At 37.1% G+C, this 226,996-nt stretch overlaps 4 protein-coding genes across 5 annotated transcripts; all 4 read left to right on the top strand.

Annotated features, from left to right (window-relative positions):
- The first annotated feature begins 9,890 nt into the window (after positions 1–9,890).
- On the top strand, positions 9,891–120,543 carry LOC129257996 (ectopic P granules protein 5 homolog). Its single transcript, XM_064096120.1, has 30 exons — positions 9,891–9,897; positions 10,476–10,918; positions 13,590–13,757; positions 14,308–14,551; positions 15,869–16,014; positions 25,183–25,290; positions 33,393–33,550; positions 38,980–39,097; positions 40,529–40,637; positions 53,953–54,109; positions 55,040–55,228; positions 63,002–63,174; positions 64,070–64,221; positions 64,732–64,872; positions 69,857–70,021; positions 72,538–72,657; positions 73,032–73,324; positions 80,257–80,403; positions 80,819–80,936; positions 89,062–89,271; positions 97,436–97,666; positions 100,666–100,832; positions 102,641–102,925; positions 103,946–104,069; positions 104,393–104,528; positions 109,823–109,994; positions 111,667–111,757; positions 113,705–113,782; positions 116,694–116,836; positions 118,720–120,543. Exons 1-30 carry the CDS (start codon positions 9,891–9,893, stop codon positions 118,892–118,894), a joined length of 4,968 nt encoding a protein of 1,655 aa, XP_063952190.1. The 3' UTR covers positions 118,895–120,543.
- Positions 120,544–133,742: 13,199 nt separating this feature from the next.
- On the top strand, positions 133,743–138,059 carry LOC135153481 (uncharacterized). Its single transcript, XM_064096121.1, has 2 exons — positions 133,743–135,564; positions 135,618–138,059. Exon 1 carries the CDS (start codon positions 133,743–133,745, stop codon positions 135,438–135,440), a length of 1,698 nt encoding a protein of 565 aa, XP_063952191.1. The 3' UTR covers positions 135,441–135,564; positions 135,618–138,059.
- Positions 138,060–143,534: 5,475 nt separating this feature from the next.
- On the top strand, positions 143,535–193,604 carry LOC129256622 (ectopic P granules protein 5 homolog). 2 transcript variants are annotated; one of them, XR_010293228.1, is made up of 13 exons: positions 143,535–144,244; positions 145,595–145,793; positions 150,667–150,745; positions 151,466–151,578; positions 153,767–153,942; positions 156,585–156,770; positions 158,222–158,373; positions 167,659–167,852; positions 170,509–170,757; positions 177,322–177,547; positions 179,660–179,866; positions 188,797–190,728; positions 192,065–193,604. XR_010293228.1 is itself a non-coding variant. In XM_064097815.1 (12 exons), the coding sequence occupies exons 1-12, from the start codon at positions 144,101–144,103 to the stop codon at positions 189,155–189,157; spliced, it is 2,286 nt and encodes a 761-aa protein (XP_063953885.1). In that variant the 5' UTR covers positions 143,535–144,100; the 3' UTR covers positions 189,158–193,604. The 2 variants fall into 2 exon arrangements, 1 of the variants encoding a protein (XP_063953885.1); XM_064097815.1 differs by having other exon boundaries at positions 188,797–193,604.
- A 17,109-nt stretch (positions 193,605–210,713) lies between these two features.
- LOC135153482 (uncharacterized) lies at positions 210,714–213,674 on the top strand (the record flags this gene model as incomplete). The annotated part of the gene is made up of 1 exon (XM_064096122.1): positions 210,714–213,674. A coding segment is annotated over exon 1 (2,961 nt), but the record flags the coding sequence as incomplete, so codon positions are not given.
- Positions 213,675–226,996: the final 13,322 nt, after the last annotated feature.

Below are 226,996 nucleotides of genomic sequence, written 5' to 3' on the forward strand. Positions count from 1 at the left end.
ATGACGAGTATGACCCCAAGTTTGAATAAAGAGTAGAATTGTTTGGAAGTTTTCCTATAAACATAGAGCTTACAAAGCATTTCTATTAAAAGTGCTGATAGTTTAAAAACAAGCACATGAACCCTATTTTTGTCTCACCTGCATAGCAGAGTGAGACTATACAGTGCATCCCAATAAAAACGAAACTGAGATTAAGCGATGATTTATCATAACTTAATCACAAATACATTAGACAAATGACCTACCAATGTAAAGCTTAGAATCTCCTTTTTCATCTGATATTACTTAGATTATTCCTCATTCACGTATGAGTGAGTAATAAAAATTTGGAAAAAAGGATACCAAAAATTAATTTGGCGGGGGGTATCTGAATTTCAAAAAGAAAATCACATGCGTAAAAAGTTCAATATCTGCTCTTTTATTTGATACCTTAATCACAAAAAATGGTCAAGAAGTAAAAAAGTTATGTTCCCTCGAAACAATGCTTGTATTTCCATAATTTCATTAAATAAACATGTTTTCACCGGTTTCCCACAGAAGCTATCGCATGGTTAACAAGACTTAATGAATGGCTGATCGTCAACAAAATGGAGTGTCAAGTGAGTTTGAACGCTAGGCTGTAGAACCTCTTCATTTTATGAAATTATTGAAATTCAGGCCTTATTTTAAATAACTAGAACTTTGTTATTTCTTGACCATTTTATGTAATTGAGGTATCAAATTAAAGAGCAGATATTGAACTTTTTAAAAATGTGGTTTTCTTTTTGAAACCCAGATACAGCCCACCAAATGAATTTTTGGTATCCCCTCTTCAAATTGTTTTTGTTCACTCATGCATGAATGGGAAATAATTTAACTAATTTCAGATGAAAGAGGAGATTCTAAGCTTTACAATGGTAGGTCATTTGTCTATTGTATTTGTGATTAAATTATGATGAATCATCGATAAATCTCGGTTTCGTTTTTTGTGGGACGCACTGTAGGTGCCGCTTTTCCAACGGCGGTGGTGTCAACACAAATCTTAACCGAAGGTTAAGTTTTTGAAATGACAGCATAACTTAGAAAGTGTATGGACCTAGTTCATGAAACTTGGCCATAAGGTTAATCAATTATTACTGAACATCCTGCTTAAGTTTCAGGTCACATGACCAAGGTCAAAGGTCATTTAGGGTCAATGAACTTAGACCATGTTGGGGGAATCGACATCAAAATTTTAACCTAAGGTTAAGTTTTTGAAATGTCATCATAACTTTTAATAGAAAATATATGGACCTAGTTCATAAAAATTGGACATGAGATTAATCAAGGATTACTGAATATCCTGCTTGACTTTCAAATCACATGACCAAGGTCAAAGGTCATTTAGGGTCAATGAACTTTGGCCAAATTGGGGGTATCTGTTGAATTACCATCAAAACTTTGAAAGTGTAAGGATCTGATTCCTGAAACTTGGACATAAGAGTAATCAAGTATCACTGAACATCCTGTGCGATTAAGTATCACTGAACATCTTGTGAGAATTTCAGGTCACATGACCAAGGTCAAAGGTCAATGATCTTTGGTCATAATGGGGGTATTTGTTGAAATACCATCATAACTTTGAAAGTTTATGGATCTTATTCATTATACTTAGACATAAGAGTGATCAAGTATCACTGAATATCCTTTGCGAGTTTCAGGTCACATGATCAAGGTCAAAGGTCATGTAAGGTCAATGAACTTTGGCCAAGTTGGGGGTATTTGTTGAATTACCATCATAACTTTGAAAGTTTATTGGTCTAGTTCATAAAACTTAGACATAAAAGTAACCAAGTATCACTGAACATCCTGTGCGAGTTTCAGGTCACATGACCAAGGTCAAAGGTCATTTAAGGTCATTGAAATTTGGCCAAATTTGAGGTAATTATTAGATCACTGTCATAACTTTCAAAGTTTATAGATATGGTGTATAAAATGTTTAATAGGGGTAATCAAGTATCATTGACAAGTTTTAGGTCACATGATCAAGGTCAAATGTCATTAATTGTCAATGAACATAGTATTGTATCATTATATTCATGAATGCTGTTTTTTTGTGAATAATTATTTTATCGTAGTTTTCAAAGTCAGCACTGCTATATTGAATCGTGTGATGCAGGTGAGACTGCCAGAGGCGCTCCACTTGTTTAATGTTTTCACATCTCAGTTATACCTTCCTCTACAACTTTGCAAAGTTTGGTGAAAATGACATTCATGAGTTTTGAATAAAATGCAGCATTTATTGTACTTAAGTTTGGCATTGAAATTTCACATTTTTGAAATTGGGTTTTAGTTATCTTTCACATCATTTGTAAGACATGACAGTGCTATTAGACCTTAATTAAAGGAGCAATCAAATAGCAATATGAATAGATTCACCATCTTACGGATGCAATTATTAATTATATTGCAAAATTTGATGAAATTTTCATGGATATTGACTGAGTAATAGAGGTTTAAACTCATGTCATAGTGATCTCTTGAGGTTTAGAAACGCCAAATTTTAATGAATGCGCAATTCTTAAAGAACATCCATTTGGGTGAACTTTAAAGTTCTATAACAAAAAATCAAGCTCATGGACCCATGTTAATTTTTTCATATGGATATTCAGGTGCTTAAGATTTAAATCTATGTGCAAAGTTTGGTGAAAATGACATGGATTTCATTTTAACTGTGGAACATCCTAAATGGTCATAAATCCCTTTACAAAAAATGTATTTATGCAATAACTGAAGTGTCTTTGAGGGATATGTCTTGGCACATTCTTTTTTTCAAATTTGTCAAAATGTGCAGTACTAATATTTTTTTTGCTCATTTGATAACTACATAGGCAATTGTGCATGTTATTACACAATAATAGCTTTGTAAAATAGTAGATTTATGTAGAATCTGGAATTGAGGTTTTTGCAGAAAACACCCTAGATTAATACTCTCAATATATTGATCAAAAGTTAAAAAAAAAAAAATTGTGTAAGAGTACGCTAACCACAGCTGAGCTCCCAAGGGCAAGTCCAAGAATTTGCGCGCGTTACGTATGGGACATTTCAGAGGCTTTAATGACCTGAAAAATAATGTTAGTTGACTTTGATTAGATTGAATACCCTCATGATGGTAGACATCTAGGAGAAGAATAATCATGCAAAAAATGGTGACATATGACCTTGACCTTGACCTTTTAGAGAGAAAAGATGGGCCGTTACTGTTACGTATGGGACGCAGAAAAAAGACAATTTTTAGAATATTTTTTTCAAGTTGAGAATTCTCTGAAAGTATTTCATTTGACAACTTGTAACTTAGTGTGATAGAAGTCACAATACTCTAGTATATCTTAGGCAAGTTTCATGTCATAAGCCAAATTAGTCCAGGATAGAAGAGGCATAACCTTGTTTTTTTATATATACAATATTTTTTTATGGTTTCTTGTCAATTCGAGGGTGCTGATTACGAATCTGGATGATGCCACTCGTGTAACCTTGAGCATTTTCCGCAAATTGGCAAAATCCAATATGGCCGCCAAAATATGCAAATTACCCATGAAAATCATAAAATTGTCCACACATTGGCTATGAAATGCATGAAATTGTGTGGCAGGAGTGAAATACTCTCTGAAAAAATAATTTTTGACAAAATATTTATTTTCCTGATATTCGAAATGGCCGCCAAAGGCCCTTGTATACTCTATTATGTACAACATGAATAGGGAAAACTAATTTTCACAAAAATGAGCACTAAAGTGCCAAAAATTGCAATGTATGAACGAAGTAATATGCAATTCATCATTACTAACGAGATATATCATTTATTATGTCATATATGGGAACATTTCTGTATAAAATAGCTGCCACTGGCAATGGGATCCAAAAAATTCACAAGAGTGATCACTAAAATGCATATTATTAAGATTAAACGAGTGGAATACTGACTAAAAACATAATTGTTAACGAAATATATTATTAATATGCCATGTATGTGATGAATGTTTTATTTTGATATTCAAAATGGCTGCCAAAGGCCCTCAAAGTATTATGCACAATGAGAAAGAGGAGCAAAGAAAATAAGAAATCACAAGAGAGAGCACTAAAATGCATATATATGTGATAAATTAATGGGATACCGTCTAAAACATATTTTCTAACGAAATATATCATTCAGGTTTCAAGTTTGTGTTATTTTGACTTTCAAAATGGCCGCCATAGACATTAACAGTATCATGTACAATGCAAAGTGGGAAACCAATATTCACAGGAGTGAGCACCATAAATGCATGTAATAGTGATCTATGAGTAAAATATTGTCTGAAAGCATAATTTCTATTAAGAAATATCATTTATTCTGTCAGTTAGGTGATAAATACTGTTATTGGAAAGTCAAAATGGCCGCTACAGGCCCTTATGGTATTATGCACAATGTGAATGGAAACAAATTATTTCAACAGAATTTGGCTTTGCTTGGCCAAATGGTGATGTATGAGTGAAATATTGTCTGAAAACATGATTTATAACAAAATATATCATATCCTATATAGATGTAATTTAGGTGATAAATACTGTATTTCAACATTCAAACTGGCTGCCATATGCCCTTTTTGTGAACATTATTTGTCTCCACTCAAATTGTATATTATACGATAAAGGCCTATGGTGGCCATTTTCAATTTAAAAATGCAGCATTTATCAACTTAATTACACATGATATGATATATCTCGGTAGAAACCATGGTTTTAGATAATATTTCACCCTTTCACAATTCACAATTATATGCAATATTTAAAGTCAAGCAAAGCCAAATTCTGTCAAATTTATATGTCCCATGTTACAATGTACACAATACTTTTAGGACCTATGGCAGCCATTTTGGATTTCAAAGTACAGCATTTATTACCTCCACGACCAATATGTGATGTATTCACTTAGAAATCATGTTTAAGACAATATTTTTACTCGTATATCACAGTTATATGCAACTTATGATTCTCACTCTTGTGAAAATTAGTTTCTCCATTCGCATTGTACATGATAAATATATATAGGGCCTATGGCGGCCATTTTGAATGTCAAAATACAGCATTTATCACATAAATGGTATATTAATGGCAATGATGTTTTTAGTATTCCACTCGTTTATCTTAATAATATGCATTTTAGTGCTCAGTCTTGTCATTTTTTGGGCCCAGGCCATTGCCATTGTACATAATACTCTTTGGGCCAGTGGTGGCTTTTAGATATCAAAATACAGCATTTATTACCTCCACGACCAATATGTGATGTATTCACTTAGAAATCATGTTTAAGACAATATTTTTACTCGTATATCACAGTTATATGCAACTTATGATTCTCACTCTTGTGAAAATTAGTTTCTCCATTCGCATTGTACATGATAAATATATATAGGGCCTATGGCGGCCATTTTGAATGTCAAAATACAGCATTTATCACATAAATGGTATATTAATGGCAATGATGTTTTTAGTATTCCACTCGTTTATCTTAATAATATGCATTTTAGTGCTCAGTCTTGTCATTTTTTGGGCCCAGGCCATTGCCATTGTACATAATACTCTTTGGGCCAGTGGTGGCTTTTAGATATCAAAATACAGTGTACACAATACTTTTAGGACCTATGGCAGCCATTTTGGATATCAAAGTACAGCATTTATTACCTCCACGACCAATATGTCATGTACTCACTTAGAAATCATGTTTAAGACAATATTTTTACTCGTATATCACAGTTATATGCATTTTATGATTCTCACTCTTGTGAAAATTAGTTTCTCCATTCGCATTGTACATGGCCTATGGCGGCCATTTTGAATGTCAAAATACAGCATTTATCACATAAATGGTATATTAACTCTTTAAGAGCCATTGGCAGCTATGCGTGCCCTTAGCCCTCTAGTGCCATTGGCACGTATACGTGCCCAAATATTTTTTTTTGTTTATCCAATTTTACAGCCAGAAAATCAACACCATATTCTGTGTTTTTAATGTTGTTATACTGGCAATTAATTCACAATTCATTTTATCATATAAAAAATAGTGGTTTACATAGACATTTTTTGAGTAAAATTGTATTTTTGCATCATTATTTTGAAGAGTTGATTTCGGATATTGCCGCGATCTGAATCAAGATTTCCCCTATAGACACGTGTGATATAACGGTTGTGTGTAGCAATACACATACTTCTATGGGCAGAGCAAAGGCGAATGTGCGAAGGCATTCAGCTCGGAATTGACCAATGACAGAGCGGTACGATGTTCCTCACCCAACACTACTCGCCCATTCGCTATTGTTACATGAATATTCATGAGCTATCGATCGGGTGTTTTGCAGGCCCGTATGGTAGTATTCTTGTGTCAAGGCTTTTTCTGCCTGCAAATGTGCACGGTTTGGGAGTTTTTTTTTGGGGGGGGGGGGTGGGGGAGGGGGCGGGGGAAAGGTCTTATACTTTGTTTTTAGCATTCTCACAAAAATGTTCTCGTTATAAATATATGAGTAAAGAAGGCTGTCATTTCCAACTCTCGTCTGCGCACTGCAATAATCACACTCATTATTTATTTATTCATTTATTATTGTTATCATTATTATCATTATTAGTATTACTATTATCATAATCATTATTATCATTATTTTTATTGTTATTATTATCATTATTCTTCTCCTTCACCTTCTTTTTATTATTATTAATGTTATTGCCATCAGAATTATCATCATCATCATCATGATTATTATTCAAAAATAATTGTTGTAATCATATCAATTGCATTCCTTCTGCAGCCAAACTCTCTCTTCATAAACTTAAGATCAGGTAAATAACGGTTCATATTCGTTTGTGTTTTTATAGCCCAAATCATAAAAAAAATGATTGTTATGCTTATCAATATCATATTCAAACTTCTCAAAAAAAGATGAATCGTTCAATATTTTCCTCGAATTAAATAGGAAGAAGCAGAAAAATAAATGTAATAATTAAAACGGCCGATAATACCGCTTTATTCGTCTCAAGATTTTTTTTTTTTTAAGGTGGATGTTTTTCCTTTGCTAAATCAATCCATTGGTCAGAGAAAAAGTAAACGGAGTTTATAAAGTGATATCAGATGTTTTTAGGAAAAGAAAGAAAGGGATACATTAACAAAACCGATTAGACCGACCTGTTAGTTGCTGCATCATTGACGTCACTATCAAGGGGATTTTAAATCGACTTTAGAGAGTAGAAATGGAAATGATAATGATGATAACGGGTTGAATATTACAATTCTTTATACCACGCATATTATTGTACACTATGTTATCTGAACAAATTATTTCTTTTACCATGGATAGTGCTACGAGCTGGGGAGGCCCTGGGCGGATGCAGGATTTTTCTGTAGGGGGGCAAATTGTTTTCTCTTTACCTGGGTCACCCATAAGAAATCAATACCGGAACCTTTGAAAGTATTCAAAAGTCAAATCAGAAGACACGCGTGAGCCCCGATTTCTATGAACATCCTGTGCTAAATTACTCTTCTTTTAGATAATAGGTCAGGAGGGAGCGCGGATTAGAGATTCCTCATGAAAGAGAGTCTGGGCATCTATTGTTCATGACTTGGTGGCATGAACAAAAGAATGTACTCACGTAGAATGTTAACAGGTGGCTACTTTGGTCAGACCAGTAATACAGAACAAATAGGCCTATTGTATTTTTGAAAATTTGTATTGATTTTTTTGTTTGTAACTGATCTGCATTCCCTCTTCTTTGATTCACAAAAAAATTTAAACTTTTTTTTTCTTACTTCTGTGCACTTTGCCAAGAACGCCCATATTATTTTGTGGGATTTTATACCCCAAACTTGTAAGTATTGAATCTGTCCGACCCCTCTTTATCTATATTTCAATATTTCATCTTTAGTTCTTTTATACTTTGTCTCCTTCTGACTGGCAATAACTTTGTTTTTTACACTACGAATAAAAAAAATTACAGAGTCTTATTTTGAAGACTACACGAATGAAAGGGTACGGTTGGCCGCACTTTGAAGATACATGGCTCTAATATATTATTGTGTGTGTTTGCGTGGGGATCGCAGCTGTGCTGTGATTGGTCACTTGATCGAAGACAATGCCTTTATACATACTCTCTTGTACTTCAGAGGAAATAACTTGAATAGCAAAATAGTATTTCATTCAAAAGAGCATACTTTTTCGTTATTTCTGTTTGTTCAATTTCATAAATAGATACGTCATTTGAAAGGTTAAACATTGAACTTTCATTTTATCTTCGTAATTTCTTGGTATCTCTACAATTCCTCAGGTTATTTACTCTTTGAAATGTTCATGAAATCATTATTTTCTAGGTTTTACTTATTGAAAAAAAACGATGTAAAATATTACATATTTTCTCATTTTTTCCAAACGCAAATATGAAAGATAATAACACGATTATAAAGCCCATGAACCATGCATCATTTCATGTGTAGAAAGTTTTATTATACAACGTACGGGTAAAAAAATATGACCGTTTTAAAATCAGTCGCTGCTCACGTTTCGGTCAATTTAGGATTCCATCGAATACCCCTGGCAGTCAAGGGGTATTCGTATTGGCACAGTAAGAGTTAATGGCAATGATGTTTTTAGTCAGTATTCCACTCGTTTATCTTAATAACATGCATTTTAGTGCTCACTCTTGTCATTTTTTGGGCCCAGGCCATTGCCATTGTACATAATACTCTTTGGGCCAGTCGGGCGGCTTTTAGATATCAAAATACAGCAAGGTCCCCATATATGACATAATAAATGATATATCTCGTTAGTAATGATAATTTGCATGTATTACTTCGTTCGTACATCGCGATTTTTTGCGGTTTAGTGCTAATTTTTGTGAATATTAGTTTTCCCTATTCATATTGTATATAATAGAGTATACAAGGGCCTATGGCGGCCATTTTGAATATCAGGAAAATAAATATTTTGTCAAAAATTATTTTTTCAGAGAGTATTTCACTCCTGCCACACGATTTCATGCATTTCATAGCCAATGTGCGGACAATTTTATGATTTTCATGGGTAATTTGCATATTTTGGCGGCCATATTGGATTTTGCCAATTTGCGGAAAATGCTCAAGGTTACACGAGTGGCATCATCCAGATTCGTAATCAGCACCCTCGAATTGACAAGAAAACATAAAAAAATATTGTATATATTATAAAAAAACAAGGTTTGGTCAAGTTTCTATGGAGCCTATCCTGGATTAAATCCCTCTAATTACAGACTATAATTAAACAAATTAATGACATGTTACGTATGGGACATTTTGTCCCCATAGAGAATGTACACAATTTTCCCCATAATTCAAAAACTTGAAATAATTTAAAATATGAAAATAACAAAAGAGTTTCTGTCTTTTAAAATGTTCTATTAAGACATATTTGATATGACTGAAAAGGAAATTAGCCATTTCAACATTTTTTTTCTTGTTTTTCATGGTTTCATGAATTTCTTACGTATTTCTATTGTTTTTTATTTTTTTCATATTTTTCCATTTTCGCAATTTTTTTGCTTCAATTGTTTTCATTAATCAGTATTCATAACAAATCAGTCTTTAAAAACTAAAGAAAATGTAAATAATCACTTTATAGAGCACTCTTGAAATTTGTTTTTCTCCATTCACTTTGTACACAAATCTCCCCATTGACATTGTGTGTAAATGTCCCGTACGTAACATGTTGTCCCATACATAACAATTCTTTAATTAACTTTTAATTAAAAAGTAAACTCTATTTTTGAAACTTTTTGGGGTATAACATTTTCATACTTTATAAATTAGAACTTCCCAGAGATGCAACAATACAAGTATTGTATTATGAGAAATAACTTAAAAAAACATCCTCAAAATGTTACGTATGGGACATTCCATAATTGGACAAGACCTAATTTGCATAATTAATTAGATGACACCACTTTTTCTCCCCCAAGAAGAATAAGATGTTAGGGGGTCCATGTCCCACCTATGACTAAATCTCACAAGTTTTGTTTTTATTTTCTATGAGTTTTTATAATTGTCCCATACGTAACGCCCATTTTACCAATTATGCAAATTAGGTGCCCCAAATTAGCATAAATATGCATATTATCAAATTTTTCTTAATGAAATTTTAAAATTCAACATTTGGGCTTTCTTACCCCACCAAAGATAACTTCTTAAATTAAAGATGAAATTTTGCCTTCTAGGGTGACCTTTTCTTGGACTTGCCCCCAAATTAAATTAGACTAGTTTTTAAGCCAAATTGTGATCGAAGCGAACCACAGAATATATGAGTAGGGAGTGAGAAAAATTTTGTCATTTTTTTGCCAAGTTGGTAAACACCTTGTCACACCAGTTCACTCAGCCTTGGACAATGGATATACTGTATCCTAAGATCTTGGTTCTACTGTTCTCAGGCTTTGCTTTTTTTATCATTCATGTTTCCTTTTGATAGATGACACGACTTCATGTGATACAGAACAACCAACAGCCCCACCAGCTGCTGAAGTTCTTACGCCAGGAGACGTTGATGAAACAGTTGATCCACTAAGCAGCAATCAAGTCAAGTCAGGAACACCAGTCAATGAGAACCCGGAACCTAAAGAGCAGCTTGAAGAGATGTCAGGAGCAATCACACTTCAAGAAGTGGCTCCAGAAGAGGATCCTCTGTTTATCTCTGGTTTGAAGGTTCAAGAACAAGGTGAAGGAGACATTAACAGATCTGCTGAAGGAATGAAGGAAGTGACAAGTTCAACCAACTCTCAATGTAATGAGGCTGTAAGAACAGAAGCATGGTCAATGGAATCTATGCTACCACTTAACCAAAAGGAACTTGAGTACTTTTACTTCAATAGCATGCTTACTCAACAAGATGCATTTGTAGAGGAATTCATGAAGGTGAATTGTTTTTTTTCTTCTTTATTTACCCTTTTTGCCCTTATTTACTGTCCAATTTTGGTTTTGAGCCTGATTTAAGGTATAGGCCTATTATCATTATGAATAATAATAATAAATATATACTGTATATATACTGTATATAGTAATTCAAATGGTATCATTACTTCAATGCATCCAACTGTATTTCTTTAAGTGCACTTGGTGTAAAAACATTTTGTCTTGGCCACATGTAAAATCCTGTAATTTTGTAGTATTTATGCCACAACAAACTTGTGTTTAATTTCTTTGCCTTCGCAAAACTTGGCCCGAGTTTAAAAGTCTCTTATTCATATGCTGTTCAAGGACTCTTCTTTTGGAGTAAATTTTGACCTTTCTATTACCTGAATCTCTCTTATTAAGAAGTTTAATTTATTACATTAGTTTTTGGAGTGTATCATGCTATGTATGATTGATCAAACCCTACTCTGATTGGTCTACAGATAACTGTCTATCAAACTTTCTCTGTTATTAGGGTATAGTGATGTTCAGTGCAAGAGTCAAGATGTGGGTCATGACTTACATGTACCTAGAAGGGTATTTCATTGAGTTCACTTGAGCAGCTCTCCAAAATGTTCATGATCAATTACATAATTTGTAATAAAAAATATGTTACATGCAAGCCTTGAAATAAGCAGCTGCAGACCAGGGGCAATTTTAAAAAAAAAATTGCCCCTGGCTCACAGGCTTTTTACAGGAACCGGGGGCAATTTTTTGGAACCAGGGGCAATTAAAAAAAAAAGAATATAACGGTGAACCACATTGCAATTTTTTTAATTAGTACACGAATAGCATGCTACGTAATAGGCTTATTCAAACATTTAAGAAATCAGATTTAAATGTTTGTGTTTTGACACCCTCACTCCACATCACCACACACACATGGGCTTATTTATTTTTCATCTTTAATGAACCATGAACAATGACCCCCCCCCCCAATAAAAAAAAATAAAAAAATAAAAAAATCTAAATAAATGAATGAAATAAAAATGTAAAAAAAGAGAGAGAGAGATGGAGAAAGAGAGAATTCAGATCAAATAATAATAAGTTTTTTTTTCATGGTTAGAATCACAGGTGTGGGTGTGTGTCTGTGTGTGATTGTGACTGTGAGGTGCACTTGAATTGCATATAAATTATTTTAAAGAAATGAAGAAATGAAATCAATATCTAACTCAGTCTATTCAAATTCCAGCACATAGCCACAGGCTATGTTCATGTATTGTAGGTTCATGTACCTTAAGTTGTTCACAAGTTATTTGAAAACGCAGATCTCAACAGAAAATGCCTTTCATTCTGGGAGAGTCTAAATTCGGTGAAAATGTATTCATTAATAACTTAAATATTCATCACAATGAAGAAATCATAAAGTTTTTTGACAGTTTTCAAAAATTAACATGAAATCTAAACTATCTGAAACTGAAAATCACCATCACTGAGGCCATTACTGATAGAATTCTAACCCAGAACTCTGGCAGAGAACATGAGCTCAAACTGACTAGCTGCACCACACTCAAGTGCACGGCGTCCTCCTATTTTTTTTTTTAGATGGAGCCTTGTTTGATGATTTATTGTCTGATATTTACCCCTCTCCAAGAAAGAAATTAAAAAGCTATAATTCACAACTATAAGCTAAGTGATTTTGGATTATTAAGGCTCCGTTTTGACAAGCAAAGTCGGCTACTGTGAGGATAAAAGACTCGCACATCTTATGTGCTGTGAACAGGGATTTATCTCCTGTGCAATTCAAATTACAATATCACAGAATTGTGATATCCCAACTGGAAATGTGTGCATTAGAAATTACACATGGTGAAGTATGGAAAAACTGTTACCGCTACCGGAAGCACGGGCGCACATGTATTACAGATTAAAAAAAATATTGACGTAGCTCACTTTTTATGTTACAGAAAAAAAGACGCACTTCGCAATTTGAAACTTTGCTTATCATAAATTGAAAATTACTTGATTTTGGCTTTTCTGATATTTAAATTACATGTATGATATGGCTTCACTGCTTACTCACGGCGGGCGCAATTACCTGGAAAATATTTGCGCCCGGCCGTCAAAATCTTGATGATTTTGGGGCTTTATGGGCACAATTGATGGCTTTATGAGCGCCCGCTTATTTCAAGGCTTGGTTACATGGTACTATGCAATAATATTTTGGATATTTGATGTACTACTAAAAATTGTTGAACATTTAAAAAAAAAAAAAAAATTATGGAATTTCTGAGTACACAACATGGAGCAGAATGTAAGAAATAAAAATAAAGAATATTGTCATACTTTTGAAGCATTTTTGTTAGAATTTCATTGATTTGCATCATATGTTTTTCTTTTCCATTTAGATATCAGCTTATATTTCCTTTTGCCATTTGAACAGATTCATAGGATACATGTATCTATTGCATGAAATACATGTAGTTATTAGTACTTCACATTAAACAACAGGGCCTTGTTGCATAAAAATACTGCTATGGTAACTACCATGGTAACCCTGATCAATAGTCAAGCACAATCAAGGATATTATACAAGTTACCATTCGGTGGAAAATTAACTGTAATGGTCACTTTTATGCACCGTGGCTCAGAAGTTCCCAAACATATTATATTTGCTTTGATTTTCTCATACTAGGGGAACTATTTACTTGACAAGCATGAGTTTTATGAACTTGTGAGTAACTATCTACGAGCTCGGATAAATGTAGGAACTATTCAAACTGAGATGAAAGGACAGAGGGAGGATTACTTGGACAATGTGGAACAAATCTGGAGCTTTACACAGAATGAGATTCCTGTAAAGGTAAGATAATAAGTTAATGTAACATTGCATACATGTACAATTACTAAAAACTAACCACTTTTTACATGTAAATAAAACAGTGGAGGTTGATAGGAGAATTACAGGTATATGAAAACTGGACTTTAGTTATAGTCAATGTGCAAGTGCATTTCATCGGTATGTTTGCACTCTCTATTCACTGTGTCTTCATTTTATTGTTTCATGAAACTACAATTATAACTTTTTGGTTAACAAATTTTTTCAGCTTTCATGTGATGTTCCATGTTTTCTTCCCAAATGACAAGTTTCTAAGATGTGAATATTCTGTATTGTTCAAGAATTCTGTTGTTATACCACATACAGCCCTAAGATGACCTTGACCTCTAAGTTTTTCAATATACATTTAAGGTATTACTGTAGGCATTGCTTAGCTTTCAAAGAAATGTAAGCATCTAAAGCAACATGTCCCATTTTCCAGATGTTTCATCCTTTCTCTTTGAGATTGGTTTAGAATCTTGAGAAATAATCATTAAAGAAGTTATGATTGTTTTAATTGATCCATTTATTGCAGGGTCAGTGTCAAGATGATGTGGGCGTGAAAGCCAGCCATACATTCAAGATTGTAGAGTACCATGAAGGGAAACTGAAGGCAGTAGTGAATGCCCTTTCTCAGCTCCGCAACCATATCCATAGTACCTATGCCCTTGTCTCATATACATCACAGCTATCCAGGCTTCAGATTGAGGTCTATATACATCACCTATTGAATAGGTCTGACCTCTTCAAAGATGTTGATAACACCATATCTGTTGGAGGTAAAATAACATTTATTACATGCTGACTTTGATTTTTCCTTAAAATTTTTATGAAGTTAAGTGAATTTTCATGGAAGTTGTTTATAGTACACCATGTGGTGAGAGTGGGCCCTAGATGAAACGTGGATAGAAGTAGTAGAAGAGATATGGAAGGTAAGATTTTTCTTTTCTGAAACGAGTTTAGTCCTTAAAAGGATTATAAACCATAAAAGTTGTTGGTTAGTAAGTTCAGGAGAGAATACTCCATCTCCTGCTCTGCAACTCTACTCACCAAGTTAAGTCAGTCTTTTCTCATCTCTGTAACTCTACTCACCAAGTTAAGTCAGTCTTTTCTCATCTCTGTAACTCTACTCACCAAGTTAAGTCAGTCTTTTCTCATCTCTGTAACTCTACTCACCAAGTTAAGTCAGTCTTTTCTCATCTCTGTAACTCTACTCACCAAGTTAAGTCAGTCTTTTCTCATCTCTGTAACTCTACTCACCAAGTTAAGTCAGTCTTTTCTCATCTCTGTAACTCTACTCACCAAGTTAAGTCAGTCTTTTCTCATCTCTGTAACTCTACTCACCAAGTTAAGTCAGTCTTTTCTCATCTCTGTAACTCTACTCACCAAGTTAAGTCAGTCTTTTCTCATCTCTGTAACTCTACTCACCAAGTTAAGTCAGTCTTTTCTCATCTCTGTAACTCTACTCACCAAGTTAAGTCAGTCTTTTCTCATCTCTGTAACTCTACTCACCAAGTTAAGTCAGTCTTTTCTCATCTCTGTAACTCTACTCACCAAGTTAAGTCAGTCTTTTCTCATCTCTGTAACTCTACTCACCAAGTTAAGTCAGTCTTTTCTCATCTCTGTAACTCTACTCACCAAGTTAAGTCAGTCTTTTCTCATCTCTGTAACTCTACTCACCAAGTTAAGTCAGTCTTTTCTCATCTCTGTAACTACTCAAGACTCTCATCTTTTCCTTTTTACAGTCTTTTGAAGACCTACACTCATTTCAGAAAGGTTCACTTGACCTTTATCCACTTTTCTTAGTCCTTAAGTTCTAGGACTCACCACTTGTACCACTTCTTTGATTGTCCATACCACCATGAAATTGTGTACATTTTTTTTGAAAATTGAAGATGCTGAGGAATATTACCATAGACCTTTCAGATGTTATTACCACTCATTTGCTATTTGTAAAAAGTTTGATTCTGTCGGGTCATTAGCAAAGCTATTATTTTCTGTAAAATGCTTCATTCACTGAATGTGCCCAAACAGCAAATAAGACTCCAGCTGAAGGGAATATAATGATGAATAAGGATGTATTTTTCTTATTGCAGCTCATTTGGTGAATACGAATTCTTCTGTGGCTCCAGGTGATTTAACCAAATTGAGACAGTGTATCTCAGTTCTGTTTGCATTCCAGCGTAGACCAATCTCAGATTCAGAGTTTGTTGAAAACTCTAGATTCTGGTTACATCGTATGGTAAGTCTGTGATTTTGAGACTGAGATATTATAGAAAGTGTTCAATTCAATTCAATTCATTTAGTCACCATATAAAAATATTTAAATACAATGTAAAATAACATAATATATAAATGCATAAATGTAACAAGACATACAACAAATAAATATAATGTATACATTCATGTAAAAGAAAAATCAACATATGGTATTAACCCTAATTCTCCCGGGGGGGGGGCCATAATGGCCCCCCCCTCGACAATTTTCGCGATATATCCGCTGCGCAAATTTTTTTGACCTCGCAGCTCACTGTCTTTTTACTTTCAAGTCTCGCGCAAATTTTGAGACCAAATTTGTGACGACCGGATACGCGGTTACGACATTACGCAACATTATGTAAGTGCATGTCAGACCCAAAATTGCTCACAAACGTGATTTCATGTACAAATCCAATGCAAATTGTGTATTTAGCCAAAATTCATAAATGTATCATTATTTCTACTTTTACTGATTGAATTTAATTAATTTTGCCTTGCTTATGATCAGAATTAAGTCTGGAACGATTTCCATTGAAAAAACTATAAAAAAACAAAAAGTAAAAAAAACAAGGAAATACATAAGAAATTCATAAAACAATAAAATACATACGAAATTGATTTCCAAACTGAAGTTTATTTTAATTGCGATTGTTAAGAATGCTACAAAGAATATTTTAACCAAAAATTAGCATTCTAGGAGCTTTATTTAGTGAATTAGAGCAAAAAGTATGATTTATGCATAAATTAGCATAATTAATTCATATAAAATAAAATCTTATTATTTTGGAAAATTTTACCATACAGCCTTGTAGATTACATCGCACACAACCAGCGTGCAAATTTTTGCGTCGCTCGAGCGATCAGCGGCCGAGATCTTAAGGGGGGGGCATAATGGCCCCCCCCCGGGAATGACAAGAATCAAAATACCCCGGGAGATTGAGGGTTAAGAGGCAACCAAAACGATTAGAATCTTGTAAGCAGTTGCCCCTTTACAAGTACTAAAATAATCATTAATAATCATAACATATACATTCACACATCAAACACAGAATCACGGTCAGCCACACCCAACACACATCTATCAAGAGAGAGAGAGAGGGGAGGGGGGGGGGGGAGAGGAGGGTATGTTTAGAAACGGGAAAGGGATTCAAGATGAATAACTACTAATTAATTGTCTTTTAAGTAAAATTTTAAATGAGGAAGTTGAACAAGAACGAATTATAGGATCTAAATTGTTATAAATTCTAGGTCCTGCATGTTTAAAAGAATTATGAATTTGATTATTAGAGGTCAGTGGAAGATGAAAAGTAGAAGCTGAACGAGTATTATACTGGTGAAAATCATTATTATAATTAAAAAAATTCATAATGTTTACAGGTGCCATTTCCTGTTTAATATAATACATAAAAACTGCAACTTAAAATTCATAAATATGATGAATATTTGGTGTTTTTAGTTCAAAGAAGAGGGGGGGGGGGCAGATGATGCATAATAGGAAGATTTAATACAGATACGTAAGGCTTTTTTCTGCAATTTATGAAAGGGTTCTAATTGATTTTTTTCTATGTTTCCCCAAGTAATATTACAATAATAAATAAAAGGAAGTACAAGTGAGTTGTACAACATAAATAATTGTTTTTCGGGTAAAATAGAACGTAATTTACTGATGATACCAACATTCTTGGAAATCTTATTAAGTGAATTCATGCGATGGTCTCGAAAAGAAAGTTGATCATCCAGTAAAACTCCAAGGAATTTTACTGACCTTGAAACATTCAAATATAAATTATTAATTTTTACTTTGACTTTGTGATGAGGAGACTTAATTTTTGATTTGGAGAAATACAAAATACATGTTTTATCATAATTGATTGCTAACTTATTGGAATCAAACCAGTCGATAAGGTTGCAGAGTTTTTCACTTGTCTAATGCTGGAGTATATCAAAATCTTTGTGTGAAGAGACAATGTTGGTATCATCAGCAAACAAAATGAAATGGAAAAATGAAGAAACATTCAGGCATGAGAATTGTTCGATTTTTATCGGAATTCCGATTTTTTTTCATCAAAATCTGTGGTCGCCGAGTTCGATGTGAATTTGATATAATATTTGGGGGGTAGGGTCTGGGGGGTAGCGAGTCACCGCGAGGCTGCATCCTTACCGGGCGGGGAACGCACTGATCGATCCGTTGCTAGCTTCGCTAGCTCAAGCAGCAACACGCACGGAGCGCGAGACTGCACCGCGCACTACTTCGGTCGCACCACTGGCATGAACGATGCGAGCGAAAATCGTGCGGTGGCTTTAATTCAGTCTCTAGTATCAAAATGGCGGCATCCACACCGAAGTTCGTCAAAAATAGATGGAACTGGTCATGGTGTGACCATATAATTTTGGAAGGCACTTCTGATCAACATTTGGCCGGGGATTGTTTTCGTAAGCTGTACAATCCCGGTGAAGCTTGGTGCTTATGGTGCAATGACAGCATAAGGTATGGCAACGAAGGTCTTAAAACACTGCGTCAGCATCTACTGCATTGTACATGCTTGTGTTCCATAATTGTCTCTCAATGTCAGCAGCATATGGTTTACTTTACTATAGGTGTGGTGTATACATGTAGGTCTATACACAAACAGTGTTCATAAAGTACAAATTGCATTTTATAGTTTATAAAATTTTTATTTCCGTTTTTTTTTCAAATTGGTACTCCACAATGGGTTCCTTTTTCTATCTAATTGGTACTCCAGAATGGCTTCCTATACCCCCTTTAAATGCTAAAACCCAGGAGCTTCAGGGGGCGCTGCCCCTGGACCCCGTCCGTAGGTTTAATTTCCTTTCAGATATTTTCAAGAAAGTCATTCTCATGCCTGAACATTACATAAATCATTGACATATAACAGAAAAAGCAGGGGGCAGAGTACGGACCCCTGTGGAATTCCACATTGGAAAAAGATGAGTCATTATTATTGAAGGTTGTGTATTGTTTCCTATTCAATAAATAACTATGAAAGCACTGAAGGGCTATACCACAAATTCCAAAATATGGCAATTTATATAAAAGAATGTTATGACAAATCAAGAAAGATACCGAATGAATGGAAATTATGAATATAATAGGATATCATGCAATTCAATCAAAGCATGTTCACAAGAATGGTTAGACCTGAAACCAAATTGAGCATTGGTTAATAAAAAATTTATACATTGATTAATTATACGATTGTACTTAATTTTTTCCAATATTTTTGAAAAACGGCAATAAGGTAATTAGTCTATAATTAGAAAAAAGGTGCTTGTCACCTTTCTTGTATATTGGGACTATTTTACAAATTTTCATATTATTTGGCACAGAGCTAGTGCACATAGTGGACTAAAGGAAAAACAATTGAGTGAATGATATTCTTTATAAGATGCATGTTTACACCATCAATTCCTGTCCTTTTTGGATTTTTCATTTTTTGAACAATGTTAATAATTTCTGTTTCACATGTTGGATACAAAAAAATTGAGTTAATACAGAATCTATTGAGGTAAGAACTGAAATGACTTTTCAGTGATTGATTTAGTTTAGACTGTGCAAAAGAAGCAATACTTGATAAATAGTTGTTGAATTCTTCAGCAATATCACTATCACTTTCTATTTTAACATAATTTTTCATAAAATATGTGGGAAATCTGTCTTGTTTAGTTCTCCCTATTAACTCATTAATAATTTGCCAAACTTTTAAAAGATTATTTTTATTTATTTGTAGGGACATTGATTTTCCGCGATCGCGGAAAACAGACAGAATTCATGGAAAGGGCCTTTTGAAACGGAAAGTGGCATTTCAAACGGAAAATCACGGAAAACGTATTTTCCCTCAATATACACAGAATAGCAACAGAAATTACTCCAAAATCACAACAAAATGAGAATATTAAATGGCAAAAATCCCCCAGAAAACATGATCTCACTTCGCTACTATCATGACAATTCACACATCGTGACTGCACTTGACATCAGCACACCCGATTGTACCCCGCACCGTACCCGTACCCAGCCGGCGGGGGCGCGCATTTCCGTTTTACACCCTGGCGAAGGCATTTTCCGCAAAAATAGCCACAAAGCGACTAGTGAAGAGTCTACACACGTCGCTGGTGCAGATGAGTGAAATCCAAACATGCTTTTGCAGTTGCGTTTTTTAATGAAAAGTTATGAAAAAGTTTTTTTTTTTTTTTTAAATAAATTATTAACTAAATGATTAGAATGACAGACAAAATAAAAATAAACAGATACATATAATAGAAAGAAAATTGAATTTTAATGGATTGATACACTTAGATGCTGAAAGATAGATATAGAAGACTGATAAATAGATAGAGACATAGATAGATACATGTAGATATAAATAGAGAGAAAGACAGAGAGATGGATAGATAGATAGGGGAGAGAACTTGAGAGATAGAGAGATGTTATAGATAGATAAATAAATAGATAGATATATGGACGGATAAAGATCAAATAGAGAAAGCCAGAGAAAAAAGACATACAGATGGATAGATAGAGAGAGAGATATATATATAGAGAGAATCTGAGAGATAGATAGATGTTAGATAGATAGATAAAGAATGAGAGAGACAAAGAAGATAACAAATTAACAGATAGATACTGTACTTACATAGATAGATAAATAGATAGAAGATAGATAGATAGATAGATAAATAGATAGATAGATAGGGGAGAGAACTTGAGAGATGGAGAGATGTTATAGATAGTTAGATAGAATTTGAGAGATAGATATATAGACGGATAGACAGAAAAAGACAGACAGATTGATAGATAGATAGAGAGAGAGAAAATTTGAGAGACAGACAGACAGATGGATAGAGATAATTCGAAAGATAGATAGACGGATAGAGAGAAATAGAGAGAGAGAAAAAGATAGACAGATGGAGAGGTAGAGAGAATTTGAGACACACACACACACACACATATATATATATATATATATATATACATATATATATATATATATATATATATATATATATATACACAACAAAAAAAGTAAGTCCCCCCTTGAACAAACATAAATAATTTCCGAACCAATGCAAGTTTTTGATATATTTTTACATGAGCGTGTAGGTAATTTTATAAGCTACCATCTGAGTAAATGTTATGGACGTATTTTACGTCATACTTCAGTGAGCACCGTCAGAAGGCAAAAATGTCACTTTTCAAAAGTCACAAGCCAAAAATCATGACTTTGATTCCATTTTATTGGAACTGATTCCACATTCTCATCTTCAAATATAGTCAGAAGGCTTGTAAAGGTACTTTCTAAAAGACGATACAATTTTTTGGCTAAATTTCACGGTTGAATAAACACAAGTCAAAATTTGCTATAATTGGATTTTTTACACATTTTCATCAATAAAAATGATAGAATATGATGACAGATATTTTTGGGAAGAGTATCTTCAACAATATTCATCGTTTCACGGTTCAATGAACATTTATTGAAAACAAAAAATACGATTTTCAAATATCATAGGCAAGTATTGTTTCATTTTGGTAACTGAAACTGATCTTTTATCAACTTTTTCGTTATGTTCATGTCCAATTAACATGCTTCAATGATTCAAAGGCGTTTAATTAAACATTCACGCTTGAATGAACATGTGGAATGTGATTAGCTCTTTTTTACGTTATTGGAAAACATGCAATTTGTAACTATGGATATCTGTCACAAACCTCCTTGTATGGTTCATTTGATTTGATTTTTATGAAAATCCCGATGTTTAATGCATCAGTGAGCACACAATATTCGAAAATTATGCAAATGAGAAGAAAGTTCAAGGCCTTGGCCCCACTCTGTGCCGTATCGAATTGTTATTTTAGTGTGCGCGCCTTTTGGATAGTGTTACTCTGGAGCGATGTGCGAAGTTTCATGAAATAACTGTTGGCAGAAGTAACGAAAACCGTCCATGAAACAAACCCCTTATTTCATATTTGTTAAAATTTTGACTTCCTCTCTCATAGACTTGTGTACATTATGGGTGCATATGTTTAAGAATAAGTGACCCCTTATTTAATATGGTGGAACTTTTTTTCAAGGCTGTCTTTAGCAATGTCATTTGGCAGTAATGTTTATCAACATATGGGCAGAATTCTGTGCAAAAATGAAATCGATTTGTTTATTTACGGATGAGTGAGCACGCATCAAAGTGGGAAAATGGGTATTTTCAATGTCACAGACTCATTTTAAAGGGTAATAAGGTGAATATTGGGGGCAAATTCGGTTTCAAATGTGACTTTAATTGCTGTTGTTTTTATCATCCATCATTTCTATCACCACACACTTTCCGAACTTTTAACAGTTTCATGGTTGAGCGAGCACATTCAAAAACTTAGGAATGAATACTCTTTATACCGCATAAATGTATTCTATTCCTAACAATTTCTCATGATCAGTTTAATTTATGGATAAATCAGTGGTGGATCCAGAATTTAAAAATGGGGGAGGGGCCTATAATCGGGGGAGCCAACAACATTTTCAAATTTTAATATGACCTAACAAGTTGTAGAGGATACTACCAAAAACCCCTATGATGATACGTCACAATACAGGGGCCGCGGAACGGTTTTCAAAGTGTGGGGGAGGGGCTGAGCCAAAAGTGGGGGGGGGGGGGGGGCGCTGACCATGCAAAAAATCACAATCGTATGGTAATTTTTACATTTTTGTACATGCTTTTGGAAAAAAAGTGGGCCCCCACCCCGCTTCCACGGCCCCTGCGATATTTTGCTCACTCAACCATGAACATACATGTACGATATCAAAATTGTGTGTGGAGTGGCTAAATTATGGATAGTAAAACAGCATAACACCATAAAATTCACCTAAAAACAACTTTTGCCCAACTTTCTATTTGCACAATCTGAAAAACGACTCTTGTGACTTTCAAAAATTGTCATTTTTAATTCAATCTTTAATTACTCATGCATGACTCAACCGATCAATCTCATTTTTCTCCAGGAGTTGCTTAATGAGTGTAGAAAACCACCTACGAAATATTATATCTTAAAATAACTCTGTTAAAAAGTTACAGCAATTTGATTTAGGGGGGACTTACTTTTTTTGTTGTGTATATATATATATATATATATATATACGTATATTGGATTTTATTGCAATAAAAACTATCAAAATACAATCACAAGCAGTCAAAGACTGAAATAAGTGAATGTTTACATACAAATAGAATCATAACAAAATATAATGTAAACATTATAGATAAATATCAAATACAATACAAAAGAAATGTATCATAAATAAATACAAAAGGCCAAATGTACATGTACTACAAAGTGTCACCAAAGAAGAAAAATGCGGAATGAAAGATTAAGAAGAAAGAGGAGAGAGAAGAGGAAAGAGGTGAGAGAAGGGAAAGAAATTGGGATAAGACAAAGAGAAGGGAAAGCAAGAGGTGGAATTTGAAAGAGAATAGGAGGCAACCTTCAGAAAAAAAAAAAAAATTATGCAATACAAGACATTTAACAATGGTAACAAGTAAATAAAGTAGTAATTGAATCGAATCGAGCACAAAAAAAAGGAAAAGTAGAGCTGAGGAAATAGACTCCTGAAGGAAGTCGAAGCAGTGTTGATATTGCACATGAGTAGATTAATAGATGGATAGAGAGAAATAAAAGAGAGACAGATGGATAGATAGAGAATTTGAGAGATAGATGTTAGATGGATAGATAGATAGACAAATAGATAGGTAGATAGAGAATGAGAGAGACAGAGGAGATAGACAAATTGACAGATAGATATATCATGTAGTTCCATAGATTGATTTATAACATAGATAGTGGATAGACAGATATGATAGATATAAGGATAGATATAATATAAAAAAAAAGGTAATTATGTGTTTTATTTTTCAATATTTTAGCTATTATTTGTTTTCATCCATATATACGATCATGTGCGATAAAGTATAAAAAAAAAATCATGGAGCCAACGCAGTTCAGCGGAACAACCAAAATACAGAGACTGAAGCGTTTGGTCTATAAGCTCAGCTGCATTTGCACTTAAACTATGTTTCTGGGGATATCTTCGGTGCGGACTTTTGGATCGCGCGCCCAGCTGATTATGTAAACAAACGTAGACGTAGACTCTTCACTAGTCGCTTTGTGGCTATTTTTCCGGAAAATGCCTTCGCCAGGGTGTAAAACGGAAACGCGCACCCGGCCGCCCGGTTTGGGCTTCACATGCACACATATCGTTCAACTACATGTACACGGTCGTGTGTTGCTGCCCTCTACGTTTGAAGATGTAACAGCACGATATAGTGGTCTTTAAATCCAAGATGGCGGATTGGCAAAAGCCGTTGACTGATGATAACGATGTCCAAAAACCCCCAAAATTATCGATGAAATATCATTTCACCGTGAAATAATGCTAATAATATGAAAGGTGAGGATGTATGCATGCAAGATGGGTGTGTAAAAATATTTTATGCACCCGCATAGATCCGATTAGAACGGATTTTATTGTGTTGTTGGTACAGTAGCAGATACAAATTTTGACCAGTGCGAGTGTGCGTGTGTGATTTTGCTATTCAATGTGTAAACGGAATTGTCACTTTTCCGTGTGTACAAAGTCTATGGGGAAACGGAATTTCCGTTTTCTGGCATGCTGAAATTGGAATTTGAGATTTTCTGAAACGGAAAAGGCAATTTTTTGAAATGGAAAATCACTGTCCCTATATTTGTAATAAGTTATAATAGTATTTTTTGCGAGCATTTTTCAATACACCATTCAGTACATTCCTGTACTTTTTAAATTTGTTAAAAGACTTATCACTCTGTGTTGGACTTAACAGTACTGTAACAGTACTGTAATTCAAATATTGTAGTTTGTATTCCCTTGGATGTAATGATACTGATCTATACAATCAAGATACAATGTGTAGGTTGGGGTGAATCAATTCGTTTAATTTTTTTCAATTCAATTAATTTATTTGACATCCTAACAAATAGAATATACAATCATACCATATACAACTTCAAAAATTCAGGTGAATGATAGGCTTCATTTTATAGAAGGGGTATCAGATTTGAAAAATGTTTGTCTTGATTGATGTAAACATTATTTTTCTTTGGTGTTAGGTATGTATCCTCTTGAGGATAGCAACTCTTGATGATCATCTGTTCATCTTTCAACACTTGTTACGATGTCCTCCAGGCATTACTGAGTGGGCTACTACATTTCTACAGGTAATATCTAAGTAGCACTTTAATTCAGTTTGGTTCTATGATACTTACTTCTAGTTAAAATTTGATTTTTGAAAATAGATTTTTATCTAGACAAATTTGGTGAAATATAACTTATTTTAAAGTATCATATTCACACTTTTATAGTTCAAGACATTTTTTGTTCATTTTTCAAAATGTAATAAAAATTTCAGTAGGGATTGTTTTATTTCCTGATATTTTGCTGCCAGTGGCTTCTGATTTACAGTACAGGCCCAGCGGAAAGGTGCAATTAACTCTGCCAAAGTGCCCAATTTGTTTTGAATTTTTAAAAGTCTTGCACGCACGTGGAGACAGAGTTCATTTTTTCATGAAAAATTCACTTGGTTATAGATTCACCGTATGAAAACAAAATTTACTCAAATTTTAAGGACTTATCCAAAATAATAATATCATTCTATCCTGAAAAAATGATATCATATAATCAAATATTTTTAAATTCCTGCTTACTTTCATTTTTATTGCCTGCAAAACTTACTCTTGAACTTCCAGATATATCTATACCCATCATTGAATATTCCTGAGATTTGCTGTGCATATTCATGAGATATTTGCGGATTTGCATGCCAAGGACTTATTTTTTGAGAAATCACTGTATGAAAATGGGTTTCTGACAAAAATAACAAGGAGTTATTGATACCAGTGAACCCAATTCTATAGTCCTTCTAAAGCTCTATAACACATGATGTTAGAATTGATAATAACCGGTGCAATTAGCTATGGGACTCAACCCTGCAATCAATCGCTAGCCTTTCTGTTATGGTACGTCCTGTCCCAGTGTTCACATGCATTTGAACCGTCCTACAGAGCTGAACGAAAGTACAAGGTAGGCATAGAAATTTCCCTTTTTCACTTTTTTGTCTGTCTTTTACTTAATTGACATACGATTATCTTGATCAGTGATGAAATGAAGCTTACAAAAAGCTACATTTCACTTGTCAACTTACTTATACCTACACTGTAAAACAAAATTGTCATAAGTTTGTCCAATACATGAATAGGGATTTTGCACGCTACGGCATGGCAGCTTCACTGCACTGTACTAGCACTGCCAGTGACTGCTTCACCATCTTCAGAACAAATAAAAATCTCAGTATACGGGACTGAAGTTGGGTGTTGAAGTCATAATTTTCAGTGGGCTGACTCAGCGTGAAAACAAATTCATTGGGCTGAAAATGGCAGGGAGACTTTTCCGTATCCCGTGTTTACAAGAACTGAATTTTCACACAAAGTTACCTTAATAGTTACTTTCTGACATATCTCAGTTTCGTTCATGCCAAAGACCTAAAAATGTGAAATTTAAACGATTTTTCGACTACTTATTTTCATTTTTTTTCATGGAGAGTTTTTGACATATTTTTTGTATTGTTACTCCACAAACGACAAAACTAAGGAAATAAACAGTTGAAGTAGTGATTTTTTTTCCTAAAAATATTACATCTCTCAGATTCATGTCCATTTACAAAAGTTATGGCAGTTTTACTGCAACACTTTCTCAGCAGTTTCAGGAAACCCTCTTGTTAACTTCAAGTGTTTTCGAGGTTAACTCAAAACAAAATCGGCCGATAATTGCACCTCTTCACTTTTCCTGAGTAGGATATTGAGGCTGTTTATTTCACTTCAATGGCATGCGTTGTTTAGGCTGTATTCGTCAGTGCTCTTTCTTCTGATTGCATTGTTCTCTTTTTATTATTAAGTTATTTCCCTTTTCTAGCCAATGGTAGAATTTCAATGAACATGAAATTGATATGGTAAAAAGGTTAGTACAATAGGTTCCAGGTGGAAAAGGTGTGTGATGTTATGGAATGGGAAGAGTATTCTTGTAAAGGGAAAGCATAAATTTTGATGATGGACATTAAGTTCTACAAATGGTAAGCTTTTAAGAGATGCATGATATCATATATGTATGGAAGTCTACAGGGCTAATACAAGCCCTATTTGTCTCGCCTGCATAGCAGAGCAAGACTATAGGCGCCGCTTTTCCGACGGCGGCGACGTCGTCAACATTGAAGTCTTAACCAAGGTTAAATTTTTGAAATGTCATCATAACTTAGAAAGTATATGGACCTAGTTCATGAAACTTGGATATAAGGGTAAGTATTACTGAACATCCTGCCTGAGTTTCAGATCACATGACCAAGATCAAAGGTCATATAGGGTCAACAAACTTTGGCCATGTTGGGGTTATTTGAAGAGTTGTCATCATAACTTAAAAAGGTTATGGATCTAGTTCATTAAACTTGGACATAAGAGCAACCATGTATCCCTGAATATCATGTGCGAGTTTCAGTTCACATGACCAAGGTCAAAGGTCACTTAGGGTCAACGAACTTTGGCTATATTGGGGGTATTGAAGTTCGCTCACAGGTGCAACTATCAGATGACATGAATGTTGTAGACAGCAGGACAACAATTGGCACATCTGATTTCCACATCCAATCATGACAGTGCCACGAAGGCATGGTATTGTTGGTAGGCGAAATTTTAGTGCATTGTTTGCATATGTTCAAATCCCAAAATAAGGTCACTGGTAGTAGAAGGTACAGAAAGATCTTAAATTCCGCAGATGTCAGCGGGTTGTCAGCAGCACGCCAGGGATCACTGGTGTTTTGGCCATTTGAGTACTGAAAACCTCCCCCTGCTTTGCCAGTGCTGCGCTGAAATACTCTGGACAGCACTCTGTTGACGCCTAAGAGATGTGAATTGTCCAGAAAGCACGAAGATGCCTTCTGATCAACCCAAGCCGAGCCAGGCTCGGCGCCCCCCACATTCTCCTCACCCACTTCTCCTGCTCCCTAACACTCAACCCCATTGCTCAGATCCACCTTCTTACAGAAACTCCTGCGAATCCCCTGCACCCAACCTCTACAGTGTGTACCTCCGCTCCCCACCCATTCTGCTCAAATCCTATCCTTGTCTCCCTTGGCACCATCAACTTGACCATCACAATTTTCTGTACTGACCTAGCCACTAAAACCGCAGGGCTGTCACTACCACCTCTTCATAGTCCTGTTCTTCTCATCCACACGCACCTGCCAGTCGTGCAGAGCAGCTAACAACCCACCTACACCTTGTCTCTGCCTAGTCTTACTACACATTGTCCCCCTCTTGACAAACTCGATATCCCTCATTCTCTAGGGTCCATTTTTCTTTCTTGCCTCTACCACTGCCCTTGCCAAAGCTCCAATCTCCTTCAAAACATGGTATGCCTCCATGTATAGGCTTTCAATAACCCCCACCAGCTGACAGGACATGTTTTAACGGCCCTTTTGCTTACCTGCAAACCTGCAGCTGTCATCCTCTACACAACCCTACCTCTTCAAATTCACTGGCTATGGCAGGACATCAAAGGTGGAACTGATCTTAATGCGCATGGCTCCAGACGGCATCGTCCTGAGTTAGTCCCAGGAGACATTCCTCTGTTCCACCTCTTCCCAATGAGTCCATGCACCCTGCACACCCTGCTGTGCAGCTTTTGCCAACCTACATTCCTCCTCTTCTTGACCGCCTCAACCACCAAATCCCTCTTACCATTCCTGCCGTCCTTGCTATATACCTTCTCATGCCAGGACGATACCCTACCCCGTTCCTACCCACTTAGTCAGCACCATGCATCTCCTTCCACTTTGCCATTGCCATGACTTCATCCGCAGCCTTTTCTGCCTTCCACTTTCTCCCTGTACGGATCGGTGGCCTAGAATCTGCTGTTTTCTGATCCTCTGACTCTCAACATCATGACCAACCTAACTTTCCAAGCCTTCTACTCTTCTACCACTGATGCCATAGGAAGCCTTAGCTTTCCAGATCTACATAAGAATGCCAAATCTGTCAACATTCAGGGAACACCTAACCACTTCTGGTAGAACGAATTAATCTTCTACTGCATCATCCCAACCATGGAAACTGAGTTCTCATACACCTGCCGTGCTACATGATCTGTGGCAGCAGCTCATATTCCCAGGGATCAATGTCCTATCCACTTTCTTTAGCCACTCCACTTTGTCATAGATCTGCATCCTTCGATGCCTGTCATTCAACTTATCTTCATACCAAAATCTTCACCCCTTTCTCAGAACCCTGAGGTATATCCTCATCTCCAATACGAAACCTCCTCTCAACCACCTTGCCCTACCCCAATGACACTGACCGACTCTTCTTGGCCTTGAACCTTATCCTAGTTGAACCTACCAGCTCCTCAAGTCTACGGAGGCCCTTGTTTACCTGGTACTCATTACCCGACACAATCATCGGGTCATCCATGAATGCCCTGACAGAGGGCACAACAACCTCTCCAGCCAGTGCCAACCCTTCAGTCTTTGAGGACTTGCAGTGGGTCAACACCTACATACACAGAACAAACAGCAGCAGCGAGACATCCCATCGTGATACCAACCTCCACTGCCTACCACTCTGTCATATATAGCTTGAGTCGTGAATCTCATCTTAAACTGACTATAATAGCACTGCACCAATTCCTGGATCACTTTCGGCACCGAGAAAAACTCCAGAGCTAAGCTAAGGTAGCTTTGAGGTACTGACCCATAAGCATTCACCAAATCCAGCCAGATAACATCCACATCCTTCTTTTCCCGTTTGCACCTCTGGATTGACTCCCAGATCATCTGTACATGTTCCAAGCACACAGGGTAACTGGGAACCCCAGCTTTCTGGACAGATGTGTCTACAAACTTGTTCTTTATGACAAAGTCTGTCAAATGCCTAGCTAAGATACACTAAGGAGTATCTTACCACCCACATTCAAAAGCAAGATGGGTCTGAACTGCCCAATACCCTTCGTTAGGGATGTAAACCCCTTCAGCCAAACACCAGCTACCTGGGACAATCTGCCTCCGCCCTGATGATCTGCCAGAGAACTTCTTTGACATGAGGGCAATACTTGAACTACTTGTAGGACAAGCCATCCTGCCCAGCAGCACTACCAGCTGTAGCCTTCCTCACCACTCCAGCAACCTCCTAAAGCTTCGGCTCACTCACGTCAAAACAGACCTCGGGCTCTTGAAGCCTAACCAGCCCTGGCAGCTCTACAAACAGTTCCTGTCTTCTTTCATCGCAATATGTCTCCCTCAAATGTCTCTCTAATTCCTCCTTGGACAAATCCAAATTACCTGAGGCCCCTTCCCCAAACAGCCTCTTGGCAAACTTGTGTGAGTTCCTATAAAACTCCTTCCTCTGCTTCTCCCTCCTCTTCTTTCGCTTCTTGCACAGGTATTCAGCTCTTCTCACATCCGTGTACCTCTTCTTCAAATCCTCATACAAGTCCTTCAAGCTAGCTCTCTCTACCTCATCAGCCATCTTTGTCGCAGACTCTTCTTTTCTACCCTCAGTTGAGCCAACAAATGCTCCCTCCTTGTCTCTGGTTTGCTGTTAGTGTCTTTCTCCTAGCTTTCAACACTCTCCCTCACAGGTCTTGTTTCGAACTCCTCTGCACACAACTCGTAGCACAACCCCTCAAACATTCCGCATCTTCTCTACATTCCCAATAATTCAACCTCTAAAATTCATCCAAGCTTGCTATGTATCAGTTTCCACTTGTCACTGTTAGCTGGCGGCCATGCAATTGGCTCCTTTCTCTCCAACCCTGCATGTAAAGCATGTTGAGGTTCACTGGCACTGTGGTCTGAAGCCTGACTAGGACCTCCCACTGTCTCACCCAGCTCAGCACTGGTGCAGTCGTGCTCTACTGCCATCAATCCACACCTCATTCTTCCCCGGTGAACCGCCACACCTCTTCACCCTCTGAACAACTTCCCGCACACAACACATATGTCTTCTTGGTTTCTGTTTGCTAGTCAAACTTTCTGCTCTTTCAGAACCAGTCTGGATTCCTATGGTGGTGCCACTAGCCCACATTGCAGTTTTTATTGTGTTATTTTGTAACTCATTTCTTAGATCTTTAAACTTCTTTTGAGAAGAATTTCACAAACTGGTGAGCAAACTGTTCATCATAAGTGTTTTTACTTGGAAAATCCTTTACAGTTGCCGATGAGGAGAGTTTGTTAGACTTCTGAAAGATTTACCTAGTCTTACAATCATCAAATGCGATTCTGTGATAGTAATTTCTTTTACTCTATTCAATGTGGCTCTGCATCTTACATGTACCTGTTAATCTCTTAAAACTTGCCTGTACACTTTGAGTTTGGTGGAGTTAGCAGCTCCCAACTCCTATTAAGATCTCTCTTTGCTTCATGCAGGAAATCACAATATGAAGGTGCATGTGGACAAGAAGTGATTATCTATGTCTCTTCAGGCGCATGCTCGTCCATTACATTGCCAAGAACATCCTCATACTCATTTCTCATTTTGCAATTTTCATTCCATTTTTTTTTTACCTTATGCTTGTTAATATTTGTTGTAATTGTATTATGTATATTTTTTTTAATTGCAAATGGAATAGATGCAGTTGAATTGAATTGAATTGAAAAATGTTCTGCAAGTGATAGTAAATCATAAGAAGGAGCAAAATCTAATGCATATTTTTAATAATGATATCACTGTGATACACGTCATTAGTATTTTTGTCTCACCCACTAGAGATGAAGGCGAGACTTGTATGGATCCAAATGTCATCCGTCGTCTGTCTGTCACAAACATTATGACACATAACTCCGCAACCTTAAGTCACTTTTCAACCAAACTTGGATAGTAGATGTACATAGGGGACCTGCATGCTATGCTGCAGTCAGAGGTCACATGTTAAGGTCAAAGGTCATTTTCCGGTCAAGTTTACATTCAAGACTCTTATGACACATAACTCCGCAACCGTACATGTAAGTCGCATTTCATCAAAACTTGGATGGTAGATGGACTTGGGGGACCTGCACGTTATGCTGCAGTCAGAGGTCACATGGTAAGTTCAAAGGTCATTTTCAGGTCAATGTTAAAGCTTACATGCAAGACTCTCTTATGACACCTAACTCTTCAACCGTAAGTCGCTTTTCAACCAAACTTGGATGGTAGAAGGACTTGGGGGACCTGCATGTAATGCTGCAGTCGGAGGTCACATGGTAAGGTCAAAGGTCATTTTAAGGTCAGTGTTAAAGTTTACATGCAAGACTCTCTTATGACATCTAACTCCGCAACTGTAAGTCACTTTTCAACAAACCTTGGATGGTAGATGTACTCTTAGGCAACCTGCATGTTTTGCTGCAGTGGGAGGTCACATGGTAAGGTCAAAGGTCATTTTCAGGGCAACATTAAAGTTTACATGCAAGGCTCTTATGACAAGTGTTATTCCATCCCAGTCATTTCACAATGAAGTTTCGATACAATTCTGTTGCGTGCCCTCGCAAATCACGATATTTTTGTTTATTTTCATAAGTGGGCGAGACACAAAATCGCTTTTGCCTTGTTTGGAAAAGGTCGGTTTCAATTGCGTGTGTATGAATCCTCTCGTATTTCAGAGGAAATAACTTGAATAGCAAAATAGTATTTCATTCAAAAGAGCATTATTTTCCATATTTCTGTATGTTCAATTTCATCAATAGATTTGAAAGGGTAAACATTGAGCTTTCATTTTATCTTCTTAATTTCTTGGTATCTCTACAATTACTCAGGTTATTTACTCTTTGAAATGTTCATGAAATCATAATTTTCTAGGTTTTACTTATTGAAAAAAACGATTTAAAATATTTCATCTTTTCTTAATTTTTCCAATTGCAAATATGAAAGGTCATAACATGATCATAAAGTCCATGAACCATGCATCATAACATGTGTAGAAGGTTTGATTATACAACGTACGGGTAAAGAGTTATGACCGTTTAAAAATCAGTCTCTGCTTACGTTTCGGTCAATTTAGGATTCCCTCGAATGTCCCTGGCACTAGAGGGGTATTGGGCTTGGCATAGTAAGAGTTAATGATTTAGGGAGTTAGACATGGTATATGCACTAAATTAATATGGGTTTTTTGAGAAGATGTCAGAAGCAAGTTGAAGAGAAGAGTAGGAGGGTTGGGTTGAGGATGGAGGATGAAAACTGGAAGGGTAGTGGGTATGGGAGAAACCTCAGCTATAATTACTACTTCTCATCATGATCTATTTCTCCAGGTGCCAGCTCCTGTACAAGAAGCACTTGGAAACCACCATCTTATTAGCATGGATGATGTCCCATCATCGCCTCAAGGTCAAATGTCACATGATTTCTGGGACAGCCCACTCCTTCATCACTTCGTTAACATGCTAGCTACCCTTATGGCTCCTGTCAGGTCAGTACTTTTTTGTCTTGCCCACTAGCAAAGGAGAGACTAAGGGATCCAAATGTTATCCATTCGTCAGAAACATTATGACACATACCTCTGCAACCGTAAGTCACTTTTCACCCAAACTTCGTTGTACATGTAGGTGTACTTAGAAGACCTGCAGGTTATGCTGCAGTTGGAGGTCATGCTGAGGTCAACGTTAAAGTTTACGTGCCAGACTCTCTTGTGACACATAACTCTGCAACATTGAGTCACTTTTCACCCAAACATGAGTTGTAGATGTACTAAGGACTAGGAGACTGGGGGGCCGTTTCATGAAGCTGTTCGTAAGTTAAGAGCAACTTTAAGAATGACTGGTGATCCTTTCTTGTGGTAAATGGTGTACACCAAAACGTTAATTGGCAAGGGTTTTGCGCATAAAGAAAGGATCACCAGTCGTTCTTAAAGTCGCTCTTAACTTATGAAAAGCTTTATGAAACACCCACCTGCATGATATTGTGCAGTGGGAGGTCACATGGTAAGTTCAAAGGTAATTTTGAGGTCAATGTTCAAGTTTATGTGCAAGACACTCTTACATGCATGACACATAACTCTGCATCCGTAAGTCACTTTTCACCCAAACTTGAATTGTAGATGTACTGAGGAGACCTGGGACCTGTTACATAAAACCTTTGCCATAAAAAAACTCTGGCAAATGAACAAAGACTCTGGCAATCAAAATTTGTTGAAGTTTTTTGTGGAAAAAGTTTTATGCAACGAGCCCCTGCATGTATTGATTCAGTCTGAGGTCACATGGTAAGGTCAAAGATGTACTTAATAGACCTGCATGTTATGCTGCAGTCGGAGGTGACATAGTAAGGGCTAAGGTCATTTTGAGGTCAACATTAAATGTTTTGTGCATGACTCTCTAATGACACATAACTCTGCAACAGTCAGTCAATTTTCATCCAAACTTGGGTTGTAGAGGTACTTAGGAGACCTGCATGTTATGCTGAAATCTGAGGTCACATGGTAAGTTCAAAGGTCATTTTGAGGTCAGTGTTAAAGTTTATGTGCAAGACTATCATATGACTTATAATTCTGCAACCGTAAGTCACTTTTAAACCAAACTTGGGTTGTAGATGTACTTAGAAGATCTGCGTGCTATGCTGCAGTCGGAGGTCACATGGTAAGGTCAAAGGCCATTTTTAGGACAATGTTTAAGTTTAAGTGAAAGACTCTCTTATGACATATATCTGGTACTCTCCTGCTCCTACTACAACTCTACTCTACTCCTTCTGGTTTGCAGTCCTTTAAGGGTCTACACTCATTTAAAACAGAATTCGCTATTTTCAAACCTCCTTTCCTGCCTTTCAGATATACCTCCAATTCTATCCACTTTTCCTATAATCTCAGTCCCTCTAGGACTTTACACATGGTGTACCGTAAACCTCTTCCATGATTGCTCATACCACCAAACATCATCAAGATTGTGTGAATTTTATTTCTTTCTTCTACAGAGGAGACATATCCTGCGTACATAGTTCACCTACCCCCCTTTTCCCTGTAAATCAGGTTTAGACACGTCATGCAGACTTAAAGAGAGAGTATCATTTTGGCTCAAAATGATAGTCTATGCATCATTGGTTTTATTGAATTAAATTGAATTGAATTTATTGTCCAATTAAATTGAAATTTGGTGCTCGCTGGTTACCAACAAATCTACAAATACAATGTACAATAAATGATAATTGACAATATATAACAGCAAAATGGTGTTATGACTAAACAGATATTTAAATGGTTATTGAACACATTATGAAATAAATAAGTAATATGCTGTTCCCAGGGGACTGATCCCCAACCCCTCCCATCTAAGAAAAATTAGCCTACAATGCAGTTTGACCTCATCTTGCCCTACTGTTAAATATGTGTATTGAGTCTGGTACAAATCAGTATCTATATCGACTTCGCTTAGTGCGGGGGACGTACAAATGAATTCCTGATCGATTGTAGTTGTAATAAATAAACAAGGGGTCTGTAGGGTCTTTGATAATGCGTATGATCTTCAGGAGGACTCCATCAACATATGTATCGTCAATACTTGGCAATTCTTTCCCGATAATACGTTGAGCAGTTTTCCTTATTCTTTCTAGTCTTTTCTTGTTAGCAGATGTCAAATTACCAAAGAAACAAATTAAATTGTGTATTAAGATTGACTGAACAATTGACTTGTAAAGCAAGACTAAGAGAGTGCTATCAACACATATTTTCCTTAGTTGTCTGAGGAAAAAGAGCCTTTGATTACATTTTTTCTGTGTAACACTAACATTACTTGACCAGTCTAACTTAGATAATAAGGTAGTGCCAAGGTACTTATACTCATTAACCTGTATCGACCTTAACCTCATTAACCTGTATCGACCGCACTGAAACGCTGTTAGCTAACATTTCACTCACACTGCGCTAACAAAATGCCCCTGTTACAACCGGTAATCTCGCTGCGATGGCTAAAATGCTGCATTATTTACATCTGAGATCAACGCTTGACACCACAATCTGTATAGTATTATCAATTAACAAATCAGCTTTTAACAACATGGGTAGAATTACCTCACAGAAGGCAGAGAAAGCTTTTGTTAGGGGGTTAGAGTTAGGCAAAATCTAATTTGCGCGTAGTCTTGGTAGTAATTTAGATTTAACTTTGATTTAGTTATGATTATTTGCACATCCTACAAGTTTAAAATCTTATTCAGGAAAGGGTAAAGGAATGTAATTCATTATCATATACATGTAGGCCTACAAAATTGAATTATTATTACACTTTAGACATGAAATGGCAGCAGGTAGTATTTAATTTGATTTAAAAAATATCGAGTAAGCTTAAAAAGATTTAAAAAAAAAATTGCCTATCATGATATTACGATGGAGATTCTGTACAAAAAATGCATTACCACTTTTCATCAGTTTCTTTTGTTTGAAAATGCTCTTCACAGACTTCAATCATCATGCTCATGATAGAGTATTTGCCAATGATGGTTATCATGCGATAAATTTCATCAGCTATTTTTCTTCTTTCTAATGTAGGGTCTATTCATAAAAATGTCTTCAAACATCTGAATAAATGATATATCTTGGAAGAAAAATCTTTGAAAAGGATATATCTTGGCACGAATCAACATCCCCGCTATATACCTATTCCTAAAGGGGTACTCCAGGCTGAAGAAAATAATACGGTTCGAACAGTAAAGTGAGAAAAACAAAACACTGACAAATTGATAAAAATAAGAAATGAGTAGAAAAAAATATGGTTTCTTAAAATTGTGCATTAGGCCCTATTTCGGTTAAATTTATATTCATGTCTCCAGGAATATGCTAGGAGGGTCTGTTGTATAATACAAAATTAGGTTTATTTAAATTTTTTCTACACAGAATATTTCTTCAAAGATCATCATTTTGTTACTCGGGCGAAATACATACATTTGAGACAATTACGAGTTCATTTCAAATTCTCGATAAAATCAGGAAAAGGGGAAAGAGCTGGAGGATATGGCATTATCGTTCCATTTATTGCATATTCATGGCCGCATGCTGCTCAATAATATCAGTTGCAAAATACAGTGTTTAATTTTTAATATTCAAGAATTTTGTTATTTTTTTATCAGATTTTGATGAATTTTCAGCAATTTGCTCATCTAATTTTACTCAATATTTATTCATATATTGTTGGGCCCAGAATACCCCTTTAATTTGGTCGAGGTATATTATAAATTACTTGGTATAAGAAAGGGAGGAAGTTTTAAAGAGGTAAATTATTCACTAACATCATCACTATTGGTGCCCTTGGCACTGTTAGTGATTTGTATTAACATTAGCGCCACTGTTAGCTTCTGCTAAGCCTTTTATTGTTAGATTAAAAGGAATTTGACTAAGCTTCTGTGAGTTTAGTTAGTGAAAACAATGCGTCTAGCGGTGGTCGCCCGTGAAAGGTGTGACTGTCCCTAATGTTAGCGTTCTGGTACGCTAACAACGCTTCTGTGCGTTTGCCACTGCTCGACGGCAGTGTCCTTGATATTTATTGTATTGCCTGCACAGTAGAACCAAGACATACATGCAATCACCTCTTTTACTGGTGGTGGCGTTTGGGATGGTGGCATTCTCAACAACATTGAAATCTGAACCAAGGTTCAAAACATTCGAAATGTCTTTCTATCTTAAAGTTGATTGACCTGTTTTGTGAAACTTGGACCAAAGGGTATTCTTGATCATCTGGCATGAGTTTCAGGTCACAGGATCAAGGTCTATGAAATGGTACCAACTAAAAAAATTAATGTTAATTTGTAACATTTACTTTTTATGAACATGCAGTATGATGGAACTTTAATTGATGGTGAAGTCGTAAATTCTCTAATTGTTTTTTATGCCCCCGCAGGCGAAGTCCAGAGGGGGCATTAAGCATTGCCCCTGTCCGTCTGTCCTTCCGTCCATCTGTCCGTCCCCCCACTTGGTTGCCGCGCAATAACTCAAAAAAATATTTAATGGATTAAAAAAAAATTTGGTGTGTAGGTAGATGACTCCAAATTACAGGCTAAGTTTGAATTCGGAGTCCGCAGGTCAAAGGCCACAGCTCATTAAATATGCGAGTTTGTTTCCGCATGATACCATATGAAATTCAACTGATTAATTTTTTTTGGGTATGTAGGTAGATGACACCGAAATACAGGCTAAGTTCAAATTCAGTCTGCAGGTCAAAGGTCACACCTCATTAAATATGCGAGTTGGTTTCTGCATGATAACTACGACATTAAGTAACAAAGGAGATGGGAAACCATTTACAGTAATAACAATTTTATTACACCAACTTTAGAGCAAACCTCAATTACTGTGCGCGGCCATTGTAAGGGCCGATAAGACGCCATCCCTTGCAGAGGGCGACATACAGGTAACACAAAACACATCAAACATAATAACTTACTGGCGCTAAGTTCGAATTTGGAGTCTGCAGGTCAAAGGTCACAGCTCATTGTATGTGCAAGTTGGTTTCTGAATAGTAATTTAGGGAATAATCAACAGATTAACAAAATTATCGGTGTGTGTAGGTTTCTGCACGATATTAGGTTCAATCATATTGAATGAATTTCTGATTGCGTTAAGCAGGGGCATCTGTGTCCTTTGGACACGTCAAATTTCTAGTTTAAATTGTCAATCCATGAGATCTTGTTGGGACTAAGATTAAGCAATGAATTCCAGCCTGTTCACTCAGTAACATACAGACCTTTAAATACATGTACATGTAAGCTGAATTTGTGTGCTATGGTAATGCTAATTAAGTAGTTACATTGAAAATTGTAAAATATGCCTAAATTGTAATTTCTTAAAGTGTTTCCTGCATCTGTTTATTCCTCATTGAAAGTTGAATAAGTCTGCTGAAATCTAATTATTTCTTGATGTTATAGATACCGGGATGAGTTCTTGGCTAAGATGAAGGTTGTATCAAACAACCCATTCTCCTCTAATATCAGTGATGCAACCATCAATTGGACATTGGTTGATGAAGATCTAGAATCAGAAGATGTAAGTAATACAAGATGATACAATTGCTACATGTACATTATCCCCTACCTACCAAAGGCAGAAGACACATTGTTTATCGATCAAAACTCATTTCTCAAGATTTCTCTTTTTTTTTACATTAAAGTGGAAATACATGTACATTGTATTGCTTTTACAAAAATAGGATGCTGCAGATCACACTCAGTCCATCAGGCAAATCAATTGATTTTGCAAAAGAGAAACTGAACAATTTTTATGCGTCCGCCCACCATACACATGTAGGAGGTACATGTATTAGATATTTGGCTTGTCCTGTTGTCTGTTATTCTTGTGATAATGATGCAACTGTTTGTCATATCAACTTCAAACCTGGACCAAGCCGCGTGTAGGACTGAGGATGATCTAAACAGTTTTTGGGGTCATGAGGTCAAGGGTCTCAGAGGTCATTACATACATTAAATGTGTCATTCTTCTGTTACTAAACAATCATGAAAGGGTTCAATTTGAATTTTGGCTCATGTATACGTATGAGAGTGTTAATGATCTAATTAGATTTTTGGTCATAAGGCCAATGATCAAAGGGGTCATTAATTATGTTAAAATATCTTGTTTTTGCATTGAGTGAAAGACTGTTAGATGGACGAACTCCAAACAGGGCTTGTGTTGTGTATTTATGTGGCAGGAATGTTAATTTGAATAGTTGTTTGGTCACAAAGTCAAAGGTCACAGAGGTCATATACCTGAAAATTCTTAAAATAACTGAAGAGGGATCAACTTCAAACTCCTCTAAGTTGCATATTCTAATGATGATAATCTGATTTTCTGGTCAACTGGTCAAAGATAAAAGAGGTCATTATTTTAACATTTTAGAGGTCAAATAGGTAATACATTCTTGGTCTGGTAATGTTGGAAGGATAAATTTTGTCTGTGTGCACTCAAGAATTAATCTAGTTTGTGATAGTCTCAGTATATTATTTTGGTTTAACTTTTATGATAAAAATGAACAGAACATTCACTTGTGTAGAAAATCTAGGTATCAAACATATGCACGTGAAATAATGTGTGGTGCATCTTGGTCTTGTGGTTATGACTCTCATCTTTGGGACGTGGGATCAATTCCAAGTCATTGCCTGTTTTCCTTTAGTTAGAAATCTTCCCATATTGTGCTGCACTCTACCCAGGTTAGATGAATGTGTACATTGCAGCATGTGTTGCAGCTGCCCAGGGTAATTGTGCTACGTTACTGTAGAGCACTTTGAGACTTCTAATATATTAAGCACTGTATAAGCAAGTATAATATGAGAGTATTTTTCTTTGCATGCGAAGTATCTTATTTTTTAGGGAAATTGTTTGGTACAATTTTGTAAACCGTTTAGCCAGTTTGTGTATTTACATCTTGTTTCGGCTACAGTTTTTAGATGATTTTGTTGAAATCTTCTTAATTTATTACAGGAAGAATCATCTCATAATCTACTGCTCAATGAAGCTGATCTTGTGGAGCTGTTAGCTCAATTTCCATTCACGGACTTGTTTAGTCACATTCTCTCTCTGGATAAAAGTAGTAAGTCCCTGAATTGTTGATAGATGCATATGTTTGTCTCGCCCACCAGAGGTGAAGGCGAGACTTCGGGATCCAAATGTCGTCCGTCGTCTGTCCGTAACAAACCTAATGACACATTACTCCACAACCGTAAGTCGCTTTTCAACCAAACTTGGATGGTAGATGGACTTGGGGGACCTGCATGTTATGCTGCAGTCGGAGGTCACATGGTAAGGTCAAAGGTCATTTTCAGGTCAACATTAAAGTTTACATGCAGGTCAACGTTAAAGTTTACATGCAAGACTCTCTTATGACACCTAACTCTGCAACCGTAAGTCACTTTTCAACCAAACTTGGATGGTAGATGGACTTGGGGGACCTGCATATTATGCTGCAGTCGGAGGTCACATGGTAAGGTCAAAGGTCATTTTCAGGTCAACGTTAAAGTTTACACGCAAGACTCTATTATGACACCCAACTCCGCAACCGTAAGTTGCTTTTCAACCAAACTTGGATGGTAGATAGACTTGGGGGACCTGCATGTTATCCTGCAGTCGGAAGTCACATGATAAGGTCAAAGGTCATTTTCAGGTAAACGTTAAAGTTTACATGCAATACTCTCTTATGACACCTAACTCCGCAACCGTAAGTCGCTTTTCAACCAAACTTGGATGGTAGATTGACTTGGGGGACCTGCATGTTAGGCTGCAGTCGGAGATCACATGGTAAGGTCAAAGGTCATTTGCAGGTCAACCTTAAAGTTTACATGCAAGACTCTCTTATGACACCTAACTCTGCAGCTGTAAGTCACTTTTCAACAAAACTTGGATGGTAGATTTACCTAGGCGACCTGCATGTTATGCTGCAGTCAGAGGTCACATGGTAAGGTCAAAGCCTCAAAGGTCATTTTCAGGTCAACATTAAATTTTATGAGCAAGGCTCTTATGACAAGTGTTATTCCATCCCAGTCATTTCACAATGAAGTTTTGATACAATTCTGTTGCGTGCCCTCGCTAATCATGATATTTCTGGTTATTTTCATAAGTGGGCGAGACACAAAATCTTTTTTGCCTTGTTATTCATACTCCATAATGGAATGATTGTATAGTCATATTCTAACTCTGGAAATAAATTTATGGTACACCTGTAAGTATTCTGTAATCCATTTATTTTTATGATTTGTATACCCTATTAGTTTATTCATGGAATATTTCATTCATGAATATCTTTGCACCTTCATGTTTTGCAGTGCTAATATATGAGAATATATTTTTGTAATGATGGTCTTAAAAACTGTGGTGATCAACATCCTACTGTAATGATCACCACAGGAGGGCATTCTTTATTCGTATTGTGCCAGACTTGCATGGGGTCAGGAAAGTGGGGGAGAAAAGAGATGAAATTACAAGGGTAACCCCCTTTAACACCCACAAATATAATAACTCCCACAAATGTAATAATGCCCACAAATGTAACAAGACTTTACCCACAAATGTAATAACACTACCCACAAATGTAATAATGCACTTTACTAACAAATGTAATAATTTTTGATAACCCACAAATGTAATGTACATGTAATAATGACTTTACCCACAAATGTACATGTACAGTGATAAATTTGAAGGGATATTTTTGATGAATTTGACAAAAACCCTGTAGTAATGCATTCATGTAGCGCAAGACTTTTCTCCTTACCAGGTTATCTAAAAAATTTAACAAATCTTCCAAAAAGTCCACACAATCTTATTAATGATGAAAAACATGGAAATAAAGCATAGTTTTTCCTCCAGACCCAGTTATTTTAAGATGAAAAATCATTAAAAACAAAACAAAGACCCTACACTCTTGGTAAGGTTGACTATCATGAAAATATAGCATAGTCTTTCCTCCAAACCCAGTTATTTCAAAATGATAAATAAAATACCCAAAAATTATAAAGACCCCATAATTTTATCAATATTGAATAACATGGAAATATAGCGTATTCTTTCAACCCAATCATTTTTTTCAAAAATAACGCTAATAATAATAATTAAAAAATCCAAATCTAAGACCAAACAATCCTTCAAACTAAGAACCTGTAATAAAATAGAGGTTTATAGCATTGTCTTTATTCCAGACCTAGTCATTTACATGTAAAAAATTATTAAAAAATCTTCTAAAATAAGACCCTATCATATTCTTATTCTTGTGGATTAACACGAGTATTAATCCTAAAAGGACTGGGCTATTTGAGATGTATTGTGGACTGGGGGGGGGGGGGGGTGGGGCCATGATGGCACCCCCTTCTGATCTCGGCTGCCGTTCGCGCAATTGCGCTGAAATTTAACACGCACATTCTTTACCACATAAACTACAATCTACTATAAAAAAATTCTGAAAATAATTATCATATTTGTTATGAATAAAATATTCAAATTTATTCAATTTTTTTTTTTTTGCATACTGGTATGTAATCTTTGTAATCTAATTCAAAGGTTTCAACAAAGCAAAATTGCAAAAGCCAATTTTTGTCTCACCTGCATAGCAGAGTGAGACTATAGGCGCCGCTTTTCTGACGTTGGCGGCGTCAACATCAAATCTTATCCGAAGGTTAAGTTTTTTGAATGACAGCATAACTTAAAAAGTATATGGACCTAGTTTGTGAAACTTAGACATAAGATTAATCAAGTATTACTGAACATCCTGCCTGAGTTTCAGGTCACATGACCAAGGTCAAAGATCATTTAGGGTCAATGAACTTAGACCATGTTGGAGTAATCAACATCAAAATCTTAACCTAAGGTTAAGTTTTTTGAAATGTCATCAACTTTGGCCAAGTTGGGGATATCTGGTGAATTACCATTATAACTTTGAAAGTGCATTGGTCTAGTTCATGAAACTTGGACATAAGAGTAATCAAGTATCACTGAACATCCTTTGCGAGTTTCAGGTCACATGATCAAGGTCAAGGGTCATTTAAGGTCAATGAACTTTGGCCAAGTTGGGGTATTTGTTGAATTACCATCATAACTTTGAAAGTTTATTGGTCTAGTTCAGTAAACTTGGACATAGGAGTAATCAAGTATCACTGGACATCTTGTGGGAGTTTCAGGTCACATGACCAAGGTCAAAGGTCATTTAAGGACAATGAACTCTGGCCATGTTGGGGGTGTTTGTTGAATTACCATCATAACTCTCTAAGTGTATCGGTCTAGTTCATAAAACTTGGATAATCAAGTATCACTTAACATCCTGTGCGAATTTCAAGTCACATGACCAAGGTCATTATTAGATTGCTCTCATAACTTTCAAAGTTTATACATGTAGATACATGTAGCCTATAGTTTATGAAATGTGGATATAGGGGTAATCAAGTATCACTGACAAGTCTTAGGTCGCATGATCAAGGTCAAATGTCATTTATTGTCAATGAACGTAGTATTGTATCACTATATGAATTGTGTTTTTTGTGAATAATTATTTTGTAGTAGTTTTCAAAGTCAGCACTGCTGCTATATTGAATCGCATGATGCAGGTGAGACTGCCAGAGGCGCTCCACTTGTTTCCTTATGTATTTCTTTGTTTTTGGAATTTCTTATGTATTTCCTTGCTTTTTCATCTTTTGTTTTTCATTGTTTTTTCAAACTAAGAAAGTTATTATATTTTAAAGTATTGCTTAATTTCATAAAACAGTTTCATGCACATCTTGTTCGGTATGCAAATGAGGGGATCAATGACATCACCCACTCACTATTTCTTTTGTATTTTATTTTATTATATGAAACATGAAATATTTTGATTTTCTTGTCATTGTCATGTGAAACATGACAATGTTTCATTCCCCCCAGAACGCGTGGAATTCCATCATTTTAACGTTTTGTGTTTCAGGAAAGGAGGTCCTAATTGTCAAATTTGTAAAAATTGAAATATTGTATAATTCAAACAATTAAAAACAAAAGAGATAGTGAGTGAGTGACATCATCGACTCTCTCATTTGCATATCACTGAGTTGAGCATAGAACTGTTTTGTGAAAAATAAGCGAAACTTTAAAATGTCATAATTTTCTTATTTTACATCCGATTTTGATGAAGTTTTCAGCGTTATTCATTTACCTTTACCCGAGATTCTGGAAGAATGCTGATGATCCCAGCAGTCGTGCTTCCAGTTCAAGTCCTTCATCCTTCTCGTTAGTTAGGTATCTTCATAGCAGTCTAGCTTGGAAATCTGCACCGTCCTCAATATTAGTGTGGTTTATGCATCATAGGGTGAGCAGTACCGCTGGTCTGCCCACACCTTGTCTAGCCTTATTTTGAAACTGTTCACCGTCTGAGCAGTGACTACCTCTTCGGGCAGCGAATTCCAGTCGTTTATGATACGCTGGCTGAAAACATCTTGTCTGATCTTCGTCAAGCATCTGGGTTTTGAGAGCTTCAGACTATGCCCTCTTGTGTTGCCTGTTGCATACACAAAGAAAGTATCACCTGGAATGCGTTCAAATCCATGGATTATTTTGAACACCTGTATCATATCTCCTCGTCTTCTGCGGTACTCAAGAGAAGGAAGATTGAGTGCTTTTAATCTCTCTGTGTATGTGCAGTTTCTGATGGAATAGATCATTTTTGTTGCTCTCTTCTGTACCTTCTCAATGGCTTTACTGTCACTCTTAAATCTAGGATACCATATAGAGTTGCCATAGTCGATGATCGGCCTGACAAGTCCTTTGTACAGTTTTGGGATTGTAGATTTGTCTCTACATTCAAAACTGCGGCGAATGCATGAAAGTATCCCATTCGCTTTTTTGACAACATATGCAACATGGTTATGGAATTTGAGATCTTCGTCAACCAGTATGCCAAGGTCTCTCTCCACTGCGGTATGCTCAAGAACGTCTTCTCCGAGTGAGTAGGAGTGTTTGACATTTCCAGGGCCTATGTGTAGTACTTTACACTTTTGGGAGTTAAAGTGCAATTGCCATCTATTACTCCAGTCAACTAGTGCATCAAGGTCAGCCTGAATAGCACAGAGGTCTTGATTAGTAGAGGCTTTGCCATATAGTTTAGTGTCATCGGCATATATCTTGACTTTCCCCTGAAGGCCGTCTGGTAGATCATTGATGCTGAGTACAAACATTGCTGGGCCGAGGATACTGCCTTGCGGCACTCCGCTCCTAACCCTTGTCCAGTCAGATAATTCATTATTGACTTTAACTCTCTGCTGTCTTCCTCGGAGAAAGTCCGTTATCCAGGCTTTGATTTCGCCACCTATACCATAAGCCTCAAGTTTGGAGAGGAGGCGCAGATGAGGGACACTATCAAAAGCTTTTTGGAAATCCAGGTAGATTACATCGATAGGACTTCCTACATCCAGCATCACTGTCCATTCCTCCATAACCGTCAAGAGCTGTGTCACACATGAGCGTCCAGGAACAAAGCCATGCTGTTCATCACACAGAAGATCATTTTCTATAAGGTGGCCAACTATTTCATCCCGAATTAGTGATTCTAGGATTTTGCAAGGTACAGGTGTCAAACTGATTGGTCTGTAATTTCGAACATCCACCTTGCTGCCTTTTTTGTGCACAGGTACTACATGACTGACCTTCCAGACACTTGGTACATTGTAGTTTGCCCTCTTTTAGTGATGCATTGTAGATCAAGGCAAGGGGCTTTGCAATAGAAACAGCAGTTGCCTTCAAAACACATGGGTGGATGCCATCTGGTCCTGCACTCTTATATTTTGACAAACTCACTAGTTTCTTATAGACGTCATCTTCCGAGATGGAGATGGAAGTTAATGGCATTCCTGAATACTTTGATGCAAGTGAAGGGATGGATGTCTTATCCTCATCAGTGAAGGTGGTTGCAAAAAACTCATTCAAAGCATCTGCTTTTCCTTTATCTGAAGATATAGGGGTTCCGTCTGGCCCTCTGATTTCCCCTAATCTACAGGATGTATTGAGCTTGCTATGGGCATACTGTACCTCCAAAATGCTTTGGGGTTGGACTTCACATTGAGAGCTATATCTTTCTCATAGTTTCTGCATAATTTCTTGGTGGTAATTCTCAACTCTTTCGCCAATCTTTTTGCCCTCATGATGTCAACAGGGTGATTGGTTTTCTGTGCTTCCTTCCATGCACGATGTTTCTGGTTCTGTTTCTGAAGCGCCTCTTTAGTCATCCATCTCTGCTTCTTACGACGGTGTTTTGGTTTAGACAGAGGTATGAATTTTTGCATTTTGTCTCTCAGGATATCACAAAAGTACTTCCATGCATCATCAACAGTTTTACCATCCAAAGCAGAGTCCCAATTGTTTTGGTCAAGTTCTTCACACATCTCTTCATACTGTGCTCTGTGAAATTGGTAATGAGGAGTGGAGTTAAGGACCTGGGGACTGTACACTGTTAGATCAAAGAGGATTCCAATATGGTCACTTCTTCCAATACCAGGCACATAGTCAACATGGTTAATCATGCCTTCCTCATTGGTGAATACAAGATCTAGTGTGCTGGGATGTTGTCCTTCTCTATATCTGGTATGTTCACCGATATGCTGGTAAAGAAAACAATCAGCAACAGTTTCTATAAATTCTTGTTCAGCATGTGACCTTGCCCTTCCAAGATCCCAATCAATGTTAGGATAATTGAAGTCGCCAGCTATGAGGACATGTGAGGGGTTGACAGAGGTGACTTGTGTGAAGGCATCTTTCAGTTCCTTATGGTTGTCTACTGATGGGCTTCTGTACATACATCCTATCAGTAGTTTCTCATATCCTCTAAGGCTCATCCAGATCCATACAGACTCTTGAAAATTGAACTGTAGATCACATTCATTGATGAGATGACAGAGATCATTAGCAACATATATAGCAACTCCTCTATGCCCATCCTCCAAGTTGCAGTGCATATCATACACCTGTAGCATTAGATCTCCATGTGTCAGAGGGTTGTGATAGTTTTTAGGGAAGATCTCTGTTAATAGAACAACATCAATGTTCTGTGTTTGTAGAAGGAGAAGCATCTCATTTCGTTTGTTTAGGAGTGAGTCACAGTTTGTATAGAAGACTTTTATCTTCTTATTATTGGATTTTCTTGAAGGCATGGATAAATTTACACTATCCTGTCCATCATCCTGCCCTTGATCATCGTTGGAATCCTCACTGCTTGTGGTATCCTCTTTTTCACTACTGTCCAGATCATCACTGTCAGTGTCACTCTCAATGTCACTTTCAAACAGAGAGAGAGTGTCCCTCCTTTGACTTGTATTGTCGGCATCTCTACAAGAACTTTCCTCCTCAGTTGTATTGCGAACATTATTAGGAAGATGGTTTCCTTCTTGTACATGTAGATTGCCAGTGTCTGTAGCCTTGTTGAGTAGTGCATTATTTGAAGAGGGAGACAGATTAAGCTGAACACTTCCTTCCATATCATTGTTCATAATGTGTAAATCATCTGTGTCTCTGTATTCATTTAAAGTAGAGCAGCTACAGCTAGCCATGTATGGCAAGTTCACAAATGAATATGTTTCTTCCATTTGGTTCACACATCGACCTCTGACATCTTTTGTGCAGCACATGTTATTTCCATCATGCTTTGTGTTCTTACAAGCTTCTTGTCTTTCTTCATTTCCATCCTCATTGTTAGGGTCAAAATCCTTTCCCATTAATGCAACCTGTGATATCTCCTCTTTAGTTTCATTTAAGACTTTATATTCAGCACATGTTTTTTCACAGAGTTGCATTCTTTTGTTCTCTAGTACTCTTTGCTCTAGTCAGAGTGAAGATAGTTTCTTTCCCCTAAATATGTCGCCTGCTCTCACTCCAGGATGGGTTATTGCACTATTCCTTTTTTCGACAGCTGGTCTCTCTATGGCTTCGCCTGTCTCATCGGTACTTTGCACCACTTGTTCATCAAGAATCACAGGGCTAGCATCAACCTCCTCATTATTTTGATATTTGGTAACATGGGATTTATCCTCACCGTGGAGCTTTTCTGTGCATTGGGAATTTATTGTGACACTTCTATCTTTTGTCGCTGTATCATTTTCTTTCGTTTCTGTGATACCCATATTTTCTGCACCTTTCCCAGTTTCATCCTCTTTCTGTGTATCTTGCATCCTTTGGGTCTCTCTGGTAATCCATTCCTTAGCCTTCATCTTTTCTGTTTTATTCAATGTTTCAATCACTTCTTGCATCCTATCAGCACAAAGGAACTTTCCTCCATTTGACATGTCCAGTCCCTCATTTTGATCTATTTCATCTGCTCGATACCTCATGTTAGGAGGATGAGCTCCAATACAATCTTGCTTCCTTTCATCATTATTTATCACTTCAGTCCTGGGTACTTTTGACTTTGTATCAATTTGTGTTTTTGCTACGTCACTCGGCACTTCTGTTCCTGGTACATTTTCAGTGTTTTGGGTCAAATTGATATCTTGCATCCCATCAGCATGGAGTATATTTGCTGGCCGCTCTTCCTGCAGTTCTGAATTCATTTTTACATCATCATTCCTTGTGTTTCCAGCATGTCTCAATTCTAGACTCTCTGGTTCAACATGGCCACTAGTTTTTGTTCTCGCAGTTGCCCTAGAGTGGCTTATTTTTTCCTCTCTGTTCACTTCATCTGCAAGAGGGGACATCCTTTGTCTTTTAGGGCTCTCTCTCCAAGTTGATACTGGGGAGCGTTTTGTTACTTTCCCCTTCCTAATCACACAGTCTTCCCCCATATTTCGTCTATCCTTTAACTCTTTGCGCAAGCTTCGGTGAGCCTCTCTTTCAACTGGGGTCCGATCAGGGTCGATATATATTCCATTGTAGTCAGCATGTCTTCTCAGTTTTTTTGTTTGTGATAATATCACTTCTTTTGGTACATCTAGTTTGACAAGCAACACCCGAGGTCTTGCAACGTCTTGCTGTTTGTGTCCTAGTCTTGTGGCATTCTTTACATTCACATTTTCAATCATTAGTGCATCATCTATCAGTTGCTGAACAAAAAGACTATCATCCTTTTGACGGAGAGTACTGTTGTCCCTCCTACTTTCTGGCACATTGTGTAGAATGATGTTGTTTTTTCTTCTTTCTCTGTCTCTATACTCCTCTAGGATTGCACTATTTTCAATTATAGCATCCGAGAAGCTGTTTTGTGTATTATCATAGTTTTCACTTCCAGCAGATGTACATGTACCTCTTGGCCTATCATAGTGTTGAGATGGAGACTCTTTGATTATCTTGACTGCCTTCTGTGCGATTTGACTATATGTTGCCACCTGCTCTCTAGGACCCTTTGGTGATGTCATGCCATAAGTCACATTTGTAATGGAATTGGTAAGCTTACATTTGATATCTTCAGTATCTTTTTTCTACTCTTTCATTCCTTTTTCTAGGTCTGATATCAGCTCTGTTAGTCCCTGGATAGTGTTATCAGATAATTCTGGTGTGTTTCCTTCCACTCTAGCATAGGAACATACTGGGCATTCAGGTTTTGTTTTGAGCTTTGTTTCAATGTTACATGGCACACAGAAAAAATGGATAGTGCTCCATTTACCGATGCCAGAAACAACTTTAGGATCCAGGGATGCACATTTAGGGCACAGCCACCTGTTGCAAAGCTCACATTCTATCAGCACCTCTGCTTGTTTATCTTGACATCCATTACATGTGAGTCTTAGTTCCTTTCCAGTATTCGGAGTAGGTTGTGTAGAGATTTTGGTTTCTTTTGTCGAAATTTTTTATTCACTCTTATCTCGTGTACTGTCTCTTTCGTTTTCTAGGATCTGTCTTTTTCCTAAGCACTCCTGTTTCCCATTCTCAAGAATTTCCTTTTTTGGCATTGTTTGTGCTTTTGGTTTACTTGGTCTTCCCCTTTTACCAACTTGGCTGAGAGGTCGGGTAAGTTTCTTGCTGGATGATTGGGAGCTAGTTAAGCCTGGTGTTTCAGAGAGACTTCCAGGTTTATGGTTATTCTGGGGCTTTAGGGCACTTTTCTCCAAGTTCTCATCTCTTACTGACTTCAAACTGGTAGCTAAAGATGTTTTGTCCCATGTCTTCTTAGCTTCATTTGAGGGGTAGTTACTCCCGAGTATGCCATAGTGCTCTTGAGCGTAGATCGAAATATCTGAGCCCTTTAATAGAGGCCAGTGAAGGCACTGTATTGTCAATCTCTCATTATTTACATGTACATGTATATACAAAGGAAAGATAAGATTGCTCTTTTAAACAAGTACTTGTCTTGCCTTAACTAATTGATATCCGAATATCGTTCTCACTGAAGAAATGAAATAATGTCAAAAAAAATTTATCTTCTCAATACCCAGCAGTTGAGTATTAAAAACGTGCAGAATTAAGAAAAACAGTTCCAAGACCAAACTTCCAGATCCAGCTACATAATTGGCAGATTGGGTTTGTCTTTTTCAGTTGATAATTAATATTCTTCACTTCTAGTTTTGAGCACTCATAAGTTGGCTTTATGAGTTCCTCTGTATCAGTGGTTTGTAGAAGAATGGAGTTTATACTTGCTGTGATGGTCTGTCTTCCATTTGAGAGAAGCCTATTCACTTGATGGTTGAGTCAAGAAGTGAAGACTGATGTTGAGTTGGTGTATAATATCTATAAATGGTATTTAATCACAAGGATAGTTATACTTGCAAGACTGTAGCTTGGTAGAGATGTCTATGTGCCACACAACCTCTTGTTGACATGTCCCACTAGAAATCCAGCATGTGGGACCAGAGCCAGGCAGAGGACATACAGATGCAGGGAGACTCAAAATTCAGCTTCAAAATATCCTTTTTGATGTCAAAAATATCCCACCAAAATCAACAATCTGGATTGTAACAATCTAATTAACAGAATGATAGCAACAAAACTCAAAGAACCAGAAGGATCAAAGAGATTTAAATGGATTTTCAGACACAGAAGTAACCTCCATTCTTGCCCCACTCTCTATCCTATCCTATACATCACCTTGCCAGTTCTTTTTGTATATTTTTATGAAATAAAGACAAAAATCGATGAGCCCCGTCGGGAGGATTTTGCATTGTTAACCCCCTAATGCCTGGCTGCACGATAGCGAGCCGTCTGTGTACGAGGAGAAAAAAAAAATTAAAAGTGTTTAAAAAACTCCTCAAAACAGACGGCTGCCAGCTGTCTAGTTAGCAGTTTGCCCACTTTATTGCTCGTTATTGCACTTTATTGCTCAGTTTGCTCACTTTATTGCTCATGTTTGATTTTTCTCAATTTATTTAAATCAACTGTTTTCTGGGGTGGACTTGACCTTTAGCAACTAAATTCAACCCTAAATTAATTTAGCAGACCAACTAGAACGAAAAGTAATCACCTTTTATGAATTTCATCTCCTATAGACTTTGTACACAAAAATTATAAAAATCAGCCATTTTCAACATGACATTGTCTTGTATAAAGTCATGTGACGATGCGATACTATATATCCGTACATGTATGTCGCAAATTTGGTCTCAAAAGTTGCGCAAGACTTCAAAGAAAATAGGAAAACAAATTTGCGGCGCTGTCTTTTTGCGTTTCGGAATTATTGCGGGAAGCGTAGGTGGGGGGGGCCAGGCCATGATGGCCATCCAGTCCTTTTGGGGATTAAGCATAGTCTTTCCTCCAGACCTGGTTATTTAAAAAAGGAATAAAAAGCTTCAAAGCTAATACCAATCTTCAAAATTTAGACCCAGTAAAAAAAATATGGGTTGAGAGCGTTTTCTGTAGCCCACACCCAGTTTAAAAAAAAAAAACTAATAAGACCCCATCAAAACATTGTAATAATGCATGGGTAAAGCAAGCACTCTTACTTTAGACTTGGTTACTATTTAAAACAAGAAAAAAATAGTTAAAAAAATATTTCAAATGAATACCCCATAATCTAATTCCTGTGGAATAACATGAAGATCGATTGTATTCTTTCCTCCAGACCCGGTTATTTCAAGAATAAATAGCAATTAAACCTAACCCCCTCACCTAAAAACCAACATCCTCCAAACTGAGACCATGTAGAAATGTACATGTTCAGAGCACTGTCTTTATTCCAGACCAAGTCATTTAAAAAAAGAATTTAAACAATCTTAAAAACTTAAGACCCTGTCATATTCTTATTCCTGTGGAGTAATAATAATAATTATAGGCATTTATATAACGCCATCTATCTAGAAATATTCTATTCCGAGGCACGATGTTATTATCAGTGCTGCCAAGTAGTATGGATATTCAGTATTTTGTACTGAAAAATGAGAAGAATACTGATGGTTTCATGCAAAATACTGATTTTCTAATGTCCAGTTCTATGTGTTGTCCTATGGTATTTCTTTGAAATCCTGCCGGGTACCCATTCACCTCACCTGGGTTGAGTGCAGCACAATGTGGAAAAATTTCTTACTGAAGGAAATTACACCATGGCTTTGATTTGAACCCACAACCCTCTGTTTTAATAATCCAGTATCTCCCAAACTATAAAACCATGTGATAGCGCATACTTAGTTTAACCAGACTAGTGTATTTAAAATAACAAATCAGAACAACAAAAGAAACAAAGAAAACCATTTAAATTAAAACCCTCTCCGAGCCGAAGATCCTGTAATTAATAAAGAATGCATTTGAAACATAGTTTTTCTTCCAGACTCAGTAATTTCTAATTTAAAAAAATTTCCATGCTGTTTAATGTTGATACGATTGAGCACTGGGTCTTTTTTTGTTGTTTGTTTGTGTTATATATTTTTTTTAATTTTTTTTTTTTTGATAACGGGGTTTGGAGGAAAGACTATGCTATATTTCCATGTTAAGATAGTTTTTTTTTTTTCATTATGATTATTTTTTGTTTTCTTTTATCATTTGCTATTTGAAAAATCTGGGTCTGGAGGAAAGACTGCTATATTTCTATGTTATTCAACATTAAGAAGATTTGATTGTGGGGTCTTTGTTTGGAAGATTGTTTAAATGTTTTATATAACCAGGTGTGGAGAAAAGACTGCGCTATATAAACACATTACTATAGGGTTTTAGTTGAGAACAGATTCGCCCAAAATCCCTTCAACTTTATTACATTTGTGGGCGATCAAAAATTATTACATTTGTGGGTAAAGTGTTATTACATTTGTGGGTAAAGTCTTATTACATTCGTGGGCGTTTTTACATTTTTTGGCGTTTATTACATTTGTAGGTGTAACACCCCTCCTCTCATCATTGACTAAACAAAAAACAAATGAGAGTGACCACAGAAACACCAATGATTATTTTTTTTTACAATAACAACCAAGGTTGATTTGTACTTTCAAATATTCAGGTGTTGTATCCTGATTGATTATGGAATAAAGCAAATTTGTTCTCTCTACATTTATTAGCTGACAAAGAGTACAACATAGAGAAGGTAGATAGCCAAGATATACTGAAATTAATTGCATTCAGTTCAACTCTCATCCAAATCTTCAATACTGGCCTTCAAACCTTCAATAGATCAAGATATCGTCAATTTGTCAAGAGAATTGGCAGACTAATCAGGTAAATGTCAGGTCTTCTTTAAAAATCTTTTACACTGCTGTCCAATTGTTGAAATAAATATTGTCACTGTTTTAAAGCAATTTTTGAAAAGTCAGAGCTGCATCTATTTTTTTTTTTTAATTGGCCAAGTATTTTTTCCTCACTAAAGCTTTATTTAGAACACACTTCTGAAAAAGAGGTATTTGGTGTTAAATAGGCAAGTATTATTACATTTGCTGTGATCATAGTACATTAAATAAGTCTAGGATTTATAGGGGTCATCATTGTTGGCTACAGATTAATTTTTTCATGTTTACATGTTTTATGGCCATTGTAAAAATTGATGTATTGGGCACCACATATGGCCAAAGACAAACAACAGTAGGCTATATATTGTATCATGCAATTCCCCTGCATGATTGTATGATGCCCCTACAATGTGTTTAAAGGCAAGGATTCTGAAGGATTCTATGCGCTAAACAAAATTTTATACCCTATGATGATCATGAGCCTTTATAAGAATTTAACGATCTTTGTATGCCCCCTGAAGGAGATGAAGGGGATTAAGCATAATGGTATTAGAATCAAAGACCAAACTCAAATAGTTAATAATCCTCACATTTTATTATAGATTAGACACTTGGGAAATGGGAATGTGGTAAGATGCTTAGCTCATTTTTTTTTGCTAGAAGGTGGAGCATATAGTTTTTGTAAGGTGTCTATTTAATCAGCAGATGCTGAGAAAGCTTATAATTTTTAAGTTAACTAAGAATAAAATGTGCTGTTAAGATATTAGAGAACCTTTTATTCTTCCTATCAAGATTTTTGTATTATAGAAATGAGTTTTATCAAGCATTAATTTGCCAATAAGGTATATGTTAGTATTTAGTTGAATACCATGTTCTGATGTTTTAAACAAGGAGTTTTTACTTTGAATAATTATACTCTTAGGCACACTGTACAGTATGTATCTTATCATTGGACCAACTACAAGACATGGAGACTCGAAGTTTGCAGAGACTCAGAAGGAACAATCTTACCTGGTTCAAACTCTCACCATGAGATAACTCTACAGATGATACAGGTTGAGATTGATGAGATGTTCTTCAGGGCGGTGCAGTGTATCATGAGTGCTCCGAGGTATGTTGAGTTTGATGAGGTGTTTTTGAGGGCGGTACAGTGTATCATGAGTGCTCCGATGTATGTTGATATTGATGAGGTGTTCTACAGGGCGGTACAATGTATCATGAGTGCTCTGAGGTATGTTGAGTTTGATGAGGTGATCTTCAGAGTAGTGCAGTGTATCATGAGTGCTCCGAGGTATGTTGAGTTTGATGAGGTGTTTTTTAGGGCGGTACAGTGTATCATGAGTGCTCCGATGTATGTTGATATTGATGAGGTGTTCTACAGGGCGGTACAATGTACATGTATCATGAGTGCTCAGAGGTATGTTGAGTTTGATGAGGTGTTCTTCAGAGTGGTGCAGTGTATCATGAGGGCTCTGAGGTATGTTGAGTTTGATGAGGTGTTTTTCAGGGCGGTACAGTGTATCATGAGTGCTCCAATATATGTTGATATTGATGAGGTGTTCTACAGGGCGGTACAATGTATCATGAGTGCTCTGAGGTATGTTGAGTTTGATGAGGTGTTCTTCAGAGTGGTGCAGTGTATCATGAGGGCTCTGAGGTATGTTGAGTTTGATGAGGTGTTTTTCAGGGGGGTACAGTGTATCATGAGTGCTCCAATATATGTTGATATTGATGAGGTGTTCTACAGGGCGGTACAATGTATCATGAGTGCTCCGAGGTATGTTGAGTTTGATGAGGTGTTCTTCAGAGTGGTGCAGTGTATCATGAGGGCTCTGAGGTATGTTGAGTTTGATGAGGTGTTCTTCAGAGTGGTGCAGTGTATCATGAGGGCTCTGAGGTATGTTGAGTTTGATGAGGTGTTTTTCAGGGTGGTACAGTGTATCATAAGTTCTATAATGTATGGTGAGATTGAGGAAATGCTCTGCAGGGTAGTGCAGTGTACATTACTATCCTCATCCTGTGAATAGAGGTCCTGGAAAGATCCTCAAAAAATACCACCATGTGTCCACAAAAATTATGTAGATCACAGGTCCTGATTTTGACAATCACTTCAACATATCCAAAATAATTTTTTTTGTAGTTTTCTATAGAAATCAATTTATTTCTTTAAAAAAAAAAAAAAAAAAAAAAAAAAAGGTTCCTTTGAATATGCCAAAACCTCCAACACCTTGTTCACACTTTTCATAGACTTTGATGTTAAGCAATGGTTTGGATGTTTTTGTTGAACTATGTGCTTCATTTGTTTTGTGCACTACTGTTGTTGGCGTTTAGATGTCCCTTTCTCTGCAAACTCTAGAGTTTTTTTTTGTGTTTATGTTTTTTTTTTTGTTATTCAGTTTATGAGACTCATGGTTTTCCTTTCAAGCAAACATAATATTCACTCTGGGGACATGGAGACATAGCTGAAGGTGGACCAGCAGCTTGGGTACAAATATATCCCACATTGTGTAGACAAAGCAACAAATAGATAGCTTGCTATCATGGTTCTCTCTTTTGTAGAATCTGTTTGCATGAAAGTGCAAACATAACTAATTGGAAAGTTTCTTTTACCATTCAGTCTTTCTCCCAGTGCTTTTAATTATGAAATATTTTGTCTGTTTTATCAACATCACCCTTTCTCCCTGACATTGTTACAGTCATGGGTTTTATCAGCAAGCGCACAATTTTTGGCTACCTGATCTATCCTTTGCTTCATGTTTCTGCCAGTAATACCTTGTTTGCATTCAAGAAATGACTGATTTGTCCCTTTCAAGCTTTTCTGTATTCAACTGTTCATCAGGTATTTCCTACCTATTGAGTTTGACAGTGCTACAAAGAGGAGTATGTGTTGTTTCTTGGTTAAACCCAATTCGGTAGATTCACAATATGGTGTGCCATCTCTGGGTTGGTATTCTGAAAACGTTCTTATCTTTGTTCTTATCTCAATGAGATAAGAAGACGCTAAAATCATTGCAAATCGGTATTCTGACAATCTTCTCAACGCGTTCTTATCTCTGTAAGGACTGCCTCCTTCTTATCTTCAACACGCCCATTTTTAAGATATTACCAATCAAAATGCGCTTTATATTGGCAGTTTAACCAATAGAAGCATTCCTTATGTGAAGAGAATATCATGGGCCCTGCGCGTACACTGTTTCTGGCGCATTGCGCGAAATAGGCATTTCATACGCAATGACTGATTATTATTTCGAGACATGTGCACAAAATGTAGAAAGAAAGAAAAAAGGTAAAGAAAGCAGTTACGAATAAAGAATAAAACAGGAAGAAAGAAAGTAAGTAGGTAAGTAAGAAGACAGAAAAGGGTCATAATGAAGCAGAAATATAAAACAATGAAAAAATCAAAGCAGAAAACAATGAAAGAAAGAAAAGGTAAATGAAAGAAAGCAAGCAAAAAGAAATAAAAAGAAAATTAAAAAATCAAAAGAAATAAAAAAGGAAAGAACACAAGAAAGAAAAAGGAGTAATAAATAGAATGATAATCAATGATAAAATATTGAAGGAAAAATAATGAAGGAAAAGGAAAAAAAACTTTGAGGGAAAAAAATGAAAATGGACAAAATAAAAAGATTAAAAAGGATAAAATGAAGGAATAAATAACCCCAAAAAGTTAGAAAAAACAAATGATAGAAAGTAAAAAAAAGAAAAGGAAGGAATGAAAATTTTAAAAAGTGAAGGAAGAGAGAAAAGGGGAAAATGAAACAAAGAAATAAAGAGAGAGAGAGACAGAGAGAGAGAGAGAGAAACAACGAAAGAAAGAGATAAAAGAGAGAAGATAAAAGATGAAAGGAAAATTAAAGCAAAATTGAAAATTAAATAAAGATAAAAAGAAAGGTAAATTCAAAGAAGGAAAGAAAAAGAAAGGGAAATTAAAAGGCAGGAAAAATGAAGAATGAATGAAAAAAAACGAAGAAAGATTAATGTAAAGAATAAAGAAAAATATATTTTTTAATTAATAGAAGAAAGAGTAAATATAGAACGAACGAAATGAGAATGAGCAAAAAAAACAACATAAATTAGAATAAAGAAAGAAGAAAGTAGGCCTAACTAAGGCACACATTTAGTGTCATCAAGCAGAAATAAAACGAATGAAAGAAAGAGCAAACAAACGAGCGAAAAAAAAAAATAAAATGAAAGAAATTATAAGAGAAAGAAAGCAAAAAAAAGAATAAGCAGAAAAATGAAAATTAAGGAAAGGAGGAAAGAAAGGAACAAATAAAATGAATAAAAAAAAAAAACTAATATAAAGATGAAAGAAAAAGAAAGAAGAAATAAAAAGATTACAAAAAATAAAGTAAAGGAAGGAAGGAAAAGAAAAACAGAAAGAAAGAGAGAAAAGGGGAAAAGTAAAAACTTAGTAAAGAAAAAAAAGGACAAAATCGAAAAGGGAAAATAAAAAAGGAAGAAAAATAAAGAATAAATTAAATACCGCATAAAAAAAATAAGGAAGAAGTTAAAAGATTCAAAAGAATAGAACAAAAGATATAAATGAAGAATGAAAGAAAGGAAAAAAGACAAACAGATAGAAAGGAAGAAAAAGAGAAAATAAATAAATGAAATAAAGAAAGACAGAACAAAAGGAAGAAAGAAAGAAAGAAAAAAAGAAAGAAAAAGGGATGGAAATAAGAGACGGGCAAAATAAAGGGTAAATGAAAAAAAAAAGGTGGGATGAATACTTGTTACTACCAGTGGCCAACGATTTTTACCAAGAAAGAATGCGGACATCGTAAGATGTGATTACCCTCTAGCTATCTCAAATATTATCATAGATATCGTAAAAAGATAAGAAAGATAAAAGATAAGAACGTTTTCAGAATACCAATTATCTTTATTTTGTTCTTATCTTTTAGCGCGCTTTTGTATCATATGCGCGAATGATAAATTTCCGCGCTCGGCATCGATGGAAAGCAAGATAAGAAAAAGACAAGAACAAATATAAGAAAAAGATAAGAACCTTTTCAGAATACCAATTTGAGAACGTGACGTATATAAGAACCAAATTAAGATAAGAACGTTTTCAGAATACCGCCCCAGGCCTCACTGGCTAACTACTTGTATGCTATCAATACAATTTGTCACTCCTACATGTACCTGGCCTCACTGGCTGTCTAACTACTTGTATGCTATCAATACAATTTGTCACTCCTACATGTACCTGGACTCACTGGCTGTCTGACTACTTGTATGCTATCAATACAATTTGTCACTCCTACCTGGCCTCACTGGCTGTCTAACTACTTGTACATGTATGCTATCAATACAATCTGTCACTCCTACCTGGCCTCACTGGCTGTCTAACTACTTGTACATGTATGCTATCAATACAATCTGTCACTCCTACCTGGCCTCACTGGCTGTCTAACTACTTGTACATGTATGCTATCAATACAATATGTCACTCCTACCTGGCCTCACTGGCTGTCTGACTACTTGTATGCTATCAATACAATTTGTCACTCCTACCTGGCCTCACTGGCTGTCTAACTACTTGTATGCTATCAATACAATCTGTCACTCCTAACTGGCCTCACTGGCTGTCTAACTACTTGTATGCTATCAATACAATTTGTCACTCCTACCTGGCCTCACTGGCTGTCTAACTACTTGTATGCTATCAATACAATTTGTCACTCCTACATGTAGGTAAACTTGATCCTGATGTTATAGCAGTGACAGAAGTTAAGCCGAAATATAGCCTGTACAAACTCTCCCCAGTAAATATTGCATTGGATAGTTATGATATTTTTACAAATCTGGAAGATGATAATCCACGTGGTAGAGGCATCTGCATTTATGTGAAACGTTATCTTCAAGCCCATGTTATTGACATTAATTCTGACTTCTGTGAAGTTGTTTTGTGTAGTATTCAAACTAGTAGTACACTGTACCTCAAGTTTGGTGATTGGCTGTGTTTACAGGAGCCCTTCAAGTAGTGATGAAAACTCTGAAGAACTTTGTAAACTTATTGAAGAAACCAGATCTCTGAGAGACCAACCTTTAATTCTTATAGGAGATTTTAATTTCCCCGAAATTGATTGGGACATGTGGTACTCAAGAGGTAGTTTAGACAGTCCGCCGAATAGATTCTTGAAGACTACAAGACGTATTCTATCACCAACTAGTTCTTCAACCAACAAGATTTAGGAAGAATGAAAATCCCAATATATTGGACCTGGTGATCACAAACAATCCAGAGTTAATTTCATGTATTGACTACCTACCCCCACTGGGTCATAGCGACCACAGCTGTTTAGACATTTCCCTCCAAGTACAGAAAGCCTCGGAACACAAAAATAGTAAGCGCATGTACTTATACGATAAGGGTGACTACAATAAAATGCGCGAATTATTTGATGACACTGATTGGAATGATGTCCTGTCACATGGATGTAATGAAAGCTGGAGTAGATTTCTCAAACTATATGACAGTATAGTACAATAATGTATTCCTACTCTTGTACCAAAGAAAGACAAGCAGAAAAACTTTTATATAACAAGAAAAACACTAGCAGAATCCAGGAAAAAACGTCGTGCATGGAAAAGCTACACTCGGAGCCATTCACCAGTCGATTATCTTAGATATTCCAGCATTAGAGACAAACTTCGCAGTTCCACCCGGTCCCTGGCACGTGAACATGAGCTCAGAATCGCGAGTAAGGTGAAGTCTAATCCCAAGATGTTCTGGAAACATGTCAATAGCAAGACAAAATTGAGGAGTAACATTGGCTCGTTGATGAAGAATGATGGGACCAGAATTAGTTCTGACCAGGGTTAAGCTGACATCCTGAATCAGCACTTTAAGGATATTTTTACCAATGAAAATGTCTCTCATATTCCACCTTGGCGTCAGACATTTAATGGACCTTTCATCGAAGATGTATTATTGACAACTGAATCTGTTGCTAGTAAGTTGAAGAATCTTAATGCTAATAAGTCACCTGGACCTGACATGATTCATCCTAAAGTTCTGAAAGAGTGTGCATCTGTTCTATCCGTACCACTTACTATGCTATTTTGTAAATCACTGGACGAAGGTGTTCTCCCTTCAGATTGGAAATCTGCGAATATTACTGCAATTCACAAGAAAGGGAGCCGGAATTCTGCTTTGAACTATCGGCCTATCAGCCTCACTTCTATTGTCTGCAAAGTTATGGAGTCATGTGTGAGGGATGTCATTATGGAACATATGTTACAGAATAATCTCATATCCAATGCTCAACATGGGTTTATTCCTGGGAGATCATGCACTATGCAGTTGCTCACCCAACTTGAAGACTGGACCCGTATGCTTGATTTGGGAGAACCAATTGATGTAATTTACATGGACTTTAGCAAAGCATTTGACTCTGTCCCCCATAGCAGATTGATCAGTAAAGTGAACTCATATGGTGTCTCCGGAAAATTACTTAAATGGATCCAAGAATTTCTCACTGGACGTACACAACGAGTTGTCGTTAATGAAGCTAAGTCAGCCTGGGCTAATGCGATCAGTGGAATTCCACAAGGAAGTATTCTCGGCCCGATTTTGTTCATCATATTTATCAATGACTTACCAGATGCTATTACAAGTAATATTCAAATGTACGCTGATGATGCAAAGATTTATAGTGCAGTTAGAAGTGTATCCAATGTGCTTGACCTTCAGGGTGATTTGGACTCTGCAGTCCAGTGGTCCAACGATTGGCAGTTGAAATTCAACAACACTAAATGTAAAACTTTTCACCTCGGACGAGGAAACCAACTGTCAAGCTATACCATGGAAGGTAAACTTCTGCAATCTTCCACAGAAGAGAAAGATCTTGGCATTCTTGTTGATCCTGATTTGACTTTCCACAAACACGTATCCCTTGCAGTTAACAAAGCTAATCAAATATTTGGCATTGTAAAACGATCCTTCTCGTATTTGAGTGAAGTGACACTTCCCATCTTGTATAAATCACTCGTCAGACTTCATCTGGAGTATGGGAATAGTGCCTGGAATCCAAGATTTTTAATGGACATTGACAAGCTTGAAAGAGTCCAGAATCTTAGTCAACAAGCCATATGAAGGGAGACTCAAATATTTGAAACTACATTCACTTGTATATACATTTGTAGAAGGAAACGTGGAGACATGATTCAAGTTTACAAATTTCTTCATGGTATTGATTTCTGCCAAGTTGATAAGTTTTTCACAATGCACCAAGCCCGCGAAACTAGAGGTCACTCATTGAAAATTTTTAAGCAGCAATGCAGACTCAACCTCAGAGGGCACTCTTTTAGTCAAAGAGTTGTCAATGACTGGAACAATCTTCCTGAGTCAGTGGTCACTGCACCTAGTCTTAATACATTTAAAAGAAAACTGGACATTCATTGGTCCAATCTTCACTATGTAGCACGTGATCCAACTCTTTGGCGTACCCTCAAAGCTGTATCGTCTGTATTTCCTTAAGAAGAAGCGACCGGAAGACTTACAGGACTACCTTCTCTTCCGTATATTGCTGATGCTGATGTACCTGGCCTCACTGGCTGTCTGACTACTTGTATGCTATCAATACAATTTGTCACTCCTACCTGGCCTCACTGGCTGTCTAACTACTTGTATGCTATCAATACAATTTGTCACTCCTACATGTACCTGGCCTCACTGGCTGTCTGACTACTTGGATGCTATCAATACAATTTGTCACTCCTACATTTGTGCAGTGGTATTCTTTACTACTAACATTTGGTAAATGAGCGAATTTCATTACAATATCTTTGAAGTTTGGCTAATATTCTTTATCTGTATAATATTATAGAACAGAATAATTAACATATTTCAACGTATCTCTTGTTATTCATTTAGGCTTGGTACATGGCAATTCTTAGCTGACATGCCATACTCCTGCTTGTCATCTTATATGGTGTGGAAGTTACTGTGGTTTCTACATCATTCTGATAAAGGAGAAGTTTGCTCATCAACCTCGATCAATGTTAAAACCAGAGCCAGGTTAGATGAATACAAGTGGGACCTTTCAGGTTTGTAATAACTACAACTTTAAATTCTTGTGGAAACACAGCAAAAACCACTACAAGATTTTCAATTATCCTCTGACCGAGTCATGAATTTTTATGATTAGACCACACTTTATCCTATTATCTCTTCTGCTGAGCAGAAGAGATAATAGGCCCGTATTCTGAAGTCAGGTTTAACTTAGACCGTGGTCTAACTCTGTGCTGAAATTTTTATTAAGTTGTATGTTTTGTATGTTTTCCGTGCTCTTTCCTGATTCATCGATGGTGAAGACAATCATCTATTTATACTTCCTAGACAATTATGAATGATTTGAGAGCCAAATGAGCTGAAATATGATACATGTATCTCCACTGTTCTTGATTTATGTAACAATTGGCTATCCATACTTGAAGCACAACTTTAAACCTGAGTTTAAGTCAAACGCGACTTCAGAATACGGGCCATAGGATCTGCTTTTCCAACAGCAGTTCTGTTGTCAACATCAAATTCTTAACCTGAGCTTGGATTTTGTAAATAGCATTTATTTTTACAAATTTATGTTACTTGGTTATAGAATTGCATTTTGAACCACATGCACATTAGAGGATCTAGTATCACCGTTGTTTCTTCAAATGAATCAAGAAAATTTGATTATCGGTAGCCATTTGGTAGCCTTATCCTGCTATGTGTAACTGATTAAGCTAAATTTAAAGCCACAATCTTAGAAACCTTCAACCACCACAATGTCCAGTTAAAATTCCAAATGTGAGTATTTTGGAAGATCAACTACTAAGAATGAAGTGCCATTAGTTTCACGAAATAGAATTAATGACATTGCATATAATTTCAAATGCCCTTTTGTCTACCAGTAGGTTTATTTCATTCTTAGTATTTAAAACTTGATGTCTCTCCCAGCAGATTCTACCAAAATAGCAAATTTCGGCAATAGGCTCCTGAACATGCCAATGTCTGAGGTAATATATCTGCTAACAACATTTGCTAACATGGCCAGTGCTAGAAGTAACAAAGAACCTGACTTCGTAATCACTATCACTAATGAAGTCTATGAGGTGAGCCATTAATTAATAACTACTAGTGTACAACTACCATCCAAAATGTACCACTACACGGCTTTAGGAGGTTAAGTGACAATTCGATTCAATTCATTGCGCTCAATAATAAATGAAGGTGAAATACGTGTACAGCCTGATGCTCTTTTCAACTCGGCTATTAATGCCTCGTTGGATAGAGCATCTTTCTTTCACCTCGTGTGAAATGTAGCACCATCGCACTCATGCCTATTCGCTATTTGTATACCATTACTACTACTATTCTACTACTAATACTACTTTTACTATCACTACTTCTACTTATACGCAAGAAAAGAGGCAGTTGTATTTTGCTTTTGCTGATCTAAAGAAAACATTTGATTATGTGCAAAGAGAGGTGTCAGATGGGTACTGAGGATGGCAGTTATTGAAGAGTGGGAAATACAGACTTTAAACAATGCTAATGAGTGACGATTTGAAAACAGTGACTTTTCTTTATGTGATAACTGCATTTTCTGTCGTTTTTTTCAGCTTGCTTATGTGAACAAATATACCAGAGACTCATGTTCTAAGGTTGGAAGGGAATTACTTGCTAGTGTGGCACTCACTCATCCTTTTATTATCACCAACATCTTCAGTCTTATCCAGTCATCTATGGATGTCATTGGATCGGTAACTTTCATTCTTTAATTTGTGTTTATGAAATAATGTTATTGTACATTGTGAATCCTCAACCACATATAAAACAAACTGAAATTTAAAACTATTGTTCTGATTGGACACACTGATCAAAATGAACATACTATTAGGCAAATAGCATTTCATTTGATTGGGAGACTGCTAAAAATTGTGTAAATTGTGTGTAACCTATTTTTTACACCCTGGACAAAAAGGTTAGTGTGCACACAAGTTTCAACAAAAATTCATTTTGAGCATCTATCAATACTGAAATATCTACTTTAATAAAAAAAAAACTAATATTAAAAAAACACTTTTGACAGCTTTCCCATAAATGCTTAAGTTTATCTGTACCGGCCACACAGAAATGTTGTTAGCGCTAACAAAGCACTAACAGCACCGTTAGCGAGATTTTGGCCGCACAGAAGCATAATTCTAGCTGAATCACTAGCTAGCACTGTTAGACAACATTACAAGGTTGCACAGAAGCTAACATTAGCGCTAGTGTTTGAACTATTCACTAACAGTACCAAGGGCACCGGTGGTGACAATGTTAGTGGATATTTCTTGCCTGCGCTACGTATAAAACTCGTCTCCAATTTTATACCAAGTGCTTTGAAATAGACCTAGATCGATTTAAGAGTACTCAAGCCCCCATTTGAGTAAACAGAATGAAATTAGATGAGAAGACTGTAAATTCCAATAAACTCTGGTGAAAAATAATAGAATTCTTCATTGAAAGATATGAAAGGAAAATAAATAAATTAACTGAATGAAGTGAACACTGCAGTATTTTGAAAGCAATTAGGCCTATGCCACCATGTATATCCTAGAAATGGACCTACTTTGCCAAGTCCCACACCTCATTCCCTTTTTTCTGATGTTACTGTGAACTGGTGAATGTTTCAACATTACATGCTTGTATTTAAACATGTCTATGGTCATGATGATCCATGAAGCAGTGGTCATACATGTATTTATTTCCCATCTGGGGACAAATAAAGTTTAAATAAACATGATTTTATACATACAATTGTTAATAATTGGGCAGATGACAAATGACATCATCATGCAGCTTGCTTGTACATTCCTGATATTCATTTAAATACAACCTTTTCTTACTGAAATTATGCAAAAGTCTATCACAATTTTGTCATTCATTTTTGTCTCGCCCACCAGAGGTGAAGGCGAGACTTAGGGATCCAAATATCGTCCGTCGTCCGTCCGTCACAAACCTGTAATGACACATAACTCCACAACCGTAAGTTGCTTCTCATCCAAACTTGGATGGTAGATGGACCTGGGGGACCTGCATGTTATGCTGCAGTCTGAGGTCACATCGTAAGGTCAAAGGTCATTTTCAGGTCAACGTTAAATTTTACATGCAAACCTCTCTTATGACACCTAACTCCGCAACCGTAAGTCGCTTTTCAACCAAACTTAGATGGTAGATGGACTTGGGGGACCTGCATGTTATCCTGCAGTTGGAGGTCACATGGTAAGGTCAAAGGTCATTTTCAGGTCAACGTTAAAGTTTACATGCAAGACTCTCTTATGTCACCTAACTCCACAATCGTAAGTCGCTTTTCAACCAAACTTGGATGGTAGATGGACTTGGGGGACCTGCATGTTATGCTGCAGTCGGAGGTGACATGGTAAGGTCAAAGGTCATTTTCAGGTCAACGTTAAAGTTTACATGCAAGACTCTCTTATGACACCTAACTCCACAACCGTAAGTCGCTTTTCAACCAAACTTGGATGGTAGATGGACTTGGGGGACCTGCATGTTATGCTGCAGTCGGAGGTCACATAGTAAGGTCAAAGGTCATTTCAGGTCAACATTAAAGTTTACATGCAAGACTCTCTTGTGACACCTAACTCCGCAACCGTAAGTCACTTTTCAACAAAACTTGGATGGTAGATGTACTTAGGCGACTTGCATGTTATACTGCAGTCGGAGGTCACATAGTAAGGTCAAAGGTCATTTTCAGGTCAACATTAAAGTTACGTGCAAGGCTCTTATGACAAGTGTTAATCCATCCCAGTCATTTCACAATGAAGTTTCGATATAATTCTGTTGCGTGCACTCGCAAATCACAATATTTCTGGTTATTTTCATAAGTGGGCGAGACACAAAATTGCTTTTGCCTTGTTTTTTATTAGTGTTATATCCAACAATTAATTAGTGATATTTGCTGTTAATAGAACATTTTTCATTGAAATTTAGGTCTTCATAATGTCAAAATAATCAAAATTTAGTGATTGAAACTGCGGTATAATTTTATCACAAAGTAAGAATCAATGTAGTGAATTCGAGCCCTGGTTTAATAGGGATAATACATTAATCCTATGGGCATTTTCACCACAGATGGACACAGAGGCAAAAAAATCAAGTTGATATTCATGTCAAATGCTTTATGTTTTTTAATAAAACAAGACCTGAAGTTGCTGAGACAAATTTTTTTTCTGACTCTGGCAGCCATTTTTTATTTCAAAATGGCTGCCAAAGTATGGATACAAATTAGTGTTGAAAATAGTATATTGATAAATATTTTGTTTTGACAGATTTTTAAAGAACAGGTTTGATCATGATGTTTTTGCCTGTGATTTAGCTTGCTATTATAACACTTTTTAAAATCCCACAGAAAGAAACACCAGTAATTCATTCATCTGATAAAAAAACATTGATGAAGTATGTGATATGGTATGTAATGTCAGTTACCGAAAACATGAACTTTTTTTTCTCATTTCCTGGAAAAGAGGATATATTATATGAAACTTGGTACATTTCCTCTCTAGGTAACACCCCTCCCTTCAACACCAAAATTAAAGATTACTAATTAACAATGAAGCCATAGGGTACCATTAAATATATGTAATGTCAGTTACCAAGTGGAAAATGTAATGTCAGTTACCGAGATGTAATGTCAGTTACCATGATAAAACGTTGGTTACCAATATTGAAATGCAAATATGTGGTAAATTTTATGGTGAAGAAATATTGCATACTTGTTATTTCAGTCTTTCACTTTAAAAGTCACACCAGAAGGAGCTTGCTATTGACTTTTAAAAGGTATAGTTCACAAGGAATACTATATGAAATTATGAAGGAAGTTGCATTCCCATCGTGCAAAAAAAATAACCATGAAATTGTTTTGTACATGCACTTACCAAGTACCTAATTGTTTGTATCAGACAATTTTTTGTTTGGTTTTCGGGGGGGGGGGGGGGGGGGTAGGGGGTACTTTCCCAAACCTATTGCCTAAATCTGGAAAAAAAATTAAGCTTAACATTGTGATGAAAGGGGATTTCCAGGGTCCCTTTTTTAGTTTCTAGGATTCTTTTGAGCATTGCCTCGCTAAAAGTAAATTCCTGGTTTTTATACCTGTTAGTAGTGTGGATGTGTGATACAATTTTGTTTTTGGTTTACAAGTATAGATGAAAAGTGAAATTTGACAGCTCTGATCAATGTTGCATGGATCTACTGAAACTTTTTTTTTTTTTTTCAAATTTACAAATAGTTCAGTTTCAGTTTAGAAGCTGGAGTTTATTTTTTGTTGACAGCTTATAAAAGAAATTAGCAAAATAAATGATTAAACAAATTATGAAGAGAATTGAAATCCGACAGATATGAACAAGCACTGCTTGCACTGACCAGAATAGAAATCAATAAAACTACATGGCTGCATGAGATTCGGGGGAGGGGTACATGTAGCCTAGGGGAGGAGACCCTTATTCATTTTGCCTTTTTTGAGGGGAGGGGGAGGTTGGAGAAGGAAAAGGTTTAAAAAGTCAATATAAAACTGATGAATATATGTAAATGGGTGTATAATCAGAAAAATCCATGTGTACAGTCAATGCAATCTTAAATTACTATAGGAATACATGTAGCTGATATGACCCCACCCCCCCCCCCAAGTAAGTAAAACATACATTTCTTATCTTTGGATAATTAAAAATGTGAAGTATTATGAAACTTTTATGATTTTAAAAAGCCTTACATATAAGTACCAAGAAAATTATGCCTTTGAAAATCATATAGCACTGGTAAACGTTAATGTGTATTGTCAGTTACCGACAAGTAATGATGAAAATGTTCAAATCAAAGAAAGGAATTTAAAAAAAGAAAAAGTTTTTTCATTGAAATGTTCCTAAAAACTTGGGTATACTTCCACATCAAGCTCACTTTCATGTGAAGCCCTGCACAGAAGATACAATGCAATGATTCAACACATTTGACTTCCATGTGTTATCTCTATGGCAAATTAAGTGTAATGTCAGTTACCGTAATGTCAGTTACCAGCATGGTTGTGGAAAAATTATCATAGTCCCCAAAAGACAAAAACGAATTGTTTAATATTTTGACACATCTTAACCTAGTAACGGAGGTATATTTACATATTCAAATTATTACTCTATCTACTCAGGGACATGAGATATTTCAATTTTAATGAACACCCTGAAATTGCATGTCCTTTTGCGTAATGTCAGTTACCGACACATTTTTGCTTGCTGATGCGTAAAAAAATGTGGTTACATAGGAAAACTTAGTATCAGAGTATACAGCAAGGTTCACTTTATTAACTCTATCAAAAGCAAACTCCCATCATTTGTTGTTTTAGAGATACACACAATGAAAGGTGTGAAAACATTGTGGCGTGTAATGTCAGTTACCGTGAAAATGCCCCTATGGGATAAAGGCCCCTTGCACTGTATCAATCCAAACGTAGATCACTACACTAAGTCATATATTTTGCCTAACCCTATGACTCAAACCCACTAACAACACATGCGCCTAACAGCACTTTCTGTGTGGTAATTCTGCTCATGGTGTTAGTGGCTGATTTGTTAGCGCTAACAACACTGCCACTAACAGTGTTTCTGTGTGGTTGCTCCTTTATGTTTGGGTGGATGTTACAAAGGGCAATGCTGAGGGATATTTTGTGATGAACATCAACTTAGTTTCCTTTATCTACAGATGAGTGTATACTTATGCTCTGAATTACCTGTGCATCTCTGGAAACCTTCTGTTTCTGATATGAGCCTACTACGAGGTTGGATTTTAGATCATAGTCCAGACTCCACGAAGAACCAACTAGCAAGGCTTATTTTATCCAAACTTGACTGGGGTTACACTGAACAGGTATGTATTACATTCATGAGTGTAAAGATGATAAAGTCTAAACTAAGGAAATTTTTGAGAAGCAATTTTTGTACTATGGACTGTGTTAATTCATCCATTTACCTCTAACCATTCCCCCTTCAATTCTTTGAATGATATATCCATTTACAGAAATTTTTTTTTCTTTTTGAGTGCATTATATTTTTTTAGATCATATTTGCCACAACAGAGTATGTGGTTCTGATTAAAGGGAAAGTCCACTGCAGCAAAAGTTAATTTGAATGATACGAAGAAAGTCAAGTAAGCGTAACAGTGACAATTTAATCAAAATTGGTTGGTGAAATTAGAAAGTTATGACATTTCAAAGTTTTGCTTAATTTCATAAAACAGTTATTATGGTCAATATGCAAATAAGGCAACCTTTGATTTCATTCACTCGCCATTTCTTTTGTATTTTTCATAAATGAAATTTGAAACATGAACATTTTTGTTTTCTTATAATTTGAAACAAGGTTTGATTTCTATTTGAATATATGGGATGCTATTGTCACAAAGTATTGTGATTTAACCAAGATGATTCCTTATTATTAAATTGAAATATTTTATATTTCTTTTCATAATATATAAAAGAAATTGAGTGCTGGAAATTAATGACTCATTTTCATACTACCTGTGTTGTTTGTATATACATTATATTATATAAATTCTGAGATTACCAGAACTGCTAGTGCTTTAGACGGTTTTAATCTGTTTGATATAAGAGATGATGGCTAGAAGACATTTAGAGTCGTCACAATATATTTAGATTCAAAGATCTGCATCAGAATAAATAATTGAAGTGCTCAGTTTTCCTCCAGATGCCTTTAGCTTGTGCGAATATTCTTCCATCTGATGTCCTAGAGTGGGTCACTTTATTGTTTGAGTACCTTAATAAAATGCCTGGTTTAGCACTGTGAGGTCTCCTTGAATTAGATGCCACTTCCCTTCAATTGTCTTCAGAACTTTTAGATCTAATGTGATAGCTACAAAATTATGATTTAAAGCTCTACTGACCATGCTTGAACCTTTCCAACCTGATAACAGCAATCGACTAAACACATATCAAGACCAAGTCAGTTACGAAAGATGTCAAGGGCAATCATGTCTGTGTTCTTGTCTCAGCTTTCTTCTATTTGAAGATACTAATACAGTTGTGATGGGAGTATTGCTCAAGATCATCATTTGCTTGTTTGAGAATATTGATTTGCTCCTCTTGCTCCTTGATCCATTTCCAAAGTTCTGTAGAAACAATCTGCACCTGGTAATTCTGGACGAGAGAGAAACGATGATTTCCTTTGATGCCATAAGCCTTTCTTCCAACACCCCCTAGAGTAATGAAACTCCATTGTTGAAGACTTGCTCAAACATGATCCAGAAATAAAGAAGAGAACTAAACTTGTAGTGACTGATATGAAGCTACTGAGTTTTATTCTGACCACCACAAATTTCCAGTTTTATGGTGTCATATAGAGAGAAAGTTTGGATAAATTATGGGCAGTCATGTGTCTTCAATTGTGAATTTCATTATGGAAGGCGAATTTCTTTATGGAAGCCATCCCTACTGCTCCAGATTACATCAAAACCAAACACTGGAAGTGTTATGTAGGTGATGTCCTTGCCATTGTGGATAAGAATAGCATGGAAAGATTGTCTTCTCTTCATAATCAAGTGGACGACACTGGTACATGTAGTATCAAATTCACATACAAAGTGGAACAGGAAAAGTCCATCCCCTTCATGAAGAACCAAACAGTAAAACCAAACTTGCTGTCTACAAGAAAGCTACCCACACTGGCCCATACCTTAATTTCAAGTCCCACCATCATTTCTACCATAAGTTGAGTTATCCAAACCCTCATTGATAGAGGGCTCCACAGTCGTGCAGAGCTGAACCCCAATATGAATAGAGACTTCAGACAATATGCTTTCTCATCCATGCACGATCCCATTCTAATGCTTTTTTGCACTGCTGCTCCACCAACTATGCCAGTTATGACGAATGTCTGACAATGCATGCAGCCTTGCAAGTGAAAGCTTACGAATGACTGTAAAAATTCTTAATTGTGGAAAAAATAAGGTTTTTTAATGATTGTATTCTATCATTTTGTCTTATTTTACTTCCAAATTTGATGAAATATTTGATGTTATGCCCTTTTGATTTTTCTGTATTCATATATATTTCATTAGAAGCCTTGTTTTTGTGTATGCAAATTAAACATAAAGTGGCCTTAAAACATGATTTTGTTTAAAAACAAACAGCTTGGGAATCCCCCTTGTCACTATAATCTAAAATGGCCTTTTCAATGTAGGCCAATGGGAAAATGAGAAAAAACTATTAAAGGATGATAATCAGGATAATTTCAGATGTTGAATTGGGTGATGACAATGATGGTACTTTTGATGAAGAAGATGAAGATGCTGTTGTTATTTGCATTGCTATGCTGTTGATCAAATTATATGGACATTAATTCCTAATCTATATTATATATTGTAACAAGGAGGATGAACTAGTTCTGGATATCAGCCTTCATCGTAAGGTAGCCATCTTAGTCATGGAAGCATTCACTAAACACATAGCAGAGAAATCTCAAGGAGCCTTCATTGCCTCAACCATTTCTGTAAGTAGTCATAGTATAACTGCTCTGAGAGAGTGATGGTGAAAAATCTCATTCAAGTGGAACTAGTTAATAGTAATACCGCAAAGAGTTGATGTTCTCTTCATATTCTTTTTTGTGATTGCATACCGTATGCCTTTCTCTTCTTCTTAACTTGTATACAAGTGAATTTACATGTACTTTGTATTTTGGTAGGTGTTTCTATCAGTTTTTTTTTTTATTATGATCTGTTTGAAATTCCCCAAGTATTAATAATATGTTATCCAATACTTTGTCTAAAATGTTTTAACTTTTTATTCAGAACTAAAATCTAAAGAAGAATATTATTTTTTTAGTGTAAACTTACTTCACATTTTTGAAAATATATCCACATACAGTGGGGGATATCTGTTGTACTTGGAGATGTGGTTAATCTAGATGTATGGTGTTGGGACCTTCTCAACAAACTACGCCTCCATAGTCAAGATCAACCAACATCCATCCCTTCTGCATCAGGAGGTTACCACTCTAAAACATCAGAAGCAAGAGGAACGTCATTGTCATCAGAAAGAGATTTTGCACCTCCAGATTTGAATGGTGATCCAACTCTTTACCCTGTCAACAAAGCACTGTCCAGCAAGATACCCCTGGCATGTTATATAGCTGTGGCAATGACAAAAGCAGGTCATGAGTAAGGCCTATTTCTTAATTATCTTTAATTGAATTTCTACATGTATTTACAAGCACTCTCCTCTGCATATTTTTACTCACCTTCCATTTGGTAGTAATTTTGAAATTTGACTATTATTTAGAAAAATCAAACTAAAAAATGTCTCTTAAGACATCAAAATAGCCCAGTCATTTTCGGTTTATCATATTTCAATTTTGGTGATTCCCCCAACATTTAGTATTTAATGTAAGAATTTAGGTATTACATGTACAATTGATAGATGTTTATACATACTTGTTGTATTCTTTAAGTGTATTTTTCTTAGATTTTACAGGTATATTTTTTATGTTTAATAAGTAATTGATTTGATGTAGTATTTTCTTTATTATTATTTTTATGATTATTGTACACTGGACTTTTCAATGTTCAGACTGTTCTTTTTTTTTTTTCTTGATTCAATAAATATCAAGTAACCAAACTACTACTACCACTAGTAAGCTAGGCTACCGATTCCGATGCTCAAAGCATTTTGACAATTTTTTTTTTCTGCTGGTACCCATTTATCTCACTTGGGTTGAATGCAGCCATGTGTTGGGATTCATATCCATGACCATCCATTTCAAAATCCTGAGACTAATCCACTAGACCACAACACTCTGTTGCTCTCATGAACATCCATTTCAAATTCTTGAGACTAATCCACTAGACCACAACGCTCTATTGCTCTCATGACCATCCATTGCAAAGTCCTGAGACTAATCCACTAGACCACAATGTCAGTTGCTCTCATGACCATCCATTTCAAAGCCCTGAGACTAATCCACTAGACCACAACGCTCTGTTGCTCTCATGAACATCCATTTCAAATTCTTGAGACCACAAAGCACTGTTGCTCTCATGACCATCCATTGCAAAGTCCTGAGACTAATCAACTAGACCACAATGCTCTGTTGCTCTCATGACCATCCATTGCAAAGTCCTGAGACTAATCCACTAGACCACAATGCTCTGTTGCTCTCATGACCATCCATTGCAAAGTCCTGAGACTAATCCACTAGACCACAACGCTCAACTAATCCACTAGACCACAACACTCTGTTGCTCTCATGGCCGTCCATTTCAAAGTCCTAAGACTAATCCACAAGACCACAACTATCTGTTGCTCATCCATTGCAAAGTCCTGAGACTAATCCACAAGACCACAACGCTCTGTCGCTCATCCATTTTGAATTCTGGAGACTATTCAAGCAATTTTAATTCAGTGTTTATACACAATACCCAGGTTCATGAACACAATACCAGAGGTTTTCATCTGAGTAATCCCAAAACAGTACTTGCTTATAAATCCATTAGACATACATGTAGAGGACCCGATTTTTGGCTCTCACTGCCTCATGAAATAAAAGAATGTTCTTCTCTTTATTCTTTTAAACGTAAGCTAAAAAGACATCATCATATGACTCATAAATTTTCTTAAAGTGTATTTAGATCATTTATATATTGTTACACTGGTTTCCAGTTCCCAATTTTTTTTTGGGGGGGAGGGGGTTAGGACATCCATACATTTTGTTTAATGTCATCATTTTAACCTATGCCAATGTATGTATTGCCATTATGGCACTCGTGGTCTGCCTCGTCAAGACCTTTTGGTCTTTTGCAGTCTCCCAAATTTCATTTTGTATTATGTATGTTTAATTGCTTTGTTACCGATTATGAATTTCTCTGATATTGTATCTTTTGTTTTTATTGAATGGAATTTGAATAAATTGAGTTGAATTGAATTGAATAATCCACTAGACCACAACCCTCTGTTGCTCTCATGACCGTCTATTGCAAAGTCCTGAGACTAATCCACTAGACCACAACACTCTGTTGCTCTCATGACCATCCATTGCAAAGTCCTGAGACTAATCAACTAGACCACAATGCTCTGTTGCTCTCATGACCATCTATTGCAAAGTCCTGAGACTAATCCACAAGACCACAACACTCTGTTGCTCTCATGACCATCCATTGCAAAGTCCTGAGACTAATCAACTAGACCACAATGCTCTGTTGCTCTCATGACCATCTATTGCAAAGTCCTGAGACTAATCCACTAGACCACAACACTCTGTTGCTCTCATGACCATCCATTGCAAAGTCCTGAGACTAATCAACTAGACCACAATGCTCTGTTGCTCTCATGACCATCTATTGCAAAGTCCTGAGACTAATCCACAAGACCACAACACTCTGTTGCTCTCATGACCATCCATTGCAAAGTCCTGAGACTAATCCACTAGACCACTACACTCTGTTGCTCTCATGACCATCCATTGCAAAGCCCTGAGACTAATCCACTAGACCACAATGCTCTGTTGCTCTCATGACCATCCATTGCGAAGTCCTGAGACTAATCAACTAGACCACAACCCTCTGTTGCTCTCATGACCATCTATTGCAAAGTCCTGAGACTAATCCACAAGACCACAACACTCTGTTGCTCTCATGACCATCCATTGCAAAGTCCTGAGACTAATCCACTAGACCACTACACTCTGTTGCTCTCATGACCATCCATTGCAAAGCCCTGAGACTAATCCACTAGACCACAATGCTCTGTTGCTCTCATGACCATCCATTGCAAAGTCCTGAGACTAATCCACAAGACCACAACACTCTGTTGCTCTCATGACCATCCATTGCAAAGTCCTGAGACTAATCCACTAGACCACTACACTCTGTTGCTCTCATGACCATCCATTGCAAAGCCCTGAGACTAATCCACTAGACCACAATGCTCTGTTGCTCTCATGACCATCCATTGCAAAGTCCTGAGACTAATCCACAAGACCACAACACTCTGTTGCTCTCATGACCATCCATTGCAAAGTCCTGAGACTAATCCACTAGACCACTACACTCTGTTGCTCTCATGACCATCCATTGCAAAGCCCTGAGACTAATCCACTAGACCACAATGCTCTGTTGCTCTCATGACCATCCATTGCAAAGTCCTGAGACTAATCCACTAGACCACAACCCTCTGTTGCTCTCATGACCATCGATTTCAAAGCCCTGAGACTAATCCACTAGACCACAACGCACTGTTGCTCTCATGACCATCCATTGCAAAATCCTGAGACTAATCCACTAGACCACAACGCTCTGTTGCTCTCATGACCATCCATTGCAAAGTCCTGAGACTAATCAACTAGACCACAACGCACTATTGGTCTCATGAACATCCATTGCAAAGTCCTGAGACTAATCCACAAGACCACAACGCTCTGTTGCTCTCATGACCATCCATTGCAAAGTCCTGAGACTAATCCACTAGACCACAACCCTCTGTTGCTCTCATGACCATCCATTGCAAAGTCCTGAGACTAATCCACAAGACCTCAAAGCTCTATTGCTCATCCATTTCAAATTCTTGAGACTAATCCACGAGACCTCAACGCTCTGTTGTTTAGCATATCCATGACTATCCATTTTAGAGTCGTGAGACTAATCCACTAGACCACAAAGCACTGTTGCTCTCATGACCATCCATTGCAAAGTCCTGAGACTAATCCACTAGACCACAATGTCAGTTGCTCTCATGACCATCCATTGCAAAGTCCTGAGACTAATCCACTAGACCACAACGCACTGTTGCTCTCATGACCATCCATTTCAAAGCCCTGAGACTAATCCACTAGACCACAACGCACTGTTGCTCTCATGACCATCCATTGCAAAATCCTGAGACTAATCCACTAGACCACAACGCTCTGTTGCTCTCATGACCATCCATTGCAAAGTCCTGAGACTAATCAACTAGACCACAACGCACTGTTGGTCTCATGAACATCCATTGCAAAGTCCTGAGACTAATCCACAAGACCACAACGCTCTGTTGCTCTCATGACCATCCATTGCAAAGTCCTGAGACTAATCAACTAGACCACAACGCACTGTTGGTCTCATGAACATCCATTGCAAAGTCCTGAGACTAATCCACAAGACCACAACGCTCTGTTGCTCTCATGACCATCCATTGCAAAGTCCTGAGACTAATCCACTAGACCACAACCCTCTGTTGCTCTCATGACCATCCATTGCAAAGTCCTGAGACTAATCCACAAGACCTCAAAACTCTATTGCTCATCCATTTCAAATTCTTGAGACTAATCCACGAGACCTCAACGCTCTGTTGCTTAGCATATCCATGACTATCCATTTTAAAGTCGTGAGACTAATCCACTAGACCACAAAGCACTGTTGCTCTCATGACCATCCATTGCAAAGTCCTGAGACTAATCCACTAGACCACAATGTCAGTTGCTCTCATGACCATCCATTGCAAAGTCCTGAGACTAATCCACTAGACCACAACGCACTGTTGCTCTCATGACCATCCATTTCAAAGCCCTGAGACTAATCCACTAGACCACAACGCACTGTTGCTCTCATGACCATCCATTTCAAAGCCCTGAGACTAATCCACTAGACCACAATGCACTGTTGCTTTCATGACCATCCATTGCAAAATCCTGAGACTAATCCACTAGACCACAACGCTCTGTTGCTCTCATGACCATCCATTACAAAGTCCTGAGACTAATCAACTAGACCACAACGCACTGTTGGTCTCATGAACATCCATTGCAAAATCCTGAGACTAATCCACTAGACCACAACACTCTGTTGCTCTCATGAACATCCATTTCAAATTCTTGAGACTAATCCACTAGACCACAACCCTCTGTTGCTCTCATGACCATCCATTGCAAAGTCCTGAGACTAATCCACAAGACCTCAAAGCTCTATTGCTCATCCATTTCAAATTCTTGAGATTAATCCACGAGACCTCAACGCTCTGTTGTTTAGCATATCCATGACTATCCATTTTAAAGTCCTGAGACTAATCCACTAGACCACAATGTCAGTTGCTCTCATGACCATCCATTGCAAAGTCCTGAGACTAATCCACTAGACCTCAACGCACTGTTGCTCTCATGACCATCCATTTCAAAGCCCTGAGACTAATCCACTAGACCACAACGCTCTGTTGCTCTCATGACCATCCATTGCAAAGTCCTGAGACTAATCAACTAGACCACAATGCACTGTTGGTCTCATGAACATCCATTGCAAAGTCCTGAGACTAATCCACAAGACCACAACGCTCTGTTGCTCTCATGACCATCCATTGCAAAGTCCTGAGACTAATCCACTAGACCACAACCCTCTGTTGCTCTCATGACCATCCATTGCAAAGTCCTGAGACTAATCCACAAGACCTCAAAGCTCTATTGCTCATCCATTTCAAATTCTTGAGACTAATCCACAAGACCTCAACGCTCTGTTGTTTAGCATATCCATGACTATCCATTTTAAAGTCGTGAGACTAATCCACTAGACCACAAAGCACTGTTGCTCTCATGACCATCCATTGCAAAGTCCTGAGACTAATCCACTAGACCACAATGTCAGTTGCTCTCATGACCATCCATTGCAAAGTCCTGAGACTAATCCACTAGACCACAACTCTCTGTTGCTCTCATGACCATCCATTGCAAAGCCCTGAGACTAATCCACTAGACCACAACGCTCTCCATTGCAAAGTCCTGAGACTAATCCACTAGACCACAACGCTCTGTTGCTCTCATGACCATCCATTGCAAAGTCCTGAGACTAATCCACTAGACCACAACACTCTGTTGCTCTCATGACCATCCATTGCAAAGCCCTGAGACTAATCCACTAGACCACAACGCACTGTTGCTCTCATGACCATCCATTTCAAAGCCCTGAGACTAATCCACTAGACCACAACGCACTGTTGCTCTCATGACCATCCATTGCAAAGTCCTGAGACTAATCCACTAGACCACAACGCACTGTTGCTCTCATGACCATCCATTGCAAAGTCCTGAGACTAATCCACTAGACCACAACACACTGTTTCTCTCATGACCATCCATTGCAAAATCCTGAGACTAATCCACTAGACCACAACGCTCTGTTGCTCTCATGACCATCCATTGCAAAGTCCTGAGACTAATCCACTAGACCACAATGCACTGTTGCTCTCATGACCATCCATTGCAAAGTCCTGAGACTAATCAACTAGACCACAACTCTCTGTTGCTCTCATGACCATCTATTGCAAAGTCTTGAGACTAATCCACTAGACCACAACGCTCTGTTGCTCTCATGACCATCCATTGCGAAGTCCTGAGACTAATCCACTAGACCACAACGCTCTGTTGCTCTCATGACCATCCATTGCAAAGTCCTGAGACTAATCCACTAGACCACAACACTCTGTTGCTCTCATGACCATCCATTGCAAAGTCCTGAGACTAATCCACAAGACCACAACACTCTGTTGCTCTCATGACCATCCATTGCACAGTCCTGAGACTAATCCACTAGACCACAACACTCTGTTGCTCTCATGACCATCCATTGCACAGTCCTGAGACTAATCCACAAGACCACAACACTCTGTTGCTCTCATGACCATCCATTGCAAAGTCCTGAGACTAATCCACTAGACCACTACACTCTGTTGCTCTCATGACCATCCATTGCAAAGTCCTGAGACTAATCCACTAGACCACAACGCTCTGTTGCTCTCATGACCATCCATTGCAAAGTCCTGAGACTAATCCACTAGACCACAATGCTCTGTTGCTCTACCTGTACATTTATTACACACTCTTTTGGTGATGTGATTTTACATGAAAGTACATTTTCATCTTATGATATGTTAGCTGTACTTTTATCTTCAAGCCCCATTAAATTACATCATACAGATCAACCAGAGTTAGTCTGTTTTATCTCCTTCAAAAGGATACAGGAGACATCCAATATGTTTTTTTCTTTACATTTTGCTCTTTAGTTACTAAAAAATAATTCAGGAATTACTTTATTTCAAGGGTTGCATACAACTATTTTTCCCATATCTTGTTTGACAGCCTTGAGGAATTCTTGACTAAAGGCTTGGAGTATCTCCAGAACCTTATTAGTGCTGGTTGTTACAGGATGTGTATACCTCTGATAGGAAAGATTGTTCCAACCTTCATTGCATCTGGTTGTCAAGAGTATCTTCTTCAGAGCATCAAGTGAGTTGTATATGAAAGAATAAAATTTAATAATGTTGTCATTGAATATGTTTTTTATCTAAGAGTGTCAAGTTTATGTATGTAGGTACCGAATTTATAAGTTTTTGAAATAGTCACTCTAAATTAATTCATAACATTTAAATTTTCAAAATTTTCTTTTGTAAAACAATTGTCAAGCTTTACTTTAGAATTGAATTGATCAGTTCTCTGAAAGAGTAGTTTATGTCATAATATATCTTTACAGTTTCAGAAGTGATTTTTCATCTGCATTGATTACATACATGTATAAAAGATGGGCATATACTATGTTCAGAACCAAATTGATCACATTTCTGAAAGAATAATGCATATCAGTAGATATTTCAAAATTCTTTCATATTTAAGGAAAATGTTTTCCATTTTTTTTTGTTTTCAGGTTTGTCTCTTTGATAGAGGCCATTCTAACTGCTGATCATCAGTATTCCAGAATACTTGAGAAACTTTCCTTGTCTTTCCAAAGGGAGTGTACACACCTTTTTTCTAGTATGATTGCAGTAAGTATATTTTTATCATGTATTTTTGAACAGAGAAATTACAAAACAGTTTTCTCTTGATATATAATTTTCATGTTGTAATGCCTTAAAAAAATGTATTTAAAATATGAAAATGAAAGAAATTCATGTTTTGGCTTCAATAAAGTAAAGTAAGAAATAATTTTTTTTCATAATTGTTTTAGGAATAAATGCCTTATTGGTCAATATCTGGAACAGTTAAAAGTCAAACTTTTGATGGCCTCAGTCATCATCAGGAGTTTGATAAATGTGTTAGATTTGATATACTGTATATCAAATGTCAAGAACAGTTATTGGTTTCAATTAGGTTTTAATTAATTATGTTAAGTAGGCCTGGGAGTAAACATCAATTGATCAAATGGTTCAAATGGCTTGCCGCGATCGGTAACCAATTAGCAAAATTTACACTAATCGAATGTTCGGAAAATCCCAATTAGACACTTGGAATAACTCGATTACTCAAGTAATAGTAGCAAAATTACAAGATAACAATGATGAAAATTGTATTTTAATAACTGATACAGTTTTAAAAAATGATGCTGCCAATATAATTTGTCAAAAATGAACATTTTGTATCACATTCACAGTTAAACATAAACCTGAAAGAGGTCCAAAAATTTTAATCCCACCCGGCCTTGCATGCCCTCGATACACAATGTATGATTTATGCATAGGTGTACATGTATATAACTCTCTGGTTGCATGTATGTGTGCTTAAAACAGAAAGTACACACACACACACACAACGAGCTGACTTGAGGAGATATGTGATTGGACATTCGATGGCCAATGAAACTTTTGGGAGACAAAGAAGAAGCCATGTGGTTCCCATAAAGGTCGTGACTCCAGAAAAAGAAAATTGACCGCTCCCCATCTCTGTGTGTGGGTGCGTGTGTGTGAGTGAGAGAGAGAGAAAAAAAAAAGATAGCGGTGGGAGCAAGAATTCTTTCATGTTTAAAAACAATGCAATCTCTTTTAGCCCCGGCCCCTCTCCCACTTACACAATCAAAATAACATTCCAACACGTGCGCCATCACTTAATTCCAGATGTCGACTATAGTCTCCCAAAATAGACCCAATTATATTTTCAAATGTTGAAAATTGTAATTTTGACAGGTACAGTACTTAAAAATGAAATACATTTTGCAAAATATTTTAACATCTAGGGCAGTACCACAGGTGGGGGTTGGGGCATGGTGTGGGCAATGGACAAAATTTTTCAATAAGTAAAATTCATCACATGCGTGTCTGTCTCAAAGAATACTTCATGAATGAGATTGAATAGGATGAATATACATGTACACTTGAAATCTTGTGCTTGACTGTCCAACATGTAAATTTCACCATTGACTTTTTACCAGTGACAATTTTTCTTCAGTCTGTCTTATCACTGAATGTATGTTTTTGGTCAAGTACTGCTCTATTACTGTTCCTTTATAGAACTTTCAAGGACATGTTGCAAAATTTTGTTCTGTATTCTTTATCACGTTCCTAACAATAATGTACAGGGACAGTGATTTTCTGTTTAAAAAATTGCCTTTTCCGTTTCAGAAAATCTTAAATTCTGTATCATCAACCGTTTCATTGTGTCTGAAAAATGGAAATTCCGTAACCCCATTGACTTTTTGTACAAGTCAAACTTCCGTTTACATAGAAAATCAATACGCATCGAGTAGTGATGTCACAATACTCACGCTGGTCAAAATTTCTATCTGCCACTGTACTAACAACGCATTAGAATCCGTTCTAACTGGATCTATACGGGCACACAAAATATTTTGGCAAACACATTTAACATGAATACATCCTCACCTTTCACATTATTAGCATTATTTTACAGTTGAACAAATTTTATTGATAATTTGGGGACTTTTGGACATCGTTTTGAGCAGTAAACGATATTCGCCTATCTGCCATTTTGGATTTGGAGAGTAAGTATACCACGATCGTGCTGTTACATCACCGAACATAGAGGGCAGCAACACACGGTCGTGTTGCTGTCTTCTATGTATGTTGGTTATAATCAAACGATGTGCGCATGTGAATGTTTTAGATTTAGCTGGCTGGCTGGGGGGCGAGGGGTACAATCGAGTGATGGGAGTCGAGTGCAGTCACTATGTGTGGTTTGTCATGATTGTAGGGAAGTGAGATCGTGTTTTGTGGCTAGTTAATATTTGTATTTTGTTGAGATTTAAGAGTAATTTCTGCTTGTTATTCTGTGCATTTTATGTTTTCCATGATTTTCCGTTTAAAAAGACACTTTCTGTTTCAAAAGCCCGTTTCCATGAATTGCGATTGCGGAAATTCACTGTCCCTAAATGTACCAAAATGGATGTCTTATTTTGCTTCTTTTTTTTTTTATTCCTCATGTACATGTATTTCTTAACTTTTGTTAATTTTTTTTTGGACATAATTCATTTTGGCTATTGATAGCATCAGATTAAATTAACTACAAAAGTAAGAATAATCACCCAGTTATGAGTTTTAGCTGAAAGTGCATTTGGTATTGACTGTTACATGAAATCACATTTTTTGAGTATTTTTTGGTGTGACATACTAATATAATGTTATGTAATTTCTAACCCCTTACCTGGACGCCACAAATTTTGCCTCGAAAGTTGCTCCAAACTTGAAAGCAAAAAGTCAGCGATTGGCATGGTTATTTGCGGGGCGGATTTATCACAAAAAAATAAAGACCCCCCCCCCCCCAAGTATAAGGGTTAAAATTTGTCTGCTTTTGACCATGATATACGTATGATACATCTTGTAAATCATTCTGGAATGAACTAAATTGGGGCGGTGTTTTGAGATCCATTTTATCACTCTGATTAAAGGTCAAGTCCACCTCAGAAAAATGTTGATTTGAATCAATAGAGAAAAATCAGACATCACAATGCTGAAAATTTCATCAAAATTGGATGTAGAATAAGAAAGTTATGACATTTCAAAGTTTCGCTTATTTTAAACACAATAGTTCAATATGAACGAGCCAGTTACATCCGAATGAGAGAGTCGATGATGTCACTCACTCACTATTTCTTTTGTTTTTTTATTGTTTGAATTATACAATATTTCAATTTTTACGAATTTTACGATTATAACCTTCTTGCCTGAAGCACAAAATGTTAAAATAATGGAATTCCACGTGTTCAGGGCGGAATGAAACTTCATTTCACATGACAATGACGAGAAAATAAAAACATTTCATATTTCATATAATAAAATACAAAAGAAATAGTGAGTGCGTGATGTCATCAGTTCCTCATTTGCATACCGACCAAGATGTGCATATAACTGTTTTGTGAACTTTAAAATGCCATAACTTTCTTATTTTACATCTGATTTTGATGAAATTTTCAGTGTTATGCTTGTTGAATTTTATTCAAATCAAGTTTTTGTTGTTGTGGACTTGTCCTTTAAGCACAAAATTTTATCTGAGGTACCGGGTAACTTTTTTATCTTTCATATCTAAATATGATACAGTGCCTGCATAGACATATCCATTGCATATCTAATGCATTTCCCTGCAGCTGGTGTGCTTGCACCCATGTTTAATTAAAGTTCAAGTCCACCCCAGAAAAATGTTGATTTGAATAAATAGAGAAAAATCCAACAAGCATTACACTGAAAATTTCATTGAAATCGGATTTAAAATAAGTAAGTTATGACATTTTAAAGTTTGTTTTATTTTTCTCAAAACAGTTCAGTGACATGCAAATGAGACAGTCGATGATGCCTGTCACTCATTATTATTATTATTTTTTTTTGAATTACACAATATTTTCATTTTTTACACATTTAACAGTAAAAGGACCAACTTGACTGAACCATATACTGTACATGTAATATTAAAAATACTAATTCCACATGTTCAGGGAGGAATTAGTTGTTGTTTTACTTGACAATTAGGAGAAAATGAGAATATTAGTATTTCATATAATAAAATGCAAAAGAAATAGTGAGTGGATGACGTCATCGGTCTCCTCATTTGCATACCAACCAGGATGTGCATATAACTCTTTTGTGAAATTAAAGGGATGGTCCGGGCTGAAGATATTTATATCTAAATAAATAGAGTAAAATTCACAGAGCAAAGTGCTGAAAATTTCATCAAAACCGGATAACAAATGTCGAAGTTATTGAATTTTAAAGTTTATTAATATTTTGTGAAACCAGTTATATGCACATCGTCATAAATATTCATTAGGTGGGCTGATGATGTCACATCTCCACTTTCCTTTTTCTTATGTTATTACATGAAATCATAAATGTTTTATTTTTTCATACATGTGTAAATGATGTGTCTCCATTATGATGAAATTAGTTGCGGCAGTAAATAACTAATGCACTTAATCAGTTGTCAATCCATTGTTTTAGTTCTTGGTAGAAAATTTTTGAATAAACCTAATTTTATATGAGAAAATACAAAAGAAAAAGTGGGTATATGACATCATCAGCCCACCTAATGGATATTTATAAAGACATGCCTAGAACTGTTTCACCGGAATAATGCAAATTTTTAGAATTCAGTAACTTCATCATTTGTTATCCGATTTTGATCAAATTTTCAGCATTTTGCTTATAACTTTCTTATTTTACATCCAATTTTGATGAAATTTTCAGTGTTATACATGTTGGATTTTTCTCTTTTTATTCAAATCAACTTTCTGTTGAGGTGGAATTGTCCTTTACTATTTTGAAGAAATCATAATATGAACTTAAAATAGGTGGAGGCTATTGTATCTGTGCATTAGGCCTGGGACGAATGTCAATTTTACCATTTGATTAGTTCCTGAAAAAACAATCGAATCATTCGATTGTTCGTCGGAAATCACGTCTTCTAAGCCAATAGTTGACCTACTTGTGAAGACCTCCCGAATAGGGTTTTTCAATTATTGAATATCTGATCTAGGGTAGAGTACTATCTGTTCCTTATAAATTATAGTAAGCCTTTTATTCCCCCTTCTCTTTGATTTCTATTTCAAAAGAAACTATATGAAATAAGATTAAAACTTTCACTTTATTGTTCCAATGAAAAATCTATCAAAATCAATCCTTGTATTATGCATCCCTCCAAGTGCAACACCCCTGCATATGAATGAATCAGCCTACAGTCTTGGGTCCAATTTATGTCTCTGTAAACAACTCATTCATGAAGTATTCTTTGAGACAGATGCGCATGTGGTGCTTTTTACTTATTGTAAAATTTCATCCATTGCCCACACCATGCCCCAACCCTTAACTGTGGTACTGCCCACGATGTTAAAAATATTTTTCAAAATATTTTTCATTTGAATTACCTCTCAGAATTACAATTTCTGATCATTTGAACCTATACATGTAACTGGGTCTGTTTTGGAAGACTAGTCGACATCTAGAATTAGGTGGTGGTGCGTGTTGGAATGTTATTTTGATTGTGTGAGTGAGGGAGAGGCTGGGACTAAAAGAGATTGCATTGTTTTGAAACATGAAAGAATTCCCACTACTATCTTTCTGTCTCTCACTCACACCATGCTCACACACACACACACACACATAGATGGGGGAGGAGTCAATTTTTTTCTGGAGTCACAACCTTTAATGGGAATGCACTAGCTTCTTCTTTGTCTCCCAGAAGTTTTATTGGCCATTGAATGTCCAATCACATATTGGCTCAAGTCTGCTCCTTGTGGGTGTGTGTGTACTTTCTGTTTTAAGCACACATACATGCAACCATAGAGCAACCATTATACACCTATGCATACAACATACATTGTGTATGGAGGGCGTGGAAGGCCAGGTGGGAATAAAATATTCGGACCTCTTTCAGGTTGGTGTTTAAAGGACAAGTCTACCTTAACAAAAGTTGATTTGAAAAAAAGGAGAAAAATCCAACAAGCAAAACACTGAAAATTTCATCAAATTCGGATGTAAAATAACAAAGTTATGACATTTAAAGTTTAGCTTAAATTCGCGAAACAGTTATATGCACATCCTGGTCGGTATGCAAATTGGCAGACTGATGACGTCACCCACTCACTATTTCTTTTGTATTTTATTATATGAAATATTCTAATTTTCTCCTTGTCAAGTGAAACAAAGTTTTATTTCTCCCAGAACATGTGGAATTACCATTATTTTAACAGTTTATGGTTAGGTTAAGTTGGTCCTTATTGTCAAATTTGTAAAAATTGAAATATTGTATTATTTAAACAATGAAAAACAAAAGAAATAGTGATGGACATCATCGACTCTCTCATTTGCATATCGCTGAGTTGTGCATTGAACTGTTTTGTGAAAAATAAGCGAAACTTAAAAATGTCATAACTTTCTTATTTTACATCCGATTTCGATGAAATTTGTAGCGTTATGTTTGTTTGATTTTTCTCGATTCAAATCAACATTTTTCTGGGGTGGACTTGACCTTTAACTGTGAATGTGATACAATCATAGTTCAGTTTTGACAAATTATATCGGTAACATCATTTTCTAAAGCTGTATCAATTACTTAAAAACAATTGTTATCATTGTTATCTTGTCATTTTGTTACCATTACTTGAGTAATCGAGTTATCCCAATTGTCTAGGCCTAATCGGGATCTGCCAAAAATTTGATTAGTGTAAATTTTGCTAATCGATTAGTGATCGGCGGCAAGCCATTTTCGAACCATTCGATCAATGGATGTTTACTCCCAGGCCTACTGTGCATCATCATTTTCCGCAATATTTTTAGGTGAATTTTCTCCAAATTTTGAAATGAAAATAAAGGAAAATAGTATAATCACTGACAGAAATACTTTAACATTTTTTAAGGAGAAAGCTAAATATTCAAATATTTAAAGACTTTTGTTGACTAATAGGTCTTTGAAATTCTGTGATATTGACATCTAACATATCAATGCAAATTGTGTTTTAACTACAAAATCATAAATGTATGATTATTTTTACCTTTGCTGGTTTGAATGGATTTATATCATGCTATTTATGATCCAAAAGAGTCACAGACATAGCCCAACAAAAAAAAAAAAAGAACAATGAAATACAAAGGTAAAAAATCCAGAAATTGCATATAAATTTCACAAAAAGCAATAAAATGCATGAACTATATAGCTTTTTTGATTTGTAGATTTTTGTAAAAAATGTTAAAGTTGATATTTTTTTGCTTTACGTTTTATTAGCTTTCTTCTAGTTATTTAAAGTGAGTTGAATGAGGAAAAATTCATACACTATGCATACTTAAAGGTCAAGTCCACCCCAGAAAAATGTTGATTTGAATCAATAGAGAAAAATCAAACAAGCATAGTGCTGAAAATTTCATCAAAATCGGATGTAAAATAAGAAAGTTATGACATTTTGAAGTTTCGCTTATTTTTCACAAAATAGTTACATGCACAATTGAGTCACATGCAAATGAGAGAATGGATGATGTCCTTCACTCACTATTTCTTTTGTTTTTATTGTTTGAATTAGACAATATTTCAATTTGTAAGGATTTGAAAATAAGAACCAACTTGACTGAACCATAGAATGTAAAATAATGGTAATTCCACATGTTCAGGGAGAAATAAAACTTTGTTTCACAGGTCAATGAGGAGAAAATTAGAATATTTCGTATTTCATATACATGTAAGGAAATACAAAAGAAATAGTGAGTGATGTCATCAGTTCCCTCATTTGCATATCGACCGGGATGTGCAAATAACTGTTTTGTGAAATTAAGCGAAACTTCAAAATGTCATAACTTTCTTATTTTACATCCGATTTTGATGAAATTTTTAGTGTTATGCTTGCTGGATTTTTCTCTTTTTATTCAAGTCAACTTTTAGTTGGAGTGGACTTGTCCTTTAATTACTAAGAAATATGTACAAATAATTTTTGGAAATTTTTTTGATGCAGACTTGTAGGTGTCACGCAGCTCTACATGTGTGCAAATTTTTGCGGCAATTGTGTGATTAGCATCTGAGATATGAAGGTATATCCCGGTCCAAAATAGCATACTTAAAGTAGGGTTAAGATGATTTTATCTCACTGATTCAAATGGAGATAAAGTTTTTATTTCATCTGAGAAAAATCCATGGCTATATTTAATCCACCATTTTGAATTCAATATTTTTACTGTTATTCTTTAGACGCTTCTACAAGGTAGCAAGAAGCCTGGCTCACTTCATGGTTTGACTGATACCATGCTTGAATTTTGGCTCATTATCCTGACATCCTGTAAGAGTTGGCATACCAATCATGATGTATGTCAGGTTCTAGATGCAACCTTAGAGTCTGCCCTTATCTGTCACAAAGCAAGTGATGTACTGATGCAAGAAATCTTCATGACACACTTCAGGGTAAGATCATATTAGTTGATGAGAATAGAGAATATTAAGAATCTGATCTTAGCACAAAGGGTCACCTCTCATGCATGAAGTGTTAAAAATAGACAGGAGCAACGAGCGATTCCACTCTTTGTCTGCTTTGGGATTGATCTTACAACTGTGTAAAACTGCCAAGTACCGAGCGACTCCCAACATTTTTATTGCATTTTGAAGATACCATCCTCAATTTGTTAGAAAAAAAGTTTGTGAACTCGGTACAAAATCACAGATTTTTTCAATTTAGCATATTTTTTAGCAGCCCCACTTCTTGAATCTGAACTAAGCCACCACATGCTTTGGAAATATGGCACGGATCCCGCAATTTGAAGAGCGAAACAGAGATTTTCAGGGGTGATATTTGGTGAGTGACAGTTCCTGAGTATGATACATGTATGTATGTATTGGCTCTAATGCAGTTTTGCACCATCCTGTGTTGCGATGATGATTGCCTGTAAGCTCTGCCGCACTCAGTGGCTGCACTGGCATACAATATAGGCGTAGCTTGTGAAATAAGCTGACATGTTGACGTTATTAGCTGTCGGGCTGCGATGCATTCAATACATGTATTTCATTAAAAAAAAATTCAAGTGAGTTTTTATTGACTTGCCTACATAGCAGAGCGAGACTGTAGGCGCCGCTTTTCCGACGGCGGCGGCGTCAACATCAAATCTTAACCTAAGGTTAGTTTTTGAAATGACATAACTTGGAAAGTATATGGACCTAGTTCATGGAACTTGGACATAAGGGTTAATCAAGTATTGGTTTCAGGTCACATGACCAAGGTCAAAGGTCATTTAGGGTCAATGAACTTAGACCATGTTGAGGGAATCAATATCAAAATCTTAACCTAAGATTAAGTTTTTGAAATGTCAACTTATAAAGTATATGTAAAGTATAATGGACCTAGTTCATGAAACTTACACATAAGGGTAATGAAGTATTACTGAACATTCCGCCCGAGTTTCTGGTCATATGACCAAGGTCAAAGGTCATTTAGTGTCGATGAACTTTGGGCATGTTAGGGGTATTTGTTGAATTTCCAACGTAACTTTAAATTTTGAAGGAGCTAGTTCTTAAAACTTGGACATATGAGTAATCAAGTATCACTGAACATCCTGTGCAAGTTTCAGGTCACATGACCAAGGTCTAAGGTCATTTAGGGTCAATGAACTTTGGCCATGTTGGGGGAATTTGTTGAATTGGCATCATAACTTTGAAAGTTTATGGATCTAGTTTGTGAAACAAAGACACAAGGGTAATCAAGTATAAATGATTGTTTTGCACACATCTTAGATCACATGGTTATGGTCAAAGGTCATTTTGGGTCAATGGACATAGGAGTGTACCAGTGTGTTGGCTCATTTGGTAGAGCATATGTCTCACAACCGGGAGGTTGGGAGTTAGAACTCCGGCAGCGTCAGACCAAAAGCCATAAAAAGATGGGAGTTGTTGCTACCTTGTTTGGCGTTCAACGATTAAAGGGATAGAGCCTTGTCGATCTGGCGCTACACACCGGCTGCTAGACCCACGATCAATAGGGCAAAGCAAATTTTCGGAGTATTTCATTTCATGTCTATTTCGAACAATAAAATATGGATTATTATTTCATTATCATATGAATGTTTTCTTTTGTGAATGATTATTCAGTAGCCGTTTTCAACAGTCAGCACTGCTGCTATATCAAATCACGTAATGCAGGCGAGACTGCCAGAGGCGTTCCACTTGTTAAAGGTCAAGTCCACGCCAGAAAATATTGATTTGAATCAATAGCGAAAATTCAAACAAGAATAATATTGAAAATTTCATCAAAATCGGATGTAAAATAAGAAAGTTATGACATTTGAAAGTTTTGCTTATTTTTCACAAAACAGTTATATGCACAACTCAGCAACATGCAAATGAGAGAGATGATGATGTCCCCCACTCACTATTTCTTCTGTTTTTTAATGTTCGAGTTATACATTATTTCCATTTTTACAGATTTGACAATAAGGACCAGTTTTACTGAACCATAAATTGTTAGAATAATTGTAATTCCCCATGTTCATGAAGGAAGAAAACTTATTTCCCCTTCTGATGAGTAGAAAATTAACATATTTCATATTTCATATAATAGAATACATAAGAAATAGTGAGTGAGTGACATCATCAATCCCTTCATTTGCTTTATCGACCTGGTGGGTGTTTCATAAAGCTGTTCATAAGATACGAATGACTTTACGCACGACTGGTGATCCTTTCTTGTACTGTGTGATATCCCTATGTAATTGATTTATGACCTAAGAACATGTTCCAGTTGTGTGTAAAGTTGTGCGTAACTTTACTAACAGCTCTATGAAACACCCACCAGGGTGTGCATATAACTGTTTTGTGAAATTTAGCAAAACTTAGAAATGTCATATCTTTCCTATTTTGCATTTGATTTTGATGAAATTTTCAGTGTTATGCTTCTTGGATTTTTCTCTATTTGTTCAAATCAACTTTTTGTTGGGGTGGATTTGTCCTTTAAATAAGAAATTAAAAATTATGAAAAAGATTTGAATAAGTACAAATTCTGTTAAAATTTGAAAAACATCATCCTATTCAATTTGATAGACAAAATTGTTAAAGTTAGAAATTTAATATACGAGATACAAACTGTTACGATACTGCAACAAATAACAATCAGAAATTGAGATTTAAAGTTTAAACTTGATTTCCTTTTTTTTATTACAGGAAATACATCATGTACTTAAACAAAATTAAAACAAAATATCTTACTGTACATCAATCTCTTGAAGTATCCGAAGAACAATCCAGGGTCATAGTTCACAGTTATGATAGTCCAGTATATAATCCAGAAAAGATCCAAGTTCCTTAGTGAAAATTCCTTAAAGTTCACAATGATGGCGATAATGAAACTGATGTTGAAGGACGATGAATAACAAGAGTCACTGTAACGAGTTGAAATGTCCGTGAAGACGATGTTGATGATGATTAACAGTCAAATTTCAGCAATCCATGGGTTGAAAAGCGTTCATTAAAACAGGTTGATGATCTCGATGAGAACTGAGAATTCCTCTATCAAAATAACTGCAAACAGTTCATTGATGACGTGCAAATAATTCCACAGAAGATAAATATTCCAGGTGGAAATAAACTCTGCTCTGACACTAAGTCTGGCGTGAAACTCTGAGTTCTGATCTGATATGATGAAGTGATCTGATATGATGAAGTGATCTGATATGATGATGTGATCTGATATGATGATGTCCTTGAAGAAACTGCAGCTTATATACAAATTACAACTATTCTAGAGACTTCTAGTATTCTCTACAGTGCGTCCCATAAAAAACGAAACCGAGATTTAGCAATGATTTATCATAACTTAATCATAAATAAAATAGACAAATGACCTACCAATGTAAAGCTTAGAATCTCCTCTTTCATCTGATATTACTTGGATAATTCCTCATTCACGCATGAGTGAGCAAAAACAATTTGAAGAAAGGATACCAAAAACTCATTTGGCGGGGGGTATCTGAATTTCAAAGAGAAAATCACATGACTGAAAAGTTCAATATCTGCTCTTTTATTTGATACCTTAATCACAGAAAATGGTCAAGAAGTAAAAAAGTTATGATCCCTCGAAACAATGCTTGTATTTCCATAATTTCATTAAATAAACGTGTTTTCACTGGCTTCCCACAGAAGCTATCGCACGGTAACAAAAGACTTAATGCATGGCTGATCGTCAACAAAACGGAATGTCGAGAGAGTTTGAACGCTAGCCTCTAAAACCTCTTCATTTTATGAAATTATTGAAATTCAAGCCTTATTTCAAATAACCAGAACTTCTTGACCATTTTCTGTAATTGAGGTATAAAGAGCAGATATTGAACTTTTTAGTCATGTGGTTGTCTTTTTAAAACCCAGATACGGCCCGCCAAATGAGTTTTTGGTATCCTTTCTTCAAATTGTTTTTGCTCACTCATGCATGAATGAGGAATTATCTAAGTAATACCAGATGAAAGAGGAGATTCTAAGCTTTAAAATGGTAGGTCATTTGTCTATTGTATTTGTGATTAAGTTATGATAAATCATCGATAAATCTCGGTTTCGTTTTTTGTGGGACGCACTGTATATTACAGTCAGACTGCAGGTCCCAAGAAAGTGGCTTCTTTCATCCAAGTGATATTCATGACTTGAGATGTTTTGCATATTTAATGAGCTTGATGCGGACCAAAACACCTCTTTTCATTCGGTCATTGCTGCTCTAATTATGCATCAAATTTCATGAATTTGGTACCATTGTAAAGAAGAAGAATCATTCTTTCAGGTCATGTGTTTGGATTTATTCATAGATTTTGTAATATAGGTTAAAATTTTGATCTCAAATATGCTACAAAATAAATATTTTCACCTGACAAAAGCTGCTATTTTCACACTTTATTTTTGTTTGAGCCCAAATGATTTTTATATCATGATAAAGCTGAATATGTATGCTTTAAAATGATATAGGTTTCAAAATAAGAATTGGTTTAATCGGGTCAAGATCACACTTTTCATTTGCCAAGTACATAAAGCAGCTTGAAAACAAGAATACTGCACTCTGATTGGTCAAAGAGACCGCACACTGGCAAATTCCAACGGTTCCAGTGCCTGGGTTCGTGGGAAGGTCACACTTCCCATGTGGTAATCTCCTCAAATACCCCGCGCCTGTTGTTCTGTGAATCTTATCCAGCCAATCAGAACTCTGGATTTCATGCAAGTACAAAATTTCAGAAATCTCGTCTTGTACCTTGGTGGGAAAAGTGTGATCTTGACCCGATTAAAAGGTACTGCATATCAAGAGTGGCATTGTGAGAAAGTACAGAAGTTCAGCTTTATGTTGATATAAATATCATTGAGGCTCAAAATAAAAAGTTTTGCACAATTTGCAAAAGAAAACAGAGGAAGAAAATTCAGTTTTGAGGCACATTTTCAGGCCAGAAATTTACTTATTTAACAAAATATTGTATACAAAATAAATGACCAATATGAAAGAGTAACTTTTACTCTATCTGATGGTGCAATAATATTTCATTTAACTTGAGGTTAAAACAGGTAAATTCTTAGAGAAAGAAAATCTCACGAATCACTAGATTTTGCAAGGAGGAGGATTCAGCCACGAGATGATTTGGATGAATCTGGCCTTTTTGCTCATTAGCATAGGGACCTGCGGTCTGACTGATTAAGAATATTCTCCTTCTTTCTGGAGCATTCTACATTTAGAACACTCTTGAATGACCTCATTGAAATCAACATGTCAATAACATAGTTAATCCTACTGTTCTTTTCACTGCAGGCTGGCTATTATGTAGCAATCTATTGTCTGCTTTTCCCTATTCAGAAATAACAATAATCCTTGGCCTTTAAATAGGCAGAGGCCTGCATAACAAAGATTATTCAAAGATTAGTGTCCAACAAAGCTGTAGTGGAACATTCTTGATCATTCTATGCTATAAATATCCTTACAGTGGAAATAACTAAATAAATGAATGTAATTTCTCTTACAATTCTTCTTATATGTAACAAAACAAACATTAAATAACAATAAATTAAATAATTATTTAACAATTAATAACAATGAAGAAAAACTTATTGTCAAGATTATCTAAAAGTTGTCCAAATTATTTGTCTCCTTGTGTAATATAAGGGGTCTCTGCCAGCCAATATAAATATAAAAATACAGTATTTATCACATATATGGTATAGACAGTAGTCCATGTATAGATCACAATTACTTGCATTTTAATGCTCACTTAGCTTAGTATTAGACATGAAAGAGTATACAGGGGCCCATGGTGGCTGTTTTGACTCTCAAGAAAAGAAATATTTTGTAAAAAATCATGTTTTCAGAGATTATTTGACACCTGCAAGACAATTACTGGTACAGGAATTTTAAAGTTAATATGTGGGTAATTTTGTGATTTCCATGGGTAAAGTGCACATTTTGGAAGCCGTACTGGATTTTTACTGATTTGTGGAAAATGCTCAAGGTTATGCGAGTGGCATCATTCAGATTTGCTATGAGCACTCTCAAATTGACAAGAAACTTATAAAAAAGCAAGTACTAACCCAATTTCTAAGGTTTTAGTCTCTACTAAATGGTCTAATTATTAATTATTGTTATTTGTTTTTTGTGGGGGGGGGGGGGGGGGGGGGTCATAAAGTCAAAGATCAAGGTCACAGAATTCATTGTAAATATTGCTTGTTCTTACAATAACTAAAGAATTATGTGGGGATCATCAGGCCTGTGAAACCTCAGCTATTTAGTAAGAAACTGTTATTTTCATTCTTTTGAGGTTTGCATTTTTTTTAATTTTCCCTTGACCATCTATCTTAATTATAATTAGTGTATCCCTTTAATTTGATTACCAATGAGCTGGAAATGAAATACACAAGAGTATAAGCTATGAATACATGTAGTAATAGCAGCACTTTGTATCCTCAGGTAAAAAGCACTATATAAATCCAGCCGTTATTGTTATTGTAAAAAGCTGGGAAATTATGAAGATAGCCAAAACAATAACAAAAAAGACTGATTCAAGGCTATTTCTTATAATTTGCTTATTGTGTGTATTGTCTGTAATATATTCCTTTTGTACATTGTCATGCGTGTATCTCAAAATGACTGAAATGTAAACAAGGGATCTCCATCGCATGTGATATTTCTCTCTGAGAGCTTGATGAAGCCAAGTGAATTTGGTAGTGTACTGCATACAATTGACACTTTGGAGGATATGGTACCATATTAGTGCTTAATAGAAAACTTGATATGGGTTATTAAGTCCTATTTTTTATTCCTTTGGCTTTATTGGCAATATAATGCATGATGTGTTGTTCGGTTATGACACTACTCATGAACTTTACTCATGCCTGACTGACTATATTCCCAGCCTAGGCGCATTAATAAGCAGCTGTTAGGTGCTAGCCTGGCATGGGCTGGACATGTGCAGTTTTCGTAATGACTTTAACACTAACAATTTTATTTTTTTGCTCTTATTTCACTACATCAAAATAAAAATGCAAGATACACATTTGTAATATGATGTACTATTTTTAAAATCAAGAATTTATTTGCTTGAATTTGATTTTTTAAAACTTATTTTTTCATTTTTTACTAACATCAGAATTATCTATAAAATTGAAATTAAGGTGAGGGGTATAGACCTGTCAGATATGCTCTGAGTTGAGCTGAGAGCATTAACCTCTCCCACAGGGACTTTGTACTCCTGATGTCCGCTTCATGCACATAATTTACTATCTAAAAATTTCTGCCCCTGGATTCTTCTAAATGTTAAGTTGTTTTCTTGAAACCCCACTGACCGTCTTATGTTATATGTGTTATACAATATTGATGACATTTTTAATGTTGGTACTTGTTTGATTTTTCTTTATGTAGTCAACTCAAACTTTGTAGGGTTGGGCTTGACCTTTAGTATGGCAGTGAGTCAAAACTTTGCGTGTGTCCATACTTCGCGGATGGTCATTATCTAAAAAAGTATTCAATATCTTTAAAATCTGACATCATCAACATGAAAAGCGACCTGAAATTACCCTCTACCGTAAGTTTCTTTAGGATGAGTTCAATATTCATGAAAATATTGATAAAAGATCGGCAAATTTTTCACCGTCAGCGCTGGTTAAAAAAAAAGTCTGAACTTCCTAACAAGCATCATAATATAATCATTTTGCAAGCAGATATCAAGTATGTGAGTAAAACATGGTATTGACCGATTCTCTAGCATTTTGCCGCTCGTCTGATATAATATCTCTCCTTTTGAGCTTGAGATTTTCTTTAAATTTCGAGACTTTGTCCTGCGAAGTTAGGTCACACTTTCAGAACTGATTTTTAGCACAGTGATTGGAATAGAATTTTAAGATCGTGATACCAGCAAAACCCCTTGACCTACTTCACATTTAAATCAATGATTTTCCAGCTTACCCTCTTGCCGTCAATGTAGCGTTTTTTTAGATTGATTTTCTATAAATTGTGAACGAATTTAAGCCTGATGAATATTTTTAAAATGTATGTAAAGTTTGGACACCCCATCATATATAAGATTTATATTAATGTGATACTATTATTTCACCTTTGACCTTCATTTCACAGAAGAATGTGCGTAATCCTAGGGCTAGCGGTTTGCTATCATCTGTTATGTCCCTAGTCTCCTCATCCAGTCCTTTACCCACCATGACAGAGCAATACAAGAAAGAATTCCCTTGGCTTGCTTACTCTCTCATGTTAGCAGAGACAAGATTTCTACAGGAAAATGGGGTGCTTCAAATCATCTCACAGGAGCTTCATGCCAATGCCAATCTGACCAATGACCAAGCTCTCAAGGTATTAACAATTCTTTTATTCTCGAGATTCTAGAAGTTGTGTTAATAAATGATTATGACAGACCCAAGTGGAAATATACTTACTACTATACTAGCAACATTAACTAGCAATGCTAGTAAAATGGCAATATTATTAATGTAACTCACAAACAAACAGAAATCAATTCATGCCAGATGGGGATGCCTGAAACAATGTGTCTGTACGTGTATGCATGTGTGAGCAATTTAGTTTTTACAGACAAGTATCTTACTTACTTACTTGGATTTCGAGATGCAAAGCTTGTAGCTTATTTGCCCTTCATCACATTGGATAGTCTCTGGTAGGATGGTTTTTTCAGTGTCTCTCAATGAAACTGCTTCCTCGGGTAAAGCATTCCAGTTATTTACACTCATTGTATCCCTCAAACAGAGTCTGGAGGATACTATGGATTTGGCCTCGTCCTGCTGCCGCGGCCGCATCCGCCGCTGCAGAGATTTCTTTGTGAGCGCTTTACCAGCTGCATTTCTTCTCTGATCATCTTCAAATTTGGCGTGAAGGTCGGTTATGGTAAAGCAAAGCCGACTATTGATTATGGTGTGGGCGGAGACACCATTGCCATGGTAACAAGTTTTTGTGGAAATAGCAGAGATGTCCTTGTGAGCGCACTACCAGCTGCATTTCTTCTTCTCTGATCATCTTCAAATGTGTGGCGTGAAGGTCTATTGTGGTAAAGCAAAGCCGCCTATTGATTTTGGTGTGGGCGGAAGCATCATTTCCATGGTAGCAAGAGCTTTGTGGAATAGCAGAGATGTCCTTGTGAGTGCTCTACCAGCTGCATTTCTTGTCCGATTATCTTCAAATGTGGCATGAAGGTCGGTTATGTAAAACAAAGCCGCCTATTGATTTTGGTGTGGGCGGAGACATTGCTATGGTAGCAAGTTTTTGTGGAAATAGCAGAGATGTCCTTGTGATCACTCTACCAGCTGTATTTCTTCTCTGATCATCTTCAAATGTGGCATGAAGGTCCATTAGGGTAAAGCAAAGCTGCCTATTGATTTTGGTGTTGGCAGAGACATCATTGCCATGGTAACAAGAGTTTTGTGTAATAGCAGAGATGTCATTGTGAGCGTTCTACCAGCTGCATTTATTCTCCGATCATCTTCAAATGTGGCATTAAGGTCCATTATGGTAAAGCAAAGTCGCCTATTGATTTTTGTGTGGGTGAAGACATCGATGCCATGGTAACAAAGGGTTTTTGTAGAAATAGCAGAGATGTCCTTGTGAGCGCTCTACCAGCTACATTTCTTCTCTGATCATCTTCAAATATGGCATGAAGGTCCATTAAGCAAAGCCGCTTACTGATTTTGGTGTGGGCGGAGACATCGTTGCCATGGTAACAAGAGTTTTTGTGGAAATACATGTAGCAGAGATTTTCTTGTTAGTGCTCTACTGGCTGCGTTTCTTCTCCGTTCATCTTCAAATTTGTCATGAAGGTCCATTATGGTAAAGCAAAGCCGCCTAATGATTTTGGAGTGGGTGTAAACATGGTTGCCATGCAGCCCTTCCAACGGTGCCGGCCTTAGAGGAAGAACACAGGAGAGAGAGAGGTAATCATATTTTTTTGAAAAAATTTGGTAAAACCTGTAACTTCTGCTTTTTTTCAAGTTTGTCATAGCAGTTGGCACACAGAAGCAATATTAGAAGGTAAAGCGAAGATGCCTATCATTTTTGGTGGTGGGGGGGGGGGTCTTTATTGCCATGCCATGGATACAATCCTGCTTCATTCCAAGGTATATGTATCATAATACCATACTGTTCCCATATAGAAAGTTTGTCATAGCAGTTGGCACACAGAAGCAATATTAGATGGTAAATCGAAGATGCCTATCATTTTTGGTGGTGGGGGGGGGGGGGGTCTTTATTGCCATGGATACAATCCTGCTTCATTCCAAGGTATATGTATCATAATACCATACTGTTCCCATATAGAAATTTTGTCATAGCAGTTGGCACACAGAAGCAATATTAGATGGTAAATCGAAGATGCCTATCATTTTTGGTGGGGGGGGGGGCATCTTAGGGTTAGGTTTACAAAATATATCCAGATTACTATATAATTGTATTCCCCAACAGGTGCTACTGGAGAATACTTTAGGTTCTGCAGAGTTACGCTGCTACGTCATATTATTGTAATCAAATTTGGTTCACATAGGCAAGATGTGGGCAGGGTCATTGTTGCCATGATAATTGTATTTATTTGTCAAATTTTCTTTGTGAGCTCTATATATTGCAATGATGGATGATGCGGTGGGTTCGAGGGATACATGTGCTCGGCTGCGCGACCCGCTGAGCATCTCTAGTTGAAAACTCATTTTGCCTTATTTGCATCTGTGTTTTCTTAATTTCATGCTATGACCTTTGGTTCTACCATGAACATCAATCTCAAAGAAGTTGTTTAGGTCAATTTGATCAAGTCCTCTTGAAATTTTGTATATTTGGATCAGTTCAGCTCTTTGTCTTCTATATGATAGAGTAGGTAGTCTTAAAGCCTTCAGCCTTTCAGGATAGTCTAGATGACAGAGATGAGGCAGAAGTCTGGTTGCTCTCTGTTGTACCTTTTCAAGTAGATCTTCATCTCGTTTGTAGACTGGAGCCCATGCAGAGTTGCAATATTCCAGAGTAGGTCTTACAATGGCCTTGTAAAGATTGAGCCATCCTTTCTCATTTATTGCTGTGAAAGACCTCTTATATTCCAAGTTTTTGCATTAGCCCTTTTTGCAACATCAGCAGCATGTGTGCTGAAGGATAGAGAATCAGATATGTTTGTTTACTTCTGGGACAGTAATCTTCTTAAAGACGTGACCAGTGCTCAGATATTGTATGTTCCTTATCTTGCATTACTGGGTCGAGTTACAATGCCCAGTATAAACCCATTTACATATGGATGCAATTATTTCTGATGCCTATTTTCTTTCTGGCTGTTCACTATTACTGTTACCACTATTATTGTTTGCTTATAGAGAGCTAACCAGCAATTAAAGAGTAATTACTTGGTGTATGCAAACCAGCTACCTATCTACCGGTGGGCTCAACTGGCTTTGGATACAGACATCATGCATCCTCTATTACCAGTTATATGGCAAATGTTCTTTACTCTTTATCTAGAAAGAATGAAGGCACCAGGCGGGTAAGCTATCATTGTATTCTTTAAAACAATCTGAAAAATAAAATCCACCTGTATTACTTTTCTATACAAAAAATGAAATCAAATAACATTATCAAACATTTCAAAGCTAAAGTTTTGTATGTACATGTATTAGCTGTGAATGGTTAAGGTATAGTATCAAGGTATATGAGGTATCAAATTAGTTGTAGTGACTTGCCTAGGTTGTGGAACAATGAAAGATATAATGATTCTGTTACAGTTTTTGACACATCACCATGGCAAGGCTCAAAATAAGATTTTGTAAGGTGAAGGCCATCTTTAATAGAGCACTTTCAGCTTAGGGAAATATGGCCTTTAATACCCCAATATTTTATGAGCATCAAGGTCATTATAAAGGGGAATGAAGGCCACTTTCATAGGGTTGCTAATTCTGGTCAAAAGAGCGCCAAGGCCAACTTAAAAAAAACTGACAAATAGCCCAACATAAGTGTTAGACTGAAGTTCACATAAATTCAGACATCTCTGTCAAGTACCATTACCAGCACAAGTATTATTTAGAAAAATTAAAGTAATTTTCCATAAATATCCTAAATTGTAAGTCAACCTCAAGTAAAATTCAATAAAGATATTAAGAGTATATATAAATCATTAAAAAAGGTCCCATTATAGAACACTTCACAAGTGCACACAACTCCATCACATTTAACACATTCTCATGCCCAGGATGACAACACTATATATACAGGCTGCTAGAACAGTGGTGGAAACCCTCCAACCCTGCTAAAATGAATTTTAAAGTGCTGATTTTATTCATGTTTTCCAAAAGTAAAAGGACATCTTTATAGCATAAATCATTAAAAAATATCAGTTTAGTTGATGTTGAGTATCACACAGAATTATTGATTCAATGAGAAGAGCTTTCCAGGTCATTCAAAGTTGAATCATTGTATTAGTTTGGTACATTTTGATTTAGATCAGCCAGACAGTACCATTATCTAGAGCTTACATCTAATAATAGATTGAAAATAGCCTAAACATTATACTTTTCTTTCACCACAATTAATTCAACATGGCATAAGAATATTACTAGATTCAGGTCAATCTTTAAAATTTATGATTAGCATTATTTTAATTATTGCAAGTGGATTAATAATTTCCTCAAACCTCCAATTACCCCCTTTTTATAAATGGAATAGTGCTGGGTGATATTTCGATATTGAAATGATGCGATATTAAAAAAATATTGAGTATTCAATAATTTTTTCTTCTCTTTATACCATTTCTGTTGTCATTTGTTACATATCAAATCAACAAAAATTATAAGCTATTGCAGTATCTCCTTTTTCAAATGAAAAAACAAACACACTATAATACAATAATTTGCGGTACAAACAAGGAAAAAATACAAATTGTTTGAATACGATGACAACAATGAATTCAAAAAGCAATTACAAAACTCAAAAGACCATTTTCCAAAGCTCAATATTTATCTCTTTACTCGTTTTACTCTTATGCAATAATGGTTTTATGATTATGGTGATATATTGCAGTAATATAATATTACCAAAATGTTGACAATTATGGAAAATTAATTACTATTTATTGAACAAAAAAGCTGCTCTGTATTGTGCAAAACAATAAAATACATAAGAAAACATTTTGATACCAATTATTTATCTGTGCATTTAATCAGAATCCCTCTAAAAGTCTTCTTTTTTAGGCTTTATTTACAGATGTACAGCCAAGTTCTATCATAATGCTTAAATTAGCATAATTGATTAGTGTAAAATACATTTTATTATTATGGTTGATTATTCTCTCTCTTTCAGGACTGTAGAGCGATATAGCATAGGTTACCGCTATTTTCAATGCTACAGTGATGTAACTTTCTTGAAGAAGCTGAAACGTCAACTTTCACAAACTGCGGACTATCATCATAATGCTAGTCAGGGAGACATACCTGAAGGTCACTTCTCTGAAGGTCAACCACACATGAGACAGAAGAACACTGTAGAGGGTGCTGTTGGAGGAAATGAAGAAGGAGTGGTTGATGGGAATAACAGCAAGGATTGTGAAGCTATCACTGACAAGGAAATTCACAAAAGGCTTCTCAAGTAAATTAATAGTTATTATGAATATCTAGGGAACAACTTACTATCATCTTCCTTGATTTCTCAAAGTCATTTGTAGTGTTAACCATTGTAATATGATTGAAATTCTTTCAAATTATATGGAATCCCAAATGAAGTAATGCAAGCAACCAATGTAATGTATATAGATCCACTTTCCTTTTCTCAAAGTGTAGATGGATCAACTGGACAGTTTGTGACAACTTCTGGAATTCTTCAGGGTGACACTTGGCACCATATATATTTGTATTATTGTAGTAGATTACATTCTAAGATATTCACTGGATGGTGTACATACAAAAGGAATGGACATCAAAACTATGTCTACAAGTAGGGACCTAACCAAATATTTGACTGATTTAGATTATGCTGGTGATATAGCATTGACTTCTGCTCTTTTGAAGGATGCACAAGAACTGCATCTTGCAGTAAAGGATGCATCTGCAAAGTTTGGCCTCTACTTGAATTCCCAAAAGACCGAGTACATGACATTTATTGAAGCTCATCATGTGATCGCACAATTCGCATCTGAGATCCCCCGGAATGACAATGAAAATAGCAATAGATGAAATTTATGGAGATCTTCCCCTATCTCCACCTCTGTAATTAAACATAGGCCTACATGTAGTTTGAGATTTGCTGGTCACTGTTTCCGTAGTGAGAATGAAGTTATTTCTTATGTACTTTTTTTGTGCCTCCCTCATAAAACGAGAGGATGGAGACCTTTAAATTTTGTTGATTACATACTGTATGTAGGGATACAAATGATTTGTTACACGATTTACCAACTCTCACGTCAGATCGCAAAACCTTGCGTACCATTGTTGATTCATTCTAGGATGCATCTGATTTGTAGTGTAGTGTAGTAATTACTATGAAATTACATATACATGTGTGGTTGAAAATGTATAAGAGAAATGGAAATCCCAGTCACCAGGAATTATTGATTTAGAAGGAAAGTTCACCCTCAATCTTGGATATTCCATTGTTCTTTGTTTATATCAGGCTTTATCAGACATTCCTCCTTTGGCTTGAAGAACCATTACTTCATGAATCAAGTTTATATCTACCTGCATTACCAGACCAGTATGACAGAGAGAAACTGGCAACAATATTTGCTGCTCAAATGGTAAGCTCACATGTCACTGTTTTGACTAATTACCAACTGGGTGTGGTATCTGTTTATATTTGATTCTTCATGAATTGACAGTGATATTGATTTTTGATGAGTAAAGTGTAGTAATGCAGGTTTTGTATTCATTTATATGAACCTATTTTAATGTAATCATGAGCTTGTCAATGAGTAAGTTCATTTTTCACTTTTGTCACAAATGTTATATGTAAGGAAGTATTTAAACACATTTTGCCTTCCTCACTGTTATGTATAATAAATTTCTTGATTTTAAGAAAAAGAGATGAGGTTATTTATCGATTATTTGTTACTATTTTCAGGAGCCTTGGATGGAGTATGTTGATTGGGATCGTGTAAGCTCTGGAGTAGACATATTGGTAACCCAATGGCTTCAGGTTACAAGACCAACTATGTACAGGAATAATAGTCTCAATGCTCAGGATCAGGAAAAAGAGGGTAATTCTCAACAGTCAGAATGTTAACACTTTTATCTGAATAACAGTAATCCTAGCCAACTGCCCCCCTACACAGATATTGGTAATTGATCTAGTGATTGCAACTCCTTTAAAAAGTCAAATCACAATCTTTAAGCATTGCAGATTTATCTTGTCTTTGGTGCAAAGGTAACTTTACGTGCACCTGTTGATCCTGTCTTCAATGAAAAATTAGATTCTCATTCATGTTGCCCCATAGAAGGTACACTTGAAATCACATCCTATATCAGGCACACTTGAAATCACATCTCATATCAGGCACACTTGAAATCACATCCCATATCAGGCACACTTGAAATCACATCCTATATCAGGCACACTTGAAATCACATCTCATATCAGGCACACTTGAAATCACATCCCATATCAGGTACACTTGAAATCACATCCCATATCAGGCACACTTGAAATCATATCCTATATCAGGTACACTTGAAATCACATCTCATATCAGGCACACTTGAAATCACATCCTATATCAGGCACACTTGAAATCACATCCCATATCAGGCACACTTGAAATCACATCCCATATCAGGTACACTTGAAATCACATCCCATATCAGGTACACTTGAAATCACATCTCATATCAGGTACACTTGAAATCACATCTCATATCAGGCACACTTGAAATCACATCCCATATCAGGCACACTTGAAATCACATCCTATATCAGGCACACTTGAAATCACATCTCATATCAGGTACACTTGAAATCACATCTCATATCAGGCACACTTGAAATCACATCCCATATCAGGTACACTTGAAATCACATCCCATATCAGGCACACTTGAAATCACATCTCATATCAGGTACACTTGAAATCACATCTCATATTAGGCACACTTTAAATTACATCCCATATCAGGTACACTTGAAATCACATCCCATATCAGGCACACTTGAAATCACATCTCATATCAGGTACACTTCAAATCACATCTCATATCAGGCACACTTGAAATCACATCTCATATTAGGCACACTTGAAATCACATCCCATATCAGGTACACTTGAAATCACATCCTATATTGTACACTTGAAATCACATCTCATATCAGATACACTTGAAATCACATCTCATATCAGGCAAACTTGAAATCATATCCTATATCAGGCACACTTGAAATCACATCCTATATCAGGCACACTTGAAATCACATCCCATATCAGGCACACTTGAAATCACATCTCATATCAGGCACACTTGAAATCACATCTCATATCAGGTACACTTGAAATCACATCTCATATCAGGCACACTTGAAATCACATCTCATATCAGGCACACTTGAAATCACATCCCATATCAGGCACACTTGAAATCACATCTCATATCAGGTACACTTGAAATCACATCCCATATCAGGTACACTTGAAATCACATCCTATATCAGGTACACTTGAAATCACATCCTATATCAGGCACACTTGAAATCACATGTCATATCAGGCACACTTGAAATCACATCTCATATCAGGTACACTTGAAATCACATCCTATATCAGGTACACTTGAAATCACATCCTATATCAGGCACACTTGAAATCACATCTCATATCAGGTACACTTGAAATCACATCCCATATCAGGCACACTTGAAATCACATCCCATATCAGGTACACTTGAAATCACATCTCATATCAGGTACACTTGAAATCACATCTCATATCAGGTACACTTGAAATCACATCTCATATCAGGCACACTTGAAATCACATCCCATATCAGGTACACTTGAAATCACATCCCATATCAGGTACACTTGAAATCACATCCCATATCAGGTACACTTGAAATCACATCTCATATCAGGCACACTTGAAATCACATCTCATATCAGGTACACTTGAAATCACATCTCATATCAGGTACACTTGAAATCACATCCCATATCAGGTACACTTGAAATCACATCCCATATCAGGTACACTTGAAATCACATCCCATATTAGGTACACTTGAAATCACATCCCATATCAGGCACACTTGAAATCACATCTCATATCAGGCACACTTGAAATCACATCTCATATTAGGTACACTTGAAATCACATCTCATCTTAGGTACACTTGAAATCACATCTCATATCAGGTACACTTGAAATCACATCCCATATCAGGTACACTTGAAATCACATCCCATATTAGGCACACTTGAAATCACATCTCATATCAGGCACACTTGAAATCACATCCTATATCAGGTACACTTGAAATCACATCCTATATCAGGCACACTTGAAATCACATGTCATATCAGGCACACTTGAAATCACATCCCATATCAGGTACACTTGAAATCACATCCTGTATCAGGTACACTTGAAATCACATCCTATATCAGGCACACTTGAAATCACATCTCATATCAGGCACACTTGAAATCACATCTCATATCAGGTACACCTGAAATCACATCTCATATCAGGTACACTTGAAATCACATCCCATATCAGGTACACTTGAATCACATCCCATATCAGGTACACTTGAAATCACATCCCATATCAGGCACACTTGAAATCACATCCCATATCAGGCACACTTGAAATCACATCTCATATCAGGCACACTTGAAATCACATCTCATATCAGGCACACTTGAAATCACATCCCATATCAGGTACACTTGAAATCACATCTCATATCAGGCACACTTGAATCACATCCCATATCAGGTACACTTGAAATCACATCCCATATCAGGTACACTTGAATCACATCCCATATCAGGTACACTTGAAATCACATCCCATATCAGGCACACTTGAAATCACATCCCATATCAGGCACACTTGAAATCACATCTCATATCAGGCACACTTGAAATCACATCTCATATCAGGCACACTTGAAATCACATCTCATATCAGGCACACTTGAAATCACATCCCATATCAGGTACACTTGAATCACATCCCATATCAGGTACACTTGAAATCACATCCCATATCAGGCACACTTGAAATCACATCCCATATCAGGTACACTTGTAATCACATCTCATATCAGGTACACTTGAAATCACATCTCATATCAGGTACACTTGAAATCACATCTCATATCAGGTACACTTGAAATCACATCTCATATCAGGTACACTTGAAATCACATCCCATATCAGGTACACTTGAAATCACATCCCATATCAGGTACACTTGAAATCACATCCCATATCAGGTACACTTGAAATCACATCCCATATCAGGTACACTTGAAATCACATCCCATATCAGGTACACTTGAAATCACATCTCATATCAGGCACACTTGAAATCACATCTCATATCAGGCACACTTGAAATCACATCCCATATCAGGCACACTTGAAATCACATCTCATATCAGGTACACTTGAAATCACATCTCATATCAGGTACACTTGAAATCACATCTCATATCAGGTACACTTGAAATCACATCCCATATCAGGCACACTTGAAATCAGATCCCATATCAGGCACACTTGAAATCACATCTCATATCAGGTATACTTGAAATCACATCCCATATCAGGTACACTTGAAATCACATCTCATATCAGGCACACTTGAAATCACATCCCATATCAGGCACACTTGAAATCACATCTCATATCAGGTACACTTGAAATCACATCTCATATCAGGTACACTTGAAATCACATCTCATATTAGGCACACTTGAAATCACATCCTATATCAGGTACACTTGAAATCACATCTCATATCAGGTACACTTGAAATCACATCTCATATTAGGCACACTTGAAATCACATCCCATATCAGGTACACTTGAAATCACATCTCATATCAGGTACACTTGAAATCACATCTCATATCAGGCACACTTGAAATCACATCTCATATCAGGCACACTTGAAATCACATCTCATATTAGGCACACTTGAAATCACATCTCATATCAGGTACACTTGAAATCACATCTCATATCAGGCACACTTGAAATCACATCTCATATCAGGCACACTTGAAATCACATCTCATATTAGGCACACTTGAAATCACATCTCATATCAGGTACACTTGAAATCACATCTCATATCAGGCACACTTGAAATCACATCCCATATCAGGTACACTTGAAATCACATCCTATATCAGGCACACTTGAAATCACATCTCATAGTAGGTACATGTACACTTGAAATCACATCTCATATTAGGTACACTTGAAATCACATCTCATATCAGGTACACTTGAAATCACATCCCATATCAGGTACACTTGAAATCACATCCTATATCAGGCACACTTGAAATCACATCTCATAGTAGGTACACTTGAAATCACATCTCATATTAGGTACACTTGAAATCACATCTCATATCAGGTACACTTGAAATCACATCCCATATCAGGTACACTTGAAATCACATCCCATATCAGGCACACTTGAAATCACATCCCATATCAGGTACACTTGAAATCACATCCCATATCAGGCACACTTGAAATCACATCTCATATCAGGTACACTTGAAATCACATCTCATATCAGGTACACTTGAAATCACATCTCATACCAGGCACACTTGAAATCACATCCCATATCAGGCACACTTGAAATCACATCTCATATCAGGTACACTTGAAATCACATCTCATATCAGGCACACTTGAAATCACATCCCATATCAGGCACACTTGAAATCACATCTCATATCAGGTACACTTGAAATCACATCTCATATCAGGCACACTTGAAATCACATCTCATATCAGGTACACTTGAAATCACATCCCATATCAGGCACACTTGAAATCACATCCCATATTAGGCACACTTGAAATCACATCTCATATCAGGCACACTTGAAATCACATCCCATATCAGGCACACTTGAAATCACATCTCATATCAGGTACACTTGAAATCACATCTCATATCAGGTACACTTGAAATCACATCTCATATCAGGCACACTTGAAATCACATCTCATATCAGGTACACTTGAAATCACATCTCATATCAGGTACACTTGAAATCACATCTCATATCAGGTACACTTGAAATCACATCCCATATCAGGTACACTTGAAATCACATCCCATATCAGGCACACTTGAAATCCATAAATGCATGCCTGTAAGGTTAAGCAAAAAACGACAAGAAAAGGTCACCAAAGGCTTTGATGTATTTCAAACAGTCCTAGTTGCAACCCATACTACATGAATAGGTGTTCTAAATGGCCATTGTTAAGTCATACTTTGGTATTGTGGTCTATCATTGTTTTTGTAGCCTCAACACATGTTCTCAACCATCTACATCAGTATGAGAATCCCAAACCAGAGCCAGTTGTCAAAGCCTTTATAGCTCCCATAAGAGAAATACCAGATAATGTTTTAGTGGATCATCAAGCTATGCTCCAGTTAATTGAAGGTGACCTTCAAGAGATGCTCAACTATGCCAAGTAAGAGTCACAGTGTAATCATACATACATTTACCTTCATTGTATATATATAAATTCCTCAAAAAAAAGTTTGGAAATCTGACTTTGATCAATAAGCCCTCCTCGGTTTTAGTAAATATCAATGTGTAATTAATATAAATGAATATTCTCTTTTAAATGATATCCTACATGATATGATTATGGTTCACATGGAGGTGCAGTGCCTTGAAATGTGGAGCAAGGTCAAAAATCAAAAGTTGCAAAATGACACAATATTGAAGTCACTGTTCTTTTTTCCGTGGTGATGAGCGAGTTTCTCAGCGGTTTCTTTTGAGTTTGATCGATAAGCCCTCCTCGGTTTTAGTAAATATTAATGTGTTATTAATATCAATGAATATATCATTTAATTCTCTTTAAAATGATACCCTTCATGATATGATTATGGTTCACATGAAGGTGCAGTGCCTTGAAATGTGGGGAAAGGTCAAAATTCAAAAGTTGCAAAATGACACAATATTGAAAGTCACTGAGTGAGTTTCTCAGCGGTTTCTTTTAATTGTTTTCATGCACCTTAACATCAATATTAACATGGAATCAAACACACCTCTGCACAAGCAAACAAACAAACACACATGGATGGGTATTTCAAACCACGATTCAAACCATGTTATCTCACAGAACCATCACTACAGAAGCAGGGGCTTGATTTGAATGGATTTTCATCTCTATTGACACAGACAAAAGAATCATGTTCTGTATTGACCCTTCATTACTATTTCTGCTCGTTTTGCAGCTTTTCAATTCAGACCTCACCCAACACTTTTGTATCCTGCTTTTTTCGTGATGGAATGATCATAACAGGCATGGTATCATTTTAAAGAAAATTAAATGATATTTTGAATGATATTAAATATGCATTGTGTAAAATTGGGAGTTTGGAGAAATTAATGGCCAAATTCAGATTTCCAAACTTTTTATGCTCGTTTTGCAGCTTTTCAATTCAGACCTCATCCAACACATTTGAATCCTGCTCTTTTCATGATGGCATGGTCATAACAAGCATAGTATCATTTTAAAGAAAATTAAATGATCTTTTGAATGATGTCAAATATGCATTGTTAAGAATTGGAAGTTGGGAGAAATTAATGGCCAAACTCAGATTTCCAAACTTTTTTTGAGGGGTTTATATATATATATATGTATATATATATATATATATATATGTGTATATATATATATATATATGTTCTGTATGTTTCTCTGAATTGTTCTAGTCCTTTTAATCAACATTTTGTAAATTTTTATTAATTATCGCGAGCTTGCAGTTTTGAAAAATAAATAGTATCTAAATACTAAATAAAATTAAATTGTATAAAGAAGGATAGATCATAAGGAGTAATAGTTCATTGTCAGATTTTGCTCTTATCATACATTATTCCTGTTTTGTAATCTTTTTGGTTAGGGCTGTAATATCAATTGAGGAAGAGGAGACTATAATTTTTTTTTACATTCTGCTGTTACCTCTTTATACTAGTTAACAATTTTTTAAAGATTTGTTTTGCTTAAATTGTGCCTAGATAGATGCTGTGAATGTAATGTGGAGATTAGTTTATTATCTAAGTGAACCATTACAATTATTTTATTATGCATAGAGGTCTGAATGCATACATGTACATACTCTTGATCATTTCAGCTCATTTTCAACGAGAGAAAGCTTGAATGTTGCATTGGACCTGAGTTATATTGAGCTCATGCCTACCCTCTATCATAATTCAGAAGTTGAGGTAAATATTTTCTTATTAAAGCTGCTGACAATTGATTTTTATGCCCCCGCAGACGAAGTCGGGAGGGGGCATTAAGCATTGCCCCCTTCCGTCCGTCCCCCCACTTGGTTTCCGTGCAATAACTCAAAATATTGAAAGGATTTTAAAAATTTGTGGTGTGTAGGTAGATGACACCAAAATATAGGCTAAGTTCGAATTCTGAGTCCGCAGGTCAAAGGTCAAAGCCCATTAGATATGTGAGTTGGTTTCCGTGTAATAATTCGAAATATATTTTATGGATTTAAAAAAAATTTTGGTGTGTAGGTAGATGACACCAAAATACAGGCTAATTTCGAATTCTGAGTCCGCAGGTCAAAGGTCAAAGTTCATTAAATATGCGAGTTGGTTTCCGCACAATAACTCGAAAAATATGTAATGGATTTTAAAAGTTTTGGTGTGTAGGTAGATGACACCAAAATACAGGCTAAGTTCGAATTCGGAGTCTGCAGGTCAAAGGTCACAGCTCATAAAATATGTGAGTTGGTTTCCGCGCAATAGCTCAAAAAATATTTACATGTAGGGGAAGGTGGGGTAAGTTGAGCATAGGGGCAAGTCAAGCCACCACCCCCAGGCTAATAATGAATGAGTCAGACATTGTGGTGGTGTCATGTATTGATGACCCATTGCATAACCCTTAACCCCACCACTTTGTTTTCAACTTTGAAACAAAAAGTACTTTTTTAGAGGGAAATATACAAATTTCAGCCAAAAAAGTAAAAAAGGGTGTGGAATAGAGAAGTGCTTTTTTACCCACACACATCTTTAAATATATTATAGAAAAAAGAACAATATTGTTAATCCAGGTATGGATTCTCATTCTTGTCATAGTCTTTTACATGATGAATGCATAAGAAATGTGTGGATGTGAAAATATCGCAATAAGTTCGGACTGGGGTAATTTAAGCCAAATCAACATGGGGCAAGTTGAGCCATGGTAATTCTTATGGTGATGTATAATAAAAAATTAAAAAACGTAAAAAGCCATTGATATGCAGGCAGAAAGGAGCAAATTCACATGACAGTTCTTTTACTTTTAGAAGATGTTAGTATTTATAGAGAATTAGCAAGTGAAAAGACTTTAAATGAAAAATTGACATCCTGGTTCTTCCCGCATACATTTTGTACATAGTTTTTGTGGCTCAACTTACCCCAGACGGTGGCACAACTTACCCCACAGATGGGGCAAGTTGAGCCATTTGACATTGTTTTTTTTCAAAGGTCACGATGACTTTCAGTGTGGGGGTAGAAAGTTATATATAGGTGAAAAATATTTCCCAAGAATCAAATTTAAAGGCAAGGTATTTATTTCTACAATATTACTAGTCATATCAATTCTAACATGCAAAATGCAAAAAGTGTCACAACTTACCCCGCCTTCCCCTAATGGTATTTAAAAATTTTGGGTGTTTAGGTAGATGACACCAAAATACAAGCTAAGTTTGAATTCAGAGTCCGTAGGTCACGGCTCATTAAATATGCGAGTTGGTTCAAAGGTCTAAATTATATTGGTTTCTGCTCGATATTAAGTTTAATCATATTGAATGAATTTCTGATCGCGTTAAGCGGGGGCATCTGTGTCCTTTGGACACGTCACATTTCTAGTTCCTTATTTTTTTGCACATAACCTTCCATCCCCTGCAGTATTTTTGTGAAGTCAAATAATGCAGTACAGCGATGATTAAAGGGAAAACTCTTGAGGGAGCTCATAGGATCAGTATGTCTGTCAACTTAGTGGTCTCCTTTTTTATATTAAGTTACTTTGCTTTATCTTGTATCACCAAACCATTGTGTTTGAATTCACTGTAATCTGTTTAGATTGATTATTATGCAGATGCCTTGGTGATGGTTGAAGTAAATCAATCTTGAATTTTGGCAAAATTAACCTTATTAATGTTCTAATATTCACAGACAAGACTAGAAATTCCTTGTAGATCAGCAGTCTCTTCCAGGCATCGTTGCTTAGGACCAGCAAAGATTGTTGTCAGGGTAAGTTCATACTATTTCTTTAAACTTTTTCATAGTTTGATAAGTAGGACTCAAATTTTTACTTGAAATTAGGGCTCAAATTATGTCCCAGACGTTTTAATGATCATTAATACTAAATAGGTTCATTATTGCGGATTGAAATAATCGCTAGAGGGTATTCATTTGTCTCGCAATCTACTATGGTCAACAAGGAAATTCGTGATCACTCTCGCAAAAAGTGTTCACTGGCTTTCTAGGAAATTCGTGATCACTCTCGCAAAAAGTGTTCACTAGCTTACAAGTTCACGAGCTTTCGAGTGCCGCTGCAACTCTTTATCAAGTCACTTGACAAAATCGGTATTGTGGTGGATGTCATAACTTTTGTCACAAAAATTGTCATAAATTTTGTCTCTTCTCTTTAGCGCGCACCAAAAATACGCAACTTTAAATGCACTTAATCCTTTTATACGAGGAAAAAAAGTGACAAAGTTTATGACAGGGGGATAGAAGTCATAAATTTTGTCTTATATTTTAGTACCAAATATCCCGATACTCTGCCGACTAAATGTCAAACATATAATGGTATTATTGAGATTTTATTTATTCATTTACTTATTTATTTATTTCGTCTTTATTTAACAGGGTAGCCCCATCAGTAGTTACCTCACTGTTATAATAGGATGCCCTGAATAACATAAAATACATATACATAAATATAAGTCATGAAAAACATCCAATGGTGATATATGAAAGAAAAGTACATAATAAGAATAGATTCTGGTATTATTTTCACTCACCATTTTCAAAAATATTTTTTCATGCTACAATTAGTTAGGCCCTACATATTGATTCCTCTTCCCTCTGTTTTCCTTCTTTTTTATTTCTCTTCTAAAATCCTTCACAGCTCCCTGCCTCTCTTTGTAATAAGCGCATTAATATACTGTACACGTAGTTGTGTGATGCAACTGTATTGGGGATACACCCTACCTGCCACAGGCCCTTCCTATTGACTAGAAGGACTCCCACTGGGAACTAACAGTGATTTTGATTGATTTGCTTCAGAAAAGATGCACAAGAACTTAGAGAGATACATGTATGACAGGGAAAAGACAATGTTCAGAATACTGATTTGTGACAATCATAGTGGTGTCACACCTCGGAGAGAAATGACAAAGTTACGACAGTGTTCTAGAATACCATAGGGTGACGGGGGGGGGGGGGGCTGGGCTGAATCGATTCCCTTTGAGTTCTTGGGAGCAGATTGCACGTGCACCAAGAAAATTGGCAAGATTATAGTATGGGATGCATTCTACAAGGCTGTATGGTTAATTTTTCCATAATCATCAGATTTTGAAAAATATGAATGAATTATGCTAATTTATGCACAAAATCATACTTTCTGCTTTAATTCATTATAAGAAGCTCATAGAGTGCTAGTTTTTGGTGTAAATATTGTTTGTACCATTGTTAACGTTTTACAATGAAAAAAAATCCTGGTTTGAAGATGAATTTGTTATGTATTTTATTGTTTTAAGAAATTCTCATGTACCTCTTTTTTTTTTGTTTTTTTTTTTCACTAAATTTATAGCAGTACCTTTTTTGAAGCAAAATTTTACTAAAATCAATTAATTTTAGTTAATGAAAGTAAAAATAATAATATCTCTATATAGGGTAAAAAAATTTAATTTTCATTGACTTTGTATACGTACAAATCACATTTTGGAACAATTTTTTGTCTGACATGCTCTTATGTAACCTGTGACTTTCGAACTGTGTACCCTGCATTGTGAATTTGGTCTCAAAAGATGTGCAAGACTTCAAAATGAAAGTCAGCGAGCAGTGCGGTTGAAAAGATTTTGCGATCGACGGAGGCCGCCATTGAGATCTTAACCAAGGTTAAGTTTTTGACATGTCATCATAACCTATGAAGTTTATGGACCTAGTTTATGAAACTTGGACATAAGAGTAACCAAGTATTACTGAACATCCTGCCTGAGTTTCAGGTCACTTGACTAAGGTCAATGGTCAGGTAGGGTCAGTGAACTTAGACCATGTTGGGGGAATCAATATCAAAATCTTAACCTAGGTTATGTTTTTGAAATGTCGTCTTAACTTTGAAAGTTTATGCATCTAGTTCATGAAACTTAGACATAAGGGTAAGGGTGCATCACTGAAAATCCTACCTGAGTTTTAGGTCATATGACCAATGTCAGAGGTCATTTTTGGTCTACAAACTTTGGCCATGTTAGGGACATTTGTGAAATTGTCATTATAACTGAAATTGTATGGATCTAGTTCATGAAACTTGGACATAAAGAGCAGCCATGTATCCCTAAACATCCTGTGTGTGTTTCAGGTCACAGTGACCAAGGCCAATGAACTTTGGCCTTTTTGGGGATATTTGTTGAATTTGCATCATAACTTAGAAAGTTTATGGATCTAGTACATGAAACATAGACTTAAGGGTAATCAAGTATGAATGATCATTTTGCACAAGTCTTAGGTCACGTGATCAAGGTCAAAGGTCATTTTTGATCAGTGGACTTAGTATTTCATTATCATATGATTTTTATGCATTAATCATTATATAATTAGAAATAAATCTTGATTAAATTTGGTACAATTAACTATCAAATAAGGGATTTGTGTGCCAATTATCCTTGCAATTGCACGATCAACAACTGACTTCGGGGGAGGGGGGCAGAAACACCCCCTCCCCTGGTATACAATTTTGAAATACCTCAGGCTATATCTTTACAGCTTTTATATTTGACCTAATAAGCATATACCCAAAGATAAATGCTACTTACCCCCTTATTGAATTGGTTAATATTCACAGTTTCTGTAGTTGTTGTATAGATTTTCTGTTTAGAACATTCATATGGCCAGTGATTCTGATGATATCTTTGGGGATGTACTTTTTTGTTCTCAGCACCAAGAATGCAAGTTAAGTGATGCTGTGAAAAGAAAGCTGGATGAAAACAGAACGGAGTACAAACAGCTATCAATAGAAATGGAATCACCACCTCCTCCAATTATCTGCACTGCTGCAGTTCACATTGAGAATGCCATTACGTGAGTTGATAATACATACGAGGGACATTAAAAGGGGAATCCAACCCAAACTAAAACTTGTTTTTATAAGGAAAAGAAAAATGAGACAAGTTGATAGGTCAAATTTTCAACAATATTGGACAAACAACAAGAAAGTTATGAATTTTTAAAAGATGTAAATATTGGTAATCTCTATACCCATGGAGACTTCAAATTGGCTGCATATGGGATATCATAGTGATGTAAGGCAAGGACTACTCTTCCATGTACTCCAATACATATTATGGCTGTAATGTCATTTTCCCCAAAAGTTTTATTTCAAATTATATTTTTATTTCATGAGGACATAAAACAATATACCACCTGGGTTATATTTAGATTACTGCCCCAGGGGAATGGGTACTTAGGAGAAAACCACAAATTCCTGATAATAAAGTACATGGCCTATGGGAAAGTTGCCCTTGCCCCTTGTCATAATTTGCTTACGCAGTTGCCTATTTGAAATCTACATAGTATTAGTGATCTCAATTTTAAAGCAGCAATAACTTTCTTATTGCTTGTCTGATTTCTTTCAAACTTTTGCCATTCTGTTTAATTTATTTTTCTCCTTCCCAACACAACATGTTATGGCTAAGGCTGGATTCCCCTTGAAGCATCCTGAAATGCACTCATTAGCAGAAAGCATCATAACTTCTTAATATTGTCATGACATCATTTCCATTGTCAAGTAGACTGACCAATGAGAGGTGTTGGGTGTGTCTTGTTCAGAGAATGTCTCTGGTTCTTGGAGGGATAAGTTGGCCTCACACATAGTCATGTTGAATGTACCTGGGTGGAATTGTGCAGTAGGGGTGCAAGCAGGCTATTTAGAGGTGGAGAATGTGTCTTCTGCAGAGATTTTTGGAAAGGGGGTTTGGTTGTGAATCACTTAATTGGCCATGTAGTGTACTGGGATGATGACCTAACACTTTATTTTCATGAATCTTGTGTACATACACAATGAACAATGTATTTTATGAGTGTTCTTTATTCAACATGTTAACAGTCTGGTACATGTCTAATGTTTGGAGATGAAAGTTACATGATTTTTCTTTCATTGAGTGTTGTCTGTAAATTGATCAACTTTGGCAGTTATTCAGTCATGAAAAGTCTGTTTATTTATTGAACATAAACATGAAAGTCTGTGGGGGGGGGGGGGGGGAGTCTACTGCATGTTAAATCCTCTTCTGAAATTTTGATATTTTTGTCAGCTTTTGATAGTGAAATATGTTTCAACATTTTTTTTAGCATTCGTAAAACAGACTATGAACAGAACAATAACAAAGAGTCTGGCTGCTGGGGGGGGGGGGGTGATCTACCTTGAAAGGTAACCAAGTTTCTTGTTCATTGATGCAAGGAGTGCTCATTTAAATATAAGTAATTGTCTGGCATATTCTGTCTGGTGGGTATGACCCGGGGGAAACCCTCCAGAGGTACGTGTACATGTAATAAAGCTAGCTAGATATGGTTGATAGGTAACACTTTGAAACCCACTTAACAAGATTCACCTTACTCAGTAAGTTTATGGCTACCACCATGTAACATTCCTGAAGAGGACTGGTTTTTTTTTCTTGTTTGATTGTAAGCTCTGAAAAGAATTTTTAAATTTTGTTTCATCCCAATAATCATTAATAAAATTGAAATAAAATGTTGTCATTGATGCAAATAAGAGTGATGATCTCATATGGTAATAGTGGAGGCACTTAGAGACTTAACTATAATTTGCGCTTTATAAGAATTGAGTATCATTATTATAGACTTTTACTGCATGCAATCTTAAATCCATCTTGATTAATAAAATCATTTAATAAAAAGCCTAATACCACTAAGATCTGTATGTACCTTGTTTCTTTATTTCATTGTAGTGATTTGATCAATAAGAGTCGTTCATCTACTGGGGAAGAGAAGATGACCCACAACCAAGTGGGTGTGGCCTTACTATATCACCTTGCCAACAAGATGAATGATGATTGCAGGCATTATCCTCCTACCAGACAGTTTTTTACATCGTGTATTGAGATTTTAGGGCAGGTAAATTAAAAGTAGCTTCTCGATCTTCTACCATTCTTAAATGTGACAACATGCACCCCAAAACCAATAACAAGTTGCCAGGAAAGGTTCTCTGTAAGTAACCTAAATGATAGTTTGGTCTTCTCTAAGAAAACTTGAAAATTAGCTAATCTGAAAGAGTTCCCCTTTTTTATACTGATAACATTTAAAGTTGAATAATAAAATTTAAAGTTGAATAAAAATAAAATGAAAGATGTAATATTTTCTTTGACACTAAGTCTTTAGGGATCGCTTGAAAGTTTCACTGATATTGCACAGTATGCCCTCTCATGCTAATGTGAGCCTCAAACCTTGTTTTATCTGTTGAAATATGCCTCATTCGATGGTTCATGTATATCAAAAGTCTCTGTGCAAGCGCTTTCCAACCTGCAAGCCTTATTTCCATGTGTCAGTCATACTCACGCACCTACGCCATCTTCATCTTTTCAGACTAACCTGCCTCAACATTCGTCATACATGTAGATAAGTCTCTCTTACAGATTGAGTTTTTAGTGTTTTTCTCCAAATACTCTGATATTGCATATTATTATTATATTTAGTTAGAGTGGGCCTTCCATTTTGCATCATTGTTGTACAGTGTAGCATTTCTAGGGTCCCTTTTCTCTCAGCTATGCTGTGCAGGGTTTACTTGGAACCATCCTTTCCTAGCGCAGCTGCGATCTATTTGTTTAATATATTTTCACTAACTTTCGGAATCCGTTTTGTGTACCCGTTATTCGTATTCCTTTTATTTGCTTCCTTCCCAGAAACATTGCTTGTTTTTTTTCACTCGCCTTTGTTCTTGTATCTTCTCTTTCCCATTGCTTCTTCTTTCATTGGAAATATTTCATCACTACTTTTTCTGGGAGCACTTAACCACCATGTTTCATTTCTTGTTTTTCTTTCGCTACAGTTACCTTTTACCTGTCCTTTTACTGGCACGTACGTGCAGTCGCCGCTGGCTAACGTCAGCTTAATGGATGACGCCATACTGCCAGATTTGGCCCGCGCCCTTACCGGCTAACGCTTGAATGCCATTCATCCATACACAAATTCCCCTTGATTACCGTTGATAAAAACCTCTGTCAAATCTTTCCCAGCGTTTTTATGAATTAGCGATGGATGTTTTTCCGTTAATCAAATATCGTTTATTATACCCATATTTTTTAAATATTTATAAAATTTTTATTTTAATCACAATTTCAGTCCAAACGCGGGTCAGTTTTTGTTAACCCACGTTGTTTGTGCATGCCCGCTTATAGCCTTACGCGTAGTGAAAGGAATGATGTTGGGTCCAACAACAGAATTGTTGTTGTTTGTTGGGTATGAAACTATGATGGCGACCAGTCACGTTTGACTGTAAAGCCAAATCGTTAAGATTAATTAATTAAGGTCAAGGTGAGATAAGAGAAAGGAGCAAGGGACTTTGTGGTGGGGGGGGGGCAGGGGAGAGAGAGAGAGAGAGAGAGAGAGAGAGAGAGAGAGAGAGAGAGAGAGGGAGAGAGAGGGGGGAGAAGGGGGGGGTTAAGAGGGCCGAGTGTGGATTTCATCATACAGTGCAGGGCGTCGATGAACACCTTTCTCCAAAATATAGTAAGTGACAGAAAAATCAGAAAAGGGTTGATTGGTTCTGATTTTGCAAAAAAAAAAAAAAAAAAAACAGAATTTATCAAGATTGCTGTTATTCTTCATCATGGTTGTAGAATTTAATTTAGTTTCTCTGATAAGTAATCTTTTTAAGTTATAATTATTTGATAATTATTTGATTTATTTCACTCTTTTTTTTTGCCTCGTTTTTTTTCTTCCAAAAAATCAGGGAGCTGAAAAATATGAGAGCTAGAACCTAAAGATATGGGGTAGCTATGAAGTTGGAGAGGGCGCAGCCCCATGCACTTGCAGATCCAGATCGATTTTCATAGGGGACACTTAGAGAGCCCCTATTTCTTCAAAATTATTTTTACAAGCAAAAAAAAATCAAAGAAGACATCATGCCACCGACAGCTGCCTCGTCAAAGGGGGGCAGTCAATTATTTTGAACATTTTTTTTTTTCATTTTGTCCTCGATAGAGGGGGGGGAGTCAATTAATTATATATACATTTTTATTGTTTATGGGGGGGGGGGGGGCCTGCTACTGAGCATGTTTTTAAAAGGGCTTGATATAACAGAAATTGTATGATTTAACACAATAAAATGTATCATGGAGGTTAATACTATATTAATACTTAATTAATAATAATTGTTTTTATTGAAAATGAAAATAATAAAGGCAACCATAGATAAATACAGGCCTTAACCTGTTTAACAGGCATAAAGTATAAATGTTTAGCTATATAGCTGATGCTTTGATCCCGCAACCAAAATTGATGTTGGCATAAACTAGCTGTTATAATTAATATCAGTGGCGAACGAGCGAAAAAAAATGAGGGTTATACGATATGGCGTATCAGGCAAAATTTATTTAAGTATATAGTTGCGAGCAAGCGACATGAGCATAATTTTGACGTTTTTGTTACAAAAATCCAATTAAACAATTTCGCACGATTCTCTTTCCTTTTCCTCTTTTTTTCATGTTCATGAAGAAATTGGGGGCAATTAAGGCCCCCCCATAATAAAGCACCACTCTTTGTTATGCCACTGTCTAAAATTGGATTTAAACTATGAGAATTTGAATTTATCTAAGTAATCCAAAGGGATAAGACAAAAATATTTGCAGATTATTTATTTCAAAGTATGTTTACTAACTCCCAACTCTGCTCTAACGTTAGCTGCACTGCACGTTGCCCAACGGCCACCCACCAAGGGGCCAGCCAGACTCGCCCTGTGCGCAAGTGACCGCGTTCGCGTAAGTTCACCCGAAGGCATGACTAAATTCTGACCATAAACATCACCTAATTAATCACTCTCTGACAATATTTCAAAGTATCTTTTATTACAGTTGATCCTTTCGGCCATTAAACGATAATATTTCCAATGTTATCATGACAAATAATTTTAATGAAATAGTGGCATTGTAGAAAGAAAAAAAATTTATAAGCACGAAATCCACCAGATATCTCATCAAACATACAGCGCAGCGTTCGGACTGGTGAGCGGTACGGCTCGCTTGGAGTTTTCACCCCAACGAATTCGGCGAAAATGTTACCATTGCGCCGTGCGAATGTTCAATCTGCGGCTCTCAATCAGAGACATGAATGTCTCTTTTTGCATTATCAAAAATGTATCATAAACTTTGTTTGATTTGTTTACACGTCTTTGCATATCCGTCGTGATAATTAGTAAAATCTACGATGTCTTCTTCTAATTCAGTAAAAACTACGTCTTCAAAGTGCCAAATGTCAGAAAATTGCAGAAAATCGTAAAAACTTGCCTTAAATTTCTCTTTTTGAAAGTTCATCCATGGTCTGGAAAAAAAATGTTATAACTTAGGTAGACATATACTGTGAACAAATGCATCCTCGATCACTAAAATGAAGTGGTTGCTAAGCTTTTTAAACTCAGACCGCGTTACCATGGCAACTTGGGAAAACCCTTATTTTTTAAAAGTAAAATTATGGTTTTAAGGGTCATTTTAGATACATAAAATTAACCCTATTTTGAAGTATTGGGTTTAAATTTCACATAAAACTGAATTATCTATGTTTATACTTTCGTATATGAATATTCATATTTCTTGTAGAATCTTAGTTTTTGATTGGTCAATGTTTCAGTCATGGATAATGACTGAGCGTAAAAAAATCTGAAAATGCGCATTTTATCGGCAACCAACAAGCAAGATGGCGGAACACATTAAGTTGGCGCTATGCACGTACGTGCTAGAGCCTGATCTGATGATATGACATAGGGGTCAACTACCTCAGTGGATCCCTTGGTACCTCCCTAATAGGGTAAACCCTACACGCACTGCGGCTAATGTCCCATTGGCTCCACCGTCTGGTGCCCCATTGCCTCTGCCAGGACAATCTGGTCAGAGCTTGCAGGAGCTCATGCTCCCTCTGGGGTTCAACCAATGAGAATTTCATACCTCCCTGTTGGTGGCACTCCCACACTGTCGGTGGAGGATTACAATGCATGGCTCTATGATTCTGCAGGCTCAGTCTTACCAGAATCTCTCAGGGGTTTCATTCTTGGTAGGCTTCAAACCTTCCTGTAGTTGTTAATCCCACTTTGGTGCTCTTCCTGGGAAGAGATTCCAAGTGTTAATATACTGTCGACTCAGTCGTATCGGCCACTGATTAAGATCCAAATTTGGGTCAGCAACTGTAACAACAGTGCTACTCGTATACTGGCCTTACCAGAAGGGCAACTCGAGTGGGGCTACGTCCAACAAATATCACAACTGTTTCGGACAAAGAGTCTTTGGATCTGCAAGCCTGCAAGTCCCTGCCCATCGTGCGCCTGGCTCACTAGCTTGCGGCCTACCTCAAAAGTTCTTGCCTGATAACTTTGACACCCCTCAGCCTGATAAAAATCAGTTTTTGTTTCTTTTTCCTAGTTTGCCACTGGCTTTGGGCATCCTCTAACCTGAAGATTTCAAGCTGCCGACTCTGCTTCTAGACAACGGTGAAGTCAAAAGATATGCTCCCTATGCTTTGTCTTCCACAAGGGGAGAAGTTACCTAGAAACCTGGAAACTTTTTCATCGCTGCAATTTTAGGCTTGCTGGCTAGCCTCTGAGTCATTGCTCAAGACCATTAAATTTGTGAGGCTGACCGTGTGCCCTTCGAGAATATCTTAAATCTGTCAGGGATGATGTGGTCACAGCTTCCAGGGCCCAGATGCCTATGAAGAGACAGCATTGCTCTTCCTGGGGGTCCTTCTGAAGGACTTTCCTGCTCTGTTGAGGCCCTGTCACATTGTTCCGTGCAAGCCTTGCTGGTGAGTTGTGGGTGATTGCCCGAAACAAAGTTTTGAGCATGTTTAGAACTTTTTTATGTGCAAATCAGACTTGCATACACATTTGCAGGCAACTGCGTATGAGATTTGTGCGAGATACTGTCAAAGCGGGCGACCTGTGGGTAGCAAAAATGGTTACCCGCAATTCACACGCAAGGCTTGCACAGAACGATCTGACATGGCCTTTAGCAGGTATTCCTAGCAGGTATTCCCAAGGAAGAGGCCACCCTTTTTGTCTCGCCCACCAGAGGTGAAGGCAAGACTTAGGGATCCAAATGTCGTCCGTCCGGCGTCCGTCCGTCACAAACCTATTGACACATAATTCCACAACCGTAAGTCGCTTTTCAACGAACCTTGGATGGTAGATGGACTTAGGGGACCTGCATGTTATGCTGCAGTCGGAGGTCACATGATAAGGTCAAAGGTCATTTTCAGGTCAACATTAAAGTTTACATGCAAGACTCTCTTATGACACCTAACTCCGGAACCGTAAGTCCGTTTTCAACCAAACTTGGATGGTAGATGGACTAGGGAGACCTGCATGTTATGCTGCAGTCCGAGGTCACATGGTAAGGTCAAAGGTCATTTTCAGGTCAACGTGCAAGACTCTTATGACACCTTACTCCGCAACCGTAAGTCCCTTTTTAACCAAACTTGGATGGTAGATGGACTTGGGGGACCTGGATGTTATGCTGCAGTCGGAGGTCACATGATAAGGTCAAAGGTCATTTTCAGGTCAACGTTAAAGTTTACATGCACGACTCTCTTATGACACCTAACTCCGCAATCGTAAGTCATTTTTCAACCAAACTTGGATGGTAGATGGACTTGGGGAACCTGCATGTTATGCTGCAATCGGAGGTCACATGGTAAGGTCAAAGGTCATTTTCAGGTCAACCATAAAGTTTACATGCAAGACTCTTATGACACCGAACTCCGCAACCGTAAGTCACTTTTCAACCAAACTTGGATGGTAGATGGACTTGGGGGACCTGGATGTTATGCTGCAGTCGTAGGTAACATGATAAGGTCAAAGGTCATTTTCAGGTCAACGTTAAAGTTTACATGCACGACTCTCTTATGACACCTAACTCCGCAACCGTTAGTCACTTTTCAACCAAACTTGGATGGTAGATGGACTTAGGGGACCTGCATGTTATGCTGTAATCGAAGGTCACATGGTAAGGTCATTGTAAGGTCAACATTAAAAGTTTACGTGCAAGGCTCTTATGACAAGAGTTATTCCATCCCAATCAATTCACAATGAAGTTTTGATACAATTCTGTTGCGTGCGCTCGCAAATCACGATATTTCTGGTTATTTTCATAAGTGGGCGAGACACAAAATCGCTTTTGCCTTGTCAATATAAATAAAGCAAGCAGTAGAATTGGCCAAGCAATTCTGTCTGCCAGCCCCTCCCTGCTCAAAGAGTAAGTTTCTGACACAGTGGTCTTTTGCCAAACAGAGGACAGCCTCTGTTTTTCCAAGTTCAGAAGCACCCGCCTTGCTGTCAAGGATGATTTGAGACGACGGTGGGTCAGCCAGGGGCAGGGGTACCTCCAAGGCAATGTCTGCCACATGCAAGAGCATTTAAAGGTGTGCCCCAAGCTCTAGAAATCAGTGGGAGTCTTTTGGTTTTTCTTCCTGCTTTGGAAGCCATAACCAAAGATGTCTTCATTTCTTAATTGTTTGAGATGGCTACTTGAATATCTTAAGCCCCTTTCACAATTGACGTACGACCTGTTATGACCGCCTGCAACAGTTTTTTCATGTTGCATGATCGATCTCTTGGTGTCTTGCGAGCACTCGCAGTCGTTGTAGACTATCGCATCAACTTGATGTTGTCGGAGGTGGTCGTGACTGGTCGCATCTGAACTTTGAAGAAAATCCAAACGCGATCAAATACCATCGATTCACTTCTATCAGATTGTACCATCGGTCTGGAGATCATCGTGTGAGTGTTGTTCATCGTTGTATGAATTGATGCGAGAGGTTGCACAACTAAGTCGTCGCATTTAGTCGACTGGGGGTCGTACAACACTTGCACATGTGCTAGCGACCTATAGAGACCAGTCTTGCGACTGGGTGCGATAATATATAGGCCATAAGACTGTCAGACCGATCGCAACATGGCTTACAACATTGCACTACCGTTGCATTCGCATGTAATAATAATAATAATAATTAACATCATTTATATAGCGCTTATCACAAAGAATGTCTCTAAGTGCTTAAGGAAAATACATAGGAAGACAAGAAATTTCAGCTAAAATCAAATTATACATGTTAACAGTTGAAAGTAGACAGTTGAAGCTGCATATGCTAAGGATGATCTATTTAACGAAAAGATGAGTTTTTAACATAGATTTGAATTTGTCAGTTGAGTCTGCTTGTTTTATGCTCTGAGGAAGGTTGTTCCAAAGTTGAGGGGATGCTGAACAAAAAGATCGGGAACCATAAGACTGGGTGTTGATGGCAGGAACTTTTAAGAGTGATTTTTTGCATGAGCGCAAGTTGCGGGAGGGTGAGTATTCTGATATTAATTGTTGAAGGTAGACTGGAGCTGATTTTATCAAACATTGGAAAGTAAGCAAGAGGATCTTAAAATCAATTCGTTCACGAACCCTTAGCATATGAAGCTCCCTTAGCAGTGGAGTGACAGACTCACGTGAACGACGTTTAGCAATAAGCCTAGCTGCTGAATTTTGTATTCTCTGCAGTTTGTTAATCTGTGTATCAGGTAGACCATACAGAAGACTGTTGCAAAAGTCAATGCGAGACATGACCAGTGCCTGAACAAGCCTCTGGGTGGTCTTTTTTGTAAGAAATTGACGGATGCTGCCGATTTTATGCAATGCAAACGAGGCAGATCTGCATACGTTGTTCACATGGGTCTTTAGAGACATATTATTATCAAACATGACCCCTAGGTTTCTAGCAGCCGCAGAGCATTCTATATTAGTACCATCAAAAGAAATATCGCCAATCGGACTACAAGTCCTATGCCTACTCACAAAGTGTAAACATTCTGTTTTACGTTCATTTAACTTTAATCCATTCTGTATGGACCAATTCTTAATGTCTGTAAAACATGCACTGAGTCTTTGTAGCGCCACAGCGTGGTCCTCCTTCTTCAACACTAGGTAAATTTGAGTGTCATCTGCATAAGTCATACATGATATTCCATGGTGTTTGATGACATCCTCTAAAGGAGATGAGAAGAGTGTAAATGCTATCGGACCGATGACGGACCCTTGAGGTACTCCGAAGTTAGAGAAGCTGACAATCGATTCAGAGCCATTAACAAAAACAGACTGGGTTCTATTAGCGAGGTAAGAACGAAACCATTCCAGAGCTGAGTTGTCAAGTCCAAATCTTTCATGTAAACGACTTAGAAGGGCATCATGACTCACCGTGTCAAAGGCTGCAGAATAGTCCAACAGCAACAGAATCGCTTCATCGCCTTTATCGAGGGAAAGAAGGATGTCGTTTGAAACTCTAAGCAATGCAGTTTCACAACTATGATGCGGTCGGTATCCTGACTGCTTCTCAGAATATAGATTATGCTCAGACAAATACTCCTGGAGTTGTTTTAACACAAGTCTCTCTACAGTCTTTCCCAGGAACTGAAGATTGGAGACAGGTCTGTAGCTCTTTAGATCATCAGAACTCAGTTTTGTGGACTTCAAGAGTGGAGTTACATGAGCATGCTTGAGTGAATCAGGAAAATGACCATTGATGAGGGAAGCATTCACAATAGCTGTTATAACAGGAGTTAACTCATTAATGCAGTTCTTAAGTAGCCAAGTAGGTATTGGGTCGAGTCGAGTGGAAGTTGAACGAGATTCTTTGATAACTCTGTGAACTTGGCCCTGTGTTACAGGAGAAAAAGCATTAAACCGATGATGGGTCGTTCGAAAATTGACGTGGTCGAGATTGCTTGATGGTAGACTCTCAAGGGACCGTACAAGGACATCAATCTTCACGCTGAAGAAATTTGAAAAACGATCAGCAAGAGATCGATGTGGGTCATCATCTGATGGTAGGACTTTCCTTGCTGAGGTAGAAGACAAACGATCAACTCTTTGAAAAAGCTGATGAGCATCACAGTCGTCAAGTTGTTCAGAGTAATACTCTGTTTTAGCCTCGGCAAGTTGGTTGCTATAGAGACGACATTCATCCTTCAGGATCTGGCGGTCGATTTCTGCTTTGGAGTGACGATATCTTCTCTCTAGTCGTCTAACCCTCTGCTTACTTTTCCGAAGATCGTCAGTGAACCAACGTGAGTGAGGCCTTGCAGTTACACATCTAGTAATCAGAGGAGCATGCTTATCAAGTAGAGCTTGTAGTACCATGTTATACTGAACAACCTGCTGTTCAAGGTCATAAGCAGGTGATCTGTAAAGTTCAGATTCTAGAATGTCCTCACGGAAAGCTTGGATGTCAATGTCTTTCAGTTTGCGAAAACTGATCTCAATTTTGATTGAATCCGGCTTCTTGACGTTAAGTTGGCAGCTGACAGATGAGTGGTCAGAAGGAAGAAAGTTTGATGATGACACATTAGAAATTACATCATCAGATGCTCTTGTAAGAATCAAGTCCAAAGTATGACCCTTCCGATGGGTAGGAAAGTCAATGTGCTGGATCAAGTTGGCAGATGAAATCAGGTCCAGAAACAAAACTGCCTCTCGATCTCTATCATCGTTGACATGAAAATTAAAGTCGCCGCAGATCACAAGATGGTTGGGTTCAGAAGCCAGTCCTTCAAGAAAGGTAGCAAATTCATCAAGAAAGATGGAAGACGTTGATCGTCGATCTATAGTTCTCTGTGGTCTGTAGATCACCACCAGGCGAAGAGGCTTTTGATGTTCAGCTGAAATGAGAACATTGAGATATTCAAACGATTCAAGAGTGCCAAAGTCCTTTCCAAGAATGGTGAAATTTTGATGAAGGCATACACCGACACCACCACCCGATCTCTTTATTCTTGGTGAGCTAATGAACTGGTGAGATGGGAGGTCGTTTGAGAAATCAGATAAGACCCGGCCGTCACGTTCATCACCTGTCAGCCATGTTTCAGTAAGTGCCAGGATATCCACATGTTGTGACATTACTAAGTCAGTCACCATGTGCATTTTCTTCTTAAGAGATCTCGCATTCCAAAGCACCATATGACAATGTCCAGAGCCCAGAGATGGAACAGAATGATCTTGGGAGGAATTGGAAGCCTTGTTGAAGGTTTCAGCATGCCTTCGTATGCGTCTGCCTCCTTTGCAGCCCCTGTGCCTAGGGCGTCTACTCGAGATCCCAAGTGTTGTGATTGCTTTCCAAGTACATGGGTCAATTCGATGCATGCAGCGTAGATCCAACAGTTCAGCTCTACTATACACAACTCTGCGGGTGGTATTACTATTATTTATTACACTCCGTGTAGAAGATGAAGAAGAAACTCCATTATCCTCAGCATTTTCACCAGGGCCAGGATTGGGATGTACATCACCAGCTTTTGTCAACTCAGTGCGAAATGTGCAGGTTGAATTGCTGTAGTATAAAATCCTCTTCCCTGTATAGTGATGACAATGGTGGTAGTAATGACTTCTATTCACAGACCAGGTATGAATAGATGAAGAAACAAGATCCTCATTCAAGGTGTTGGACAAACACAAAAGAACCAGTGAAAGGAAGGTGCTAATGCTGAGATCTTTCATTGTGTTCAATGTCCCCTTGGTGAACCACAATAGACTGTAGTGAAGTGACGGTACATGTATGGCTCCAAGTCAGTGCTATGGGTATAGTACAGCCCAAAACTTGAAAATTGAAACCAGAATATCAAATCAAACCAAGCACAATAAAACTCCCAAATTGTCCTGTTGTGTCAGAGAACTTGTACAGTCAAACTGGTAACAATCTTATAACCAAATTCCAGCTGAACAAGAAAAATAAAGTGAAAGTTGCAAGAGCAGTGGGAGGACAGCTGTAAGGCGCACTCACCACGGTATTGCAAAAAAAAAAAAAAAAAAAAAAAAAAAAAAAAAAAAAAAAATGTGAATGTTCCTCGGTGTTATAAAATAGGAGTGAAGAATAAATAAAAGAGAGGGCAGAAAATATTAGAAAAAAGTGTAATATAAATCCACGAAATTAAAGCCATGGCTGGTATTACATTGCTATGAGTTCGAATTGGTCTATACCTCACGTCAAACACACGAACACTCGCACTGGTTTCATTCAAACGTACGAGCAATCTCATTGTCTAACGTCGACTCTCATGACTATGAAATCAGTCATGCTACACTCGCATGTGATTGCACGAACACAATAGGAGCATAAGCAACTTACTTGTGCGACAGAGTTTACTGGCTGTTTTTGTTGTACGACAGCTGTTGCAACTGTGAAAGCCTCTGTGCGATCTTATGAGATGACTAGCGATTGATGCCTGTTGCAGCCTGTCGCACGACCAAAAGGTCGCAAATGGTCGTACGTCAGTTTTGAAAGGGGCTTTATAGAGCCTATTCTCAATGGTGCAATCAGAAGAAAATCTCCCACCCATCACTAGTAGTTTATTGCGAATGGTTACTGCGTTTCTGTGTTACTATTTGTATGGGTTACTGTTGATCAATTTAACAAGTTATATATTATTTTAAGACTTACCTGTAGAATGTGCTTTTTAATGCTTACTAAAACTCATTTTGGGCGACTTCTTGTTGGATTTAGGGTGGAAGGTAACAAATGGACTGCTAGTAAGCTGTGCCCTTTTTATTGACCCAATCTCAACTAGAACTTAAATTTGATTTTGATGATAATGTGTTGGGCGTAATTTTGAGAAGATGTTGTAAAGCTATTGATGTAGATAGACTTGGTATTATTATTAGTTGATGTTAATGGAAAATATGATTATGGTGTTATCCCCAACTACTAAGGGGGAGGGGTCAGAAAGTTCCAAACAATTTCATTGAAAATAAAAACATTGACAGGTCAAAGGTCACAGCTCATTAAATATGCAAGTTGGATTCCGCATGATAACTTACGAAATATTAAACGGATTAAAAAAATGTTGGTGTGTAGGTTGATGACACCAAAATACAGGCTAAGTTCGAATTTGGAGTCTGCAGGTCAAAGGTCACAGCTCATATGTGAGTTGGTTTCCACATGATAACTTTTGAAATATTCAACAGATTTTAAAAAATTTGGGTGTGTAGGTAGATGACACCAAAATACAGGATAAGTTTGAATTCGGAGTCCGCACGTCAAAGGTCACAGCTCATTAAATATGCAAGTTGGATTCCGCATGATAACTTATAAAATATTCAAAGTATTAATTTTTGGTGTGGAGGTAGATGACACCAAAATACAGGCTAAGTTTGAATTCCGAGTCCGCAGGTCAAAGGTCAAAGGTCACAGCTCATTATAGATATGCAAGTTGGTTTCTGCATAGTAACTTGGGGAATAATCAACAGATTTCAAAGGATTCTGTAGTTAGATGACACCAAAATACAGGCTAAGTTCGAATTCGGAGTCCGCATGTCAAAGGTCACAGCTCATTATATATGCGAGTTGGTTTCAGTGTGTATCTTTGGAAATGTTTACCAGATTTTAAAAATGTTTGGTGTCTGGGTAGATGACACCAAAATACAGTCAGGTCACATCAAATGACTTGACTGTCATATCTTTTGTTAGAGATTATTATGGAAAGGGTGAGTCTTTAGGTCAAAGGTCTAAATTTGTTCATTATATATATGCATATTGGTTTCTGCACGATGTTCAGATCAATCATATTGAATGAATTTCTGATCGGGTTAAGTGGGGGCATCTGTGTCCTTTGGACATGTCAAATTTCTAGTTTCAAGTAAATTTGCTAAGAACAACATGAAGGGATTTTCTGCACAGTATATTATGACATTTGTAACTTTAGGGAATTAGAGCAAAAATATGATTTTGCATATTACACATAAATTAGCATATTTAAAAAAAAAGCAATTGAAATAAAAAATAGTCTTGTAGATTAGGTCGCGGGCAATGTCCATGCCAATTTTTAGCGTGATTGCATGGATGATGGCCAATATCTCAAACAGGGGACTGCGAGATCTCCCATCATTTGATCTCACAAAATACTTTGGCTCAGTTAGGGCTCATGATCATAAAGTAATTGAGACAAAACTGATTTTTTTTATGTATCCATTCATTCCCATAGGAATTTGTGAGACCTTATCCTGAGCAAGCCCAACCACTTCTCCTTGAGATCCTAACCAACCATCAACTTGCTGGTGTGTTAGCACCAAACTTTGTTCCTTGCAACTGTCCTTCATCATTTGTTCATATGTACACAGAAGTAGTTAGGGCTACAGTTAAGAACATGCAGGATCTTGCTTTTATGCTCCTGACTAAGGTAGGATTTATTTTCTCTTTAAAATGAAATCCAACAAAAATAGAAACGAAAATCAGAGAACCAGCTACTTTTAGGCGAAAGTTTGAACAATATCACACAAATGATGAGCCAAGAATTATAAAGATGTACTAAGCATTCCTCACTAAACCTACGTATTTGAATTTCCTATTTACTGCATAGGTAATGCCATAGTGATGTATTCGGTGCAATATAAAAAAAAAGATTAGGTTAAAATTCAGAAGTGACATTTTCCTTTATTAGGAAATTGTTGTACATGCAACTCTTCCTGTAGTAACTTTTCCACATTTCTTTTTTCAAGATTTTTGTTTTTACTCCTATTTTCTATGTGAAGCGTTGTGGCCCAGTGGATTAGTCTCCGGATTTTGAAACAGAGGGTTGTTTGTTCAAAAACAGCCACGGCGTAGTTTCCTTCAGCAAGAAATTAATCCACATTGTGCTGCACTCAACCCAGGTGAGGTGAATGGGTAGGAATCTATTCCTTGAAATGCAGAGCACGTGAAAGCTGCTTGAGCTACAGCCAGGGTAATAATATCCAAGTCCCTTGGAAGCGCATAGAGATGTTATTCATAATGTGTTATGCGCTATACAAGAACTGACAATTATTATTATCATCAATATGTTCCAGAGGCGGTGGAACATCTAGGCTCAGACAATGAAAGTGGAGGGGCACTTTTTGTCTGCCAAACAATAGGTGCCCCTCCACTTTCATTGTATGAGTCTGACCTTTCGTTGCCTCTGATATGTTCGCTAAATAGCGAGTTCATTGCTGAGCATTGATAGGCTTGAAATGTATTTTATTTTATTTATTATTAGTTTGACATAGCTTATTGGTTGGAGCAGTACCATCCCACACATTCTACCTGTTCTCAGCTCATCACCATTATTACTGAGGCATTGGTTGCCTGTGGAGGAAGACAGGATTCAGACTCTATACCTCTCCCTCATTATGAAGTTTACAGATCGCATCTACAAACCGTCTTTCTCTATAATTTCCCTCAGCATTATTCCTTTGTTATTCACATAGTCATGAAAGGTAAGTTATCTTCAACTTATCTAATTTTATAAATCTGATGTTGAGTTATCATATTATGCATCACTGATGACCCTTGTGCTAAATGAGGTAGCCCATTTTCCCCTTTTTTAGTAGGAGCATGTATCCTATAACATTAATAATTGTTTTTTTTATTTACATGCTTGTTAGAATTTAGAATCTTAAATGGATCATTGCACTTCGGGAGCAGCTGATGTTTCAAGTTTCATTTATTTCTCCTCAAGAGATCAAGATAAAAATACATAAAAAATAGACAATGTAAATACAATGAACGTCAAATTTAAAGAAAGTGAGGAAGGTAATGACCAAAAAGGAAGAAACCTTGTGTGAGGCCAACCCATATGTAATATCGTTCTCAATCTTGTATCTTGTATTTGTCTTCAAAAACTCTATAACACACGCAATATACAGTACATGTACATGTAGGTTGAAAAACTATATTTTAGTGATGGCCTTCTGTTGTGTTTAACTCCTATACATACACTATAAAAATGTACACTGTACATTCAGGGTACATTGTACTAATTACATTGTACATTCAGGATACATTGTACATTCAGGATACATTGTACGTTCAGGATACATTGTACATTCAGGATACATTGTACGTTCAGGATACATTGTACGTTCAGGATACATTGCACATTCAGGATACATTGTACATTCAGGATACATTGTACATTCAGGATACATTGTACATTCAGGATACATCGTACATTCAGGATACATCGTACATTCAGGATACATTGTACATTCAGGGTACATCGTACATTCAGGATACATTGTACATTCAGGATACATTGTACATTCAGGATACATCGTACATTCAGGATACATCGTACATTCAGGATACATCGTACATTCAGGATCGTACATTCAGGATACATTGTACATTCAGGATACATTGTACGTTCAGGATACATTGTACATTCAGGATACATTGTACATTCAGGGTACATTGTACATTCAGGATACATCGTACATTCAGGATACATTGTACGTTCAGGATACATCGTACATTCAGGATACATTGTACATTCAGTGTACATTGTACATTCAGGATACATTGTACATTCAGGATACATTTTACATTCAGGATACATTGTACATTCAGGATACATCTTACATTCAGTGTACATTGTACATTCAGGATACATTGTACGTTCAGGATACATTGTACATTCAGGATACATTGTACATTCAGAATACATCGTACATTGTACATTCAGGATACATTGTACGTTCAGGATACATCGTACATTCAGGATACATTGTACATTCAGTGTACATTGTACATTCAGGATACATTGTACATTCAGGATACATTTTACATTCAGGATACATTGTACATTCAGGATACATTTTACATTCAGTGTACATTGTACATTCAGGATACATTGTACATTCAGGATACATCGTACATTCAGGATACATTGTACATTCAGGATACATTGTACATTCAGGATACATCGTACATTCAGGATACATCGTACATTCAGGATACATTGTACGTTCAGGATACATTGTACATTCAGGATACATTGTACATTCAGAATACATCGTACATTGTACATTCAGGATACATTGTACGTTCAGGATACATTGTACATTCAGGATACATTGTACATTCAGGATACATCGTACATTCAGGATACATCGTACATTCAGGGTACATTGTACATTCAGGATACATCGTACATTCAGGATACATTGTACATTCAGGGTACATCGTACATTCAGGATACATTGTACATTCAGGATACATTGTACGTTCAGGATACATTGTACATTCAGGATACATTGTACATTCAGGATACATCGTATATTCAGGATACATCGTACATTCAGGGTACATTGTACATTCAGGATGCATTGTACATTCAGGGTACATCGTACATTCAGGATACATTGTACGTTCAGGATACATTGTACATTCAGGATACATCGTACATTGTACATTCAGGATACATTGTACGTTCAGGATACATTGTACATTCAGGATACATTGTACATTCAGGATACATTGTACATTCAGGATACATTGTACATTCAGGGTACATCGTACATTCAGGATACATCGTACATTCAGGATACATTGTACGTTCAGGATACATTGTACATTCAGGATACATTGTACATTCAGGATACATTGTACATTCAGGGTACATTGTACATTCAGGATACATTGAACATTCAGGATACATTGTACATTCAGGATACATCGTACATTCAGGATACATTGTACATTCAGGATACATTGTACGTTCAGGATACATTGTACATTCAGGATACATTGTACATTCAGAATACATCGTATATTGTACATTCAGGATACATTGTACATTCAGGATACATTGTACATTCAGGATACATTGTACATTCAGGATACATTGTACATTCAGGATACATTGTACATTCAGGATACATCGTACATTCAGGATACATCGTACATTCAGGATACATCGTACATTCAGGATACATTGTACATTCAGGATACATTGTACATTCAGGGTACATTGTACATTCAGGATACATTGAACATTCAGGATACATTGTACATTCGGGATACATCGTACATTCGGGATACATCGTACATTCAGGATACATCGTACATTCAGGATACATCGTACATTCAGGATACATCGTACATTCAGGATACATTGTACGTTCAGGATACATTGTACATTCAGGATACATTGTACATTCAGGGTACATTGTACATTCAGGATACATCGTACATTCAGGATACATTGTACGTTCAGGATACATTGTACATTCAGGATACATCGTACATTCAGGGTACATCATACATTCAGGATACATTGTACTTTCAGGGTACATTGTACTAATTACATTGTACATTCAGGATACATCGTACATTCAGGGTACATCGTACATTCAGGATACATTGTACATTCAGGATACATTGTACTAATTACATGTACATTCAGGATACATCGTACATTCAGGCATGGGCGTCAATCGGTGGGGGACGGGGGGGACGTGTCCCCCCCCATGATTTTTTCAGGGGGGGACACAATATCAAATGTCCCCCCCCCCATGTTTTTGTCACAAAAGAAGTGTGACCATCTGGGGGGGGGATATGATCATACCTTCTCAAGGAAATAAGAGTTGATTCCCTTAAAAAATATAAAGAAAAAAAACAACTGTCATGTAACTTTTCGATGCAATTAACGGTGGGTAAATTCGCATTCAAAAGCAGCGCAGCTAGCCGTCTATGAGCCGTTCCTGTATACGTACGACGCCGGGGTACGCGCGAGCACCCACATGGAAACCCGCACGTGCGTGGTGGGTTTTTTTCATGTGGGTATGCACGGCATGACAGCATAGGCGGATCCAGGGGGGCCCGGCCCCCCCCCCCCCCATTGGCGGAGCAAAAAAAAAAGCAAAACAAAGGGAAAGAAAGAAAAAAAGAGAAGAAGGGAAAAGAGAGGAGAAAAAAAGAAAGGGAAACATAAAAGGAGGAAGACGAGTGAATAAGATAAGGGGAAGACTTGGAGAGTAATAATAAAAAATCTTTCATGCCGGGATATAAAATTTTTGCTTGCGCTCGCATCGCCTTTTAGGTGATTTACATATCTTGCTCAATATGGAGCTTAAATATTTAATCTTGAAGTCAATTTAAAAAACATATTTCAGCTCGAAAATTTAACTTTCATTATTTTGTTTGATTTGCAAGTTTGATTTTTTTAAAGTGTTCTGTAAAATTTTTGTTTTATGGTCTGAATATTAACATTTTCTGCTTGCGCTGCGCGCTCGCAAAATTTGATTTGTCAGGTACCTATTATTTTCCTGTATTCCATAAAGTTATCAAAATATCCCTATTCAGGTCAGATTGTGAAAACGTATCAGCTAGCGCTGCATGCTCGCATTTTGATTGGTGAGTTATGTTTATCTCAATATTAATTCTAAAACAAACTACTTAAAATCCCCATTTGATCACATGCAGTTTATCAGAAATTTCGGTTCGCGATTTCCGCTCGCATTGATTGTTGAAATAATTATATCAACTCATGCATCTTTATTCATAATTACAAAAATGCTTTAAATGTCCAGTTTTCAGGCCATAATATTAAGAGATTTCGCGCTCTCATGCTTAGGAAGAGAAATAGGAAGATAGTCATCATTTTCATATGATGACATAATGTCCCGGTCCGCTATGTCAAAACTCAAAGTAATAATAATGAAACTTATCAGCTTTTTTTTAACTGTGATCCATATCCACCTCACAATTTTCCCACAAAGTGCTTGAAAAACAGAGCTTAAATTGACCCTTTTCAGAGCGGAATATCATATATTTTTAGCTCGCGCTTTGTGCTCGCTTTATTGATTTTCATGATAAGAAATGTATTTAAATTACCCTAATTCTACATGTTCTAGGTCGAAATCTGAAACACGCGTTTATTTAGATACGCAGCTGGTTCTCAATTTAAATCATTATCCAGTTTCAGATCACAATATAAAAAATTGTCTGCTCGCGCTTTGCGCTCGCATTATTAATGTAGGAAAATTTCCAATTACTCATTTTCATGATTTACAAATCATGAATAGAGTGTCCAGAATTTTTCCGCTCGCGCTTCGCGCTCGCATCAATTGTTTAGTTATATACTTATCCTTTTCACGATTACAAAAAGTGCTTAGACTTTCCATTCTTGAGGTAGAAATATCAAAATTTCCAGCTCGCGCTTCGCGCTCGCATTATTTGGTAGTTAAAATATGTAACGTCATCATGGCTAACACGCAGCCGTTAACAGATCAGATCAAAGCGTATATCAAAAAAAAAAAAAAAAAAATTTGTGCTCGCGCTCTGCGCTCGCATTATTTATGTAGGAAGCCGATTTCCAATTACTCATCATTTTCATGATTTACAAAATATGAATAGAGTGTCCAATTTTTAGGTTTGAATTTCGAATTTTTCAGCTCGCGCTTCGCGCTCGCATTAATTATTTAGCTATATACTTAACCTTTTTCATTCTTCCGGTAAAAATGTCAACATTTTCAGCTCGCGCTTCGCATTATTTGATAGTTGAAATATGTAACGTCTTCATGGCTAACAAGCTGCCGGTAACAGATCCTTTTTTATCAGATGAAAACGTATATTAAAAATTTCTGCTCGCGCTTCGCGCTCGCAGCAATTATTTAGTTAGATACACATCTCGTTTAGGATCATAAACATTGCCCAAAATTTTTTGAATTTTAAAACAAAATACATAAAATAAACAAAAAGCTCGCACTTTTTAAATAAGGCTTATGATATTATATATGTGGGCCATCCTGGGAAAATGGGTATTATAGGTGAAATTTTGGATTTTGGTTTTTTTATGTTTTCTGGTACATGGACACATGTACAATGTGTATACAAAATATTATAGTCTAATTCATATTTAAATTAGAGATATGGCCAATTGAATCAGGGGTACCCCCCCCCCCCTGCCTGGCTGTATGGGTCGTCATGGTAGTCGGGCTTATTATTCATCTTTTCATGATAGGGACATGTTGGTTCTTTTGTAACGCCCAACATACCTGGCATAGGCGAGGTGATCTTTTGTAGTGCAGACATAATTTTTATATATACACAGCTAGGCGAATACAATAAAACAAATTATTCTACATATTCAACCACACCCACACTAGAACCCACACCCACACACTCACATTACATGCAAAAAAAACCCTTATGGAGACTATTTGTCATACTATATATAGTTCGTCATAGCGCGTAGTTTTAACATGAGAGGAGGTTCCCAGATCCAATGACCAGGGGAAGATGGGGTTGGGTTATTCATCTGATTTTTTTTTTGTTGGGGGGGGGGAGGGGCAGCTTATCATTTTTTGGGGGGGTGCCCACCCCCACAGGCGCCGCAGAACATTTTTTGAAAATGGGAGGGGCTGTCCATGCAAAAAAGAAATCACAATCAAATGGTAATTTTTTACATGTTTATACATGCGTTCTGGGGAAAAAAAGTGGGGCCAAAGCCCCTGCCCACCTCCATCCTAGATTTGTCCCTGCCCTTAACCCCCCCCCCCCCAAAAAAAAAAAAGAAGACACCACCATGCTGTTTGACCATACTTCACTTTTTCGCAAAGTAAAATCTAAAAAAAAATCATGCTTAAGCTTTGGAAAATAACCACAAACAAAATTCAATTTTGCAAAACCAAGTTTTTTCGGTGGCAATACACAATAGTGAAAAGCTGATGCGAGCTACATTTCATAAAGATTTAATATGACAGCAACTCTTGATGAAATATCAACTTTCATTGAACTAGCGAATCAGGAAGCAGAAGGTTCACTGTTTTCATGGTAGTTTTCATTCGAGCAAGGGATCATATCCATATTTAATGAAATGGGCCACATTTGGTTTCTTTTTAGGGATGGGGTAGTCATGAAAATATATTTCACAAATTGCTGCCAAATTATCTGGATCACTGAAGGATTTTTTTTAGGTCACTTCGTTTGAAAAGAAGAATAAAACTGTGCATAAAAACTTGGCTCCACATATTAATACGACAGGTATTATAACTAACAAATACTCACAAATACATAGTCATCTTTTCTCTGCTACACTCTGTACACGTGTGTAATGATATGCGTTGTAAACATCTTATGCTTGAATAAAAAAATAATATCAGAGTTTAATTCTTGATATGGAAGAGACTACATACATTTACTCTCTTCTATGCAGCAGTATTAGCAAAACTCAGGAATGTGCATCGCTCTCCACTGTCCAAATTTGCACTAAAAATTATATAATTACGATAATCTCTCCTTAGTGTGTGTGTTTAACATTATCACAAACTTCTTAATACAGCAGCAAACTTACCACATTTCAATTTTCTACAATGACATCCTTCTAATGGGTTAGCATACGTTACAAATTAAGTTTAATTTTTTTATCGAAAAACTTCAGAGTTTGTTCATTCAAAGTAAAACATGTATTCATTGTTCAATTTCCTCTCCTACCGGGGAGGCCGCGAGGTGCCTTGTCCTCATCTAAGATCTTTCCATATATCATATTCCCTCTATTTGGAAAATCCAGTTGATAGCTTATCTGGGAGTATCTGAGAGACTATGTCATCAGGGATCACCAAAGGGGATAATTTTCTTCCTCTGCATTGTTTGCTTTCTTCATGTTCCAGTCTTAAAAATGCCACGTTCCGATGACTCAAATCTACATGTTTGATGAATGCAATTGAAAAGTTCACCGATATTAATGTGTTATAAAAACAGTCACATTACACTCTCATTTCTTCATGATTCATGGACATTTATCAACAACATGATATTTAAAATACATTAACTTTTCACTCTTTGGCTTTGTGTAAATGTTACTTGTATTTCTAATAAAGGTGGAAGTACTCCCTGATGTCATATTTTTCTACCAAAAAAAGATTTAACTATTGTTGGGTAAAAAAATCCGTCCAAAATTCATGAGATGTTCATATTTAAATGTTTAATTTGATATATCACTTGCAAAAAGCTTTCTCTGCATGAGCTTTTATCCAAATTCTATATTTTCTTTTCATTTGTTATTGTTTTTATCATTTTATATTTTTTTATATTTTCCATAATTCTAGATTTCATGTACTAATAGTGGTAAAATAAATTTTAAAACAATATCTTATAAAACGGCAATTAATTCGTGGAAAAATCGGTTACAACTGACATGATAAAGTCAAAACTGGCACACTATTTCCATATAGAATATGGATAAAGCATGGAAAGCTACCTGAAGCTGTGGTAATGGTGAATCCCATAACAGAGTCTTAAAGTACTTCTTGAAGGGCTGCTGTCAGCTGTATGTTGGTTCTGAGATGTCTTGTCCTCACTGCACTAATATAGTTGCTCTGTAGATCCCGTGCCTTTAACATGTTTAACACAACGAAAGAAAACAAGGCCAATTAGTTAACCAATTTTCAGAGTTAAAGTTGATTTAAAAAAAAAAAACTACTTAAGAAAAAAAAATAAAAATAAAAAACAAGTAAAACTATAATTTATTTTTATTTTCAAAAATATGTCTTTTCATTTTTTTTTTTAAATATTGAATGATTTTGTGTAGAAAGTTGGCGAACCTCATGTAATGTAGCTCGACCAGATTGTAGAAAAAACAAGAAATACCCCCCACACCCGCCCCCAAAATATATTGTTATTTTTTAATAAATTTCTTATAAATTGTGACAATCTGTTTTCTAGTTATAATTTCGATATCATTTGCACAGCTTTGGTGAAGCTCATACCAAATAGACCACACCCCCTCCGAAAAAAAAACAAATTTGAAATCAGAAGTCCGACAAATAAGAATTTTGTTAGAAGAGGGGATTTGAAAAATTTCCATAATTAACCGATTTAAAAGGGTACTCCGAGCTGAAAATAATTTCATCAAATGTAAGCAAATGCTGCAAATTTCATCAAAATCTGATAACAACTAGATCTAAAAGGGTTTTTCATGCATTATAAAAACAGTTATATGCACGTCTTAATAAATATTCGTTAGATGGGCTGATGATGACACCCCACTTTAACTTTTCTTATAACAAAACATGAAATCATACTTATTTTATTTGGTCATACGTGTGTGAATGATATGTCACCTTTTTGCATTAATTAATATCTAGTCTTGGAGGGGGGGGGGGGATAGAACAAACATAATTTCATGTAACAAGGTGAGACATCTTTGCATCAGTTTGTCAAGTAAATTCATAAAAACATGCATAGAACTGTTTCACCGAAATCCATATCTTTAAATTATCATAGCTCTTTTACTCCTTGTCCAATTTTATTTTTTTTTATATACATTTTTTACAAACTTGTTGCATGTGATAGATTTAACTTAAATGGTTACAAGTATGTAACGAAGGCCTATCTAAGTACGTGCAGATCTAGATCTAGTTGATAGCCTAGGCATACATAAGTTAGATCTTAAAAAGGCCGTCAAAGTCCCGGACAAATACTGCGAATCGCTGCAGCAGTCGCATGTAATTTGACGTTTAAAGTCGTTCCTAAAAAAGCTCTCTCTCGATCGATCCACATAAACACGCAACACAAAATTCACATTCACGTGTTTAGTTGCCATGTTCCTCGCATCGCAATTATCAATGAATTTAACAAAACAACTCAATCTGCAACATAATTTAACTTACCTTCATGGATTTCAGCCAAGGGAATTAAATTCAATCAACATGTATCCGAACCCGCCACCAAATATATCGAGCCGATATCCACAGTTCTGAAAAATAAAAATGCGCCTGACATTTTTTTTTATTTCCCGCGGGTTGTTTGTTTTGTTTTTCCTCGCGACGCGCGCCAGACAAAAGTTTGATGACACGCGTATTTAAATGACGTCCTAGCGCATTTATTGTCTCTCACCAATAGTCTGGTTTTTGCGCGACGCCACACATATATAAATATATTACCCCTTCAAAGAAACAAACAAAAATTAACTTCGAGCGGCCGATCGGGGAAAATGTGGGTGAAAAAAAATTCCGCCCCCCCCCTATTGGCGAAGGCTGGATCCGCCCCTGTGACATACGGTACATGTAGCGGTGGAGTATGACGAAAGTGTAATGGATCTGGAAAGTATACCTATAAAAGTGACATGCTTGCATGTTGCTATTGTGTCCCCCTCATGCTCAAGTTTGGATTGACGCCCATGCATTCAGGGTACATCGTACATTCAGGATACATTGTACTTTCAGGGTACATTGTACTAATTACATTGTACATTCAGGATACATCGTACATTCAGGGTACATCGTACATTCAGGATACATTGTACATTCAGTATACATTGTACATTTAGAATACATTGTACATTCAGGGTACATTGTACATTCAGGGTATATTGTACTTTCAGGATACATTGTACATTCAGGATACATCGTACATTCAAGATATATTGTACTTTCAGGGTACATTTTACGTTCGGGGTACAATGTACATTGTGTGGAGCGTTGTGGCCCAGTGGATTAGTCTTCGGACTTTGAAACAGAGGGTCGTGGGTTCGAATCCCAGCCATGGCGTAATTTCCTTCAAGAAACTGATCCACAACGTGCTGCACTCAACCCAGGTGAGGTAAATGGGTACCGGTAGGAAGTAATTCCTTAAAAAGCTGTGTGCGCTTTAAACGCCTAGCTTAGCCAGGTAATATAGGAGCGCCTTGAGCACCTAACAAGGTGGATATGTGCGCAATATAAATACCCTATATTATTATTATTATCACTACATTCAGGATACATTGAACATTCAGGATACATTGTACATTCAGGATACATTGAACATTCAGGATACATTGTACATTCGGGATACATTGTACATTCAGGGTACATTGTACATTCAGGATACATTGAACATTCAGGATACATTGTACATTCAGGATACATTGAACGTTCAGGATACATTGTACATTCAGGGTATATTGTATGCACTTGCTTAGATACATCCAGAGTGGATGTACCAAGATTTTCTCTCTATACCGATCCTCATTTATTTTTAAAAATTGGTTTATATAACCGAAATTCTAAAATAGTTCCTATAAATATTATATGCTGAATTTTTGAACTTTTTGAAACCCTATGGAAATAGTTTTATTCAATATTTTTTTGTAAAATTCTATTACCAAAATAATCAGTGGCAGATCCAGGATTTTCAAAGGGGGGGGGGGGGAGCACACCTAGGTAAAAAGATTATATTTGCATTACAAATTTTGATTAAGGCTCTCAAAGGGGGGCACGGGTGGATGTGCCCTCCTGCCCACTCGATCCACCTATGAAAATAATATATTAATAGAATATTGTGCTTTGTCGGATTTTAACATTTTATTTTTCTATAGGTATGGAAGAAAAGAACTTGAAGCTGAAAATCCTGGAGGATATCTTGAAGACACTAAACTGTCATATACTTCCACAGTTTGGAGATATTGGACCAAAACAGATTGAGAAACTTGTACAAGAAGAAACGCTTCTCTCAGTTGGTGAAGTAAGTCATACACACAACGCCAAATCGTTGTTGTAGAAAACAAACCCCGATATCATCACCCCGGGCCAGCTATTTAAGTATCTAAACTTGTGTTTCTTGACCTCGATGGGTCCGAAAAAAACTAAACCAATTACATATGCAGCGCGCCGATTCAAGCAAACTCGCTCGCCATCGCATGCAGTTATTTTTATTTCTCTTTGATAGTTTCATTATTTCAGGGCCGATTTTCTTTGTTCGAAACTGAAAACAGAATAACATTGGATTTCAAAATACAATATGCCTTTGAAAACTTGATTAAATATCAAATGAAATAATTCAATTCCGAAAGGCCTGCTACAGGCAGAGCTGCTCTTACGTACATGTAATATAACCTTTTGTTTACGGTCTACTGTTGGCTTGCCTGATAAGAGGGCTTATCGGCGATACAGGGTTGATAGCGCTTTGCATATGCAGCGTGACGATTCAATCAAACTCTGCGGCCCATCAGCGCATGCAATCATTTTTATTCTCTTTAACAGTTTCCTTTTTTCAGGGTCGATTTTCTTTGTTCAAAATTGAAAACAAATTAACATTTGATTTTCAAAATGCAATATGCCTTTGAAAACCTGATTTGATATCAAATACAATAATTTAATTCCGAAAGGCCTACTACAGGCAGAGCTGCTCTTAAGTAATATCACAGCTGTTAACCCTCAGGCTTGCGCCTGCGGAGGAGAAACGTTACATAAGAGGGATTATCGGGCGATTCAGGGTTGATAGCGCTTGGGAATGAAATATCTTGGTTCCTCCAACGAGGATTTTGTTAAGGGGGTATACATGTAGGACCATTAGCTGCGTCGGCAAATTCTGCAACGAGGGTTTGACGCGATGCATACATGCATGACTGAAATAGAATATGAATCTCCATCACAAAATGACCAATAAATCATAGTTTATTCGTGTAAACAGGAGAATAGGAGATGAAAAACAAAAAAATAATTAGTTTGTATTGTTTCAAGAAAGGGTAACACATGTACATCAATCTATCACCTGTATATATTTCACTTTGTACTTTTGTTATATGCTTTTGTTGTGTATGGGCATTGCATTCCTTTCATTTGTTCATCACACTTTGATGACTTTTTTTCTCTCTGTATGCTGAAGAAAAGATTTTTAGGCCCATGCACCTGTAAGTTAATGGAATATATTTGATAAAAATCAATAAATTGAGCATAAGTGTGCCATATTAATTTGAACATATTATACTTTCTTCTACCTGTTGATGGTGCTTTTAATTTATTTATTTTTAAGCTTGAAGAAAGCTTGATGTGAATGAGTAATTACTCTCACTCTAATTTCTTTATTTAATAGCTTGAAGAAAGCGTGGTATGGATGGGTAATTACTTCTCTAATCAAAGACATAGCAAGCAAGATCTTCTTCGGTTTGGTCTTTACAGTCATTGGAAAGATTACATGCCAACACTTTCTAGTTTCCTGGGCTATCTTGCTCTCAATTTTGTCCTGAAAGAAGCAAAGAGGCTCCAAGAGACTGATGGAAATATCGAACAAGGTATCAATTTGTGCTACCATTTATAATTTTTGTTTATCAAGTTGTGTGTCCACTGTGCTCCCTTTTCATTTCTGTCGTCTTTCTTTCTTTCCTTTCCCTTTCTTTCTTTCTTTCTTTCTTTCTTTCTTTCTTTCTTTCTTTCTTTCTTTCTTTCTTTCTTTCTTTCTTTCTTTCTTTCTTTCTTTCTTTCTTTCTTTCTTTCTTTCTTTCTTTCTTTCTTTCTTTCTTTCTTTCTCTCTCCTTTCTTAGTTTTCATTTATTTTTTTTATTTTGTTGTTTTATACTGGCTTAAACTTTATTTTTATATTTTCATATTTCACATTTAAGCTGTGTAACTCAGTCTCTTTCCATGGCTTCCAAATTACACAATGATATCTTTCCTAGTACTTCCTCTTTGACTTTTCTCGGATCATCCACCTAATATGATAATTATGATTAAGTTTCCTGTCCATTATTTCCAGCGGGTTCACTTTTCAACTCCTAGATCAAGGTTACGCCAAACAAATAATGTCACTCTCTATGGCAGCCCTATACACTAACTTCATTTTTTTACTTGTTTGATTTGCACCTGTTGCTCCATAGATAACCACCCCCCCCATTATATATTTTTCCTTCAAATTTGTCTCATGCATCCATATCAGAGTAATAAATGTAATTAGATTCAGGGGTCACAATGTTAATGGTATTAAAAAGGACTCATTATTTGCTTGAAAATGAACTACAGATAAATAGAAACATTATAGCTGTCATCTTCAAACTTGGCTCCTTTATACCTTTCTGAGTGATCATGATCTGAACAAATTTTGGGGTTACAAGGTCAAATATCCTAGTTCAGAGTGTTCATTGTTAACATAAAAAAAAGGTTCATTCTTGTGATGAAACAAAGGATTGTTTGATCAATTAGACTCAAAATTGGCACATACATGTACATGTATGTGCATCTTGTAGTAGGGATTATCCAAGTAAATTAGGGGATCATGACATCTATGGTTAACCCTATTCAGCCCGGGAAGCCCCTCAACATATTTTCTGTTAATCTGAAATGTGAGAAGATTGTGGTGCAATGTTTGAGTTTATTCTTAAGACCAAATTCGCAACTCTGTTTACATAGTTCCGAAGTTATGCAACATTTTGTAAGCGCATGTCATACCTAAAATTGCTGAAAAAGTTCTCTTGGTACATTAGAGTAACTCTTTGTATCTTGCTTATACATGTACATGTAGCTTACACATGGCAGGACCTCAACTTCAAAGTTCTCTTGGTACGTAAGACTTTGAGAGAAACAGTCTTGGGGCACATGTCTGAAAAGCATTGTCACCAGCTTTAGTATTTGTCCGTGGAATATGGAGTAGAGTAATGTCCGTAATCGTGCGAAGCCCGGGACGTTCTGACTGATGTAGGCGGATGAGAGAGTCCATGTAGTGTGGAGCTTCATTATGGACAATCTTGAAAACAATGGTCATAATCTTGAAGACAATACGTTGCTTCACTGGAAGCCAATGCAACTCTCTTAACAGAGTAGTAACATGATCGTGCTTATGAGCTTTGAAAATCAACTCGGCTGCACGGTTTTGGACCCTCTGAAGACGTTGCATCTGTGACGAGTTGATTCCATACAAGAGTGAATTTGCATAGTCAAGACGTGACAATACAATGGCTCAAACAGCATTTTCACATACCTTGGCAGTTATGTAGGGTCTAATGCTGCTATGTACGAAAGCTGACAATGAAGTCCCCAACAAAATGCTGAAACTTATTTATCCATTTTCAGAGTTGAATCCAACTCAACACCCAGACTCTTAGCATGAGACACTGGAAGGATGGTCATACCGGACAACATGAGAGAGACATCTGCTATATATTGCTGGGCTTGTGGGGTAGAAACAACAGGAAATTCCATCTTGTCACAATTAAGTTACAACATATTGGCAGCCATCCATTCCTGTAGGTTTTCAACACATTTTGTGAGTGATTGAAGAGCTTGACTCAATGATTCAGGACTTCTAGGATCAGCAAATGTATAAAGAGAGACATCATCTGCATATGAGTGATAACATACTCCATCGCACTGTCTGATAATATCCGACATTGGCAGTGTGCACATGCTGAAAAGTCGCGGTCCAATTACCGATCCTTGCGGAACGCCATACTGAAGCGACTTCGGTGAAGACAATTCACAAGTAACTTTACATCTGCTGGTACGACCTGACAGGTAAGAAGTGAACCAGGACTGAGCATTGCCCGTGATGCTGAACACCTCAGACAGACGATTGAGGAGAATGATATGATCCACAGAATCAAACGTAGATGAAAGGTCAAGGAGAAGAACAAATGCAACACGTTTCATGTCCATAGCCTGAAGGATACCATTCTTTATCCCCAACTGGGCAGTCTCTGTGCTGTGATGTTTACGATAGGCCGACTGATAATCAGAGTTGAGCTGATTCAACTCTAGGTGTTCTGAGAGCTGACTAAGAACTATTTTTTCGATCACCTTAGACAAAAATGGTAGATTCGATACCGGCGATAGTTTTTTCAGATCGTCTTGATCCAAAGTTGGTTTCTTGATGAGAGGCGTGACAACAGCATCCTTTAATGGTGATGGAAACTGCCCAAAGATTAGTGACATTTCGACAATTTACACAATGTATGGAAGAAATATGTCAAAATTCTCCTTCACCAACCACACGGGAACAGGGTCGAGTGAGCAAGATTTGTTTGGCGATGACATGATAATCTTCCTGACTGCATCGGCTGACACAGATACAAAGGCTGATAGCTCTCCTCCACGTGCTACAGGATTTTCTCCAGGGTGAAGATCTTCCGAAACAGGCGGAGTAGGATCAGTTGAGGGAGAAACTGATAATAAAGCCTTCCTTATCAGTGCAACCTTACTGCTAAAATAAGTGGCAAATCTGTTTGAGAGATCTTCAGCAGATGCATGTACTGGAAGGATTTTCGGAGACCTGTCCAAGAGCACATTCAGAGCGCCAAATATTTTCTTAGTATCAGCATCACTCAATTGGTCATTGTAGAATGATGACTTTGCTTGTTTGACAAGCTTGTCTATCGTGTGGATCTGGTTCAGGTATTTATCGCGATTATCAGTGGTGCGATTCTTAGACCACACCTTTTCAAGTCTTCGTCTAGTACGTCTCGCTTCATAAATCTCATCACTATACCATGGAGGATGAGAACGAAATTTGTGGGTCCTTTTGGTGGCTGGACACAGGGTATCCAGTACTGTAGAGATTGCATTGTTGTAAAATGTAACCTGTTCATCTGCAGTACCTTGAAAAGGAAAGTCCACAAATGCTTCAGCTATCTCAGAACCTAGAGAATCCTTGTTGAGGCTACGAAAATTACGGGAAACAGATGTCACATTCTGTAACTTTGGTTTTGCCACGTCAAGTACACAGCCAAGAAAATGATGATCAGAATATAACTTCTCTCGAATCCAGCAGGAATTCACAAAGGAATCATCATTGTCTTTAGAAATAATCAGATCGAGCATATGACCACACCTGTGGGTAGGGCCCTGGATGTGTTGGTGAAGGCCAGCTTCATCAAGAGATGAGAGAAACTGCATTGCCTCAGGTTTACTTGGAATGTCTACATGAATATTGAAATCTCCGAGTAAAAGGACTTGATGAACTTGCAGAAAGTTCTTTTACAAGTTCATCAAAATCAGCTAAGAATTCACTAGTTTTGAGGGAATTCCGCATAGAAGGAGGTGGTCTGTAGACATCCACATAGCGAACCATCTGTGATGGATCAGTAACACAGATATGCTCATAAGTATCGTGTCTCAGCTCAAGTTTAATGACAGACAGGCTGAGCTGAGTTTTGTAAATGACAGCAATTCCACCATGAGCATCATCTCTTCCATGTGGTGCATTGATGAAAGTATAGCCTGATGGAGTACTCTTATTGATCACCACTGGATCCTCACTTTTCAACCATGTTTCCGTCAGAAACATGATGTCAACGTTGTTCTCTAAGATGTAATCAGTCAGAAGAAATGTTTTGTTCCTGAGTGAATGACAATTCCATAGATGAACATTAAGTTTATCATACTTCTCTCTTTCAACAGGCACTAGATTATCAGAGGTAGCTTTTCTTTTTAAAGATGGCAGCCTTCTACTAGAGCTCACAATTACAGGGATTGTGTTGTCATTCCCTTGACTGTACATATATTGATCCTTTACATACTTCTTTGTACATGTATAACCATTTACAATTCTTTCTTGAATATGCCGTCCACCTCTCCTACCTCTCATTCGACATATACCCAACTCCTTGATACGAGTATATATCAGGTGATAGATGACAAGATCTTGGGCTCTGGAGGAGAGAGTACATAGCTTGCATAGTATAACATACCTGCTTGTCATGTCCATTGGCAAAGGAGCTAGACTTGATACCACGAGGTATTGAAAGCGTGCACCCATCCATTTTGTCACTGTATTCATTATGTGTCCATCATCTATTGTCCAATGTGTGAATTGAACAACAGCAGCTCTCTCAACTGTAATCCCTGCACTGGGACTGAGCATCAAATACACCAGTAAAACAGTCCAAGATTGGGCAGAAAACATAGTGATATTACTCCGATACAGAATGATGAACAGCTGTCAAATTTGTCCAGGAGGTTGACAACAACTACCCAAACCACATGACAATAAGTTAGAGTGAAGAAAATCTCAAAAAACATCACAATCAACATATAATTCAGGAGGTACAATGTATGGCAGCAGCACAACAGTGCCCTTTAGAAGTACTTATCCTTTTTTTTTTTTTTAAGTACTATCTTTGTTTGCACCATGGGTTAGATCACCTTGACTTAGATTGTTTGATATTTGTTTATACCCAGGTATTAGGAAGCTGTGGGAATTAGTGCTATCTTTGTTTGCACCATGGGTTGGATCAGCAGAAGCTGCATCATCAACAAGGTAAGCACATAGACTGGCAATCAATTGACTTTTTTTTTTATTGTATATCTGTATATTTAGGACGGATGTAAATGCCAGACTAAAGTAATAGACATAATCAAAGCAATTAAATCAATGAAATGGAGATTGGCTGGCCACATTGCAAGATCACATGATAATAGGTGGACCAAACGCATCACAGAATGGAGTCCATGGCTAGGATCAAGAAATCGGGGCAGACAAAAATTGAGATGGAGTGACGAGCTCACAAAATTAATTGGCATAAACTGGATTGCATCAGCACAAGACAAGCACCTTTGGCACCAACTTGAGGGGGCCTTCGCCCTGCAGTGGGCTGAACATGGCTGATATGATGATGATGATGTAAATGATCTCTCATTCAAAGCTTCAGCATATTACATGAGGGCGATGGGCGATTTCGCCCTCATTACTGCCCCAATCACCCCTAAAGTTCCCTCATTTTTTCTAGTCGCCCCAAGATCTGTCACAAACTATATTCAAGATTATTCAGAAAATATACTTAGTATGGCAGAATAATGATAATTGTATTTGTTGAATTATTGTTTGTTGCCCCTAAAATGTAGCCCATGAAATGAAAGAAATAGCCCTCAAAATTCTGCAATCGCCCCAATGAGCCCTGAAAAATAACAAATATTTTTAGCCTGCTAAGCTCCATTACTGTGAATTTATGAAAATAAACTGTTTCGTTATATTTCAAAGGCCTGGACAATTTGATGTTGTACCAGCTTGGATGGAAGGAGATGTGGACAGTGCTTTGGTCATGGTGACACTATTTATTGAGACTACCAGCTTCATACAGGCTCTCTTTCATAGTAAGTTCAATTTCTTCTAGATATGATTCTTTTCTCTCCATGGTGATTGAAAGTGAAAGGAGATGTATTTTTGTTCTGTTGTAGAAAGCAGCAACTGTTACAGTTTTTGTCTCACCTGCATAGCAGAGTGAGACTATAGGCGCCGCTTTTCCGACGGCGGCGGCGACGGCGGCGGCGGCGTCAACACCAAATCTTAACCTGAGGTTAAGTTTTTGAAATGACAGCATAACTTAGAAAGTATATGGACCTAGTTCATGAAACCTGGCCATAAGGTTAATCAAGTATTACTGAACATCCTGCCTGAGTTTCATGTCACATGACCAAGGTCAAAGGTCATTTAGGGTCAATGAACTTAGACCATGTTGGGGGAATCAACATCAAAATCTTAACCTAAGGTTAAGTTTTTGAAATGTCATCATAACTTAGAAAATATATGGACCTAGTTCATGAAACTTATACATAAGGTTAATCAAGTATCACTGAACATCCTGCATGAGTTTCACATCACATGACCAAGGTCAAAGGTCATTTAGGGTCAATGAACTTTGGCCGAATTGGGGGTATCTGTTGAATTACCATCATAACTTTGAAAGTTTATGGATCTGATTCATGAAACTTGGACATAATAGTAATCAAGTATCACTGAACATCCTGTGCAAGTTTCAGGTCACATGATCAAGGTCAAAGGTCATGTAAGGTCAAAGAACTTTGGCCACGTTGGGGGTATTTGTTGAATTGCCATCATATCTCTATAAGTGTATTGGTCTACATGTAGTTCATAAAACGTGGAAATAAGAGTAACCAAGTATCACTGAACATCTTGTGCGAGTTATAGTAGTTTTCAAAATCAGCACTGCTGCTATATTGAATCGCGTGATGCAGGTGAGACGGCCAGAGGCATTCCACTTGTTTAAATATCTTGGTCGGGATTTGAAAATAATCTAAATTTTCCATTATATAATAAAATGACTATAGTGCTACAGTTTCCTTGCTGTAAAATCTCCCTTAGCAATTTGAATCTACCATTAGATATATATATCTCCTGGAGATAATTGAATGGTTGGAGGAACAACAAATTCATCCTTTTTTTAATTGTAGAAACTGTAAACAGCAAAAAAGTCGTAACAAATGCCTTGTAGAATCTTCCATCCAGATGAAAAATGACAACATGAAAAAATACAGACCATTTACAAAGCAAATTATGGATACTTCTTAGAGTGCACATTTTTAGTCCTTGCTATCAAGCTATTGGACACTGTTAGAGCAACAAAAGAAGGAAAAAAGTACTGAATGTATGATAGTGGCCAAACACAATTTTAGGGCTTAGTTTTCAGTTTTTCAAATGACTTTGTTGTAGGAGAAAATGTCATGTGTACAGTATTAGTGGAAAGATATAAACTTATTTTTAATTTACTTGTCCCCCTGTGCATGGTAGGTATACTTTGTGAATATTGGCAAAAGTCTTAGCATAATCATTGCTGAACCCTCGCCCCCCATAAAAAAAGCTGACAACAGTGACTTAAATGTATATTTACTAATCATTGATCATAGTTTTGATAGGAGCAATCGTAGATTGGCCTGAAACTTAGTGGCGTAATGAACCAAAAATTTTGAGGGGGCAAGATATGGCATATTGTTGCAAGTGAGCAAGCAAAAGTTTCAACATTTTTATTACAAAAGTCCAATATTGTGATGGATTTTGACATGATAGTTTTTTTTATTTTATTTTATTTATTTATTTTTTTTTTTTTTGGGGGGGGCAAGCGCCCCCATGCCCCTTGTACTCTCTGCACGCCACTGGTACTGACTGTGGGAGGAGACCACTCATTCGTCTCGTCATTCAAAAGTTTTCCATTCATTATTTCCCATATTTTCCACAGATAAAGCAATGAGACCAATCTTTTTTTTAAGTCAACCATTCTAACTGTTTTCAAAAGATCGTTGGATGAAACTAGCATTAGAAAAGTGGTCTTTGATGCATCCGACATCCATCAGAAAACCAGACCAAACTAGTTGCCAATTTAATAATTGTGTGGGATCACATGCAAAATCATTGGACACTATCCCTCAACTATGAACTGAGGAAGATGAATATTTTTTTCCCCGAATTAAAAAAAATATGATTAAAGGTTTAGCCCTTTGAGAGTGTAATTGAAGTAATCTTTATACATTTTTAATAAAAATCCAGATGCCCAGCATCCAGCAAATTCCAATGTACTCTCTTTGTTCTGGTCTTACTATGTACGATGTATGGTGAAGAAAGGAGTAAGAGAAGACATTCTGTATACATACCATAGGGCAATGACTAGTCTACCTTGGACTGAATTCATTCCTGATGTTTACTGTATGCAATCCATGGTTAAGGTAGGTCGTTGTTCTGCTTTTGTTTACTAAAATTCTTTAAGTTGCATAATAAAATGTCCTGACAAGCACTAAATTTTCCAGTCTACAGTAGATTTGACCTACTCTGTTTATAACCAGTAAAGAACTCTTTAATTTTGTGTGTAACACTGTTATTCACCCAAAACGTGCAATGACACCTTTGAGATCTCCCAAATGATTTATTCTTTCCCATGGGACATTTACTGTGCAATCTGACAAAGCAGAAATCATCTCATGACCTATGGCATCACAAAACAGAATTACATATTTCAGCTGATTTTTTTTGCCCTAAATCTATGCTTTAACCTACAGTGTCGGATGTAAAGGAAGGATCCATACTGCTGTACCGTGGTAAGGATCTAAACTAACATACACATCCTTGGTGCATATGGAATACCTGCCAGTTGTCTTAGATTCCACAGACTTTACATTGTAATACTCAATAGTATCAATTTATGAACCTCAGAGGCTTCTGAGTGCTGCTGTTTCTCACTGCAATATGCTCCCTTCCTTATCACACACTCTGAGTAAAAAAATTGAGTCAACCTACATGTATAGTGACTACACTAAAGCTAACATTCCACTCATCATCCCAAATAAAAAACAGTTGGTGGCTAAACCCTCTACTTAATCCTAATTGAAATTTTTTTTGTTTCAGTCCTCTTGTGGAATTGTAGCAGTGTATCACATGGACTAGAGAATATCCTAATTGGAGTTGTCCTATTCCTGCAAAACCTCTTGTGGTACTGTAGCAGTGTATCATAAAGGCCCATTGAATATCTTCATTGGAGTGGTCCTACATGTATTCCTGCAAACCCTCTTGTTGAACTGTAGCAGTGTATGCCACGGACCTCAAGTATCCTAATTGGAGTGGTCCTATTCCTGCATATCCTTTTGTGGTAATGTAGCAGTGTGTCACATGGACCAGAGAGCATCCTAATTGGAGTGGACCTATTCCTGCATAATTTTTTTGCTGTACTAAAGCAGTGTATCACATGGTCCAATGAGTATCCGTCGTATTCCTGCAAACCCTCATGCGGTAAAGTAGCAGGGTATCATACAAACCAGTGAGTATCCTACTTGCAGTGGTCCTATCTATCACAATCCAGACCTTTCGTTGGAGAACGCGAACGCTTATTTACGACGTTAGCTGATTTTGGAAGAGACTTTTTGGGCCCGTCATCATGGTCGTAAAACTCTGTCCTGCAATGCAAATTGTGTGACATGAGATTTTGTTTTCGTTTCGCATTCTCAACAGAAACATTCAATATGCGTTTCGTGTGCAAAATTCTGGTTGCTACTATGGTAACAACGATATATCCGATTTAGGACAACTTTCCAAAGCCACATTTGGTTCCTCCCAGAGCTCGAGAGGCCGCCCGGGGGGCCCACTTCCATTGATGAGTGGATACCAGGTGCGACCACGCGTAAAAGGGACAGAGAGGGCAAGTACGTTACGTATAGGCCTATGTTACGTTAAAAGGATTTAAAAAACGATGTTTAAAATACTGAAAAAAGGGATATATCTCCAATACTTGTAGGGATTCACAAGCCAAATACTTGTGAAGAGATGGGGGAAAGTAAAACATAATGCCCATTACATTGTGTGCTAGAGGCATATTGTTTGTGTAGAAGGAGTAAACAAAAGAAAAAATCCCGCAAAATCTACTGAAGTTCAGACGAATTTGGCCTATACTGCATGATGTGTAATATCAACGCATGCGAAATGGTTTCGGCTGGAGAGGTGATCTGACCCATGAAATCAGTTGCCAGTGATCCACCAATAATCCACATTAAATGCAATATCAATTTGATGGACTGTAATGATCTATATCTAAGCCTTAATTCAGTAAGATTTTCCTCACTCAATATGTACTCGATTTGTTTGAAAAACCACTTTCTTATCCATGTCATAATCTATTGTGGGCCCTGCATTTTGAATATCTCCAGCCAGCTGTCATAGTAGAGGCTCGCCGCCAGCTCAGGGGGCATATCCGATGATGACCATCAGTCGTAATGTACATTCACGTATGGTGCGGGTGTCACGTGAAAGAATTTTGCACACGAAAAGCAGGTCTATAAGGGCCTTTAACACAAAGCTTAGCAAAGATTGTAGAGCAGTTTTCTACGTTTGATTCTATTGACCATAATGTACAATCAATCTTATAAATCAAGTGTATGATTAATCGTTGACTTTTGTGTTAGGGGACCCTAACGTTACCGTTCCTGAGGTTGCGAAAGGTTGCAAATGCCTCTTGTGGTACACTAGTATTGTATCACACTCATGAATGCGAACTGGTATTCAACAATGTTTGAAATTATGACACTCATTTGAGAGTGCTTAATTGCATATGACGTATACTTGCTGGTCAAGGCTCCCAAAGACTTTTGGTTTTGTAATAAGAGGAAGTGATGTGGCATGTAGATGATCTCTGTTAAATTGCACAGTGTATGTACTAGGTAAATGAATGTAGTAGATATTACTATTTTTTCCACAGTTTTGTTTTCAATTGGGTAACTAGAAATCATTTGGACTTTTTACACTTATGTTAAAAGGTTAAAAAGTTAAAGTATTAATATCTTAACTATCTCCAATGTACATTGTTTTATTTGATTGATGATAGATGTATGAAGAAGGACAGGAGAGTTGTGTTCTTTTCTTGGCATCTATCTTCCATCGTATCCAATGGACAGGTATACTAGAGTGTATAATCGCAAGGGGTGACATACAGACTGCTAATCTCTTTCTCTCAGCACTACTTAGTATGCTCATCATCTTTAGCAACTCACCACCTATCATGCAATCACAGGTTGGTAAAAAGTGGAGGAAATTTTCATGTTAGCCTTGTGTAAAGTCATCATGGCTGATCAACTTTTTAGATATGAGTCACAGATTCTGGAACACCCCCGTCAGTCAGATACAATAAGATTCCAGTACTTTTTATGCCCCCGCAGATGAAGTCCGGAGAGGGCATTAAGCGTTGCCCCTGTCTGTCCGTCTGTCCTTCCGTCCATCCCCCCACAAGGTTTTCGCGCAATAACTCGAAAATATTCAACAGATTAAAAAAGTTTTGGTGTGTAGGTAAATGACATCAAAATACAGGCTAAATTTGAATTCAGAGACCGCAGGTCAAAGGTCAAAGCTCATTAAATATGCGAGTTGGTTTCCGCATGATAACTTACATGTATGAAATATTCAACAGATTTTAAAAATTTGTGGTGTCAGGTAGATGACACCAAAATACAGGCTAATTCTAAAATTCAGAGTTCGTAGGTCAAAGGTCACAGCTCATTCCGCATGGTAACTAATTAAATATTCAAGAGATTAAAAAAAATTGGGGTGTGTAGGTAGATGACACCAAAATACAGGCTAAGTTCAAATTCGGAGTCCACAGGTCAAAGGTCACGGCTCATTGTATATGCGAGTTGGTTCAAAGTTCTAAATTTGTTCATTACATATATGCATATTGGTTTCTGCATGATATTAAGTTTAATCATATTGAATGAATATCTGATCGCGTTAAGCGGGGGCATCTGTGTCCTTTGAACACATCAAATTTCTAGTTTTTTTTCTTATTCCAATGTTTGATAAAACACAAGAGAGAGTAGCACAATTCATGTCAATATATTCATTCTTTGTGCAAAGTGTATGGAATTTCTTTTTACTACAAGTATATTTTTCTCACAATATTTGCATTTTCAAACCTTATGCCAATGAATAAAAATATGGAATCTGGATTTTGCATTTTCATTTTCTCTGCTCTCTTGTCCCTATCTGTTGGTTTGGTCTCTTGTTAACAGTGATTTCCATTTATTTGATGTAATTTTTCTATAGTAGTTGCATATCTAATCTCCATGCAATTCATCATTAATGACATGACTTGTATGTTCATAATTGCTAAGTGCCTTCTGGGGTGACAAATATATGCATTTCATGATGTGGCCTTTTTTGGATAAGATATGTAGACAATGAGTATTTTGGATAGGAATTTGAGGTGAGACATGCTACTGATGCTTTGAATTTGATTGATTATGGTTAGGAAATATATTTTGTTTAATACATATATCATTTTTTTTGTCATTTAAAACATAGTATAGGAAGCATCTTACTTTGGTGTACATGTAAGTGCTGGAATGTGGGACTTTGAGTTGCTGGTATGTTCTGATAAAGCACATGTATATCATAAGCTATGAAATCAGAGATTTTTGTAATAAAAGTTTGAGCTGAACTCATTTGATATTCAATGTTTAATATTTGTAGGGACGCAATATAAAGGTTGTTATTGCCGGAGCACATGAGTTACAATGGTACCTTATAGATGAAAGCTGCTATCATAGTGCCACCATGTGGCAGCTCAGGAAGTGTAATCCACGATTTGTGTTGGAGGAATACTCTGTTGGCTCAATATTAAAGTAAGTTGAACATTCATGCACTTTATGTACATTATGTCATTTTGTCTCTTCTGAAGCTGAAAAATAGCAAGTCAATTACACAATAGCTCCAATAAGTCTCCAGAGGGATGGCATATTCCAAGTGCTTAGCGTTTCACATAAAAGAATTTCAGAGTAATTAGAAATTAAGATGAGCTATATATCTCAACACAGCTTTAAAATTACTGAAATCTGAGGAGGTACTCAGCTTTTCTTCATGTGGCAGCAGTGCTTTGCATCAAATTTTATGTATGGTTTTTTTTTCGATGGCTTTTCATTGGAATTTTATCTGGAGATCATGGAGAAACAGGGCTTTCTGTCCAGGCCTGGGAAATTTGGCAGAAGACTCAGACATGCTCGCTTTGGTTCAGGGCAAGCTTTATTTAGGCAAGTTAGCTGGCCCTACTCTGTGCTGAAGGAGCTCATTATGAACCCAATCCTGTGTTTTGTAGAAAGTTTTCATTTAAACTAGTGTTGTAGATAGGTCATGGTCATCATCCCCAGATCAATCTGCTTGCTGAAGTTAAGCAGCCCATCAGAAGGGACTAAATCTTTCAAATTGACCGAAGGCAGTAAAACCATAATTTTAATGAATCATTAATGTTTTGCTGGACAATATTAGGTTCATTTGTATTCACAATTTATGTATAGTAGTATACATCATCACATTCATCATCATCATCTCCTGGACTACATGTTAAACATATAGTTCATCTCAACCTGTTTTTAGTGCTCAATTGCTAAGGCTCAATGTATTTTCCCTCACAACATATGAGAAAAAGGGGAAAGAAGAGGGATAGTGAAAAGCAAATATATAAAAAGAGTGATAAAATAGTCTGGAAAATTGAAGAACAGAGGGGAAAAATGGTAGGGTGGTATTCATAGCCAGATTGTAGGCAGATGAATGCATAAACAGAGAGGGGAAAATTATGTGGGGAAGAAAAAAAAAAAGAAGATGAAAATAAAAGTGACTTGAATTAAGGAAAATTGAAGTATGAAATATCCTACCATAAATAATATCAATAGATATAACAAAATATTGTATTAAATTGAGATCTCTTATTAGATTGTTGCAGAAAACATTACAGAAGAAAGCTAGATAACAAAATGTGTGATATCCACACCATAGAAAGTAATTAATTATATTATTGATCCATCTAAAATCTCCTTTCCTACAAGTAGATTTACTTATGAAAATAATGATAATAATGGTAATGATATTCTGCTTTTATAAATGTATAGCAGTTAGTACATCGAAATGACGTCTCTACACTTTACAGATATATTATTAAAATAAAGTATACATGTATGAACAACCTATTGATATCACAAATGCTTTTAATTCAATTTTTGTTTCACCTGCATAGCAGAGTGAGACTATAGGTGCCGTTTTTCCGACGGCGGCGGCATCAACACCAAATCTTAACCTAAGGTTAAGTTTTTGAAATGACAACCCTTACTGAACATTCTGCCTGAGTTTCAGGTCACATGACCAAGGTCAAAGGTCGTTTAGGGTCAATGAACTTAGACCATGTTGGGGGAACCAACATCAAAATCTTAGCCTAAGGTTAAGTTTTTGAAATGACACCATAACTTAGAAAATATATGGACCTAGTTCATGAAAATTTGACATAAGGTTAATCAAGTATCACTGAACATCCTGTGCAAGTTTCAGGTCACATGATTAAGGTCAAAGGTCATTTAGGGTCAATGAACTTTGGCCAAATTCTGAGTATTTGTTGAATTGCCATCATAACTTTGAAAGTTTATTGGTCTAGTTCATAAAACTTGGACATAAGAGTAATCAAGTATCACTGAACATCCTGTGCGCATTTCAGGTCACATGACCAACGTCAAAGATCAATGAACCCTATGGTTTTTCCAAGCAAAATGAAAGTTGCAAAGATTTTACGTAGATATGATTAATCATTAATGAGCAATTATAGACATATATCTATTCTAACAAGTTTTTCCAAGATCATCAATAGAGTTGGTAATAATAGATTGTATAGTTTTTTAACCCTTTGCGTGCGGACCCGCGAATCCCGATACCTTTCCCTGCGGCGGAGCCGTTTTGGTACATTGCTGGTATTTGGATCTGTGGCGGTGTTTTCCCAATCAATTGCTAATTGCGCCAAACTGATGTATTTTCAGGATTTTTAGTAAATGTAAAGATGAAAGATCAGACATTTTTCTTTCTAGAAATACAGGTTTCGCTTCTCAAATCAACAGAATAGTTAAGAAATTTATGAGGAAAAAGTCGTGTTATTTTGTAAAATCTTCGCTTTTCCCCAAGTCAATAGGCACTGTGTACAAAAATGCGTAAGGGCAATCAGCACGCGCGGACAGGTCGGGTTCGATCGATACCGCTTTGTTGTCTGCTCTACTAGTGCTTTTTTTTCATTGCCTATTGTCCCGTTACTCATGAATGGTCTCTTTACCTCCTTGTAGAGAGATCATTTGCAAAGTGTATAATTACAACGATAATCCGTTTTGGGTGAAATCACAGCATACCAAATACCTTTATTTTCCAGAATGAATAAAAAAGCACGAATTTTCCCTTGCAAGTGCGATGATGATGATTTAACACCGCGCAACGAAAGTCCGAAACTATTTTGTGATTTTGTGGGGCTTCAAGATGGTGGCCTCAACGTTTCACTAAAAATCGTCTTTGGTATCTTCTTTTCATAAATTATGGTTTGTAATAAAAAAAAAAATTGTTCCTGAATCTGAAGATTACATGTACATACCCGTATATGATATGTTTTCCGTTGCAATTTCAAAGAGTGAAGGATGTAAATTAGACTCAAATTATATAGTGGATCTGAAATCATACCCCCCAACGCTCGATCTCCTCCTCTCGTTCTACGTTTCATTTTTCTTTATCTTCTTTTCCCTCCAAAATAACCATGCTACCGACTAGTGTTCGTCAAAATGAGAGAGAGTAAATTAGTTTCATCTAATGAAATTGTAACATCTAAATTAAAAGTGTTTTATTATGTTCCTCCATTTTATTCATTTTTTTATCGTTCTGGGATTTTTCACAACCGAAAACAAAATTAATACATAAATCATGAAAGATGTGTATCCCGTTTTGTCTCTATCTTTTTAATCGTTCAATTAAAACAGTACAGAGGTGTTGGAGTCGGTAGGAGGCGACAGTCCACCCCCCCTTCAGGAAACGTATACAAAAACGTGAAGTTTTTTTTTTTTTTGATAAAGTGCTGTGATGCTCAAGAAGAAAATGTTCTTGCCATTTCTTAAGCGCCTGCATGTTTTGTCAATAAATGAGTAGACCTATACATTATTTAAATGTTACTATCGTAATATGAATGAAAAGCAGTATTCCTAAGAGCTTTTCTACTGCTAAATACGAAAAGCAGTAGGTCATCCTGACGAATTCATTAATCTTCATTTTATTCAGGGCGTTGGCTATTTGTTCCCTGCTCTTTTTATAAGGGATTTGTTTGAGCGTCCGCCATGACTTTCTTTTGTTTGGGGAGTGCCGAGATCAAGAACTACAAGGACGTTTTCATTTTCGAAAGAGCAGAGGATAAACGCTGTTCTAAATTGCTTTATTTTCTGTTTATTTCCTTTGAAATATAAAGAAGACAAAAATAATAAGATGAGAGAATGAAAGAACGCGGGGGGGGGGGGGGGGGGTTCAAAGTGCACCAGGGGCCCGTTTTATAGAAAATTTGTTTACAAATTTTCAATAACACTGGAAAGCTACTGAAATCATTCTATGTGACTGGCGGATGGTATTTTTTTTAATTGCGCATTTGTCAATATAAAGTGTAGGCTACATGTATTTAAAAACGGTACCAACAGATTTTTTTTTCGTTTTTCCTTTCCCTGGTTTCTAACCTGTAACTGAATGTATTATCTACCGCTTTCATTCCCTTTCCTATATCTATAGTATTTCTTTATCCCCTCCCGTCTACACTTTTTTTTTCCTCTTAGTTCTTCTCATTTAAATAATATCTGTATCGTCTTCCTTCTCCCTGATTTGGATTACGAGGTATACCCGCCCCATCCCCCTCTATCCATTAATTCTCTCTGATTTTTTTCTTCTCAGTACCTTTCATTTTACATTACATCTAACTCCCCCCCCCCCCCTCTCTCTCTCTCTCTTCATCGGAAATCGTTCCGAGAGTATGCCTCGATTTTGCCAACTTGTATTGATCGGAGATTGTTGCATTTGTGAGCCTCTCATCCTATTGCATCATGGCCATCATGTCGAAAATTTAGGGGGGGGGGGTTCTCCCAGATTCTCAAATAAAGTCCCGAAAAACATTTTAAAACTACTATTGTAACTGTCATTTCACAATAAATTTTATATCATCTTCCATTTTCAATAACGTGGGTAGATATCTATCGCAAAAGAAAATATGATGATAATAATCATCGTATAAAAATGCACGATTAAACTATTTTTTGTGAACTTGGGGCTTAGGGTTATGGCAAGACAAAGGCCTCCATCTTTCACTAAAAGTCGTTTTTTAGATTTTTTCGTAAATTATATGTCTCATTTAATTCGATTTGCCACGCAGCTATTGTAATAGTAAAATAATTTTCTTCCTGAAGTTTGCACACCAGTATTCGATTTGTAATATCCTAAAATTATTTCAAAGAGTTACACGAGTAAGAGTGACAAAAACTGTAAGTCTGAAATCATACCTCCCGACTCTCTCCTTGTCACTTTCTACATGTACGTTTCTTTCTTTATCTTACTTTTCCCTCAAAAAGAGCCATGCTAGCAACTACTAAAAGTAAGAGAAATTATTTTTTCTTGAATAAATTATAACATCTGCAATTAAAAGTGTTTTTTTATTTGCTCTTTCGTTTTGTTCTATTGTTGATTTGTCTCCTTGATCTCACAACCAAAAACACATAAAGTAATCATGGTAATAAATAAATCATTAAAACAAATCATAATAGTTATAATTCATTTTTGCCTCTATCGTTTTAATCGTTCAATCTAATAGTACAGAGGCGGCGGATTTGGTAGGAAGTTTCAGTCCTCACCCCTTCAGCAAACATGTACAAAAAATCCGAAGTCTATATAAATTTGTAATTTTCTTTTGGCCGGTCCACTCCCTCCAACTATCAGCTCAACCCCTCCATTATCAAAAACGCTCAGCGGCCCCTGTTTTCATGTAAGAAATCAGATATTTTGGTTTTGATGCTAACCAGGGTAAGCGACCCAAATGTTTGTTTGCAGTAACGGGAACAAAAACGGGTGGGTCAGATTTTTTTTCTAAATGAATCTTCTCTACCACGCTATTTGCCGGTAAAAAAAAAAATGGCGAAAAAAAAGCAGAAAATCGGAGAGAGGAGACAAACAAGCAATATTAGAGTGCAGGTCAGAACATTTCTATCTGGAGGGGGGGGGGGGGGGGTAGGTCAAGAAAAAAAAGTCATCAGTTTGACAAAGGTCTGAGGACCGAGTTGCGACAAACAAACGTTGTGGGATTTTTTAGTAATCTATAACCCAAAAATAAAGTCATGTTGTTATTCGTTTAAGTGGATATTCATGGAATTTTAGCAAAAGCGCACTTGTCTATTAACCCTTTTATCTCTGTCTCTCATTCTCTCTCGTTCTCCGTGACATCTGAACATTTTTTTTAATAATTTCCCTAAATGGTTCTTCTTTGATATGCATCATCACCAAGGGGAAGCGCTTTTATGCAATTAATATGAATCACTGACGGATTTCAGAAGCACCTACATGTTGTTGGTAAATGAGACAAAGTTTGTTGTTTTTAGTTCCGGTATGTTGGTCGATATAAAAAAAAAAGTATTCATAAAAGCTTTTTGTATTGCTAAGTACGAAAAGCATTCAATAAGTCATCCTCTCGATAAACACTAATCTTCCTTTTGTTCGGGTCGTTGACCATCTGTATCCTGCTCTTTTCGGAAGGAATTTGTTTGAGTGGCCGCCCTGACATTATTTTGTTCGGGTAGTGAGGATATCATGAAATACACGGACGTTTCCCTTTTGAAAAGAGTATGAGATGAATGGTGCGCTAAACTGCTTTCTTTTCTCTATTTTTTACAGAATAGTAGACAAAAATAATGAGAAGAAGAGAGATGATTATATTATGGGGAGGGGAAAAGTTCAAAAGTGCACCGAGATCAGCTCAAAGTACTAAGACATTACTCTCGTACAAGCTTTTTAAATTTGTTTTTCTGAAAATACAATCGATCATTGAAACCGAGGAGATATCATTCCAGAGTGAAATCTCCTTGATGAAACAAATAATAATACGAAAATGGTGAATAAACGCGTAGCTTATTACGTGACGATCTTGCAGAAAAGATGTTAGTGTATGATATGGATCAAATCACGTAATCAGAACAAATCACGTGATCAGGCCTTTTGCGCGCGCGTACGTGCTCGTCACCAAATTTATTCTTCCCCGTCTGACTCCAACAAAAAAATCGGGTAAAGTTGAAATGATTTTCTATTTTCAAGATTTTTCCCCACGTAGCTGTATATTTTTTCATTCTGTTATCGAAATAGGTTTATAAAGGAAATAGTGGCAGAGGTTTTAGTACATAACAATTACGAAAAAGCTGAAAAACTTCATCGAATTAAACCAAAAAAATCTCAGCTTCTGTAGAAGCCCGTCGTAGCTAAGTGAACGACTCGCTGGGCTTCTGTGGAAGTCCGTCGCACGCAAAGGGTTAATGTCCAATAGCTTACTAGCCTCCTCTCAATACAGTTTCAGAAAAAAAAGCCAGATTTAGCACTTATTAAACTTGCGTTAAAATTTTGACTTTTCCGTCTTGGAAAGGAAATGTACTGGATGTACATATAAAGAAGCTGTTCGACGTACTTAATCATTCTATATTACAAACTTTTGGACATTTCATGTACTTATAAGACGTGAAAATCAAACATTCTGAGCAGTTTTTGTTATCATGAAAAAGATAAAGAATTGACGCGAGCGCAAAGATTTTTTTTTTTTAGATATATACTGACCAGAAAAAAGAAGCTGGTAAGGACTGCATTTAGTGACATTAATAGGATACATATCTCACCAATCGAATAATGTGAACGCGAAGCACGAGCTAAATATCTTTGATATTCCAACCTGAAAACTGAACATTGTAACCAATTTGTACCTATTTTTGTAACCAAGAACAGAATGAGTACCTCACTAAACAATAACTGATGTGAGCGCAAAGCACGAGCTGAAAATTTGAGATATTCCTACCTGAAATGAAAAAAAGGAAAAATGATGAAAATCTATATTTTATTGTTCAAAATAGACATGAAATGAAATACTCTGAAAATTTGCTTTGCCTACTTGATCATGGGCCTGGCAGCAGCTGGGCAGTGCCAGATCGACGAGGCTCTATCTCTTTAACCGTTTAAAGCCAAACAGGTCTAGCAGCAACTCCCATCTTTTAACGTCTTTTGGCCTGACGCGGCCGGGGTTTGAACCCCCACCTCCCGGTTGTGAGACGGATGCTCTGATCAACTGAGCCAACACACCGGACATATTAAGCACTTTTTGTAACCAAGAAGAAGAATGAGTACCTTCTTAATTATAATTGATGCGAGCGCAAAGCATTAGCCAAAAATTTTGTGATTTTCTAATCTAAAATGTTTTGTTTTACATAAAAAAAGGTATTATATTTTGAAAAAGGGCACATATCATTTTGAGAAAAAGGCTCTTTCCATTTTGAAAAAAAAAGGATATTTTTTCATACTGGGAATTTTGGGGACAAGTGCCCCCCCCCTCTTCCTGGTTCCGCTGCCCCTGATTTTATCTATCAGATGTGGAATTCCCCCCACGAGGCTATCGCGAGATTTTCCACTTGAACACAGCAATTCTAATTCGATTGCAGACTTCCCATTGCCCACTGACATTTTTCTGTACCATTGGTGCTCTTACATTCAGTGTGCTGTGCATAGTTGCGAATGTGTCATGTGACAAGTGAATTTTAATTAGGAATTAGTCTCACGGTGGATTCGTAATTGCAATAGAATGCCACTTCTCCCGAGGATACCCTGCATATAGCGCAGATACTAGAATTGTATCAACCCTTATGAGTACAGATCTGAAATTAACCATCCACAACAGAGACTTTTAAGATAGAGAATCAAATTTCTCTTTTTTTCTCACTAGACTGATATGGTTTGTCTAAATACCCTAAACTCTTAAGTCAATGTTAAAGTTGAGACTCTTATTCACATTGACTGAAACTTTCTTTGAACCAAAGCACAGTATTTTCTCATGAACCCAACAATTAAGACTATATGTTGTTAGAGCGATATCTAGGAAAAGATGAAATACACAATAAGCCTTGGCAATATCTGTGGGAGATGAGCAGTTGGCTTTTACCCATACCTAGTTTGTAGTAAGAAATTCAAATTTTTTATTTGTTGGTGGATTTTGTTTCTCCTTCTTAATATGCCTTTCATCAATCGAGCAAATATATAATGTTGTCCAGTAAGTACCCTAAATATACATAGGCAATGCTGAAACTCTTCATAGATCAAAAAGCTATTATGTTTTTTTTTTCAATCTGGGCTACTTTCCTCGAGAGCAACCAAATTTGAATTATTGATAACTTACCCAAATTTTTTGTGAGATTAGGCTTTAGGAAGTAGAGAATTGCTGCAGAACTACCTTCTATCAATGTCTGATGGAATCTGGCATTGATATATGAATAACATGAAGTATAGTAAATTTTCAGATTTTGTTCAGAATTTTTTTTTATTATGAGTGAGCTTTATCTATGGGACCTCTTCCTCCATGCCACTCTGATGATTAGTCTTGGACGATGGCTTTAAAGGAGATGCGTGGTGGCATGAAGTTCCCTCTTTACGGCAGGAGAGAGGGGTCATCGAGGTGGTTGCTAGGCAACTGGGGTTCAAAAAACTTCTGGGGTCAATTCTACCTGGCCTTGTTAAATTGATAGATAAATAAAGCTCTCTTGTAAAAGTATACATTTCAAGGTTATGACGTGTTAAAAAGTTTTGTACAATGGTGAATCTTTCTCCTATTCAGGGAAATATGCATGTTAACAAGTACAGTATGCATTGTATAATCCTAGAACACAAATAATCTTGAGACAACTCATTCTATTGTATTTTTGCCTGTGGTCTTAATTAGATACATGAAAAGACTAACAAATGTACACATAATACAGAATTTTAGCTCATTCCAGAGTTATTCTGATGATGATATGTATGAGTAATGTGATACAAGAATGAAATAGAACTCCACTGATTTGAATTTTTCACTGCAGGTTAATGCGAGCTGTAGGTGGAGTTGAAAGCAAGGAGCCACCAAACTTGCGGCTAGCTTCCAAACAAGCTTCTTACATAGGATTGGTTGTTGGCCTTATGTGTCAATGCTCGCAAAACAGGGAGATCAGAGCTGAAGAGTTTACAAACCCACTCCATGGTCTTCTCTATGACATCACTATCATATCTTCTTCAGGTTTGTTTTATCATTATTTTTATATCCCGATTACCGTATATCATGATTATCATGATTACACCTGAATTGTTAAGAGCAGATATCCAGACCATAGCTGACAAACTACACAACATCATTACTGAGATTTGGATCCAAGAAATCATACGTAGTGACTGGATAAAAGGGCTGATAGTTAAACTGCCAAAAAAGGGTGACTTATCTAATTGTAGAAACTGGAGAGGTATCACCCTCCTCCCAATTGCTAGTAAAGTGTTTGGAAAGATATTAGCAGAATTAAATGTGGCATAGACGAGAAGTTAAGAGCAGAGCAGAGCAGGCTGGATTTCGAGAAGGAAAAAGCACAACAGAACAAATCTTCATCTTGAGAAACATAGTTGAGCAATCCATTGAATGGCAAGCCTCACTTCACATTAATTTCATCGATTTCTAGAAAGTTTGATTCTTTTTACCGTGATAGCTTATGGGAGATAATGAAGCAATATGGTATTCCAAGAAAGATAATTGACATGGTAAAACTAGTATATAATGACAGTGCATGTGCAGTACTTGATGATGGAGAAGCTACAGAGTGGTTCCAAGTAAAAACTGGTGTCAAACAAGGAGATGTGATGTCAGGTTTCTTGTTTCTTCTCGTAATTGATTGGATAATGACCAGAACTACAAAAGATAATAAAACCGGCATTCCATGGAGATTTATGTCCCAACTTGAAGACTTGGATTTTGCAGATGATATTGCCCTCATATCTTTAACTCACAACCAATTGCAACAGAAGACAAATAGGATGTCCGAACTAGCAAAGAAAGTTGAACTCAAGATCAATGACAAGAAAACCAAAATTCTGAGAATGAACAGCAAGAAAAATGAAGCAATTCAATTAGATGGTAAAGACATTGAAGATATAGATGAATTCACCTATCTTGGCGCAATTATTAGTAAAGAGGGTGGTGGAGAAAATGACTTGAGAAGCAGAATTAATAAAGCCAGAAATGTTTTTGTAAAACTAAACAAGGTGTGGAGGTCTAAGAAGTATGGAAGGAAAACCAAAGTTAACATGTTCGAAACATTAGTCAGACCTGTACTTCTCTATGGTTGTGAAACATGGAAGATCAACAAAAGTGATGAGAAAAAGTTAGATTTGTTTCAATATCAATGCCTTAAAAGAGCACTTCAAATATTCTGGCCAAACATTATTGGCATGGAGGAGCTCAATAATCTCACTCAACTTAACAAGATGAGTCAGGAAGTCAAAAGAAGACGTTGGAATTGGATAGGTCATGTCCTCAGAAAGCAAGATGACCATTATTGTTACACTGCTCTAACATGGAATCCAGGAGGAAAACATAAAAGGGGGAGACCAAAAACAACATGGAGGAGTTCTGTAGAGAAGGAGAGAAATACCTACGGATGGAAGAGTTGGAATGAGGCCAGGGGTTATGCTAGAGACCGCCAAAAATGGAAAGAAAGCGTGGAGGCCTTATGTGCCACAGGGCACGAATGAGGATAGTAGTAGTAGTAGTTATATCACACCCAGCAAAGACCAAGACTGAGCCCAAACATCTATAACATCACGACCTGGATAACCTAAACATCTAAGACCACGACCAAGACAGAGACCCAACATCCTGAGACCAAGACCGAGACCATATATCCTGAGATTCAGACTGAGACACAACATCCTGAGACCAAGCCCAAGATGAAGACACAATGTCCTGAGACCAAGACTCAACATCCTAAGACCAAAAACAAGACTAATCCCTGAGACCAAGATTAAAAAAGAGACCCAACATCCTGAGACCACGCCCAAGACTACATGTAAGACGCAACATTCCGAGACAAAGACTTAGACTGAGGCACAACATCCTGAGACCAAGACGCAACATTCTGAGATCAAGACAGAGACCCAACATCCTGTGACCAAGACTGAGACCCAACATTCTGAGACCATGATCAAGAGAGAAACCCAACATCTTGAGACCAAAACCAAGACAGAGACTCAACATCCTAAGACCAAAACCAAGACAGAGACTCAGCATCCTGAAACCAAGACCAAGACTGAGACTCAACATCTTGAGACGAAAACCATGACAGAGTTTCAACATCCTGAGCCAAGATCAAAACAGAGACTCAAGATCCTATGACCAAAACAGAGACTCAACATCCTGAGACCAAGACAGAGACCCAACATCCTGTGACCAAGACCAAGATAGAGACTCAACATCCTAAGACTGAGACTCAACATCCTGAGACCAAGATTAAGAAAGAGACCCAACATCCTGAGACCCAAATAACCTGAGCTCAAGACCAAGTCCCCAACTTTTGAAACCAAGATTGAGACTTAACATCCTGAGACAAAGAACTTGACTGAGACCCAGCATCCTGAGACGATGATCAAGACATTTTGGTTGGATTCACTTTTAGGATACTTTCCAGGTTGATTTGATTTTAATCCTGCTTACCTGCATGTATTCATATGCACTTTTACTGGGGGAACATTCCAGTTAGGTGCCATTTTCTAAATTGAAGATCAAGCTGGCCTAAATATCTTGTCCTACCTGGGTTACGTTAGGTTGGGACATGACCATTTTACTGTTTCATTATATATCCTGATTGTAAATAACTCTCTTAGAATATTTCTTTTTTTTTCTTTGTTTTTAGCGGGTCCAAGAGTTGATTCATCTTCCCACTTGTGTTCTCTCCTCACCACTGTGTTATCACTTCTCAATGGTTGTTCACCTATTACTGGTGCTCCTGATGCCATTCTCAGAGGACTTACATCATGGCTTGCTACTTGTGCTGATGATAACCTAGTACTTCAAATTATCTCAGTAGCATGTAATTCCTTGGCCTCCACCAAACACATGGCAGTTATCATTGAGTCTTGCATTGATTCCTATTTTGCTACAGGTAAGCTTTTTATTTATATTCCATTTCTATTGCAACAAATTTGAGGAAGTGTTAGATTGCTCTTATGTGTAGCAGCACACACAATATACTCAATCTTCTATGAAATATTTGTCAGTTCTTACGGATCAAGGGTGGTTCTGAGATCCATTTTATCCCCGTCAAAATCAATAAAATACCCTTAACTCTTAACATGCCATACACACTACTAACCCAACGCCACAGTGCTAATCCGATGCTAATCCCCTGTGCCACATTGATTTTGGGATCGTGAGTCGTATTCACTCCTTTCAATAGTCATGATTACAATTGCTTGTAACTCTCTAATGATTAGTTTATCCACAAAATATTGTGTAGTAAAGTTGTAGGAAATTTCATACCCCTTATAATGGTGTCCTCATTATATGGATTGGTTATTATCTTTACCGCTAAAATATGAGTTGTATCAAGTAGTTCAATTTTGTGGAGTGTTTTGTATGGATCAAAAAACCTAGGTCTCTTCCCTCTCGGAGGCGAAGCCATATCTTGTAAAAAATGTAGAAATACTCGAAAAAGTCGAATGTAAACCGCGTGAGTAAGTTGATCTGTCAGAAAGCAGAGTTCGCACTGCACACAATAGTGCTAATTACGGCGTGCATGCGATGCGCAATACAATGCAAATCGTCGTAACAATGATTGTAATTCCGAATGTGCGCAGTCATGCACAAAGCAGGCGAGGGTAGAAAACAATGCAAGCACAAAGCAATCAATAGTAGGCGTGCGAGCACGAGTGTGGCATGTTATAGTAGAATACGTAGCGTGCACGAAGCACTCAATGAGTTAAAATCCCTTTAAATTGGTATTCTCAGAACCATTTTATTGTCTCGCCTGCATAGCAGAGCGAGACTATAGGCGCCGCTTTTCTGACGACGACGGCGGCGGCAGCGTCGTCAACATTGAAATCTTAACCAAGGTTAAGTTTTTGAGATGTCATCATAGCTTCGAGAGTATATGGACCTAGTTCATAAAATGTAGACATAAGGGTAGTAGTGTATCACTAAAGATCCTTCCTGAGTTTCAGGTCACATGATTAAGGTCAAAGGTCACTTACGGTCAACAAACTTTGGCCATGTTAGGGTTATTTGAATAATTGTCATCATAACTTTAAAAGCTTATGGATCTAGTTCATGAAACTTGGACATACAAGAGCAACCATGTATACCTGAATATCATGTGCGACTTTCAGGTTACATGACGAAGGTCAAAGGTTACTTAGGGTCAACAATCTCTGGCAATGTTGGGTTATTTGAGGAATTGTCATCATAACTTTAACATTTTATGGATCTAGTTCATGAAACGTGGACATAAGAGCAATCAAGTATCCTTGAACATCCTGTGCAAGTTTCAGGTCACATGACCGAGGTCAAAGGTCATTTAGGGTCAACAAATTTTGGTAATGTTGGGGGTGTTTGTGGAATTGTCATCATACATGAAAAGTCTATGGATCTAGTTCATGAAACTTGGACATAAGAGGAGCAATGTATCCCTGAATACCCTGTGTGCATTTCAGGATCATGGCCAAGATCAAAGGTCATTGAACTCTGGCTGTGTTTAGAGTATGTGTTGAATTGGCATCATGGATCTAGCTCATGAAGCATCGACATAAGGATAATCAAGTATGAATGATTGTTTTGCACAATTATTTTAAATATTTGAAATAAATAAATAAATTCAACCAATTAAAATTCTTTCCACATTGTAGCGTTGCAAAGGAATAAGATTGCGACAGTTTCTTAAATTCAAATGCGCTTGTACTCTACGGTAGTGCGTCTTGAGATGGATTTCTTTTAAAAAATGACAATACTCTATCTTTTGTCTGATGTATATATCACGTCATTACAAGCATCATTTCAAAGACCTGTGTAGTCAAGAAGTCTTGTTAGATAATAGAGTATTACTGTCAGTGATTATGTAATTTTCCTTTATAGTCATTTCAACATTTGGAATAGATTCACCTAGAAATATTGCAGAAAATATCTGCATATAGCCCCCAACCTATTTTAATTATATTTTATTTTCTTTAAAGTAACATGGGCGCAAGCACTTCATCTGTGTGGCAATGGATAGATATGTTATGGGTGTGTCTACACAGGCACTGCTGCATATTATCCTTAGATACTCAAAATTAAATTTATCTCACTTAAAAATCAATCTATTATCTGAGAGCTAAAAAGTTATCTCAGATTATCAATTTCATTTTTAAATATAAAATAAAATGGCCCCAGAATATCGCCCTGAAGACACCAAGATAATTTAATTGTTTTAGGCTCTTTGTGTTAATCATGATATTTCAAATATTTTAGTGTAATGTTTAGATTTCACAGTATTAACAAGAGACATAAACTGATTAGATTTGAAATGCCCAGCTTACCCAAAGCTTTTCCATCCCTGAATCTTCCTAATAGTCCAGGATAGGCCCCATAGACATTTGACCAAACCTTGTTTTTTCATATATACAATATTTTTTGATGGTTTCTTGTCAATTTGAGGGTGCAGATTACGAATCTGAATGATGCCACCCGTGTAACCTTGAGCATTTTCCGCAAATTGGCAAAATCCAATATGGCCGCCAAAATATGTAAATTACCCATGAAAATCATAAAATTGCCCACACATTGGATATAAAATGTATGTATTTGTGTTGCAGGAGTGAAATACTCTCTGAAAAAACGATTTTTTGACAAAAAAATTATTTTCTAGATATTCAAAATGGCCGCCATAGACCCCTGTATTCTATATTATGTTCAATATGAATGGGGACAACTAAATTTCACAAAAGTGAGCACTAAATGCAAGTAATTGTGATTTTTAGTGAAATAATGGATGAAAACATGATTGCAAACGAAATGTATTATTTGTTATGTCTACATGTTTGTAATAAATGAAGCATTTTGATAATAGAAAAAGCCACCAAATGTCCTGACAGTATTATGTACAATGTTAATGGGGACAAAAGAAAATCACAAGAATGAGTACTAAAATGCATATTACTAATATTAAGATAAGCGAGTTGAATACTGGCTAAAAACATAATTTTTAAAGAAATATAAATGCAATTTATGTGATAAATGCTGTATTTTGACATTCAAAATGGCCGCCATAGGCCCATTATACATTAAGTACAATGCGATTTGAGAAATTAATTTTCACAAGAGTAAGAACTATAAAATGCATGTAATTGTGATCACCGAGTAAAATAATGTCTGAAAACATGTTTTATAGCAAAACATATCATTTCTTTTGCCATGCATGAGATAAATGCTGTATTGTGAAATTCAAAATGGTCCCTATACATGTAGGCCCTAACAGTATTATCTACAATGTAAATGGGGACATGTAATTTTGTAAAAATTTGGATTTACTTGACTATGAAATCCATAAAATCCTGTTGTATGATAAAACATTATTTGAAAACACGATTTTCTATGAAATATAGCATTTCTTCTGGCATGTAAGTGATAAATACTGTATTTGACATTTAAAAAAAAGCTGATGCAAGCCCTAACTAAATTATGCTACATGCGTATAGGGAATCTACTTTTTACAAAAGTGAGACTCATAAAATGCATGTAACTGTATACGGGTCGTGTGGTCCAGTGGTTAGAGCATTGGACTCATAATCGCAAGGTTGTGATTTTGAATCCCAACTCTGCCATTGTCGCCACTTTGATAAAAAGGCCCGAGAGTGATACATGTATCTGTCATCTATAACGTCAGCCACTATGACTGATTAACCAAGACGTAAAATGTTTCATAGGTAACTGGTTATATACCAGCTAGGCGTTTACCAGCAAAATGCTGTCCTGCGGGAGTTACCATAAACATAAACAGAAACTGTGATGTATGAGTAAAAATATTGTCTTAAACATGATTTCTAAATAAATACATCACATGTTGGTCATGGAGGTAATAAATGTTGTACTTTGAAATTCAAAATGGCTGCCACAGGTCCTAAAAGTATTATGTACATTGTATTTTGGGACATATAATTTTGACAGAATTTGGCTTTGCTGGACTTTAAGTATTGCATATTATAATTGTGATGTAAGAGTGAAATATTGCCTAAAACCATGGTTCCTAACAAGGTATATCATATCTGGTGCATTTAAGGTGATAAATGCTGCATTCTGAAATGGAAAATGGCCGCCATGGGCCCTTATTGTATTATGTACAATTTGAATGAGGACAGATAATTTTCACAAAAGGGCATATGGCGGCCATTTTGAATATTGAAATATAACATTTATCAGCTAAATTTGAGATGATATGATATATTTCGTTAGTAATCATGTTTTCAGACAATATTTCACTCATACAACACCATCTAGTCAAGCAAAGCCAAAACCTGTTAAAATCATTTGTCCCCATTTACATTGTACATAATACTGTTGGGGCCTGTAGCGGCCATTTTGACTTTCAAAATACAGTATATATCACCTACCTGGCAGAAGAACTGATATTTCTTGTTAGAAATTATGCTTTCAGACAATATTTTACTCATAGATCACAATTACGTGCATTTTTGGTGCTCACTCGTGTGAAAATTTATTTCCTAGTTCACATTGTACATAATACAATCAATGTCTATGGCGGCCATTTTGAAAGTCAAAATACAGTATTAAACACAAACTTTAAACCTGAATGATATATTTCGTTAAAATTATGTTTTTTAGACAGTATCCCATTTATTCATCACAAATAAATGCATTTCAGTGTTCACTCTTGTGATTTCTTTGGTCCTCTTTCTCATTGTACATAATACTGTTAGGGCCTTTGGCAGCCATTTTGAATATCAAAATACAGCATTTATCACATACATGAAATATTAGATAATATATTTTTTTCTTTTTAGCAATTGTGTTTTTAGTCAGTATTTCACTCGTTTCTCTTAATAATATGCATTTTAGTGCTCACTTTTGCGATTTTTGTTTGCCCCTTTGCCATAGAAAATAATACTATCTGGGCCAGTGGCAGCTATTTTGAATAGTAAATACAACAATTTTCCCATACATGACATAATATATGATATATCATTTTAGCATTGATGATTACTTCGTCCATAGATCACAATTAGTTGCAGTTTAGTGATCATCATTTGTAAAATTATTTTTCCCTATTCATATTGTACATAATAGGGTATACAGAGGTCTCTGGCGGCCATTTTGAGTATCAAGGTATAAATATTTTGTCCAAAAATGTTTTTTTTCAGAGAGTATGTCACTCCTGCAACACAATTACGGTTACACTTCGTAATTCCGAAGGTTCGTAATTCCGAAACACGTAAATTGCTTATACCTCGATGTTCGTTAATCTGAAAACGTAAAAGGGTTCGTTAATCCGAACATTTGTGGCGTTATTCCGAAGGTTCGATAATCCGAAAAGGAAGTAAGGTTCGTTATTCCGAAGGTTCGTTATTCCGAAGGTTCGTTAGTCCGAAACGAAATAAGGTTCGTTGTTCCGAAGGTTTCGTTTATCCGAAAACGAAATAAGGTTCGTTGTTCCGAAGGTTCATGAGTACGAAAACGAAATAAGGTTCGTTAATCATTACGTTATCGGACTAACGAACCTTCGGAATTACGAACCTCATTTCGTTTTCGGACTAACGAACCTTAGGAATTACGAACCTCACTTTGTTTTCGGACTAACGAACCTTCGGAATTACGAACCTCATTTCGTATTCGGACTAACGAACCTTCAGAATTACGAACCTTTGAAAATATGAAACTTCGGAATAACGAACCTTCGGAATATCCGAACCTTTGGAATAACGAAGCTTCGGAATTACGGTTGTATGCGCACGATTACATACATTTTATAGCAAATTTGCTGGCAATTTTATGATTTTCATGGGTAATATGCATATTTTGGCGGCCATATTGGATTTTGCCAATTTGCGGAAAATGCTCAAGGTTACACGAGTGGCATCATTCATATTCGTAATCAGCATCCTCGAATTGACAAGAAGCCATCAAAAAATATTGTATATATGAAAAAACAAGGTTATGCCTCTTCTATCCTGGACTATAAGACTCTGAGACACTTTCCATGTCACATCTTTAGTGTAATTATGTAGAAAGTTTCGCTTCATCATCTAGCCATGAAGACCCTCTAACTTCTTAATATTGAATTACACCCTGTGGATCACAATTAGTAACATTTCTAGAGAAAATCAAGGCATTCTCTTAATTGCCAATCCCTCTATAGGTTAGACCCAAACATTTTGGGAGAGCAGAACAAATTCTTTTAAACTCTGTCAAGTTTCTTGATAGTTCAGGAATTCAGTCCTTTGTTTGATCCAAATACCTTGCTGGAGGTTAGGTGTGTATCAAGTTTGACTATCCTTGGTTAAAGTTCTTGGAAAAGTATACAAGGCCTTCATGTAGATACATATGTGCCACGCATGATTTTTCTGTTACAAAGAGATCAATGTACAAGTACAATGACATATGATTTTATAAATAATTAACTTTCACCACATTTTTGCAGAGTTTAGGGTGAATAACTCATTTTCTTGCTTACTTTTTGCAGTGAAACCACCACCTAATGATAGGACTCATGGCTGGGCTAGTATTGTATCAGTTCTTCAGATCCCACAGCTATCTCATGATGAATTCCTTCTTCAATGCTTAGAAGCTGGTTCGTATCTCACTTTGTATGCATACCTTGCACAGAAGCTTCCACAATGTAGGAGCCTAGAGGAGGAGACAGCTATAAATACTAGGCTGTTAGAGTGGTGTATCAACTGCAAACCAAGGTAAATTATTTTATATCCGTTAGGGATTAAATCCTTCGTAGTGAGTGGTTCAAATAGCATCAATTGACCAGCGATTTTGTAACTATGATGTTTAGAACAAAATGCCCATGAGAAAAATTTGCTATGCCATGAGATCAATGGTGGAATAGCGCACTATTCCATCATTGACGTCACAGATCATGCGCCCTCTGAGAGAGAGATATAAGGGACAGTACAGGCAATAGTGATATTCTGCCTAATGCGGTGGCAAAGGTAAAGTAAGTCATTCAGCACAAGTAAGCAGGTTCTGTGCAGTACAGCGTGTGATCTAGATTTTAGTTTAGACTGGAGATGAACCACTGGGATTAGATTATCAGAAAAAATTCAGAATCTAGCATTTTAACTTATTAATAGTAGGATATAATACAAATATACCAGGCGTTTCTTTTGATTGGATAGAGAGAATTATTCATCTTTGGTTGGACTGACAATATTACTATTTTCCCTCGGGGCTTGCCCATCAGTAAGGATAGCAATTGCCAGTGCAACCCAGACTAATAATTCCTTCTATACATGTACTTTCTCAATGCCTGGCATATTGTCTTGCCTGCATTGCAGAGCGAGACAATAGGTGCCTTTTTTCCGACGGCGTGCCAATGCCATGACGAATAGAAGGTTCTACTACTAACAGTACCAGACCGATATGTTCTCCAATTATTTCATCTATATGAATTTTTCTACCAATTGTGTTTTAGAGTTTACTCAGAGAAAATTTAATTTTATATTGAAATGAAATATTTGTCTTTTCTTTAAAGGAAAATAATTGTATATTTAATTGATGTATAACTTTATTAGCTTTTCCTGATCTAAAACATGAAACTTGAAAAAAAAAATCATCCAGTAAAAAACAACAACATCCAATTGAACAAGATATGGAGGGATTCTAACCCTATCTAGGCCGGGAGATCATATGGCCCGGCCTAGATAGGGTTAACCCCATTAGTCCTTCCGGGGAATTTATGACCCCCTTTATATTTTTGTGATATAGCCCCAGAACAAATTTCTTAGCTCATCCTGCCCGAAGGGCTGGATGAGCTTATGCCATGTCGTCTGTCATCCGTCCACAATTTCAAAATGATTCTTTTTCGTCATTTCAAGTCCGATTTCAATTCTGTTTGCTTTATATGATAGCACTAGGTGGGGGATTCAAAACCTCTACACAGAATTTTGAAACTCATTAAATATGCTAATTTATGTGCATTTTTTCAAAATTTACACAAAAATGCTTCTTCTTTTGCTTCTGCCTGGTAGAACTTTATGAGGTTCACCAAACTTGTACACAGATTTTTGAAATTTTGACTAGAATATTACTTATGCAAATTTATGTGAAATTTATTCATAATCACAAATAAATGCTTCTTCTTTATTCGTTGGCCAATTTTTTTTTAATTTTTTTTCATCCATCTGGTAGAGCTTCATGAGGGTCACCAAACTCCCACACAGAATTTTGAAATTTTGACTAGAAAATTATGTTAATTTGTGCGAAATTTATTCATAAATCACAAAAATGCTTGTTTTCCTTCATTTGTTGATAAATTTCAATTTTGTTTTGTTTATATGATAGCTCTAGGTGGTGATACAAAATTTATACACAGAATTTTGACACTCATTAAATATGCTAATTTATGCATATTTTTCAAAACTCACAAAAAATGCTTATTTGTTGACCGATTTCGAATTATTTTGTTCCATCTGAGAGCTACAAGAGGTTCACCAAAATTCTACACAGAATTTAGAAATTTTTACTAGAAAATTATTTTTGTTTATTTATACAAAATTCATTCTTAAATCACAAAAAATGCTTCTTCTCTGTCATTTATTCATCAATTTCAATTAAGTTTCGTCAATTTATGTCACCAACATAATTCATTAGTGTCAACTGGGCTGAAATAAAAAATTGTGTTGAATTTCTTTGCGAGATGCTGGATTGGTGTGTTAGTTTGACTGCTCTTCTCGCTGGCTCTTTACTTTTAAGTCTCGCTCTACTCTTAAAACTAAATTTGCGATGCCTGGTTAATAAGTGCAGCTTTTACTATTGTTGAACAAAGCAATATCTTTTTTCTTATCTTACAGTGGAGACAATGAGTACAAGCTCTTGCTTTGGTGGTACAAGGCTATTGAGCTTAGTGTGAGGATGATCAACTTCGGAGCCCCAGAGAGTAATGTGTGTCGCTCTCTCAATAATCTAGCGCCAGCCATTTTGACATTAGGAGAAGATAGGAAATCATCTGGTATCCTAGGAGCGTTGGGTTTTGGTAGACATTCCCAACTCTCTTTGAGGTAAATAGAGAATCGTAAGGCAAGGCATCAAAAGCCCAAATGCGTTTTATCGCGTGTATAGCCATTGTTCCATAATGAGAGTGTGCAAAGGAGTTCCAAGAGATTAGTACGAAGTACCGTTATATTTTACATTAAAGCTAATTTGCATAATCCGTGCACGCTGGGGAACGGCGCAATTATTATCTCGATCGCTATTGGTTAAACCGCGCCCGCCGGACCGTTGCACGAGAATAGACTGAATAGTGTAATTTCACATACACACGCACACAGCGCGCTAGCGTACACTTCACATAAAATGAGGTCCGTGTTCGGCGTGCACGTAAACGGAGTCTGCGGATCAACATATGCAGTGAAGATGAGCTTTGCAGCGAATGCAGCGCGTGATGTGCGGGCAGATCTACGAGAGGCACGTATGTTCATATGCACTCATTTAACACGTGCGTCCATTTTCCATAGTCATGTCATCGAAAATGGAGCAAACGCTCCGTTCTCAAAATAAATATTCAAATAAAGTTTACATCTTCTTCCATTTCAACCAATCACTTCAAAAGAAAGCAATCACGAAGAAATACCTACGCAAACCTTATGAATATTCATATATTTGCCGATAAACCTATTTAGGCCGGCTTTTTCAGGAGAAAATGTCTCAAATCATAGGGCCAATATGAGACATGTTTTTGCAATAAAATAGCGTATTTTGAGCAAAAAATAAAGGATTTGGGAAAAATGTCAGAACTTTCTAACCATAGATTTTGGTTGAAAACTTTATTTTATAATATACGAACGAGGATCTTCATTACCATACCATAACAAAAAACCATCTCCACCACTTTTTCTCTGATAGCCAGTGATATTCTGATTTGGAGGAATTTAGAGCAAAATTCTCATTTCATCTCCGGAAAACGACGATAGAGTGAGAATGTGAAATTTACGTGACACATGCTGATCGACGGTAATCTTAAGTTCACATTAAAAATCATCAATATTTATTTGATTTGATACGTGTCTTCACTGTTTTTTAACTTCAAAATGTATTTTGGGATTTATGCTCATATCCAGTATTCCGAGCAGCGAAATTCAAATTCCAGCGGTACGCCATCCAATGCACTGCCGGGGTCGTCGGCGATGCGAACCTAGTCCCGCATCGAGGGACGTGGAATGGTTTTCGCTGCTTTTGCTGCATTTGACAATATCTTCAATGTGATTGCAATGTTTCTTGGCTATTTTAAACGTTTAGAAGTATTTGTTCCTAATGACTTTCATATGACTGGAGTTATTGAAGTCCACTTGATAGCCCTATCGATTTTTTATTTCATGTATTTAGGGTTATTTAATTCTGATTTCTGTTTCGAGGGGGGGGGGGTGTCATTTCATTTTTTTTAAATCTTAGTTTCTCGTAAAGATATAGACAAGTAGGCCCCTAATGCTTATTCAATTAGATTGAGTAAATGCTGCTTCAATTGGGTTCTTTTTATATTTTAAAATCTTTGGCTTTTAAAAAATAAGAGAATATTTTATTTATTTTAAGTTCTATAAGACTATATCACTAGGCCCAGGGGCATTTATTATTATGAAAAATTGAAAATAGGTACATTTATTTAGCCTTATCCTGAAATAAGTCACCTCTCTTCTCGTGTGAGTGCGCTCGTTGTGTACAAAATCAATGGGAGAGGAAAGAAGTCACCGCCGCTGTGAATGGAGTGGTGACTTAAAGTTTAAACCTGGATAATGCCCATTATTAATTTAATAAAAAATATAATTATTTTTCATTTTACTTCATTGATGTATAAAGACTCCATTTATCTACTCACTTGTGGTACGTACGTGGTACAGAATTATTATTTTCTTTTTTATATGCCTGTAAACTTTTACAATAATTGAGGATCAAAATGAATTGTTTTATCATGGCTGTACGCAACAGGGGTGGGGGGTTATTACCAAAAAATCCATGAAACATGTATCTTCCATTAAACAAAATGCAAAACTGCCCCAGTATCATCTCCCTTTTAGAGTTTCTTTGAAAATTGCATGTGTCCTGCATCCCACCCCCCCCCCCCCCCCGCCCAGAAAACCTAATTTATGCGTACAGTCATGGTTTTTAATCTAAGTTCGCAATTCAAGAACTGGGTCTACAGTTCACTGAGACCGTATTGTGGAACTACTTAAAACTTTTTGCTCAAGATGGTGATCTTGTCTTCTTTTTTTGGATGTGGGTGCATGCAGCCTCTAGATTAAGCCAACGTAGCTGATGATGCTGATCTGTAAGCGGCCTGACAATGCGGCCGTATTTGTCAGCGCTTTTTGGAATTATTATTAGGCATGGCTTTAATCATATATGAGCGAACAGAGCTCTGCAAGCTGATTCAGTGGGTCCAGCGCAAAGGTCCAGCGCCTGTAGACGTTGTGCGCGGTCGCCGCGGCTGATCGAATGCTTCGAGGGATCGCATTTTACTTCCAGGCGTGGCGCTAGTACCCGAAACAAAAACTATTTCCCTTTCCATCTTTGTCAGGAATTTACGGGAATTATATACATATTTTGGAAGCTCACATCATCAGGTACTAAGCATGAATTAGCGATTTGCCAGAGCAACATTTTTGCGTCCAGGTTCTTGTCCCTTTGAATATTTGTCACGCCTTCCAACCAATTCATTACGGCACACTTCGTCATTTGTTATACTAGTAGTTGCACCCTCAAGTTCTCACGGCAAACAATAGAGGTAAGGAACTCCTCTACACGCGCCAATAAATTCCTCTTGGCTTGCCAGCCCAATGCCCGCGAACAATAGAGGTGCCAAAACGCGGCTGCACGGGCTCGTTATGTCACTCCGCGATGGTCGCAGGGGTGCTCTATTGATATGCAAATTCAACCTCATTAACTTCATGGCGTGCAAGCCCGTGCATGAAAAGTAATGAGAGCGTGCACACGCGTTTGCACACCCCTCCCGGATATTGACGCCTTCCCAAAATAAAAGAAGACAAAAAAATCTATATATAGATAATGACCATTTTTTTTTTTTAAGTATTAGGTGGACACTTGCAACTATTAGTTTTCAAGTCTTGTGAAATTTTTAAAACCAAATTTGTGATGACTAGGTACCTGGTTTGGGAGTGGAGCATAATTTGTACCCTTGCATCTAGCCAGAACACCACAGCCCCCCCCCCCCCCCCGAGGAAGCCTTCACTAGGCTGAGCACCACAAGCCTTCACTAGGCAGACCACCACAACTCCCCGAGGAAGCCTTCACTAGGCAGACCACCACAACTCCCCCGAGGAAGCCTTCACTAGGCCGAGCACCACAAGCCTTCACTAGACAGACCACCTCAACTCCCCGAGGAAGCCTTCACTAGGCAGACCACCACAACTCCCCCGAGGAAGCCTTCACTAGGCAGAGCACCACCTCTTCATCGAGGAAGTCTTCACTAGGCAGAACACCACAACTCCCCCGAGGAAGCCTTCACTAGGCAGACCACCACAAGCCTTCGCTAGGCAGAGAACCACTACTCCCCCGAAGCAGCCTTCACTAGGCAGAGAACCACAATTACCCCATGGAAACCTTCACTAATCACTAGGCAGAGAACCACAACTCCTCTGAGGAAACCCTCGCTAGGCAGAGAACCACAACTCCGAGGAGGAAACCATCGCGAGGCAGAGAACCACAAACTCCTCCGAGGAAACCCTCGCTAGGTAGAGAACCACAACTCCGAGGAGGAAACCCTCGCTAGGCAGAGAACCACAACTCCTCGGAGGCAGCCTTCACTAGGCAGAGCATCGACCCCCCCCCCCCCCCCCCCCCCCCCCGAGGTAGCAAATCATACCTGGCTGATATTGCCATCGTCCTTGTTCACTACCGCTGCCACAGATCACGGCGCCCTATTGGGTGCTCTCTGTTCTGGCCATACTCTAACCCATGCCGTCGCACCCACTGAGTTCAGCATTCTCTAGCACATGAGCACGGCCAATTCATCCACTGTTCCTCCACTGAGAGTAGCCAGGGATATGCTGAGGTTGTCTCTCAGATCTCTGAGGGAGCCATCACACCTCTTGCCTCCCTAAAATTACAGACTGAGATGTTGGGCCAAGCCTGGGCATCTTTTTCGGGGCTAGGGTTTGGGCTAAGCTGCCTCATAGCCTGCCTGGTACTCCTGTTCATCACAAGCCGAGCCTCCCAAATTTTTGGGGCTTAACTTACGACTTGCACTCTATTTTACGGGCCCTTACCTGAAGTTTTGGCTAGTTCTGTTGGAAGGTATTGGACCTTCATCTCCCAAGGTTTTCAACCTGTGGTACCTGGACCTGCTTGTGGCCCCCATCCAACTCCCAGGCTTTAACTCACATGATTTGGGCCTTCCTGCATTTCTGAGAAATAACAGCCACCAACTGGACTCTCGGGCACAGATCAGAGCCGGCTTTTAACTCCCAAGCGTTCCTACCTCCCTACTTTGTTCTATAGTTGGGTTTTGTGTAGCCAACAGAAAAATAAAAAACTTCTCTCTCTGCTTGGCTGGGGAGTTATACCTCAGTCACATTTTCCCAACGGCGGCCATACTGCCAGTCAAATAAAGAGGTTTTATTCATTTTTGTCTCACCTGCATTGCAGAGTGAGACTATAGGCGCCGGTTTTCCGACGGCGGCGGCGGCGTAAACACCAAATCTTAACCGAAGGATACGTTTTTGAAATGACAGCATAACTTAGAAAGTATATGGACCTAGTTCATGAAACTTGGCCATAAGGTTAATCAAGTATTACTAAACATCCTGCCTGAGTTTCATGTCACATGACCAAGGTCAAAGGTCATTTAGGGTCAATGAACTTAGACCATGTTGTGGGAATCAACATCAAAATCTTAACCTAAGGTTAAAGTTTTGAAATGTCATCACAACTTAGAAAATATATGGACCTAGTTCATGAAACTTGGACATAAGGTTATTCAAGTATTACTGAACATCCTGCATGAGTTTCACGTCACAGGATCAAGGTCAAAGGTCATTTAGGGTCAATGAACTTTGGCCAAATTGGGGGTATCTGTGAATTACCATCATAACTTTGAAAGTTTATGGATCTGTCTCATTAAACTTAGACATAATAGTAATCAAGTATCACTGAATATCCTGTGCAAGTTTCAGGTCACATGATTAAGGTCAAAGGTCATTTAGGGTCAATGAACTTTGGCCAAATTGGGGTTATTTGTTGAATTACCATCATAACTTTGAAAGTATATTGGTCTAGTTCATAATACTTGGACAATCAAGTAATCAAGTATCACTAAACATCCTGTGCGCATTTCAGGTCACATGACCAAGGTCAAAGGTCCATGGACATTGGCCATGTTGGGGGTATTTCTTGAATTACCATTATATCTCTGTTAGTGTATTGGTCTAGTTCATAAGACGTGGACATAAGAGTCGTCAAGAATCACTGAACATCTCATGCGTGGTTCAGGTCACATGACCAAAGTCAAAGGTCATTTAAGGTCTTTGAACTTTGGCCATTTTAGAGGTAATTATTAGATTGCTGTCATAACTTTCAAAGTTTATAGATATAGTGCATAAAATGTGGATATAGGAGTAATCAAGTATCACTGCCCAGGACCAAAATCCAGTTGAAACCAATTAGAGCAAAACCAATTGAAACCAGTTGGCCAACTGGTTTCAATAGGGAAATTGGAACAACTGGTTCCAATTGAAACCAGTTGCCAATTGGTTCCAGTTAGAAACCAATTGGGCAACTGGAACCAGTTGCCAATTGGTTTCAATTGGTTCCAGTTGAAACCAATTAGGCAACTGCATCTCGGTTGGTTCAGTTGTTCCAATTTCCCTATTAAAACCAGTTGAATCCAATTGGAGGCAACTGGTTTCAATTGGTTCCAGTTGAAACCAATTGGAGGCAACTGGTTCCAGTTGAAACCAATTGGAGGCAACTGGTTCCAGTTGAAACCAATTGGTTTCAACTGGATCCAATTGGGACTTCCAGTTGGAATGAACCTAATTAGTTACAAATTAATTAGCATTCGTACTAACTATTGCTCATGCCAACACAGAAGCATTGTTATATGTCTATAAATACCAATGTAAAGGGCATTGATGAAATGTAGACTCTTATATATATATATATATTTACATGGAGGAGCTTCGAATATATGTATTTGTATTTGATGTAATTTGGTAACAGTTAGTGGTGTACTAATTATCTTTTAATCTGTTTTAATTATAATCTATAATATTTATGAACATGGTTTTCACTGGTAAGTATTCGAAACATTTATCTTAAAAAAGTGTGGCACTTGAGAATGAAAATAAATTGATAGATATACATTGTAAATAATGATGAATCACATAAAACATTAATCTGTACACATTGCCAGATAATATGCAAATCAACTGGTTTTCAATTGGATCCAGTTGGATAACTGGAAAATTTCCAATTGGAAACCAATTGGAAGTCATTTCCAGTTACCCAACTGGATCCAGTTAGGATTTCCAGTTACCCAACTGGTTCCAGTTAGGATTTCCAGTTACCCAACTGGTTCCAATAAGAAGTCATTTCCAGTCACCCAACTTTCCAGTTAGAAGTTATTTCCATTTACCCAACTGGTTCCAGTTAGGATTTCCAGTTACCCAACTGGTTGAAGTCATTTCCAGTTACCCAACTTTCCAGTTAGAAGTCATTTCCATTTACCCAACTGGTTCCAGTTAGTCATTTCCAGTTGGAAGAAATGTCCAGTTACCCAACTGGTTCCAGTTAGGATTTTCAGTTACCCAACTGGTTCCAGTTAGAAGTCATTTCCAGTTGGAAGGAATGTCCAGTTACCCAACTGGTTCCAGTTAGAAGTCATTTCCAGTTGGAAGAAATGTCCAGTTACCCAACTGGTTCCAGTTAGGATTTCCAGTTACCCAACTGGTTCCAGTTAGAAGTCATTTCCAGTTGGAAGAAATGTCCAGTTACCCAACTGGTTCCAGTTAGGATTTCCAGTTACCCAACAGGTTCCAGTTAGTAATTCCAGTTGCCCCCGGGGGGGGGGGGGGGGGGGGGCCACTTCCATTGACGAGTGGATACCATGCGCGACCACGGGGTCTTGAAAAGCACCCTAAACACGTATTTTCCATATTCTGAAAATGCACCCCTTAACAAGTATTGGCGTGTGAAACCCTACCCTTAACAAGTATTGGAAACAAATACTATTGGCAAGTATTCCCAGAACTGAGCCCCTAAACAAGTACAACGATGTATTTTCCATATTCTGAAAATGCAACCCTTAACAAGTATTGGAAACAAAACGATACTCTTATAGACTTAGCAAGTATTCCCTGAAATGAACCCCTAAACAAGTACAGAGATATGTTATTGTTATGTCACGCGTCCGTCGGTGGTCGGTTTTACCAAGGAGATATATCTCCTTGGTTTTACCTTTAGACATCATTATTTTGGTTTAGTACGGCCCCATCTTCCACACCTCGCGCAAATCGGACTCTAAACATGTAGTGTTGGGGCAAAAAGGACATCCTTTATCATAAATTTTGATTTTGTTTTATCATCCCCGCATATTTGACCCTAAACACGTATATTTTTCCGAGCGAAATAGATACCCTTTTTTCAATATTTTTGTGTTTTTGACACCCTTATCACGTTACGTACGTAACGTGCCCTATCTTGAAAAAGACATCCTTTTTACGTGTTTTTTTGGTCGCGCATGATATCCACTCGTCAATGTAAGTGGCCCCCCCGGGCAGTTGCCTAACTGGTTCTAGTTAGGATTTCCATTTACCCAACTGGTTTCAATTGGTTTCAACTGGAAATTGTTAAATTCCAGTTAAAACCAATTGAAACCAGTTGAAACCAATTGAAACCAGTTAGAAATCCAACTGGTTTCAATTGGATTTTGGTCCTGGGTGACAAGTTTTAGGTCATGATCAAGGTTGAATATCAATGAACGTAGTATTGTATCATTATATGAATGCTGTTTTTAGTGAATAATTATTTTATTGTAGTTTTCAAAGTCAGCACTGCTGCTATATTGAATCGCTTGATGCAGGTGAGACCACCAGAGGCATTCCACTTGTTATTCAATCCACCTTTATGTAGCTGGTACATAAAATGTTAAAATGGCTGTTCTTGACTCACCGTACGGCCACTGTAGGGGAAGTATAACCTTATATAATGTACCAAAATAAAAACTGATTACTATTTCTTGTTAACATACAATACATGCTTATTATGCAGCTACATGTAAAACTGAGGTCTTATCAACTAAAATTGCAACACAGAATTTTACAATTTTGTGTGTGTAAATTAGTGAATTTTTAATCATTATTTTGCATTCTGTTAACCTTTTTTCTAAGCCCATTATTGTGGTAAGGAGAAATTAACGTACAAATTCATGTTATATTTTGATTTTAAAAAATGGCTACCATATAAATCTCAACCACAGGCTTCAATGGACTACATGTATGTTGTCTTATTATTTTTATTAATTTCTTGATTTTATATTCATTTTAGTAAATCCATTATTAGGTGGTTTTTCAGGCATGACAGATCACCAATTCATTTTATCAGAATTTTCTGTATTTATTATTTGATCTATTTTTATATTTCCAAACCGGCCATGTTATTTCCTTGACTTTCATGTCATGTCAATTTTGGGTCTGACTTCCACTTACAAAATGCTACTTGGAACCGAGACCTGCATATTTGGTGCGCAAGACTCGTCAGTGAGCGGCGGGTTCAAATAATTTTGTGCGGTGGCAGTCACAAAATTTGTCAAGGGGGAGGGGTCGAATCGAAACCACTCTTCCAGTTTAATAAGGATTGTGTCAATTATTATGCCTTATTTGTAATAATTTAGATTTCAGTTACGGTTTTAAAATTGTCACATGTATTATTTTTCTGTATTAATAAAGGCAATTTGCATGAAATATGTATATTTCTTTCCAAGGTTTCGTCTAGCAGCAAGAAGCCTTGCAGTGTTTATCCTGGCACAACTTCCAAAGGAAGGTATCCGCATGGTTGCCTATGCTCCAGGAGCAGTGGTGTACCCCAGCACATCTCGTACTTCACGTGGCTCTAGTGGGACTATTCATCAGGCCTTGAAGCTTCTTGATAGTACACTTGAGAACAGGAGCTACGTAGATCTAAAGACAATCACAGAGTATGTACGAAACTTCATTATAGATGACCATCATTGTTTGCCCGATGGTGTATACTTGACTTCTTATCTAGCATCTAATCTATTTCCTGAGAGAGCCTGTCTTAATGTTATATGTCAAAAAAATACAGTGCCACATATTAGTACATGAACTATCCATTATAGGCTATAAATGTGGCTATTTTGTTAGAATTAACACAGTTATTGTAAGATTTTTTTATTTATCGTTATACACTTTTTTTTATTGGTGTCTGTAAGTAAAAGAATATTGAATCAAATTTTATTTTAAGTGAGATGTAGTTGCTTTCATTTTCATGTTAATTGTCACACCGCCCCCAAAGAGTGCAATGTATTTGTTTTCATTAATGTCTATTTTGGGATAGTTGTGGTCTTCAAACCAATTTCATGCCAAAGTCAATAGTTTTCAGTGTTACTTCTTTTTGTATCATAATCAAATAATTGCCATTATTGTCGAAAACATATACGAAAACATATAATTATGTGTATTCATATATTGTAAAGATATATGTATATCTAGAGGTTATACCATATACCAGGAAACTCTCACATTTTTTAAATAAGAGAAGAACTGTTTGAGGTTTCAATATCAAATATGGCACAGTTGGCTCATGTATCCATCTATCCATTTTTCATTCAACTTCTCTCATTTCTTTATTTCTGCATCAGTTGTGTTTGTACTTGGTAGAAATAATAATTTGGTAATCCCACACATCTTCATGATAATATAAGGTCAAAGGTCATCTAGTGGTCAAAATATCAAAGTGCTTCTTTTATTGAATGCAAAAGCAGGTGAAACCTGTGGTTTGTGAACCACCTTGTTAGTTGATAAGACTGCTTTTAAAAATGTTGATATATTTTATGACATTTTTAGTAGCAAACACCATTTATCATGGATCAATACATGGCTGTATAAGTGTGATTGATAAAATGTAAAATGAAAATGAACCTTGGAATAAAATTATTTGAGTGAGGGGGAATAATGAGGAAATAATGGTTGTAAGAAAATTTGAGTTTCTTAGGTACAAAAATTTTACTTTTAGAAAAATTAGGCTCTTTGAAAGGTAAATGGCCTTTGCCTCTCCCCCTGACAGCGGTTCTCAAAAGTTGGTGAACCCCACCAGAAAATAAACACATTTAAAGTGTTTAATTTCTGTCATGTTTAAAATATTAATTGTGAAGTCAGGTGAAAACTATATTTTAGTCAAAGTAGTTTCTGTTGGCTCACCAAACATTGTAGTGTTGTTGCCTACATTCAATACTCAGCATGAAAGAGTGCATTTTGTGGTGGGTTTCACTAAGTTTTGAGCACAAATCATTGTACAGGGTGTTTCTACAAAAAGGTAACCAAAGTTCTAAATAATATGTTTCTTTCTACTGCGCTTGATGCTTTGTATTATATTATTACCCCGGCTTTAGCTGAGCCGCCGTATAGGCGCTAAAGCATTCAAGGAATAAATCCTATCGGATACCCATTCACCTCACCTGGGTCGAGTGCAGCACAATGTGGGTAAATTTCTTGCAGAAGGTAAACATGCCATGGCTGGGATTCTAATCCACGTCTCTCTGGTTGAAAGACGAGAGTCGTAACTTCTAGACCCCAACCCCCCCCCTATATCAAGAATACATGATTCTTTTCCTGTCTATTCTGAATATCTGAGTAACTCATCAACTTTGATTTGAAACCTTCCTTGCATCACAATTGTCATGAGTCAGAGTTATGGTCCTTTCAAGGCGAAGGGTAGGGGAAGGCAGGGTAAGTTGAGCAATTTTTTGCTTTTTCCATGTTAGAACTTATATGATTCGTAAAAATGAGTAGCTTGCCATAAAAATTGAATTCTTGGGGAAACATTTTTTACCTATATATAACATTATACCCCCACTCTGAAAGTCACGGCCACCTTTGAAAAAAAAAAGTCAAATGGCTTAACTTGCCCCACCTATGTGGTAAGTTGAGCCACAAAAACCATGTACAAAAGGTATGGGACAAGAACCAGCATGACAATTTTTTTATTTAAAGTCTTTTTCACTCGCTAATTCTCTATAAATACTAACATCCTCCGGAAGTAAACAACTGCATTGTGAATTTGGTCCTTTCTGCCTGCATATCAATAGCTTTTCAAGTTTTTTTATTACCAAATGAATTACCATGACTCAAGTTACCCCAGTCCAAACTTATGTGATATTTTCACATCCGCACATTTCATATGCATCCATCATTTAAGACTATGACAAGAATGAGGATCCATACCTGGACTGACAATATTGTTCTTTTGTCTTTATTATGTTTAAGATGCGTGTTGGTAAAAAGCATTTATCTATTTCACACCTTTTTTTTAATACTTTTCTGACTGAAATTTGTATTTTTCCCTCTGACAAATTATTTTTTGTTTCAATGTTGAAAACAATGTGGTGGGGTTACTAGGGGTTATGCAATGGGTCATCAATACATGACACAACCACAATGTCTGACTTATTCATTAATAGCCTTGTGGTGGTGACTCAACTCCTTCCCCTACAGAACCTTTTTTTTCCAAGTTTTAAAGGTTTTAATGTACATGCACGAAACCCACTTTTTTGAAAGGTTTTGGTTTCATCAAAGTTTTTCCCTTCAAATTTCATGAATGTTGTCGCTTCTGCTAACTTTTTTGCGAGTGAATGTCACATAAATGGTGTCTAGTTGGAATCTTGGTTGAGTACATCTTGGTGACTTGCAGGCACATGTTTGGCACAAGACAGATGTTCTTTGCCACTTTCTCGCAATGGTTAGAAGAGCAATGCGAGACATGTAGTGTCGACAGAGGAGGTACTGTGAAAATGTTGAAGGTGTTGGCGCAAAAGGTAGTGATGAATGTTTTCAACAGAGATTGAAGTTGGCAGTTAATATGTAAATAGCAGTCACAAAAAGTTAGCATAGGGGATAGCATTTCACTGGAATTTGAACGGGAAACCGAAACTGTACAACAAAGTTGGTTTCGTGCATGTACATAACAACTCCCAAACTTGGAAAAAGTAGGTTTTGTACCCTTCGCCTTTAAAGGACCATAACTCTATGACCAGTGACAATTGTGATGCAAACAAGGTGTTAAATCAAAGTTGATGAGTTACCCAATTATGTAGAATAGAAATCATAATAATTCATGTATTTCTGATTTGGCTGACCTTTGAACTTTGGTTAACATATCTTTTTTTAAGAAACACCCTGCATATATACATTTTCTGTTGTGTATCTGTGATTATGTACTTTATGAATGAATAAATCAAATAAAGCTAACTTGGGAAGGTCACACATTGAAATTTACATGCAAAACTCTCTTACAGCAGTTATTCATTGCTGCCTTGCTTTTTATTTCAACTATACCTCAGTAACAGATGCACTGAGAGGGCCTACATTTTATTATCCAAGTCAGAGTTCATGTGATAAGCTTTAAAAGATAATTTGATGTCATCTGTTGAAATTTACATATAAGACATCGAAAGTTCAATATTTCTACACATTCTACTGCAATATGTCACCTAAACTTGTAGGAATATTTAGAGTACAAAAAGAGTGCAAAGGTGACTTAAGGATCACAGAGTTGCATCTTTCATTATTTCTGACTGTATAAGTTTGCCTTAAAAGACGTTACTAACTCTTATTTTTCATATAAACTCCGTTCTCGTGTTTATTTCTTCAAGTAATAAGCTCATTATGACAATACACTGTAAAAATCATTTAAAGCCTTCAGCTAGACTGATACCAACAGGCCTACATACATTATGAGATTTAGCTTTTTTTAAATATGTACAAACTTTTATTGAACTAATGGAACATTACAATATTACCAAGAAAGTGTATCATTTAGTTAGAAAACACATGAATTATGTGATAATTGCATGTTTGACTTCCATGTTATTTTGACTATTGCAGGAAAAACAATGACAATTTGCATATATGTTTATTTTATGGGCTAACAATTATTGAACGTCTTCAAAGTAGATCTTCATTAAATATTTCACAGAATGTACTGATGTGTAGATTAGGCAAGAAAAAAATTGTGTCATCTGTGAACATCATGAAATTTAATTTTCCTAGATATGAATAATATATCATCTGTGTATATTGGAAATAGAAGAGGACCTACATGTAAGATTAATTCTCAGGTCTCCAAAGCCAAGGAATAGAAGTCCATGTTAATAACCATTGTATACTTTTTGCCCTTCCAGGTAATATTACTCAATTTTTATCTGTTCTTCTCGTGTTAAGTTTATGGAATGCTTGATAGTCCAGTCATCAGACAATTGCTTATCCAAGAAATAAAATAGCTGTTTTATTCAGCATTTAGGTACTTGTTTAATGAATTCAATGAGAGCAGAAATGACTGAATGTTTTGGTCTTAATTGATTTTGAGAGCAAATTAAATACATTAGGTTTGTAAATTGGAAGTTCAGATGATTGTAAATCGTTCTTATATTCTGAATATATCTTTAATGAGATTGGTTGGAATTTAAATTGGTACTTCCTTTTTGTACATAAACATCTATCTTTAGATATTCGTGAACAAATTAATAAATGACACCAAGTGGATTACCGTATATAATGTTATGACAAGTTATTATTATGCCTTTTGTAATTTGGAATTTCAAATTTATTTTTGTAATCCTTGTTACGTTGAAGGGGAAGTTTACCCTGACAAAAAGTTTATTTTAAAAATAGCAGAAAAATATTGCTGAAGGTTTGAAAAAATCTATCAAAGAATAAAAAAATTATTAGAATTTTAATTATTTGATTTGTGACGTCATACAGCGCGTCCCAAAAAAAATGTCCCTCTGACATAGGACTGAATTAATTCTAAAATGTGGTAGTATTCTCAAATAAATGTTCATGAGTAGAAAGCTCATTTCATGATCTAACTTCTATGAAAATTTCATTGGTCTCGCTTCAGCGGTTTTGAATACACACTCTGTTACGTAACAGTGGTGCATTTTAGCCCATTCCAAGTTTGCAGCATTGATGCATATCTGCATTGTCTATGGCATGTTAACCCCCATATTTACATCCAGGATCTGAGCAGGGACATTTCCCTAATCATATCCAGGCTCATCAAATTATAAACTTGGGCATGTTCAGAAGGGCAAGAAATATAAAAATATAAAGTTTTTTGATTATTGATAAGGGGAATCAGTGCACCAACTTGAAAGAAAATGTGAATGATGGAAGAGTAAAATAAGCTCAAAAATAAAGGGGAATCCGCAAGTTAAACACCCTTTGCGAAAAAGGAACTTTACCAGAGAAAAATTTGACTTTTTTTCTTTTAAAAAGTTACATTGAATTAACTTGACCACAGTAGCTTATTAACTAAAAAAAAAACAATAAAAACAAAAAATGCAGGATTAAGCGTGAATAAGGCATGAAACAGACATGACCTGTTGTCTTAATCATTGTGCATCTACCATTTTCAAACATGAAATGAGCTGTCAAATATTGTTTTTGCCCTTCTAAACATGCTCAAAGTTGTGATTTGATGAGCCTGGTTAGATCATGGAGTTTTCCCTGGTCAGATCAGGGAATTCCTTGGTCAGAATGGTCAAAGGGGGTTGATATGCTAGAAAGTGCAGAACACACAGTAGTGCTGCATGCATGCAAACTTGGAATGGGCTGAAAAGCACCACTTTTACATAATAGACTGTGTATTCAAAACCACTGAAGCGAGACCAATGAAATTTTTATAGAAGTTAGAACATGAGATGAGCTTCCTAGTTAAATACATTTCATGGAGAATAATTTTTATTTTTTGAAGTAATTTAGCCCCATATAAGAGGGACATTTTTTTTGGGACGCGCTGTATGCGAGCAGCATTCCTACAAAGCGAATGGTAAAAAATAAATGAAATGTCATTTTCTCAGAAAATTGAAAATGGTTTTTATTCTACCTTTTGTATATTAAAGGTCAAGTCTACCCTAGAAAAATGTTGATTTGAATAAATAGAGATAAATCAAACAAGCCTTATGCTGAAAATTTCATCAAAATCAAATGTAAAATAAGAAAGTTATGACATTTTAAAGTTTCGCTTATTTTTCACAAAACAGTAATAAGCACAACTCAGTGACATGCAAATGAGACAGTCGATGATGTCCCTCACTCTATTTCTTTTGTTTTTTATTGTTTGAATTATACAATATTTCATTTTTTTACAGATATCACAATAAGGATCTACTTGATTGAACCTTTTAGTATTAAACAATGCTAATAGCACATGTTCAGGGAGGAATTAATCATTGTTTCACACGACAACGGAGAAAATTTGAATATTTCATATTTCACATAATAAAATACAAAAGAAATAGTGAGTGATGTCTTCAGTCTCCTCATTTGCATACCGACAAGGATGTGAATATAACTTTTTTTTTAATCGAAACTTTAAAATGTCATAACTGTTATTCTACACATCTGATTTTGATGAAATTTTCAGTGTTATGCTTGTTGCATTTTTCTCTTTTTATTCGAATCAACTTTTTGTTGGGGTGGACTTGTCCTTTAATAGACAAATCATTTCACACCTGATCATGAAAAGAAAACAAAAATAAGTCGTCACAAACCATTTAAAAAGTGCAATTCATGCATTTTATATTACATAACATATGGGGCAGCTGCTCGTTTATGACGTCGCAAATCCAAAACTTAAAATTCTATAACGTTCTTAAACTTCGCCAATATTTTTAAATTATTTTTTCTATTTAATACAACAAACTTTTCTTCAGGGTGAACTTTCCCTTTAATTTTTTTTGCTTATGTTGCTATATACTGTTATACTTAATGAAATTATAAAATGCAATGAAAAAAAAATTAAAGAAAAATCATACTCTAAAATCCAAGACTACATATACTTCCATTATTTCATACTTCCATTATGGCGCAAATATTCACTACTGAATGACACGCGCCGTATAAGCTAAAACAACAACAACAACAACATTTAACCCAATACATGTACATGAATAGCCCAAGGTATTTTTCAAATGCATTGTCCAGGATAGGGCGGGATGGCTGCTGTTGAACATGAAATTGTGATAAAAATCTGCAAACCAATTACCCCTAACATAAACTCCAATATTAGATTGTGATAAAATTATCAAAATTTATTTATCATTTAATTATGCCATTTAATGCACTTAAACTGGCATGTTGCTCAGTTGGTAGATTGTCCAACTCACAACCCGGAGGTTTGCATCAGGCGTTAAAAGATGGGAGTTGCTGCTAAACTGTTTGTTGTTCAACGATTTAAGGAATAGAGTAACAAGTGCCAATCTGAGTGCCAATCTGGCACTGCACAGTGGCTTCTGGGCTCATGATCAATTTGGCAAAAAGACATTTTTATTATTTCAGATTTCATTTCAAACAATATGGATTTTTATTTTTCAAAATAAATTAGATCCACTGCAAACTTTTAAATACAACTCCCTAACTAAATTCTGGTCTGGTAAATTTAAACCCTAAGGGGGGGAGGCTGATCCCCCTCCACGACATCTTTGCGATAAATCCGCTGCGCAAATTGTTTTGACCGCGTCGCTCGCTGACTTACTTTCAAGTCTCGTGCAACTTATGATACCAAAATTGCGACCCTCAGGTACACAGTTCATTTCGTAAGTGCATGCTGGCCCAAAATTGCTCATAAACGTGAAATTGTGTAGTTAAATCCAATGCAAATAGTGTTTTTTGCCAAATTGTATCATTATTTTTCCTTTTACTGATTAAAATAAATTAATTCCATCTTGTTTATTGTCAAAAGAAAGTCCCCGAAAATTTCCATTGGAAAAACAAAAAGTCGAAAAACAAGGAAATACGTAAGAAATTTAGGAAACAATAAAATACATAAGTGAACAAATGTGATGTTGTAATTTTTGAAATGCACATTTGATCAGATCCCTATAAAGAGTCTGTGTACCAAAAAATAGCATTTTAGGGGTATTATTCAGTTAATTAGAGCAAACATTTGATTTTACGCATAAATTAGCATAATTAATTAGCAGAATTTGACCTTAAATTTTTGTAGATTATGCTATGGGTAACGTGCGTGCCAGTGTTCATTGCGATTGCGCGATCATCGGCCGAGATCATAAGGGGGGAATCAGCCCCCCCCCCCCTCAGTCTTCTTAGGTGTAAACATAGAGCTAATTGGGACCTTTCGCAAACCTCACGGACGCTAATATTAGGGTCCCCCAACACAAAAGTTAACGCTTAATCATACAATTGATTTTTAAGATTGATTGTACATTATAGTCAATAGAATCAAACGTAGAAAACTGCTCTACCATCAATGCTAAGCTGTTTGTTACAGGGGGGTTACAGGCCCTACAGATCTGCTTTTCGTGTGCAAAATTCTTTCCCGCGACACCCGCACCATACATGCATGTATAGACTAGACACATTCTGGAAAAACAGGCCTATATAAACTTTAAGAAGCATTTTGGGGTAAAAGTTGGAAATCGGACTGTTTCACTCAATTCAAATATGCTGAATCTGATAAGATCGGTTCCCAAGCTAATTTATCATGTTTTGACCACCTAATTTGCATTAAAAAAATGGCTGCCAAATTGACAATTCAGAATATTATTTCGACAATGTTCTTTAATTATATTCGCTTTCACAGACATGAATACTGCAAAATCCTGCATACATACGTGTACCTTTCGGGAAAACTTGTTATTTTTGTTTGCGGCTAATTAATTATGCAAATTTATGCATATTTTGGATCATTATGCTATAATTTGATAATTTCAGCTCAATTGTTTATATTTTTGGTACAAATAGCATTTACATCATTATAAATAATTGTACGGCCCTTAGAATATAATATCACAGTGAATAATAATGTATTTTATTGTTTTTGAATTTCTTATGTATATCTTTGTATTTTGTACCTTTTGTTTTGTACATGTTTTGTTATGGGATCTGTCAAATTATTGATTATCAGTGGCAGAAAATAATAAGCTTCAATTATTTAATTATGTAATCACTTTGTTATTCGCATATATCCATGGGCATAAACATATTCACCCACTCCCACACCCACATCTGCATACAAAGGTAAACTCCTGCACGGAGGGCCTTCCCATTTAAAAGCACACTGGTGGAGATCCAACGAATTTCATGAACCTATCTGTATTCAAGCGAATGTCACTATTAATTGCTTATATTTTTATTATAAAATGGTATCTTGAATTATGATATCAATCAATTCATTCATATTTACAATTTTAGATGATGAATTATTAAATTTGAATCATAACAGTACTGTAATTCTCAACTCCTTAATAGTCAATCAGTTGCATTTAATATCCTTTGGAGTAGTTATGTTCCCGACCAACATAATCTGATCACACATACATGTAAATATATTTAGTGTGTTTTTCTTCAGCAAAATGAAGTGAAAACCGTCTGCTGAAAATGAGATGTCCTGTGTTTTTCTCCATTACGCTCGTCAAATTGTCCCAATATTGAAAAGAAATTATCAGAACTGAACCCACATATAATCCATCTAATTTCTCATTTTGCCTATCAATTAGACCGTTTTCCGTGTTTTAAAAGCCAAGTTTTTATCATTGGACTTCATGAACGGATTACATGTGCATCTCCATAATATATATTTTCCAATGCAGTACTGCACCTGTCCTATCAAGGATTGCCGCTTCATCCAACTTAGAGGCATCCAGCTTCCCCCAGCTTGATATACACCTTTACCTTCGGGGTGTTGGAATGATCAATGTCAGTTATCATCGATTTGGTGTTCAATTGGATGGCTTGATTGATAGGGCAGCCTCATGTTATAAAAGTCATCTCTACTTGTTGAAATCAAACCAATTTAGTACAAGTATTCTGCGGAGGCAGTTCGTATCGAAGTCATCGTGTTTGTGTTCTTGAGATATGTCCGATTCTCATGTCACAGATCCATAGAGAAAACCTAAACTTTTGTCTTGAGAGAGAATCTGCTGTCTAACCAGATCTTGTTTCAGGTGTTAAAATGCTCGGAGTGCACCTTTTCAATACCGCAGTTAATTGTGTAATGTCTTCTAGGCCATTTATCGAACTTCTAATATTCACACATCTTCATGTCTTCATAAGATAGACTATTTCAAATTGATAACGAAGATATCTTTCAGAGGATGGTGGGTTCCTGGAATGTTTGGCGTTCCTGTGGGTGATTATTAATCCACTTATTTTGATCGGTATTAAACCCAACAGCATCCAATAGCTTACCCAGCTCTGATAGGCTGCATGCGAGTCTGAGATATCACCATCAAAGTCTAGGTCGAGAATTTCTTCGATTGTAGAGCCAGGATTTCTCTTTCTATGAGGAAAGCAGTTGCCTAAGTTATGTTTGACTTGTCAACCGGTTTTGATACCAGTGAACATGTCATTCTTCTTGGGAGACTGACAGTCTGTTTTGGAATTGATGATTCTGCACTCCAATGGCAGGTTTCTCTTACCTTACCAACAGAGCTGTATGAAGCTGTATTCATCACTGGCATTCAGTCTCCTGTGACTACCCTTTGATATGGAGTTCCTTGGGAGTCTGTCCTCGTCCCTTGTTCTTCAAACTGTACATCACTCCTCTTGGCTCTGTAATGTGGCAACATGGTGTTGGTATACACTTCTATGCTGATGACATCCAGCTGTATACCTCACTTTTGATCAAAAAGGTAAATATACAGAGGTTCGTGCAGCTGCTGTTGTTGGTGCTGCCATTGAGGATTCGATGTTGGATGAAGGTCAACTTCCTGGAGCTTAACAATAAAAAGCGAAGTACCGGTATCTTGTTCTGTCATCTCCATATATATGCGTAATTATTATGACTACAACTCCAGTCTTAATAGGTGAGGAAGCTATATTTCTGCAGTATGCAAGTCTAGATCTCTTGGCGTAGTCTTCGATAGAACAATGAGCATGAAGAAACACACATCACATGTCTGCCAATCTGCATATTACCTGCTCCACAGAATTGCTGAGATCAGACATTGTCTTACATGAGGTGGTGCAGAAAATATCATCCATGACCGGATAGCCTCTAGACTGGACTTCTGCAACTGTCTCTATGCTGGTTTACCTTCAACAGGCATCTCTAGCACTTTTTAACCATAGGTCACAATGTGAAAATTTGTTCTGCATTGGGCAGTGACTGGGCTGGAAACCTTGTTTTGCCCATGTTTTAACCATTGAGCTAATCTGTGTTTAGCCCCATGTTTTTATCATTTACTCTTCTGTATTCAGTATCGTTCGTCAAAGAATCTTCCAAGGTAAGGATTGGATAAAAGCTGTGGTTTTCAGTTTTCACTTTGATGGTTGACTTGGGGAAAATGTATCGTTGCCACATAAATAAATAAATCGGTAATGACCCAAAAAACTAGTAAGTGATCCAGTAATACAGACCCTTTGCATTTATTACAAATTGTTTTTTGGTTAACTGCCATGATTGCAGTTCTGATGGAGCTGAATCAAAGATATAATTTTGCTGCAAGGATAATAACAATGTACTGATACTTATATCCGATTGATAAACTACACTGCGTGATACGTTTAATTGATTATTTGATATGTTATGAAACATTTTAATATATCTATTTCAAGAAATTTAAGTTCAGCATGATTACAGGTTTTCCAACTTCTAAACTCTTCTTTTCTTACGGGTTCATTGAATTTGGTAAGTGTCATGATTATAGGATCAGCATCAATGTTTTTATATTGGGCATGTCTACTATACCTTGCAAGTATATTACTTTCTATATACAGGTGTGGGTGTGGGAGCATGTGTGTGTATTTGTTCCTGAGTACAATTAACAGTTGTGGTAAAAGAAGTTTATCAAATGATTCAATCATTGAAGCTCAATATTTGTCTGCCATTGATATTATTTTTTTTAAGATCTCATATCAAACATATACAAAGCAAATGGCAGAAAATACAACACAAAAGAAATATCAAAGAACAATAAAATACATATAAAAATTGACTTGAATATTATATTTAAGGGCTAAACAATTATTATAATGATACAAATGCTGTTTGTACTCAAAATAATAAACATTTTAGGTGTAATTTTCAAATTATAGCATAATATTGCAAAATATGCATAAATTTGCATAATTAATTAGCCGCAAACAGAAATAACAAATTTTCCCAAATGGTACATGTTAAGTATGCAGGATTTTGCAGTATCCATATCGGTGAAAGCGAATATTATAAAAGAATATTGTAGAAATAAGATTATAAATTGTCAATTTGGCAGCCATTTTGTTTATGCAAATTAGGTGGTCAAAACATGAAAAATTGGCTTGGGAACCGGTCTTATCAGATTCAGCACATTCAAATTAGGTGAAATAGACCGGTTCCCAACTTTTACCCCAAAATGCTCCTTGAACTCAAATTCTCCCCATATTGGTCTTGTCTAGTACATTACGACTGATGGCTGGAGAAATTCGAAATGAAGCACCTACAATAGATTATGACATGGATAAGAAAGTGGTTTTTCAAACAAATCGAGTACATATTGAGTGAGGAAATAGTTACTGAATTAAGGCTTGGATATAGATCATTACAGTCCATCGAATCGATATTGCATTTAATGTGGATTATTGGTGGATCTCTAGCAATTTATTCCATGGGTCAAATCACCTCTCCAGCAGAAACCATTTCGCATGCGTTGATTATGTACACAGCATGTATACGTCTGAACAAGGAGTTACCTTGGTCTGAAGACGTACCAGCCGAAATTGCGGGGTTTTGTTCTTTTGTTTACTCCTACACAAACGATATGCCTCTAGCACACAATGTAATGGGCATTATGTTTTACTTTCCCCGGAAATGGGGGATTAGATTTGAATTCATGGGGGGATAACTTCCATTGATGAGTGGATACCAGGCACGACCATGGGGTTTCGAAAAGCACCATAAACAAGGGAAGCAAGTCTTTTACAGATTATGAAAATGCATCTCTTAACAAGTATTTAGCTTGTGAAACCCTGCAAGTATTGAAAACATATCCTCCTTTTTAGTATTTTAAACATCGTTTTTGACACCCTTATAACGTTACATAGGCCTAGTAACGTACTTGCCCACTCTTTCCCTTTTTACGCATGGTCGCGCCTGGTATCCACTCTTCAATGGAAGTGGGCCCCCCGGGCGGCCTCTCGAGCTCTGGGAGGAACCAAATGTGGCTTTGGAAAGTCGTCCTAGATCGGATATATCGCTGTTACCATAGTAGCAACCAGAATTTTGCACACGAAACGCAGATTGAATGTTTCCGTTCCAGACAGAGCTACCAAGTCTCAGGCATTGAGCGTGAGACTCACGCATCCAGGGTCCGTCTCACGATCTCACGCAGGGCACCCATTTTTCTCACGCATCGGGACCCGACAGAAAAAAAAGAGAAAAAGTAGCATTATTCGCTAGATTATACGCACTGGTCGACCGCCTTCGCACGCCGTCGCGTCTACCCCGGCACGCGAGACGAATCGAGAGTGCAGTCAGCGCACAGCTAGTACGTGATACGAGGTTTTGTAGTATGGATCCATGGATCGATATCATGATGAAGCCCATATCTCGCCTTTTCGAAACGTACAAATGTAAGTACTGGCCGCGAGCGTGCAGAGACGCCGAGTCATGAAAATCTCACGCATAACATTTTTTTTTAACTTGGCATCTCCGTCCAGATGCGAAACGAAAAAAAATCTCATGTCACACAATTTGCATTGCAGGACAGAGTTTTACGACCATGACGACGGGCCCAAAAGTCTCTTCCAAAATCAACTACCGTCGCAAATAAGCGTTCGCTTTCTCCAACGAAAGGTCGGGATTAACAGAAGGAGAACCATCTTCCAATTCCTCTGTTAATCCTTTGTTATCGCTTCCTTCGGGCGAAGGAACGATATCTAACATCAAACGGCGAGCCGCCAGGTGAAAGTTAGAGCCCGCTTACATAGTAACGCGATAAGCCCGCTCGTAAAATCTGTGGTCAGAGATTTTTTTGAAGGTCCCTGCAAGGCACCGCCGTAAATGACGTTCTCCCACTTAACTTCTCTTCGGGCTCATTTTTTTTTCAAAATCGAAACACGACTTGCTGAACTTCCAACATCCATATCTCTTCGTACGGATTCCTGATGTACGTCTGTTATGTATGGTTGAACTTCTGAGATGATCCCCTTTGCATACATACCAAATACGTTACAATCTCATTCGACTCAACAAAATTACAAACGGAGAAAGTTGGAGATTGGCCATTTTAGGTATGTCTGTCTTTCTTCCGTAGTTAAACCTTTCCCTGCTCGTACATGTTTTAATAATTATAATAACGTGAAAAAGCATACTTTGAGCTTAATTTTAATGCAAAGATTATTTGCGTGATTACAATGGCCTTGAAAATATAACGACCAATCTGCGGGGCATTTCTACGTCGATTGATGCATTTGTGTAAGTTGAAGGTGAGAGTGGCGCTTGAGCTCCGAGCTCGCGCGCTCAGCTCATTCACACAGTACAGGCCTCAGCTCCGGGCCGTTTTGGAAAAATACTAAGATTGACGCACTTGAAGAGATAGATCTAGACCTAACTTTTATGATATTTCGTTGATTATGATCTGTAAATTTTATTTATATTAATATTACCCATTGGGTCCGAATGACGGCGTTTTAAATTGCATTCGATCAACTTTCCCAATCAGATTTAGGGCTGATTTACGGGCGGCATGCGCCTGTAAGTGTGAAAGTGCCGTAATGGACCACCCTGCTGTGAGGGGATTAGCGGTGCCGCGCATGGGGCAAAGCGTTTGAGAGAGTCAGTCCTCCTTCTGTAATAGCTCCATGGTGTAAATATAGCACAGTCTATTTAGGGTTCAAGCACTAATAGTCAGGCAGCATACACATGTACACGTATGTCATGATTTACCGGCTACTTCGACAAATTGGCTAAGTCTGATTTTTCATGTGATTGGTGACATCACAAGGAACAACTTTCAACTTGGTGACAAATTTCTAATTGTCATCTTGACCCATGTTTGGGGTCAAAATAAGGTCAATAGGGGTCAATTTTTTTAATTACCCAAATTTTGTCGAATGACACATCAAATTGTTTGTCTTGTTATACTGAACAGAAAAGTGTACACAACCACATACTCCCGTTAAAAAGTTAGGACCGGAAATGTCAAAGGTCAACAAACTTTTGTTAAATGGCAAATTACACTGAAGGTGTTAAGAAAGCTCATTTTTTCTGTGTTTTCATGCATGTGTGTACTTTTTTATCTTCTATTTTGATAAGTCCATCGATCGTCAGAAGTCCTTATCCAGAAGATATATAGGGTCAAGACAAGGTCAGGGAAAGGTCAACAAACTTTCATTGGAAGCCAAAATACACGCCTAAAAGCGGTTAGAAGTTTAGAAGTCTTATTTTTCGTGGGTTCTCTACATTGAAAGTCTATATCTAAGAAGACATATATAAAGGGGTCAAATGTGCTTATTTAGGAACAAAATAGATAAACAGAGATAGACGTCGAATACATTCAGTGAGGTATCATGGTATTGCAGGAATACCTTGAAACGACTTGACAACTAACCCTTATGCCCTTAAAATCTTATTATCTTCATGATGTGATAAGTGCAACAAGGGAGTTTTTTTTATTAGGAATTCAATTCAAGGTCATTTCATTTTCAATTTACTAGTCTCTGATATGTAAAGAAGTATTTCCTTCATTTGCTTAATTAAAGGACAAGTCCACCCCAACAAAAACTTGATTCGAATAAAAAGAGAAAAATTCAACAAGCATAACACTGAAAATTTCATCAAAATCGGATGTAAAATAAGAAAGTTATGACATTTTAAATTTTCGCTTCATTTCACAAAAGAGTTATATGCACATCCCGGTCGGTATGCAAATGAGGGACCTGATGACATCACTCACTCACTATTTCTTTTGTATTTTATTATATGAATTATGAAATATTTTGATTTTCTCGTCATTGTCATGTGAAATGAAGTTTCATTCCTCCCTGAATACGTGGAATTCCATTATTTTAACATTTTGTGGTTCAGGCAAGGAGGTCCTAATCGTCAAATTCGTAAAAATTGAAATATTGTATAATTCAAACAATAAAAAACAAAAGAAATAGTGAGTGAGTGACATCATCGACTCTCTAATTTGGATGTAACTGGCTCGTTCATATAACTATTTTGTTAAAAATAAGCGAAACTTTGAAATGTCAGAACTTTCTTATTTTACATCCGATTTTGATGAAATTTTCAGCATTGTGCTTGTCTGATTTTTCTCTATTGATTCAAATCAACATTTTGTTGGAGTGGACTTGACCTTTAACAGAAATTATTGTAATGTATTGGGGTATAAGTAAATACTATGTTAACAGAATAAACCCATCGATTGATCAGTGCTCCCAGCTCCTAAGAAAGATGCCTAACATTTCATTTGAATTATCTTGCGAATAAGATAATGAGGTTAGGATTGAGGATGATAAGTTGGGCTCCAATTTCTCCTCAATTAATTCTAATGTATGAAGGTTATATTATTTCTGACAGAGGCAACATCGTGCAGGCATGCTCATTGTAATCATGGGTGTCCATTATGCTGATGTGGTATATTCTGACCATTACTCGATCTCTGGAGCCAAGGACTACGCATTTCTGGTGCATGTGCTGTTCTGAGCTTTTCATTGGGGCCCTTTTGCATTTTGTGAAGTGAACTTTATGGATTTCGTGCATACTTTTGGTCAATTATATTTATTTTTCAGTAAAAATGCAAGTCTTCACAATTTCTGGGGGCAGCTGCCCCCCCCTTCCTGCTGCGGTATGGCCGTGGTTTACTTCAATGACATATGTGATTATTCTTTCTAGTAACATCCAGTGGCGACCGCACAGAAGCGTCGTTCCCGACCTTTCGTTGGAAGAACGCGAACGCTTATTTACGACGTTAGTTGATTTTGGAAGAGACTTTTGGGCCCGTCGTCATGGTCTTAAAACTCTGTCCTGCAATGCAAATTGTGTGACATGAGATTTTTTTTTCGTTTCACATCTGGAACGGAAACATTCAATTTGCGTTTCGTGTGCAAAATTCTGGTTGCTACTATGGTAACAGCGACATATCCGATTTAGGACGACTTTCCAAATCCACATTTGGTTCCTCCCAGAGCTCGAGAGGCCGCCCGGGGGGCCCACTTTCGTTGAAGAGTGGATACCAGGCGCAACAACGCGTAAAAAGGGAAAGAGTGGGTAAGTATGTTACGTATAGGCCTATGTAACGTTATAAAGGTGTCAAAAACGATGATTAAAATACTGAAAAAAGGGATATATTTCCAATACTTGTAGGGTTTCACAAGCCAAATAATTGTTAAAAGATGCATTTTCATAATCTGGAAAAGACTTGCTTCCCTTGTTTAGGGTACTTTTCTAAACCCCATGGTCGTGCCTGGTATCCACTCATCAATGGAAGTGGTCCCCCCGAAATTTGAATCTAACCCCCCATTTCTGGGGAAAGTAAAACATAATACCCTTTACATCGATCGTGTGCTATGGAGCAGGTTTTGGCGCGCTGTGTGAAGGCTGCTTTCCAATTTTGCTGCAAAAATTTGCTCATAAATTTGTCATTTTCTGTCATTTAAACTTGACAGTGGTGGTTATTTATAGTCATTTAGGCAAATTTTTTAAACATTTGATCCCTGATTATTCGCAAAGCGCAATTCTGGGCCAGTTTTTTAGCCTTCAAATCTCGGCTTTCTGGATACCTAACCAAGCTCTGTTGTACTCTAGTCCCATACACCTCTTTTGGTGCATGTACTCTATGCTGTGGACTGCCTGGGACTGACAACACAAGCTCCCCGACCCTGTGTCATTCATCAGGTCTCTACTACTTAGTCCTGGATGCCAGTATAGACTCTAGTAGTACTTTTGATGGTCCATGGTCAAAGAAATTAATTTAACCACATGACATAGCTTAGAATTTAGATCCCACAAATTGGAGTTACTTTGGACACAGGATCGCGAGAGGACTGATGCAACACACTGACAGCCCCAGGCGGAATATGAGATTCTGACTTCTGAGTATCTGGACTTCTTGTCTCTGAGAGCTGAGCGAGAGCCTCGTCACTTCTTAATCAAGTCAGTATACATGTGCTTGTTGTCATCTGCCTGTCAAATATGTGGCCCTGTTTCCTGTTCTGCATGGTGTAAGGTATACATGTAACTGTCACGTCAGATATTGTGAGTGTATTGTACTGCATCTGTCAATCCAACGTAACTGTTGCTGTATGTACATGTAATGTATGTAGTCTCCCTTCATCCTGCTTTGTATGTAGCTGTACCTGTGGAGTGTACTGTTCATCCAAGCCTGTTGTGTCTGCTTAAAATAGCCCAGATTCCATCATCTTGATTTGAAGGTGCTATACTGTACTGTCTATCGTCCTTGTTTAGTACTCCACTTACTCATTATCTACGTTAATTTTGTCAGAGATTTTTACAATATCTCTGTGGCAATTTATCTGTCAAACGCACAACATTCATCATGTTAACTCCATGTACACCCTCAAATTCTGCTGAGCCCATGGACTTTCTAATTTCTTCAGAGGGTCGTACAAAAGGTGGTCATAAATTTGTAAACGTAGCACTCGAAAATGATCTGTACGCAAGAATGAAAAATATTGTTTGTGACTCTCTGGTTAGAAATCCTTCTTTCAACCCAGCACACATGGCCGTTCCATATCGTGGCCAAGTGAGCTGTGGCTTCGAAATCTACAATAAGAAAAAAAGTGGAGATGCAGGAAAGGTAAAGAAGTTATCCATCTTATTCTTTGAGGAGACCCACCACATGTTTGTCAGTGGCAAACAATTTCACTTGCTCAACGAGCTCAAGTCTTCCCTTCTCCAAGAAGTCGACCTACAAGTTAGCGATGTCACATCTGACTCCTCTATAAGAGTAAGCTTAAATTGCCTCATGGATGAAATCTACAGGATAGCAAGCTCACCACAGAAAATTGGAGTTAATGCTACAGCCAAGGTATGCGAGTGTTCCCCTGACGAGCTGAATCTGTTGTGCCCCATCTGCAAGACACACGCATGCTACTATACGATCCAATGTCATGTATGCAACATATGGATTCACTTTGAGTGTACAGGGCTGCTGGACCAAGATTTAGCACAGCTTATCAATGACAAGAATGCCCCTTTCACTTGTGTGTCGTGTTCTGCTATTACATGTAAGTCTGCCACAAATTCAACCACATCTGTTAACAGCGAGTGTTCCCTGCCAAGCCAGTCCAATACTGAAGAGCAATCAGGCTCAGACCTGGACTTCCTGACATGCTCGAGTGTAGCTCAACCCTTGCCTGCCAGTTTACACCCTCAAGACAAGTCTGCCCATGACAAGCGCAGTGAGTTCTCGCCAAGTCATCCATCCAGAGAAGCCTTTACAGAAGATCAATTTGAAACAGAGTTAGACTTCTTGACGTGCCCGGGAGATGCTCATTCCACAACTCCTAGCCCTCGCTCCTCCATCAATGGTCTGCTACGTCTTTCTATCTCGCCGGAACAGCCTGATGTTACTAACAAATCTAAGGACAGCAGTGGAGAAGCACCTAATGTTCAAGAACATGCCACCCAAACTGAATCCATAATGGCTACTCTTGACAGCGACCACAATGATTACCCACCAGTTGCTGGTTGTGAATGTGCAGATGGGAAGAAGGATTCTCTGTGCCCGGGAGACAGTAGTCGTGAAGTGGGAGCAAATGATGCTCTACATAATACCAATGATAGCCGACCATCTACTTGCGTGGAGTGTGCTTCTTCTTCCAAACAGTTGAAAGTTCTCAGGGAAGACCTAAAGGAAAAATCAAGTATCAATACGGTCATTCTAATGGAGAATGAGCAACTCCTGAATCAGCTCCGACAGTTGCGTAGGGATTACAAGAGTCTCCAAGACCAGCGTGTTCATGATAAGATCATACTCGGAAATAAGGACAAAGAAGTAGTCTCCTTGAAAAGTGCGCTGGTCAAAAAGGAAGCCGAGCTACGATCCCTCCAACTGCAAGTTGACTTTTTGTCAGCAGTTTGCAAATCCCATGGTCTCCAAGATATATCTCGGTGTGATTCTGCCTCATTGGATAGGTCACCTCCACCTAGTCCATCTGGTGTTAATAGATCACATCCTCCAAGATTACAAAGGAGCAGATTCTTTATAAATAGTGCCCAGCGTCAAAAGAGTAGGGATAACAATAGTCATGAGAAATACCACCATCGCTCACAACCTGGATCATCAATATATAACCATCATGGTCAACAGGCCCGCACCAACCTTTCTTCCAGACCTATGGGTCAACACCAGGGTGGACATCAACAATCAGCTTGTGGAAAAGATCATGCACCACATCGTGGGAGCAACAGCAAAGACTTGTCGCCTCCTTTTCAAGCTGCATACTCTACACACTACGATAAGACTGGCCTATATAACATTCCAACTAGCAACAAATTTGAGAGTTTAGCTGATGATACTGATTTGGTTCCTGGGTTTTCTCGGAATGAAAACAGCACCCGTCTGCCTAATGAATCATTGTTCAGCCACAATGCAACATCAAATGGCTCAATGTCCACAAAGCAAAGCTTGGAATTCACTCAGAAGCAACATCACTCTGGTAGAAGCCCGGTGGTCAAAGCAGGGTCAATGAAACCTCTGTCTCGCCAGTGTACCTTTCCTGTTGTCACACCTGGTGTGGATGGTGAAGAAGGCAGGAATCAAGCTGATCATCTTCCTGAAGGTAATCTAGAGATGTCATCTCAACAGCACCCTGGTGAGCCAACACCTCGCACTGGGGAGGAAGTGCGTCCACACCAACAGTTAGGTAGGAACAGCCGACCTGCCCTGGATAACCGGAACACAGATTCTGCTGAGAAGTCAAAGTCAGGGAGAACTGATGGATTTGTTCTCAACCTCTATCCTTACAATGACCAACACTCGACTGTTCCATCATCGAGAAATAACAACGAGCCATCACAGACTCTGTCTTCCCTGTCTGCTGAAGCCCAGAGGTGTAGCAAGGAGGAAGGGCAAAATTTTGCAGGTTTAGGGACTCAAGATCAGTTAAGGACAAGAGACACTACGTTGCAAAGTTCTCCTTTTCGGCATGGCCGCGCATCAGCTGCAACGTACTGCGGGAAAATGGAGAGGGTATACTACCTCACAGCATCTCTACTGAATATGTTGACAGTCCAATCCTTGGGTCCTACCAGCACGATCGATGTCTCAATCAGGGAACTTCACCTCCAAATCATGGACCTCACAAAAAGCAGTCTGCAACTGCTTCCTCCTCTGAGGAGGTAAACGCCACACCAAGCCTACACATATCTTCTCTCAATACTCGTGGGGTAAAGTCCAACAGAGACTTCATTCTTCTACTACTCAAACAGACTGATTTTCTACTACTTCAAGAGCACTGGATTCATGAGGGTGAACTAGGTTTCTTGAATAATCTTCAGTCAGATTTTCATGCCTTCTCCAAAGCCCATGATCAGCTATGCTCTCTCCCAACTAGAAGAGGCAGAGGAGGTGTTGCCACCCTTGTCAAGAAGGTGCTCCCATGCTCACTAAAGGTTATTCCAACAATCTCTCCAAGGGTACTTTGTCTCCATTTGCTCTTTGGAAAACACAATGTGCTGGTTTACAACTGCTACATGCCTTGTGATGCCTCATCTGAAGCCCTCGCCGAATACCAGGCCATCTTAGAAGAAATCCAATGCATCATGCAGCAGAACAGGTCTAGCAGTGTCATCATTGGTGGTGACTTGAATGTGGATCTCCATAACAAGGAACGGAAAAAAAGAGCATTCAACATTCTTGACTCTTTCATGGCCGAGAACGACTTGGTGTGCCTATCAAGGACACTTGGGGACAGCGAGGCCTACACTTATCAAAGTGATGATGGCACCAAACGGTCCAACATTGACACTTTTTTAACCCACAGCAAGTCTGCTGGTGACTTCTCCAACCTCCTGATCTACAATGATGAACCCCTCAACCTGTCTGACCATTCTCCTATCAAGGTAACCTGGTCACCTGCATCATCTACTGTATCCGAAGCAAGGACTCACCACACAGTTCCCAGCAACCCTCTCCGCCGTCCAAAAGTCAAGTGGAAGGAGTTGTCAAAACAGATGATCAAGGAGCTGTATACAGAACCTCTTGATGTAGCTTCGGAGGACATTCTTGTTTCCCTTGCGGACGTTATGCCTGATGAGAATCTCCTTGACTTTGTTACTGCCAGACTGCAGTCAGCCCTTGTTCAGACCTCTATGAATCTTCCTCACACAAAAGGGAATGGTAGAGGTAAAGGGAAGACTGAGTGGAGTCCCGAAGTGGAGGAGTGTTATCAAAGGCACATCAACATGTGGAAAGACTGGAAAAGATCTGGAGAGGACAAGAACAGTCCAGTTGGTGTGTTATCTGCCGATTTGAAAAAAGCCTTTCGTGCTAAGCTTAGGCAGGCAAGAGCTGCCTGCAGGAATGGTCTTCTGTCAAGAATTGAGGAAGCCGACGAACACAACGACAGGCTGTTCTATACACTAGTGAAAGAACAAGGCCCTGGCTCTGATGTGCACCAACTCAACCTTGGAGGTCTCACCTACTCTGGGCCCGATATCATCCAGGGATGGACTCGGCATTTCCAGGACCTTGCCACCCCATCTGTCTCCAGTCCTACACAGGTTCTGAATCCAACACATCCTGAGAATATAGACTCCCTTGTTATACACCATCCACAAGGGCTTGACCATCTCTTCACTTCGAAGGAGCTGTCCCAGGCCATCTCTTCCTTGAGGCCTGGCAAAGCTAGTGGTCCGGACAACATCTCTCCTGAGCACCTAATGTACACTGGTTGCACCACTAGGATCCTTATCCTCATCATGATGAACTGGATGATACATCTGAAGCACATTCCTCTCAGTCTTAAAGATGGCCTTGTCATCCCTCTCTTCAAAGGTGGGAACAAGAATCCAACAGACCCAGGAAACTATAGGGGCATCACTCTGACTCCAGTCTTAGGGAAGTTGTTGGAGTTGTTGGTAAAGCCCAAACTTTCCCAACACTTACAAGAACACCAAATTCCAGACCCGTTGCAATTTGGCTTCCAACGAGAGAGGTCCTGTACTCTTACAGGTAAAGCACTCGACCTTGTCATCGAAGTGTACAAGTCCCTCAACCAACCTTTGTACATAGCTATGTTGGATGCCCAGAAAGTATTCGACACGGTCTGGCAAGATGGTCTCCTTTCGAAGATAGCAGTGACTCGTCCACCTACAGTGCTGCTTGATACAATTTCTGAATTTTACAACAGCTGTTCAAGCAAGGTTTTCTGGAAACATGAAGTTGGTCCCTCCTTTCCTGTCCTCCAAGGAGTAAGGCAGGGGGGAGTGCTTTCCCCCATGCTGTACACTCTCTACATCAACGACCTCATCAAGCGTCTGAGGGAGTATCATCTTGGCTGCTCAGTCGGCAACCTATATGTTGGGGTCATAGCCTTCGCGGATGACATTGCACTTCTTAGCAATGAGCCCATGGAACTGCAGCAGATGTTGAATGTCACTTTCCATTACACTAAGGAGTGGAAGTACAAGATCAACCCCTCCAAGAGTGCAATCATCGTGCTCAATCAAGACCTTCTGAACAGTGACAACTCTTGGCAGATCAATGGTGAACCGATTGCACAGGTCTCCTCACACAAGCACCTTGGCATCGTCAGGACTGACAATCTTCAGTATGACTACGCTGCTGATGCTATCACAAAGGGATACAGATCATTTTATGCCCTTGTGGGAACCTCACCACTGGGAGCAAGGGTAGTTCCCCATGTCGCTGCAAAACTATGGAAAACTTTTTGTGTTCCCAGGATGATCTTCGGCTGCTCCAGCATTCCCTTCTCAAGGGCAATGTTGAATCGCCTAGATAAGGCACAGATTCACCTATTTAAGCGGATTCTGGGTCTACCAACAACATCAGCCGACGAAGCAGTATATCTTCTCACTGACGTAATCCAAATTAGCCTGTTGGTCACCAAGGAAAAGCTCCTACTTCTGGGACAGATCTTGTGCACCGACATGGACAGGATAGAACGAAGGATGCTTCTTCATGGTTTCTGTGCCAACACCAAATCCATACAAGAATGGCGTAATGCACTTCAACAACTTAGCCTTCCCCCACTTGATGAACTTGTAAGGAATCCCCCTAACTACCATCTGTGGAAGCGAATGGTTCAGTCGGCAGTGATTCAGGTGTCTGAGGCCAGGCAGCACAACGCCCTCACCAAGAAGACATCCTTGTCCTTATGGACTAGAACACCTAAACCAAAGGCGAAGGATCTGTACCCTGGGCACATTTCCAATCCAAGTCTGCGGTCAGCCATCACCATCCGTGCCCAGATCTCCTGTCAAGTCTATCTGACCCAAGTCCGGCTCGCCAAGATTGGCAAAGCACCTGATGATTGCTGTCGTCTGTGCATGTCAGCCTGCGAGGATGTGGAACATCTGGTTGCTACCTGTCCAGCCCTAGCACCTGTCCGACAGGACCTTATCCAGCGGGTTAAAGCTAATCCCAACACCAAGCAGTTCGGACCATGCTTTGAATCCACCCCTGCTCTTTTTGTAGAGTCGGTCCTTTTTTTACCTCCTGGGCGTATTAGCTGCAACACAAAAGCCCAATTACATACGCTTATTCTATACTTCTTACGCAACCTCCACACAACTCGTCAAAACTTACTCAGTACTTCATGAATGCAACTTAGAGCCTTAAATGAATTGCGGCCCTTCCAACGGCGCCGTTGATCTCCGACCTTAGCGGAGGAAGAACACAAGAGAGAGAGAGAGCTAGAGGCGTATCGTTTGTGTAGAAGGAATGAACAAAAGAAACCCGCATTTTCAAACGTATTGCATACGTGGGTTCGGCTAGAGAGGCGATCTGCCAGTCATCCACCAATAATCCACATTAAATGCAATATCGATTCGATGGACTGTAATGATCTATATCTAAGCCTTAATTTAGTAAGTTTTTCCTCACTCAATATGTACTCGATTTGTTTGAATAACCACTTTCTTATCCATGTTATATTCTATTTTAGGTCCTGCATTTCGAATATCTCCAGCCATCAGTCGTAATACATGCATGTATGGCGCGCGGGTGTCGCGGGAGAGAATTTTGCACACGAAAAGCAGATCTGTAGGGCCTGTAACCCCCTGTAACACAAATCTTAGCATTGATTGTAGAGCAGTTTTCTACGTTTGATTGTATTGACTATAATGTACAATCAATCTTAAAAATCAAGTGTATGATTAAGCGTCAATTTTTGTGTTAGGGGACCCTAATATTAGCGTCCGTGAGGATTGCGAAAGGTGGCAGTTAGCGTAACAGAACGCTAGCATTAAGGCCAGTCACACCTTTCACGGGCGCCCACTGCCTTGACGCATTGTTTTCACTAACAGAGCACTAAAAGTAGGCCTACCGGTATCGATAAACTCACAGAAGCTTAGCCAAATTCCTAATAATCTAACAATAAAAGGCTTAGCAGAAGCTAACAGTGGCGCTAATGTTAATAAAAATTACTAACAGTGCCAAGGGCACCAATAGTGACGATGTTAGTGAATAATTTCTCTCTTTAAAACTTGTCACCCTTTCTTGTACCAAGTAATTTAAAATATACCTCGACCAAATTAAAGGGGTATTCTGGGCCCAACAATATATGAATAAATTGAGTAAAACCTAGATGAGCAAATTGCTGAAAATTTCATCAAAATCTGATAAAAAATAACAAAATTCTTGAATATTAAAAATTAAACACTGTATTTTGCAACTGATATTACTGAGCAGCATGTGGCCATGAATATGCAATAAATGGAACGATAATGCCATATCTTCTAGCTCTTTCCCCTTTTTCTGATTTTATTGAAATGAACTCGTAATTGTCTCAAATGTATGTATGTCGCCCGAGTAACAAAATGAGGATCCTTGAAGCAATATTCTGTGTGGACAAAAATTAAATAAACCTAATTTTGTATGATACAACAGACCCTCATTGCATATCCCTGAAGACATGAATTTGAAGTTCACCGAAATAGGGCCAAATGCAAAATTTTAAGATACCATATGTTTTTGTATTCATTTCCAATTTTTATCAATTTGTTAGTGTTTTGTTTGTCTCACTTTACTGTTCAAACCGTATTATTTTCTTCAGCCTGGAGTATCCCTTTAGGAATAGCTATATAATGGGGGATGTTGATTAGTGCCAAGATATATGATCCTTTTCAAAGATTTTTTTCTTCCAAGATATATCATTTATTTAGGTGTTTGAAGACATTTTTATGAATAGACCCTACATTAGAAAGAAGAACAATAGCTGATGAAATTTATCGCCTGATAACCATCATTGGCAAATACTCTATAATGAGCATGATGAGTGAAGTCTGTGAAGAGCATTTTCAAACAAAAGAAACTGATGAAAAGTGGGATTGCATTTTTTTTTACAAAATCTCCATCGTGATATCATGATAGGCAATTTTTTAAATCTTTTTTAAGCTTATTCAATATTTTTTAAATTAAATTAAATTAGTAAATATTTATTTATTGCTGCCATTTCATGTTTAAAATGTAATAATTCAATTTTGTAGGCCTATATGATAATGAATTACATTCCTTAACCCTTTCCTATACAAGATTTTAAAATTGTAGGATGTGAAAATAATCATAACTAAATCTAAGTTAAATCTAGATCACTACCATGACTACGCACAAATGATAGATTTTGCCTAACTCTAATCCCCTAACAACAGCTTTCTCTGCTTTATGTGCGGTAATTCTACCCATGTTGTTAGGAGCTGATTTGTTAATGGATAATACTATACAGATTGTGATGTCAGATACAAATAATGCATTATAGCCATCGCGGCCAGATTACCGGTTGTAACAGGGCCATTTGTTAGCGCAGTGTTAGTGAAATGTTACGCTAACAGCGTTTCTGTGCGGCCGATACAGGTAGTTTAGCATGTAGGAAAAAACAAAAACGACAAAAGAACAAAAACTAAATCTGCATCTATGCACATCTCTATCGTGAGAACTGGTATTAAGTTTAGTTTCACGTTGTTTGCTCTGGAAAAAACACACTTGATAAAATAGTACAAGCCGTGTTAATGGCAGCACATAATCAGGAATGTGTAGTCCTTCTTGGCTCCAAAGATCGAGTAATGGTCAGAATATATCACATCAGCATAATGGACACCCATGACTGACTACAATGAGCATGCCTGCACGATGTTGCCTCTTTGTCAGAAATAATATAATCGTCATACATTAGAATGAATTAAGGAGCCATTGGAGTCCAACTTATCATATCATCCTCAATCCTAACCTCATTATCTTATTCGTAAGTTAATCCAAATAAGATGTTAGGCATCTTTCTTAGGATCTGGGAGCACTGACCAATCGATGTGTCTGGTAACATAGTGCACATATATCCCAATTAATACTTTCTGTTGATTAAAATATTATGTACAAAGCAAATGGATGAAATGTATCTTTACATAATAAAGACTAGTAAATTGAAAATGAATTGAACTTGCATTGAATTCTTAAATAAAGAAACTCAGAAAGAGCTGGTTGCACTTATAACATCATGAAGATGATACGACTTTTAAGGGCATTAAGGTTCGTCACCTCGTTTCAGGGTATTCCTGCAATACCATGATACCACACTGAATGTATTCGACGTCTATCTCGGTTTATCTATACACAACAAAAAAGTATGTCCCCCCTAAATTAAAGTGCTGTAACTTTTGAACGGAATAATTTTGAAATATTTATATTTCGTAGTTGGTTTTTTACACTCATTAAGCAATTCCTGGGCGAAAATGATATTGATCAGTTGAGTCGTGCATGAGTAATCAAAGATTAAATTAAAAATGACAATTTTTTAAAGTCACAAGAGTCGTTTTTCAGATTGTGTAAATACAACATGAGAAAGTTGGGCAAAGGTTGTTTTGTGGTGAATTTCATGGTGTTAAAGCTGTTTCACTATCCAGCATTTAGACACTCTACACAAAATTTGGATAACGTATGTTCATGGTTGAGTGAGCACATTCTTTTTGTGACGTATCATCATAGGGGTTTATGGTAGTATCCCCTGTAACTTGTTAAAATTTGAAAATGTTAGTGGCTCCCCTCCCCTCAATTTCTCGGCACCTCCCCACTTTCAAATTCTTGATCCACCACTGATTTGTCCATAAATTCAACCGATCCTAAGAAATTGTAAGGAAAAGAATACAGTCTTATGCAGTAAAAAGAGTATTAATTCCTAAGTTTTCGAGTGTGCTCGCTCAACCATGAAAATGTAAAATGTTCGGAAAGTGTGTGGTGATAAAAATTGATGGGTGATAAAAACAACACCAAATAAGTTGCATTTAAAATCGATTTTGCCCCCATTATTCACTTTATAACCCCTCAAAATGAGTCTGTGACATTTGAAAATGCCCTTTCCCCCTATGAGGCGTGCTCACTCATCCTTAGATAAACAAATCGATTCATTTTTTCATAGAATTCTGCACATAGGCTGATAGATATTACTGCCAAATGATACTGCTCAAGACAGCTTTGAAAAAAAGTTTAACCATATTGAATGAGGGGTTACTTATTCTCAAGCATATGCACCCATAGTGTACACAATGTCTATGAGAGGAATTCAAAATTTTAACAAAATTTAAATAAGGGTGTTTCATAGACGGTTTTTGTTACTTCTGCCAATAGTTTTCTCATGAAACTTCGCACATGGCTTCAGAATGGCACTATCTAAAAGACATGCACACCAAAATAACCATTCGATATGGCATAGAGTGGGGCCAAGGCCTTGAACTTTCATCTCATTTGCATAATTTTCGAATATTCTGTGCTCATTGAAGCATTAAACAGGGAATTTTATTAAAATCAAATCAAATTAACTATGCAAGGAGGTTTATGACAGATATCCATAATTAGCAATTGCATTTTTTCCAATAACGTAAAAAAGAGCTAATCACATTCCACATGTTCATTTGAGCGTGAATGTTCAATTAAATGCCTTTGAATCATTGAAACATGTTAATTGGTCATGAACATCACGAAAAAGGTTGAGAAAAGATCCTTTCAGTTACCAATCTAATAACTTTACTTGCCAATGATATTCAAAAATCGTATTTTTTTTTCAGTGAATATTCATTGAGCCGCGAAATGATGAATATTGTTGAAGATACTCTTCCCAAAAATAATTGTCATCATATTCGATCATTTTCATCGATAGAAATGTGTAAAAATTCCAATAGCAAATTTTGACTGTGTTTATTCAACCGTGAAATTTAGCCAAAAAAATTGTATCGTCTTTTAGAAAGTACCTTTTACAAGCATTCTGACTATTTTTCATGGTGAGAATGTGGAAATCGTTCCAATAAACGAAAATCAAAGTCATATTTTGCTTGTGACTTTTAAAAAGTGACAATTTTGCCTTCTGGCGGTGCTCACTGAAGCATGACACAAAATACGTCCGTAACATTCACTAAGAGGGGAGCTTACGAAATTACCAACACGCTCATGTAAAAATATATTAAAAACTCCCAGTGGTTCGGAAATTATGGATGTTTGTTTAAGGGGGGACTTACTTTTTTTGTTGTGTATATTTTGTTCCTAAATAAGCACATTTGACCCCTTTAAATATAATGTCTTCTTAGATAGAGACTTTTCAAAACAATTGTTAGCCTCTGGCAGTCTCGCCTGCATTACGCAATTTAATATAGCAGCAGTGTTAACTTTGAAAACTACTATAAAATAATCATTCACAAAAACACCATTCATCTAATGACATAATACCACGTTCATTGACCATAATTTGCCACCTTTCGCAATCATCACGGACGCTAATATTAGTGTCCCCTAACACAAAAGTTGACGCTCAATCATACACTTGATTTTTAAGATTGATTGTACATAATTATAGTCAATAGAATCAAACGTAGAAAACTGCTCTACAATCAATGCTAAGATTTGTGTTACAGGGGGATTACAGGCCCTACAGATCTGCTTTTCGTGTGCAAAATTCTTTCCCGCGACACCCGCGCGCCATACATGCATGTATTACGACTGATGGCTGGATAAATTCGAAATGCAGGACCTAAAATAGAATATGACATGGATAAGAAAGTGGTTTTTCAAACAATTCGAGTACATATTGAGTGAGGAAAAACTTACTAAATTAAGGCTTAGATATAGATCATTACAGTCCATCGAATCGATATTGCATTTAATGTGGATTATTGGTGGATGACTGGCAATTGATTACATGGGTCAGATCAACTCTCTAGCTGAACCCATTTCGCATATGTACACAGCGTATGCAATAAGTTTGCATGCGGGTTTCCTTTGTTTCTTTTGTTCACTCCTTCTACACAAACGATACGCCTCTAGCTCACGATGTAAAGGGTATTATGTTTTACTTTCGCCAGAAATAGGGGGTTAGATTCAAATTCCGGGGGGACCACTTCCATTGATGAGTGGATACCAGGCACGACCATGGGGTTTAGAAAAGTACCCTAAACAAGGGAAGCAAGTCTTTTCCAGATTATGAAAATGCATCTTTTAACAATTATTTGGCTTGTGAAACCCTACAAGTATTGGAAATATATCCCTTTTTTCAGTATTTTAATCATCGTTTTTGACACCTTTATAACGTTACATAGGCCTATGCGTAACGTACTTACCCACTCTTTCCCTTTTACGCGTTGTTGCGCCTGGTATCCACTCTTCAATGAAAGTGGGCCCCCCCCCCCCCGGGCGGCCTCTTGAGCTCTGGGAGGAACCAAATGTGGATTTGGAAAGTCGTCCTAAATCCGATATATCGCTGTTACCATAGTAGCAACCAGAATTTTGCACACGAAACGCAAATTGAATGTTTCCGTTCCAGATGCGAAACGAAAATCTCATGTCACACAATTTGCATTGCAGGACAGAGTTTTAAGACCATGACGACGGGCCCAAAAGTCTCTTCTAAAATCAACTAACGTCGTAAATAGGCGTTCACGTTCTTCCAACGAAAGGTCGGGATTGACATTTGAACGGAGACTTAAGACTGTCAACTACACCCATGTCCACAATTCATTCACTCTATCCATAAACTTTTAAAGTTATGATGGCAATTCAATAATTACCCCAACATGGCCTAAGTTTATTGACCTTAACTGACCTTTGAATTGGTTTTGTGACCTGAAACTCACAGGGGATGTTTAGTGATGCTTGATTACTCTTATATCCCAAGTTTTATGAACTAGATCCATAAACTTTCAGAGTTAGGATGGTAATTCAACAAATACCCCCAACACGGCCAAAGTTCATTGACCTTTAATGACCTTTGACCATGGTCATGTGACCTGAAACTGGTACAGAATGTTCAGTGATACTTGATTACTCTTATGTCCAAGTTTTATGAACTAGATCCATACATTTTCAAGGTTATGATGGTAATTCAACAAATACCCCCAACTTGGCCAAAGTTCATTGACCCTAAATGACCTTTGACCTCGGTTACGTGACCTGAAACTCGAGCAGGATGTTTATTAATACTTGATTAACCTAATGTCCAAGTTTCATGAACTAGGTTCATATACTTTCTAAGTTATGATGTCATTTCAAAAACTTAACCTTTGGTTAAGATTTTGAAAATAATTTTCCCAACATGGTCTAAGTTCATTGACGCTAAATGACCTTTGACTTTGGTCATATGACCTGAAACTCAAGCAGGATGTTCAGTAATACTTGATTAACCTTATGTCCAAGTTTCATGAACTAGGTCTATATACTTTCTAAGTTATGATGTCATTTCAAAAACTTAACCTTAGGTTAAGATTTGATGTTGACGCCGCCGCCGCCGTCGGAAAAGCGGCGCCTATAGTCTCGCTCTGCTATGCAGGCGAGACAATAAAGAACCCACGAAAAATAAGACTTCTAAAATTCGGGGACATCCCGATAGACTGCGGGTCCGATAGACCGCGGGTCCGTTAGACCGCGGGTCCGATAGACCGCGGGTCCGATAGTCCGCGGGTCCGATAGACCGCGGGTCCGATAGTCCGCAGTGTGTGTAAAATTATGATCAGATATATCAAATGTCATCGAGAAGTCCAAAGGTCAAATGATACGAAGCCATGGGGTTCTATCAGGTGCGAATCCATGGGGGGCCGAGGGGGAACTGCCTCACCCCCCCCCACCCCCAGCTCAAAAAAAGAGGGGGAAAGAGGGGAAAAGGGAGAGAATAAAAAAAGAGGAAGATGGGAAAAGAAGAGAATAGAAAAGAGAGTAAGAAGGAGAAAGGAAGAGAAGAAAAAAAGATAAGAAAAAGGGGAAAGGAAAGACAAAGAAAAAAATGGAGAAGAAAAGGGGAAAGAAGAGTAAAAAAAGAGGAGGGAAAAGGAAGAGAAGAAAATAAAGGAGAAAGGAAAAGGAGGAAAAAGAAGAAGAAAAAAAAGAGGAAGGAAGAGAAGAATATTTAAATAGAGAGGAAGATGGGAAGAAAGATAAGAAAAAAGAGAGAGAGAGGAAGAGGGGAAAGGTAGAGAAGAAAGAGAGAGAGAGGGAGGAAGGGGAGGGAGAGAAGAAAAAAAGAGAAAAAAGAGGGAAAGGAAAGAAAAAGAAAAAGGGAGAAGTAAAGGGGGGAAGAGAAAAAAGTGGAAGAGGGAAAAGAAAGAAAAGAACAGAATAAGGAAAAGGGGGAAAAGAAGAAGAAAAAAAGAGGAAGAGAATAATATTTAAAGAGAGAGGAAGATGGGAAGAAATATAAGAAAAGAGAGAGAGAGAGAGAAGAAGAGAGGAAAAGAGAAGAAAAAAGAGAGAGTAAGGGGGAAGAGAGGAAAAACGAGAAAAGAGAGAGAGGAAAAGAGGGAAAGAAAAGACAGAAAAAGATAAGAAAAGGGGGAAAGAAAAGATGGGGGAAAGAGAAGAAAAGGGGGGAAAGAAGAGGGGGAAAGAAAGAGAAAGGAAGGAAGGGGAATGAGGATAAGAGAAAGAAAAAAGAAAGAAAAGGAGATGGGAAACGGAAGAGGGAGATGTTGACCTGGACGTCGATTTGATGGCGCCAAAATGACGTTCGAACTATGGGGCGCTGAATTGATGTTCGATCTAGTGGGGCACCAAATTGATGTTCGAACTTGGGGAGCGCTAATTTGAATTTTGACCATAATGCGTCAAATACATGTTTCAGAGAGGGGGAGGGAGGACAAAGTTATATTTCACATGGGGGCGCCAAGTTTATGTTCAACCGAGGGCGCCAAATTGACCTTGAACTTTAATAGGGGGCTTCATGCAAATTCATTTTCGACCGGGGGTGCAACATTGCTCGTATTGCCTGTTTATAGTGAAATATATGTCCTGCCCAAAAAAATTAAATTAATGCGGCTGAATTAAAATATCCCGTTTTTACGATAACAGAAAAAACAATGTTTTCGAGTTTTAAGTCTGTTTAGCGAGAAAGATACACTGTTCAGGGTCACAAAAAAGGGTCTGTTTAGCGAGAAAGATACACTGTTCAGGGTCACAAAAAAGGGTTATTATCAAATTCAGCTCGCGCTACGCGCTCGCAATATTTGATTAACGAGGTATTCATCCTCTGCTTCAATCCCACATGTAAGTGTTAGTGTTTTTCAACATACATAGGCCGATCCAGGGGGCAAAGATTTTGCCCCCCCCCCCCCATGGTGGCGCAAAAAAGGGGTAAGAAACAGAAAAAAGGAAGAGAAAAAGGACAAGCAATTAGAATAGGAATTATACCTTAGTCCTTCTTAAGTCAGTATATAAAAAATTGAGCTCGCGCTTCGCGCTGGCTTCAATACATTGTTTAGTTATATACGCATCCCGACCTTACAGTTTTTTATGCGAACGAGAAGCACAAGCTGAAAATATTTGATATTCTAACCTGACAACTGAAAATGTATTTTTCATTTCATCATTATAAAAGTTTTCAGCTAGCGCTTCGCGGTCGCATTCATTTCTTAATAGATATGCATCGTGTTCATCATAACAACTACTAACATAGGCGGATTGAGGCGGCCCGAGGGCAACCTCCCCCCCTATTGACAGAGCAAATAAATTGTGAAAAACGGGGAAAGAAAGGAGAAAAAAGAAGACAAAACATAAAAGGAGGAAGACGAGTGAATAAAATAAGGTCAGGAGAAGACTTGGAAAACAATTTTTGAAAATATTTAATGTCACTATATTAAAGTTTCGCTCGCGCATCGCGCTCGCATTGCCTGTTCAATGAGATACATATCTTGCTCAATAGGCTGATATGTAGTTTAAAATATCAAGTTTTGATATCAATATACAAAAAAAAATCAGCTCGGACATTGACCTTTCATTATTTTGTTTTATTTACCAATTTATGTTTTTAAGTGTTCTGGAAAATGTCTGTTTTATGGTTTGAATCAATATTTGCAACATTTTGTGCGCTCGCACTATTTGCCAAGTAGGCCTACCTATTGTCTTTTTATATTTCATATAAGATTCTCTAAATATACCTTTTCAGGTGTCTCCATTGTAAAAAAAAATAATAAAGGCCTATGAGCTAGCGCTGCGCGCTCGCATTTTGATTGGTGAGTTATGTATACCTATATATTAATTCTATAACAAACTACTTAAATCCCCCCATTAAAAAAATTCCGGATCGCAAATTGCGCTCGCATTATTTGCTAAAAATATATTTATGATTACAAAAATACTTAAAATATCCAGTTTTCAGGCCTCATGCACTGTCAACAAATTTCACACACTCATTAGGCTTAACAGATTAATAAATATGAAATAAGATTTGTATGAATTCATAATAACTAAATTGTCCCTTTTTCAGAAATAAATATCAACAAGTTTTAGGAAAAAAAATAGAAGATAGTCATCATTCATATATGATGACAAAATGTCCTTAGGCCTAAAATGTCTCGATCCTAGGTCAAATAAATAATAAAATATCAGCTCCCGCTTCGCGCTCGCATTATTTATATAGTGCTATCAAATTTCCCTATATACACAGTGCTGTAAACAGTGCTTAAATTGACCCTTTTCATATCGGAATTTCAAATATTATTTTCAGCTCGGGCTCTGCGCTCGCATTATTGATTTTTATGATGAAGAATGAAATGTATTCAGATTGCCAGGATTCTGTCTAACTCTAAAACACGTGCACGCATGTTTTTTGAGATACAAAGCTTGATCTTATTCAAAACGTGCTAAAATTATCCAGTTTCAAATCAAAATGTCCAAAATTTTCTGCTCGCGCTTTGCGCTCGCATTATTATTGTAGGGAGATACCAAAAATTACCCATCCTTTTTCATGATTGACAAACATGAATCGAATGTTCCATTGGGGGATTTGAAATCTCATCTTTTTAGGTTGGAATATCAAAAATGTTCAGCTCGCGCTTTGCGCTCGCATTATTATTGTAGGGAGATACCAAAAATTACCCATCCTTTTTCATGATTGACAAACATGAATCGAATGTCCCATTGGGGGATTTGAAATCTCATCTTTTTAGGTTGGAATATAAAAAATGTTCAGCTCGCGCTTTGCGCTCGCATTATTATTGTAGGGAGATACCAAAAATTACCCATCCTTTTTCATGATTGACAAACATGAATCGAATGTCCCATTGGGGGATTTGAAATCTCATCTTTTTAGGTTGGAATATCAAAAATGTTCAGCTTGCGCTTCGCGCTCGCATTATTTAATCGTTGAAATGTGTATTGTCTTAATGGCTAACTGCAAAACATCCTTAACTGGTCCCTTTTCGACCAGGCCAGAACGAATATTTAACATTTCTGCTCGCGCTTCGCGCTCGTGGTAATTATCTAGTTACATACGCGTCCTGTTCAGGTTCACAAACATTGCCCAAAATGTTCAATTTTCAGGACAAAATACAAGATTTTTCATTTTTAGATTACATAGGGCTTAAGAGATTATTACACATTTATGTTGCTTATAAAGTAAAGCTAGGAAATGACTGTTAAAAAATAGAGAGAATCAAGACTAAGAAAAAATAGAGAGAAAAGGAAAGGGATTAGGATGAAATATAATATTATTTTCCAAATATTATGTCAAAATCTATCACAACCTTGTATTTTTGTAATAAAAATGTCAGGATATTTGCTTGCTCGCTTCGCTCACTGGCAACTTCTTATTAATTTTATGCGATACACCATATCGAGCCCCCTCGAAATTGTTGGCTCATTACGGCACTGGGACAACCCCTTCAAAGAAACAAAAAAAAAGTCAACTTTGAGCGGCCGATCGGGAAAAATATGGGTGAAAAAATGGCCCCTCACCCTATTGGCGGAAGCTGGGTCCGCCCCTGACTTAGGCTTGCAGGATATAATACATGAAAAATCTATTTTTAAAAAAGATCGTGCTTCGCGTTCTCATTATTTATTTAGGCCTTGTGCGATACCTCAATTTGTTTTTAAGAATGAAATCTCAGATTTTCTTTGACGTCTACCCCCCCCCCATTTCATTATTTTTTTTAACTCGGTGCCCTCGCCATCCCCCCCCCCCCCGTGCACCCATGCTGAATAAATACGCCACTGATGAGGAGAATTAGTCGATTGCTTCGAGATTGCATTATTCCCAAGAGGTTATCATTAATATTATCGAAGGGTATTCTAACACAACAGTACAGAAACTACAGCTCCCGTTCACACAATATTCTAGTAGGGCCTACTCTGGTTAGAAGTTAAACCAAATTGAACCCTCCCCCCTAAAAAAAAAAAAAAAAAATCACTCGTGCTTCGCGCTCCCATTGATATTACATTATATATTTATGGATTTTTTTTTTCAACATGAAAAAGTGGTCTTTATTTTTTTTAATGTGATTATAAGATAATTCAAAATCCATTTAAGGCACTTAATTTAGCCTTCCCGGGAGGGAGTGGGCGCTTTTTTTCGAAAAGTACACATATGGGCACCAAAAATCAGGTCAAATTTGGCCCCCCCCCCTTCCCCACGAAATCCTGGATCCGCGCCTGGGTTCTATAACAATAACCCAATTGGGGCAATCACCCCCTGACAACTACTTCAAGGAAAATATTATCCCCATATTTTTACCGCCGGGGACTGATACCCCCCCCCCGGAAATTTACCCTCCAGACAATTACCCCGGATAATTACCCCTAGTACGGAGCCTTGAAAATGCCATCTTGCCATGTCTTAATTAATCATTGGCGGCTAAAGGCAAAAAAAATTAGGGGGGTCCACCTGAAATTTTGGGATGGACACGGGTAAAAAAATTGACAAGCAAGTCAACCAAAATTTATAGGAAGGACCACCAACATTTTTTGACAAGAAAAAAAGGTTATAAACCAAAATTAGGGGGGGGGACAAAAACATTTTAGGGGGGGTCCACCTCAATTTAGGGGGGGGGGGGACGTAGAAAACAAATTGACAAGCAAAAAAAAGGTTCTCAACTAAAAATCTAGGGGGGACCGTCCCCCACCTCAAATTTAGGGGGGAAAGGTCCCCCCCCGCTTCCGCCGCCTAAGTAATTAATACGCTTATTATTTCGACATAGCGATATATTCTATCTTGTCAAGTCGATATGTCCACATGGCGAGATATGAAGTGAACAAGTCCCGGCGAGAATCCCGATATATCGCTATGTTGACATGTAACTTATTTAAGTCGACTTGGCAAGATAAGATATCTCGCCAGGTTGACATATAACTTTTTATAAGTGGCAGGATAACGTTTCGCGCCATGCGGACATAATAAGCTTATTTAGTCGACATGGCAAGATAAATTATCTCGCCATTTCGTCAAGTCGATGGCATTTTAGAGGCTCCGTATGGCGTCTAGAGGGTAAATTTCCGGGGGGGGGGGGGGGGGGGGGTAACAGTCCCTGACGATAAAAATATGGGGATAATATTTTCCTTG

Source organism: Lytechinus pictus, chromosome 3 (assembly GCF_037042905.1).
Source record: "Lytechinus pictus isolate F3 Inbred chromosome 3, Lp3.0, whole genome shotgun sequence".
Taxonomy (NCBI): Eukaryota; Metazoa; Echinodermata; class Echinoidea; order Temnopleuroida; family Toxopneustidae; genus Lytechinus; species Lytechinus pictus.

Coding starts and splice junctions, on each gene's coding strand:
- LOC129257996 (XM_064096120.1), top strand. Junction 25,291..33,392: donor GGGCTACTACATTTCTACAG/GTAATATCTAAG, acceptor CTATTTCTCCAG/GTGCCAGCTCCTGTACAAGA. Junction 111,758..113,704: donor ATCATAATTCAGAAGTTGAG/GTAAATATTTTC, acceptor TAATATTCACAG/ACAAGACTAGAAATTCCTTG.
- LOC135153481 (XM_064096121.1), top strand. CDS start 133,743: ATGTACACTGTACATTCAGGGTACATTGTACTAATTACATTGTACATT.
- LOC129256622 (XM_064097815.1), top strand. CDS start 144,101: ATGGAAGAAAAGAACTTGAAGCTGAAAATCCTGGAGGATATCTTGAAG. Junction 145,794..150,666: donor TGATGGAAATATCGAACAAG/GTATCAATTTGT, acceptor GTTTATACCCAG/GTATTAGGAAGCTGTGGGAA. Junction 177,548..179,659: donor TGTATCAACTGCAAACCAAG/GTAAATTATTTT, acceptor CTTATCTTACAG/TGGAGACAATGAGTACAAGC.